Genomic DNA, 275,997 nt, shown 5'->3' on the forward strand with positions numbered 1-275,997 from the left:
TGTCTTGAACACATTTACAATGTTTTCTCTCAGTAAAGGAAGTCCCAATGAGAGCAGTAAATGAGACTTCCTTTGATGAGAGACAGTCATTGTCCGAAGATCCAAAGAGTAAATGATGCTGACTTTAGCTACAAACTACTCACTGGTTACCAGCATGTCCACTTGGGTTTCTCAGTGGTTTTTACATTGTAAATCACAAGTGTGTGTGTGTGGCCCTTTAAAAACAAACACACTATTAGAGACCATAAGACAAAATGAGGGATGAGAGCGGACAGAGAGAAACAGTCATACTGAAAGTGCGTGTATGTTTGTGCCTGTATGTGTGTGTGAGGTTTGAAGCCACACACTGAGGTGTTTTTCTTTTCTTTCCAGCATCACTGTGACACAGCTTGTAACATACACACACACACGCACAGTGGCGTTATGACAAGGTGGATGAAAGACTGAAAGATCAACTGAAAGAGCGACGGGGCCGATCATCTTTGGTGAAACTACATCTCCCTCCTGTGCACTCTCCTCCCCTTTTCTCACACGCATGTGTACCTACCAGCAGACCATACACACATGCATTTCACTGCCTCTGGCAACACCTCTCCTCGTAATGACAACTTAACAGGTAGGACCGCAGCTTTTATTCTCATACACACATGTGTATCTGTTTTAAAGAGACACTGTAATGCAGTGTTGTTTAAGCTCACAGTATTAGCATTATTAGCATGCTTGTACGCTTACACACACCTGGACCTTCTGATTCCTGTCTATCTAGCAACAATGATAAAAGTGACAAGGAAGGTTCATATTCTCTGGTATGCAATGAAATTTTTGAAAAAATGAAATTTTAATGAAAAGCACACAGATCTGGAGCCTGTAAGATTAATTCATAATACAGTTCATCTTTACTGTATGCAGACAGATGAACTGCTGATGTAAATGTATCTCCTTTTTACATTGAAGTGCCATTTTTTATCTGAACTGATGCGTACAATAAGTAGCTGTAAATGTTGTGCCATGGACCAGTAGGCATAAAGTCATCTTCTTTTTACCCCGTCTTTTGAGACAATCTAAGTTGAACATCAGTACTTGTAACGTTTTAGTGTTGTTACCCACAACACGTTGGTGCTTACAACACTCTTGTTCTTACACAGAGAGGCTTAAAACCACAAGCTCAACTTTGTTCACTGTGAAGATATCATGATATGATAAAGCAGGCCTTCAGTGTAGTCTTGACCCACACACAGCAGGAGGTGTTTGGACCTCGCTGTCGTTATGAACTCTGCAGTTTGTGGTGTATTTCTGTTGTGTATGTGTTGTATTTGGACAATACGTTAGATGAAGAGTTTGTTGCTGTTGCTATTTTTTGACTTCCTTCGATTTTGTGACCTTCTTTGACATCTGCAGAAGGAATGAGGTCAACAACGCTTTTCTGTCTTTTCTATGTTTGTTTTTTTTCAAAGTTAGGATGTAAGACTCGAGTGCACCTAGGCCCGAATTAAAAAAAAAACATCTGTAGTTACATTTGTCAGTGATCGACATGAAAACCAAAGCTTCAAGAATAAGAATGAAGTCAGGTTGCTGGCCTACTTAAACAGGCTTCACCACATACAGTAGAGTCGGTGTGTTACATTCTCTGTCTGGATGTAGGGGTGAAATAAGGCCACCGAAATGTATTTTAGGTTTCAGGAAGATTCAAAGAAATAATACAAACTCAAACTAAAGGTGCCTTAGGAGTCAAAGGTGATTAGGGATTAGGTCTGTGACAGTGTGATCTCTGTGTGCAGGGCTTGTGACATTGCATGGCTTCTGAACAGGGACTGTATATAGTGTTATAAACTCAGAGCAGGATTCATGTCTACGACCCGGATTAGGCCTCAGAATCAGTTTTATGTGTACACTTATTGTCTTGATTTAGTTTCTGGATTTCATTTCACACATTCTCCACCTTCAGGGCATGGTGCAGCTGCCACTGAATGATTCAGGGTTGGTACACTGTGTTTCGAATACCTGTAGCGCAGGTCCTAGTTTTATGGTTGAAAAGCCAAACTTTGCGTCATATTGTTGAACCTTCTTGTGTCAAACAATACCTCGCATGACATGTGACTTTTTTTTTTTCACCAGCGGTTTTTGCTTTGCCACTCGCTCTGCCATGAAGCTGTGGCTGGTGAAGCATCCGGAAAACAGTTGTTGTATGCATAGTGTCTCCCTTGTGAACCATGGAAAAACGTTGCTCCCTCTCTGTTGTTGTGGCTGCCTCACAGACAGTGATGTGACATGATCACATGTACGAATCTCACAGAGGATTTCTGCATTATTCTTTCAGCAGAGACAAAAATAATAGTACTTTTTTTGCTTCTCTAAAACACACATTTACTATAAAACTGTGCATAGAGTGTGTGGGCGTTACAGCACGGAGCATCTCCATCCATACTGTCAGACTGTTAAAGTCTATCAGAGACATTTCCAAGAGTTTAAATTGAGGCAACTGGACTCAAGGATTGTTTTTTGAAGACGTTTCGCCACTCTCCCAAGTGGCTTCTTTAGTTCTGCGTGTGTGCATGTTCTATCAGAGACAGGTGCCGAAAAGCCGCTTTGAGGGTTTATTACGTGTACGTTTAATTTTTGGTCACATATTCTTTCATAGCACTACATCCAATATGATTTACAGTGTGTAACTGAACTTTGTCGTGTTTTTAGTGCTGCTTTGTAATGACAAACAACAAAAACTGAGGTTATGCGTGCTACAGCAGTGCAGAGATACCCAGTAGTTACAGGTATGTGATTGTTATTGGTTATAGATAGATAGATAGATAGATAGATAGATAGATAGATAGATAGATAGATAGATAGATAGATAGATAGATAGATAGATTATAACTAATATACACCACCACTCATTACCAGTTTCTGTCGGCTTTCAGAGCTGTCACGACTTGATGAACGCTATTAGTTAGGATTATTGAATAGAAATTGATGATGCAATGTTTTTGTATGGAGAGTAATGATCTTGTAACTTACTTACTTACTTCATTACTTTATTAATCCCCGTGGGGAAAGTAAGTTAACTTGTTTTATTCTAACAAAATGCATAAATACGATCTAATAAATAACAGTTGAGTCATATGTATAGTCAGTATTATATTTAGCTGTATCACTGAATCACTTTTTAACTCACATATCGACAAATTTCTTTTTGCAGTGTTTGTTATTATTTGGAGCTGTTGTACTGTGAACGTTGCATCTGTTTAGAGGGCTACTATGAGTTCCGCAGTCAACAAACAGGCCACTTCGTACTGCTGGGATTAAAATGGATGCATCAAAATGTCCGATTTTGAAAATAGGTTCTAGAGCAACACTCTTATAAGGCAGCTATTTACACTCCAATTTGCAGTTTCAAAACTTTCATGTTTTGCTGTAATTTTTATTTTATTTTTTTTTTGCACCATGTTGTCGGTAAGACGTTGTTATCGGCACATAAAATAGCTTTAAAATGAAATATCAGCTATCACCCAATAAGATGGAGATTATTGGCAGAATCTGCTAGCATAATTGCCATAATTTGGCAACACCACAAGTTTTATTACCCAGTTTAATAAGTTAAAATATGAAGAAGCGTAATCTTCACTGCATTTAGGTGGAAAAAATATCTAGGTGTTGTCACAGGCGTTCATCCAATGTGAACAATATCGGCATAGCGGACATCATAAATTTATTATCGTTCATGACTAGGATTTTTCAAAGTCTTACTTTGATCTATTGATGGGCCACAAATATTACAAATTCTGTGTCTGAGCACAGGTTTTTTTTTTTTCCTAGAGAGAAGGACGGCTTTCGGAAACAGTTGACCCCTGTGACCTTTATTCAAAATGAAATTTATTAAGTACAAATTCATTAACTCTAAAGCAGGATTCTTCCATCTTCTTTCATAATTCAAGCTTTGGGACACAATAAAGGAAAAGTTCATGTAATTAATGGTCTAATGTGCATATTTGTTTGCTGCACTGTGACACCACGCAGGAAAAAAAACAAAGAGTTTGAAAAACAGTAGGTGCTATCAGCTGCTTGACATCTTTTCATATCTCGTCACACTACACTCTTATTAACTGTGATCTACTATACTGGGAGATGACAGATGTAATAAATCAGTGCTGCAGCATGATTATAGATTAATGCTCACAAACCTGCTTCAGTAGAAATGCACATCTATAGGAAGGTTTACCATATTGATAAATGATCGTCATGAGAAACTGACATTAGAGCAACACGCACATTGAAGCTGATTGAAAGACACGTTTTTATAAAACACGACGAGGTGTCTGAACATTTTCTGGCCTGTGATCTTGTTTTTAAGTGAAACTCTCTTTTCAAGCAGTCATGTGATTTTTACGTTTGTTTTATGTTGTAAGTGAGCGATGGAGCAAGCAGCAAATACATAAAAAGGAACAGTAAGCCATATTTCCAACCTTATAATAGTTGATCTTCAAATATCATTTTAACAGTTTTAGAGCTTTTTCGCCAAAGCTGTGTCAAACATTTGAACAAGTTATAAGTACATGTCAGATAAAAGAATCCGCTCGGTGTTCAGTGACCTGATTTGGATTCAGGTACACTTTTATCTGAGTCTTTTTGATTTTCACCTTAGATGTCTTCTGCATTTATTCTTTGTATAAAAAGGCATTAAAGGAAAAGGAAACTTGTCTCTCCTATGATGAGAGATGGAGGGCAGTTTCACTTGTATGTCGGTATAATACAGTATGTACACTGTCATGCTCTTTAGGTACTTTCTCGTCACCTCTGTTATGCATACAATTAGCAGTTGCACAGAGTCATCATCTTATTATCGAAGGACGATGTTGTGCTATTCTGCAAACACCTATCCGTAATTTAACTAGTGGTGTGACGGCCAGACCTTTATGTAACAGTCTGTTTGTAGATGCACAAGGTTTCTCTTTATTTGCCGGTTGAATTCGTCCATTCTTTTCCTCTGTTCCCGTCAGTCGTCTCTTCTTCTGTCAACTGCGGAAGACAAATGGAGAGACGACTCGGAGGAAAAAAAACTCCACAAGTGCTTGTCTCTTTCCCCCTCCTCTGCTCCCACAAGGTTTTACGGTGAATTTGAGAGAAAACAAGAGAAGCGTCTCCCCCGTACGCACTCCTCCGCTCTCCTCCTTCCATCCTCTCACATCCTTTCATTCACACATTTTTCATTCGGCTGCAAACATGAATGTGTACTCACAAACAGGAGACGCAGACAAATTATCTGGTTAAAGGATAAACTTACTACTTAATGTCTACACTTTGCTAAGTAATATTTAGTCATTATTTTAAAAAATACATTCTTTTTTATTTTTTATTTCTTTTTGTAGTAATTCTGTTCATAGGTTTGCAGTGATATTTATTCCTTCCACGTTTTCTCCTTAAATATAAGCAATAGTTTAGAAAGGGTTAAAAAAGTTTCAAATTGACACATGAAACCATGTTAGCGGGGCAATTGATGAGACAAGAAGAGTGTCGGAAATATTCATTGTTTTTTGTGCATTTTTTAGACATCTGATATATATTGTAACTCGGAGCAGCTGAATTTCTCTCCTCGCCATCAGTCAGCTGCATATTAGAGAGAGGCAAGGATTTATCTGTCTACTGATGACTTCATAGCAACATTTAAAATGTGTAATACAGTGATGCTGACAATGCTGACCATTACGGTTTAGAATCCATCCAGTGATGCCATTCTTTCCTACAGTATTATGCTAATATTGAGGTTGCTCTGTCAGACATAGTTTGTCTAGTCTGGTTACCACATAATTATCTACTGTGCATGTTAATGCTGAGGGCACTTGTACTGTATGTCTCACAAACCTCAGTATTAACATGACCACCTACACACACTGACACTGCACAAATATACCTTTGATTGGGTGGATTGTAAACAAGGACAGTGAGGAGGACATTTGTTTTATTTCTTTATGTAGCACGTCATTTTGTGACTCTATTCAGTTTCGAATGCTCGCGCTTGTGTTGCAAACATGGCCTTTGTTTTTGAGCAAGGTGAAAGTAATCTTGTCATGTCATACAAGGAGTGTATGGAGTAGAAATGTTCATGCTACTCACACTTGATGCTATTGCAAATTATTTTTTATTTTACCTTTACACATTTTTTCTCATAAATTGACATTGCAAGGTTTGTATGCAGTGTGTTTTTCAGAGTACTGAGGATTATTAAAAATTGCCGATCAGTACTCTGTGAGGACATCTGCCTCTATGTGGTCTTCTGCTGCATCTGTCTCCCGGGCTCGTGATCAGAGGAGGACAGAGGAGAAGTGGCATCACTCATCTGGGCCACAAAGTTAATGTTGCACTGCCTTGGTCAGTCACAGCTAGTAGATTTAGATGCTAAAGGATGTGTCCAACTAAACTAATATCACAGAAGTAACTTGACTCTGTGTGTGTGAGGTCACTGAACTTGTTGGTTTGAGAACCTGTCAATGGTTGTGTTTGAGGTTGAGTGGGTGCTTAAGGGCTACAATGTGACATTACAAAAGGTAAAGGACTTAATACACGTTAAAGGTGTGCACTGTTTCGAAGCGTGAGCGTGTGGGTGGGTGAGTGGGTGGAGCTGCAGGGTGTTTAGAGGGTTCCCTGAACCTCATCGTTTGTCGCCGTCTTCCTTCCTGTTTCATTCTCTCTCACTTCCTGTCAGCTGACTCAGCCGGAGAATCTTGATCTGGTAAACATGTATGCTACCGCCTCTGCACATGCACTCTCACACACACAGACGCGTGCATGCACGCACACACACACACGCACACACACACACACACACTTGAAAAATGTACTGTATGTTAACCACACAAAGTTACGTTACATACATCTAGATCTACATACAGACTACAACATGTATAAAGTTTCTGAGACACATTCATTTAGGTAAAATAAGTAGAAAGGAACTGAAAGACGATTTGAAAGAAGACGAAAGACAGGACAAATGCACTTAGTGAGAAAGAGAGACACAGACAGATAAGGACGGGCAAAGAGACGGAAAGAGAGACAGAAAGATGGAGGAGGGGGGCAGAGAGATAAAGATAGCTGAAAGGAGGGAGATCCGTCAGCGTTTGTTTCCTCAGGATGTGGTTACCACGACGACGCAAAGGCAGAGAGACAACATCACTACCCGCTGGTCCTCTTTGACACCTGCAAGTGTGTGTGAAAGTCAGAGTGTGTGTGTGTGTGTGTGCATGTGTGTACGTGTGTTTCAGTGGGTAACTAAATTAAGTGTATGTGTGTGTGTGTGTGAGAAAGTGGTCTGTATATGGGTGCTTGTGTGTGTCCATTTTGCTTTCTTTTGTGATAGACAGCATTTGTGTGTGCCGCCAAAGGATGTACAGCAAAGGGAGAGAGACAGAGAGATACATGTGGGACTGACTGTGTGAGAGGTCGAAAATCTGAGGAGGGAAATAATTAGAGAAACCTTCGAGACGGCAGAGAGTAAACGAGTGAGAAAGAATGATGAGGAGGACCAGGGAGGCGAAAAGAAAACATGAACAACAGCGGATGAGCACATGTGAAAAGGAAATTAAGCGCCAAGGACTGGTAAAAGAAAAACCTCATAGTGTTATTTGTCTCTTCATCTCATCTTACTTGGTTCTCTCTCTTTCTGACTCACTCAGTGTCCTATTTAGAACAGAGTGTGGTTTCAAGAAAGAAAGAAGCAAAACCGGTGAGGACTTAAACTTTAAATGCAGTGCTATGTCAATATCTATTAGTGAATTTAGTGAAAATTTTAAATGAAAATAGTTTCAATCTGCGTTTATGGCATAGAAGCGGTTTGCTTAGCAGAAGGTTGAGGACATTCTCTTCAGTTGCTTGGCCTCGTGTTCTTGTGTTTTTCTTGAGACTTGCAGACATTGAAAATCGTGTCTGATAATCCGCCGCACCGAGGTGTTAAAATGAACGCTCAACAAGAATATCAATGCTAAGCATGATTTGGCATTTTTTAAAAAGATGACTGAAGCTTTACATCTGTGGTTGCTTCTAGTGTTTTGGGCTAAAGGAGGATCACCAACATGTGTTGCATCATTCTGCGACCCAGTTTTAGTGACTCGGCTACACCTTATCATTTGCTTTAGTTTGGTAACAGCAAAATTGTGCAAAAACATTGTTAAGAAAAGGCAGCAGTGTGAAAATATTGATATCTATGATGATAGGTAAACAAACAGCAGTAGGAGGAGTACATTTTCAGCAGGTGACAAAAATAATGATCGCCAGGTGATCGCCAATCACAGACTGACGATCCAGGCAAGAGATGTGACATGTCATTTAGCTTGACCGTGACCACTGACTGAAAATACAACATAATGTAATATATGTTGGATGTTTGACCCTCCAACTACCTACTTTAAAACTTTAAAAAGAGCACTAGTTACTTGCAGACTGTTTTGTCAGTATTAGCTTAGCTTAGCTTTCCTCTGGCTGGAAAAGATTTGACCACGGAAATGGGAATTAAATCAAAGTCGGCTCTTTAAATTTGGTATGTTGACTATGCGCCTTATGTTGAAGTTGAAGTTTCACAGGTCCTGATAAACGTGGACAGACAAAACAGGAAGACAGGAAAAGCAATTATAGGTCTATAATTATATAAATATATTATATTTATTCTATTATAATATTATTTACTCCCATGTCAGAAGAAGAACTTCTGAACAGCCACTCTCTGTGTCCTTTCGCATTTTTTGCACACATGCAGGTAATTATGTTCCGTTTCAATGTCTGTACAACGTGTTGCTGCAACTATAACTATTTTAAACTACTCCATATTTTTTGTATGTAATATAAAATATGATATGTAGTCGTTCTTCTTGTCTGGCCCTCAATCAAACTTATGAAGTGTTAATGACTGCATCTATTTCTGTCTCTGTTGTAGGCACTCTAGCAAAACCTATTGAGCCATCATGGAGGATCGTTCATCCACGCAATCCTTCTCCAACCTACACCATCGCCATCGCCCATCCTTTCCCCTCACCTTGCCCAGCTTGCAAGTGACTGAGGTGGGTTACCCGTCCTCTGAGCCTGGCCAGGACTCCCTGGAGCCATATGGAAGTCAAAGGGAAGAATCTACAACCTCCTTCTTGACATCAACTTCTTCTTCTGGGGCAAGGAGGGGAAGCAGTGACAGAATCCTTCTGAACACCAGTGTCAGCAGTCTCGATGCGAGTTTAGGAGGCCATATTGATGGAAACAATGGGTTAGGTGGCCATTTTGAGGAGTCTTGGTACAGTAGCAGCAAAAGAGCAGAAATTTGGGATGATGGGGAGAGCTGTGAAAGCACCACAGACGAATTACATGGAAAAAGTGGTTGCTATGGAAACACAAATGATGTTTTTTACATGATGAGTTGTGCAAATGATGAAGGAGTCAGGTGTAGAGTTAGAGCAAACTATGATAACTATGCACATGTTAGCTGCGAGGCTAAAAGTGAAACAGTTTACAACAGGGAGAATAACATTAGCCACTTTACTAAACAAACTGCTTCTTACAACAGAAGTAGTGCAGGGAGCTTCAGTGACAACAATGATTATTGTAGGACGGATTCAAGAGTGAGCGATGATTGTTTGAGGATGGAAGAGGATTATGGGTCCAGCTGTGGCTCAGGTGAGGATCAGCTTCAACCTGTAGAGGCTGAAGGACCTTGGTTCAGTCAGGGAGAAGGCAAGTGGAGAGGAGCAGCAGAGAACCACACTCTGCCCTCAGGGGGCTTCCCACAGCGATCACTCTTCAACAGCAGGACATACACTCAGAAACTGGACTCCTTCTCTGAGGCTTTCCTCTCCCAAAAAAAGAGAAGATTCCCTCTGATTCCCAATGTTGATTCCTCATGGGAATTTGGAGTAGGGAGAGGAGAACCGCCTGCATTGGTCAAATCGAGGCAAAGCTGTGCCTTCGACTCAGACTCCTACCTTCCTCCCTCCTCCACATCTTCTTCCCCCGCTCACCCGTCTCTCCCTTCTTTCCCCTCTCCTCCCACATCGTCTCACCTCATGTCTTCAGTTCTCAGTCCTCCTCCTACACCTTTACCTCCTCCCTCCCACTCGCCCTCCAAAGTGGACTCTCCCAGTGCATTCAGTGGACATTCTGTCTGCCAGGGTGGAGAATCACTTGGTATGCTTCAGTTTTTTGCTTCCCGCCTTCAGTCTTCACCTTCTGTCCACTCCCCTGGGATGATGTGGAAGTTTCCACTGCTGCCACACTCCTTTCCACAGTCATCAGGTGGCCCCGGCAACGCTGAATGCAATCAGAGATCTTCCCATGGTGAGGACTACGGCAACGTCACAGGTGAGGTATTTCAAGTATACGTTTAGGGGGTATGTGAAGTTGTTTAAATAACCCTTGTTTTCCCCCTTTACAAAAACCGCAGGTTAATACCCATATGTAAATTTACGGGACGTGTGGGTTTTTGTAGGTGTTCTTGTGAAGTTTCCCGTTTCCTACATGCAAATGAGTTTCACTTTTCACCTTTTACACCATTTTCAAAAACTGTAAAGTTCACGCCGTAAATAGCATAGCGTGTCTATGCTTAAGAGCTCATATGTTGATTCTTACAGACTGATTTTGTGCACAATTGACTGTTATGACAGTAAATTATGGACCATTGTCTGTCAAAATCTTTAGTGTGGACTCACTGTAATCATGACTCTCCCTTTTTCCATAATGGTTACATTTCTCTAGCCCCACACAACATTCTTCAGACCCCTGAATCATCATTCCCAACTTCTTCATCCCATCACCCATCCCTCCACCCATGCAGAGCCCTCTGTTCCACCAGCAGTCCATCACCACAGACCTCCTTCCATCTTTTATCTCGTCCATCGCAACATCATGAGGCAGCTGACAAGACAGCTCCTTACATAGTGCCCCATAAAATAAAGAATGGACCCACTAGTCTGAACTTATCACTCCTACAGGTACAGTATGGCATGTTTATCAACACAAAATTTCCATGCAGGACCTGTAATTAGAATGTATTTTATTTATTTGGGCTAATTTTGTTAAGTAAAACATGTCTTGTGTCTATGGTTTGTGGCTCTTCAATGTGTTGAAAAGTCACATTTGTACTGTGGCCTGTTGCCAGGTTTGCACCTTGCCTTGACGTCACCCTTCCATAAACAAAACTCAGGAGATGTGTTAGCGAGGAGGCAGGCAGCGCTTGCTACAGCTGGAGATGCTGTGCAGACACAGTGGGCGGATATCTAAATGGTTCTTTGTCAAGAAATTACGATAGTTCCAACTGCATTACTGCTTCTAAAACCACAGCCATAGTCTGGGTTTTTATTTTTAGACATGTTGAACAGATAAAGCGTGAGAATAAGATGTAACTGCATGTTTTTTGGCTGCAAGTGGGTCTCCTGCCTCCGAACAAAACTCGTGTATGTGCGGAAGAAGACTGTACAAATGCTTTCAACAATTTTCAATTGTACAAACAACACATATATATACATATAAACAAAACATATATGTTTTCTATGTACTCTTGCAGCAACAAGCCTCCCCAGCCTACAATGGAACACCATTTCCCAGCATTTTTCACTCTACCAGGGGTCAGAATAAGGGCCGCTACACTCCTCGGCCTCTCCTCAATCCAGTTCGCAAGGGGACAGGACTCTACTCCTCCCTCTTATCTCTCCATCACAGAGAACAAGGAACCTCACATGGAGAAGAGGAGTGCGGCGTGTTACCGTAAGTAAATTGTAGTATTCTCACTGATGAACAGCAGTGATCAGACTCATTTTGCTTGCCTTTTTGTTTCCCTCCCTCCAGACATGTCAACGTGGGTCCTGATTTCCAGGCTGAACTTCCTCCCTGCTTTGCGGATAAAGACTGCTGGTCACAAGAGGAAGAATCCTCTAAGGAACAGTTGCTCTGGAAACCATGGGATAAGCTGGTGGATAGTGGTAACTTACAGGACCAAGGTGTGTCTCAGGCCAAAAGATAGTGATGGTTTGTTATGCGTGTGTATCGAAGAAAACTAATGACTTAAATCTGCTCCTCTATTGTATGTGCACAGTGGAGAAGCTTTTGTCCATGTGCAGTTCCAGCTGCATACCAGGAGGGGGCAGTAACACAGAGCTGGCTCTGCACTGCCTGCACTACTGCCAGGGAAATACAATGGTAAGTGATACTACTGTATACTACACCCACGCATTCTTGCTCATCTACTCATTGTTTTGTTATATTCCACATATTCTGTCTTTGGTAGCATGCATTCTTCATCTGTATGTTTACGCAATCCTCCATCCCTCCCTCTCCCCTCCTGTTCAGGCCACACTGGAGATGCTGCTGTTCTCACAGCCCTCACCAACAGGAGACTACCACTACTCAGGTAACCCTCATGTTGGTCTTGTGTTCCCTGTGCCTGCTGAAAGCACACCTAATGCTTATAATTCTAAAGAAGCTAAAATGTTTCTATAACTACAATGTGATGTCTGCATTATGTTAGACTCAGATTAGCCTAATTTTCCTGATTATGGTACAAAGGTACAGATTGCATCCAGGCAAAAGTGCTTGAAATAGTATTATTTACATATGTAGATGATTAAATATACATTATATATACACACATATCTATATATATTGCACCTTTAGTGTTTCTCTACAACAGTCAGCCATTGTGTGGACAATGTGACTCAGCAAAGGAGGAACCATTCCCACTGTGTGTACAATAGAGGGCATTGTAGAGGCCCTCTGCTTTCACCACATGGCATCCTCCCCCTCCCTTTCACTCTCTGTTTCTCTTGTGCATTTAAATCCACCAAGAACCATGTAAATTATCGTCTCTATAGTAGTGTCTTTTCAGGTGAGTATATTCCCATAGACCAGTGACATTGCTACATTTTTGAGCTCCCCTGACAACAGTTTAACAGTTGTTTAGATGTCTCACATTCCTGGCATTTTCCCTGACCTCCCTCCAGCTGCGATGCTCTGAATCACTTCAGTTTGGTTCTGCCAGAAAATGCCCCCTGTCTGTCTGAGGCCTGCTGAATGCTGTGGAAAAAATACACACACTTTAAAAGTAGCACTTCTAATCTTTATCTTAGTGTCTGGCTGCTACATGACTTTTCTCTGCATTAGTTGGCACACCCCACATTTCCTAATGATCTTGTGGTATTTATCCCTTTTATTTGCCATGCACTCATTCTCCCACCCCCTCTCCTCTCTTGGACAGGTTCTGATTTATGGACAGACGCTGAAAAGAGTCTCTTCAGTGCAGCTCTGAGGACATGTGGAAAAGACTTTTCACTCATACAGAAAATGGTAAATTTGTGTTTTAATTGCTAATTATTCTGCATTCTTTCAGTTGCCATTTTCATTGTGAATATGGCTGTGTCTGTGTCTAAATGGGGCTATTTTTATAGTCATGTTTACATTTCCGTGTACTTTACTTAGCTGCACTCAGCCGTAAAACCAGCTGCTGACCCATGTCTGTGGCTGAAATCAACATGTTGAATAGAAAATAGAAAGTCGGGCATTCATAGTCAGTGGTTTCCCCTCTTCACCACTTTTTGTTTTGCTTATTGTGTCAAAGTGTTTGTTTTGGTGGTTCTTCAGCATTACATAAAGGTGAAGCAGTGCACTGAGTGTTCTTTTTCTTGCCTCTACCTGTTCAGTTTTGGTGACACCCTGTACTTGAGTGGGAGTGGCACACTGAGCTGCACAGAAAAACAGTAGTGATGTAAAGGAAACAGAATAAATATCCAGGTCAGGCTGGGGTTTTTATTCAGGATAAATGGAAATGAACTCACCTGAAAGCAGTGGTTGCTGTAGGTGTGGTTGCATTATGAAAGGGCAATAAAATGCACAGATACAATGGGAAGATTTCCTATTAGAATCAGAATCAGAATCAGAATCGTGTTTATTGCCATGTAAGTTAAGGGGATTTACATTACTAGGAATTTGCCTTAGTGATTGGTGCATACAAAGAACATATAATAATTAACATGAAATAAGATAAAATTAAGGTAAATAAACTAAAGTAAGGCTAAATTGACATGGCATAACAGACATACAATGAACAGAACATAAAATGAGTGGCGGATGTAATGGTAAACATAGACCCTTAAAGAACGAATGGAACAGTGTAATAATGTAACAAGTACCACATGGGTTGGTGAGGTGGTACTAGTGTACAAGTAGTGCAAGATGGAGTAAACAGTGCAAATAGTCATCAATATGCAGTGACCATACTAAAGTGACCTTGTGAAGTGACAGTGCAGAGCAGTGCATTATCTTGCATGCTATTCAAAATACCGGTAATAGATGAAAAGGGTCAAATCCACATTCTGAATAAATAATTGGAGTCAAGTTAGTATGGTTTAAGCGGTTTTTAGAGATTTTATAGTGTGCTTAATGACATGTGTGGGTGTGTGTGTTGCAGGTGAAGACTAAGTCAGTGTTCCAGTGTGTGGAGTTTTACTACCTGAGCAAAAAGCTCCTGGACAAGCAGACAAAGCAGAAGGAGGAGGAGAACAAAGAAGGAGAGCTGGAGCAGCAGAAAAATGTAAGAGCTTTCATTCTCTTTCTGGTAATGATTCTGTGTGATTCCCTGGTGTTACAGAAAAGAAAATGAGGGAATGGTTTGAGATAATGTGATGTATTTCCTTGTTAAAATGCATTATTATCCAATGTATGTTTTAATAGGTGACGCCCATCTGTCAGCCAGTAGCGAGACAGTTTTCATTAGAAGCAGTGGTTCCTGTTCCGCCACTGGCCAGCTTCTTCCCCTGCAAACTCTGTGGCAAGTGAGTAGGACTAGTCATACTAAAGGAACCTGCCCACACAAACAGTTTGTGTTTGGCTTCAGGGTGAACCAACAGATGGTTTACATTTTCTCTTTCCTCTTTGCTCTAGAATGTTCTATAAAATCAAGTCCCGTAATGCCCACATGAAGATCCACCGCCAGCCTCAGGAGGACTGGGCCGACCGGCGGCTGCAGCACCAGCTTCTCACGCAGCGCCTTGCCCTCAGCCATTCTGCCAACCTCTTGCCCAGCTCAGGCAGTAATCTACTCTCAACCCAGACTCCAGTCCGCACGTTTCCTTCCCCCGGTAGCAGTATGGACAATATCCACAACACCATAACCAATAGCAACCCCATAACTCCAAGCAATGCCAATGACCTCGATCCAGCTTTGTCATATGGCAACACCGCTCCTCAGAACTCTCATGTTATCCCCAATATTGATAACTCCATTGCAAAGGAGCCAGGCACTGTCCTATCGTTTCCCCAGTCATGGGGCTCTTTTGGACACCATGTGGACCAGACTACCTTCTACTGCCAACCAAAGGGGCAAGAGGACATAGGAGCTGGGACAGTGGGTGGAAAAGAGCCAGTTAACTGGCAGTAGTATTCACCTGTCCTAAAGGTGTTAGGACCACTGTGAAATGAATACAGGTAGCTTTAATTGAAACTTCTTACACAAACTTCAGTACTTTTTTATTTTTGTATTTTTTTTCAAACTATTTTAGAACAGATGATATTTTTAAGTGTTTTGATGTAAACATTGTATGTAATTGTCTGGCATATTTAATGTTTTTATACTTTCAACATATGAATAAAATTTTTGTAACCTGCTTCCTATTATTTAAAAAAAGTGTTGATGAGATTTAGACGTGCTACTATCGCAAGACTCACCGTTTCCCTTTGTTTCCAGTTTTAATGCTAAGCTAAGCTTAGCAACCTGAGAGTGTATCTGTATATTCAACAGACATAAACACACAAACACGGCTCTTCTCTTTAGCCTTCTGTTGATTTTTGCACAGTTCCTTGAAGAAATAATGTCAGCTAAATTGTTTTCCATTTCCAAAATGTTCAAACATAACTGAAGCCTCACAAAGATCAACTATCATGATTACACACATCCCCAGACACACACACACAGTTTGTTGAAAGGTTTTGATATAACACCATAATGGGCTAATATTGACCTTGGAAGACCATCTCCTCTCTTACAGCTGTCTGAGTGCCCAGAATTGTCCTGTTGATGGTTAACTACAACGATTTGTGTGTGTGTGTGTTTGTGTGTGTGTTCTGGAAGATGGAAAAGGACATTGTGTATGTGTAGATGGGTAGTGTGTTACAGGTTGGCTGTCCAAGAATAATTTCAAAATGGGGGAAAAACTGTAAAACATTACTCTAGAGAACAGTAAAGAATATCTGTCAGAAATAAGGGACCTTTGTAGCAAAAGGTAACAATGGTCTTTAAAGCTGAAACATTCCCTCCCCCTGACACCATGTCACACCATGTCCAGCACAGTTTGTCTGCCCTATTTTCTGTGCATGTGTGTTTCCTGCACCACTATAAATGTGATGTCTGTGGTGAAGTTTTTGTTCAGGTGCATTTTGTATGGCTGGTTAATTAAACACATCTGTGTGGCTCTCACATTAGTCAGCTGAGTCCTGATGTCACAACGTAGTTGGTGATATGTCAAGAGTTTGGTTGTAGTTACTATTAATGCCAGAAGGGGGAGATAAAAGTTTTGCTCTGCAGCTCGAAGCAATGTTGTGTCCCTGATCCTCTCCGATAATCCTTAGGAACAAAGTGTTTACACATCCTCGTACTGACGAGGGGGAAGATAAGAGTCACACTGGCAACCAGCAGAGTCCAACGATGGCCTTTTTCTGAAAGAGAGAGTATAAGCACGTAGTTAAAGTAGGGAGAGGGAGACTAGACCAATGTGGACAGAGAAAGGGGGGTAGAGAATAAACAAAGAAGTTACTGAGCAGCGGCCATTCACCTATTTGTAGTGAGCGGCACTTTGCCAGTTGACTGAGCTCATGAACCCATCACAGTCCAAACCCACTTTCTCTCCTGCTGCTTCTCAGGACAGGAGCGGCAACATCAATAAAACACACAGCTGAACTCTCTCCAACATGGTCACAAGTGATATTGTTAATGAAATCATCAGGAATACACAGGAGCTGTGTTCTTTTCAAAGCCATGAATAGGCTTGTTGTGGCACAGAAGGTGCATTATCATCTATTGGAATGAGTGATAAAGTAGAAATCAGCCTGAACAAAAGGTTCAAATCTTTAACTTTTATCCCCTGCAAGATAATGCACAGAGGGCAGAGTGTCATTGACACAGTAGGAAGTCTGGTTCTTTAGTGGTTGGAAAGTCATATTACTATGGAAATGTATCTTGTGTCTTAATGTGTCTTAATGTAATTTGAAGAATTGATGCATTAAATGGTTGTAAATATTAGTGTCTGTGTATCCTAAAAGCAGGCGGGGCGGCAGCCTCTCATGTCAAACACTGATAATCATGATGTCGAACAGAAGGCTGGGCCTCAGTGTGCTACTGACCCATGTAAATAAAAAAAATACACACACCCTTCAACTGCTTTAAGTACACAACATGACAGTAAAATTTCTTTTAGTGTGGCCTGTAGCTACATGATGCAACTGTGTTTTTAATGGCGGCATGTGAGAAACCACACCCTTTAAATCACACCCTTTAAGACACGGTGGGGCTAGAGATGAGTGGAACCGGAGGACAAAGAGCGAGAGCGTTACGATTGTAGTTCAGGTTATCAGAAATTATCAGACTTCTCGTCTCAAGATCACTCACTAACCCCTTTGAACACACCTCTGATTTGCTCATTTATTTCTGCCCCTGTCAACATTCAGGTTGATGTGAATGTGTCCTCTCACGTATGTCTGTATATTGACACAGACTCTGTTATCTGGCCCCGATAAGAGAACAAACAAAAGTTGAGAAACAATCATGAATTTGTGTTTGTGACTCTGTGTCGAGACCCAGCATGTAACTGCGTCTGTGTCTTACTGAACTTCTGTCCTCTCATCACCACAAGGTCAATGTAGACAGGGACGCTAAAATCTTCCAGAGTTCACATTTATTACTGACTTCACTGCTGTATAAAAGTTGAATATAAAGCTTTAGTGTGTCTCTCCCTTTATATGGAATGCAATGTCCTCACAGGTTTTTGTACTGTGTGACTGTGAGATAAAAGCATGGTAGTCTATTGTCCACATTACAAAGCAGGACTGAAAGGAACCCTTTTAAGAGTCTGTAATCGAATCCTGTGCTTTTCAGCTGTTTCCTGATCCAGAGATTTTCACTCCCTTCTCACTGTGTAAACTATTCTGCTTTAAAAAAAGGAGATTAGAACTCAAATGTATGCAGATTTATTTACCGTAACTTTTTTAAAATTGTATTCTGTTACATTGATCAGATTCTGTCACATAAACACTGCCTCGGTGGTGCCTGATGAAGCCCATTGCATTCTGGGTGTTGAAGTATTTTTTTTTACCTTTCTTGTCAAAATGCAGCATTGCAGCAGCTCTTTTCTCTGGCAGGTGTAGCACAACAAAGTTTATGACAAAACTGATGTAAGCTGTCTGGTTGTAGGTGTTGACTGTTAACTCCCTTCTGCCATCTCAGATGACAGGTCAAATTGTAATCAATGCCTGGTGTGGGGTCATCTTACCACAGGTATTCTTTACCTGCTGTCCAGATATCTGCTGGCTACACTGGAAGCCAGGAAACATTAGCAACAAGCTGTCATCAGAGCTTATTCTGACTAATTTCAGTCCACAGTTAAGCCTGCCAGAAAATGGCCAATTCTATATAAAAAATATTTATCGTCCTGGAAGGGCAGAAACAGTCCAAATGGAGTTGCCCCTTGAAATTGCTTAGCTAATCTGGTTATTGATCATATCAGTGATACCAAAACATAATAAGGGCTACACTTGTTCAGCTCTGTTTACATGTATTCTTTAATATTTTGCCATGTATAGTAAAAAGAAGTAGCAAAGAAGAATGTATTCATTTTTAAAGCACTTTGTTACATTGTGTTCTTATAAATATTTTAAACACATATGTTTTATGATGTAATTTTATTGTATTTATTGTATTTGTGCGTTGATATTATGTAATGTTACGCAGGGTTTCGTTGGTCTCGAGCTCTTTAAATGGTGCCGCTCGGTGCGTGCTGTCATACCCTCCCCTCTGATTGGCTGAGGGCGGAGGGGGCGTGGTCGGTTGCGTCATGCCAAAGAGAGGGATGAAAGCTTAGGAGAGAGAGAGCGAGAGAGAGAGAGAGTGATTAAGTGTAGAAGGCAGGCGCAGTAGCAGACTCCTATATCCGCCAGACGGAGACGGACGGTGCCAGCTGCTAGCTAACTTAGCCACAGTAGACAGTTAGCAACTAGCCTCAGAGTCCTGCCTCTTTACTACATATGAGGGACTGAGCAGGAGAGAGAGAGGGAGTGTGCGTGTATGACAACGTGTGTGTCGACGCTTTGAGCGCCCGGTCGGCCGTCCCGAAGTGTCTCCGTGTCTTTCAGTGTACCTGAGTGTGCGTGTGGGCAAGTGTGTGTATGCGTGCATGTGTGTGTACACATAAACCCACCTATCTCCCTCTTCCTCTTCCGACCAGCGTGTCTGTAATAGTCTCTCTCTGTGTGTGCGAGGTTAGCAAGCAAAGAGGAAGCACACCTATAAACACTGTCTGATAGTCGACTGTTTACACTCGGTGTCCGGTTACTTTCCAGCGGATTCACATCATTTACTGATACCGACTAAGCACCAGCATGTGAGTACTGACGGGTAACGTGTGTGAGTATGAATGAGTGTGTGTGGCTGTCATTCACTGCATTTGATTGAACCACTTCCCCTTTGCTTCAGAGGGACTTCATGACCAACTTGGTGAGCGTGTGTCTGACTGCCAGCGTGTTACCAGATGTATCACGTGTTGTCATTCAGGCTGTCAAAGTTGCACAGTTGTCCCTGTGAATCTAAAACTTGTTAAGAAAGTACAAATCGGCTTCATTTATATGTCCTAAATTAAGTTTAGTTTGATAATTAAACTGTTGGAGTGTTTTATAGTGCTTGCATGGACTTAACAACAAATTCTAACTTTAATTGTGATGTTGTATTAACTTCATGTGGCTGTTATCACTGTAGTAATGACACTCACAGCATCCTAAAGAATCTGTTAACACTGAGGTTATTTTACTGGAGGGAGCTACACCAGGAGATGACTACATTCCCCAGTATGCCTTTGTAAAACAGTGTGTAATATGTGTTTACAGGTTAGAACCTGCAGGTTTGTGGTTGTCATCTTGTAAGCTGCACATAGAAGAGATTGTTTTCTCACACACGTTTGTCATTCCAGTTGTTTACATGCAGCCATGTAAACAACTGGTACTCTGGTAAATAATATATTACAGCAGGTTTAGTTTGTGTTTCGTCTTCTGCCACAAATGTTACGTTGTAGTTGAGAAGCACAAAGTAAAAAAGAAGTTTGGCACTAAGCATCAGTCCATCATTTGAGACTACCAAGCAACTCTTAAGCGACTTATCTTTCTGTATCCATGTCCAAAAAGTACTTGGGCTGAATTGTGTTGTGTTAGTGTGCATGTAAACATTCACCTGAGTTCTGTAATGCAGGCACGTTCTCTGTGCTCCTTCACCTTCGAGCCACGTGTATCTGTTGTGTCAGAATCATTTGGCTGTTTGCTCATTGTCGATTAGGCTTGTGCAAAATCGTATCGTGTGCAATTAATCGCCAGAAAAACTGTCACCGATTAATATTTGCCACTTATCGATTACGGCGATTAGTCGCGAGACGTACTCTCACCATCACCCTCAAGCGCACACGTGAGCCCACAATAACAATAATGGCGGAAGACAGTGGTATTCAGTTAAATGATGCGGAGCAGCACGTTCCTAACAGAGGTTCAATGTCTGTCACCATAAGCCGGAGTACGAAGAAAGCCGAAGAAAGCCGAAGAAAGCGCGTCGAGGCCACAACGCCGGCTACAGCTGTAGTGTATAGTGCTGCGCACGCATACGCGACATGCATTAGGTGTGAAGCGTAGAGCGTTGGTTGTTGCCATAAAGTTACATTAAATGTTTGCTTCATTATTATTTTGAAACAGTTTGTGCATTGTGCATCTGTTATCAATACATATTTCAAACATGGCTGGTTTGTGCCTAATCACTATTTACCAGCTTAACCTGTTAGAATGAAGTAGTTAACTTGACTGATGATTTGTCAGTATCATTTTAGAACAATTTGGTGATTTAGAGTCAAAAACATGTAAGTGCAATTGTCATCAATTAACCACCTTTGCGTCAGACATGCTGAGCAGCTGTTCCACCTCAGAGCTCAGGGGAGGCCCAGCGAAAGCTGTTCAATGATCAAGTGAAAGACAGATACTTTGATGAGTTATAGAGGCAACAGGGGTGTGCAGGCTGTTGTCCGAAGCCTCTTTAGAAGTCACTGTGCTGGAAGGACGTGTTTTTCACATCAGCGTTATTTATAGTGTAGTATTATTAGTTAACACAAAAGGCGGAAATGTTGAAGGTGGCTGTGGTTCATTTAGTACAGTTTTGAGATAATCAAGTCAAGTGGGTTTGGATGCACATTGAGTAAAATCTCAAAGTGCATTTGTGTGTGCATGTGTGTTGCACTGCACTGGTGGTGTAATCATAAAGGGTCAGATGGTTCAGCTGATGGACACCTCTCATCCTCAGTGGTTGCCATCTTGGCTGAAAGATGTGTGATACGAAATGAACCAAGCCTTGCAACCTTAAATCAACCTGTGACAAATCAAAATGTCTGCCATGGCACAGCTCTTTCTATTACACAGAACACCTGCATTTACATTAAAAATGTTGCAATGTCATTTTAGTCCATTTGACTTTGCACTTAAGTTCGGGCTGTATTTGACAGAGATCAAGGACAGTATCATATTTGTATGAGCAGATCTGCACTCTATGACATGATATAAGAAAGCTTTTTTTAAACCATATTTACTGAAATCTCTTTTAGTGTAATGTTGAAGAAAAGTGCAGAGAACATTTCACTGATCCTTTCCTTTTCATACTGCTAAGACACCTTCCACTTATTTGGCAATTAGGCAAGCAGTAAACACAAATAGTGCCATTAAACTAGCACCAATTACCTTGTGAAGGCTGTGATGTATTATGTATGCTCCCTCACACCTCTGCTGAGGTTTTTAATGTATCTGTCAGACACATCTTGGCAATAGAGGAACCCTGAAGAAATATTGACTTTCCTTTCTCCAACACAAAAATGGAAACTTTTCATAAAATCACTCTCACCACTCAGATGCATGGCAAAAGTCCTTCAATAATGAGTGCCTAAGTCTTTAAAAGTAGAAAGTGCACAGGAGTTATTTAGGAATTCTGTCAGGAATCTTGTTTTTCCAGCATAGTGTGTCCTGACGGAGACTGTGTGTAGCAGCAGGAGGATGGAACATCTTGTTGACACAGCTGGAAAAGGTGGCTGATGCTGAGTGACAAAGTAAAAGACAAAGGGCAGCTCTAACTGTCTTCTCAGATAGTGTAAAAACAACCATTTGGCTTCATTTATATGTAAGATTACAGCTGAAGAGTTACAACTTTTGTTTAGTACTACAGTATCAGTGCCTTGTTGAAGTATTACTTTTCTCATTAAAGGAAAGCAGAGTGTTTTTTGTTGTCCACACTGCTTGTGAATTCATAGCCATGATCTTGGCGTGACATTCTGACCTTTTTATGGCACCACAAACCCACTTTTTAGTCCAGTCACAAGTCTTTGTCTTCCTGACACAGTCAGCTGCGCTCCTGCTTTGTGAGCTTGTATTGCTCGTGTAATACATCTTTTTAAAATCTTTTTTTTATGATGCTCTAACTTCATACCTAAACATTAGCTTGTTATTGCGTGATCTTTGAATCTTTGACCAAAGTGTGTTCATTTTGCAGGGAATGAGGACACAAACTGACCTTTGCTCCATGTAGTCACATTTTACCTTCAGACCAAGGTACAGGCCTTTAATGGAACCATTACAAAAATGTTTTCATGTTTGAAGAGCCTGGTGTGTTTTGCTGCCACGGTTTACCCACACACACTCCTCACTTCAGCCTATCAGGTCACAGGCAGGTAGGACAGAGGAGCTGAGCTGGAAGAAGGAAGGAAGGCAGTGTGGATGAGTGCACATCCATTTTCCACCTGTTGTGAAAAAGATCTGTTAACACTTGTTTCTTCTGTCAAGCTGAGACTAGCGGTGGCAGGTGGTGAAAGTGTCAGCAGTTTGAGCTGAGCTGGATCATTAGCATACTTGCCATCCACAAGAACATGTGGAACATGCATACAAAAACATCACAAAGGACTAAATGTTTTATTAAAGACCAACACATCCTCATACACTATGACTAGAATAGATCAGAAAAGCAGCCCTAGTCTGTCTAGCTTTTGACTGAATTAGTGTATATAAGGATTTATATATAAGGATAATATAATATATAGTATATAAGGATGCGGCTTTCTTGTAAGCAGAAAAGGCTTGCTGTACATCAGCCTGATGTTGGGTGAACCCAGTCACTGTTGTAACAGCCAGCCTTACTTTTAAACCCCAATTTTAATCAGCTGTTTTAATGCTTAATCCCAACCACAATTTCTTTCTGCCGCTGACTGTTGCAACTTTTCAAAAGTTGCAACAGTCACGAAACACTTAAAAATAAATCTGGCATCAGGGCTGATGTGAACCTGGGACTTCTAGGTGAAAATCTGCTTGGGGTTGGAGCCATTCACAGCTCCTCCTTTTGCTTAATGCAGACTTTTACAACTTTATACATGCAAATGCTCATTTGTTTACATGTACAAAAAAGTGATTTTGTGTGATTGTGTGCCAAAGTTGCTTATATTTATGTCGAATGGCAACATAGATAAGTGACCATAGAACGGATTAACAAGGCTTTAATGTTCGATGCAACCTTTACCTTTGCGTCAGACATGCTGAGCAGCTGTTCCACCTCAGAGCTCAGAGGAGGCCCAGAGGGAGCTGTTCAATGATCAGGTGAAAGACAGATACTTTGATGAGTTAGAGGCAGAAGGGATGTGCAGGCTGTTGTCCGAAGCCTCCTAAAAGTCACTGTGCTGGATGGACGTGTTTTTCACATCAGCGTTATTTATAGTATAGTATTATTACTTAACACAAAAGGTGGACATGTTGGCTGTGGTTCATTTAGTACAGTTTTGAGAGATTTTACCCAATGTGCACCAAAAAACATTTTAAACACACATATGTGTTGCACTGCACTGGGGATGTAATCATAAAAGGTCAGACGGTTCAGTAGATGGACACGCCAAACTTGCTGTTGCCAGATAAGTGACCAAAGAACGGGTTAACAAAGCTTTAATAGAAATGTATTGATTCTGTATGTTCTCTGTAGTGATAACTGCACTGAGGACAGTCAAAAATCCAGGGAAGTCAGTTCAAAGTGATTAGAGGTAACATGAGATGAATAACACCACACAAAAAAGGAAACTGCTGTTATCAAAACACATTAAACTTCCCGCCTTGGCTGCCACTTCTGTATGTGTTGTGCCCACAACAGTTTAGTCACAGATTAACTCATATTCAGTTTGTTGTGGGAGATGGAACCACCTCATGCTTCTTTTATGATAAAAAAACCACACAGCGCACGCTGGCTTTTCCTGCAGTGATAACAGTTAGATGTGGCTGTGATCATATATAATATTAGGTATTACACTAATGCTGGCAGAAAACCAGGTGTATGTGTTCGCCCTGCGGTTAGCCAATTAGGGCAAAGTTGAGGCTATGAAGCTAGCTATCTGTGCTTGTGTGTCACAACATCACAGACAAAACAGAACTTTGATCTATAAGAAGTTAATGTATGAACCAGAAGTCACGGCTGTTCTTTTAACGCCAATTGCTCCAAGTGGCCTTTAACCTTTATCTTTAGCAGAGGAGTGTATGACGTGATGCTGCTGTGCTGTCCGGCAGCTTTGAATAATGGAAATCATTTGTTTTTGGAGTACAGAAAGAGACTGATAACAGAGAGGAAGAAGGTCATGGTGTTCTTTTGGCAATAAAACATCTACATTCCATTTTGGCTTTTATTTAGTACTGTTGTGTTTCCAGTTTAGGGTGGGGAAGAGACACACTAACCATGCTGTTCCTGAGACTGATTTACATAACAAAATATTGTGAAATGTCCCAGACTAAAACTTAACATAAATTGATACCTGGAGGAAAACGTATTGCTTTTAATGTGCTTAAATACTCTTTGTTCAACATCTGTGACTCCCTGTGTCACTTTGTATTTCAACACAAAAGTTCATAGCTACAACAATAAGCAGCCTGCACCCGGTTTTATTTCTTTAGATTGAATCTTTTGGATGAATAGTTTCAGCTGTGGCCTGGGTTGTATTAGTTGCCTGTACTCATGGTGCTTACTGTAATGTGACTTTTTTTTTATCAAGAATTAGGAACGTTGCTGCTTACATTTTTGAAGTCAGGCTTGCTTACTTACATCACACTGCCCCACAATCCCCTGTATGTTCTTGGTCTCAGTGAAAGGCAGAGGTCACATTCCTGTAGGGACCTTTTTAAAGCCTGCCAAAGGAACCCATGGAATTTCTGCCAAAGAGCCCCAACAATCAGATGGACTTTTATTTTGAAAATACTTGGAAGGTAATGGCATTAACAGTCTGTATTATAAGTTATAGGTTTATTCATTCATTGATACCAGCATTTCTAATTTCAACATGTTTACACTTGTGTTGTAGCTGCTGCACATATTGTGTGTTATTTATTTAACTCTGGACACTCATATATACTTTTACTCTTTCATGCATTCCTCAGCATTTTGTACGTCTGGTTAGGTGTTTAACTACTTTCACTCAGTACTGTGCAGCAGCAATAAGTCTGAATCTAAACCTTGCGAGTATTCTGATCTCTGACCAAGTTAGTGACTGGGCAAATCTGATCCTTCTGACTCTGTGAGTAGTGAATGGAGAAGCAAGCGGAGTGATTCAGATGACCTTAAAGAAAGTAGATCCCAGCACAGTGTGTACAATAGCCGCAGGAGGTTTGAACTGTGTGTATACATTAATGTGTGTGTGTGTGTGTTGGAGGATCGGGTGGATTTTCAACAGAAGAAGATAATCGTTAATATTTGACATGAGTTAGACTGTTTATCGACAGTGGAACAGTCACAGTGCAGAGGTGTCAATCAGATCAATCAGCGTCTCCTGATTAGAAGACATTGATTTCCTGTTTATCTGCCTTGGTACCTGTGTTCCAGACACAAAGCAGCAATCACTATCACTGCTGCTGTCTTTGTGTTGTTGTAGTGCTGCACATCAGTCAGTGCCACCTGAAATCAAAGCGTTATTGTATTTCGACTCCAGTAATGACTTGGTGTTGTGGACCCACTGATATAATCTGTTATGTTAAAGCATGCCTGCCTGGCTCTGAGTGGACTTTGCTGGTTTGACCTATGGATGAGGGCAGTTTGTTAATGTATGTTTTAGGAGCTAAGGTCAAGCCCCCCTCCCACCCCCACCCATCGATTCATTGTGGATTACAGTGGAGAATAGCAGAAAGCAGGCAGCCTATTGTGTTGCATTCTTCTGCTCTTTGTATTACTGGACATGACTCGACAACAGATGGTGTCTGACTTGGCTCACTGATCACATGCATTCCTTCAGCAATGCTTCAGAGTGTTGGAGATGTGTGCATGAAATGTAAACTGTCAAACAATGTCGCACAAAACTATACTGTGGTTTACCAACTATGCCACAAAATGCTATTTTCTTCACTTTTGCGTAACTTATTGCACAATTCAAAGCTTTCTGGAATGTGCTGGACTTTGCCTCTCTGTAGGGACTTTACCTTGAGCGTTAGCTGAATTTACCAACCTGTAAATAATGTCGTTCTTGGAAAGTGCAAACAGTCACAGAGCTTTCTCAGCAGCTTTTCTAAAGCACTCTTCAGATTTCAAGTGGGCTACAAGTACATGCTTCCTCTAAATGAGTCACGTCTGTATGGAGTTTTCATTATCATGAAGCACGTGTAGGTTTGTGCAAAATCATATCCCTAAGCCCGTGTTTGTTTATTTGCTTTGTGCACCTGCTGCTACACAAGATATATTGTATTTATTTTTTTTACCAGTTGTCCATAGCACAAAATGTTCCCTTTAAAAGACACAACTTCAGTGCAGGTGCCAGGTTATTCACAAAACTCTGTGTTCTTCTTTGCACTTTGCTCGCAGGGGCAATGTAGCAACATGATATTCGGGCGCCAAACCAAAATTACAGTCAAATTGTACTCCTCCAGTTAGACCGCCTCACCACCTCACGTTCCTTTCATACCTTCCTGTGTTATCCTCAACTCTGCCTTGTTGCATTCTGGAAATGTGAATCACACCTCCCGCGATTTACTCTCAGCGGCAGATTTTATTGTTGGCCACATCCGTCAGTGCAGGGTGGCAGGAAGAGAGGAAGGAAGAGGGTAGTAAACTACACGGCAGAACTGTGCCAGCAAAGTCCTGACTGATATCTTTATTTGTAATGTCACAATAGTGCAACAGTGCCGTATAAATACACAGCAAGTGGATGTGCTCAGTGCCACAGTTTTGCATATTGGTGTTTAATATATGTACGTTTTTTTATGAACTTGGTGACCCTGCACACTTGATCCCTTGGTGCATACAGCATTACATTACAACTTTGTGTTGCCAACTAAGAGTCTCTGTCTTGATTTATGATCCTTGCAGATCTCTCCAAGCTCTGTGATTATTTTTGTCACAGGTCATGTTTAAGATCTCCCCACACACAGTGATGGGATTTAGTCTTTTCCTTTGTCAGTGCAAAGCTACCTTTTGTTGCTACATGTCCCCAAAGAAAGAACTAACAAAGAAGCTCAGTTGCACCTCAGTGTGTCAACAGCATATGTTACTTTGATGAGATTGCAGCAAACTTTACTTCTCAGTGAATGTAGGCCCTGGCTAGGCTAAACCTCTCTGTAGGTCGTTTGCACTTACTTAGCTCGCTTTGCCTTTGTGCTTTCAGGTCTCTTTATTGCTTCCACAGTTGACATTAACCTTATTTTTTTAATGGCAGTTTTAACTGGAAGTGCTCTAATAGATTTTGTATGCTTTCCTTGCTTTGTAGACTCCAAGCAGGCTTATAGTTATTGAAATTTGTAGAAATGTGTCAAGCTTCAAAAGTAAAGACCTAATTTAGACAGAAGAGTCCTGAAACTTGTCCAGTTACACTTTAACACACATTAACATTTGAAGAGGGACTTATTTTTAATCTGTGGTGTGCTGTTGTGGCCCTGCTGTATTCAGACCTTGGGAAACTGTATCTGTTTCATAGTGTGACACTGTTGCTTTTGTGTAGACATAGGATTTAGTTTCAGCCTGAGTTTCCACTGCTTCAAACAGTATAAATGCATTTATTTATCCACAGTCTGGAAGCATTGTTATACTGATTCCTACTTTTTGTGGAATAGAAGAGACTTTACTGGAAAAACCAACAGAACTTGATCTTTGCTAACTAAACTGGTTGGTCTGCACTCTTAGTGGTTTGTCAACATTCTATCCTCAATCTGCTGTTAAAAGGTGGGGTCAGTATTGCGTATAAAGAGTGCCCAGAGGTGGCAAAGAGGTATCTTTAATCCATTCATTAGTCCATGCATTAGTCCATGCAGTCAGTCAGTCAGTCAGACAGTCAGACGGTCGGTCAGTCTGTCGTAGGCTTGTGCAAAATCGTATCGTGTGCAATTAATCGTCAGAAAAACTGTCACCGATTAATATTTGCCACTTATCGATTACGGCGATTAGTCGTGAGACGTACTCTCACCATCACCCTCAAGCGCACACGTGAGCCCACAATAACAATAATGGCGGAAGACAGTGGTATTCAGTTAAATGATGCGGAGCAGCACGTTCCTAACAGAGGTTCAATGTCTGTCACCATAAACCGGAGTACGAAGAAAGCCGAAGAAAGCCGAAGAAAGCGCGACGAGGCCACAACACCGGCTACAGCTGTAGTGTATAGTGCTGCGCACGCATACGCGACATGCATTAGGTGTGAAGCATTGTGCTTAGGACCAAACTAAGCACTGGAAGAACGTAAGGCATGTTGATTTGCTCACACATACATTTAAATGTGGAATTGTCCGGTTTGTTTGTAATGTTTTTTCTGCTGCTGCTCTGAGTGAAAACATGCACTAGTGTGGGACATAATCCAGTCACAGGTTCATTTGCACAGACAGATTTTTTTTTTTTAACTTTAATAATCACTGATGTGACTTTTCTGAACTTATTTGTCCTGTTTAATCTTAATGTTGATATGCACTGCTTTGTGACTTAAGATAAGAACATTTGAAGGACAAAGTTACTTTAAATGTTTGCTTCATTATTATTTTGAAACAGTTTGTGCATTGTGCATCTGTTATCAATACATATTTCAAACATGGCTGGTTTGTGCCTAATCACTACTTACCAGCTTAACCTGTTAGAATGAAGTAGGTAACTTGACTGATGATTTGTCAGTATCATTTTAGAAAAAAAGTGGTAATTCCACATCTGTGTTTGTGGTCTGTATTGGCTGCAGTGGCGGTTTTTCACCACACGGTGGCAGCAAAGCACTATCAGTGAGGTGCGGGCTGTGCAGTCCGAGCAGACGAAGAAGCGTCCGTACCTTCAGTACCTGTGTCAGACAGCTTCCTGCTGTGAATGAGCCACTTACCATCAAGCTGAGGTAGCTGCTGAACTGTTAGCACTTCATGCTCTTTGTGATAATGTATATCTCTGTGCACCTGTGCCGTGTGATTCTCATACAGGATTGTAAGTTCGGCTGCTTCTTCCAGTAATTTGATGTGTTTTTGGAATTATTTATGCTAATATTTAATATTTGCTTTTTATTTCCTGCCTAAAACCGGTTTAAGTGACAGCTAATTGCTAACTCAGGTGTAACTATCTTTTACCGGTCTCAGCCTCTCAGTCGTTGTTGTTCCCGTACAGTATGGTTCATATTTGAAAAAACAAAATGTTTTTACAAAGTTATTTTATTTATCCTACTTTATATTTTTTACTGAGTGTGGATTAGGGCCCAGTTTTTATTGCTCAGTCGGTATGTTTAGTGTCTTCACATGATTGCTGTCATCTCGGCCACTAACGCACCAGGATCTCATTGCGTTTAATTAGACCCACTTGCAGCTAATTGGCTGCTGCTATGTAGAGCAGCTGCTGATTGGCTCCCACTTCCCATTTACCCACTTACCATCTATTTCTGCCTCTTTGAAACAAGTGTCTCTGACTTTATAATCAGCAGTAAGGCCTCTTTCCAGCCAGGTGCTGCAGTGCAAATACATCTAAAAGTATATTTACTCAGGTATTGTACTACTGTAAGTTACCAGAACATGACCTGTTGTGTCTTACACCTCAGAGGGATATTATGTCTCAACCACGTATATAAGTAAAATCCCAATTTTATATTAAAACAATGACCAGTAGTAACATAGCCTAAGTATCGTATATAAATAATGTCTATATGTACAAATATAAAGAGTGTACATTGGTCATTTAATATTGGCTCTTGCATAGCTTGACACATGTTAGTGAATATGACAATATTGCAGGGCTGAAATATTATATTTGTTCCTCAAGTTGGGGATTCTTCATTGTTCTGCCTGTTATGCTCCCAGTCAAGCATCAATCTAATTATACACAGTGCAGCTTTTTCGTCTTGAATGTTACAATAATTGTTTCAAAATATCAGTACAAGGCTGAATAAGAATTTCAGAGACAAATGCACACAAGCTTCAGTAGCAGCTTCAAGGCTCTTCATTAGATTTAATTGCTGGACTCCTCAGTTTTGTGTTAAAATAAAATCCTATTCACCTGAAGAACCAAAATCAGCAAATAACAGCGATTGTAGGGTTTGGGTCAGGCATTTGCGTTTTGACAATTGTGTGTGTGATTTTCTTATGTTCGTTTTACACTGAGGACAGGGATTCTGATCCATTTAAGTCTATGAACAAATCATTCTTTTATATATTGTATGCAGATAGTGTGCCAGGCCCTGATGCCTCCTTTATAAACCTTTGTATTCCTTTCTTTTCAGGATGTTGAGATACACTGTAGTCCAAGGAGGCCTCGGCCTGCTGGCCGCCAGGAGGGCTGTTCTGTTTTCCCGATTTGCCCGATTTGCCCACTCTGCCCCACAGAGCGAGTATCGTCCAATCAAGAAAGTCATGGTGGCCAACAGGGGTAAGATTTATTCCTAACGGTATCAATTCACTGTGGAAAAAGACAAGCAATTCAAACAGCATCAGTAAATTAAATACAGTTTGATTCTGTTTCATTTATAATGCAAGAAAAGCGTTATGGCATTTACAGTCTTCCCGAGGCAAGAAGAGACTCTTAATTTTTTATGGCCCGCATTTAGTTTGCCTTGGCACATGCTAATATTTAAGACATTGCATGTGGGTGGCTGCATAAACTAGTTCTGCTGGCTTAGACCCAAAAGCTGCTAGTTTATGAAAATTGCTAGAAACAGATGTGTAGCTGTTACTGCAACTGTTGTTGAAGTTTCTGCTCAACATACAGACAGAGATATTAACAAGTTCCAAAGCAAACAATTGGCACTAGTGTAAAGATCTTTATTTTGTTCCTCTCCGGAATTAAAACATAATTACAGAGAAGCTCAGAGTTTTCCAAACAAACGGCGATCAGCAGTAGAGATGTTAGACGCAGAATAAACATCAGTAATGCACTATGGTAAGGCTAAAAATCTTTGGACATCCTCTTGGTAATGCTAATGCTGTTCAGAGAGGTCGTCAATGTGCAATTAGCAGCTAATGTCAGCTGACTTTGCGTGTTTGAGTGATAAATGTATTTGTGGTTGATATGGTTTGATTCTAATTGCCTCCCATTGCCTGCCATTCTTGTGGACACGTTTAAAATGTTTGAGTTGGTTTTATTATTCCAGTTTGATCGGTGCGGGGGTTTTCTTTAATGTTCCACTTCTGGACACATGTGGTGCTCTACAGGCCACCTGCTGCACATCCACGTCAGGCTTCCCACGAGGGCTCCATTTAACTGCTTTAATCCATCAATTTGATTCAAATGGGATGCGGTCTTTGCTTCGCACTCGCACACAGAAGGGCTTTCCGTCAATCTTTCTGCTTCACATCAGCATGGCGCGATATCAACACCGCATTAGATCATATTCATCACAGTGGAGTGAGCTGGACTGTGCTTGGCTGCAGTGTGAGGAGACTGGACCATCATATCATATCAGCCCAGATTCCACTCCAGCAAGCACATCTCCTCTGCTGTTAGACTAATATTCTTTTCTTTTTTAGTTTCATTTTTGCTCTTCTCTTCCTCCTGCCCCCCCCCAGACTTGTCAGATGTGATTTTTCTGTAAGCCACTTTCTGTCTTCGTCTTTGCCCCTCCTTTGACTTTGCTCTTTTTTCATTGCTTACTTCATTTCCCTCTAGCCCCCTCCAGTGCTATTGTTGTCTCCTCTCTGCATGTATTTGTCACTTGTTAAACTTGCCAAATTGTGTTCCTCAGTTCTTTTAAAACCTGTCCTCTGTGTCGTTTTTCTTTTTTATTCGACTACATTGAATCAGTTTCAGCATCCCATCTTTCCATTTTAAACACTTCTACATTCATTCTGTCATTCTCCTGAAATTTTTTCTTGCTTTCTTACTATTTAGTTTTTCAGAGCTGCACAAACATTTGAACACCCTCCTGCCTTTTAAGCACCCCCCTAACCCTCCCATCACTGCGCGTTGCTTGAAAAACAAGTGTTTGGCTTTTGTGACAGCAAGATAAAAGTCAGGGAGTGTTTTGCTTGTCTAAAGCTGAGATTTCACTTTGTGTTCTCAAACTTTAGGACAAAGCAGTTGACTTGTTGATATGTTTTGTGCAGTGTGATATGTAAATTTACACCACACGGATTTGTCTTGTTTTTACATCTTGTGTATGAAAAATGTTAAGTTTATTTTATTCTCTCAGTGGAGACATTAGTTCTAAAACGGGGCCAATGCTACAGGATGTTGATAAAATGATATAAAGCCTGTGTTTATGAAAACTGCATAATCAAAAAGGAACAACAAGCTCCTTGTACTCATTCAGTTAAGGACTGGGCTGTATCACTGTTATGCCATTCTAATAGAACCAATACAGCTGGTAGCAAAAATGGAGGAATTTAGCTGTACCAGCTGAGGCTATGGCATCACAAGGGTTTTTAGACCTGAATGGTCTCTTGAAATGCAATGAGACTTTTTGTTCAGAAAGGGTTTTAAACATTTGTTGCATGTTTCCCTTTAAAAAACAAAGCAAAAAACAAAGCAAAACACCATCACGCCTCTAATGCCTTTTCCTTGTCCTCCAGGTGAGATAGCCATCCGTGTGTTCAGAGCCTGCACTGAACTGGGGATTCGAACCGTGGCCGTTTATTCTGAACAGGACACTGGACAGATGCACAGGTAATAATCTCGGCTACATTAGAGTCAAACAGCAGTGCTTTAAGTAAAGACGGCGGAACAGGAATATGTCTTGATAACACTTGCCTGGCTCTGCTTGATATCGACTGTGAAATGCCAACACCTGATTAAGATAACGGCAATTAAAGGAAGCTTTGGGAGCATTTTCTCCACTCGAGCGCTTTGGGCTAGTAAAGTGTTTGTATTAAGTGTATACATAAGTGTAATTATTGAACAGAAACATTCAGGTAATCGCACTGCTTACTTTACAGACCCAAACTCAGTCTGCCACTTGTTTTTATATTACTCGTCCTCAACGTCAGTCCTTTGAGGTGAATTGTCTAGCAAGTCCTGTTATAGTCAGATTCTGCCCTTTATGGCTTTTGTCATCCATATGCAACCAAAATGCTAAGTGGATTAAAGATTTTAATAGTTTGCTCTTTAGCCTTCGCTGAGGTGGTGCACATCTCTGTGTGTAGTCCTGTGTAGGAAAGTGATTTTCCTGTCTGCTGTTTCACTAATGTGAGTCCTTTGTGTCTTTCCTCACAGGCAGAAGGCGGATGAGGCTTACCTGATTGGGAAAGGCCTGACACCTGTTGCAGCCTACCTCCACATTCCAGATATCATCAGAGTTGCCAAGGTAAAGATGAAAAGATGGTTTTAAGAAAGCAAAACTTTGTGGTTAATAATACACTGTATAGAAACAACTATCTTCCTTGACTTAACCTTGGAGGAGTATGTATACCTCAACTCAGATATGTTTTTATTTCACAAATGTTCAAAGCATGTTAATCTGAATATGACTACTGCATCTGTATAATAAAATCTATTCTAACGCTTACTGAGCGATTATATTAAATTCTCTAAAATGCTTGTATTTTATGGTGATCTCTGTACTTGCTGTGCACAGGCCTTCGTGCCCTTTACGATTTTTGTGCTGTTATGTTTAAGTCCTGAATTTGAGAAGTCTTGTATCCTGCTGTCATTAATACATCAAAAGTTGGAACTGGGCACTTAACCCCAGTCTATGTTTAGGTTAAAAGCAGAGAAGTTATTTAAATCCACTTCTTACACCTTGCCATATGAGCTTCTTTCCTCCAGGGATTCCTTCTATAAATCTGTGTTTCTTCCATTTCTCATTTCTCTTTTCTTGTTACTGCTTTCCTGTACCATTGTCCTCCTTTTCCATCCTCCCTTATTCTCCCTTGCTTCCTTCCGCCACGTATCAGTGGTCGGATCTGATCTGCTCCTTGTTTCTTCCCTTCTCCTCCATCCTCCCTCCCTCCCTTCAGGATGTGCTGCCAGTTGTTCATTATCATTTTTCTGATCAATCTCTCACGGTTTATAATTTTCTGCGTGGGCATGTGGTCAGCCAGCCAAGTCAGGAAGGCTTTGCTATCCAACTCATTTCTCAAAATCCGTCTGTGTAACTGGGAATGTAGCCACACCATGCCAGCAAGAAGTGTGTGTGTGTGGTTTTGCTCTTACTCTTTTCACATTCAGAGTATGTTTACCTCTTGTTCACGCCATGCCGCTGTGAGACCAAAATAACTCTCCATTTCTGTTGCTCTACCTTCTGTGATTTTTATAGTTCAATGTGATTGTGTTGTATGTTGTGTGCACTTGGAAATGAGAAAACAATTTAAATATATGTACACCTTGGAATGTTGTGAATAATCTACTGCTGTCCATGTCTCTGCATTGATGTTTGTGTTTTTGAGCGTCTCCACAACATTTGGTATGTGTCTGCATGAGTCTGTGCGCCATCGTGCCTCCTCTGGCCTGCCAGTTACAGCTCCCTTAACAACGGGACAGCCCATAATTATAGTCCGCCTTGTATCCAAGAGCAGATGGCACATACTGATCCAGAGATGGCTCTATCTGTCAGCCACAGCAGATACTGTATCTGTCTGCTACTGTGTGTGTGTGTGTGTGCGTGCATGCGTGTGGTTGGTCCCCCTGACCCTCAAATTAAGTGCTCCTGTCTGTCCACTCAGTCTCCTACTGGTGTCCATTGAGCAGATAATGATTATATTAACTAAGACAGAATGAGAATAAAATACTTTATTTGCCTACAATCATTTGCTATAAATAATACATAAACCATTTGCACTGACAACAACCCAGTGTGTGTTCCTGCATGCAGGATAGAGTGTGATGACTCTTTGTCTCCACTCAGCCAAGTGTTAACTGTTGCCTGGTGGTGCCTCTCTGTTTAACTGAACTCCTGTTGTTAAGCTGGGCTAAATTTCCTTTCATTAGACCGGATATTTACAGATAGTATGTGCTTTTTTTCCTTTCTCCTTAGGACAACAATGTGGATGCCATCCACCCCGGCTATGGCTTCCTGTCTGAGCGGGCTGACTTTGCCCAGGCCTGTGCAGATGCAGGGGTGATGTTTGTGGGACCGACCCCAGAAACAGTACGCAAGATGGGAGACAAGGTGGAGGCTCGCTCCCTGGCCATCAGTGCAGGTATGAAGGGATGACTGAAGGGGTTGTGCTTTAAATGCCTGTTAAGGGGCTAGAGTTTGTGTAGTTTACTGTGTCCAAGGATGAGATGATTGTAGGGTTATTTGTGTGCCTAATGTTTACACCCAGTCATTGTTGCCATGATGCTGACTTACTCCCACTCTCCTCTCCACTCCTAACATTTTACTAGCAGCACTTGCTCTGGCTTTTGCTCTCCAGGCATTATCGTTGCCTTTATTGAGGGATCTGAATATGTTTAGATTTACAAACATTTGTACTTACTCATTCTGCCATTGCAAGTAAACTATATTTTTACTGGGCTAAAAAAGCCCTCTTCTTATTTTGTGTCACAAAACTTGCAGTCTAACAGTCTGCTTTGGCATCTTCTATAAAGTAACGAATTAAATCTGCCTCTGTATAGGAGTACCGGTTGTCCCGGGAACAGATGCACCCATCTCCAGTCTGCAGGAGGCGCAGGTGTTTGCCCAGACATACGGCTTCCCAATCATCTTTAAAGCAGCTTATGGAGGAGGTGGTCGTGGCATGAGGGTGGTCAGAGAGTACGAGGTGAGTGCTTCTAGATGCAATTTAAGAACTTGCTCTAATGTCATACATCTTGTCCAACAATGACAAAACAAACGCATCTTGATGACTGGCCAGCCACATGACAAAGTTAGGTTTTCATATTCATTAAATTTCTGTTTGTGTTGAATCAAGCTGAAATTGCTTGTAAATTACAACCTGGTCATTTATCTCTCTGGCCGCCAATCACTGTGTGTGTTCTGGATGTGTATGCTCTGAAATTGCCTCCGTCACTTAGCCAAGTCAGAGTGAGTTTTAGTGTTTATCTGAGGCTCGTTCTTTTCCATCCGTTCAGCATAATTAGAAAATGTCTCTCAAAATTGCAGCTTTCCAGGGCCCAGTTTTCTTCTAACGTTTAAATCTAAAGATGGTTGTATAACTCATCTCCTACAGTATATGTGCATTGTGTTCCCATCATGATCTTTAAGTGGTAACCACAATAGCATACCACAAGGCGTATCATCAATAAATTGATATGTCCTGAAACCGGTCATATATTGTGCACCTTGTTACTGTCACCTCATCTTCCACCTTTCAGTCCTGTAAATGCCATCACCCAGACAACGATGATGGCCTGTCACAATAGCTGTCATAGTGATGACCACAGAGCACACTGATGGAAGGAAATGTATGCAAAAACTGGTCCTTTCGGATGGTGTTGGCTGATCTATAATTATTTTTTAGCAGGCTCTGGAATGTTGCTCAGTGATAATATGACATGAGAGTGAAGGACAGAATACACATGTTGAAGTTGAGGTATATGACATACAATCCTGCTATTACAAAAGCTATGGCTCTGGAGTTTGTCCCTCTTGGTGAGAAATAGACTAGGGATCCCTGTAGACTATAAATAAAGATGGAGGAGCTCTCTGTGACATCTATGTGGTGACTGCCATCTTGGCTCTTTCTCAGTCCTCCCAGTTATTGTTGGTGGGATATATGTTAAAATAGAGGTGGGCAGTCATGTAGGCAAATCTGAGAACCGCGCTCACCTGTCGAGGTAGTCATGCCCTTTAATTATGCTTAAGCCTTGACAAAATTTAAATGAGTGTGTTACTGTGACTGTTAAGTGCCTGTACAAATTAATGAATCCATAGACTAAAGTTCTTTTATTTTTGTAGCAGGCTGTAAACATTAGTATACATGAGTACAGTATTTTTGCTGCAGGGGCACTTTAACATGAAGACTTGAAGATGTTGGGGTCAGTCTCAAGAAGCTGAACATGGAACAGCTATTTACATATTAGTTTTGGATCGTCTTCTCTGTGTGATCCTTCCTATTTGTCAGAGGTGCCACTTTAAACATGCATACAAGTATGCATGGTTTTATTGCCTATACATTTTTAGTAGTTTTGTGTACCATCTTTATGGTCTGGGACCTCCAGATTGCAGAGTCAAAATCTGCATGCTTCTGTTTGTTTCATCTGTCTTCCCTGTGTTAATATACAACAGTACTTGTTACAGTTTAACATGCAGTGGAGTCTTAATACATTACATTCATTATGCTTTTAAGCCTGGATGCTAAACGAATACAAGCTGAGAATAAGTGGTGTTTTGGCAAATGCTTGTGAAAAATTCAGTGGTTGTTTTTTTTAACCTTCTAAGAAAAACACTGTTAACCTCAATTAATGTTGAAAACAGGGCAAAGCAGGACCAGTAATGCTGTTTCACTCGCTGTAGCTCAGTGTCAATGTAGTTGTAATTTGTTTTTTTATGTGTGTTTTTTCTGGTACTGGTGAAAATAGTGGCAAAATAGAACTGGCAGCAGATCATTTGGTCAGCCTTAAGTAGATGATTCCATCTGTAATATGTGTCTCAAAGGGAAAATGAGTTCCTTCAGGCCTGCAGTCACCAGGAAGTGGCGGCTTGTCACCACTGTTTACATCAGCATGAGCTTAGCGGCAGCTTTGCCTCCTGTACCAGTAGTGTAGGGCCACCAGAAGGGGTGTGTGTGTGTGTGTGGTTTCTGCCCCTGAGAATGAGTCCAGCTTTCCCCCCTACTTCTGTCTGTTAACTTTGACCATGTCAAACTTTTTTTTATTAGCAGGCAGCTGGTTGTTGTCCAATCACATAGAAGAGGGCAGAGATCAGTAGTGAATCAGAGCCACCTCCTCATGACTCATGGCTGGTAGCATATACTGTTCTTTATAGTTTTTTTTGTCATAGGGAAGGCAAAGCAAAGTATACATCACAATAATTAAGGTCGTTTAAATCACTAGTGTAAATTATTTGTGATTTCTTTTGCTGTGCTAATTTCCTCTTTATTGTTATCATATTATTGGCCCAACTGGATGCAGCATTTAATAACACCTTGACCCAGAGAAACACTTTACATTTAAAATGACTCAGTGGTACTCAATGATCCGATACGCAAGGAATGGTGTTGTAGTGTATTCTTTTGAGCCTCACAAGTTAGCAATCCCCTGGAAAGTGTGACCTTTTCTGAGTTGTACCCTGTGCTAATTAATTAGTTGTTGACATTTCTAGTTATTCAGTTGAGTCACAGGGGCCTCAGCAGCTTCAGCAGATATGATGTGAGGAAATTACAAAGAGGTATCCCTGTACTGTTGGGACCCTAAGCAACAATGCATAGGTTGACTTTTTATTCTATTACGGCCAACTCATGGTTATTTGCATGCTGAAATAACAGACTAAGCCTAAGTATTCTCAACATATTGTAGGACGAGATGCGTATGTTTACTGATAAGCTATGCGGCCAGATTGCCAGTCCTTTTTTTTTTTTTTTTTCCCTCCGAGTTTGACGTGAGGTGTTTTCTGAAAAAGAAAGGGAGAGCAGCATCAAAGCTCCAGTGGCCAACTCTGACAGACGATCTGAACTGATGTGAAAGGAGTACAAATGGAACTTTCTAACTACTTTTAGTCTTTCAAAAGTCTTGTCTGACATTCACAAAGGTGCAGGTGATTTGACAACGTGCATGATCTGTGACTTTGAATTACTTTTCCCAATACATACAGTTCACCGTCAGTGTAGACCACTGTTACCTCTAACGTTGGGCTGTCATAAGCTAAGACATCTCGTTTTCTGTGATTTACAGGCCATTGACACTTGCAGTCCAATTCTCTTGATACATGAAAAACAGGAGACTTTAGTATTGGTTTGCTTAGTGATTACACCAATTGGGTAATCTCTTGTTCATCCTACAACATACCTCTGTGGCACAACACAGTTTGTCAGCCTTTCTTTTCCATCACACATACAACAGCAGAGATTTGAACTAAACTGTAGCTAAATTGGAAAAATATGCCTCCCTGCATTACTTGATGCGCATGTCCTGAACTGAACAAAACACATGACCCGAACCAAGACACGTGTACCGAACAGTTCAGATTTTTTTCTTGAACCGTCCCATGCCTACTTCTAACTAATGTGAGAGACACACAAGCCTGCTTTAGGCCATGCAGAAAATGTCTACAGCTGCCCTAAGAACCCAGCAGTTTTGCTTACAGCTATGAGCTGACAGCTGAAGATGGGTTTGAGTTTCCTCTCCTGAGGCTGAGAGGAAGGGGGGCATGTTGGTGACTCAGTCATTCCCTAACGGAGGCGGGTAGATGGGCTGGCAGGATGTCACAGACTGACAAACACAGATTGAGTCATGACCTTCAACATGGAGGGTCATGATCTCTCTCAGAGATCTTTGTGTAGCATCTTACTCCCTCAGGACATGTGAGCATTTGTGTCAAAAGAAAGAAAGAAAATGTCACATGTGAATGACAGGAACAAGAAATAGAAGTAAAATACAGGGTGAAAGTGAGTTTATGCAGAGATTATAGAACTTCAATAAATAGTCTGTAGCACCAAAACTCTTGCAGTTTGTTTGACTCTCATGTCTCCTGAATGGTTGCACTAACTCAGACATGTATGGATTTTTCTGGTGTGTTTGTCAGGAACTTGAGGAGAATTACCAGCGGGCCTACTCTGAAGCCCTGACGGCTTTTGGGAATGGAGCCCTGTTTGTTGAGAAATTTATCGAAAAGCCAAGACACATTGAAGTACAGATCCTCGGTAAGTGCACCTTTTGTGTTTGCCCTCAGCTCTTTTTCTGTTTTTCTGTTCATATGAATTGACTGAGTTTCATTAAGAAAGCAAACAACACAAGTCCTTGAACTCAGTAGCAGCGCTAAGGGAGAAAGGGAGACAGATGAACAATGAGTGTGGATGAGATTTATTGGCCAGTAGAGGATTCTCCAGCCATTATTTCTCATTATAGTGAATGTAACTGCAAATGCTCTGTCACACACACAACTGAAACACTTCGTCTACACTTTGAGCATATACTGTAGTGCAGGAACATATAACTGTCTGGTGGAGGAGTGTTTTTGGTGTTGTCTTCTGTGTGTGTGTGGTCACTCTGATTAATTACTGTCTTTAGGGCATGCCAAGGATTTTGTGAATTAACAGCCATGTCTTTTCCAGCTCTCTTTTTTTTCTCCGTATCCCCTCAGTCCCTTCTTCTGTCCCTCACCTTCTTTTTGTAATTTTTCATCTTAATTTTTTTCTTACACTTTCAAAAATCCAGTTTCCTGGTTCATTTCTGCCTTTTCTATCCAGCCTACTGCAACAGTCATGCAGTGAAATTAGAATTTGAGGTACTAATACAATTGACTATGAAAAAGGCTCATTACAATAGGCCTTCTGTAGAAGGCATTGCACATAGACTCTGTTGTAGTGATTTTAGTCAAAATGTTCCAGTATTTCTTAGTGCCAAAATCTTGACATGATTTGCTCAGTTTCAGTCATGCAGGGCTATAAATCAAACTTTGTCTAACAATGAACTTGCCACACAGCAAACCCTGAAACAAAGACTATTTCTTTAACTCCACTTGACTTGACTTGACCACACTATTCAACTGCTCTTTTTTATATGCCTGTTTTTTTTTTTTAAATATAATTTTCTTTGTTGCGTCCTCTTATCATGTCCTCACCTACTTCTCTCTTTGTCTTCCCTCAGGTGATAAATATGGTAATGTCATACACCTCTACGAGAGGGACTGCTCCATTCAGCGGAGACACCAAAAGGTGAAGTCCCCATTTTAAAATTCATCAGACCCAACTTAATGTTTGAATTTATTTATTATCTTCATGCCATTTTAGCATTAGGCAGATTAGCATAAAGTGGACGGTAATGGTAGGCGGGCGTGAAACAAAGGTCATAAGCAGGAATCACAACTGCAGGCGCCAGCGTCTGCTAAACGTTCAAACAGCCTCAGTGTTTTATGTCTTTTTATTTATGCAAACAGGCCAATTAAGCATAATATTAATAAATAAGTTAATTACCACTTTGATTATGACAATGGTTATTATAGCATAGGTATGAATGCTTAGAGCATCAGGGGGAAGGAGGATTGAATTCCAATAAACATTAGCCACCGCTAATGCAGTTTGAATGCGAGTCAGGGTAACAACGCAATCCTCCCAATAAGTCAACTCGGAGCAACTGAGTGTTGATTCTCGCCAATTTGCCTGAGCTAATTTTCTTATTGAAGTAATCGCCTAATTGTCAAAGAAACAAAATATCTGACAACCACCTGAAAGGGAGAACAGAAATTGTCAGCTAAATGTCACTCAATATAACAATGTGTTCATCAGAGAAGGCTGATTAACATGCATAATATTTCATTACATATTGTCACTTCAGAGCAGTTTTAATCGTGTGTTTTCTTCACTTTCTTCCTCTCCCTTTAATCAAATTATAGATGGTAATCATATTAGTGGCTCTGTTCATGCCAGTGCTGCTGCTCTTTGATTCTACGAGGCTTAATCTGCCTTTGCCCTTAATCTAAGATCTCTTTGAATCTCAGAAACAAGAATCATGGGGTGTTGAAATAGATTTGGGATGGTAGACTGCTGATGGGATATTTTTAGTTTTCTCTATGTCGTGGAAGTGCTATTCATACTTGGAGAGAGGATAAGATTTGATTAAAAAAATTTAATTGAGTTCTCGTGGTTTTTATTCATTTTAAATCAGACACGGGTCACGTTGTTTTGAACTGATTTCCGTATTTCTCTTGGGATGGGTTGACTTGTTTGATACAGTGGAATGAAATAGATCAGCTTCCAGCGTGGTGAACCCCGCCCTCCTCCAGCAGCTGCAGCCAGGCCAAATAGAAGCTGATTGTCAGGCTGTAGTAAAGCATATAGAATTACTGTTTTTTTTGTTTTGTTTTGCTATGTGAAGCGGAAAAAGTTACAGTACTCACTCAAAGCTCAAGCAGTTTTTTGACTGTACACAGGAAATGACAGAGCTAGCTTTATGGAGCATTTAGCATCTTTCAGCATATTATTTTGTTTGTTGTCCTGCCCCAGCTTTACTGTTTTGGTTAACAGCCAATCCTCATTAAGCCAACAGACTGTTAATCATTAGCTATTAAACACCCTCCACCTATTTGATATTTTCTGTTCTAATGAGCTATACACAGAAATAATGCAGGTCAGATACGGGACCGTTTGTTCACATGAATAAACGGATGTCATCACACTGCTAACCAATAAAATGGAGAATTTAGTCTGTATTTGACTTGATTCTAAAGCACGTCATGATGTTTTTTAAACCTAACCAAACACTGAAGATGACACAAATTTTAATGACAATAACTGCTATGGCATTTTTCCAAGTTTTATCAATTATGTTTGTGGCTACTAACTGTTCAGATGCCATGAATAATGCAACATCATTGACATGACAGGGCTGCCAGGGTACGATGGCATAAATTTTCAAAATTAACAACTACTCTATCTTAAAGTACTGTTAATGAGGTTTAAATGAAACATTTATTCCAGTGCTACAATAATAAATCTGTTTGATATCTGCTGTGTTAAAGCAGCATGAATGCCCAAGAGAATTAGGAGAGGCAGATTTCCAGGCTCAGCAGCAGCCTAAATGAATCAGAACTGTGTCTTAATTTAGTTGCACATTTTAATGCAGATTCCAACAAATGTGTCAAAATGAATTATTAGAGCCAATAAACATTTAGACCTCCTAAGTGTGTGTGTATGTGTATATCGTAAAGCTGGTTGTTACTCTTGCATTGTGTGTGTTGTGCATTTTGATTCAGTGTAATAAAAGACTTGTTGTTTTGAAGGTTGTGGAGATCGCACCGGCATTCCAACTGGACCCTCATCTGAGAGACCGACTTCACGCTGATGCCGTCAACCTTGCCAGACAGGTATGGTTGTGTTTTTTCACAAGTAAATAATAGTCAGCCACAAAGGCCATTTTGTGGCATCCACTATTCCTGTCGCTCCTTTATTGTCTTATTGTCGTGCAGTCTTTTCCCCAAGGTCCAGGTTAACTACACTTTTCATTAAATTAGGAAAAAATGAACATAAATAAATATAAAGAAAAGTTTTATGGCGGAACCCCTACTTAATCATTTTTTAATCACTGACTGCAAAATTAATAGTCCTGTGTTAAAATATTCTACATTATTAATGTGGCTGCAGCCTGATGTTCAGGCTGTAGGAAGCAGTATTTTCTCCATGTTGTCAGTGCAGGTAACACAGCATGTTGAATATGCAGTGTTAGAGTTTTGACCACTTGTTAAAAAGATTTCACAGACTGGAGAAACAGCTCAGTTTTCCTGGCAAGGATTTTAGTGGTTTGGGTTGTATTTAGGAAGTGTGAGCAAATTCCCAGTGCTGCTGATTTTTCTGTCTATAATTGGTCTGCAACAACTGGACTATCACCAGGAATTTTTAATGTGCTACCTACCTGCGATTCAAATGAGGAGGAAATTAGTGCTTATGCCAAACTCTGAAAATAAAAATGCTATTTGAAAATGGGGAAAAAATGGAGCCATAGTAAATGCAATTCTGGAAATGAGTGTTTGAAGAGTTTTAGAGTATTTCAACAGTTATCTATTGTTGCTGTTACCAGTGTGCTCTTTGCTTGGACAAAACCTTGAGTTTAGCCTTTTTTAAAATAATTTGTCTGACTTCACGATGGCTGACAAGTTGGCTCAACTATGACAGCATCACTTAGAAGTCAAGCCTCATCTCTCAGGGGAGATTTCAAGAAATGGCCTTTTTAGGTAATGGCCCGGTTGAGGAATGGATAGAAGTGAAGATGGTAGAGACATGGACGGTGATTTGCTATAGAAATGACCTTGATGGTTATGTAAGAGGAAGTGATAGAAACTTTATGTGAGACTCGTGGTGTGACCTTGCTGTGGTAGTGAGCCTTTTTTTCCCCCTGCAGTAATCATAACGGCTCGTCGGCTTGAAGTGATAAACCGTGCTCCCCTTGTGTGTGTTTAAGAGCAGGAGAGGCGAACTGTTGTCCATGACGTTTCCCTGAATATTATCATTTGAAAAAAGAGTGATGTAGCTCTTTAAATGACTGGTACCAGCAGGAATACACAATGCATTCATGTTCATGCGCATATCCATTTGATGCTCTGGATGAGACAACAAGTGACTTAAGTGCGAGGACATATTCCACATCCATCACCACTGAGAGCTGCTGTCTGTGTCAGAGCTGCATACTTCCTGTTCTTTACCTAACCTTGAATTTCAATAATTCAACTCATGGATCTATACACAGCTTAATATGCAATTCATTATGTGCAACATAGAACCCAAGGAAATGTTTACAATTTGTAATGTAGTGGACATGATGGTAAGCACATCACATGGTAAGCACATCATACAGGTTATCACAGATGTAAAGCTATGGTGGTTTGAGCAAACCTAGCACATGTATTTTTCCACGTCTTTGTCTTGGATCCAAAACGTTGTCTCCAGTTGCAACTGCAAAATCACCAAAATGGTGAAAACTGAGGGTCTTCATTTTGAGGTAGTTAAATAAGCTGTGAATTTATCAATCTTTCCTCACAGATGTGAAAGAAATCTATGCATTGTTACTTGTTAAGAATTGCTTAATCCTAGTATTGTCACTTCTGAGTAACGATTTAAAAGCTGGTCTGTGCTAACGGGAGAGGTGCATAGTTTTGGGGCCAGGTATAGTATAGAAAATGTAGTAGAGACATGTATACAAACCTACTTGCAGCTAAAGCAAACCTGCAGCATTTGCAGATTATCACCAGGGGTCTCACTTTCTCTGGCCTCACTTTTCATTTTTCCTGTTCCAAATCCTCCCCCTCCTCCCTCTCTCCATCCCTCTCCCTCCCCTCGTTGCATTGCACTGCTATGTGTTGTGACTGCATTTCACTTTCAGTCAATGAAGGCTTCTGCTTCTGAGCTGAACCCAGCTCTCACATCAGGTGCTTAGAAATGCTGAGGATGAACTTTGGTTCTTAGTTTGGGATTATTAATGGAAGTGTATATTTGTCAAAGCCTGTGCATGTAGGTGTAAAAGAGTGAGCATTAAACATTTCAGTTTAGTGCTTGTGGTTCTTATAGACAGTGGTGCATATGTGCAGCACATGTGTCTTGGCATACAAGTATGGCCCACACACAAAACACATCCATTAAAAGAGGACAACATAGTCTGTTTCTGTGAAAACATTTTTAAGCATTCATTTTGTCTGATCTTTTTCACTTTAGTAATGGCATAGTGCACTAGAAATGAAATTGCTATCGTATTTGTGTCAATGGGTATGCACATTGCACATTGTTGCACATACATACTTAAGTCTGCACAAGTCCCTTGTAAGAACACTTTGTATACTTGGAAATTTCACCAAATGAACCTGTGTGTGCAGTAAAGCAAGACTGAGCCAAAATTCCCCCACGGCGATGTTGGAGACTGATCTCTAATTAGGCAGTGGCACAAGGAGCTTTTTTCCCCTTTGTGATATTGCCATGAGATAAGCTTTTAACTTAAATAGAATTATCATTTAAATCATGTTTTTGTATGTTTATTTTGGCTGCCTTTGTTTTATGTTGAATTTTGTTTGAAGATCTCACACCTCAGTGTGTTTAGAGTGAGATAAGCCCAAAATAGAAGAATATTTAGCTGCAGTGTATACACATTTACCTTCTTTTCTCCGACTCTTTCACACACCTGCTATTTCCTGCCTCTTATCTGATCCTAATGGTGGCCCCATAGGGCTGCCCTTCTGTCCCCCTTGATCTTGCCATCTGCACGCATCACCCATCTTCCATTATCAGCCTCTATCTGAGTCTTCCAGGGAACAGCTCTGTCTTTGAACTTACTGATAGAATGTCTCTGAGAACAAAGTTCCCTGGCAACGCTGACAGATGCAGTAAGTTACTTCAGCTCTCAGCGAAAATGGTTCAAGTTCAGAGTGGATATCAAGCAAGCCAGACCTCATAAACAAATCAGTGGACTTGTTAAATGTCCCAGTATGCTGTTATGTGTTATCTGCAGTTCAAACAGCTGATTTTGTATACAGGGTTTTTTTCTCTCTCTATCTGATTGTCTGGTTGTCATGTTGACACTTGGTTGTTTTCAGAGGGAGGACACATGCAGTATCCCAGCCAGTCTTGATTACTTTGATGAATGATGCATCTCATATAGCACTGAGATCTTAATAATCAAAATGATTGGCCTGCTGATTGGACATGTCTTTGTTTGCTCATTCATCCATTTGCTGCATAATATAATCATTTAGGCTTTTTAAATACCTCTTCAATGTGTGTGCGTGTTGTGTTTTTTTTTGTATATCTGCAGTTGTATCCAGCAGTCTTAGTGGACTGGAGGACATTTGTCTTTACAGGAACTGAGGTTTAATACCTGCATTTGGGCTCAGTCATCAAAAGTTATGTGCTGTGTATAAACAGAGGCATATGTGCACAAATGAGCTATAGTTTTACTGCACATATGCTCCACAGTACTGTCACAAAATGAGCAGATGTGCTTTTTACACAATGTGCATTACATGTGACACCTTTTTACATTCTTAATTCCCCTTTAGCATTTACAAAGCTGACTTTGACTGAAATGTGGTTTTGCTAGATGGGCAGGAAGTCTGTCTACATTGAATGTCCTGTTCTTACTGAAGAGTTTGAGCATCTTGTGAAATGGAAGTGTGAAAGTGTGCATGCCATCGGGTCAAACACGTCAGCCTTACAAGTTGAAAGGTGCTACAGTCTCGATCAGTGGTAGTTTTGAGATGTTAACAGTTTTGTTGTAAAAAATGATTCCTCCATTGAAAACACTGTATTTACAAAAGTTTTATGTGGGGCTTTGTGTTCTCAGTTTATTTATCTATACATTTGAATCTCATTCTTTGTGTTTGCATTGTGTCAATGATCCCTTTTGCCTTTATTTGAATGAGTTAGTCAGGTCAGTTTAAACACTTTGGCTTTTAAATGTATAATCCATTCTGAGGACATAATGTCTTTAAGTTGTTCTTGTGGTTTTCTTTTCACGTGGAAAATTCTATTTGTGTCCAGATATAGTAATACAAGTGGCCATTTTATAAACGTTTTATTTTTTTCCTCTTTATTGTGCTGCACCGTTTCACCCACGCTTTGGGCTTTTTCCAGTGAATCTTGGAGCTGTCTTGATGTTGCAGTTTTGGCAGCACACTCTGGGACTCTTTTCAGGCTTCGATATCATGACTGGAGTTTGGCAGAAATAGTGCTGTGAAGGAGTATGAGCAAATGAGAAAACACAAGTCTGTGATCTGCAATGATTAAGCATTTTAAGCTGCTGTAATGAATTGGATTCACCTGATTCCACAGTTTAAACTTCAGACCACAAGTGTGAAGGGCAAAACATGTCTTACACAGCACATGTAACATCAAAATGAGCAGGAGCTAACTGTTCTTGGAATGGTTGTTAGCTAAAGAATAGACACACCTTATTTTAGTATGCATGCCTGCTCACTTTAAATGTCTGTGAGCAACCAAACTATCCATCTAATTAGCTAAACATTTGTCACAGTGTGTGTGTGAGAGGAAAGACAAGCAGGTGTGCATCTGGAGGTGACTTTAATACCAGCCAGACCTCACCCTCTGCCATTTTTGATTCATGGTATATTTATCAGTTTAACCTTAAGGACACGGAGGAGGCAGTGTTACTGACAGATATTATGTGCAGCTGTAATTAGGAATTTAATTCTGATACTTATGAGGGAGAAGAGGGTTGACAAATGAGTTGTATTTCACATTGTGTATGGTCTAGTTTTACCTAGTCGGTATGCTTTTTGAAGGGGGTAGGGAGGATCTAGATTTTTTTTGGCTAAAAGGTTGCAGATAGTATTGACTTTTTAGGAGCGCTCTCATGGAACAAAAAGAGGGGAAAATTCTAATTTGCAGAGAGGAGAAAGCATAAATCTAAGAGATGACCTGAGGAGAGGCAGAATTTGTGGTTGTGTTAAAGAACTGTGGAGAAGTAATGTATTTGTGTGCAGTTGTTTGCATACTAGTATAACATGATAACAGGGAATTGAAAATAAACAGCACACCATCTGAAGTGAAATGACTACTATAGAAGTTTAGAGGTAGTGCAAAGGACAGAGGGTCCTGTATATATTCAAGTTGCACCTTAAATTAGTGCACCTTCTTTGTGTCTGTGACATTAAATGCTTCTTTTCAGTGTATCTCTTTGGTGCTGTGTGGTGTGGCTTTTCAGGTCTCTTTACTTCATGTCCTTTCGTAAAGCTCTGTTTGTGTGCACAAACACGTCTGTCAATCCGCAGAGGGTGTTAAACGTGGAATTAGCTCTGCTGTCAATCACCATGGCGACGGTGAGTGAAGAGACTACACGCTCTGACTCAGACGAATCGTGGCCCCTGTAGATGCACAAACACACACGCAGGAGGGGCTCACAAATTGACACTTCCTCTCTGGAGGTGGTCAGTGTACTGTAAACATTATTACTACTTACAGACCTACAAACATCCTGCCTCTATCTGTCTCTGTGTGTTTAGTCCCAGTTTTCACTTCAGCATGTTTTTTCCTAAAAGAATGCTTACATATTAAATCAGAAAAACAACCATTTGGAAAAAATATTTCACTCTTTTTCCCCGTGAGCTCATGCGTCAGTCAATTTCTGTCATTTATTTTTACTAATTTACTAATATTCTGACATGCTTTTTGCCTTTCTCCATTTGTCTTAGTTTGTACTTAGAACCCACACGGCTTTATTGCATTACCCGAAACGTCAAATACTTTTTTTCTATATTCACTATCAAAGCCTTTCTCAATGAATATGTTTCTTTAACTACATTTTCAAATCCTCGGCTGGAAATTACTTCATTAGAAGTAAATGTTGTTGTGTTGATTCTAGTTACTTGTTAGATTAGTAAAATGTGGCACCACACTGTGTTGAATAGATGTGTAAACAAATCAAATTATTACCACAAACACTAACATTACATGCAAAGATATGCCGATTATTAGTATGCAAAAGCTTATGAATACACCTACTTTACTTTTGTCAACCAGTCATTAAATCCAAAACTAGTCATCATGAAAGTACAGTAAACGCCCAGTGTCTGGATTTTTAAAAAAAAAAGAATATAAAGATATTAAAATAATATGTTTTAGAGCTGCACACTGATTGGCAAGTGTTGTGAAAGCCAAACATAGTAGGAGCACAACACCCTTGATGAAACAAAAGTAATTCATATGTGATGGCATCAGAAACCCTACATGAGCATTTATTTTTATTATTTCATACACAGACCGTTTCCTCTGATCTCTCTAGTCTTTTCTTTAAGTTTGGTTGAAGTGTGTGTGTGTGATGTACAGTGTGTGCAGATTCTGCTGTGCTCTGTGTAATGTAGCATGCATAAAGTAGTGCAGGAGTCTTGCATGTCAGGGTGACATTGGCACTTGTGATTGGATGGATGCTATTTTAAGCATCTATGGCATGTATCTGCACGCTAGCAGGCTGCTCACGTCTGTGAGTTCCGCCTGCATTTGTAAATTGAATTTAAGTCTGGTTTATTGGAACTGACCGTTTTCTTGATTCTGGTTATGACTGCAGGTATGTATGTGTGTGCTTAGATGAGCACATAAACCTATTTGGGAACAGAATCCCACAGAGAGGCAGGCAAAGATGGAGGGACATGGGAGAGGTATGGAAGGAGTCTGGAGCAGATAAAGCAATGAAACAAAAAGAGACTCTGAAGAAAAAAAACATACAGAAATCAAGTGTGGTGTTCAGACAATGCAGGGACTGAGACACGAGGAAGTGAGGGGAAGACAAAGGAGGGGAGGTATTGATTCTTTCTGGCAGCTGGGGGGTGGAAACTCAAGCCAACTGTGCTTTCTGAAATTAGAGCCAAGGAAAGGTTGGAAGGGTGGAGTAAAGGATGCGGGAGAAAAAAGGTGGGAGGATGCAGAAAGCAAGCAGTGTCACTTTTTATGTCACAATGTGCAGCAATAACACTAAAGAAAAGTGAAAAGTAAGTGCTTATGAATAATAAATGATCACAGCAGTGCTGGGTACAGCAGCAGATTACTGTCTTGAAAGTGCAGAATGAAGCAGCTCATTTTCATTTTGATTAATACTTACAAAAATATTCAGAGATGTTGGATTTACTCTGGTGAGATCAAAACTATCCTGACCTAGAAGACCATTCTACATAAAAGCCAAACAAAGACATATTTGTCTGCATTAGCCATAAAACAACACTGGCAATGTAAAGCTCCAGTGGCACCAAAGGCAATCATAGAAAAATGATGGCATGTACTCACACACATGTCATATTAATAATGGGTCCTGTGTGAATACTGGCTCACTGATGCTGCTTTACATCATTGTGTGGGATAAATAAATGGTTTCATGCAAAATAAAGAAGGTGTGGAATAGATGTTATGTGTGTTGTAATAGTCTTGTTTAAAACAACAAGCAGCAAAGGAGGAGTGATGTTAGGCTGCTCAGTGCAAGGACAGTAACAGAAGTATATGATAAGAGGTTGTAATTCACTACTTCTGCTATTAGGCCTGCTGTCCACAGTAGCTCCTTTTTAAGTTGATGTTTACAACCCTATCTATTCCACCTGCCTATTGCCACACCACACGAACAAATGTTGGCTGTCAAGATGTACTTTAACTGCACTGTTTAGACTGGGACAATAATAATACTCAAGACGTTTTCTACTCAGCAAGCAGTGTTCTTTATGCCAAAACAGACCTAGGATTAAAATATTTTAACATTTAAATACATTTATTTTAGAGTTAGATTGAGAACAATGCATTTTGGAGTGAATGCATCCACCTCTACTTTCAGTCTGCATAACAGAAGCTGTTTATTGAGAATTTAAAGGAAATTATTGTGATTTGTGGTGGGTTAGTTTTTGTTTTTACTGTCCTTGTTAGTGTTGAGTGAGACTGGAACCACTGAATATTTCATCCTCTATATGTTCCCTTTACACACTAGGAGGGCTATTAGGTCGATGCAGTCTGTCCTTACTACATGATGCTTAAGTTTTACATTAAACGCTGAGGTTTACTCTATTAACTGCACGATCAGAAGGAAAGTCATTTCTCCTTGTTTGAATATCCTTTCAACCTCATTAACTATTTCGGTCCAGCTTTGGATGGAGTTTGGAAGTAGAAATGGCTGCCTTTATACTCCATTGTAGAGAAGCCTTGGAAAAGAGAATTCTCTCTCTCCCTCTCTCTCTCTCTCAGATTTCATCTTTCCTTAAATAAGCAAGAGCAGTTAATAAAGTGTGCAGATGTGTAGATTACTGGCATCAGCACTTCCCCCAGTTTAGTATAGTTTCCTTATTATGCACATAGAATAATGTATGTGTACACAACTTCAGTCAACGTGCTTCACCGTCTTCGTCCGCTCTCATCTCTCACCCACTCTCTTCTTCTTCTTGGCTGATTCTGATTAAACAATGGATTAAAAGGGAATGCAGCACATGGCTTTATATCAACCCTAAAACATATACAACATTACAAATTTTTGTGTACTTCTTTGTAATTGTGGAATGAAAAACACATTTTAGGCTTGCTGTTGTTTAGCTGTTGGATAAATACAAGAAAAAATCTGATGCAAATATAAACATGAATTCACAAAAGTATCCCAACAAAGGAAGGGGATGTGAAAAGTGTATTTGGCGCCTATAGGCACACGATAATAGGCTGTTTAGAATGCATACAGTGTACACAACACATTTCTCAACAAGGAAATGGATCGACACACACATGCCTACATATAAACACCTCACATATACATAATTAGACACATTGCAATTCCTTGTTGTTTTTGCTGCTGTTTTCTTTCCTTCCCTTGTTTCATCCCTTTTCTCTCTCTCCAGTTGGTGTCTGCCTCTGGCTGTGTCAAGTGCTGTAGTGTGGGTGTTGTCACACAGAATACAGGCACATCTCAGGCTGACACACACACACATACAGGGGCACACTGAAAAATGTTCGCGCAGCTGCACACAACTGCAGTCTTATGAAGTAGAAAACCCATTTTTGCCCTGACTACCTTTTGGAAATATTGAAAATGAGTGAGGAAAAGGGGGATGGGGAAGCAGATGGAGGAAGTGGGCGGCAGAGGAAGGAAGGAATACTTGAAGTGAGGAAGCAAGGAGCAGGAAAAAATAGCATTTGGGGCTGATTTTAGGTTTTAGTTACTAAATGTGTATCTCCACTGAGGATAGATGGCTTGTGTGTGTGATTTAGTGGCACACCTCTTTGCATGGGCAAACATTAATCTTTGTTTGCATCTGTGTGTGTTATTATCCCTGCTTATATTTGTGTATATGCGTGTGTGCCCTCCTTTGTCCAGTTGTGTGTATTGTACTGTGCTCTTTGATCATTAAGCAGCTGTATTCATTCCTTCTTCTCATCACCTTTTAGACAACAAGCTCATTATGCTTCCATTAAATGCTGACAGAGTGAAGGGTGATTGAGGGCAGAGTGAGAGACATTTGGGACTGAGTGTGAAATAAAAGCAAAGTGGAAGAGAGGAAGGAGGTATGACTAGCTGACATATACAAAAATGAGGAATAATGCCTGATATTAAGGTTTGGGATGAGGGATAAGTGGAGAGTGGGAGAGGCTTGGTGAGTTGAAAAGACAGATTATGGAGGCACCTTAAACTGTAGCAGGGTGTAAGTAAAATATGAAAGGAGGGACTTAAGAAAAGTGGGTGCATTCAGGTTGGAGGGGTAAAGAGAGATTTTGCCAGTAAGACTGTTAACATTTTGACCTTACAGCGTGAGCATTATTTGAACAGACCACGTGCCTTTTTTTGGGCTGTAAAGTTTCATAAAGTCTCAAGCGTCCCTGGGTTTGTCTTTAGCTCTACAAAATCATTTGGCAGGCATCATTAAAAAAGGATGACTGAGAAAATGTAATTTATTGCAGACTTCTGATTACATGATGAATTGTGCAATCACTAGCTTAATTTGAATGGCCATTAGCATTCCTAAATGTGAAAGTTTTATATATTATATTATATTTCTTTTTAAATGATGAGATTCCAGGTTGAAGCAGAACAGAGTCAGTTCCATGCACATTCATTCATGTCATAGATGACAGGGCCTTTTACTAACATGCGTTACTTCAGTTGCTTTTCCTGTGTGTATGCCATTCATATATAACTTTTCAAACAAATTAATGTTTACATTAAAAGAAACATAATGCAGAGGATTCCCAGTGTTTGTCAACTCCAGTGGTTTTCTGGATACGATGCTGCACTATTGGTGATGTCCAGTGCAAGATATATTACGTAATCTGTTTATGCAGCGCTTTGTTTTCAGAGCCCCTTTTCAAAGAACAATGTTTTGTTTGCTTGAAGCCCTGTTCCATTTTTGTTTTATTGGTGCACTAAATATTGATTCATCTGTGTCTTTTCAAAGTACCTGAAGGTATTTGCAGCCCTGCAATGGAATGGCATGTTTTCTAGTAACATTTAAACCTATACTGTGGAGCAGCCAAAGTGGCACTTTACCACAGGTACATTGGTCACACAGTCATACCAGCATGAGCGCATTTAGAAAATGGAGAGCTGGCAGGTTCAGCAGTAGGAAGAGGAGTAGATTGAAACTGTAGTGAGCAAACGGAGGGAGAGAAAGGCTGACTAGTAATGGGCCAGAGAATCAGAAAGAAACCTATCAAATGTCATGGCTTCATATATCACAAAAAGCAAGAAAGAAAGATGGAAGAGAGCCCATTGTTAGATGTCATGGTAATGAAATACACATTTTTTTAAAGTAAAGGGGTAAATATAGCTCATAATTCTTCATGTCAAGCAGTGGGTTCATGGGCAGTTATGCCCTGTGGAGTTAATGTTTCCAATGAGAAAAATGTTGAAGTCAGCTGTTGGTGACATTTCATAAAAGGCCAATGTTGGAGCCATGAGATTTCAGCAGGAAACTTGAAGGCAATAGAGATGCTATGGGAAACACAGTGGACAGGTAAAGGTTATATGGCCAAAAAGGTAAAGTAAAAGAAGAGAAAAACAGTATGTGCCATACAACCTGAAATCTATCCACACACACACACACACATACTCTCACTGTATAGCAGTTTATTTTTCCATGTCATAAAATGTGACAGTTTTGGTTGCCTTGCTGACAGCGAGTCAGCCTGTAGAAGCTTTCTGTGAACCGTGCAGTGTTATTTTGGGATGAGTCTTCCTTTCTGTCTCTATCCTTTCAGTACATCTGAAGTTATGGCTGCACTTTGCACTTTGATGTCTTTTCCTTAAATTAATTGATAGGAAACATCAGATTTTATGATCCCACAATGCCGTGTGTCCACATATGGACTGTAAATTCCTGTTAGGCATCTTCTGTGGCTGTATTGATTTAAAATCTGTCTGTATTGCCTTTCCCTTCACCCTCCCCCTCCGTCTTTGTGTGTGCACTTTATGGCTGCATTGCTTCCACTTTATGTACAACTCCCATTACACTATTGTCTGCTGCCCTCACAGCTTCCATTGGGTTCACAGGCACATCTGAAACTTTACATGCTGCATGTGAGTGATAATACCAAAGGTGTAGCAATGTGATCTTGGAAATTTATACTTACCAGGTCCATAATCCATTTATAATATTATAACCACTCAGACAGTTTTTCAGACAAAAATTGAGGCCATGAAATAATTAATAAGACACCAGGCTCTGTTGACAACAACTGAGGTGCTGCTCTACGTACCTTTGGTGCTTTAACACAGTAATTTAGATCCAAATGAACATTTTAGTAACATAGTAACACACACTAACACAAACAGCAGCAACATTTTTTTGTCAATGGAGTCTTGTGGCTCTGAGAGAACACTGACCATTTCAGTTTTTCACTAAAAATGATGTCTGATAGCAAACAATGATGAACTTGATGCATGGGGCTCATCCGTTATGCTGATGACTGCTATTGAGGAGGTGTTTTTAAAACCTTGGATACTGGATAGTGGAGCTATCCTAATAAAGTGAACATTTATATGGCTGACACCTATGACTGTATGATAAGTAGCTGTTTACCTAACAGATAGCTGAAGAAAGACAAATGTTACATACCCTGAAACCGCTTGTGTTTCTCTAAACTGTCATCTTCGCTGCAGTTCCTCAGCAATATATCATGTACAGCATGTCAGCTTTTAACTCTGTTTCTCCTTGTGGCCTTTCCTTTCATCACTCTTACATCACACATATCTTTTTCTGACGCTGTCAGGTTCTCCTCCTGTAAATCTACAGGTACTGCTTTGATTTTGTTTAAAGGTATTTCTTTTCTGTCCTCACTGTTCCCTTATGCTTTTCCTTGTCCAGCCATCTGCCTCATTCACCATCTACCCTCCCTCATTCCCTCTATTCTGCTGTCCCTCTGCCATGTCCATGGATCTCCTGCCATCTGCCTGGCATTTTGAGCCCTTAGTCACTCCTGGTGGTTTTTAAAAGTGAGTTTTCTTACTTTTTGGAAAGGGAAGACTTAGTTTCTAAAGGCCTGATAACCATAAAGGGTGAAGAAGAAGAGAGTGATGAAAGTGGACTGAAGTACAAGTGCCACAGAGGGAGAGACGTCAGTTGGGAAAATAACTTTTTCTTTTTTACTCTACATGGCTGGAGTCAAAAAAGAGAAGAAAAGGGATGAAGGAAAAAAAGCAAAGGGAAGGATAAGAGGGCAGTGGACAGAGAGAAGCTGCCCCAGAAATGAGTGCCTCACATTTAGGAAAAAGTGGTTTCACATATGTTTTCTACTCTTAGGCGACTTCTACAACTCTAACCATCTTGCAAGTCACTTGCACTCACTTTTTTCTTGTACTCACTCACTATCTACCACTGGGGGAAAAAAACACCCAGATTAAGGGAAGGTATTTGGCTTTGGAGCGGTCTTATAAATAAAGACACATGTCTCCAAGTGAAGGACCTGGCTCTGACCTTCTGTCTTGGCATTCAGCTAGGATGCTAAAAGGTCCTTGAGATTATCATTAAGTCTGAACCTGATGTAGTTGCAAAGCAAACCTCTGACCTCTCCTTTGATGTGAAGATCGGAATTCGACCAGACCACTGTTTTTGGCATAATAAAAAAAAACCCACAGATTTTGAGTTATGTTTCAGTAAATTTGTCTTGTTTGCTACATGGGCCTGTGGATGGACTGAACCAGCACTTTGGTCCACATAAATGTCTTGACAAGTGTCAGATGGGTCTGCATAAAATGTGTACATGGCAGCAGAGGATGATCACTAATAAAACTTTTATTTTCTTTGCTAATCGTAAGCCCTTTCACATTAAAAAAAAAGTCACCTGGCTTTTGACTTTAGTGAGAGAGGATACAATTAGCATTCATTAGGTAGTAAAATAAAGTAAACATGACATCTGGTAGGTGCAGATTTGTGACCTTTTTCTGTGTAGGTTTTACTCATCCACAAATTCTGTGTGTCAAGGAGCATGTTAGTTTTTAAAGCATAAAAATTTACTGTATCCAGTTTTTCTCTCTACCAAACTTCTCGTGGCAAGGAAAATTTATAATACTTTAAACCACATTTAATAAACCTTTCTATATATGTTCTAATTTCCGTGTAAAATGTCTGTAACCATCAGCACTGCTGTTGTTGCCCGGAGGACGGTGTAAGCCCTTCAGAATTGAAATGTCACACAGGTCCACAGTGGCAAACACATTTTGCCTTGGTTAATCTAGTCCTAAATTGAAATCCTAAGTGTGCAACATGTAATACTAATAACCAGGCTCAGCACATGGGGACATTTCAACATCATCTTTGTGCTTCTTCAGAATGAAATACATGGAAAAAAAATACTTGGAAAGATTAAAAACCTCCCCGAAAAGAATATTAATTAGTATCAATTGATTATTGTTTTGCCCCCCCCCACTGATCTGTGAAGGTGTTTGTTTGTTTTTTGTGTTAATGACCAAACATCTTCGTGCCTTGCACTTGATTTGACATAAAATGAAGCTGTAAGTGGTAGATAATGGATATGAAGTAGGTGCTGGTATGACCTGATTCTTAACTAAACGGGAGTAGAAGTGAGAACATGGACAAGCAGGGAGGAAGAAATAAGTAATAGAGTTGAGGAGCTGCTGGAATCAAGGGATGAGCACATGAATTGAAAACTGGAAGGAGGGATTCTGGGATGTATATGAAAGTGTGGGTGCATGTAGGACTGTGTGTGAGTGTGTGGGCGTACACATGCTTCTGTTCATTATGGTCATGAGTTCCATGTGCCTGCAGGCATGTATGTGATGTGTCCATTACAGTATATGTTTGTGCCTGTGTGTGTTTTTTGGTTGTGTGTTTGGGTGGGTGAGCGCCACTGCTTTGGCAGCTGCCTGCAGCAAAAGGATTAGAGAGGTGGCACCACTGAAATGGAGCTGATCTATTTGTGAGTGTGTGCGTTTGTGTTATTCTGTGCTTGTATCAGCCATGAATCGGATGAGACTTGTGTGTGTTGCAAGTCTCAAAGGGAATTGGATCAGATTACAAAAAATCTTGGCACCAGATTAACTCCAATCCCCACTGGAGAGGACAGAAATGAAAGAAGCTTCAGTTGAAGCAAACCAGCAACGGTGATGCTCAGATGACAATAGAGTGGAGGGATATGTATTGTAGGATCTGTTTATGTAGCATAATTGTGAGCCTCTAAAGTTGATGTGTGTAGCACATTTAAATGGTTTTGCTTTTTCTTGTGTATTAGACAGAAAATGGAAAAATGGATCAGTCAGCACTGCAGTATATGTTCTGTTTCATAGCACTCCTGTTTTCAAAACTTCAGTCTTGCTTTAAACTAAAGTTGCCTCCTCCCTTTTCTATTGTGACTTTCTGCTGAATTTTCTCGAATTAATTAATTTTAACGAAAATTAAGACGTGACAAGTTTTTGCCACCCGTTTTATTTAGCACCCACCTGATGCATTGCCTAATTGCCTCCTTTGCTGAGTGATTAGTACACTCTTACAATGCCTTAACCTACAGTAGCAGGTTTGGCAAAGCCTGTCCCATAACAGCTAGCAGGGTGCTATATATTTCCACTGAAGTATGTGTTTCCTGCTCCTTGTCTCTCAAAAAAGCAATGTATACTCTGGTTTATGAGCTCTACCGGACTGGCACTGTCCAGCATTCAGCATCAGCTCTGACTGCAGTGCTTTAGCTGTAAACAAGTTCTCAAATGTTCCATTGGATGTTTGAAATTGATGTACACTTTACAACCAGACTCAGTGACCTTCCTCGTCTTGTTTTTTTTTTTTTGCTCATTTTAGATGTCTTTGGTCCATGCTGTGTTATTCAGTTGACCTGTATCTGAGTTTGTCTGAAGGTGGACCAAGACCAAACTTTGGTCTCAATACTTTATCAGTCATGTAGGACTTTGGGTAATGAGCCTAAGTAGTCAAAAAAAGGTTGACTAAAGTATTTTAAGAGTACATTTGCATGGATGTAAAGGCAAACATGTAATAAACTAAACAATAAACTACAGTTCGTCTGAAAGTCACCTTTTAGTTACGCATCACACACACACACACACACACACACACTAATGGAACCAGACATCGCCATTTAACAGGTCAGTACCATTGATGGTACAATTGATTTGTTATGTTCCCTCTGCTACGTGGTGCACGTCACACATAAAGCTGGAGAGCTTTGTGTCACATTACACTGCCTCTGGACCTTTTATGACCCATCATGCATTGCTTTCTGTCTGGTTGGACATCAGGGAGATGGCTGGCGTTGTGTATAGTTTACAGTAAATTATCAATATTGCTGTTTTCTTGTGGGATTTGCAATAAAAGCCTTGAAAGGAAGTGACTTTAAGATAGACTAAATGTGATCAGAGCACAGACCCGATGACCACTGGAAGTTGTACAGAGTGGAGGTTTAACAGTTTTTTTTCTCAAGGCTGGGCTGCAGGGGTTCTGTTTAATTAGAAATCTGAGGAAACAGTTGCTATTTTCTCTCCATGACTAATCGAATCGTGGTTTCTGGCATTTACTTGTTGGTTCTTCTTTCAGTTCAAGGACAGAAAGTCTTGCTTTGCTCAGCTCTAGCTTTCATCTGCCAGAAGTTCTTTTTTTATATTTTTATTTTTTACCTGCATGTCCTTGTACAAAAGTAACAGCAAATAAAGAGCAGGCTCCACAAGTAATAAGGACTTTTCTGCAGCTTCAGATTCATGCAGGCTTCATCAGAGCAAGCACTACAGAATGTTTGATAAGAATAAAAGCTGTCCAATAACTGGCAGGAGGCAGGGGAAGTATGCACGCCTTGATGGTAGAAAGTCATGCTTTAGGGGCCATTTTGTGCAAAAATCAAAGTATTTCCAAACATAACAAAAGCACTGTTATTATAGAAGTTAACAAGGAAAGATCATTCCATCTGTGGTGTTGTTTAACCTGATGTGTGTTTGTTCCATGCTATCAACAAACCAAATGCTATTTATTTATGTGAGTTGCTGATTTATTCTGAGACGTTAACCGTAGAGATTTTGTATTCCCCTTTCTCATTATAATGGAACACGATAGAACTGAACATGTGATTGGTTCTCAAAACACAGCAAATAAATACAGCTGAAAAAACTAGCCTGATATTTTCAGAAAGATTAAATTGACTTTGAAATGGCGTACCATTTCAAGCCACGTGCTGCCTGTGTGCCTTTCACGTTTTCAATAATTATGAGTGAATCACAGTTTGCCTCCAACAGCCTTTTCTCTAAAGTTGGCACACATACCATACACAGAGTCTAAATAAAATGACCTGATGCTGACCCATATTTCAGTCACAATGAGCACAGCAAGGCTTGTCAGAGATTTGTTACACAATGGTTTCAAAAGCCAACAGGGGTTCACAGTAGCAATGCCTCTGCTCTGAGAACAACTTGGATCCCAAACCTTTCTCTACTGAGACAAACAACAAATTGAACAAAGTGCAGTGCCAGCAGAAAACATGGTGTACATACAAAACACTCAGGACACTAAGTTGTTTTTAATACTGCCAGCTTAAGACTAATCAAGGTCGCGCAAGACGTTCATAAAGTAGCCGTCAGCAACAAACTAATAAAAACTACCCACTGGCTGTTATCATTAGAATAACATGGACACAAGGAATCCTAATTTAAAGTGTGTGATAGCGTTATAGTTCAGAAACAAAACTATTTTGCATGTTGTTTTGTTTTTTTATTTTGGGCTACAATTGTTACTAAAATTATGGTTTCACACATCTGCTCCTAAAAATTATGGTTTAGTCAGCAGCAGGGTTTGTAACCAAACACTAGGCATTCAGAGAAATCATGCCACTACCTTCCTATTAAGACTATAAAGACCCCGAAATGAATGTGACTTCCTTGTTCCTTTTGTTTGTAAGTTGAATCGGAAATCTGGCGTGCAGTCACTAATCCCAAGAGGCTTGTACTTCTTGTGGACCACTGTCCAGTTTCCTCCAAGGAAGAAGCATGTCTTTTAGCTTGAAATGTAGTCGTCCTCCTCAGAAACAAACAAACAAACAAGATGTTTGAACCCTTTGGGATTTTATGCAGCTTGTTGCACGCAGTGTGCGCTCACAGTGGTCAAAGAAGAGACATGTTTCTGATGCTTTGTGTTGACCACCGTTTACCATAAAGGTCTTTGTATATTATTTAAAGTTGTTTCTTTGTCTCTTCTTCTGATTTTTTCTGGCACAAGGAGGTGCTGTGGCGTAAGAGGAAAACAACCATCAAGGTTCTTTGTTGAATCTAATTTATGACATCTTATTACAATGTTGCAAATGGTTTCAAGCTGAAATACTCAAAGGGAGCACACTGGAGAGTGACAGTCCCTCCATCATTGAAGCTCTCTGGTATTCTACCTCTCCCTGATTACTCCATCTAATCCACTCTCGCACTCAGTACCTGTTTGTCTAACCCTCTCTCCACTCCCACTGAACACTTTGATTCCTTGTCTCTGTCCTCATTTGATCCATCCATCAATCTTTCTTTAACTCTCTCCCTTCCTCCATCCAGCTGTACTCACCCATTTTCTCCTAGTACTCATAAATTGTTAGTGATGCATTTTGGTTCACACTCTGGCTCTTTCTGTGCTGTACAGTAGCAGCCATCCATCTCTGTCACTTTTTATTCAAAGCCATGCACCAGTGTACATTCATCAGTGCTGGGATCATTTAAGCACAATCAGACACATACTGTGGCAGGCAGCAGGGAGCTAAATGTACCTTTTTGTACTGCTCTTAAAAATGAGAATGCATAGATACTACGCCTGCTTGAGTGTGTGTGGTAGCATACATGCATTCAGCATTCAACTGACCTCTCCTTGTGCTTGTACAGCCCATTGACTTGGCTGCCAGACCTTATAAAACAGTGACCACTCAATCTGTTACACTGGCTGCTACTTCACTCCCTGACTCAGTGTGTGTGAGCGTGAGAGAGAATGAGTGCAATATGGAGTGACACATATTGGTACAGTGTGTGTGTGTGTGTGCTTAAGGTTTATGGAGGTGTCCGTATATCGCTGCATGGAGGCTGGAGTATGTCCTCTCCTGTGGTACTGTGGTTACCTGTGGGTGCATGCAGGAGGTTAAGAGAGAGGTGACTCAGGCTGATATTTGTCATTTTGGTGAATTTGTCTGTGTGCAAAGCAGAGGAGTCCTGGTGCTGCCTTCATACTGTACTGACAGTACATATAGAGGTGTCTATAGTATGTGCTCTTTTTGTAGTGTATATATAGACATGCTGTATACTGTAGTAGCAGTGCATATGGAATTTCATGTGTCTCTGTGAGAATGTGTTTTCAGATTCTCTGGATGTCAGTGGTTCTGTATTAATGATAGCTGCAGGTAGCAGTCACACACAAGCATTTTTAATTGTTCGGTTTTTGGCAGATTCCATTTTATATCAGCTGGGAGCAGAAAACTACACAACTCCACACGTAGGTGTGTGTAGGCGTTCTCTGTTGTTTCTCTGTGTGTATGTGTAGTATTATACAGTATATTGTCTAAATGTGTGGCCAGGTCGTGTATTGAGCTGTGCATGTAATCCCTTTAATAACTCTGGTAGAACCTGTGAGCAGATACAGATGCCATAAATAGGACTAATTTCTCTCTGCAGAGAAAACTCTGCTGACTAAGTGTGTCTGAATGTACAGACAATGTTTTACAGTCAGTATTAATTCATGTGTTGCATGTGGGTGTGTGTACTCTGCTTCTGTTCTGGGTTTAATTTCCTCTTGAGAGAAGTTTTCTTCAGACAGAACTAGTTATGGGCTTAGTAAGAGAAGGTGTTGTATCATTTGTTTACATACCTGTGTATTATGCATGATGGATTTTTCACTGTTTCTCCAAAACATTTAAAGTTGTTTTTTTTTTTACGTGTTTATTTGCCAGATTCTAATTTGTGCATTTGCCTGTGCATCCTATCCCTGTCTCTTCCTCTGCCTTTGTGTTAATATTTACACTCGCCAAATGAAAATCAAAGCAGTTATGAAGGCACAAGGCTGAGCTAACACTAGACTAAACATGCATTTTAATGCTCGAAGACAAGAGTGTTGGTTCAGATCATTCCTCGTCTCCTGATTTACAGATATGCCCAGCCCCACAGAAGCACTAAAGTCTTTGTTCATCAAGTCATTTTAGACAGATTTCAGATGTAGGTGGTGCTGTTGCCTTTTCTCGCTTCCTCACATCTGTGGCCTCTAAGAAAATTAGATTTGCTGTGTTGCAGCTTGTGTCTTGGACATTTGATTCCTCACAGACCTCTAATTTCATTCTGCCGTTTGGATGCTTCTTCTATTTTCTTCACCCAAAAATCTGGTACTTTTTATGATATGGCAGAGCGTGATCTGATCCAAGCGCTCAAATTAGTGAAAATAGTTGACAGCAATCAGATTACTTTGCTTAAATCACCAGTGTAATTTGTGTAAACCGGTCTAGTCTTGAAATTATGATGATAATAATAAAGTTTATTTATTTAGCATTTATATAGCAATTACACTCTGGGTGAATCTCCCACTGGGTGAAATTAAACCAGAGCTGAAATGAGCCAAAGTGGAGTTTTGAAGGATGAGTATGGGGAAGATGCTGGTGTCGGTCGACTAACATGCCAATTTTCCCCACAGTTATCATGTTTTACCCTGAATGCAGCCGTATGCAGCTTCTAACAAAAAACAGTCTGTTTCGGGTGTTTTATTTTAATTAGATTTTTTTTTCGGCTATAATCAGTGCTGCATCAGATTCTGGTGAAATGCCATCCAAACTTAGAAGACACAACAGCTGCAGCTGCATGCAAAGAGAAAATGATTGAAAATAATGAAAACGCTACCACTTAAAGAGCCATAATTAAAACTTAAAATGGACATTAAGGGCTGAATGGAAATGCTCAGTCATTGCTGCATGATGAACATGTATAATTAAAACTGAAAAGACTGAGTTTGAAAAGAAATCATTTTTGAAGGCGGTGGCTAGAGACTGAGTAATGCTTTGTTCTTCTCTGGTAAATGAAACATAAGCATTATACCCATCTATTGACTTGTTTTAGAAATCAGGACCTGTTTTAAATAGTCTATTTACATACCACAGGGCTGATTTAAAATAGAGAACATTTTTCATCCAGGAGGAGACATAATTTGACCAACCATAGGGGAATTGTAGTGTTTGTCATCTTTGGAATGAATAACATCACTGTTCCTCAATAGCAGTAATGATTCATGTTCCTTACAGTAGTCTCAAGCAGTTTTTTAACACAATAAAATGTAATATGTGAAACATTTTTCCCACTTTTTCCAGCAAGTAAAGGATAAATTAACAAAATCATTAATACAGTGTCACAAGAAGCACCATATTCTAAGCTCACATTGTTTTAAGGAACCATCCTTTCTGTGCTGATTAGTGTGCCAATATTGTCCTTTGTTTGTCATGTCTGCATCCTGCATTAACATTTAAAGGACCGAGTCAAATTCCAGGATATTCATTATTATACCTGACTGATTGTGATTCTAATTGCTGTGCTATGGATGAAAGGTAGTGGAGAAAATGGTCTTTTTAAGAGGATGACATTTCAATAAATCCCCCTTGATTAATAATCTAATTTTGCATTTCAGGAAGATGATGAAAATTGCCCTACAAATAAAACACATGACTGATGCTTTGCCTATTTTATAAAGACTTATTTGCTTGAAGAAGGGTGTACAGTTTGTTTTTGTTCTTTTACTTTCATGGCTCATTAAGATGAGTGAGTGCTCCTACTTCATAGTTTACACAACTAATGCTAACAGAAATATTTGGATAGCTCAGAGCTATGCTAAACTGCTTTTTTTGCCATGTTTTTGTCGCTGCAGGTGGGATACGAGAACGCAGGGACCGTGGAGTTCTTGGTGGACAAACATGGCAAACACTACTTCATTGAAGTCAACTCCCGACTCCAGGTTGAACACACCGTCACCGAAGAGATCACAGAGTGAGTAGCAGATGTTTACATGTGAAAGTAGGTTTAAGATGGTGGGCAGCTGAATAATCTCGGCAGTTGTCATTGTGGATGTGTGTATGTTTGGCATCTGTCTACGGACAAGTGTGCAGCTTCAAGGTTTTCCACTATGACAGTTTTCTGCAGTAGAGAGGGGGAAGGTTTGAGACAAGGCTTGAAGGAATTTTAAGTATGTGAGACAAAACCAAAAAAAGGTCAAAAAGGGAAGATAAGGTGGAGCAATGGGCAAGGTGAGGAAAAGTGAGCGATGGAAAGCTGACAGTTACAAAGAGAATGGTTTAGGGGGGAGAAGGATGGGGAACCAGAACAGGTGGAATCAGTGAAGAGAGAAGCTGAAAGATGAGGTCAGAGAGAGGGTGAGAGACTAGAAATGAAGAACAGAGGTAAAGAAGAGAGAAGGAGGATAATGAAAGATATAAATAGCATTCCGCTCCACTGATGACCTGTGATATTTGCTCGGCTGAAGCACCACAGATGGGTCTCAGACTCGTACACAGGACATAACACAAACCACTCACAGGTACAGGTGTTCTGTATAGTCGGTTCAATTACACCCATGAATCTTTGCTCAGCTTTGATGCGTGTATGCATGGAAAACCACAATTACTCTAATTCCTGTGTAATTTGCTTAATTAATAAATTAATCTGACAGACTAACAAACCAGCATCTAATGCAGGAAGTGATGGGCAGAGGGGAGCCTTGCAGGGGAAACACAATCACCTGTTCCTATAGCAACTAAACATGACTGACAGCATCATCTATATTCTGCTGCTGTCTTGATTTGCACTCCTATTTGGCTTTTTTTCCCCCTGTCTGTGTTTTTTTGTTGCTTTTTCTTTTCCCCAAAGAAGCTCTTTGATCAACCTGCGATATTTGCATTACACCACAGCAAACTAAATCATCTCTGGATAAGTGGGGAAAAAAAAGCTCATCAGTAAACATGAGTCAAAGAAGCACCAGGCTCAACAAAAACAATAGTTTTCTCAAACCATTAATTTGTTACTTTGAGCATACCTGTGTCAGATTTAAAGTGTATCCTGTCAGCTGAGGTCTTTAATATTTATGCAGCCCTAAAATCATGAATGATTATATGGGACCCAAAAGACATTATTTCCAGTATCTTTTGTTTGTCTGCATTTTTCCATATATTCCTGCATTATGTGAGAATGCACAGCTGCATATTCCATACGCCCACATTTGTACCCTTTTTGTGCCCATACACTCCAGCTGTTTAGACATCTTTCTGTGACCTGTGGAGTTTACGACCTTTTACGAATGTTTATAGTTTCATTGTGTTGCCAGTAAGTTTATTTATCTGAAACATTTTACATAAATGCATTTGTGTATAACTTAGGTAAAAGCAACATTTTGAGGAACTCACACTGTAAGCAGGTGTTCCACAGGCTGGTGCAGCCAAGATGGCGACACAGAGCGGGTTCATTGGCATTCAACCTGTTCTCTTGTTTCTTAGCAAGAATGTGACTAGTTACATGAGGCATAACACTGTGAGGTTTATTTCTACTTTCATCTGTGTCAAGTTGAGTTTTCTCTTCTTAGTTTTTCTTCAGTATGATTTGCATGTTGAATTTTCTGTATAATTTTTTGTTCCTTTAAATTTGTCCCGCTGTATAAAAGATTAAATTGAGCAGACTATACTGCGGTGGTTTTTAGAAAGCACTAAAGCAGGAAAGATTAAGCTATTATAAATCTTTTATTTCATGTACACTGAGCAGATGTTGCTAGAATTTAAACATTGGAGAATGACTTTCTCTTCTGTTATTGCTATTGAATGCACTGTCATGTCTAATACATTTAAAAATGAAAAAGGCCTCAAATGGAGCGTAAGGGACACTGCAGAACTCTGGTAATATCATAGTAATATTTTTATGTTGTTGAAACTCACCAAGGATATCGGTCTACATTATTCAAGGACCACAGTTGTAAGGGAGCCAGTCTTTCCTTATTGTGTCTTTGTGCTACCAGTACATCCACAGACCCTCTGCTCCAACCAGCAAGACAATTAATTGACAGAAAACCATTGTCATATATTACAGATCACCCTCAAATCCAGCCATGCACCAGTTTGTCATATCCTTGCTTCATCCTGCAGAGAGATCCTCATATGACTGAGGAAATTTGACATTCTGGGGAATTGGGGTCATTTGAATTGGCGGCAGTGCAGTAATTAGTTCAGGCAGTGCCTTGCATGAAACGGTGCATGTTGAAAAGTTTTGCCTGTCACAGGATCTTTAGGTTTCAGGCTGAGGTTTAGCTTCAAGCAGTCACAAATGACAGCTGTGAAAGAGAAGAGGTGTCTGGGAATACATCTAAATTGTGGTGGAGAAATGAACTCTTTACAAGGAGATGGGTATTACATTTGAGTGCAAATGACAAAAGGGAGAACTGCATTGTGGATTTATTTGAACATTATGTCCATTAGTCTTTGAGCTTTCCGTTTCACTTGAACAAACACCCAATTTCAGAGGTGTGTGTCAGCTCATTCATTCTTGTTTTGTGTGTCTGAAAGGGACTTTGTTACTAATAGACTTGTCAGGGGGTTTTTTATATACTGAGTACTGAACTCTCTAAACTTGTGTTCATTCCTCTAACTCCCCACCCACATTGTCTTCCATCACTTCCATTTCTCATGTTTAATTCCCTTCATCATCAGTCAGTTTTATTTTCTAACCTGGCCTTGAATTCTCTTCACGTGTGACACATTCAAAATGTTCTTTATATGTACCTCCAGTGGTAAGTCCACAGTCAGTGTCTGACAAAGGCAGCAATTATGCTCGCTTGAAGTCACCAGACATGCAGTTACTATACAACTTCCTATTCCACTTGGTTGAGGAGTACCATTTGTGCACAAAGTCATGCCAACCTCACATGAATATAGCAACAACTCAAACAAATATAAAGGCCAAACGAGCAGGATAAAGAAAAGAATAAATCAAAATTGTTGTGATGATTGTTTTCATGCAGCCTCTCTTCAAACAGTGTTTTCCCCGTTGTTTTTTTGTGTGTGGCCATTCTGCTTTAGACTTTGGTCATCTCTAGATGTTTCCCTCTGTTGCCACCAGCAGGTTGACATTTTAGTTTGAAATGTTTGAAAATTGGACTGGTGTGGATTTAGAGTTTGTGTTTTGGTTTTTGACCAAATGCTGCGAAAATATAGCCCTGCCAGCACTGCTATCAGATTGGTCTGACCACATCTGGAGGTTGCCTGGCTCACAGTGTTTTGATCCTGGCTACAGGGTAAATTCAACCTGCACAGTTTGATCATAAAAATCCACCCAGGCAAGTTTATCTAACTGCTCTTCCTCCTGCTGTCTGAAGCAAATACAGTAGCAACACAGTAGAAACACACACGAATATTAGCTACATTCACTGAGGCTGTGGTAATGTAAAGTCACAATTCTTATATTAAGACTTATGAATTCCAGGTTAGATCAGATGTTGCACTGCTTCCTTCCCTCTGCACTGAGGGTCAGTGTAATACAAACACTCAGATATCAAAGTTCTCTCTCTCTCTCTCTCTCTCTCTCTCTCTTCTCTTCCTTTACACCCATTTGTCTCACCCCTCATTCCTCCCTCAAGCACTTCCCTTCATCTCTCTGTCCTCAGCCATCTCAGTGCATCCATCTGTCCATTTCTACATCCCCCTTTTCTCGCTTTCCTCTTCGCACCATTGCCTTCTGTTCCGTCTCCCTCACTCCCTCCATCCTTTCAGCCCTGTCAGTTTCTCCCTCTATGTGTCTGCCACTCACTGTCAGTCCCATCACTCCTTCTCTACGACTCTGCGTCTCTGTCTCTCCCCTGCTCTCGTTCTTCTCACCCCCCCCTCTCATCCATCTCATCTTTGTCATCTTCTCCTCTCATTCACCCCCCCAACACTTGCATTTCTTCCCTTCTCTGTCCTTTACCTCACCTTTGCCTCATCCACTCCAGCTTGTGCCTCATCTTTCTTTGTCCATTGCTGTCCTCGCTCCTCACATCTGCCCTCTCATCCTGCAGTCTTGTCACACTCAACCTTCTCCCCAGCTCTGTCCACACATGCAGTAGTACAGGTGGCACACAAAATTAAACTGCGTCAAGCATTATCCTAAAAGTCACATTTGGAACGTTATGCAGGCAACTATTGTTTTGAGTTTGGGACAAAGAGATCTATGTTGACGAGCCTCTCTCCACATGCGTTTATGTATGACTGCAGGAGGGTGCATGGCTGTGTAAACACTGCTCATTGCAAATCATTCCAGCACCACTGTTTCATCTTTGTGAGGATGATTGCTCTTTTTGACAACAACAGAACATTTTTCTGTAAAAGTTAGGCTTACATTTTTTAAATAATAGGCCAAGGCAAATTGCAGATTCAAAGTAAACTGTTCTTTGAATGTGAATGCGTTGCCATTTTTTTATTTGAAAGAACAGAATCTTTAAAAAAGTAAGCTGTGATAATGGCATTTGCAAAAGAAAAATAGATGCAGTTCAAAAGCATTATGTAAAGACTCCCACTATAATTGAAGAAATTTGTAATTCTAATTTCTTGATCTAAATTAAATCTAAATCTAAATTGTATGATTCATGTTGGTTTTGGAATTTCTCTTACAGGCTCTTAGTTAAAATGTAAGAAATGCCCAACTGTCTGTGTGCAGGAAAATCTATTTTTTTTGTCTCCTGACATGAAGTACCAACAGTGCATTAACCTTTGAAAAACAGGCAATTTATTTACTACTGTCGTTGTCTGTATGCAGCGCACAAAGAAAGAAGGAGGTGCTGCAGGGCACTTGCAGTGAAAAACCTTTAGTAACAGTTTAGTAACGGAAAGTAAAGAGTAACCCCTTCATTCAAAAGTATTTTTGTTACATCAAGTTAATGTTGAGTGAGTGAGTGATGTATGTGCAGACGTTGACACTACAAGACCGTCTTCACACTCATATGCTTAGAAAAGAAGCGTCTCATTGCATACATTTAAATCTGCAGTGCAGTATGCAACACACAGAGCAATGTTGAAGCTTGAAGTGCACATACGCTAGCAATGGAGTTTTAAAGAGTGTGTAGGATGTATGAGGATCTCTTATCAGAAGTGGAATGTAGTGTTCATTATGCTGACCTGTTCTCTCTGAAAGCATATCCTTATAGATAGAAATGTGATAGACCAAATAATAAAGCTGCCTGTTTGATTGTTACACATTTTATCCTCCCTTACAAACAGTTTTTAGTCCACTGAGTGTAACATAAGCATTGTAGAATGAAGACACATTTCCCTCCTGTGATTATTAGGAGTCATTTTGAGATAGGATGTCTGCTCGGTTCTGTAGGGATTTAAGAAACATTGACACATACTGCTAAGCCTCTGGCAACACAGTGGGGCCTCAAGCAGTCCATTTAGAGGCAGGCCAAGTTTTTCTCATACTTTATCATTAGAGCTACAAAGACCTGAATTTTAAAGGTGCCATCTGCAAAAACAAAAAAAAGCATGCACTACCTTTTGTCCATATGCGGTTGCTGACATTTCTGGCTGTAGGTTTTTTGCAGTCTAATAGTTGCTACCACTGTCTTTGCAATTATGCTTTAATTCATTGATTACCTTTCTGTGAATGTGTATTATATATCACATATATTATCTTAATATCTCACTGAATAAACAGAAACTAGCTCCGTGAGCAGTGGTAATTATTTCTTCTCCTATGTTGTGCTGAAGGCAGACTAAATACTACATTCACCCACCGCTCTCTCATCATGTGATTGCTCACTGGTTAGTGTATGAATGCCATTAGTCTGCTAGATGTTTTGAAGATGAGTCATAGCTGTTGTGCCTTCACATTCTAGGTAGAATTTTCTATTTTGTAAAGCTTATCAATTGTATATCAGCATCAAAAGTCTACCAAAACCATTTTAAAAATGTGTCATTTTTCTTACCAACATGTCCCATCTTTCCTCCTTTCTGCCTGTTCCTCTCTCCACACTACACAGACACAGATTGGGCTGCTCTTCTTTTTCCTTCCTCTCTGCCTTTTGCTTTGATTGTCATATCTCTTGCTTGTCTGCTGCTCTGCTGACTTGACAAGGTGGTATCTCTTTGACTGAGAAGACATCCTCTAACTTTTTACTGCCTCTCTTGCTTCTCTTTCCCTCAGCAGTGGTAATAGATGTGTACACAGGTGTCAGTGAGGAGGCGGAATACCACAATCTGTAATCAGAATGAATGCACCCACACACACACACACACTCTCTCTCATTCATAGATGCATACAAAAATACGCCCACATATTCAAAAATGTTGATGTCCAAAGGCTGCAACGAAGACTCACACACATATTCCACACAAGGAAGTAACATTGCAATGGAACATTATGCGAATACCTATTCATCTGTCTCTCTGCTTTACTGAATTCTTGCACAATAGAAGCAATTCTGTCTGATGTGTCTGACTGCGACAGACAAATGTGAGATATATGTTAGATATATTTTGTCTGGGAGGCATATCCCGTGTGTGTGTGTGTGTGTGTGAGAGAGAGAAGGGAATATCCTTGTGTGAGCTGCTTGTCTCTCTGAAAGGCATCCGTGTGAGTGTTTATAAGAGGCAGGGAGACCGCCTCTGCATTCAGCTCCTGCTCTCCCTTTGAACTTCTCCTCTCTCAAGGTTCAATTTGTCTATAATTTAGCTGTAAATGATCTTTCCTTTGTGCGTTGTGTGTGTGTGTCCCTGTGTGGTAGCAGGCACCAAGCCAGTGTGTGTTAGACTGTGTGCATGTTGCTGTCAGGGGACATTGCACATTTGGTAGATTGGAGGACAGGAGTCCTTTAGATCCTAAAGTGATATAATTATACCCCCAGGCTCATGCTGGGCTGTGTGTGTATAGTGACGAGACAGCAAGGGATTGTGTGCCTGTTTGGATCAAATGGCACAGGGAGAAAGTGTTTTTTTTATCTTTAGGGTGGCACTGTCTATGAGTGTGTACATTATGGTACATTACATGATGCGTACCACACGGTGATGGAGGCTGGCACCTTGAGTTTCTTCCTGCAGCAGCTGAGCAAACTTTAAGGTGCCAGCCAGGATGATGGTTCAGTTCTACACAGCCATCACTGAGTCCATCCTCACCTCCTCCATCACTGTGTGGTACACTGGGGCTCACTGCCAGGGACAAGTACAGACTGCACTGTGTTGTGTGCTCTGCTGAGAAGGTGATTGGCTCAGGACTCTGAGGCGTGCAGGTCGGATCACAGCTGACCCTTCTCACCCTGGACACGGATTCTTTAAGCCACTCCCTATCAGGCAGGAGGTTACAGTCCATCCGGACCAGAACCTTGTGGCACAAGGACAGCTTCTTCCCCTCTGCTGTTGGACTGTTGAACCCTAATTAATCATACTGCTCTGCACTTTAGTATAGTCACAGTACATTACAATACGTTCCTCCAGTTTATGGATTATTTGACAGACTTTTCTGTGGAAAGAGTGACAAATGAAGTAAATTCACACTTTTTTTTTCGAATATCTCGATCATTGCTCACACAGGTTTTGCATTGCCCCATCAAGTCACACCTAAGAAAAAAAATTAAACTTAAACCTAAGGTGAGCAGTGTTTAACCTTTAGTGACTAAATAAAGTACTTAACCTTTTGATTTATAGAGCCTGTTGGACAAAAAGGTCCCTTAGGATTGTTCGGCTCTGTCCTGCTCCTGTATCTGCACAGACATGTGAATACAGAAACACCAAATGGTCTCATTAACTCTCAGGTAATTGCATTGTTGAATGAAGTGTAGTTTAATTTTATGCTTCAGATCTTTTATTGTGTAATTCATTAACTTACAAGTTACAAAGTTGAGTTTCAGAAGTCAATCTTAACCTCTCACCCCAAGGCCTTTGTCAGTTCATGTTTACAAGGACAAGTATGAGCTTTGAAACTTGGCAAATATAGACAAGACAACATTTAATTTGCATGGTATACCACCACCCTTTCTGATGCACAATGTCTTTATATGACCGGGTGACATATTTAACTGTTGCTACGGTAATTGCAATTTCCCCATTGTGGGACTAATAAAGGTTTCTTAATCTTAAAGCAATATGATGCCTACAGGACTATAAACATGAGATGTGGCTGACCTTGCCAATTCATATTTTCTCTCTAAGACCTCTTCTAAGATGCCTCACTGTAATCAACGTGTTCCCACAGACAATCAGTGCAACGCTGAAAACAAAAACTCGCTGATCATTAACAAAATGCACCAAATCCATCACAGAGACTTACCGACATAGTGAGATGGAAGTGTGATGTACACTTATACAAACGGTGCAGATAATGTTAAGCTGTGTGCCTGTTGTGGTTAAGTCTCATGATGGAGTCACTTAACCACAACAAGCTGCTTTTCAACTAATTTAAAAACTTCAGCTCAACTGTCTTGCTTCATCACAGAGCAGCTTCCAGTTGTAAAAATGTTTTGAACTATCACAATTGCTGTTTTTCTGGCTGCAATTATCCATAAAATGCCCACCAGTACATTGACATTTTTTCTTCCAAAGCTCTCCCTGCTAACTGGCCAGACCAATGAAATGATTGGTCTGTGATTTTGACATCAAAATCCATATGTTTAAGCAACCCAGTGCCGCTCATCTTAAATGCAACTTGGCATTTAGTGAGTAACTTGTCTTGTTACAAACTGACAAAGCTTTTTAAGGACACAACTATACACTTTGTACTACCTCTTTATTTTACCACTTTCTGACAGGAAAAGACAATCATCTGAAGCAGCTTTTAACCCACAGGAACACACAATTAAACCTCCTCTAAGATGCAAGATGGCAATGAATATGTTCCCACAGACAATCAGTGCAGTATTGAAAACAAAGTCTCTCAGGCCATTAAACAAACTGCATCCAATCCATCAGAGAGATGCATCGACAGGGTGATGACGGATGAAACTGTGATGTACGTGTACACCAACCGTGCAGATGATGATAAGGCGTTCATGCATGCCTGTGTTTGTTGTGATTAGGTCTCATATTTGAATTATTTCTAAGTAAGTGCTTCCATGGGCAAGTATATTGATTACTTTGTCGGTGTGTTATTGATCACTTGAATGATAATATTATGAAATAAGCTGCATAAAAAAACATCACAGTAAACATTTACTGTAATGTATTTAGTGGTATTATTTCTACTGCACTGTTCCGTGTGTGAGGAACCTGATGTTTTCCAGTAATTCATGGTTAATTCTGTGAGGATTTTTCTGGTTTTGAAAATGTTGCCACAACTGCACAGTCTGCCGTGCAGTATTGTTGTAATGTGTAAGAGAGTCAACACTTTCATTTAGCCGTAACTACAGCAATGAAATAAACAGATGAAGAGGCTGCCACAAAGCGTGCTGCTTTTAGAAACGCTGCAACAAGATTGTGACTGTCTTTAAAAAGGAAAAAAAGAGCATCTTCTTGCTTTTAATGCGTCTATTTTGACATGTTTTCTGATAAAGACAGAGAATCAGAGTGTGTGTGTGAGAGGGAGAAACTGAGTTAGCTTTTTTTTTGGCTTTATTGCTTTCTGTTATGTGCTTGAGGGAAAGCACACTACCCTTTTGTGTGTGGATATGTGTGCATGAATTAATGTATCGGTGCTTGAGAGGAAATGTACGCTGCACCTGGGTTTTTGTCTGTTTAGGCCAGCTAATTACTCTTAAATGACCACTCTCCATCTTCATCAGACAAAGAAAGAGTGACAGAGCAGGAGTGCGAGTAAGGAAAACAGAAAGGAAGAATGCCTCGCATTAATTGACAGAGGGCCTGACAAATGAGCAGTGGAAATGGTGAACAGAACGGGACATGAGGTGAATTAAAAGACAAGTGAAGTGACCCAGAGAATAACACGCAGCTGCCTGCTGGACCAAAGTTTGAGGTCTGCATTGCTTAGATATGGTTGAGTCTATTGAGAATTCTCGCACATTTTAGCATGAAATTATTTGCTGCGATGCATAGTAATGCTTCCTCTAGCCTTCAGTTTGGCTATTGTTCTGTAATTCTACCTGTCGTTCGAGTTCTCCATTTCATTATAAACAGTACGTCATTCCTTTTTTAGGTTCCTTTTTATTTCTTATTTTCATTTACCTCTTGTTGAACGTTGGACACAGCAGCTAGCATTGCCAGTTCTCTACTCTCAGCTTTTAATTTCCTCTCTTGATGTGGGAGTTGGAAAAGCTGCTGCCACATCAGCAATTATCCCCTCTCCTCGCTTCAGTTTTCTCAACCCTTTCATGCGTCTTCATACTTCTTGGCACATTAAGTTTATAGAGATGTTCAAGATAAGGTCAGCTCTGGGTCATTTTGACATTTGTTTTGCTGAGAACATTCTAAAATCTAGCTGAATGCTTTCCCTCTATTTCCCCCTTCCTCTATTCTTCTCCTCCACCTTCTTATGAAAATTCCCTCTATTGTATTGTTCCAACATTTGTCCCCATCATCATGTTCTTCTCCTTTATTATCCTCACTTAACCTCTCAGCTCCTGTGAACTTTTATTTATGGTCTTTATTATCCTATTCCTCCTTCTCTTTCTTTCACCTCCTGCTCACCTTCATCCTCACCGTATACTCCACCAGGAAACGCATGAAGCAGTAAACAATCCACAGATTCTCCTTTGGCGACGCAGGATTTGTGTGTGTGTGTCCATAAAATAACCATTAGAAAGGAAATAAGATGCTGAGCTGCATACTATGACATGCCCGAACACACTGTAATAAGCTAGATAATGGATAAAATAATTGTGTGTGTGTATGTTGTGAGTAAATCGTGTGTAAAATAGTGATTACCTGTACCAACCTTTATATTACAGTATGCTTTGATGTTTGTGTCTATACACACTGTGGTATACAGCTGAATGCATGTCTTTTGCGCTGTCTGTGTGTGTCTCTAAGTGTGTATGTGTGCATGCACTCTGAGGATTGTTTGGTTTTGCTAGCACGTCATAAAATAATTTTAAGGTGATTATAATTGTGCAGCGGAGCGTACAGTGAGTGATTGAGAAGTAAGCAGATGAATAAGAATGAGGGATGTAGCTGTGCATGTGTGTACGTCTGCATCCTGACAATAAGGGAGAATCTAATTTGTGTGTGTGAGTGAGAGAGGGTGAGTGAGGGCTATTTATGATAATAGGAAGGATGCTTATCATGATTATAATCATAGCCGTCATTGTTTTTAGTTGTACTGTATGAAATGTTTTTGTTTTTTGGAGTTTCTCTCCTATAATTTAGATTTTCATGTGACATTTCTTGCATTTATTTGTCTTGCACCGTAATGATGTTTGTATACTTTTATATAAGTATTCATTAATGATCCAGGCTCATAGAAGCTTGATCAAGAGAAGGATACAGGCATTGTCAATCAACTTGTTGGCTTCAACCTCGGGTGCTTTCCCCTTTCTCTTGAATGCTTCTTATTATGTGAGTATACTATACAGGCTAGCCTGAGGAAGACCAAGCTTTGCTGCTGCATCCCGTTGGCTTGTTTTTGGCAGTTTGTCATTAGCTTCAAGCAGACTAGTTTTACGTTTTCTTGACATGATTTCAGTGTGCATGCAGCTCCAGCCTCAGGTATCCAGCCAGAAGCAGACAATTAACCTTGAGGCAACATATCATACTCTGAGCGTGGTACATCCTTACTTTAAATTTGTTCAATGTCTGGTTAAATTGAATTAAAGTGTTTCAATGATTAATAAACCTTGTGTGTCTCAAGATGCATTGTAGGAATGAAAAGGAAAAGGCAAATATTCATGGATTTTGTCACCCCTAGTATTTGTTATAATGAATGTTATCTGAGTTTGAAGCTGCAAGTCTATTGGGTGTTACACCTACCTATAGGAGGTAGAAATCATAAACTGTTGTGGTTCTGCATTCAGATTTGTCTGAGGGCTGGATTTTTTCTTTCAGTAAATTGACTTTCAGATCAAGGAACTTTTGTTATTTTTGTGTTTAGGGCTATTATGAATATACTGTACTGTACAGGAAGTGTACAGTGTACACTTCCTGTGTCAGCTATTTATCCTTTTTACATATGATCCTGACAAGAATGCACACCCATACAGAAGCAACAGTGCTTAAAACCCAAGGCCAGAATTAATGAAATGTTAATTTGCATGAATTACCATAGCTTAAATGATAAATTAAACTGTAATTTCCATACATTTCGTCCAGTAAACCCCTCTGGACTCCTCTGAAGCCTCTTTCACAGGCTTGGAGCTCTGAAGAGAGTTGTATCAAAGACTTAAGGAAAACCAGAGGATTCAGCATCAAAAAGAGGTGCAGCGTGGGTAAGGCCCAGGGACACACAAGCATTTGGGTATACGAGCAGGTCAAGGGCTGGGGGTGGTATATCAGTCCTCTCCAAAGCTTGGAAACGCAAGCGACTGCTGCCGTTTTTTTTTCTCTCGGCTTCAAATGTCACGTTTGCCCCTAAAGAGGAGAAAAGGAGCTGCTTGGATTTAGCTGAAGAGTCCCTAATGAAGATGTCAGTTTCATTTCTGACTTCTTTGTGCAGTCATGAACCATGAGGCATTTGTCAGGCGTTGATTCACTGTGTGTGACATACTGTACAGTGGGCCCACTGAAGCTTGTGAGAAGGTGCTGGAGCATTGTCTCTTTGAACCAACCAATCACAGGTCATGTTTGTCAATATTGTTAGGTTGTCACTCCCACACACCAACTAGCAGACTGGATGCCAAGCTTCACTGCCTGCATTCAAATGAATCAGCAGCCTGTTAGTCAGAGAGCTGTGAGTGGAATATAATGGGGTGAAATGACAGATGAAATCCCTCGCAGCTAGACGTAGAGGGAGCTTTGCTGCTTTGCTGGGCTGTCTGCTGCACAGCAGGTCTACCTATTGGTGTATCATGCTGGGAGCACTGTTGAGGTGATCATTAATAAGGCTTGCACATGAATTGCCTCTCATACGTCTGCTTCTCCCTGTGTCGAGAGACTTCTCTCACATGCTAGCACAGGCACATGTATACATCCATACATTTAAGGCACATTTACGGTCTGCTCTGAGCATTGGGCTTAATTAGGATGATTTCCTGCTGAGCCTTGGTGTATGTTAGGGAATCCCCAGTCACTCTATTTCTGACACCCTTGTGTTTCATGGTTGATTTGTCTTAAATCTGAAAATGAACATTTCAGCGATGAGGAGAGCTATGAATTTGAAACCGGTTCTCTTACGTGTATAAGTGGTTATTTGCACTGGAATGCATCAGTGTGTGTGTAAAGAGGTTTAACTGAAGCATATGTCATCTTCTCAGCTGTGAGACTAGAAGTTATTATACCAGTTTATTAAAAATATAAGGACAATGTTATTATGTAATTCCCAACAAAATCCAGCTCTTATGTATGGCCTTATAGAACCTCTGTGCCATAGAGATCAGTTTGCTCAAATGCAATTAAAAGCTACAACTACAGCGTTTCACTAGGTGACATTTTAAATTATGATGAATGTGCTCATTGTGTTTAATTTGACTAAACCCCAGAACTCTTTTATGTACAGGATCTATGCTACTATAAACATTCACTGTAAAGTCAAGAATATTAATTAATTAATTAACATGTTTCCAGGAAATTTCACGTTAATTGTTAAAAAAAAAAGGTTGGATACACACAGCGTGTTGCCTCTGTCGTCTTCTTCCTCATCGTTATCTCTAGTACATGCTTGAGTTTCTCCTTTCTCGCTGCACTCCTCATTCCTCTCCTCTCTCATGTTGTATTTATTGCACAGCTTTTTTTTTTCTACCCGTTGAACTCCCTCCTCATTGTTGCTTCCATTTGATTCCGCCAAAGCTCATATTTTATAGTTATCATGTTATCTAGGCCGGTCTGTGACTCACAGCCTTTTGTCTTTGTGTGTGTTTATCCATGTGTGGGTTTCACAGCAAACACATTATATATTTGTATGTCCTGTGTGCGTGTGTGCACGCGCTCCTGTTGGATATCATTCTGTGGGTGTTCCAAATATGCAGTGAGCTAGCTGATGTGTTTTGAACTACATTTGTATTTAGTGTATTGATGCACATATCTATGGTTGTTTGTTTGTGTATATACTGTAAGTGTGTGTTTGTGCTTCCCCCTCTCTCTTTCTCTTTCTATTTGTGAGTTCCACTGTGCAATTTTCCGAGTGACAGAACTTGGATTACATTTTATCAGGCCTGTATGGCCTTTTGCATTTTTTTTGGGTGTGTGTGTGTGCATTTGTCTGTTGGTGTGCAGTTGTTGAAATGACTTCTGTCATCTTTTAAATTAAAAATGTTGATTTTAAATGGTGAGACTTTCTAAATGACTTTTACTGTTCGTGATTTTTGAGGCCCGGTCAATAATCCGGTTATTTTCAAATGGGATTCTGCATGATAGATACAGTTTATTTCAAACTGGTTACAGGATGCAGTAACGGCTCAAAACATTTTGTGCCTTCATAACTGGTGTTTGTATAATATTAGCCATCTTACAGTAGCTGAATATCAGCGTGTGCAATTGTTGAACTACTTTTCTTGTGGTTTTTGAATTAGAGGATTTCTCAAGCAGCAAAATGTATCAGGTTATTTTTCTGAGCTTAAACATTACAGTTAATCAGTTGGAAGCAGTAATTAGTCATATTTAACAAAGAATTTTCCTAAAGTGGTTAAAAAAATGACTGCTCTTTCTGATTTTCTGTTCATCTATAGGAGGTGAGACTCTCCAAGGTCACAAGAATAACATATGAATGCAGCTGTATGGTTGTATTTTGCTCTAAGATACAGTACCTGGAATGTACAGATAAGAGTGAAGCTCACAGTATAAATACATGTTGAAATGTTGTGTAGGTGTACGAGAGGTTTTTTAGGGTTCATCGGGGAGCTTAGTGTTTAGCCTTCTGGCAATGTTTTGGGCCCAATTCAATGTAAAATGTGTGATTAGATGAGCCCACTTGACAAACTCGGTGCTGTATTTGCCCTTGCTGTATACTAAGGGAAAATAAGGTTTTAAAGGGGAAACATTTTGTGAAAAAATATCCCTTGAATTGGTTGTTATTGTTAATGTTTGAAAGCCCTGTGCTATTTGAAGCCACTTGAAGTCACAGAGTGACAATTATTAACAATAAAAACGGCAATTATATAGCAAGGCCAAGTCCCGTGGAGTTGATCCACCACTCCACCTTTGAACTCTCTGTCTCTGTGCCATATCTGTGAAAACAAAGGACCAGTGGATCAATAACTCATGCCGTGTAGTCTGCTGGAGTTGTATAGTGTCCAGTTTTTCTTCTTTGCTCCTTACTATGCTTCTGCTCACTCACATAACCATTATAACATCCTTTTGCCCTGTCATCAAGCTTAGAGAGATGTCAATCACCTTGCAGGTTGGTTGCTGGATATTTTTTTTTATACTGGACACAAACACTTGTTGCTCCAATGCTTTTTATTCCACTCTTGCTGTACTAGAATAATATGCGCCCTTTGACTATCACATCTAGTGGTATTTTACAGGAGATGGCTAACATCAGTATCTCTGTAATACACATAAACCTGAGTAAAGACATGTTATCGCTGTTTTTTCGTCAGCTTAATTCATGTTTTCTGAGTGTTTTCAGTTTTTATAAACTAAACAAAATCTTCTGATCAGTATCTTCCAACTGAAAGAATATCTGATAAAAAGAAGGTTAAGGTTTTGTGGTTATAGATTTTATTTTAACAAATGAATCGATGTGGAACTGCAGTCATAGACATCAGGTCAATATCCAACTTAAATCAACCTGCATGGTGTCTTCACACACACCTCAGCTCATGAATTTTACACATCCGTCTAGACCTGAGGTGGGAGAGCTCTCACTCATACTAGATCCCAGGAGAACATCCATACCGTGTGCTGAGAAGTGTGAGATACACATAAAATGTAAATAAGAATGATGCTCTAGGGGCTCAAGTTATAATGGCTGTGAATGATTTCCCAGGTTTAGGGGTCATATGCGGGTCATCAGTGCTATTTGTATGTAAGTTGGATTGTTATTCATCTGATTCAAACGAACTCAGGTTGTGGTTTCAGACTAATCCAAGACAGATGTCACATTCATAATATTGCAACTAGTGAATCTGTAGTGTAGTGTTTTCTGTGGAGTTACCTCTGTGAGGTTTATCCTCTGATAATGGCAGCTGCAATTCACCATGGGTCCCCTTGAACACTACAGCCATAGGGGGAAGAAATAAATGGCTCAAGTGGTTTCCATATAGGAAAACCTACAACACCATAATATTAGCAGAAATTTTACCATAATATATAAAATTCACACATTTGGCATTAAACCTGTGCTACACTGATGTTACTTCTTGTTTCGCTTGCACCTGGAACACAAGATAATCAAAAATAACCCCTTTGCTGATAAAGGACTACGCAGCAACACGCATTGTGAAAGACAATAGAGGTTATTAGACCTCTGTGAGCTCTTTTCTTGGTGTGATGATGACTTATTGATGTAGCATGTGCTTGTCATGCACAAATGGTTGTAAAGCTTTAGCAAACTAATTAGGTGAATCATTTATTCTATAAATGGATGCTTATGTAATCAATGCATATATTGACATGTATGCAGGGATAAGTGTTGTTGAGCATACTGTATTTGTACTGTGTGTATTTGGTGTGTGTGTGTGTGTGTCGTGTTGTTAACCTCTCCTCCATTGTGTGTCTTCCTCCTCCCCTTATCTGCGCACACTGTCTCTCTCCTTTTGGCCTTTCTCATCTTGCTCCTCGCTGCCTTCTGGACGCCAGAGTTATTTTGCATTCCTCTCCTCATTCTTCCATCTGCTTCATAACAAGGAAAGCAGGAATTAATTAATAGGCTGATAGTGAGGCCTGAAAAGAAGCGGAGAAAACAAGTTGAAAAGGAGAGGAAATCTAAATCAGATAGGATCCTGATTTGTGTGTGGATGCGGGATGGTGTGTTTGTGTTTGTCCACAAATTCTACCTCCTACCGTCTCCTTGCCTTGACCTCCTCCACTTATGTCCTCCAACTTTTTCTCTTGTTTATTTTTCAGCGTATATTTAATTCTACTCTATTTTTAGCCTCATTATTTATCCTTGTTCTTCTCATCCCTCCTCCTCTCTCCACATTAACAAAAGCTGTGATTAATATTTTCTTCCTCTCCATCTCCAACCATATTTGAGGGCGCATAGTTTTTTGGCTGCCAGTTAAATTGATGTCAGAATGCCATCCTGATGCCACAATGACTCAAATTTCTTACCCCCCCTCCTCCTTTCTCATCTGATCCCTCCGGTCTGTCGCTCCATTTCCTACCTCCCCTTTCTAGGCTCCCAGTTCTTTTTCTTCTGCTTGCTGTCTAAAACTGTCTAATGAAATTCATACAAAACAAGATGGGAGGGTTGATGTCTTCCTCTCACCATCCTCTCTGCTGGTCGTTTGCTTCATCTACGTTTGTTTTTCTTTCATATTCTCTCGCGCTCCATTTAGCCTGTCTTTATTGTCTTTTTCCATCTGTCCTTCATACTTTCCTAGAACTCTTTTTGCCCTCATATCTATCCTCATGTTATTCCAGGTTCTATTCTATTATACACTCCCTTTGGATTTCTTGTGCTCTCACTTTTTTTTTGTTGTGCAGTCTTTCCTACATTTTCATTCCTGCAGGCCCCACTTGGAAGCGTGCTGTCTAGTTTTCCAGTCATTTATTTAGACAACAGTGTGTATATATGCGTGAATGTGAAGCACATGCACGCACATTATAGCAGACAAGAGGCTGCATTAGTTTTACAAAAATGAGAAATATTTCTTGCTTTGCTTTTTTACCACTTGCCCTGGAGCCAGAGATGTGGTATATGCGAGCATGAGCAAACAAAAATGCCATGGAAAACACACACACACACACCCTAATAGTGCAGACGAACGCTCAGAGCACTAATGAAGTTATAAAATGAAGTGTTCACTTCAAAAGGAGTACATGTTTTGCATTTTGAGGCCACATATGGGAGGTGGAGAGGGTGATGCTGCAGTGAAGACAATAGAAGATGAAAGGAGAAGGATGGAACACGAGGAGAGGACAACAGAAAGCAAGAGAATAAGGACAAATAGATAGAAATGGGTAGAAGTTATAAGAAAGAGAAAAGCAGGATTTGTTGTTTTCATTACTGGGTTTGTTTCTTCTTTCTTTACCTAAACACCCCCCCTCACATTTTCACAGTTGTGAAAAAAGTAGCCAAGCAAGAATATACAGCTTGCTCCCTAAATAAAAACTTATATGGTGGGTTAAAGTCATGGACATTCAATATGTTTGGTGTGTTTGTTTCTCTATGCTGCTTGTATTGATGTGATGTAGTGCTGAAGGATCTCTGGTTTCAGCCCACAGATGTGATATCATTCTTTTTTCCCACGTTTCTTCCTTATACTTCAATTTTGCACCAGAAGTGGTTCATGTGATATCACCTCTTTCTTTTTGCCGCCGCCGCCACCACCTCCTCTCCTCCCCTTATCTCTGCCTTATTGCACCATCTTCCACCCTTACTCTGAGTCATTCTCAGTCATTTTTCCTCAGCCCCGTCTCAATTTGATATGGACGTCCCCCTTCTCTTCCAAATCTCCCATTTATCCAACATTAGCTCTTCTTCCCACTCACAACTCCAACTGCTATCCCTCCTCTCCTGTCCCTCTACCTTCCACCTTCACTTCCTTCCACCTCCTCTTTTCCTTTTGAGCAAGGCCAAATCCAATCTCTTCCACACTCCCACTTTTCCCACTCATTCTCTCTGTTTTGGCATCCAGCTTTTTATCCTGTACCACACTCCCACTCCCTCAGCTTCCCCTCACATTTCTTTGCTCTCTTGTCTTGTATAAAAGATGTATTGCTTTTAGTCTTTTTATATATATATATATATATATATATATATATATATATATATATATATATATATATCTCAATGACTTTCATTCTTGTGAATCTTGAAAAGTGGCGTAGAACATTTTCTTTACCTCGTTCTGTTGTTTCTTACTGTCTCATCTCCTGTGGCCACAACAAGCTGCTCCCTTCCCTCGCTCCTCTTATTCTTTCTGTGTCTCCCTCTTTTAGTTCTGGGCGCACAGCCACCTCCTTCTCCCCTGCTAACAAGCTCTGAGTGAAACGACTGAAAATGATATGCAATTAGTACTCAGTCTTCATGGTCTCAGTGTGCGCACGTGTGCACACGTGACAGACTGAGAAGTTCTGTGTGTGTATGTGCACATGTGTGTGTTTTCTCAGGTTCTGGTTTCAGCATTGGCCTAATGTACTTTCCATGTACTGTGATAATGTGGTGATGTGTCTTGTGATGGCAAGTCATGTGTGTCATGATGGAATTGTAGGTACTTTCTTGGTCTAGGCTGAGGTATTTATAAACATATTTACAGAATTTAATAGGAACATAAGTGTATCAATATGCAGGTGCTCACTTCTCTGTCACAGGTCAGTACATTATACATCCTCCACTCTGATCTCCTCAGCCCTGGCAATCAACCTGCACATAACTCAGGGCACACTTGATAGTTCATTTTAATAAAATTACATTTTAATGAAACCTTCATTGCTCTCTTGACTCTGAAGATGACCTGCAGTTATTCTGAGATGACCGTCATTTAAAGGAGAGTGTAACTTTTTTCCCTTTGTAATGCATATGTGTCCCTGTGAAAATCATTCTGCCTTTGTAGGATCAACCTACCTGTGTAACTTTTTTTTTAAAAAAAAAAAACAATTTTCTTTTTATGCCATGAATCATGCATGTGAGTAAATGTCAAACATGTGTTACCATAGAGGACATTAATTAGTGAGTGTGAGCTGTGGATTTTAAAACGGATGCTGTACATGGGAAGTCTTGTGTTGATTAAGTTGACCCAGTTAATGTTGATGTCATGTCATGCTGCAGCTAAGTCCTTTGTCAGGTTGAATGTGGTAGACTGCCTTAGCTTAGATAAAGCATTTGCATTCGGTGGATAAACAATGTGTGCATGGCCTTGACCTGGACTTCAGATGAAAGGCTTTTCTTCATCTTTGAAGCTGCTGGGAGGAGAGACCTGTGAAGTTCAAATGGAGTTTAGACTGTTGCCAAGACCATGAGAGCTGATTTGTCTAGGTGTCCCTAAAGTGGGGGCTTTAGCACTGAAGTGTAGAATGTGAATTTTTCTACCAGGATGTTTCCTCAAAAGGCAGACTCAGACGGGGTGCAGGTGTGCCTTCCTGTGGATGTAGACTCTTTTGGCCATCTGCAGTATCTCTGTTTCCAAAAAAATGATTCAAACAGTTTGTAGTTGTGTAAATACAGTCAATTCTGGACTATAAATATTTTTCTCTCTGAATAATTTAATCAAAAGACTCAACCCCGGTTGCTGCATAGACAGTAGAACCTAATTGTCAAATAATGTGTTTGGCTGTGAGGTAAAGACCCTGAAAGAATTTCAAACAACATGTGGGGTTTTCCTTTTTTTTTTTTCAATTGTCAGAGATCAAATATAAACTTGGCAGCTATTCACAAGCCCCATGCAAGGCAGAGGCGCAGCTTGCAAACAGTCAGATGGCAAGCACGAAAACAGACATGCGGAATTGGGGTTGGCATCTTAAAGGAGTTATATATTCTTTAGCTTTGTCAGAAACGGAAGGTACGTTCACACCTCTGACATATCAGAACCTCAAAGTAAGACAAAGCAACGTGTTAGTAGGAGACATTAAAAAAACTGACAGCCTGGAAAAGACAGTATTCAGTTTGACATTTTTTGGATTTGTTTTAGTTTCTTTTGGGGAAATGTGAAAGGTTGAAGTAACGTGCATAGAACTAGTGCTGCAAATGTATGAATGCATACATTCATTTAAGGCATAGTTGAACAACATCTGATAGCTTTCCTAATAAAAGGTGAGACTAACCACAAGGTGTTTTACTATGGCTGACTTTAGCTCACTGAATTATAGAAAATGGATGCAGTTTCTCCACTGTGTTGTATTTGTTTTACTATAATTTGATTGTTTGCTAACTTGTGAAATATATGCCCTACTAAACCTAAATAACCGGAATGACAAAGTCCTTAGAGGAGGTTATGCATTGTTACATAATGTAATGTTGAGGCCCTGCACGTTTAAGGTGCCTCGGGTCTAAATATCATTTTAGGACCATAATTATTATTATTTCAGTTTATTTGTGCTTACATGCGGCATATTCCTAACTAAATCAAATTTCTTCCTACTAATTGACACAGAGCAAGCTTTGTGCTAGGTGGTGTTGCAGATCAGGAGTACTTCTTTATTTTTTTTGGCTTAAGGCGAAACATAATTGAACTGCCCATGAGTGGTTTGCTGTGTGCACAGTGCATTATGGGTACTTGCATGACAGGGTAAAATATGGAGTGAGCAAAAGAGGTCAACAATTTCAAGGTTTTGCTTGTAGATAAGCAGATCTTATATACAGTAGCAGAATTACCCAATGAAATATTGTGTGTCTGTGTGCGCCTTTTTTTTTCTTTTCTGAAACAAATTTAAGCAGCAGTCATACTGAAGCCTTTCAAATGCTGCAAACACTGTGTGTACACAGACAGCCTACCTTTAACCCTCTTAGTGTTTGTTCTGTGTCTGCAAGCTTGAGAGAAGAAAAGACGGGTACCAGGGTTCCACATTATGTCCTTCAAAACATTACAAAACAAAAATATATACACCGAGCTCCATTCTGGGCTTATCCTGGGGGACTGTGACAAACAGCTGTTGTATCTGTATTGGCTAAGAAACATATTCTGGGATCATCCATCTGGAAAAGCTGTGATTCAAGATTGCAGGATGGAGAGCCTCTGATAAGATATGTTTACAATTTTAGGGACTTTGAATATTAAACAGTTAATTTTAAGCTGCTCTAATGTCACTGAAAGAAAAATAAGACTGACCCTTTTATCTAAATATGTGTGTTTAGAAATGTTTAAAAAGATTTTTGCTTTTTGAATAATTGGCTTTGCTCTGACTTGTCTTCTATAGATATTTTACTCCTCATCGGATGTTTGTGCGTTAACAAAGTCTGAAAAAAAAAAGGCTACAAAGAAAAAGGAGTTTTTAGTTTTGCTGTTAAGATGTTATTGGCTAAAAAGCAGAAAGTTGTAGGGAATACAATCTTTTCCATGAATAGTGTGTACATTTTGTATCCCAGTTTTATTGCTTTAGGTCTTTCTTTGTCTGTGACCCAGACACTTTTAGCATTAAATAATAAAAACTCTTTGGTGCTTGGACCATTAATTATGAAGAGCAAAGCAGTGGAAGAACAGCATTATACATTATGTATTTCCTTTATTCTAAAAGCTCCTTTGTTCATAAAGTGAACATCCAACATGATTCGCACCCATCAGAAGCATGTGTCTCTTTGCTGGCATATAAATCAGTAAAGTTAGATTCAGGCCGAGTGGTTTGTTGTTTTTCATGACAACAGGGAACACACTTTCCTCAACAACATCTGAGCAAAGAATAACCAAACTCATTCATTTGTTTAGACGCACACTGTATGTCTTTCAAGCAGATGCTAACTTCAGCTAACAGTTCAGACTGTAACCGGGAGTCATTCATCCCAATGACGTTTTTCATGTTAAGCTAATTGAATTATTCCTTTAACATTGAGTTAACATCCAGCAGCAATTACGATCACCACACTACACTCTGAACGCAGATGAGCAGTAGTGTAACTCTTAAGTTCACTGAAGGCAAATCCTCCTCTTCATATGTAGTTGATCCTCACACTGGTACTAGCTAATGATATGTAGGACTTTTATTTTGTAACTGGCTGCACTGAGGGACAGATGTTGCTGCAGGCCCTTTAATTTAGTCAAATTAGTATACAATGAATTTCATGAAACCCTCAAGGGGCCTCGTTCAATCAGGGTTGCCTTATGTTTTCAAAGTAGAAGAATTATGCAAAGAATTAAAAGTAGGCCAAGCTTGATTTATATGTAATGAAAACTATGCATTGATGCCAAATGTTTGACTGTGGACTCAGAAAATGTTCTGTTGTCTTGTTTGCCACTGAAGTGTGTTTATTTGCATAATATTCAAGTACTGCTATTAGGACACACTAAATTAACACCTCATAAGTTGGTATTTTGGAATTTGGATACTTGTGTTTTCAAGTGCTGTTTTTTTGTCATGAATATGCAAAGACTCTACAGAAGTGAGTGGCTTGTATAATTGAGCTTCTGACAGAATACATTAATGAGGAAACAAATGCTTTGACAGTGTTTTATTTTGCACTCCTTATTGTTGTACTTACATTTTTAAGAGTCAACAAGAAAGCTTAGGTGTTGTTTATATTATGTTCAACATGTTAACATTTCACACATCCTAATAGGAGAGGCAAAGCAATTTTTACAGGGATGTAGTCCCTAGAAGCTGGCAGTGTGGTGGACCCTGTGAAGACAAGTTACTATTCTGGTGACAAATTGGTCTCCTAATTAAAAAATAAAATACAGGAAAACTGAGAACAATTTCCATAACTGCTGTTGGGGGCACATCTCATAAAGTGCTTCATTTTAACTCGCCCTTTTATGATTTCGAGACATGAGTGGAGCTGTGTAATTTCAAATATTACAACATATTTATGAAGCTCTAACAAAAACATGACGCTAGTGCCTGTCCAAGTTATCAAGAGAGAATCTGCGTTTTTGTCCCAACACATTTCACACCAGGCTGATGCATAATTGTCCTTCTGTTTGACCAGAATGTGGATACAAGATAATTGAGACATTAAAGGGATGGAATCCAAGGCAGTGTCCAGAATCTAAGCTAGTTTGCAAATGTGTGTTCTCTCTCTCTTCCTCTCATTAAGCCTTCAAGGCAGAGAGGTTTCCCAGTCGTCTAAGACTGTTTATGTTTGGCAGCAGGTGGGTTGCACGGACACAGCTATTTAAGAATGATGTGCTCCCGCCCACTGTGTCTGTCCACTGCTGTTTATCATATATAGATATATATATAGATAAACAGAAAGGACTAAGTGTTTTAATGCATTTCAGACATGTGCAAGGTCATGAAGCTTAACCCAGCAAGTCTCATTTGAGCTTTACATTTCAAAGTGCATACAGATGAGCCAAAATTGATGTTAAGGGTTACTGCTCATGGAAATTGAAGAAAATAATGTCATTTAAATTCTGTCTATATCGGGTAATTACTACAAATTAACATAATGTACTTTTGTTTGTGTGTATGTGTGCATACATTAGGTCCAGGGTAGGATTTGTTTGCTGATGTGTGAAGAAAAAATTGTGGGGGTGTGGTACAACTGGGCGGGGGCAGAAGAAATAGTTTACCCAATGTACTCAATTAACATGTTATCTGGTGATATTTTTGGATTTTACAAATGTAGAAAATAAACACTAGCTGTTTGTAATGTGATTACATAATTACACAGCGGCCCACGTGGGCTGCACAGGCTGCCGGAGAATCATTCTGACATTAGTCCAGGTGATTCTAAAGTGGTCAGTTGAAGGGCCATTATCAGTAATTACTACTGGCATAATTATGACAAGCAGAGACTTCTTTTAAACTAGAAGGTGATCATCATCTATTGTGATGAGTGATAATGAGACATATTCTGTCTTTTACCTTTTGCAGTGCACGATGACATCTCTGATAGGTGACACCTAAGAAAATGGTGCTTCATAATGGAAACAAAGACGTTTGACCCCACAAGCCATAAATATGGAGCTGATAACAGCCATTTATTGGGATGATACTATAATAAGTATATAAGGAGCAAGACCTAATGTCCCCTAAGCCATTATATGTAATGAAACTCTGGATGATGTGTCTTCATCACCCTAAAGATTATCGCACTTATTACAAGGTTACTAAAAGAAATAGTCATTTTATACATAATACTGAATTATAATTAATTCCAGGGTTGCATATCAGATCAGATCATATGTTCTAAAGAAATGATGTACATAGAACAACCAAAAGATGTGTAAATGAACGCTTCAGTTTTAAATGTACCTTCGACTTTGTCAGAGATTAATAGTTATACTTTGTTCAAGCAAGTCCTAGGCCACAGACTCACAAACAGTAGTTGTGTTGCTAATTTATCACTTGGCTAAGAATATGTTAAATTGGATTTTATGTGTCCCGCTCGTTCTCCCCAGGAGCCATTGTTTCATCAACATCAAATTGTTACCAAGTTTTCTCGTCATGCATCATTGATTCATTTACTCTAGAGAGACATGCTGCAAAAATCACATCCACTTCACACTCGCCACCTCCGTCCTGATTTTTGGCCAAGAATAGCTCTAAAAAGCTTTATATTAAATGAATAGCCATACTGGTCTTTCAAGCCTTGGCTTAAGTGGAAAAATGTTCTCTACAGAAACATTGAGGGAAATTAAGGGCTATTCACAGCATATTCACATTGTCAGTCAGTGTATTCACCTCATCACCTCTTTCTCTCTATATATCTATTACAGTGTGGACCTGGTGCACGCCCAGCTGCACGTGTGTGAGGGCCGCAGCCTGCCAGAACTCAGCTTGAAACAAGAGAAGATCCGGGTGAATGGTTGTGCGATCCAGTGTAGAGTGACGACCGAAGACCCAGCCAGAGGCTTCCAGCCAGACACAGGAAGGATTGAGGTAAATTTTATCCTAAAGTGACCTAAAAGTGAGAAGACTGTCTTGCAAGTTGGAATGAGCAGTACCAAAAAAATACTAACTTTAAGATGTTGAAGTTGCCATGCTAAAACCGGACCACTCAACTGGGATTAGACAAAAAATGTTATGCTAAATATATTGAGTGGTTTATTGCATTAAAAGCAAAAATGCTAACTAATACCAATCCTTAGTCGACAGGTTACAGGATGATGTGTTCTCTAAGTAAATTAAGTCAGGTCAATAGACAGATAAATTTAAGTTTACAGGTATGACAGATTAATCAATTTTGCTAATTTGTAAATATCACATGTACCTTCACATTTAGCATGCAGAACTCAGTCTAAGTATTTTCAGGCATGTGTATAAATGCATCTCTACATTCTATTCACATTTCATATCTGGAAAATGATTAAAACGAGCTCTCTAACTCTCCTCAAGTCAGTGTACACCCACTCTTTCTACATGATTAGTGTGTTCATTTGTATCTCAGGGTGGCAATTAGAAGTCTTTTTATTATAAATGCTTCTTTGCATATCTCAGTGTGGCACTAAGTGTGGCGAGTAGGCCCATTTGCTTTAGTGTGAGAAGACCGGTGACTCTCTTTGACTGGGTAAACACATGAGAAGATTAAGAAACCTTTATTAGTCCCACAATGGGGAAATTGCATAGAAGACACAATGGTCATAGTATGTATCCCTCCACAGGCAGATATCCTGTGTATCTCTCAGTATATAGTCTGCCATTGGTTATTACATCTCTCCATAGCTGATGAGGTTGGATTCCTGCATGTTTTTACTGTCAAGTCCTTTTGGCCTTCAAACTAAAGTACGCACTCACCCATTCCTCTCTTCTCCCATCCTGTATCCATTCTTTTTCTTCAATGGGTTTACTTGCTGATTCTCTCTTAGCCTTTATTGGCCCTTGCAGGGTCTTAAAGTGCTTCACAAATAATTAAATGGCACTAAAAAACAATTTGGATCAATAAAATGGTATATTAGGACGTTTAATAAAAACGTCTAAAAGCAAATTAAACCTAGTGCTGAAAGCAATATTAAGAGAAGCGGGAGAATAAAAATAGAATTAATTCTTGAAGAGAAGTTTCAGACTTATTAATGCACCCACTCCTTCAATATGCTGTCAGAAATCACAGCTGAGCAGTGCATAAAAAGCACAAGGGGAGCTGATCAAATTTACTGCAGTTGGAAATTCCTGGAGACTCTCTTCATCTGATTGGTGGTGGGAGCTGTGTACGAAATACTACCAGTGCTGCCTGATGAGTGATTTTTTTTTTTTTTTTTTTTTTTTTTTTTGACTGCTTGGATGTGATTGCCTTCGACTTGCACCAGTGGCTTTCCAGTCAAACAAATCATCTGTCTCCTGGTTCTGATAGAGGGGGAAAAGTGACGAGTTGTGTTGTGCACGTGGATTTATTTAAATTGAATTTGAGTTCCTTAATTTATTTCCCAGGAGCCGTTGTTTTAATTTATTAACAGTTTACGTGGCTCAGTGATCGGAGCAAATATAACCTGGCTAAATCAACACATTTAGATGAGGCGTTTAGCTGACAGTTCAGCTCTATTAAGATAAGCAGCATACATGTCAGATTCTCATCACATTTGGGCTTGCAAGCCAAAACACATAACATCCCCATTATTCTCATTTTCAAGGTGCATTACCTCTTACTGTGAAAATCGCCCAACAAGAGTGGCTGTTGAGTAGCTTGTGACCTTTCCACTTCAAGGACTTTGTATCCTGTTTCCACTCCATATTTTTCTCTTTTCATCTCCTCCATTTTGCACAAGCCCTTCCTCCCACCCACCACTCAACCTAAAATAATGTATATATTTCACACATCCTTATCCCCTCTTTAGAACTGCTCCTCTTTCCACCCATTTAAATCTTCTTCACAGCCTTTGAGTTTCCTATCTCCCTTACTCTATTATTCTACCCCATTTATCTGTACTGTTTTTTTAAGGAAACACAGCATACATAGATCAACATAGCGACAGACCCTACCTGCCATCACCATGCAATATGAATGAACCAAACACAATAAAAAAAGAAAAGCTTGGAATGACAAATGTCATGAGAGACACATGAATAAAATATTACTAGACGTCTGTGACAAGGTCATCGTCAGAGCAAGGCAGCGTAGGTGGAGGCTAGGACGGGCGCTTTCTCACATGAGGCACCCAAGGCATATCAGATAATTGGCTTTGACAGATGTAAATGGAGTAACTTCCCTACCCTGATGCCCCACACCATGATGGCTAAACCTTACAGTTGCAATACAGTTGCATGCAACAGATCTAAATTGAAGCTGCAGAGGTATCAAACTTGAAGACTCCGGTGAAAATGCCATCTGTCACTCGCTCACTGTGTTCAGTTCTGTCGTAAGGTGGCTGCGTGTCAGCAGGAGAGGGTACGAGTCATATGATGTACTGACACTACTTCTTCAACAAAGCCACAAAATCAGCTATCTTGCAGTGATGGGGTTATCAGTTACTTTCCTATGTTAGAAGAGCATGAAAAAATGACAGCATACCAGATGGAAAATAGGTTGAGTTGGAAATGGGGTAGGAAGTGAAAAGCGATAAAATGACTTGAAGTTTTTCTCTCACTCATTTGAGGGATGAGAGTGATGGGTGTACAACATGTAAAGTTAACTCGGTTATGGAGGCATTTACCTACAATTGCCATGGACATGATTTTATTTTTCTGTGTGTTTTCTATGTTTCTAAACATGTTATTCCTTCCAAAGGAGTTAGTTAATATCTTTCTTATTGGCAGACAAGTAGCTTTGAGAGTAACTTTGATACCTGACTACCTCTCTTTAAGGTCAGTGCAGTGACCAGCGAAGGAGACAAGCATGTCTGAGAATAAAGTGTCAAAAAAAGCCCTGTCCATCTAGGTGTTTCATGGTCCTTCACTGACACATCAGTCAGACCTAGAGTTGATAAATACATCAGGCTGAAGACAGATGTTAGTATTTTTGTCCTATAAAAAGCTACTTTATTTCCTGTTGTGTGAAAAAAAAGGTAAACAGTCTTTTCTCGCTTGTCTTGTGCAAGCTTTTATTTACTTAGTGTTGTTGATACAGTTAATGTGGGCACCATAAATCTAGCGTGCCTGAAAAATGACTGCTTAAACAGACAGACAGGTGCTATCTGAGGTCACAAGCTTTCTGCTTATGGATTACATGGGAGTTATATGGATTGCTTACCAATACCTGACCAAACTCCCACCAACAGTTTCCCTCAGGCCAGCTTAGAAAACCTGACAGGTGTCCCATAAATAAAGCTTATGCTGATTTGTATCAATGAATTAAATGGACCACCGCAAAGTGGATTTTTACAGCAAAAAGTTCAATATAGGTTTAATATTATGCTTAAAATTATAATTCTATAAATCAGATATATTTTACGTTTTAAAGTGACATCTTGAAATTAAAAGTTGAATTAAAAATGTATATGAATTTTAATAGATCTTCATAAATATTAACCAGCTCCGTGCAGTACTGAGGACTAAAAAGGAAAGAAGAGTTTTTAATTGGCTGTATGAGTGAAAAAAAGTCTACTGCCCCTCTGGGGGCAAAATGAGAGCACATCATACTGAATGTTTTAACGGTTCATTTCCTCCAGGTTTTTTGTTATGGTACATATTTACCACAAAATGTTTGACTGGAAGGGAGAGTTATGACAAAGATGAACACACAGAAGTGGTACATGAAGGGAGACTAAAGGAAGGTGTGTGAGCAGAGGAATGGGGTTTGAAGGGCAGGCAGCGTTGAAGAGTGATGGATGTCAGAATGAGGGTAGTAGCAGCAGCAGCACCTTTGACAGAATGACAAGGGGGGGATGGACTGCATGCTTCAGGATCAAGCAAGCAGGGAGAGAGAGAATTAAAGCAGCGCTTTGACATTTTGTATTTTAATCTATTTTTCTGCGGCAGGCACTCGTCACTTTCTGTGTATCCGCCGGCCTTTTGGCGCATAAGGTCTGTGATCTGTTTAGCTTTGTGAGATTTGAAGGTGATTCTAAGAAGCACAAGTGGAAAAACCTTTACTTCCACAGTGTGATAAGTGGATGAGGAAGACAATTTACTGAAGCTTGAAATCACGTTATTCCTGTTAAATAAAGATGCGTGTCTCTGACTTTGTTGTTCACAGCAGGGAATATCAGGTGTCTTTTTACGCTGTAAGGAAGTAGAGGAGTGCATGAATAAGGTGTGTGTGTGATATTTGTCTCTGTCTATATCTGATAGTATTACCAGGGGAGTAGCGATCACCCTTCCCCATTTATCTGCTGATCTATCCATCAATCGCTTTGCTGATGTCTCCATTTAGAAGTAATGAATCGCTTCATCATGGCCAACCATGTCCCTCTTCACTCCTGTATTCCCAGAGTACCAAACCTTTCTCCCCTTCCTCCTTCATTGCCTTTTATTTCCTTGTTTTGAGTTTTTTTCCTCCTTACTCACTCTTCTCTGGTCCTCTTAACATTCTCAACAGTCTCTTCCCTCTACTCTTACATTTTTCTTTCTCACCCCCCCTGCCCCACCTTCTGTCTTTGCGAAAAGACAGCAAGTAATGAGGCCAAATCCTGCTGTTCTTCTCTCCTCCCAGTGTTCCTATTATTCCACCTCCTCCTGTTACTCAGCACCTCATTTCACTTCCTCTCACCTACATTGCCTTCCCTCTTTCTTTCCTTTCCACTGTCATGTGCTATTCAGTGGACTTCTCCCTCACTTTTTAAATCTAAACCCTGTAGCTCCAGAGGAACAGAAACCCTTATTCTAGCAGTATTTTTAGCCTGGAGGGAGCTACAAGACCTCACTGCTTCATCCTCTCATCCCGCTTACATTTTCTTATCAGTCCGAATTTAAATATCAGAAATGGATTTAACTGTCATCCCATAATTCATCCCGTAAATCAGTTGTCTCTTCTCCTCAATGTGTCAGCCTGCGTTACTCACATCTGTCTCAGTTTCCTCCACCCCGCCCCAACATGCATGCTTCTCTTGTTTGTTTCTTTTATTGGAACACATTTGCATGCGTCACTCAATTTATTAATAATATGTTTGACAATGCTGTGGCTGCTGTGTGTGAGTGTGGATGTGTGCCTCATCCTTCCAAAGAATAATTTTGAGTTTGAAAATAGGTTAAGTCCTAATTAGAAGAAGTGTGTTTGCCTATCATGGTAAAAACACCTTCGACAGCACAGCGTAAACAACCTGCACCCCACATTGGTTCAGTGTCGTTGGCAGATTTATTGCTATTATCTTTGATTTCCTTCTTTAACATTAATCAGTCACCTATGTAGATGGTGCTTATTAATTTTGAATCGCAGCCTAATAATGAATATCAATCAAAAGTTCTAGCTTCCAAATTATTATAATCAAATGTCTGCATACTGTATAATTGTGCAGAATCCATGGGCAAAAGAAGTTTTCTTTCTTTACTTTGGGTAGTCTAGTGCATACCTTGAGTTATACTTTGATTTATTATTTTCATTTGACGTTTTCTTTCTGCTGGCTGTGAATAGCATCGTCTGCTACAGACACTTTAGTGCAGTAGACACAGGTCTAAATGGACACATAAATAGCATCGTTGGCTTCTGACAGCTGGGGATTAACTGCATCTACCATTGTTTTTGTTTTTCTGTTGTCCAAACCAAAGGAACAGGCCTACAGAAATGAAGACATCTCAGAAAGAAAGATTTAGGGACATGCACTCTTCACACATTCTCTCGTTAACTCAGTAACATTCAGGACCCTTGACCAGTTGTTAGAGCAGCAGGAAGGCACATCTGCAGGAGGTTCAGCTGTACAGGGTGTAATTTGGCCTTTCACCTTGAAAAGGTCATGGCGTAGGAATGCTCCATTGTGAGTTGATTTTCTCATTCTGTGTGTCTGCAGAGATAAATGGGTCATATATGGTGCAACTATCAATTTTTTTTATCATCATTGCTTGTTAAATCTTTTGAATTGGGTGCAATATAATGTTTTCTCCTCCACACTTCTTCTCTGTCACTCATTGCCATGGTAATTATGGGCCCCAACTACCCCAGTATTTTATGCTGTGACATTTTTCCTGTTCCCCTATTAGTTCACCCTCTACTCAATTCGCTGCTCACGCATTTGGTGGAATTGTCCAATTACTGCCTCGCTTTATGTCGTATGTCTTCATTTTGTAATTTGATTCATCAAAGCAGCCAGACAAAAATCATGGCTAATAATGTACACCCTGTAAAAAAGTAATTAACAATACAGAGGTCCCTTTTCATCATGAACATTCAAACCTATAAAGCGTGCCAAGAAATGGCCAGTGTTTGGAGCGTCGCACAGTGAGACACTTTTCTCACTTTGTTCCTGCATCTCATCCAGGAAAAATCTATTGTCATTCAAAGACCACAGCTCTTTGGAAATTGGGGAAACATGCATGAGTGCACACTCTGAAATGCTCTGTCACACTCTCAATTTCCAGTTTAAACGCTCCTGAGTCCACGTGTTGCAAAGGAAATCCCAACTATTATGGACAATCGATATAATAGATTTCTGGATTTGTTGCTGTTAAGCAGTTGTCTTTGTGTTGCAGCGAAGTAGAAGTCCCCCCAGTAATGAGAATATCAATGGTGCAATTTTTTTGGACTTTAAATAATTCCTCTTGGCAAATTGTTCTGTTCTGTATTAGTAGAGACTATACATTCATACATAGTGTACATCTTTTTTCACCAAAGTGAAAACAGATTGTAGTTACCTCCTGCCTCCAAGAAAGCACTGACGTTTTGTCTTCACATCTCCCCAGGAGCTGGATTTGTGCATACAGTAATGACTGCCCTGTTCTCCTACACTGTATCTTCCTCTGCCCCTTGCTATATCTTTTTCCTCTATTATCCCTATCACCCCTTTCTCTGGAACCATTTCCATCTGCCCTCTCCACTTCCTTGCTGTCACTATCAATTTCCTCCCGTTTCCCCGTGTCTATGTTTATGTATGTGGGCTTGACTTTTATATACAGGTGTGTGGGAGACTTAGTGTACAGCATGTGCATATAGATGGGTGGCTTACCATACAGGTGTGTGTAATTGTATGTCCCTGCTGTTGACAGCCTCCTTGGAGTCTCATATTCCTGTCGTTTATGTTGTTTTTCCAGCTGATCCGCGCTCTCCTCCCTTCTCCTAACTCTTCTCATTTATCATTCTTTCTGTGTTTTCTATCTGTTCTACCGCTATCTCCTTCCCATCTCCCATTTTCCATTTCATATTTTCCTCTATGCTAGTCTTCTTTCTAGTTATTATTCACTCTTTCTCTCTGTCATTTCTCATCTTTCCCCTGTGTACCGTGTTCCGTCTCTTCCTCTGCTGTTGATTTGTTTTTGCAGTTTCATATTCTTCCCATGTTTTCTTTCACCCTATTTTCACTCTGTTGTCTATTATTTTTTTCATTCTTCCTTCTTCTTTGCTCCCCATCTCTTGTTACTGATTTGTTTTTGCAAGCTTTTCTTTACTTTCTGCTCATTTTCAATTCATTTTTACACTCTTGTTCCGTCATTCCCCCCTCCCCATTTCGTTTACGAGTACATCTTCTATAGACATCTTACATCCATTCCCTCTCTCATCCTCCCTTTTTTCATTGCCTCTATGGAAATCTTCTCCTTTTTATCGCTTCTTAGTCTCCATTCTTCCATCCTTCTCACCCCCCCCAACTCGTTTATTTCTAAATCGGATTCCTCCCTTCTCTTTGTGTTCACCTGGTCCCCTGTTTCTCTTTTCATAATATACCTCCCTCTTTTTTTGCAAACACTGCCCTATTTGTCATTCTCTCGCTTTCCTTTTCATACCTGGTTTTCTCCATGTCTACTCTGTCCTCATTCAAGGTTTATGTCTGTATTCATTTTCAAGGTGTCTCACAGGCAAACTTGCACAGATTCATGGAAGATTACATGCTCAGTGTTAATGTACAACACTATATGGTTACATTAATGAGTTCCCATATCTTCTTGGGTGTCAAGTTTAATCAATCCTTGTATTTCCTGCACAGTGTTTCGTTTATTTGTGCACAGTGTGCATAATAGTTTAATTTAGAAACAATTCTCAGCTGTATGTGCCTCCTTCCTCGTTTTATTTTTTCAGTTGTGTGAGATAGCAACCTGAAGGATGGGAGTGATGTCACTGACTTTGTCTTTAAAGTGTTTTTAAAGAGGACATTTTAAATTAAATTCTCCCTGATGAAGACCAGTAATTCTTTTTTATAGAGATTCATAATGTTGGAGCACTGTGACTAACTGCGTAGCTAAATTTACATACTTAGTCTAACAGTCATAAAGCCTATGGTTTCCTAGGCCTCCAGAAGGTCAGTCGCACAACAGTGATGACACCGCTGTCAAAATGGCGGCCAGTGTGCTCCTTCTTCATTTTGGACAGGAGGTAGTAGGAGGTATTCTGGTGGTTCCAAACCAGATGAACTGGGGAGCTGTTCTATAAGTCTTAATCCAAAGGCAGTCCATCCTTCCAGGCCTCATGCTGTGCACCTGTGTTCGAACAGTTTATCCTATTTGCATCAACAGCTGTCCTGTTGCCTAGCAACCTTGCCAGGTGCTGCTGATTTAAAAGTGTATTCCTTGCTGTATTCTTTGGCTTGTGGCGAAAAGAGAGAGTCAAACCTTGTAGATGTTTCTGTTTTAGAACATAATATTTTACACCTTTACTGCTTGAATGACAGTTCCATTTATGGATTTCAGAACAGTGGATCTCATTTGTGCTGAAGGAAAAGAAAAAGAAAATCATTCGAGGGTGATTATGTGGAGCTGGGTTAAGGTGAAAAACTTTTTAGACGGTGTTTTGCTGTGAAAGCTATTTTGTTTTAAAGAGATGAGTGAAATGAGGAGATAAGATCAGATAATGTAAAAGCAACAAAATGTAGAATGGCATGAAATGAGAAGTGACATCTACACAGTGTGATTATCCATTTCAAATTGAGCATCAAGGCAACAAGTGCTTTTTAATTACTGACAATAAAAACTTGATGTTGAAGCACTGCTTTCTGTGAGATTTAAATAAGTGTAAACAAAGTGCAATCTGGATTGTAAACAGCTTATGTTTATGAGTGATTTTACACAAGATTGCAGACAGGAATTGTTGTATATAGTTGTTTAAAATTCAAATGTGGAATAGCAAATTGCGTCAGATCTGGCACAGCGGTGCTTTGTACTGGTAAAGCAAGCTGGGTTGTTTAAAGTAATTTCTCATGAGACCCATTATAGAATCTGTGACCCATAGTTGCCAAAGCAGAATAGAGAAACTAGCCTAATCACAACATGACTCTGACCTCATTTTCTTAGGCAAAGTCACAACTTTTAATTGGTAAGTGACAACAGCCACGCATTTCCTCTGAGAGTGGAGCTACTGAGTTGGACTGGCAGACAAGTGACTCTCTGCATGCTAATAGCAAAGCGGAACAGCTGAAGAAGGCCCTCTGGATTATTTTCACTTGTAGCCACTGTACAATCCCCCCCCTCTCTCTGTCCTCCCTTGCCCCCTACATTAGTATGACAGGAGCCTGAGCACGCCTTTGTATTTCCAACGTTAACGAGCAGGCATATTATAATGTGGAGCTAGTGTTTGTCAGTGCTCTGGCATGCACATCAGTCGGTGGTCTTTTTGAAGAATGAAAAGGGAAAATTACTATAAATTAATTAAGGATGTTTGACTAGTTTAATCAAGAAACAACAGAACTGAGGCTCAAATAGGTCATAGATTGCCCAGGACACATGACATTATATATATATGACATTAATTCTAGGGGTAGCATATATTATTAATGGCTGATGTGTACACAGAGTATTGATGTAGTGTATATGCTATAGTTTGGTTCCATAAACACCAAAGCAATTAGTTTGACCATTTATGCAAATCTTCCAGGGTCAGTTTTCTTCTGGAGGAAGCCGCTCCTGTCTCATGACTCTTCAGCTTTGCTTCAGTGGCTCAGTTTGGGGAAGTTTTTCTTTCTGTTCAGTGTTTCACCAGCGTCACCTTCCGACATGCTGGCCAACCCTTCAACTTTCCCTTGACTTCATCTCTCCTCATCTTCCTCTTTGCATAATCTGTCCTCCAGGCTATTCATGTCCACCCCTCATTTTCATCCCACCTTTCATTCATGCTGCCTCTTCATCACCCACTCTCTTCTGCCATCTTCCCTCTTTCATATCTTTTTACGCTCCCTCCTGACTCTCACAATTCCTCAACTCTTTCCCTGCTCATCTTTATTCCAGCTCTCATCTAGAAAATTTTACACTTTTTTGCATCTCCTTTCATCTTATCTCTCTCTTTTTCTTTCTCTCCCTCTTGACATGCCGAATATGTCTAAAAGGTTTCATTGCATGTGTCCTACATACGCACTGTCTGGCTATAGTTGAGTTGTGTGTGCCTTCCTGTGTTCACTCTTCTTTTTCCAGTGTGCGATCACTGGAGTGTGTCTGTTGAGCTGTTTGCAGGTTTAGTGATGCATCTGCATCCCTGCATGAGTTTGCCTCCTTGTTTTTACATCTGTATGTATGTCAGTGTCTGCAAGTGTTTGTGTGTGTGCACGAGTGTGCTTGCGTGTGTGTGAGGGTGGTTTTATCAGCTCTTGCAGATGGCCCTAGACTCTCATTCATCGTTCCAGTGAAATGAAGAGCCCTCTGAAGAGTGAAGGCAGAGAAGAAAGGAATGGACAGACAGACATGGAAAGAGAGAGAGAGAGAGAGTGTGAGGGGGCGATGATGCACAGGGTGAGCGAGGGAGGAGGAGAGACAGACAGACAGACAGAGAGAGAGAGAGAGAGAGAGACAGGAGGCATGTTTAGAAACAGCAAGAGGTGGAAAAGAGTAGAGGGTGATCAAAAGATTGAGAGGAATGATGGGGAGAGAGACACCACCAGAAGGGGTCTGTTTGCACAGAACACTGTGTGAGGCATTCATCTAAGAGTGTGTGTGCTTATTACAGGCATATCGGCATAGACATGAATTTAAACCTGTTTTTTAATATTGCAGAAATACACATATGAGACATGTCCACTTTAAGTGGCTGTTTGATTGTATACCTCTCTGTAAGTGGGCCAGTGCAAGGGAATTTTCCTTTGCTGATATACAGCTCGCTGTAAAGGTTTGGTCACATTGCTAGAGGTGTGCGTGCGCATTTGTGTGTGACAGTTGGCTTGCATTAAAAAGAGGCTCTGCAAATCGCCGCGGGATAAGGAGTGTTTACGATGCAGCACCCGCAGGAGAGAAAACAAACAGAAAAGAGACAGAGAGCAAGGGATAAACAGAAAAAAACAAACATGCAAGGAGAATTGAGGTGCAGGAAGTGAGTTTGTGCTGCGTCAAGAAGCAGGCAGCGAACAGTTCGAAAAAAGAGTGAACGAGGGACAAAGTGTGAATGAAAGCAGGCTTTAAAACAGCCAGAAAAAGCAAACAGGCTCCTGGGTGCTAAGAGGGCAAACAGCCAGCGAAAGGGAAGGAGGGGGTTGTTGACAGGTTGAGCAAAAAGAAAGTAAAAGGAAAGAATTGTGACCTGAGGACCACAGTGTTTTTTTGTAAATGGCTTAAGGAAGTAAAGCAAGAGGAGAAAGACAAAGAGGTCTGTGTTAGCTCTTTGTCCTTTGATTATTTCTTCCTGTTCGGTGGTGAAATGTCACTTCTTGCAGACCATCTCGTTTTGGGATGTATGAAGACTGTGGCCGTATACAGACATAGAAGAAAATGGTACAAGAGAACAGTAAAATACATGACACAACACTGAGTATAATATCAAAACTTTTTTTAAGACGACAAGACTACAATTGGCAATCAGCACTAAACAGATTTCTCAGATTGATCACCGAACTTTATATGATGTTGCCAGTGAAAAACCATCAGCTGTAAAAGAATTTTATTTGCATGCAGTTCATAGGAACCTAAAATCAGTCATAAATGAAATGAAATAAATGAAAGTATTCAAGAAATATGGTCCTCCTTTATTCCACAAAAAACTGTGGAAACTGTACTTATAGGGGAAAACATTTATACCACTCAGGGACCAAACTAATTAGAAATGGCCAAGCGTTTGACAATCGGTGCAATTATTAGTAGTACAGTATATGAAGAGTGTAATAAAATGCACACTGCCCTTGTGTTTGACAGGAAAGGTAATGAGAAGGGCAAAACGGGGGGAGGAAGATGACAGATTTAGTAGGAAAAGGAAAGATTAATAAGCTGGAGGAAGCCACCTGATCTAATTCATTTTGAATCCTATTTAGTTGATCCATACACGACACCAGTGGCCAGCCAAAGCAGTCAGATGTAATGATCAGAGCATGCAGCAAGAGGGGGTGAGGGGTACAGTTCCCTTGTTGCATTAGTGTGGATTAGAGCTGGTCTTACTGGTTTTAAACAGATTTTTCAGTGAACATCACAACAATTACAATAAGATTGAAGTAAACATTAGCCACTGAGCAAGAATTGGATTTTGACTTAACAGTCTCATCTGGTTCAATTGTGAACCACAACTAATGTGACTTATAATAATAAGATGCAGTATCCAGTATGTTGCCTCAGTGATGCTGTGAGGCCCATGATCTGAGGGCTGCCGTCTGTTTGTGTTTATATGCTCTGTTTTCAGTTAAACCTCTCCCAGTGTAGATTTATGCCCCATCCCCTCAGGCTCCAGCAAAAAGAATTGCTCGCACATTTTAAATGTCAGAACTATAATGAACTTTACCTGTTGAAAGTAGCTGGGTCTCAGCTAAAAATTAATTATTGCAGCTCCACTATGAGTTGACTGAACAGAGGAGTCTTTCAAGGCACTTTTAAATGGCTACCTCACATTTTGAGGCATTGATTTCTTTATTCTGTTAAAGTCCAGCTATGCAAGAATCTTTTTTTTTTTTTTTTGCGACTAGGTCCCCTACAGATTTGAGAGGAATTCACCTTTAGAGCACACTTTTAGAAGTCTGAGTTTAACTTTAAAATGGCTTGAGTAGCCAAGCATTCATAATAGAAGTGCTGAAATGGCGAGATACACTGTTCACCATTCTTTCCATCCAGTCACTGTATCATCACAATTGTTTAGAAGTTACACATTTAATGTAGTTGTACATTCTAGCTTTAATGGTTAAATTCTCTGAGCCGTGAACTATGTAGTTCTAACATTTCACGTTCACAATGCTGTGTGAGAGCTAAACAGCAACCAAACAAACCATATTCATCCAGTGGGGACAGCTGGAGGTTTTGTTTTCTGTCTCCATATTATGGCCATGAGGTCCCATTAACATTCTTGTCTTTACCTTTCGTTTCAAGCTCTGCCTGTATAATAATCTTGCTTCAGGTTCACAGGTTGCTAAGTGTCCATTTCCCATCACACAAATCTTCTTACTACAGTGCTTTGCTGGTGTGCTGCAGGAATATGCTAATTCTGAGATGAGCTGAAACCTGAGTGAAACCCTTTTATTTCCATTTATTTCAGTATAAATCACGGCAAAGATGTAGAGGCTCTGTGTGAGCCATAAGCCAAACAGTCCAGTGGCCTGATGTTAGGTCATGCTGAAAGCAGCTGATGCCTGTGCAGCAGAGCTTTATGGCCAATGCTACAATAATAGCTTGGCTGAATAATGTAATGTGGCTGCCTGCGATGGAGCCACTAAACTGACAGTGTTCTAATATTCAACACATGACAGATTATCGACTGCTGAGCCAAGAAAAGTCGCACAAAGCAGAGGGTCTTTATTTAATAACTGCTTCTGGACACTCTCAAGAAGACCAGAACGCATTGCAGTAGAGAAAATGTTGTTATACGGCTATTTGATGGCTGCTAACATGTCTGCAGTACAAAGTGCAGCCACTGGAAAGAACATCAGGATTTCTCATCTGATGTTGGTAGGTGGTACGGTTTGATGTCTGTCATTTTATGCCTTTACTTATAGTTAGCAGAGATAAATGAGACATTACATGCAGTGATGGTCCTTGTCCTGGCATTTTGTTGCCCACAGTGACACCCTAACATCTAGGCCACTGGTGCATCTTTATTAATAAACAACAAACTGCCATATCATCCGTATTATGATGATAAAGATAAATCATTTGGAAGTGAAGAGGTCCAGTTAAACAAGTGTCATTCATGTTTAGTGTAAAGGAATGAGATTGGATAAGGAACCCCTGGAGACTATAGGCTGGCTGCTGGTGGTGTAGCAGAGTTAGTAAATGGATGATGGACACTGGCTGAGACACAGACAATCAGGTGAGACTGCCAGAAGGAGAACTATACAATAATATAAAAGGCATAGTGTGAAGGATTCACTCATTGACTCATCAACCATTTACTGTATGGTGTTCTGGAAGTTAGCTGTGGGCCTGTTTTCTTGATTATGTCAAGTAATTAATGAAGCAGACTTGGAGCAATAGTAATATGAGAGGACACATCTCCCCATCTGAATCTGAACTTTAAAAGTCAATTACATTTTTAAACTTTATGTGTGATTAAAATACTGCATTTGACAGAGCAAGTGCCAACTCGGCAAAAAACATTTTACTCTAAGGTTTAAGTTCTACGTTTTAGTACTGTTAGTTGCTATAACCCTGACATTCATGTTTCTTCTCCCTGCTATTCCTTTTACTCAATTGTAAGTACCTCAGCAGGGAGACAGGACCTTACCAGTGGCACTATTCTCGAATAATTTTTTTTTGACATTTTATTTTTTTCAATAAAGCCAAATCTCTAGACACCTGAGTTTGCTCAGTGCCATGTAAGCCTAAAGCCAAAGAGCAGTCTGCTGAATGTGTCTGGTGTGAGCTCTGATGGTGTCAGGTGTAAGCTGGGCTGGACTGGGGTGATGCACAATGGACTGTGGAGAAAAAGATTTTTTTTCCCCCAAAACTAAGACAAATGCCCCACAAGTGTCCTGTTGACTTGGAACTGAGGTTTAGCCGCCATGTGCTACAGTTTCTATTTCAACCTAGTTTGAAGTATTACCCCAAGAAAGTACACTGCATTGAAGGAATGCACTTCAGTATTCATTTTATGTCTAAATGACACAGTGAAAATGAGGGTGACTCAATGTTATCAGAATGTATTACTGTCTTTCTCACCATCATTATCCTGCTTGTATTTGTTACATTAGCTTCAAAAGTGAGGGGAGAGCAGCAGGGTTGTGTGCAGGAAATGGGATTATATGCAGTGTTCATACTTACACAAATAACACATATTTATAGTTTCCAGTCTGTAGAGAGCATGATTGTCTGTGTTCATGTGTTAAAGCATTTCATAATAGATACTTGACATGATATTAATGCTGTTCATGTAGACACCTTGCCAAGTCAGTGTGTCTTTGAAAGCCACTCATAAATCCAGCAAACTACAGAGAGTGGCAGAGAGGAGTGAGGGTCAGCAGAGACCAGAAGGGACAGAGGCCAGAGACAGAAAGTAAGGGAGAAAAAATACTCGACGGATGCTCAGCAGACAGAGAGGACAGCTTTCCACTTCTCCCGTTCTCTCCCCAGTGTGGCCATCTGTACAGAGTGTGATTAATCATCCTGTATCCCCAGACATGGCAAGCCAATGCTGTGACACTCAAAGCCTGTGTGTATGTGCGTGTGTGTGATTATTGCACTTGTGTATTTGTGCCTTTTGTTTAGCTTAGGGTTTTAATTCTTTGGCCAAGTATTGGTTTGTGTGTGCATGTCTGTTCTATTTTGTCAACCATGCATTAGCATATGAGTGTGTGTGTGTGTCTGTGTGGTGGTGGTGGTGGTGGGGGAAACACATACACAACATGTGTGTGTTTATGACACATTCTTTTTGTTTACCGTTGTGCTGCTGCAAGTTACGGCCAGTCCCCGTGGCAACCAAGCATCCTTGATGGTGTTAATTAGCGTCATGTCCCAAACGGTCTGCTTGAGTGGAGAGAACAGAGAGAGACAGACAAATAGAGGCAATGAGGAGTGAGTACTCCAGAAGAAACATGTTTGTAGAAGTGAAAAGGTTTTCAAATGTCAATGGAAGAACATTTGTTATTGAATGCAAATCCTTTAATTCTTGGGAAGAGGTAGTAGTCTGAGGGTGTGAGTCCTGATAGAAGAGCATCCCTTTTGTCCAATTCCCATGTTAAATCTCCATTCTCTCTCTCTCTCTCTCTCTCTCTCTCTCTCTCTCTCTCTTTCTCTCTTTCATAACTGTCTTTAGCTCAGTTTAGTCTGCCCATGCAAGAATATGACACACAGTCCATCAGCAGACCTTCACCTTGCATCTCAAAAAGTGGAGCCCATCATTTTTCTTGCCGGTGTCACTGACTGAGCTTTCTTCTGGGCTGGTGACTGTGGATGTTTTTACTTTGGTCCTAAGTTAGAGGTGGTGGTTAGAAACTGCAGCAGAATTCATGGGAACCACCTCAAAAATTGGAAGATCGTTCCTTGAAGGTTGTGCTGAATCCACCTTCAGGACCTGTGTTAGTAGTCTAAGCACGGCAGGATATTAAATCCTGCATTTTTTGTATACAGTCCTGTTACTTCTTAACAAGGATCTCACACCTCCTGTATTAGAAAAAGACATAAGCTCGCAATTAGTTTTCCTCTAAAATGTATATTGCAAAGTAAATTGGTAGTATGTAATCCTATTTTGTGTGAGTGTGTTGAAATGAAGGGAGTCTTGAGGATTGATGGGATGGCTGGTTATTTTGCATGAAGGAATTGGAGGCTTATAGAAGTGGTAAGTTAGTTATGATTAACAATGAGGGATGGAATGGAAAAGGGTAAGGTAGAGGAGGAGAGGTGATGGAAAGCAGAGAAGAGAGTTTGAAGAAGGATGATGGACACTGAAGGGTGAACCACATGGTGGCTTATTCCTGAAGAATGTGTTCAGCAGAAGAAGGGAGAGATGTTGAAAGAACCCACAGAAGACTAAATAAATATTTTAGGGGGCACGGAGAGCAGAAACACTAAGAAAAATGCAAGTGAATAGTTTGTCCAAATGTCGCAAAGACACCATCAGGAAGACTGCAAAAAGAACAAGACGATGATACAAAGAATCAAGGGTCAGAGAAGTGGCAGCAAGGGCAGGCACAAAGGAAAATCACAAGGGTCATAAAATGCTTTCCAACAATGAAATAGATCAGGTCGTTGGGGTATTAGCAGAGCAGGACTATGAGGACAGAACAACTTCCATCACCTTGTGAGCAGAGAACTGGTGGTGGAATGGGATATCAAAGCAAAAAAGAAGGAGAGAGTGGGTGACAACTGGTGGGGGAAGAGATGGGGTGGGAGTGAGTGGGTGAAGAAACGAGGACAACTGAATAATCTTGGAGAGGTTGGTGCTCAGAGTAATAGTGAGTGATAGAGGAGACCTGAGAATTAGGGCAGAGATTGGTGCTTTTTGGCAAAACTGTAGTGGAGCTCCACTCTGAGAATGTTGATTATACACTTTGTCTAAAATTATAGTCATCAAACGTAAGGATGAGTACAGCTTGATAGATGCAATAAAAACTGATGTTGTATTTTGTCTTTGTTTATTAAACAGTGAACGCAGCACAGAGCAATGTGATTGAGTGATTGAGATGGGTGGAAAGGGATGATGGGGATGGATGAAGATAGAAATTGCTCAGCGGGTAGAGGGATGCTGTGAAGAGTGAGCCGGTGTGATGAGAGATCAGAGCTGTAACGATGTCAGAGCCGACACACGGCAGCACAGTGACACTTCCTTCAGCCGCTGGCAGGGAGGAAGAGAGACAGGGAGGAGGGTAGAGGATGGTAATGAGGAGGATTTGGAGCTTTTGGGAGGAACTGGAAGCCAAAGTGAATGTTTGTCATAATGTCAGGCTAATGCACGTGTCAACAAGCAGCCATTTTTTCCCCTCTCCTGGCACAGACAAATGCAGGTTGGGCCTAAGGATGGGGAGAAGGGAAGTGTGGGCAGACATTTTGGAGGGATCCAGGGCCTGTTTATGCTGGTGGCCCACATATTAGTACTAATACGTTTTAATCAGTCTGAGCCCTGGGGTTTCTGAATACATTTATTCAGTTTGGGTCCTGGTATAGGAGGAATACTAATATATTTTAAAGATTCTGAGCCCCCGGCTATTGAGATTGGATTGTTCCTAGCATATATTTTTTCCATTATAACTAGACATAACACATTTATTATTAATTAGAGGCCCTGCACTGGCATATTTTCTTGACCAAAAGCATCATAATTTCAGAATTTATTCACTTTCTTTCTATGTTACTGATGCACCAAAGGTACACCCTGTCAGTCTAATGTTTGAGGTAGTGAAATGTATAAACAAATTCCTTGTTCTACCATTTGATAAAAAATATTGTAAGGAGAAGTGCATTGTCATTGAAGTCATTTATACATGAGCTGTCATCATATATTTGGCTGACAGAATGTTTCCATCCTCAACACCTCAACGCCCTCAGTTATTGTAGTATCTAATAAAACCTCAGTCGTTCTGGACCCTTTTAAGTCAACAGTGTGTCACATGTTACTTAATCTTCAGCACTTCTGGAGGAGTCTGCATTTGCCCCCTATCCAAGCAGTAACTTTGTTAACAGTCACTGTTTTTTTCCTATATAACCTAATAAGCCTGGCTTAAGGATATTTCCACATATACTTGTTCTGTATATGTGACTTCTGTGGTGAATCTAACCACGATTGGACATAATGGCCTTGCTCTGCCTTGATAGAGATTTATCAATGTAAAGAGGCACTGTCATATTCCTAGGATATCTTTTTATGTAATATTATATTAATATTTACAACTTGCATAGTGCAATAGCACCTATAAAGAAATTAATATTAAAAGAATGATATTACAAGAGTCCTTGTAGAGCATCTGGACACGTCAGACTCTTACATATTGGTATCGTAGTTTGTAAGTCTGCCTTGACAGTGCACCATGACCTTTTGACCTGCACAGGAGCTGTCACAGACGAAAAATGACTTCATTTGAGCCTTAATAAGATCAGAATAATTTCCATGAGCTTGTACCCAGATATCCAGACAAACGCTAACTTTAGATCCCCTCAGTGATCCAACTTTCATTCCGCTTGGGTCAAGTAAGAGCTGTAGCATGTTTTAAAGACGCTGGCTCCCAGGCTGTCAAACGCATGCTGTGTTTAGTTTGGGTCCCCATGTAACATAAGTATTATGTTTTAATGAGTCAGAGCTCCAGGGCAAGAGAAACTCGGTATGTCCTCTGTTTAGCCAGTCAGCTGCTATAAAACACGCTTTCAAAATGAAAGTGCTGGCATACACTGCATGCTAAAACAACTGATGAGAATTTCAAAGCAATACCCATGGCAACAACAGCTACTAGTGTCATAGCAGAAGATGGAGAGAGGAATAGATGAATAATGGAGAGCACAGAGGGAGGTGGGGGCAATGAGGACAGCTGTGATGTAAGGGATTTTAATCCACAAATGATTTTAGAGATTAATGGTAATACTCTTGGCAGTGACATCATTTTAATATTTGTTGACATAAAGAAAGCGAGAGAGTAATGTACAGAAGAATAGATGAAGGCAAATATGAAATCAAAGAAAGAGTTTAAGAAGAGGTAATGGTGTCAGAGCTGTGCGTGCGGGAAATAACATTCACTGGCTACCACACGGGAGGAGTGGGAACAAAATGAGGACACTTGTGTTTGGAAAAACTGGACCCAAATTCTAAAAGTCATGTTTAAAAAAATCCACATTCACAAGCACACTTTTTGTGATCTAGACTATGACCTCTGGAGTCATGTGGTCACTTTGTTGTTCTCAGAGTGTCAGAGTGTACCTGAAGACTTTTGTCAAAATCCCTACATCTGTAAGAAAGCTACTTTTCCATCTTAATTTGGAATTAATCTTGTGGACCTTTGAATATTTGTATATACATACGAGATATGTGGTAATACAGTATTTTGCAGGAGATTTTTTGCACTGACAGTTGAAATATACTGCATGATTTAACCACCAGAGGGTTTAAAAAATACACAACCTTGTAAAAAAAAAAAGAAACTGCTTAAAGTTACTTCAGAGAATATTAATTATAATTTGACAGGTACGGAATGGGAAAAAATCTGTGAAGCGATTTATTAATGAAGACAGTTGTTGTTCATTTCCCCCTGAACACACTGTCCATACAATATACAGAACATCTTGTTGTGTGGCTCAGGGCAGCAGAAAAGAAGAGAAACACCAAACTAGAGGATATGGAATGAAAATGTGTTCTCCCACATGTGCACAGGTGCACCAGTGAATGGATCAGGTTGCAGTTTTGATCAGAGGCAGAAATGATGCCAAGGCAGTAAAGTAAGAAGGCAAGGATGAGAAGGATGCGTCTGATGCATGATACATTACTGCAGTGGTAGATCAAGGCTTCAGCATAATGATCAAAGTCCTTTTGTCCTTGTTAGGAAATAAAGAGACATGCACACACAAGAAAGAGACATACAGTCATGCAGAAGGACATGCCTACAGAGGCTCAGGCCCAAATAAGCAGACCTCTTTGAACACATAAATACACACTTATCCATCACATCATCTATATCCAGTTCCCCATTATCCATCACAGGCTAATTCATTAGTTCCACTGATAAAAATGTAGCTCATTAATTCACCTTTCCTTGGTGTGTCTGTGTGTGCGAGAGAGAGAGAGGCAGAGGGGGTCATAAGCAAAATTAGACAGATTGAAAATTAATTGTGGAGCAGACGTACACATGCATATTAAGATGTGCACATTTGTGTATGGGCGTGTGTGTAATGTCATTCAGTTTCTAGAGGATATTGTAGTGTTTTGCTAAGAGGACAGATGGAAGCGGGTTAGCCGTGGATATGAGGAGGATAGAGAAATCCTAATTTTGGAAAGGAGTAAACAAAAAAAGGATGAAAGACTGAGTAGTAGAGAATTGCTATTTATAGTACATTGCTCACACTATTACACACTACACTATTTAGCAGGAGGATAAATAGTGATACACTGTGTGTAAAAGAAAAAAACCCCACTATATTTACAGTGGGAATAAAATACCAGTCAAGAGGTTTGTGGCAGAGTTCAAACTGAAAAGGATGTTGGAGTGATAGAGATGTAGAAAGGGCAGGTTTGAGGTGAAATTGAGGCGAATGGCAAAAAAAAAATGGCAAGAGCTCACCAAATAGAGGAGCATGAGAGATACATGGTGAGGAAAGGAGTTAGATCAGAGAGGATTAAGAGGGATAAAGCAGCACCTGAGGAGATGGGCACAATGCAGAGGAAAATAGCAGATAAAGAAAAGATTGAAAGTGGAGAAAGGTGAAGGAAAAACTGCGGGATGAATATTTAACGAAATAAAAATTGTTTAAATGGCATGATTACCTCTGCTTTTGGCACTGTTAAAAATGTCAAGAGAAAAAAATGGTAGTAATTTAGTGATATTTTTATATCAAAATCACTGTTTCTGTCTTCTAGGATGATTTATTAGTTTAAGGCCATGGCGGGATTCATTATGTTTTTGGGTTGTTTGTCCGTTCTGTTCTCGGTGATCTGAGGAACAACTTGATGGGGTTTCTTCAAATTATGCACAGATGTCCTTGTGGACTCAGAGAGCTAGGTCCTCTTTCTCTTTTTGCTAGCTGATTGCCTATCACTAATATTCTGCTACACTTTCCATGGCATATTCCTGAATATATGGTGCAGGTTTTTTTTATATATATATTGTTTTAAATATAGATCTTGAGGATGATATTTTGTCTCAAAGCCCCAGATAATTCTTCACTAAGGCAGGGTAGGAGCAGTTTTCTGCCTCTGAACTTTGCTCTTGCTCTATTTTTCCCAGTTGCTCGATCCCATTGGGTGTGCTGATTTAATGAAGGGGAAGGGAAGCAGTTAACGGCTTATAAAAACATTTCCCCTTGAAATCAGATAAATGTGCACAAAATTGCACCTATGCTGCCCCCGTCTTTCCCTTTCTGTCACAACTTTGGCATCTTACTCTTACCTTTGCTTGTCATACCTAGATTTCCTATGTTTTCTCTTCTACTTGAAATTTACATTCCTTCTAAATCTCTTGCACTTCTCAGGTGTCATGCGACTCCTTCTACTCCCTCTTGTTTTCACCACACTTCTCTTCTTCTTTAGGTCCCAGCTGTTGATGTTTGACTAGGCTACATTGCACACCGCCTCTGTCTTTGTCAATTCCCCTTACGCCCCTCTTTTCCTCCTTCTACTTTGCTCAGTTTCTCTTTCTGTCATGTATTTTTAATGCCTATGAGACCTGAACGTCTTTGCCAGTTCAGCTTGACTTGACAACTAAACAGCTGATCTCCTGAGCATGCTGGGTGGGAGGACAGAAGGGGAGGAAAGGTGAGAACGGAGGATAAAAAGTGCTACGGTGGCTCCAAAAGGCATTTAGAGCACCTCTTTTACATGTTTTTGTATTCGACTAGAGAGAATGAAAGACGGTGAAAGAAAAATGTTTTTTGCTAAGGGGCATTAATATTAAATAAAACCGCATTTTATCTCAGATTAAAATAAAAAAACCCAATAAAACTGACAGTTTCATTGTTGGAGATATTTTCATGTTTTTTTGGGGACACAAGTCTATACTTCATTGACTCAGTTGGACCTAAGATAAGTGGAAGGTGATAGATGGGTTTTAATTATTTGTGTACAGCAATCTAGAAGAGCAGCTGCAGCTAATTACTTTATTCAGTCCTGTGTAGCTTTATGTAATAAAACAGCTTCACAGAACAGTAAATAAAGAACAGTGTTAGCTTCCAAAGCACAGAGAAGCACAACCCCCACCCACCCATTGTCATCTGTTCAGGAAAAGGTTACATGTTGAAGACGTTTTTGTACAGTGGGTCTCCTCGTGCACACTGTGGTCTGTACTGCAGCAATAACTAAAAAAAAAACATAAATAAATCGGAATCTGCACAATTGTACTATGCAGGGGCAGGTCCATTTGTGGTTTTCAGATGTTGAGATAAAAATAACATTTGAATGCAACAGAAATACCAAGCAGAGTGGGCTGGGGTGACAAAGGTCAGTCATGAGCTTCTTATGTGTTTCTGTGTTTCTAGAGTAAAAGCATCATGTCCACTTCATCTATACATTCTCTGTTGTGTAGCTCTAAATATAGGTGCAATGTGAAATTAGGATTACAGTTTTAAGGATGTAAGGGGAGGCTGGCAGATAAGTGGAGTGAGCATAAAGATGGTGCAGTGGAAGAAAAGACGGAACAGTGGATGTGTAGTGACCTACTTAGAAGAAGAAGTGGATGCTGTGTGGGGTATATTGTACAGGGAGAGATGTAGGAAGCGATGCCTGGACACTAAAGAATTGTGTAGGGGGTGCACAGACACAGACGTGATAGCCATGTGTGGACCCAATAGTGTTGCAGTTGTTGTGCATGCACGTGGACTCATGTTCCCCCTCCTTTGTCATGTCTTCCGTTCCTCTCTAATTGCATCACACTGGTATTACTTCTGCTTGTTTGGGCTAATGACAACAAGAAGGAAATCCCACAGGATAAAACTGGCAGGTGTATGTTTCATCCACATGTCACTCTGTGTTAATGTCCCTGTGTTTACTATCTGTGTGAGAAAGACACAATAAGACAGCAAAAGAGATGAGGGGGGTGCAGTTAAGTGAAATTACCTCGTGTCTTAGAAAGCATCATGATTAAATGATTAACGTGAGTGTTCACATTGGTTCTTAATGCATTCAGTTCCCTGCAGATACTGCCGAACTCCAATACCACTCTATTTTTGATAGTGTTGATTGCATCTTTGATAGTAAACATTGTCCTATATCGCAAAATGTATCATTGCTGCTGGGTCTCACCGTTGCAGGGATACCATATTTTTTTGGGTGGGATAAGGGCATGTTTTTATTCCTCTGTTTTCAGTCCCTGAATATAAAAGCTCTAGAATTTGGCTTTCTGCTCGCTGGCAGCATATAATTTAGAAAAGCAGTTAAGTTTGAGATTGATTTGCAATCAGACACACTGGTCAAAGAGAAACTGACAAGATGCCTGCATCTCCAGCTGTTACTGTTTTTCTTTTTTTTTCATTAAGTGAATAAAATCAACAGTTTGCATCATTTATCATGCAGTAAGTGCTTTGCCCAAACACTGTATGAGAATTTCGATGTTCAGTGCTGAAATGAAACAAGTCTGTGCATTGTGTAACCCTTAAAACACATTCCTCACAGAGGTGCATATGTTTATCTTTTTTTGTTTTCTACCTAGACTGTGTTTTTGACAAATTTGTTGATTAAAAGTTTTCTGTGTGTGCAGAAGTATATGCAATGGGTACAAACTTAGTTTAATTGCTTGAGTATAATGTGAATCATTTATTAGTGTTATGAAGGTTCGTTGTTGGGGTCAAACCATTAGGCAAACCGAGTTGCAATTAAGTAGAGAGGGCTTTAAACACACTTACTGTAGTGCATTGACCTTTAGACTTCCACTGTTCACTATTGAAAACATGCCAGTGATTAGGACAATTTTCTCACACTTAAATAGTCTGATGCAAAACAAAGTATTAGGCAGCTTCACATTTTAATTGGTAATCCTGAAAATGTCTTTTCCCATTTCTGTTATTTGTAATTAAACATGTTTATACACGCATAACAGTTTAAAAAATATGATTTATGAAGACCCTGTTTTGTAATCTTTACATCTATAGCACCTTCATTATCAATGCCTGAGTGTTTTACACATGAATATTCATCATAGTGGCTCAGACGTTGTACAAGGTTAGGCTTTATAGTCAGCATTCCTTATTAGATAAGCTTGATGCAGTACACAAGTTGTGAAAGCCACAGGTCTTTCACAGAAGTTGGTGGCACTATGCAGAAAGCCCTTTAAGATTAAGGAAGGAATAGGCATAGCCTGGAGAAGTGTTTGGGGCCGTCACATTGAGGAAGATGAAGATAGGCAGTGACTTTGCAGCAGTGATCAAAGTTGAAAGGAGGTTTGAACTTTTGGGGGCACAAAAGGAGGGAGTGAGAAGTCTATACATGCCAGAGCAGTGGCTGAAGTCCTGCTGAAGGGAAAGAAGGGCCATGTGAAGGAAGCACATCAACGGAATATCCAAATAACTTTGCCTCTGACGTGACTTGTGGGTGAATGTTTGTGCATCTCCACAATATGCTACCAGCAGAACACTTCAGAACATAATCCAATATAATATTATAATAAAGTGCAAATGTACAGTTAGCACATGAAAGTTGTTGTAAACAGGTTAGCTCAGTGTAATGAAGGATGTGCAGACGTCATGAGGAGGTCCTCATGGAAGGTCAACAAACCTTGTTTAAATATTAAGACCTAAATCTCACAATCTTTCCCTGTGGCGATGAAACTTTGATGAGACTTTTTCACTAGATGGGGCCTTGTCATGGTCTCTGGTTAGATTGTGTAGATGTCAGTCAGTTTCTTCTGAACCATATAGACCCAGTCATTTGGAACACAAATGATTGTTGTCCTGCTAGGAGGATTTGTTTATATCCATCCATCCAGCCATATTAAGATGTCTTGTATAACCAAGCAGTGGTGTGAATCTCCTTCTGAATCACCCTGCACAGCTACTGTAGCAGTTCATCCAAATCTGTGCTCTCTTGTACGTCAGATACGTGTGTGCGTTTGCATGTGTGTCCACCCAATCTTACCTCCAAAGCCCCAAACAGCTTGTATTGCCGTCACAGACATCTGGTTGCCACTGACTCTAATGGTTGCACTGATGTTTAATACTACATGAGAGATAAGAGTGACTGAGAGTATGTGTGTGGGTGGGCAGGCAGCAGGCATCTGTGCCTGAGTATTTGCTCCTGAATGTGTGTGTTGTTGCTCAGTGTTTGCGTCTCTGCTTAGTGGGACAAAACACAGAACATTTTGGCTAACCTTTTTTTTTTTTTTTTTTTTTCTTTCTTTGAAGCAGCCGGCCATGTTTTTTTTAATAATGAAGTGGAGGGTTTAGAGAATAGTGGTGGAGGTGTGTAAAGAGGAGTCTATAAAGAAATGTGTAATGAGTGAATATGTGAAGGGAGGATGGAAGAACACAGGATCAGAGAGATTTAAGTGGGATTCAAGTGAAGGAGATGGCAGGTGAAGAGATAGCCGGTGAGAGGAGAGGAAATAAAAGGAGACGGACAGAAAGAGTAAAAATGAGAAGAGAGATGAGGAGAATATGAACAGGGAGGAAAATGAGAGTGTTCTGAGGGGGAGAAGAGTCAAGGCAGAATGGGTGATAATTGACAGAAAATTCAGAGAGTGAGAAAAATGAGAAAATGGAAGGGAGGGGAAAAATGAGAAGCAGCAGAAATCCTCTATTGCTCATTAGGGTCATTATACCCCCGTCTGGAACACACACACACACACACACAGACGCAAGCACAGACGCACGCGCACACACACACACACACACCACTTTGAAAGCATTGAAAGTAGACGCCAATTTAGTTGGGCATAAAAAAAAATGAGCCTTTTGATGAAAGCCAGCAAGGATCTGAAAGGAGGGCGGTTGCTGCAGTGTGTGTGTGTGCACGCACGCATTTGGTGTCAGAGAAGTTAATGCTTTGATATAAATATGGTTTTATTGTGAAGGACACACAGGCAAGCATATTTTGGGTTTTGGCCTGGAATTACTTTGCTAGTGGTCTGAAGTGCTTAAAGAAAGATTAGAACGATACAGAAGGAAGAATAAACACTCAGTCTGAGAAGGGAAAAAAGGCAAGAGTTTAAATGAAGTAAGAAAGAAAGGATAAATAAAGCCAGGGATACCCTGGGGAGACAGACACAGAATGGGGGGAGAGTGAGACTGAGGAAGATAATGGTTTTCGTGAGATGACAAAAAATAGAGCCTGTGTAGAGACAGGAAATGAAGGTGAAATTGAAAGGAAAGGAGGAAAATTGAAATGGAAGAAGAGGGGTGGAGAGGTTGTGTGACAGTTTGTGGATTGCTGGGCAAGCTTTAGACAAGCATATGTCTACTGAAGCCACAGATAATAAAGTCAGCAAGACTAGAAAGGTCACATAAACAATGGCAGCATTTCAATGCAGGTGTTTTATTTGAGTGTTTTGTTAGAGAGCATTTTCTGTTCCTGGAGCTTGAAAGTGCATTATGTATCAAATCTTCAGATAAGGTTGTGTTTTTTTTCCCATAAAGAAGAAACTGCAAACATTAAAAAAAAGGTTTTAGTAAAAGTTTTTAATGCTGGTCTTACGAACATAAAGACCAGTCAATCCTCTGCTAATGCAATTGGATTTACCATGGCTCTCTTCTTTCTAACTGTGGCTAATGACTCTTGGAGGCATGGATTTAATTAAAGCGAGACCAGTATGGCTTGGTGTCATTATACTGGTCACAAGGTTTTTGCCACCAGCCTGTGCAGTCATTAGATCAATAGGGGACTTCTCAATAAGGATTTAAATTAAGTCAACAGCTTGTGTGTCTGACATGTGAGGTCCCAGTAATGAAAACCAACAAACCATCCATATTAGTGGTGTCAATAGTCAATTGTCTGACCTTTTGCTGTCTTGATCTATCCAGTGCTTTGGTTGCTGAAGGACATATATGCAGGACATTTCTCTCGTTCTTCACTAAAGCTTCTGAATGGCTTACATACAGATTCTTAGGTCGACTTGCAAGAAATCCCGTTCCTATAATCGTCACAATGAATCACTTTCTGCTTCCATTTTGTGGAAAATTGTTGATGTTTTGTGCTGTACGTAGCAAAATTAATTAAAATTGTATAACCAAATCTGCTGCATTTAACTTACAGTACAGTCAGGGGGGTTTTCTTATATAGACTTTGTGCTTTTTTTAACACATATTCCTATTCACTACTCATGTTTTAATTAGATGTTTGTTCATTATGAAAGGCGAGCTTCAAGGTTGCCTCTTCAAATGCACAAATACATTAATGAAGACTGAGTTAATGTCACACTGGCTTTCCAAGCGTTTGTTGTTTAAAGTGAATAAATGAAGAAGTGAGAAGATGACAGCCTCTTACTCGTTGCCTTGACTGTTACCATTAATATCCCTCTAGTGCTGCATACAAACATGTCACACCATTTGTAACAGCATATATAATAATTCACTTCCTCTTTGTGACCTCAGATATTAGTCTAGATGCCATGATTTCTCATGACCTTTTAAAATGAAATAAAAGACACTTACCTAATTAAACACTGTGGGAGACATGCGTCTTGTAACAGGACACTGGGGAAGATTTTAATACAGCACCTTGCAGTTACATGATACAGACATGCATCCTAGTCATCTTGAGACAGCAAGACACCCAGTTATGAAGGACATAAGTAATTAAATTCAGGAGATGGCCAGATTTTTCCTGGGCTGCACATAAACTGTCATCAAATTCCTTGGGAGTCAACCCACTTACACATTTAGCCATAGAAGAAAAAAAGTAGAGAGAGATGCTTCTGAGACACTGAGTCACTAAAACTGTTGACCAAGTTGTGGAGTTTGCAACAGTTTCTGTGTCAAATGATGGAAAGAGGAATGTTTATTTATTTTTCTTTGAGTTCTTCCTGGCACGGGGTCCGTTCCTGACCCCAAAAACTCTCCTCAAGAGAAAACTGAAAACTGATACTGCTCCTATGAGGGTGCGAGGGTCATGATTTTCTAGGCCTACCCGCTGGTGACAGTGTTTTATTTTTTTCAAGTTGTATGAGCATCCATCTGTCCTGTTCTTTTGAACGCAGAAACCCTTGAGGGAATTTCTTACAAAACACATTTTTGTCCATAATTAATGAACATGATATCTAGGGACTGCCTTGAGCAAATTTCAGCAAACTTGGCAAACCATCCACTTTTGAGTCAAAGATAACTTTGGTGGTGAAGCTAAAGGTGCGAATATATGGTGGATGCTGAGAGTAGGTACTTTTTTAAAAGTTGCCATGGAAACCCTGTTGAACTACTGATTTTAAGAAGTTTAAGATGTTAAATCCTCGCTGGCAGAATGTGGTATGTATGCAGCTTCTGTGTAAGTTCTCTGATGTGCCCTCTTGTGGAACCCCACAGGGACACACTTAGCATATATGCAAAGTATTGTCACCACCATCTACCTGCACACATACCACAAAATCTGACAGAAGTGACCCTGGCGGTAAATAATGAGTTACATCACGGCACAGCTGGCATACGTAGCAAACATTTTTCTCACAACAAACATTTCTATGAGTATTTTTTGACCACTGCTTGCGAGGCATTGGGTTTTACTAACCAAAAAACTATTAATGCAAACTTTTCTCTTTCTGCCGTCACTACCTCTGACCTATAACCACTCTCCACACAGTTAGACTTCAAACATTAACATAGTGCTTATTCTTTTCTCTCAGCTCTGTGTGTTATCTTGTCGCTTTACCATCATGCTCTCTCTACATCTCTGTGTCACTGCTGCTCCATCTGCTCCTCTCCCTCTCTAATTGGTACGTGATCAGTTGGAGCTCAGATATTACTGTCACTGTTACTCTTTCTGCTTCACACACAGAGCTGGCAGGCATCCATACATTAGCTTCAAGTGCTTGTGAGCTATCTCTTGCAACTTTCTGTAAGCAAAACCTGACAAAGTAGAAAGAGCATTTATCTGGGTGGTAGCAGCAGAAGTGAGAGTTGGAGTCAGTTAGAAGGTGAAAGGTTTGTGAAGGGAAGGGGGCGTTAAATAAGGCTTGGAGGAGGAGTATATAAAGTAGGCATTCAGAGCAAAGTGGATAAAAGGAGAAATTAACTTAATAGTAAATGACACAGAGAGTCTCTTGGAGAGCTTTCAGTGTTATTACAGAAGCAAGCTAACTGTGAAGTCTGGTCCAGGGTCCACTTAAGGAGCCGGAGGATTTGGAGTATTACTGTGTTCCATCCCCTAAATGAGTTTAGAAAGTAACAGGGATCCGACTCAGTAGCTGATTTCAACCAACTAAGCCCTATAATGAAGGTTAGGTTATATCTAAGTGTTATAAATAAGCATACTGCCGAGCACTGCAACATTAACTCATTGTGTGAAGACAGTAGATCATCTGTCACCTGTATGATCCATGTATCTGATGGAGATGGAGCGTATAGGAACAAACTGGTTTTAGAGTCCTGAATGGTTATATGTCTTGTCTTTGTTCTTTAACATTTGCTTTTTGGCTTTTTATATGAATTATCTTTGATTAGTTTCACAATCTTGTTATAATAATAATGCATATAAAATGTTTGAACAGAAATGATTCCCTAAATAAATAAAGTCTGTTAAATAATCTAATAAGATTTGTCAATACAATGTTGGCCTATCTTTTGCCTTCAGTTGCCATGGTTACAGTTGTATGATTTGACTGCTATTGTAATGCACTTGTATTATTTGTGCAACTTCTAGCCTCAGAGTGTAACACTGGAAATGTAAATCCATCTGCATGAGTTTTAAACACAACACATCCTGCAGATGTCCTGGACAGCACTGTTGCCATACTAACCATTAGCATGTCCTCTTGGGAGCTTTTGCCAAATAAAGAGATATGGAACCAAAACCATGAATCGCAGGTGATGGTTTTGTGCGTCAAAGTTGTTCCTCTGTGATAAATTACAAAGCTCACAGTAGTTGGAATAAACCGTGCTTATATTTAGTCAACACAACCTTATGTCCTAATAAATGTTCTTCCTGGACTTGACTTACTACATCTGTGTAGGAACATATGCTAAGTAATCTGCTTGGTCACTTGAAATGCAAACAGGCCTCTGAAACCTGTCCAGAAGTCACTGTTGTGAGATGTCCTTTTATTTTTATTCCATAAAGACGCAATGGCTGGCTGCACAGTAGGGATTTGTATTGTACCCATGGCAGACCAACTCATGTTGAAGTATACCACAGATCTGTGCAGCAGGGAATTTTACTAATATTACTATAGGGAACCATGTAATAAGTTGGAAGTCCTGACGTGTGAAATGAGGAGATCATACTTGATTCCTGCGTACGATTAGAATTTTTTTTCTGTCATCGTGTGAGCGTGCAGGACAGCTGGAAGGCAAATCAGTGCATGTGAGTGTGTCAGTGAAACCTTTTCAGCACTTAAATAATTTGTATGCACAACTCTCCAGAGTACATAGAAAATAGAGTGATAAGACAGAGAGACAATGACATGGCCAAAGTGTGAGAGAAGAAAGTGGGGTTTTCTTGTTAGACAGCGCCCTGGGCTGAAAGAAGCTGACACCTGGACTTCAATTATTAACATGGTACTTGGCTTTTCATTCAATTCTGCCAGTACAGTGTCTCTGTGTCTTTTTTCGGCTGCTAGATATTCACTGACACCGGGGGTGAGATAAAGATACCATCTAACCTTTGTGGGATTCTTCCCAAGCCAAAATTAATACACTGTTCACACATATTCACACAAGCACAAAGGCACAGTTTTAAAGTCCCAAAACCTCATTAGCAAATAGCAGACAAAGGCAAAAATAAAATGGGAAGACCATTACACCACCCTAATGAGCAAAAAGTGGACACCAGTTTTTAGTTTATAGGGGCTAAGTGGAGGAAATTCTTTTGAATTCATCAGGTGTGAAAATAAACAAAAATCTTGGTTTAGGTTTGGTGTCCACAGTTTCTGAAAACAGCCTGAAACTATATTCTCAGTATTGTTGTTTTAGTTGTATTTCCCTGGAAAAAAAACCTTCCATCTGACTGGTTCCAATAACTCAGCCTCCACCTGTGCTAGTTTTGTGGATTCCAGTCCAACTACATATCCCATATATATGTTTGCTCAGCAAAGTGTAACCCCAAACATCTGTCTTGCTGCACGTTTGATTAGTCTCCTGACACGAGCAGGACAGGGCTGTTTAGCGTAAAAAATTGGAAACAATATTGGTCCATATTTAAGGGATCAAAATATTTCCTGTGTGGGCTTGTATGTAGTTGTTATGGCTGCCTGTATTATTGGTGTCCATTCGATTTTTAATAATAAAAAATGAATTCTCTATATGTTATTGTTTAGTTGTGTAGATTCAGCACACTAAGAGCAGTGCAGTTGTTCTTAAGTCGTACAGCAGGCGGTGAGTGTATGCGGAGGAATTGTGGTCAGGCTCTTTATTGCATTGACTGAAGATTAGATTACACCTTATTATCCTCAGGATTCTTTTCAAGTTTATGTTACATCATAAAAAACCTGTTTACACACATACCAAATGCACAAAACACTTATACAATTCATGATTATGTACTTTATAAGCCATGTCTTGTTGTTCAGCAGCTAATGGGTGCATATTGATAGTTATAAACAACACACTTCACATTACCCTTGACTTACTGTTAAGCTTACTGAATAAACATCGCTCCAATTCCACATGGGCACACAAACCGTCTGACAGTAGCAGCTCCATTTTTTTTCTTTACAGTGGTTAGTTTGTTGTTTGTACCCTGTGGTGATTTTATAGAAATTGTCTCAGTGCGAATTTTACAGAATTTGAGCTGGTAGCCCACTGATTGGCATCCAGTCAGTCGACACATCTAGTTGAAACAGGCAGCTGTGAAACCATGTAAGAGCCTGTCGCGTGGCCCAAATGATTTCAAAAACTTTACAGCAATTGCAAGCCAACAACAAAGCCGGGGATGTCAGGGAACAACATTGCCTTTGAGCTAAACAGTGGTCCTTCCTGAATGAAAGTGTTAGCCAAATGCCTTTCTGATTATGCGGTGCACTGTTGCCGCAAATGGCCTCAGTGCTCAGTCAACTTATGTTAAGACTATAGTCTGAATAAGTCAAAGAGCCGCACCAGTTTCAGTATAAGCAGTGTTTAGTGTTTACTCTCCCCTGGGGAATGTAGCAGTTTGATATCAAATTGCAACGTGCACAGAAACCCTGGGCAGCTGTCAGACAGATAGTCAGTCACTTTAACACAGCAGTCAGCGCTAACGGCAGCATTGGTTTTGTGTATATGCTTGGCCTGCAGCGATAAAAGGGTGAAAGGGAACAATTTTAAAACACAGCCTGTTCACAGTAAGGAAAGATTTAATGAGAAGAGAGGAAAAAAATAAACAGTGTAGATTTTCCCAGGGGTATTTGCACAGAGGAGAGCTGGCAACTGCCTCAAGACTACTGTGGAAGCAAAGCGCCCTAAAGCCCCATTGGCAATAACGATAAGCCATATTTGGCGAAATATGGCCCATCAAAGACACTGTCGGATGTTTTCTTCTTGTGGGCAGCAGCATAAGGGTGAATCTGAATTATTAAGGAGCTCTCAATTACAAAGTTGTTAGTGTTTCACAGCTATAGTGGAGGGGTTTATCATATATAAGAACATCTGTTACATTTCTGAACAAACATCTTCACACAATGCTGATGAAGTGTATCAGCTGCAGGTAGACCTCTGTAGTTTCATGTGGGAATATGTTAGCATGGACCAGTCATTAACTCCTCTCACACAGACAGTGACAGCATTACTCCGACCCATCAGCGGGAAACAAAAAAATGTGGGCATTTTGTCATGTTGTATGCATGTGTCGATAATGTTTGTGTAATTACTCTTGCTGCTAGAAGGAAGAGAAAAATGTTTTGCACTGTTTTTATTCTGGTCATTAAAGAAAACATTGATGTTGTTGCTTTAAAGAGAAGAAGTTTTTACCATTGTATTTGTACAGAGAAATTTTCATTCAGTTAGATTTCAGTTAGAAAAGTGGTGCTAATAGCCTTCCTGCAAAGACTGATACAAGTCAAGCAGTTGTCACAACCTGAAAAATGTGTCACTATTTGCAAGAACATGTCCTCAGACAAGCTGTTATGTGAGCACAGTCACTGAAGCTCAGCTTCATATTCAACTATATTGACACAGGGAAACCTTGATGGAATTCAGAAGCTGTTACAGTATTACAGACTTCAAATGTTAAAGCATTTGATTCGATACGCATGTCTTTCTGCCTGCGGAGTTGTATAGATTGTTGTGTAGATCTTCTGTTGTGTAGATAAAGCACTTTAGAAAGTGCTGATGACCAGCCGTGAACCTGTAAAATCAAAAGCGGGTTGAAATTGGGGATTTTGAGCCTTGCAGTGGTGTACAGCTCAGGTGTTTAGGCAGAGTGTGCACGGGCAGCAGTACTTTGACACTTTCCTCTGCTTCAGCATCTCACACTTTTATAGCTTCATGTCGGCTGTCTCATTCCAGCAAGTATTTAATCCAAATTGTAAAAAAATGCATGCATACTAATAATTGAGTATTCATCCGGATATAACTTGACGTCTCCATTGCTGTTATAATCATTTTGCTCAGATGTGGTATGTGTTCCTATTGGCTGTAGGGGGAAGCAACAAAAAGAACCAAACAAAAAAAAAACAAGATTTACATATTACAGAGTACAGAGTCTGCTGACTACACAACATAAAGCCTCATCAGGTGCAACTGATGTGGAGGAGCTGAAGAAATGAATCGGGCAAATACAGACATTGCAGCAGTATAACAGCATGCTTACCGTTAATAACACTATTTAATGTGGCAGCATAGAAACATGCTGAATTGTCAGTTTGCTCTAGTCCATGCTTTATAGAAGGAATTATTGTATTTGATCATTTTGACCCATTGGAGATATATTGGATAGCTTTGAAGATAAAGAGCATTCTAGATAAAATGTCGGGTTTTAAAGAGCAAGCGGATAATGAAAAATTATTGTTGGTCATGAATTTTGGCAACCCAGCACATCAAGATTGTCTGAAAATATTACCAGCATATCATCAGTGTGGCACAACATTGTTATAATTATAATTTCTACTCATCTTTCTCTTCCAGCCCTCAAGGGGCTCCATATGTTGTAGTATTGGACACTGCTTACTCCCCTCTTCACATCTCTTCTCCTCCCTCTCTGCTCTCTTGCCAAGTGGTTTGGAGCAGTTCAGCTTTGTCATTTCTCACTCATCTCACGCTTGTTTTCTCCCCTCTCATCGCCTTATTTTTCTTGTATATTTGATTGCCGTTGTCTTTCAAGTGCAGGTTAATTTATGTTTGCATTGTAGGCAGCTGACAGATGTGACGCTTGCATTTTGGCTTCATCTGCCATATAATTCGCTAACAGATGGAGGGTTAAAACTCTGTGCACAACTGCACTTCACTAATGTATTTCTTCAGTAGTATAGTTGACTGTTTTTTTAGGGGAAATTGAAATTATTGTTTGTGTAACTATGTGGTCATGTTAGCCACACATTTCTAAAGTAGAAAGAGGTAGAAAAAATATTTTACTACTATTGTCACTGCTTTTCCAATTTGCAGACATTTTCTTCACACTATTATGTGTTTGTATACCAGTACTGTATATATGTGGGTGTGAATGTGTGTACAATAGATACATATGGTGTGTATGTGTCATGGCAAACAAGCTAAGGACTCTTCTGTCATGTTGTCACCTCTGCTAGGTCTTCAGAAGCGGTGAGGGCATGGGTATCCGTCTGGACAGTGCCTCAGCCTTCCAGGGTGCCGTCATCTCCCCCCACTATGACTCACTGCTGGTAAAAGTCATTGCCAGTGGAAAGGACCTGCAGACAGCTGCCACCAAGATGAGCCGAGCCCTGGCAGAGTTCAGAGTGCGAGGTGTCAAGGTAGGACGTTCAGCCACGTGTGCTTAGCTGTGTACATGTGTGTCCCTGTTTCCCTGCAAGTTGATAAGGTGATGAGAACATGGGGGAACAGCTATCAGAGTTGTTTTAACATGGTGGGATTATTTGACAGGGTTGATGTACATTACTGTGGATAGCTTGACAAGAGCCCATCGCAATGTGTTGAAACTGGTCTAGATTAATAGTGTGAAGTGGTGAAAAGTGAAAGACTTTATGTACAGCAGGTCTCGGTGGAGTGGTGCCCTAGCATTCTTGGATACTTAGCATTACATCTCTATGTGACCTCTCCGGTCCATTACATGCTCTATATCGCTCTATTTCTTGTTTTTGTGACTGAAAACAGTGTCACACTGTTGGTGTCTAAAATCACATTGAGATGAATCACCGCAGTAAGACAGCAGGGTTTATATTGAGAAAGGCTTTATCAGTTGTTGGCTGACAGCAAAGTCATTGTCATCACACTGAGAAAATCAGGGTAATTAAAGCAATCTATTTGCATGGGTTGTACATGTAACATCATGTAAATGTAATCATGTGCTGACATGCATCATTTGTCTCTTACACCTCCTAAAAATTGGCTTATTCAGTGTTTAATGTCTAAACGGCTTATTTACGCCCAGCGTTAACACTGCACAGAGATTAGACATTTAATAGTGTGCATTTAGCTTTAAATATGATAATGAAGTAGGGTTCAATGTTGACTTCAGAAATGAGATAAATGTATTAATGCTCTCCAATAGTATTTCTACCTTTAATCCTCACAGTTAAAATGTACAATTTCATATCTGAAAATGTGTGATGGAGCTCACAGGACATTAAGCTGAAACATGTGTTGGACCTGTTTATGAAGCTACAACTAGAAACAGTTGTGTTAGGCAGACAAGGTCAAAGATGTGGGCTACAATATGACTAGAAGTGATGGCTACAAAGAGTCATCGCTGTGAAAAAATGAAGCAGTTTGTTTTCAAGTGATGCTAATGTAGACATAAAACAAGGTCAGCAGGTCTTTGTTGCTGCTTTTTTGGTGGTATTGCTCATAACCTCAAAGGCAAGTCTATAAATAATTTCTCATACAAATAAATCTGATGTTGTAGAGTTTAGTCAATAATTCTAAGAAAATGTATAATTTATTTAAGGTTTTAGTTGTAAATCATTTTGCCTTTTAAAACATACACAAGAGAGGCAAACGTATCTCTATGGTTTTAATTGACTAATAACCAACAAGGACAATGCATACCCCAATCCAGCTATTGTAAGCCTGAGTGCTGTTTACATCTGAATAGGAGTGCTTTTTATTTTGCTCCAGCAAGCTAATAGAGAAGCTTTTGTACCTGGATGAGAACAGCACACTCATTCAAGGAGCACATGCAAGGTCTCAAATTAAAATAGTTTGTGTTGAGAGTACTGATCGCAGACAGCCACCAACACTGCTGCTTTTGAAAAGTCCCGAGTTTACATTGACTAGTGTCTTGTGTTATATGTCCTACAAGCTTATTAGTCATGTTTTGCATATGTTTTTTTATGTATAAATCAGTTGGAGTGCGTCAAAGTTTTCTGGGTCTGGTCACCAGCAAAGCAAGAGCTGTGGAGATTTTCTTTGTTTTTCAGCAGTGGTCTTGGGAAGTTGCTTTTAGTTTTGGATTGTCACCACTAAGAAGCCAGAGTGTTGGCAAAAACTCCAAGCCCTGTTAATGCTCTGGTCTGCTCACAGAGATATAATTCCAAAGGCTGAAATCCTCATCTCTCTGCAAGGCCTTCTTTCTTTTATCCAATCCAAAAACATGGTTACAATAGGTCAGATACACTTTGTTTTCCAGATCATTCTAGGAATTTGTAGCTCCAATAATCATTATAGTTTCTTCAAGAATGTAAATACACTATAACCTTTAAAAGTTAAAATGAAATGTGCCAAAAAAGTTAGAGCAACTTTCAACAACTTGACACTTGACAACCTACTGTTCTGCTTTGTTGTGGAGAATTATGTTTGGCATTTCACTTCTGCTTATCTTGTGTTTCTGTATACAGTTTGTGTCCATGTGTGTGCATGTCTGTTGGTATCTCTGAGTGTGAGCACACATTTGTGATTGTGGACTTTAGTGCGTGTGCACAAAGAATGAGCTGTGTGTTAAGCAGTAAAATGTCACGCTTCCAGCAACAAAAAAAGACAGTGGGGGAGTGATGGACGGGGGAGCGACAGGAAGTGAGGCAGGAGAGTGAAGATAGACGAGTAAAGGAGCGTGAGGGAAAACAGCAAAAGGGCAATCAAGATGGAGATAGTGTAACATAAAACAACAACATAGGTAAGAAGGCTCACAGAGGGCAGTACACCTGTGACCACTCTTTGGCCCTACGATATTGCAACATATGTGTTGGAAAATTAAGAAAAACTTACAAAACATTGTAATTTATATAAAACTAAACTCATACAGTGATTTTAAACATCCTACAATATCTGGCTACCTGGCACCAGCTGAAAACATTTTTCCACATGCTGAAGCAAAAGCAAAACTGTGGCTGCAGTAAACTTGAAACTTGACATTTGAAGAGTGAAAGACGTCATGTATAATTCATTTTAGACTTTTAAATGCATGAGCAAGCTTGTGTGAAAGGAATCATAATATCTGCTGTAAAAAAAAAAGCTTCAACTGATGACTGGTGACAAATGGTTTCTGGCCACGTTCCTGTGAATCTTGAACTGTGTCAGAGAGGGACAGACGGATGCGTTATGTAGAGATGGAGACAGATGAGTGGAAGTTAGCCAGCAGGAAGAGATGACGAGACACAGGCCGCATGAGGACCTGTCAGAAAGCTGAACCTTTTACCTCTTGGCACTAACTGCCCCAGTATCCTGCCCAGTTTGATGGAGACCTCAACAGATTGTGATGGTGTGTGAGTTTGTGATTATGTGTGTGAGTGACACTGTTCAGTTTGTTTCTTTCAAAGCCACTTTTGGACACTAGGGGCTTTGCTTCCGGCAGTATGGTTTCATTACTCATCATCTTTACACCTCATCTGCAGGATTGAGATAGTCTGAGGTGGCCTCAGGTTGCAACCCCCTGTGTGTGAGTGCGGATGGGTTTCCATCCAGGGTGGCTCTTTGAAGAATCTTGTAATGCTTCGCTTCATTATAGCCTTCCAGATCACAGGCTACTTCACATCTGAAGATTCTCTCATCCTTGTACTTCTGTCACCTTCCTTTTGATATGAGTGAAATCTTTTAATTTTTACAGTTTCATACACAGCACTGTTATACTTGATTTGCATCCTGTCTTGCTGGGTCACAGCGGCTTTTACCAGAGTCATTGTCCTGTCACACTGCTCCCACTGAGCTCCATCTCCTACTGTCCTTTTTCGTCTTATTGTTTACTTCTCTGCATCTTTATTTCGCCGCTTCTTTCACAATTGTGTGTCACAGTCATTTTTCAAATTGAAATTCGTACATACAACACTTCTTCCTTTTAAAGAACATGAAGTACAATCAAAAGTGAACCAATGCTACATTCAGGACTGTAGAGGCTGTAGTCTGCAGTCACTTTTTATTCACTTTTTTGTGACAGCTAATATTTGCATGAATGTTTACAGTGTTACAAAGCACAAACACTCTTCTTTCTCTTCCTCAAACATTTGACCTTGTTCTGCCTACATGAGCAAAGTAGTCCTATAGTGTATTTCATGTTTTCTTTTTCATAAGCCTACTGTTGAATGGGCATGAAGATTGCAACTGCCCGTACTTTTATGAATGATAAAAGATAAAACACTGCAAAAGCATGTAAGTTACATTTTAATGCAACATTCATAACATTAAAAGTAAAACACATGCATTACTGTCTGATTGGTTGTTATAGTGCCATGTGCCCCTCAAATAAAAAGCAATTCATACATTAATGATGCACAGTACATCTTACTGACTCTATGTTGTAACTGATGCGCCATACCATTTTGGCACATTTGCTCTCACATGCTCCGGGTGTTCATGCACAGTGTAAGTCTTGAAAACTGTTACACAGAACAGTGGAGAAAAAATGCATTATTGTTTCAGCTTGTAATTTTGTCACACCCTGATCTAATATCATTCTGGTCACATGAAGATCAGTGTTAACACAGTAAGAGGATGAACCCTTCTTCCTTCTGATCTGAAGTTAGCCTGCTATGACTTGTGCATCCTTTTTAGAGGCAGTGACAGGCCAGAAGCACTGATCCAGGATCATTCAGCCAACATTTACAAAGAGTATGGGAGAGGCAGGAAATCCATCTCATCTCTGACTTATCAGTTGGAGGAATAAGAGGTTTAGACACACTCTGACAGCGCATGCACACTCTTTTTGTCACACACAGTCAGGTACACTCACTCATGTGAAATGCTACACTAATATATGTCTCTGGGGGCCAGGTTATCTTCCTCATTTCACACCTCTAAAGACCCTCTTGCACGGTGCTTAATCACATAAACAGTTTTGTAATTATCAGTGTGTGTGTGTGTCGGTGTGTGGTATGATGTGCATGTTTGTGTATTACGTGCAAAACCTGGAAAAGACAGATTTCAGGAAATTGAATAAAAGCTCAGAAACACTCAAGTCAAATTATTGAAACAATGCAGAAATGAACACAGAACCTGAGGAATTGTTACAAAATTGTAAAGGCAAAAACAGCCCGAGGGAAAAGAACACAGAAAAAAAGATACAGTACTAGTTTGATAGAAAAAAAAAACGCTTGAAGAATAGAAAGGACAGGAAGAGGAGCAGAAAAATGACAGCTTTGTTTACCAGTTTTGTGATGCTAACATAAAGTGACTCTGCCCCTTAACAACTCCAAGTAGACCAGAACAGTCTGACATAAATTGCCTAAAATTAAGGACTAAAAGACATTAAATGTTCAAATGTGCACTGGAGACAGGTTTATGCACTGGATGACTAATCTTAATTTAACACAAAATACAGAACAATAACTTTCACTGTCAGATGTAATGAGAAGCTCCCTGTTCCTTGACAATCAGTGACTTGTTTTTCGTCTTTTAGCAAAAACAGGCAAAATCTAGTTGTATTTGTTTCTTAAACAGCATTGTAGACAATTGTAGACTCAGACTGACCTTGAAAGCTGAGGTCAGGTACTTTTCCTTATTTTTTGCCATTTATTTTCAGTAGTTCAGTAACATGTAGAGAAACATACAGCAAATGGTAATTTGTTAAACATTAATTTAAGTGCACTCTGATTAGTATCCGTTATGTAAATAAAGGATACTTGTCAAAAGACACACAACACACATCGTGAAGCCAACATCATCACTAAAACCCAGTTTAATGCACCCGTCCAGGTAAAAAAGCAGACACAGAGTCAACATTAGATAAGATGTCAGGTGGATAAGAGTTGAGAAAATGGCAGATAGCTTTGAACATAAAACACTGCTTAGCACCAGGCTGTTCACTTCAACACATTCAGAATCCACAAACAACCACTCACACAAAACAGCTTTTATAGAGACAACAATATCAGGACTACTTACCAAAGAGAGCTGCCACTCCAGCTTAAGTCTTTCACCATGAAAAACACTTAACATGAAGATGGAAATACATACACAATGTGTAAAATTTCACAGCATTATACATGGGTGTCATGATGAAATTAAATATACATTCACTGACTATTTTCAGATTCTCTGCTGGCAATATTTTTTCCTCACTCGTTATTGTACAGTGTCAATGTATTTTCAATGCATGGCATATATATATATATATATATATATATATATATATATATAGGCAGTGAGCAAGTGAAGGAGGAGGAAGTGGAGAAGAGATCATCTTTATCCTTGGCTTGTTGGTTCTTTTCACTCCCTGCTCTCCTTTTATTTCCTCATCACCTGACATCCTGTTTTTTTTTGTGCTATCCTAAAATGTGTAACGAAAACACGTCTGTACTTTCACTCCCCTAGACGACTGTGGGAATATTAATTTTTGATCAGAGTGAGAGCAGAAAATACAAAAAGGAAGGAATGGGTGAGGGGAAGGTGATGATCTTGCTTAGGGTGTGAAATTTGATCAGCTGGGCAGAGTAATGAACTTTTCTAGGAGACTGTGTCCAAGGTGTGGGTCAACTTCAGTTCACTTCCTTTCAAGCAATGAGTGTGTGGGTGTGTGTGCAGTTTGTTTGACTGAAACAACAATAACTATAAACGTCTCTGTGTAGCTGCAGATGATGTAGGCGGAGAATGAACCATAACTCTGGCTTCTGAATTACTTTCCAATGCTGCAACTTCATTTGCTGGTGAAGTAGTCATGGCTGAGGAAGAATGAATTCAAAAGTGTAGGCAGCACGTACAAATAAAAACCAAGGAGAAACCAATTAAAGGCTTAGGTTGAGAGTGAAAAGCTGAGCTTCCCGTCTGCAGCACATGTAGAAAGCACAATCAACATGTGGACACACATTAGTAGTTGTAGTCGGTAATCTTTCCTGAAATGTAGCCTTGAAGCTTGAAGCTAAAACTGATTGATGTGTTCATAAATGAATTGTGGTTTGTGACAATAACCTCGGGTACAGTCAGAAGAACAACAACAAAACAAATCGGTTACTTTACATTCAGAATGTTTATGGTGCATTATGTTAGCACACAGTGACGTTGTGATGAGTAAAACCTCCATAGATTATTTGTTGAGCAGCCAATGTGTGTGGCTTTAGGGGTTTATGTGCAAGTGATGTGCATACAAATACACACAGGAGTGAGGTGTAGTGGGAGCTTTTAATTAGGGTTTGGTACACACTGATTAATTGACCTGTTTCAATGCTTTTGCACGTACACACACACACACACTGGAAGGTTTCATAACTTAATAATCTCATATACACCTCCAAAAACACAGTCTGCGCACACAAATACTCTGATATAAAGGTTAAATGGCCAAAAAATAATAAATTTCATGTAACAATCAGGTTCTTTCAGAGTAGGAACCATCATTTTGGTGTCAAAGGTCACAAAAAGAGCTCATCTGTCAAATTATTTGATCTTTAACTAATTCTCATTGCGCTTTATTTCCTTTAGATCTCTGCTTTTTTTTAAGCTTTTTATAGAAATCAAACTCAACTTTCTCAGTTGTTGAAAAACACTTCCAGCCTCGGCCCTTCATGCAGCTTGTTAACGATGTAGCTCACAGTGTGAACACAAGGTTTCTTCGTTGCAGCAGAATCAGGTGTGTTAGCCCTGCATCTGTCTTGCAGTCCTTTTCCCAGGGGGCTCTGCTCTTTTCTCAGACATTCTCGTCTAATTGAATAGGCATAATGGAACAGGGAACTCGATTTCTCTCGACCGGTTAGGTGCATGACTGTGCTATCCCTAGCACACAAACAAAGAGAATGCAATGTTTTCCATGTAGTTCATCTTAAGGGCAGCTTTAAATGCTGCAGTAGTTTGTTATTCACAATAAAATGTGATGATTACACCTGTCGTTTCAGCTGTCCTGAAAATGCATGGAAACCTTGAGGGCAAAGCTGATTCATAAGAGCTGCCAATTCTTTTCATTAAAAACTTTATTTATTTACTTTATTTATTTGTTTTAAATGGCAAAAATAGTAGAGTTAGAGGCTTTTTTTTACACTAAAGATGCCTCCAACCTCTTTAAGAGCGGTGCTGGTTGTACGACAGCCTGGTTTGCTTGTTCCTGCTGCAACATCTGGCAGCCCAGTAGCTTTGACAGTTTTTTTCCCAGACTGAGCCTGAGGTATACCTGCTCACACTACACTCTCCCTAATATAAAATTCCATTACAAGCCTGCGCTCTCTCAGCGTTTGACTGAAAGTGTCTGTTTTTCTCGTAAGGCTAAATGATGGTTGCCTTGCTAACTGTTATGTACAGTGCATCAGTACATTCTATAATATCATCTCTCGTCTTAAGCACCACGCATAGTTTCACCACACAATTACCGCTTCTACCAAATTACAGTCAGGATACTTGTATAAGCATGTATGCACACATCTTGGTGGAATTACAGGGCAGGTCTGCCTACAATTGCATGTTACACAAAAAAAATAATACATGTGGTGTCTCTTGATTGTAATTTTTGAGCCAAAGTACCATGTAATGTTCTTGTTGTCCGTAAAACCAGCCGGCCTTTAACAGCCCTCCAGTTGAGACATTTACGAAAGGCCTTGTTGAGGCTCTACAGAGCCAGCAGGCTGGCAGAGGTGACATGTTTACTGCTGTTTTGGACAAAGCCTTTCAGTGTGGCATTTCATCACAAAGTACACTTGGAGTAGATCAATATAGTAGGAAAGAGCAAAAGATAAAGCAACAAGGGAAGAAGTCTCTGGTAGTGGGCATTAAGGTAACATTATTCAACGAGCATATAACCTGGACTAACAAAATATTGATATTTGCTGCTTTTCTAAAAGCACTATGCTGCTAAATATGTAAAGTTTGATTTAAATATGACACCGTAGAAAAGGTCATGAGTTTGCAGTTTCCAGACGTTTTCCTCCAGGGAGTGTGAATATACTTGGCAAATGTCATGGAAATTTTTAAAAGACATGTTCTCACGAGGTTGAGAGACTAATTTCAACATTTTATTTATACTTTTAAGCAGCTTTACATTGCCTAAGGTAGATAAATGTATAACCCTGGCATGTTTGCAGTCGAGTCTTCTGACACTTCCTGTCCCTAAGGCATGGAGCATAAGAGTCCCTTCTTTGTAGATTGATGTCTTGGACCTCCAGAAAGTGGTCCAATGAATGAAAGGAATGTTATTACTGAGCCCCTTCTTCATCATCAGATAAATATGGCAGGTGTTAGAATAGGTCACATCCATAACTCTGTCACCCTTATATACAAGAAAAGTAATGAAGACAAAAAAGTGAAAATTGCAGTAGTAGACCACAGATTTGCTTGGTTTCATGTTACCTGCTGTGCAAATGGGCTGTTTCAAGTAAAGGAAATGAGTACCAAGTCTGCATTTCACACAGCAGTGCCTTGATCAAAGAACGTTTTTGCTGTAAAGTTAGCATGTTCCTCTGAGGCTTCAGGAGGCGGTGTTATGGTAAAGTAAAAGTGACACTCTAGCACATAGGATTATTTACAATTAGGAACTTTCTGGGGCTTTACACATAGGAAGCCTGTGGGCTGCAATGAATCAGCACAAAAAACACAAATAGTGGAATGACTTTGCCACTGGTCAGAAAGGCAGAGTCATTCCCCATCCTGTGTTATAAGCTGAAAACCCATTCCCTCAAGAAGTATCTCAAATCACCTTCTCTGCACTGAATCACATTCCCTCTGCACGTCTTCTGACTCTGCTAACTATAATTTGCTCCTAACTTTTTTAAAAAAACAGTCTCCCTTCTACCTCCCTTTTTAAAAGCCTTTATTCCTGCAATGTTAGTGAATTCGGTACTGAGGCTTAGTCTACCAGCACCTCCACTCTAAGTGGCTCTGGATAAGAACATCAGGTAAATGCCTAAAACATGAAATGGAAAATGTTTTCCGAAAAAATGCTCTGAGGTATCACGTTTTTTCACAGGCGCTGTCAAGGAGCTGTCTGTCAAAGAACTGATATCACCCTTTCAAAGCTTTTTGCCCATCTGTCAACAGGCTGTAAAAAAATAATTTAATGGACTGATATGATCTAATTAAGTCACAGTGATTCTGATAGCAATAATCTGCTTGAAGTTACTAAGTGCTGTTTGTAGTTTTGGCTGTATTTTCTGATATGTGGCAGCTTGGAAAACAGGGAGGGATCTGTTATCTGTTATTATATACTGTACATCTGTTTAAAGACAACAACACAGCTGCATAACTATAGGTTGAGAAACGGCACAATGAAAAAAAGTGTTCAAGATGGAGGACTACAAGGGAACGAGGGCTGTAAAAAAGATTGAAAGTTCTGCAGGAGAGGAAGGGATGAAGGAAAAGGATAAATTACTTTAGGAGAGAGCCTTGTGTTTTGGCTGCATTAATGACTGATTGAGAAGAAAAGTCTCATTTCTATTTCTAATGAGTTTAATTATGGCTTGCCCTTAGCCAGGTGTTTGGATCAGCTAATGTCTAGATTCATTAATTGTCAATTAAAACAAAATCAGGTGCCTGCTCCCAATCTGAGCCACCTCTCACTACAAACAATAAACACTAGAATATATATATATATATATATATATATATATGGTGTTGTTTTGATGACAGTACATTAAAAGTAAGATAATCATGGATGGTAAAGTTCTGATGGGGAAAAAAGATATGCTCATCTGAGGGAGAAATGGCATTTTCTTATCTGTGTTTTTCCTGTGATGAGATTGGCAGATTTCATTTTTTAATGTGGCTCCTGCTATTGAAAAAAAAAATCAGAGTGAGGGAGTGGCTGAGCAAAAGAGAGGATGCATAAATGGTGTTCAGATCAATAGAAAAGTGAGAGATGATTGTTACGAGAATACTTTAGTTATTCTCGGAAATATAAGTCATAAGGTGTGTGAGTCCATGTTGTGTCTGCCTGTGTGCAAAACTGTGTGTGTGTATGTTGTTCTTTGTGAGAGAATAAGGAGATTGGACTCGTTTTAAATAGATGATAAGTTTAAGCTTAATGCTCAGAGTTTCTGCTGAGAAAACACTTTCAGCTCAGGAGAGCAATAAGAAAGATAGTGGGGGGTGACGACAACAATGAGGCCAGGGACAGGAGCTGAGCGTTAACTGCTGTCTGTGCTTTGCTTCATCTGCATTGATTCTTTCTCATCTGCCTTTAGTTTCCTCTCCTCTTCTCCTTACTTTATTTTTAATCTTCTCTTTGTAAACAACCTTCATGAATATTGGATTTATTGCATGGCTGCTGCCCTAGCTTGGCGTAAATAACAGTGAACCCCCAAAATGTCCTGTTGCACTTGGCTAGAGCCTGTTTTTTTGTGTTTTTTTCGCGTGGTTAGGTGTAGATGTGATAATGAACTTGGGAAATTAAATGAATGATACTGGTGACAGATCCCTTAAATTTGCTGTGTATGCAGGTGCCAGACAGTAGAAAATCTGGCCACATTAATGGTATATTATTGATTTATCGACTGTATAGAGTATAGAGAGATTGTAGCATTGTTCAGTGGCTTAACTGTAGTTATATTTCCATGCTAAGTTCATGTACTTGTACACTGTAATGGTTAACAATGGAAAGCTGCAAGTAGGTATGAAGCACACACCCAGAACAGCCAGTGCAGTCTGTGAAGTGTTAGAGGAGGCAGAATGTCATTGTTAAAGGTCCTCAGTGCAACTTTTTCTCTTCTGTTGGTTCCATTGGGACTCTTTAAGAGAAAATTATGTTCAGTCAGGACTTTTTAAGACTATAGTAAGTGTCACAGCATAGTGACTGTGTAATGAAACTGGTCAAGCGGTAATATTTGTGTTGTGTCCGGCCAAGTGTTGGTGGCTGTTGGAGTTTATTCCAGTACCACAGTCTTGAATGTTTGTGTGCAGATAAAGGGCTTTGCAATTAAACTGTAACCCCGCTGTTCTTCTCTTTTGTTTTCTCATTTTATTGTCCTGTCACTCACAGCTTATTCACGCCAGCATTTTCAGGTATTATTTGTGCTGCTTTTTTTATATATTGGCTTTCTGAATTCTGTTTTATCAGCCTCAGCATTATTGTGGGTGTTGATTACGCTGATTATTTTTTTTTTAATCCACAAATGAGGATTGCATCCATTGATGTCTGGGTGTTCAAGTTTATGTGTGGGAGACGAGGGGAGTTGGTTTCTGACCTTTTGTGTGTGACTCATAATGTTTATATATTGCACATATTTGCAGATTGATTATGTATCTGTTTGCATGTGCACAGCTCTCTGAATGCTTACATACTTATGCAACACGGCCATTTCTGAAGAGTCTCTGTGTGTAAGGTTCATTATGTGTAGTTAGACTCAATGATACCAGTGTTCCAATCCTGCTGCAGCTAACCCTGAGCACACTGAAGGGAAAGAGTCATAGGCTTTGTGAGCATTTGCAAGCGCTGCTGAGGTTTTGAAGGTGAAGTGTATGTGGAATTTGTTGCAGTTCTTTGAAGTGTGAAAGACCCTGCAGATGTTTAATGACCCAGAGTTCAGTGCAGTTTGTGCATTGCACTATTAATTATGGAATTACCAGCAGTCAAGCAGCAGGCGGGTTGAATCTTGCTGTTTTACTTTCAGCAAAAGCTGACAAATGCCTATATTCAGAGCAAACAGTGGGCTTAATCTTAACGTTATTTATTTGCTGTTTGTTTACATTACAGTTAGAATGTTTCACACACACCGTCTGTTTCAAATGTTGATTCTTTAAGACTGTAAAAATCCAGTCTTTTAGTGAAATTAGTAAAAGCCCTTTTGAGAAGTGGTGATCCCTCTAAAAGTGTGAGCATCTTTTCCAGGAGCTGACACATTGTTTGTCTGAGAGAGCTGTTAGCCACTCCACAGGGTATTGAAAGGTGTGACATCGGTTTTCAGTTACTAGATAAATATTTAATTATTCATATTTTGTACAGACGGGTGCACACAATAGGACAATGATTAAACCTCACCTTTTACTGAACTTTGCACAGATTTTACAGACTAATCAGGTATTGTTGATGAAAGTGACTGACCTGAACCCTTGGTGCTTTAAATTCTGTTGGCTGTATGTCCACTGCAACGCAATGTCATGATTCATTCATTATGAGCAAATTGTAACTGGAGGCTAGTTTTTCTTAAACCCAAATTCACTGATGTGAAAAAGTCCTGGAAAATCTTTTGAGTGTGCTCATATGACCTAATCTTTGTTTTTTTTTATTTGAAGACCTTTTAGCTGCAGCTTTAAACATTTGTTTTCCTCTCAGTCTCTGTCCTTCTGTCATGTGTTTCTATAATGATCACAAGAGACCCCCACTGTTTTCATCATCTAAAGAGCAAACTGTACATATTCCCCCTCACATAGAGAGCAGCTCAGATGATGTTCTCTGAGCAACTGCTATAAGCAGTGCAGAGCAGTGTGCCAAGGTTTGATATCTCTGTATGCAGTTAAAGTCAGAATTTTTCATGGAAATAATACATTTTCTGCAGTATCTTTGCACTGGTGCTGGCAAGCTACGGGATATTGTTAAAGCTTCACTGTTCCCCTTGTAGTCTCAATTCTGCGGCTGTTTGACAGCACTTTGATCCCAAACAACCACAAGCTAAGCCGTGGCTTAAGATGCACCAAATGACAAAATGCAGCCCACATAGCTGCTGATATAGCCCTCACCTCCAGAGACATGAATGGCAGCCTATTGTGTCACTAAAATCTCTTTTCACATTATTTTTCTTTTGAAGCATGCTGATTTTTAAATATGGATTTGCTTCTTTTAAAAGGCTTATCCTATAAATTTACAAAGTTATTGGTAAATGCCGGCTAGTTTGTTTTCTGGTGTACAATGTAGAAGTCTTAAATTAGTCCCATCCAGCGGAATTTATTCTTTTATTTACTTTATTCTTGTTTTACTTTGCCTAAAGAAAAATGTGTGAGTGCTGTTCTGTCAGAGTAATGAACAGTGTATTATTATATATAAACTGACAATTCTCTTTAGAACTTTCCAGCTATATAGAAACTGTTTCTGTTCAATTTCTGTTCCATTTCTTATGGGGGAGATACATACCCACTAGCAGTATAATTTCAATAGTTTGAATATCCTTCAGCATTTGGCCTTCAGGCATTGGTAGATAAGGAGCAGGGTTAAAATGCTTACTGGTTGGTGCTGGCTTCTGTAAAGCTTCATAGACAATTTCTTAGCAGTTAGCCTGAATTATAGCTTAGCTGATATTCCCGATTGCTCTAAAGCAGTGTTTCATAAGTGGAGGGCTCCAGACCAAAATGTCATATGTGACTGTAGTTTTTGATCAGGAATAACTGAGCACTTCATTCCAGGTGACTGAAAAACAATTTTTATTGACATCTTTGTCTTTGTTGCTATGCTACCATTCCCACACAATATTCTTATATTCCAGTATTTTTGGTGCCTAGAAAACTGCTTGAAAGCCTAAAAAGATGACACCCCACTGAATCTGTCTCGCTTAATCTGCCACTGGCTCTCACAAAACATGTATATTCGCCAAGATCTCCGACTGTCAGCCTCTCGGAAGAGAAACCGCAACACATCTAGATGAGAAAAGCTACACGACTTTGCTGCCTCCTTCTGATCATGAGGCTGAAGGGAGCCTTTGGGGATGATGAGACGTAGGAGTAGGTGGTAGCATCACCACACAGGGGGGAAAAAGACAGAATAGGGAAGTGAAAATGATGAAAATAGAGCTGAAAGCTCTGCTTTTTATTCCTTGTTCCTGGGAAAAGGTGAAGGAGAGATGGGCAGTTGGTGGGATGTTGAGAGAGAGGTAATGATGAGCAGTAGGTGGTTAGGTAAGGGAGGAAAAAGACAGAATCGCATCCACAAATGTTAGGGAAAAAATGGAGCATGCCAAAATGAAAGATGGAGGAAGATCTCTGACTGATGCAGAAGAGTAAGGGTTAACAGAGGAGAGATGGCAGCAAAGCAGAGAAGGACGTCAATGATGTGATGTGCTACTCTAGCTGAAAACAGAAGACACAGGTTAAACGAAAGAGTTGACAGAGGTGGAAGAACTGAAGGAAGGGAGTGAGCGGACGGAACTGCAGCAATCAGGACCACAGAGAGAGAGTACTGAGAGAGAGAAAATGGGACAAGGATTGGATAAATGGCTGAGACAGGTTGAAAGTAGTGAGTGACCAAGAAAGGCTGAGGCATCTGAGAATGAGGAGAGCAGCAGAAGGATCCAAAGTGATGGGAGTCTACCTGACATTAAAATACAAGGAATGTTTGACAGAGATTCAGGAAGTCCCTCTCATACATCCATTGTGGTGCCATTAATTTTTGAGCTGGCTGAGTGCAGACTGCAATAATGATCTTGTATTTTAAAGCTTTGTTCTGTGCTCTTTAAATGTAACACCTATATATGTAGTTTGTTCAGGCATCTCTATAACCTCTTTGTCTCATCATCTCTCTATTATCTTATTTTATGTGTGTGTACATGATTTTCTGTCTACTTTTCCTCTGGGGTAAGCAAAGAACTCGAGTAAATACACAAACACATGCACAACCTGTTCCATAGCACAGAACAGCAGACAGTAAATAAAGACTGGGGGAGCATCGGAATTAGACATTTCCCTTAGGACGTCAGGGACAGATTCTTTGACACAAGACTAAAAACAGACTGAGAATGAGATTGCAAATTATGCTTCCATTTATCAGTTGGTAAACAACACCGCTCTAAATAAAAACTAATGTAGGACCATGTCTGTTAAATGTGTTTATGGGCAAGTCTTTGCTAATGCACTTTTAACATCTCTATAATAATAATAATTCTACATTTGTTTTCAGCCTGCCTCAAATTTGATATAAAATCAATTAATGCAACTTTAAATTGGATCTGTGTGTTGGTTTAAGTGGTTACAATGATTGAAGATTCCCTTGGTATGCATTAATGCTTAATTGATGAGTCTTAGAACTTTGGCGACAACCATACCCCAGCCTAACAATTCTTATTCTTTCTCTGCTCCCACTGAACCCACTCAGCCGTGTGAAAGACAGATCACATCATGTAGCTCCACAGGCGAAACATTTACTGACACTGCACATGGTCAGAGCCCTGTTCCTTGTGTAGCTCAGAGGGGTAAGGTGACACCAATTCGGCTGGAGGGCTTCTATTCCAACTGGGATAAACACACACACACACACACATTGTAGAAAAGCCACCCAGTAGAGGTCCACACTGCTGGTTACATTTTAAAGGGCAAAAAGGAGGGAGGTAATCAGGGTCTCACTGTGATGTGTAAAAAATACTGTATGTAAGTGGTGAGGTACAGAGAGCAGCTGAAGAGGTCAAAACATCTCATTTGGTTATCGATATATGGATCAATAATGGACCTCCATACAGGGTTTTAAACCTAAGTTTCCAATAAAATATCCACATTTTTTACTGTACATAGCTACTGTCTCTGGAGAGCTACAGCACGATACAGAAGCATAACTCAACATTAACAATGACTGTGCTATTTTTCAGTGAAAAGTCCGTTCTTATTTTTAAAGTGCCTCCAGTGTTCAGTCACAGCCAGACAAAACAAAATAATATAGTAGAAGGAAAAATAAAAGGTACATTTATAAAGCAGAAGCATTAGACAGGAAAGTGGGGGGGGGGGCAGAAAATGGAGTGGGACAAAAACAGAGGGGCAAAGAGACAATATAACTGGATAAAATGATAAAAGAAGAACATTTAAAGTGTGTGAGAGCCTAGGTGATGTGGTAGTGAGATGGTAGCAAGGTATGGGACACATGTAAAATTAAGAGACTCAGTAAGAAGGACAGAGTGTGACACAGGCTCTCAAAGAGTAGCACAGAATGTAATGACTGAAAGACATTGAAAGCAAACTAGGAAAGCAATAAGAGGATCTGAGCAGAGGAATGTGAGAGAGCGGGCAGGTCAGAGAGAAGTGGAGATTAAGAGCGAATGCAGTGAACAAAGGACTGAATGAGAAGCCAGCAGAGGTGAAGGAGAGCAAATTAGATAGTACGCTAAATTAAAGATTGTAGAGAGACGGTGTGAGAGGAAGGTGCAGAGAGACCAAACGATGCATAAAAGTAACGCCTTGCAGTAGGCGCCGTCTTCTATCATTACAGTGCCTGCCTTCAGTGTTGGTTCCCCTCCTTTGTGTGTCCTCTTTGTCTCTAGCGCCGAATCACCTCACTTGTCTCTAAATGCTGTTTTAATTAACCACACTAGCTGTGGTTGCTGGGGTCTGACCCAAACTTGTGGTATTGGTAATGTCAATCAAAATTCAATATTCTCTGTATATTTTCAAGGCAAATGAGTATTTTCCCTCTTTTGTGTTGCTGCAGTGCGTCAGTGCTTTACTGCTCCTCACATCTCAACACTTTCATTTCCTTTTTTTTTACCTTTAATCAGTCTTTTTATCAGCCTGACTTCTGCGACCTCTCGGCTTCTATCCCCAAATCTTTCAATCCTCTTTCTCAGTTCCTCCTCCTCCTGTGTCATTGTGAGAGCTGAGTTGTGGTGTTACACAATAAAATTGCTGCTGATAGCATACGATCAAGAAATATGGGAGAAATCCCTTTTTTCTGCCTTTACATCCACTGACCTGAGCCATCAAGATAATACGTTTAAAACTCTTTGAATTAGTGTGAATATTCTCACAGAGCCTCTTCAGATATCACAGCAGTCTGTAGCATCAGCCCTCACCTTATCTCTTCGGCAATCACAGACTTATCGTTTAGGCATCGTTTCCCCTCAGACTTTAACCATATCTTCAAACACACACACAAAGAAATATTAGACAGGAATGAAAACATAAGAATCTATATGCTAAATGTTCAGGATTTGGTTAAAAATACCATAGTAGCACTATATATACAGTACATTTTCTGTAATGGGATTGAAAGTGACAACATGTCATAGCAGTGGTCTCCTCCAACCAAATGACCATGACACATGGTAAAATTACCTGTCAGGTATTACTAGGGATTATAATAGATCCAAAGGTCAGATGCAGAATTGAAAATACTCAAATTAAATTAAAGAAAATGTCAGATTTAAAAAGTCCTATAATAATAGTAACATCTGGCCTTTGTCTCTCTTTATCCTTCAATCTATGCTGAATGAATTAAATAACATCAATGTATGGGTGATGACACAAGAGTCCACCAAACATCTTAAGGCGGGCGCCTGGATGAGTTTGGCTTCAGTTTATCATAAAGTTTTTATGATGTAGTTGCGTTAAAAAGAATGAATCGCTACAAATATGTTTTTCACACAGTGTGATATATTATCACTGCTGTCTTTGCAAGTTGATTTGTGTCCCTCTGAGTGTCCAAAGTCTGCACTTATTAAATCAGTCGAGTTATAGAAGGACCCTGAGGTCATGTGTGCAGTTTTATTTAGCTTGTATTATATGTGTTAAAGGATTTTTATTAAGCTATTTTTTTTTCAGAAAGTTCACTGGTTGCACATCCACACAGTTGCCATGGAAATGTCTTGAGTCTGCAGTAATGATTTACTGTGATGACCCTCTACCCTTTGACAATAGTGCAGAGATGGACAGTCAGGGTTCAGTTCAGCACAGTTCACAACTGGTCCAAATGGTTTCAAGCACAGGAGGTGCCAAGTCCTGATGCATCCTGAGTCAGCAGTTACTCAGCACACTGCAGGGAAATGCATCATACCTTGATCATAACTGCAAATGTCAGAGCAAGTTTGGCTACAGGCAGACACAGCCTCACAAGATACAAAACGCACACAGAAACACGCAAACACAACTGCCATACGGCTATCTTGTAGCACAAATATATGCATCTGTGAGTGTGTTAAAAGGTGATGTGTGTGTGCGTGTGTGTTTGCACATTACTCAGCATTTTTTTTTTTAATTAGTCAAAATGGGCCAGGGTTTGCCTTCGGCAAAGACAGCAGAGGGAGGGCGGGTGTCTGCATTGTGTTGTTCTATCCCATTACAAGTGCACACACATACACTCCCTCTTTCAAAAAGGTGACTATGGCACATTCGGTCTTACTGATAATGTGGCCACTTATGAGTCTCAAATCAAATTGCCCTCTAACCTGATGTCCAGACACACACACACACACACACACACTCTCACACTCTCACACTCTTGTCCTTTGCCCCCCCCCCCTCCCCTTCACTGTTAATGGTTTTAAATTGGAGCATTGTTTACCACTCTAGTAACGCCCAAGAGACGAGCAAAAATATTAACCAGACACTCACACGTCCCTTTGTGGTTTAAAAATCCTGGTAATAAATTGTGGCAAAACAAAAATAGCACATTGTGTTTGTTTTGTGTCAGTTTTTCCCCTCTCTCGCAAACGTGTTAGGGACAATCAGCCATGGATATACACAGGGGCTCACACAAGCTAAACACAATGACCTCCGCCTTCACATCTCTCCCTCTTTTCCCTTGCTCATCATCATCTGTTTGTCTATCTCTGGGTGTGTCAGCGTTCTCACGATTCCCCCCGTCTGTGTCTCTCTCACGTCTTTCACACTCTATCTTGGGCATTCAGCAGTGTTTGCAAAGGGCTTAATAGAAGATGAAAACATTCAAGGAGTAGGGGTATATGAAACAGGCTAAGACTTAGGAAGGTAAAAATCACTCTTATTCACAGATTTTAGGTATAGTTTTATACAAGCACTAATTTAGGGTGTTTAATCAAATGGCGGTCCCACTGAGAATAAACAAGCAGTGTTTGTTGTTCACTTCCTTCCCCTCATTGTTCAGTTTGGTATTCTTATTGCATCCAACTGGGACAGAAACAAGAGTTTAAACCACAACACTGCTTGGATTATATTTCCCATCTAGCCTCAAAAGCCTCAGTTCTGCCCCCAAAACAACCATTCTGCAGCCAGGAAGATGAATGTGTGGGTTACTTTCTCTTTACTTGGATAGAATAAATCGATTCATGTTTAGTTTTGTTAGTTTGTGTTTTGCTGTTTTCTTTTCTTCTACTCAGTTATGTTTAGAGGGTTAATTAGCTCTTGCAGAGTGCTGCCTGCTCATATCTTACTTTGCTGCCAAATTAGTGTTAAACTCTGAGCTGCAGGTAGCTGTGAAAGGGTCTTGTAATGTCTTACATTAGACTGCAGATACGGCTGATAATAACAAAGGATCAGAATCATTATCCATTAGTCTGACAGCTTTTACTTCCAGTTCTGTTTGTTGTCACTTCAGCTGTTTCCTCTTGTGTGTCATATCATATCTGTTCTTTGGGATTGTTTGTTGACTCACACCGTTTTTCTTTCTAAATGAATTTCTGAAACTATTGATCTCCCTCCTTTTCTCAGTTTGCTTCCCTGTCAGGCAGTGTTTCTACATTCCAGTTTTACACCGCTTTATACTGTGTGCTGTTTTTAATTACCCCAGGAAGGGTTACTTCACCCTTACCTTCTAATCAGCTCTACTCACTGACAAGTAAACAGCTCCATTTTCACCCTTGCAGACGTGCATGCTCTAAAACACCTTTCACTCAACAACAAAACGTCATCACTAAGTCATCCTCGTTGCTCTCCAGATTCCAACTAGAACAAAGCACTAGCTCTTTGTATAGTTCTTATTTCCATTGTTGCTGTTGTAGGCTTGCAGTAAAAAAAAGACTGATATCACACATACTTTTCAGCCAATTGATTCATTGTAAACTAAGTCTGTGCCATACAAATGCACACGAACATGACGCACAGCTTCTACCTTGATGTTAATGAGCCAGCCTCTGTTTCATACATGTAATTTTTATTATTTATATCAAGTCCAGAGAACAATATTGACTTTGGCAAAAAGAAATAAAAACAGAAAGAAAACAACATTAATGGTTAAAAGTCATTGTCATTATTATGGAACTGGTTCTGTTTTATAGGCATCTGTTTGTGTTTTTGGGATGTACAGTACTGTATGTGCTTGCCATGTTGTATGTTTTGTGCTGTGTGCGTTTTTTTTTTATCGTTATTTTTCTGCCTAGTTATATTCAACATTTTCTAATTAGGATGATTTTTTTGTCTAAAAAAAAAATCACGTATTTCATATTTTTTTTTATTCTAACATCATTCCCCAGAAAACGTTGAAAAACAGAAACACATGGTGCGACAAGTAACATTATTTTATATATATACTATATATATATATATATATATATATATGTACTTTCAAGTCTTAATTTTTTCTCTTTCATAGAAGGTTTTAGAGTCTTTGTAGTCTGTGCCATTGGAGTCTTCCAACAATGTTAATGGCTTTCATAGTGGTTCTATTGTCCATTCTTTAAACATTCAGTTTTAAACATGAACCCATGTGGCACAAAAGAAAGTTTCCCTTGGATTCCCCTTGACCATGCTACATTGGTGAAAACTGCGATTTTGGTGGTGAAAATGTCTTTCACTCTTACTTCACTTTTTGTGTGGCGCTTACAGTTAGACCAACGTCCTTTTTTTCTTTTTACAGCATGTCCAGAAAGCACTACACTTTTTTTTTTTTTTTTTTTTAAACATGGTTGACTGGATCAGCCCTTACAAACACTCATATACATGTGCGCACACAAATACACACTTTCACACAGACACATCCTGTCCCTGATCCATCAGTGCATGCACACTTATGCATCCATTAGCACTATTCATTTGCTCGGTCCATTATCATCTGATTTCCTGTATGATCTTGTCTGTAAGAATTGCACACGTTCACATCGTACACCCGTCTCCTCCATTTTGTAATCCGTATTGACTCCATTGTAATCCCAATGTCTTTCTTTTAATAGTGTCTGTGCTCCACTCGCTGTTTCCAGCCTGTATCGATTGATCATGTCCAATGCACTCAGCTCTGTATTTATACTCCCATAATCCGCAGGCACAGCGAGCCAAAATCATTGTCCAGACACAGAGGACACATAAAAGTCACATTCATTGCGTTTTGGAATAGAGTTTCAAAATGGCCGACAGCTTTGGAGTCAAAAACCAAAATAACAAAGCAGGTCTGTGCCAACAAAACCTTTTTTAAAACTTTCTCAGAGAGTAGTGTTTCTCCACTATTACCAATTGTACTGTTGTTTTTGATTCGGTGTAAATCCTCATGGTGATGTGGGGGCTGGGACTCTGGAGAATAGAAGTGTTAGTAAAAGTCTGGTTCTATTAATGTATAGGCTTTACTGAGATCCTCCCTAAGCTCACGTCATCCCTGTCTGTGCTCTCCTGATGTTTTTCACCTCTTTCATAATGTCTCTTTTCTATAACTGTAAACCTCTCCTATTGGAAAATTGTCACTTTTTTGTCTAGATTTTTGAGCTGTGTTTTTGTGTTGCTACTTTCCTCACTGTCTTATATCAGTCAGTTTTACTGAGGCAGCTCATCCTCGGGTCTATAAAGACCATTTAAACCCTCTCCCATGATGTTTTCCCTACTTTCCCCATTTTCTGAGCTGTCACTCTTCCTTCCCTTATGGTACTGCCCATCATTTTTCAAGTAAGAGAGCCTCTTAAAATCTTCACCACACTTTCAGGTGTACTTTTTTATTTATTTTTTTACTGGAACTCTCACAGTATAAATGTAGGAGCTGCATAAATGAGACTTGAGTCAGTTTTATTCCTTGCCCTTCCTCTGCTTGGACCCTTTCCCTCTTATCTACCATTGCTCCATCTTCCTTTTCATCCCTATTATCTTTATTTTGTATTGTTCCACAACCCCTATACAACACTTTCCTCCAGCTCTTCGCCACTCCTGCCTTCCTTTCCCTTCCCATTCCCCCTGTCTTTTGCACTGCTCATTTTCCCAGTGTTAGAGTTGGAGTTGGTGGTGTTATAGGCGTGAATATATCCTCGTTGGAAATTGCTACCAGCCCCAAAGCCTCCGGCACTTTCGGCGTCGTCACTGGTAGTTGAAGAAGTTGTGCTTGTCGTTGACGCGCACTGCACCAGCATTCCATGTAAAGACTGGCTCCGTCTTGTCCAGATCACACTTAGCCGCTTGGCGTAACTGACAGCACCATATCGCCTGGCAACAGTCGCTGCAGCATCAGTCGCTAGGGCAACAGATGAGCCCATATCCAGTGAGTGCCGCCGTTTGCTAACTGTCCCATAGGCGGGACTTAGAGGGGATACAGGGCTCTGATAAGCCTGTGAGGAGTTCCACTTGTCCCTTCCACTGGGTGTGATTCTCCAGTCCAACAGCTCTGAGTCTCTCAGGGGTGCAGCTAGAGAGAAACTGGCACGATTGGTCAGTTCTCGCTCCAGACGTGGTTTTGGACGGTCCCTGGAACGTGACTGACGGGGTAGGGTAGATGGAGGTGATGGGGAGTAGTAAAGGGGAGTTCTGTCAGTTTCTAGTGAGTATGGTGGTGCCTTCTCAAGCTTCCGCTGCCTCACCACCAGTGCCATCTCACTTCCTCCCCCTGTCGTTGTGGAGACCACCCCTCCAGCTGAAAGGAACTGCTCCAGGTTGACTTTTGGCTTCGGCCTGGGCTTTGGAGGCAGTTTTGGAGGCAGAGAAGAGGGAGACTCGGCTCCTTCTTTCTCCTTTTCCTTTTCTTTGTCCTTCTCTTTCTCCTTTTCCCCTCCTCTCTTAGAGGGCAGACCATTGGGTAGGACCACCATCATCATATCACCAGAGCCATTTGATTGGTAGCACCCGCTACTGTTTGCCCCTTTATCTCCACCTCCGACTCCTCCACTCTGACAACAGCCCCCACTTCCTGCCTCCGTGTTGCCGTTGTGACATATCATGTGGTCTCCATGATTGCAAACACGGTGGCGAACCATGAGTGCCACTGTAAACACAAGTAGAGTGACCACAACAACGCCCCCAACCAGTATGGTGAGTGTCCCACCCAGAAAGTGGGCTTGGAGGGAGCGGCATGCTGGGTAAACATCCTTGGTGGAGAATGTAGTGCACCCCAGAACTTTTGTTGCAGCCAAAGATGTGATTGTGTCATCAAAAATTGCCAACACGCATATGTTATAGTCCACACCAGAAACCAGGTTCTTCAACAGGAAGCGGTCTGTTGTCGATGGTAAGATTCTAGAGAAGAGAAAGGAAATAAGAAGAGGTCAGTTAACAGATCAAGCATGCAGCACACAGAAGTGAAATGTAAAATACCTGTAGGTTAAAGTCCTGAATATTCTGACTATTGTAAAATTAAAGAGAAAGGGCTGAATATTGGAAAAGAAGCAGAAGAGAGGGGTAATGAAAGGGTGACTAGAAACAGCACAAGGGTGGATACTGCAGTTGGGGGGGAAAAGAGAAAATGAGGCTATTGATGGAGAGCACGCCTGGGGAACATGAAAAGAGAACTCTGTCTGCTCATTTGGAGAGCAGGGGTGTGTGTGTGTGCGGGATCGTACTTGAATCCCTGCGAGAAGCAAACGTCAAGCCATTTTGTGTAAACCTCAGTTAAAAAAAAAGGAGCCATCTTAGGTCTAATGGTCGTCTGCAATAAAGATGATGCATTTTATTGTTTTAGATAGAAGTGTACAGGGAACTATGATCTATTTTAATTCGTTACAAGTAAATGCGTGTTTTCTTTTAGTTTGGGGCCTTGTGTTCTTATGTGTGCATGCTTGTGTCTGTAATGAGTGAGTGCCTGCGTGGGATAATAAACAGCGAAGTGCTTTGAATGTGTCCTCATTTTAAGTGTTTGAGCTGCTGCTAGAACTAACAAATGGGTGAGGTGAACAATAGAGGCAGAGGGAAAAAACAATAATAGGTGGTGATGAGAAGGGAGGACAGAGGTTTTACATAAGTTGTATCTCACTGTGTTAACGGTTACATGTGTATTTAGGGCATAGCAAAAATGTATTTTCGCGTCAGTGGGTTTGTGTATGTGACATGTTAGGGTAAAGTGTGTGTGGGAGACTAGAGCACACCTCAGTGTCTGTCACTGATATCTTTGCCCTCCTTTGTACCAACCCTCTTGTGTGGGCAAGTTTGTGCAGATTTGTGAAAATTTGTCACTGACTCTTCTTTCCTCTCATCTGCATTTTTACTTTGCCTGTATTTCTCTCTTTTTCTCTCTACTTCAAAGGGGCTTATTTGTATCATATGTTACTAACCAGTGCGGTTCCCCTCAGACTTGAGCTACATCCTATAAATGCCATCTAGGATGACTCAGACATCCAGGGAGTGACTGCAGAAGGCTTCTAACCTACCTCTGTTTATAAAGAGAACAAGGGCAGCAGAGTGTATTCTACTTGCGTTGTCCTTCAGTTAATTAACTGAATGTAATTAGGTAATTTTACATAATCAAGTTTTTTTTAATGAAACCCGTCAGATTGAAAGTTGTCATATAAATATTCACATGAGCGTGGATATAATGATGGGATTAGATTTCGATTTGTTTTAAATAATGCAAGGTTATCTGGGAAATAAACAATGCGAGCTACAGGGCAGATCCATGGATTTGGGTTAGAGTATTACAAACTAGGGATATTGATCACAGATTTTCGCCATGTTCTCGAGCCTTAAAAGTTAACAAAATTGATTTTTTTTCTGAACAAATGCCCAGAATATTAACTGTGGCACAGGTATAGTTTACAATTAAACATGTATTTTCATCATGCCACACAGTTTTAGCAAATGGCCCGGAGTGATTTGAATAGCAAAGACCGGCACAGAAATACCTCCAAACTCCTTATTTCCAGCAGAAGCTCAGCATGAATTTAATAAGGAATTGCAATGTACTGTCTGGCACTCCAGATTCCAGTATAATCTGAACAGACATATGGGCCATTCTCATTAAAATTATCCTCATCCAGTGGTCATTAGGTCGCTATAGATTCTTTTCTAACACAGTCACAAATTTGCCAGTTAACTCATTCTGCGCGCTGGAGTAATTCAGGGACCAGGTGTATGTTACCATGGCAAAAGCTCATTATTGCCTCAACAGTGCAGTAATTGTAGTGAAAGCATCTCTTCTTGGAAGGTCCATATATTAAACACTGACGGCAGTCAGCTTTCATGGCTTCTTTTGACAGAATAATATTCACCACTTGTTGCCTTGTTACCCTATGGCATCAGTTTAGAAAGTAAAAAAAGAAAGATCCAAAATATAAAACTACACAAAGACGCTACATGGTAACAATGTCATTCTTTGATTGTAAGAGTATACAGAAGCCAATAAGCCAATGAACCATAATCAGTAACTTTGATTGATACAATATGAAGCTGTTATTTACCCTATAAATAGATAGTGTAGCAAAATCAACTAGAACAATGCACTAGCACTGATGAAAAGATCCGTTAAGAACATTAATTCCTTATAGTGGCAGGTAGCCTCACAAACAGCCCCCCAGAGCAGTAACTAACAGTCTAATATAAAATCATCAATTTTCATGTACTGTTTATTCCTAAGTAACAAACACAAGCCGTTATATCTCATGGACCAAAAGTAAAAATGATACTAATCAATCCCTGCAATGGATTGTGCCCCTGTACAGTCGAGTAGTAAAGACAGTGGGTGTGAATCAGTTTTCTACCATGAGATGTACAAAAAGCAGCGCTCACAGTGAAGCTGCTTTGTTTCTGAAAAAAAAAGCCTTGGGTGTATTACAGGCTAATAAAAGACCCAGAGATGTATTACAGTGGTGTCAATTCATCCGCAGCCTTTATGCATCTGTGGATAATTGATAGATCCTGCTAGGCAGAAAGACTTGACCATCACAGTGTGGCGTCATGTAGTCAAGTGAGGGGATGGTTCTATGTAACAAAGGGTTATTATTTAAATTTATTTTCTTTTACTGTGATTCCTATCAATGCATCCTGGTTATTCACATTTTCTGTGTTTCCCTATGTTGCTGATGTAGTCACTATAATCGCTTGCATTATTGGACGATGAAAAAGCAACAGTATTATTATTAAAATCGTATGCAAGCATCATATCCTCTGTTTCTACTTTCTGATTTGTGGAAATGTGATACGGCTGCATTATGATTCCTACTGCAGCAATTTGTACTTACGTGGATTAACATAAAACAACTGAATGCTTTCGTAGTGCACAGCATGTAGGATAAACTGGGGAAATAAACTTCAATTGATCCTTCATTGTGTGACCATGGATCTCACACACATGCACACAGCTTGAGTCATTTTTCTAATCCATCTATTCAATACCCTTTCTTTTCTTTGCTCCATCCTTTCCTCTTTTCTTTTCGTCTTTTCAGCTCTTTTTTTCGATCCTCCCCCTTCAGTCTATCCTACTTATTCTTTTCCCATCCATCTTTTATGAACAGATTTGCACTGATCATTCACTCCCTCTTATCTGTCCACATCCTCTGCCCTTTTCCTTGCTTTGTAATCGCCCATGCTTCTCTTCCTTTTACCTAAATTTGCAGTGCTGCACTTTTGTTCGACAGTTAGCCTCTTTCCTTGCACCTTTTAGCACATACATTTAGTTGTGTTTGTTCACTCTGCACACTTCTTTCTGTCTTTTGCCATCCGCATTTCTGCAGACAATCAGCTTTGCTCACTGCAAATCCTTCTGCAATTCTCTTTGGGCTCCACCTGACCTCCCAGCCCTTCTCCTTTTTACAGTCACTCTACTATGTCTCTATTAGCCACAGCAATAACCATGTACCACCATTTAGCATCCAAGGTCACTCCTTCTCTCCTCTTCTTCCTTCTGTTCTCCCCTCCTCTTTATTTCTGTCTTTTTAGTCACCCCAGCTCCTCCCTGATTCTCAGTCTCCCATCTCCTCTTCTTCCTCCATTTGCTCTCATTTTATATGTCGCCCCCATCCCAAATGCTCCCTCCCCCTATGAGATTGTGAATCACTTCTCTAGTTGGTTTTGCTACACTGGGAGCGACAGAAATAGGCAAGCAAATTCACTAAAATATACATGGAGGACCCGGACACATTCACAATACATGCATCTTTGATATGCTGATTCGCTACCACTTGCTGCATTATTCATTTTAACCACACTTGTCTATGTGGCATGGGTACACATCTTAGACATATGAAATGATATTCACCTGAAACCTCAGCTCATCTGAGACAATGTATGTCCATGAAAATATACTGCAGCTCATATAACTTGGACTGCCGGTTTGAAATGAAATTGATCAAAAATGTTTTTTGCTGAATTGGCAAGTGTTGTTCTCATTAGTCTTGGGTATCATGCACCATCTCCTAGCACACCAAGTGTATGTGTGTGTGTGAGAGAGAGAGAGAGAGAGACTCTGTGCTTCTAATTATGGTTAAACCCTGCAAAGGCATGCACACACAGATGCAGGCTGAAAGCGAAAGACAAGGGAGTGCTTTGTTCAAGCTGGTGACACAGAAACGAGTAATTATTAGTACCCGGGAGAGCAAGGGGGGGAGAGAGGAGAAGGAAAGAGTGATAGTGGAAGGGATAGCAGAGTGGTGGAATCCTGTCTCTTCTTCCTCATCTTTCTGTCTCGTTCTTTGTATTGGCTTGTTATTCCTGCTGTCTCAGGTCCTCTTCTCTATCTGCTTTACCAAACCGGGTGGTCTGACACCAGACAAGATTGGGCACAGAGAGCACGAGAGCCAGAGAAGAGGGAGAAAGAAAGACGAACAACGAAACAATTATCTCCTCTTTTGGCTGACATCTATACTGCTATCGTTTCCTTTTCCCCATGTCTTTTGTTCGTTTACCCTTTCCTCTATTTTTGCTCCTGATGCCACTGTTTACGGTCTTGTTTGCCGTCTCACTTAATTTTATCTCCTCATGTCTTCTGTTTTCCTTGATCTGTCATTCTGTCAATCTCCTTTTTTTCCTTCCAGATTTTGTTTCATCCCTCCTTCTGTCCTTTTGCTCTCCTCAATCTGGCCCTCAACTCTTCCTCATTTGGCCTGATTTTTTTTCCCCTGTGCCGCCTGATTCAGTTGTTTTCTCTCTTATTCTTGTTTTTTTTTTCCTGACCTCCTTCTCCTCCCCAGTTCCTCAGTATTTTCTTCCCGTTTCTTTATTCATTTTAATGTAACCGCCTAGTAAATGGTAGCATGAAGCATAATGTTCCATCCACTCTATGTACTCACACTCCCTTTTCTTGGCCCTGCAGTATAATATAGGCTGACATATGTATTGAGTCCTGACCCTTCCTCTCCTCCTTCCTTCTTATGCCTCTGATGTGAGCTGGCACATTTATTGACACTTTAGTTTAACACTTAATTACATCTCCCCATGGGGTAAAAGTCTCAACCTCATTTTATCCTCCTCTGATTCCTCCTCTCCTCAATCTCTTCTGCAGTCTGAGTCCTTGTTCTTTTTTCCTGCCTGCCTCTTTCTCCAGCTTTGTCTCTGCATGCTGCCACCCTGCCCCGCACAAATCTTTCTTTACTTCCTTATCTGTCCCCGCCTCAGCAGATGCACTTATCTTGTTTTCATATGATTTTTTTTTTGTGTTGTTACCAAACCTCATACCAGGCTAAAATGGGATGCTGATATCAAGTTTTCCCAGCAACATTGTATTGTAGATGGTATATGTAACATGACAGTTAAAGTCAAAGCATCTCAGGATGTTTGAGTGTGTGTAGTTTGGTGTATCCAAGCAATATGTGCAAATACTTACTTTGATAGTTCAACAGATAAGTAGCTTCACTTTAGTACTTTGTGTCAAACATTAAGGAAATATGCTGTAGCAAATGAATACCATTGCCATACACCTAATTCTCAGGTTCTGTTTTTCTTCCTTCAGTTTCGTCTACTTTTGTGACTCATTAGCCATGTTCTCAAGTGTCTATTTCCCAGCATGCTCCTGTCCTATGCTGTCAAACTCTCACCCTGTCCTTTTTAACTGTGCGTTTCTTTTTTTCCCACTCCACTTTCATTATTCTCATTATTTCTTAAACTCTGTGTGATTCTCTCACCAACTTCCTCCTCTCTCTGTCCCTGTGTGATCGTTTCTGTTCCCATTAAATTCTGTGCCAAAACTTTGAGTGGCCAGCAGGAACAATGATCCTGTTGTGACCCAATGTGCAGTTGTGAAGACTGTCAAAGGCCTAACACTCCTGCCTGCACACTTAGAAGACTTTTGAGCATAATAAGAAACTTTTGGGTTTTGAACTGTACAAGTGTCTCACATATACCCCCTGATATACTGTTTGTGTCAGGGAATCATGTCTTATTTCCCTACAGCCTTCAGGGGGAGAGAGAAAAAAGATCAGAAGCGTAAAATAAAGCCCTAGATTTCATCTTATATAATTCAGACATTGATATTGAATAATGTATTCTACTCACAGGGATTGAACACAGTGAAATCTATACTATAAAAACATAATGCCTGCTCTGTAAAATAGTCCTGCACCAAACAATGTTGCTGTGAAATCCTGAGTGGTGTTATGAATTAATTTATAGTGTCATGGATGGATGGATTTTGAGATGATATCTCAACACTATGCAATTTATGAGGCTGGACTTTGTCCTTTATTCGTAGCACCTTGTCCCAATAAAGAAATCAGTGAAGTTTGCTACATTTCTAAGGCAATTACAAGGCTAAGCCACTCTATTTGGGGATTCAGGCTCTGGCTCTGTAAAGCACTTTGAAACAATTCTGAGTGTAAAATGTGCTATACAAATAAAATTTAATTGAATTATTTGCATGCAGAATATCCGGTTGGGGTGGGACTCATCTAAGTTTTGCCTTAACTTGACTGGAAATGAAAGTAAAGTGAAAAGCCAGTGGTCCGGTTTCCACTGAACACAATTGGAAGCTATCAGCAATGAACTGATTGTATTATGTTTAAGGACATGTAGATATATTACTCTGATTGTGTCTGATGGCTTTTGAATTAGCCCTGCATGCTCCATGGTAATTTACAAATGAGTTCAGCTAATCCCCTCATGCACAGCAAAACCAGAGATAAACAAATTTTCTAATAGCTGGTACCCATGAGTTGCTTTAGGAATGCAGCCTCATTAAGATGGAGGGACATTTTTTCTTCTGCTTTTTGACCTTCTGGTAAGATGCGTCAGTTTAGTCATTGTTCACAGTCAAGCAGCAAGAAAATCCTTGGATATTCTACAGTTTGGCTGTTCAGGCACCTTCTCACATTAAATGATCAAAGTGTGGATCAGCGCTGTAAAGCTTCAAGAAGCAGGCTCAGCTGATGTTGTCAGGGGAGCCAAGGGTGACAGGGTGAGCGGTGCCCAGTGGACGCCGCATCCCACCTGGCACTGTCACAGATGCCATTAGAATTAGACAGGCTATGATAAAATGGAGGCTGGTGTTGTCTAGCATGTGACTGACCTTTAAAGTTGATTAAATCTGGCAGCCACACAGTGCAATGTGCTGTCCTGTAATCTATATACCTCTGTCTCACTACACACACACTCACTATGCTCACTTTTTTTTTGTCAGAGATTAGGTGCTTGCTTTTTCTGTTTCCTTGTCTCCCTCTCTTAAATCCTCTCTGCACTTCTTGTGTCTCTCTCCTCATCCTTGGCCCAGTTAAGCTTGGTTCATTTTTTTCTGTTCTTTACTGCCAATGCTGACATACAGCAGCAACAACACAATTTGGAAACCAATCTCTGGTAGAAAGCCAGAAATCTCACTCTTCTGGTCAGTTCTTTTTAATGTATAAGCCAGACTCCCTTTGGTTGACTTGTCTTCTTGCTCACTGGCGTGATATTGCAGTTGGCGCTAGCACATTGATATCATGAAAGAAAACCATACTGGAAATACTTGGCAGTATTGTGGTATGCTTCCTTTTAAACACTGTCCCCTTCAATGTCCTTGTTATATGTCCTGTAAGACAGATTTTCTTGTATTTGCCTGAAAAGCCCTTAAACTTTGTCTCTTATTTTAAGCTTATTTTTTGGCAACTCGGTTAGGCATGTATATCTTAATTTCACCTCTAAAATAGCCACTACATCTCTGTCTCCCTCCAATCCCCTTGCTCGGTTTTGTTGGCAGTGTGATTTGTTTGGAGTTTAGTCAAACCTCAGATCGCTTACTCCCTCTTGAGCTACAGCAGCTCCCCTGTGATGGCAGTTGCCTTGGCTCGTTCTTTCTTGCTTATCTCTCCTCAATTTTCTTTCTGTTTAGTGTGTATCAGCATTTTCTTGTTGCTGCACAGCCAAGGCTTCACCTTTACGAATGCTGCCACTTCTTTAAAGTTGTCTCTTTACCAGACTGTATTGCCTGTCTTGAAGACAAAGTATTTCCTGCATTTAGACATTATATGCACTAATCTTATAGATAACACACCTTTACCTAATATTATTCCATAAAGGAATTTACATAATGTAGCTGATCAACCAGGGGTTTGAGATCTAATTCACCTAATTTAATTCAATCATTTAATTAGTTTTCTATGTGTAATTGTCACAAATGTGTCATGGGATACAGAATCTGCACTCATTTGTTTTGATGTGGCACTTGAATAGGGCACCTCTTTACCTCCATCTTTTTAACCACCCTACCACCCTTCCAGCAGTGTAGCACTTTGCTGCAGGGCCTCATTTCTTCATCTTCCTGGTCCCTTGTCACATTTTTTCCTCTTTGCTTATTTTAAAAAGGCTGCTTCCTGTCTTAGGTTTCTCTGGGCTCCCTTCTCACTCTCTCATTCTCTTTCATTACATAACTCTCTTTGTTCCATACCCAGGTGTGTGTCTTGTGTACACATGTTTTTCTGCTTGATAGATTTAAATACCTTCCCTCCCTTTATCCACTCCTACTTCCTTCCTTCCTTGCTATTTTCTTGAGGACCATTTGCACCTAACCTCTCTCCCCCCACACTGTCTGTCAGTCTGTCTCCTCTCACCCATCCCTCTTTCATCTCAATCTCTCCCAAGGTGATTTAGGAATGGAGCCCATTTCCTCCATCTTGCACTTCTCCCTCAGTACTTGTCATCTATATACTGGAATCTCTGAGGCCCTTATTCCCATCTTAACTCGCACATTTTTTTCTGGCTCTATCCTTTATTCAAAGTATTAGTTTATTCTTCCCATCTATCTTTTTTTCCCACCCTTAGCTGCCATTTCCCTTACTTTCTCACAATCCTTAGTTTCCAATCATCTTTCGATCTGTCTGTCTTCCCTGCCCTCTTTCTGTCAAATATTTAGCTCCCTTCACCCCATCTCACTACCACTTACAGCTTAATGCATTTTTTATAATACCTGAGGGAAGCCACATTCCACCCTAACTGTACATAGCTGCCAAAAGAAAATAAAAACACAAACACACAAATAATACCAAAATGGCAGCTCATCCTCAACCTCCTCTTGTCTGCTGTCTTTCCATCTTCCTCTCACGGTTCCCTGCCATTGTTTTGCTGTAGCAATAACCCCACACATAAATGTTTCATCAGGTATGTGCTTGTAAACTTGGAATGTGTATAGACATAATTCATAAAGGGTGCGTTGTATTATACATGTAAGTATACAAAGTAATTGAAACTCAAACCACACACTGATGTATTGAAAGACAGGCCTTCCATCTCAGCCATGTTCACTCTTCATTTTCATGTATTCTTTTCATTTCTAGCTATGTTTCACCTGATGTTTGGTCAGTTTCTGTAGTGTGAAGTATGCACAGTGAGTGATCCATTATTTTGTTGTTGTTTCACAGAAACATGGCTTTAATTACTTCTTCTTTTGTTTCCTGCTTTGAGTTTAACTGTAGGCCCCACATTGACATTACACACATTGGCTTACAGCCATGCATAGGAAATATGTATCAGCTTTACTGAAACACAGGCATGTAGATGAGGGGTGTGGAGGTGGCCTCTTTAGTAATTTGTGGTAACAAGATGAACACTGTTGCCCTCAAACCCAGTTTCTAAAGGTTCATTTATCTGCCTCTAAGAGCATCGAGAGTAAGCATGGACAGTGAAGTGTGAGGGAATCTCATTTTAAATTGAAATGACATGGCATGCTGAAGATTTAAATATTATTTCAGATTAAATAAATGTACCATCAGGATTCTGTACTACATTATCAAATTTGAAATGTAGACGTGTGTTGCAATCAGAAACGCTTGTCTCTAGACGATTTAATGTTCCATGACACACAGTCGCACATTTTCGACTCACTCAGAATGCGCTTCAGTTCTACAGCATTGATCTGCTCTTCCTCTTATTGTGCACTTATCCATATGCACTTGTCTTTTCACCTGTTGGGTTCTAGTGTCATACAGTGCTGGTCATAAATTATGTACTGCCTTCGCCCCACGATCCCTTCATCTGTCTCCCCATTCATCCTTCCCTTGAGCTATCTGCCAGTACAAGATGAACAGTTTCACTACTGAAGTGTCATGCTGTAATGGATAAATATTTAAGGAGGTTTGCATGAAAACAGGATTCACAGGATTCACCTTTTGAGGCAGGATGACACTGACATAAACATAAAGTTGTTGCATAAAGAGGTGATAACAGAAATGCATTGTCAAGTACATAAGCTAAGATGAGCTAAAATAATTGTTTAAAGAAAGAGGGAAATTAGATACAATAAAAATTTTAACTCACCTGTAGATTAGGGTTTCGTCAGCGGTGCAGTTATACTGTATTTGATACATCCAGACAACATAAGCTGCAGACAAACGTCCCAAATCCCATCGGACCTGAGCCGAAGTTGATGTCACTCCCTGTACTCCAACCATCCTTCCTTCCTCCTCATCTCCCTCGTCATCCTCCATGCTTCCTCCTTCAGCCCTCTCCCCTTCAGAGGCCCTACCACTGTCACCCTCATCATCTTCTGCTCCAGCTCGTCTCCCATCCTCTGTCTCTCCACGTCCCACACCATTGTTAATCCCTCCATTTTTTCCTGTGCTGATATCCGATGAGCCTGGATCGGTCCGTAAAATCCCATTGGTCACGTTCCTATTGTTCTTGGTGTTAACATTGTTGCTCCCTGTGTTTCCACCCACTCCACCACGGTGAGGTAGGGGGATTATTTTCAGGTCCACAGTGGCAGTTGCTTCACCTGCTGCATTTATTGCAATACATGTGTACGCCCCATCATCCCGGGCAACTGTTACTAAGATATCCAATGTTCCATTGCTAAAAGAGCTGGTCCGGGATGAGTTTGCAATGATGCGGTCATCTGGTGAAACCCAGTGGACTACTGGCTCAGGGTCACCAATAGCACGACATTTCAGGGTGGCTTGCTGACCCTCCAGCACCCACAGCTTGTGCGTGTGACGGGTGATGAGGGGTGGTTCACAAGTGAATTCCTCCTCAGGAATCGACCAGAAGTATCTAAGGAACAAAAACCAAAGAGGGAGGAAGTTAAAATGGGGAAGGTGGAATTTACCCTTTTGGTTTTTCAAGTACAGGTTTGTCATATGAATTGTCTCCCAGGGGTTTTTAAAAAGTTTATTAACTTGAAGACAGTTTTTGTGCTCTTATCCTACCAATTTAACGGCATAGATCAGTTACAGCCTGATCATGATCATGTTACTCTCTAGAAGGAGAAAAAGAGTAACTGTGTGTAAATAACTAGTAGGAGAAAAGCACAAAAGAGAAAATGTCACACTCCTCGTTCTCCTCTTAGTCTACCTGTCCTGTGAGTTTTTTATTTTTTGTACAGAGGGTGATCTCATATCTGAGGCTCTACACATGGACAGGCTCTGGACATGTACTAAAACTCAAGTATTTACCTTGATTGGTCTGACAAATAGACTGGCCAAGGAGTATAGTGCTCCATATACATTTACCTTCCAGCCAGGTGAGCAGGAGTGGCACATGTCTCCATGTCATCTCCTCGGATGAGCCGTCTTAACCAAAGCAGTTCACAGTTGCAGTGCAGTGGGTTCCCTCCAAAATTTAGACTTATGACAGCATTGTAAGGTGTTGGACTTATTGCACCTGTCTGGGACCTGAAAACAGAAATCAGGTATTTAAAGTGATGACACATTTAGTTCTTGTTCCACAAAGATGAGATAAATTTGCAACTTGAAAATCATTGACAACAACAAGTTATTTTGTTGTTGTGTTATAAGCATCCTGGAGCTAGTCTCTGCAAGTTAAAATTGAAATAAAATGCAAGTGTTAAAGGAGAAAGCAAGGCTTCATTAAACTTTCTTTCTAAGCAGGGCTAAGGAGGATAGCCCATGAGACTGCCACATTCTATACTGTATAAAAAATGCATCTGTGGGCTACAGTCCACACATACACACACAATTACATACAGTCAGCCTAAAGTCAGAGTCCAGTGCTGAAGAGACGTTTAACTTAATTGGAGTTCTGTTTTTATCAAATTGTGTGTCTGATGTTGTTTGGGTAAAGCTTGTTGAATTGGTGTGGTCACTTATGGCCATCCATACTATGGCTACTTGAATGCTGCTGCTTTGAATACAACTGATCGAGTTTTGAAAATAGCCTACAGGGACAGCAGCCGGCTTCCAGGAGAACATTGTATTATAGTGTGAAAATAGGAACAGGTGGAGGTGTAAGAATAAACATAAAGGAAATAATAAAAGCAAAAAGAAAGAGGACGTTTGACGTCCCTATACAGTATGTGGCTACATACAGAGATTCAAAGCACAGGTGGCTAAACTAAATGACACTCTGTGTAAAGATCTATGTGGCACATTCAGTGGGAGCTATAATTTAAAAAACAATACTGAAAAGAAGTATTCTAAAGAACAGCAGCCTAAGGGGTTGTTTCAAGAGGTAATTTTTTATGTCAATTAGAATATGCAGAGCTGTCAGCAAAATTAAGGTAAAGTGGAGAGTGAAGTCAAAGCCGCACTTTCACCTGGGATGTATTCGACCTGACCACATAGCCCCAAGGCAATTTGTAACCCAGAAGTTATTGAACACCTCAGCTATTTCTTTATAGTCTCTGAGTTCACAAGGCCCTGCCACAGCTGTACTCTGTAAGGTTGTTATTTCTAAGCTCTTTGTTGGCACCTCCGCAACGAAGGAGCAGTGCTTCACATCTCTCAATGCCACGACCATCTTGAAATATTACTCACCGTGCTCCTGTGGCTTTTGTGCCTAACATTACATTTCTACATAACCGTGTTGTTTATAGCATCAGTGTCCTCACACAGTGGACTGATGAATGTATACTGAAAGCTTAATTACAAAATAAATAGTGAATATAATGAAAAAGATGCATATGACTCTGCACACTAACACCTTTGTGTCTCTGTGACATGTTAAACCCCATCTTTGTGCCTCTGTGGCAGTGTTGTCAAGCACATAATATTTTCACTACTCCACTTCTTAAAGAAACATTAAAGATGAAGCTTAAGAGCTACCTTGCAAAGAGAGGATCGGGAGGCAGAGTTCTGAGCCTGTTGGAGGTCATATCCAGCCTTGCAAGCTTATATAGCTCTCCAAAGACTCCTTCTGCTATGTGGTCTATCAGGTTGTGGTCCAGGTTTAAAGTGTGCAGGCTGGCCATGTTCTGAATAGACTCCCATGGTACCCTACAGAAATCAAACATTTAGAAGGATTAGCATACTGCACTGATAGTCAGCGTCCCTTGTGGGAACAGTGGCTTTACAAGACGTTACAGGATTGTTACAGGAAGTACCACCGTTAGATCAGTCAAAGTTCATTTTTTGTGTTCACTGTGCTTTCGTATGTTACTATGCAGAAAACTGGAGCAAGCAAAGACTAATTAATGATGACAAACAAAAACAGCAGATGCTCATTCTGTTCACAATCCTTTGCTTTTTCTGGGTTTCACAAGTCCCATCTGTAACTCTTTGCTGTACTCATTTAGCATTCTTTTGGTGTAGTCACTCACTATGCTGTGACTCCAAAAAGTAGGAAGTAGGAAAACAGGGAAAATATGAAGCATTTATTTTTTTGTCATAGTCTTATCTACACTCTTAATTTCACCTTTTTGTTCAGTATTTGAGCTCACTGTGCTTTGTTCCTTTTAACACAATGTTTGACAGAGTATAAAATTGCTTTGCACCACTGGAAAAAATAACAGGCTGAGCGCAAATGAAACTCACCACCATTCAGTGGCTTACAATTGTAAGTTGATTTCAGAGCTCATTTGGTGTAAAGGATGTATGGGTTTTTACTATGATCTTCATTTTTGTGATCACTTGGTTAAAATGGACACTAGATAGTCACTATGTTTGTTGGCCAGAGTTGCCCTTTGTAAGTCAGTTTGTGAAGAAACTTTGTGCTCCTGTCCTATTATTAAGGTGTGATTGTAATCACAATGAAGACTATCTTCTAATGTTTTTCAGTGCAAGCAGCAGTTGATAATATGTGCATCATCATCAAGAATCTTTACAGTTTATTGTAATGGTGTAGGTAAAGTTGGGTAGCTCCTCTAGAGGAGACAAAGAAAAAATCATAATCTGAGCTGAAAGCCAGAAGAGAAAAAGATGGTAATAGTGCATGTAATCTCCATTGTCACACAGAAGTGAGTTGACTACAACACAGTAGTGCACTCAAGTATGAAACCTTTAATAGCTATACCAATGTACACTCAAACACAGGAGAGTGAGCTCAGATGTGCCTTTATCAAATCTTAGCCAAGTCAAAGAAAATTAGAACTTCATCAAAATTGATTCACTTTCAATTTCCTGAGCTTTTAGTCCTGCGCTTCCAGCCTCAGCAGTTTTGAGCCACTATCTCTTTATTGTCTTTGCTGACTATTGTGCAATCATACAAGCTGTTTCCACTGGGCTTTGACACTTTGGGAGCTAAGTGGTGAGCCTGCAGTTCACAATTGAGATGGAGCACTGAAAAACACTGGAGTGTTAGACTGTGTTTCTACTTGGCAAAGCAGAACAAAGTATATGTTGATAAATGGATAATGACAACAGAGGCAAAGGCTTACCTCCTGAGGTTGTTGTAGGACATGTCGAGGTCCTCCAATGTAAGCAAAAAGTCATCAAACGCCTGGACTGACACTATGACCAGCTGGTTGTTGTTGACAATCAGGTGTTGCAGGTTGACTAAACCTGCAAGGTCTCTTGGCCCAAGTGTTGTCAAGCGATTACCTAAACAAAATACAAATCTGGTTCCAGATTTTACTTGGTCAAATTAGTTGAGCCGTTATAAAATTACTTTACTGCTCACCATCCAGATGAAGAGAGCGCAAACTCTCCAGATCAGCAAAGGCCATTGGTCGAATAAGGTGGATGGTGTTCCTTGACAGAGTCAAATCAACCAGTCCGGTCATGTTGACAAAGTCATTTCCGCCCACTTCCGTTATAAAGTTGTCAGCCAATCGCAACTCGACTGTGCGCCGGTCAACATGCGGCGGGACAAACAGGAGGCCCTTGTCAGCGCAGAGTGTGCTGAGCGACTCTGAAAGGTTTCGACACACGCAGTGGAAAGGACAGGCTGAGACCACACCCCACGTCTCCCCCGCTCCAATTAAGGAAGGCAGCAGGCAGCATGTGACCAGAGTCAGCCAGTGAAACACCGGGAAAGGGACAGAGTCAGGAAGGGTTCTCTTTGTAGTCCTGGGGCAGGCGCAGTGGATGAGATGGGATGAAGAGGGTAGAGAGGAGATGAGAAGAGGGGATAATAGAGAAAGCGAGAGGATGGATGGAGGGGAGAGGGAGGGGAGGGTGGAGCCTTCTGCTCTTTCTTTTGGGTGGAGGTGTGTGTGGGGCAGGTGTTTTTGTCTGCGGGGATTGAGGGGTGGGGGGACAGGCATGGTAGAACGCCTGGCTATCCACAGACCTGAAAAGAGAAGAGGGACAGAAAATGAGAAAAAACAGGTTGTAGACCAATACCTCAGTCAAACAATATTTAATAGGAGCTGTCTGAAGTGTGTTTTTGTGTCTGGGTTTTCTGTCCTTCACCTAGTCTGACTAGACAGAAACCTCATTCCGCACACAGGCATGCTTGTGTGAGCCAAGCCCTCCTCCTAAATAAGTAGCTCTCTGCACTAATGCCCACTTGGTGCTTCACAGCACAAAAATCCATACTGAGAAATGGTTAATGCCCCTTCACATAACTTTTTTTTTTTTTACTGCACCTCTTACATATGCGGACGCACAGAGCCCCGTGTACCTCTTCCTCCCTACAGCTTATTGCCTAGCAACAACATCCCAAAAGAGTGAACACAGCCTGTCCCCATAGTAACAGTTACCTAGAAACCTGTAAATGCGGATTAGCCACATGTTATATCATAGGGTCCTTCCTTAAGACTGTGGGTCAGAAAATCAAATTGGGTCACCAGCCTAGCAGCCTTGATTCTGCTGCAAGTCAAGAACAATGTAGGTCTCCGGAAGCTCAGCCAACACATACAACAGTCCAATTGTAAATCTCAGATATGCAGAAAATCCTGCCAGTAAACACATGTTTTGTGGCTATGGGATGATAAGGTATAGGAATGAGTCACTGCCACTGATTGGCATGCATAATAGTTGTTATAGCAACTGTAACCTAGATACAGAGAGAGTGACAGGGATTGTTGATAACAGTCACAGTCGCAGTGAGAGAGGAGATGAGACAGTGAGTCAGAGACAGACCGAAAACTAACATCACTGGAGAAGCATAGGGGATATGTTTATGTGGAGCTAGAGTAAAACCGAAAGCGTCATGATAATATAGTGATATATAATACATGCAACCTAATACTTTGAATAATGACCACACATAACTATACATCATCCTGACTTTACAGGTTTACATAAATTGCTGCCTAATATTTTCCCTCTCTGTGTGAAGATGGTTTACTATCAAGCTCACACATTCAGGCAATGTTAATAGAAAATGCAGAATTTCACATTCTGTGATATCTGTATTAGAGCAGGCTGCATTTTGAACCCTTCACTTTAAGATGAAACTAAAATGATTATACATTTCATCTCTGCTAAATGGTCTCACTTAAAGAGAATGAATGAAAAGGAGGTAGATCTCTTAGATGATGGGAATAGATCACTTCAGGCTGTTATGTTATCATCACTTCTGTAATGTAATGCATTTTCTTTTAAAACAGGATGTTTGGCTTCGACATTAAAGCAATGGGGTATTAGTAACTGAGAGAAATGCAGTTTAGCTTGATGGGATGGGCCGAAGGACAAGTTTGTGCCCATTCACTGAAGCGTTATTAGACTGTAGTGACTGAAGTGTGAAAACATTGCTTTTGTTGTAATTTTTGCTGCTTAGCTTTAAGTACTTGAGTGCCTCTTGGTTAGGAGCCCTGTACCTATTTTAAACCCCACACATACCTCCAGCATAGTGGTGGTACAGTACCACAGATAGTTACTTCCTTATGTCTGGTGTCATCAGTTTCAAAAATGGGGAAAAGTGCATGCAGCAGGAGAGGGTGGGTCTGTGTGTGTTGGGGACAAAGTCACGAATGCCTGCAGTGACAGCACGTCCCCAGGGCAGTCGATGCTGGAAGTCCTCCTGTGGAGGCATGCATACTAAAATGTGAAAAGACCCTGAAAAAATGGGTCTACAGTGTGGCGGTCCCTGAAAAGCCCTAACGTCAGGTGGTGTTGTAGGAGTAGGGCACTTCAAGTCCTGGCTCGACCTGCCTACGCCGCTCATTTGTAATGCTTGCTGATCAGACAGCTTACTCACGCAATCTCCTGTTGCACGTCCTGGGTGTCTCCGCTCCTTCATTTGACCTTCTTATTATTTTCCTGTCTCTGCCTTGGTGCATTCTCACTCATGCAATAACTCTTTTGCCCTGTCTCTCACTTTGTCTTTTATTTCCACCTTCTCTCTCATCTGTCTCCTTATAAAATCCTACACAGCCATCTTCTTGTGCCTCTCTCTTACCCACCTTTCTTTATCCGTCCTCCAACACTATTGCCACCAATTGTTCCTTGTTTCCTTGCCTTTACCTGCAGTGCTCCTCCTTTTGTTTCCGTCTTCCTTCCTCTATCCCGTCTCTCCATTCTTACTCACGTTCCATATTATAAACCTTTCTGCCTCTGGCTGCTCTGTAAATTTCCGCATTTTCTTTCTTTATGTCTCATTCCCTCTCTTTCTTTCTCTCTGCCTTGTCTGCCCTTGAGGCAACCCGAGTACGACAATGTTATCAGTCACAGCTCCTCCTCACCACCTTCTCCACTCCTTTTCCCTTCTCCACCACCTCTACATCTCTCTTTTTGTCTTGTCTCCCTATCACTTGCTGACTCTGCTGCCCTCCATGTCTCCTTGCCTCTCCTGCTCCTACTTTTAGTCACAGATGCACACAAATGTACACACACCCTAAGATAAGTTTTTATTTAGTTTTTTCCCCTCACACTTTCTTCTCTCTATTTTTTTCCTCTTCCTCTCTTGATTTGCCTCTTCTGCTCACCTCCTCCTTACTGTTGAGGTATTTTTTCTGCATCACCCTCCCCCCTTCTTTTCTTGCTCTTCCTCTGTTAGGGAGGAGATCTCATTTGCAACTAGAGGAGTGCAGTATTGAAGCTTTTTGACACGCACACGCACACTCACACTTAAGTTGGATGTAACCGATCCATTCACTTGCTGATCGATCTGACCCAGGGAGATGGATAGCACCCTGTCCCATTCATTTACACTCATCCTTTTGCTCTTTTTTCTCTCATAATCTTTTCCTCCATGGTCTTTTTTGTTTCTATTGAAGGGTGGTAAAAACACAACTTATAGTTTTTTACTAATAGTTTGTATATAGTATATTGTTTGGAGAGTAAGTTTGTTTGCATGGTAAACTAGCTGTAATACTAATGAACAAGAAGCAACTATTACTACTAGCTAACTGTTAAGCAGGACATTCGGCACTAACATATTAGTCCACAGCAGGTTTCTAAATTGCCTGTGTTATGTTGCTGTACAAAGGTCTAGTTCTTTTATTCAGAAATTAATGAAACTGTAATGGTATATATATTATGTAATCAAGAATCTATCTGTACTGGTCTAAGGATTAAATTTATCTTTTCATTTCAGATTATTTTTCCCTTATCTTTACCTGTCTCTTTGGTCTGTTTCGGCTGCACTAGAATTTTTCCTCCAGTGATCAATAAATTCTTATCTTACACAATGTACCGATGCAGCATAAAGGTGCAACACTGTACAGTGTGTGTGTGTGTGTGTGGACCTAGCTACACTCAGCTAGGACTGTATCTACACCTAATGTATGGTTGTTGATGTTACCTCCCACCACGCTTGTCTAGCGTGTGTGTGTGTGCTCCTGTTTGTGCATTAATGTGACATTTTCCTGCACTTACCAAGCATTGAGTTGCTTTTAAGAGTTTGCTGCTGAGTTTGCAATAAGGCAGGAACACTCGCTCTCTTGCACACACAGAACAGGAAGGCATCACAGTAGCACTATAAGGCCCTTTAGTACTAAGCCTGCTTGACACATTTGAATTGTAAAGGGAGGCAGTCGATAAAAGACTGATGTGATGACACAAATCACAGAAGAGGAGAGTACAGAAAGTCACCAAAGGAGATCTGGCAATGAGTGAGATTTTTGAAAGAACACTTTCACATAAAAATACATGTGCTTTTTGTTAGGTAGTTGTGTTTTGTGCTCTAGGCGTGTGTACCATCAGCGTCCACAGTCGCTTTGAGTTTACTCCCTCTATTTTGGGAAATCTCTTGCTACGCTACCCCGCCTGAACCCTCAACCCTCCAGAGAGCAAAAAACAGACGGGTGGAGAAGAGCAGCAAGGCTGCATGAAGTCAGAGTGAGAACATGAGCTAAAAGCATCAGTGGAAGGAACTACTCAGTACCCCCACTGTTGGAGCACAACTCAGTGCTGCGAGGCTGAACCTAGCCTCACCCTAACTTCCAAAGTTTCTCTTTTAACACCTACTGCCACAGCCCCAGATGGGTAAAGCTAAAGCGTTTTTTGTGAGGCCAAACCCAGTTAAATATGTACTATAGCTGCTAATAGCTTTAGAATGATGAATTTCCATTAACAGCTTTTGTCTGTGCTACTTTTGAACTCAACCCAAACCCATGCAATTAAGAGAAGCTTCAGGCATGATTAAAAGCTCTAATGTCTCTGTTTAGAAGTTTCCTTGCATTTCATATGGAAGACCCATTGCACTTCAAGGTTTAATTTTGGTTTGGTTTGGTTTCAGTTTTTAATTCTCTGTGGATCATTATAAATGTCAGGCCCTTTTAAATGCCAGACACAATTAATAATGTTAATAAACAGTGTGTGGATCTGCATGTCCACATCTGCATATCGGTGCATGTGTTTGTGCATCCACTCTGGCACCCACAAATGCCATTAGCCCATAATCGACTTAAATCAACTTAGGGAATGTTGCAGTGTTTATGAACAAGGGGATTTGTATTAGCTCTCAAAAGCCACTTATCACACGCACAGTAATCCACAGATCTGATTGGACTGTGAATAGGTGCACCACAAGGCTTCAGTCAACAGTCATGATGTCATGGAGGAAATTAATTAAAAACGTCTATGTCATTTGACTGCTGCTATTGCTGACGTGCACTCACTTGAGCCCTGCTGCATTGTTGGAAATTAAAGTACATGCAAGCTCTTCTGACACAATAGCTGGCAGCATTTTACACACACACACTCAGAAATTCTTTCAATCACACTGCAGCTCTCTAGCATGCACTCTCACTCATAATTCAGACCCTTGATATTAGGTGAGCACTTGCATACAGAAACAATGGTGAGCATACCAAAACAGTCTTCCCACACAATCATAATTATAGGGAGGTCGACACATAGACACACATACTCTCTCTAGGCAAGGAACAAAAGAACGCCCACATAGCCTCTTCTTGCGGCAGTCGTGTGTACTGTAAGCCCACTCATCCTTTTGATACTATCGCTCCTCTGTCATCCCTCTGTCGTTTTTAGTCCTCTTTAGTCAGTCAAGATGTATAGAAAGCACAGGGAGAGGGGTAACAATAGGGATAAAGAAACATAGGCTTACAAATTTGAAATGTAAAGAGAGGTAAAGTGGAGAGCCACAAGGCAAATGGGAGAAGAGTGGTATAAGATGGAGGAGGGAAATGTGTAAGCTTGAAGCCAGTTGTGTGAAGAGCTGAGGAAAAGTGGAACAGAAGGAATTTTGAGGAGGATGGAAGAAAAGAAGGATGAAGAGTCAGCGTGTATGAATGTGTGTCGTTAAGCGGATGGGCAGAGAAATATGTAAAGGCGATAAACGGGTGAAGGCCGCCATCCATCACTGTCAGAGAGAGGGATGAGAGAGGGAAGACTGGATTTGATTAGGGAAAGGGGAGAGCTGTGTTTAAAATGAGTTTGCCAGGTATCACAATTATAATGGTGAGGGAAGCAGGAAGACAGCAGAGGAAAGCGTGGGTAAAGTAGGGGTCAAAGGTTATGAGGAAAAGAGAAGGGGTTACTGGTAAAGAAAATGATGGGTAAATTGTAAGGGTTTGGCTGAGGACATTTAGCTTTTAAAATTCAGTGTCATAATGTGGCTGCTTAATGGTATTTCTGTAAATTAAAATGTAGGATAATGCTGGACAGTAGTTGGATTCAGACATTTCTCCCTCACTACAGTATTGTGAAAATGTAAATTACTTCTATAGTGGACTTTCATAAGCAGTTGTGGACTTTCATAAGCAAGAAATAGTAAAATATTTGGCCGCAATATCCAGTGCCAACTTTAGAAATACAGCTTCCTGGTTAAAAAAAAAAAAAGCATGTTATCATTTATGCTCAAGGACAAAGGATTAACCACTCAGTAACATGGGCTGGACCAACATTGTTGTCAAGCATCAGTGATTTGAGGTAGTAAATTCCTCTGCAAAAAATGTTGACTAGACATTTCTGAAATGAGGTAAAAACAGCCAAGATAAATGTTTTAGTGAGAACGCTGAAGTTTTCAGACTGAGTGTAATCAGTCTTTTAGTTAAATGTGGGCCTTTTAAAAAAGAAGGAAAAGCTGCAAAAGTCAGTCATTGAGTGCTCTTTGCGTAGTTCTTTTCTCTTTGTACAGTCATCTGTTCTTTTTTTTCCCCTCTAGCCATATAGAATGAAGGGCTCACAGAACCCATGAGGTAAATAGCAGGAGTGAAGAAGCAAGATGGGAAATCAGAGAAAAGAACTGAAGTGTGTTCTCTTAAAAATGAAAAAGGCTGTGGACTCCTCACAGCAGGGTTCCAAAATAATACAGCTTCTCTGAAATACTTCACTCAGCTAATTCCTCCCAAAACCTCAGTGTTGTGTTGGAAAAATAAAAGAAAGCAGCATGTGTTTTTTGTGTATACGTCTTTAACACCAGTCCCTGTCTCACCAAATCCTGCTGGAATCCTTCCTGTATAGGAGATGTTGATAATTGTTTCTGTTCCTGAAACACTGAACAGTCAAGTGTGTTTTACACTTATGGAAAATGTCCGCCTCTGCATCAGAAGGTTAAAGACTCCATAATAAATCCACATTTGTCTCTCACTCATGCACGTTTCACAACTCTTGCATGAAGACCACAGGGATTTTCTTCACCATTCGCTCCTTTTGTGTATAACAAATTGGAGGTGTGAGCATTTCATCATCAAGATTGTGTGTGTTTGGCTGCAACACCTTATCTAAAATGAGGCTTCTTAAAACTATCTATAAATCTTTGAAAGATGGCAAGACTTACGAGAAAGCAAGCATCTCTGTTTGTGCTCTGCTCACGCTTTCTGTTTGGAGTAAAAACAGTAATAATATTGGCGGAGACTTTGAAGTTTGAGTTTTTTAAAGGCTGCCACACTTCATATCGGCTTTGCAAAGATAAGACAGTCTGCCTTTAATGAACTTAGGGCAGCTTGTTAAAAATTGACGTTTAAAAGATCATACCAGATGAAAAACTATTTTACCTTTCTGTTTTTTTAAAGGCCACCCCCCCCCCTCCTCTGTCATGTGTAGGAGTGGTCTACTGCCAGATATTCTGTAACCATCAGGCAGAGTTAAGTCACTGTTCTGATTTACCACAGGCTGTGAACTGGTCAACCATGAAGATAGTGGACATGAAAACCTCAAGCAGCGAACCATAGAAATAAGTAGGCCTTGTTCTTGTTCACCATATGAGCTGAGCAGAATTCTGTGCTCGATGTCACAGCACAGATCTGTGCCCCTCTAGCTGGCTAATTTGTTCCCCGTTTCTCCACCTACGTAATTGTCTTAAATCATTTAGAGGCTTGGATGTCTGTAATGCAAATACAAAGGACAGACACACTCTTTCACATAATGTATAAACACTGTAAACTTAGAAACTCTTTCCACCAATCTTGTAGCTCTGAAAGTTTTCTTTTCTACCTCTGTGATACCGTTATTAACGTTACTATAACAGCATTATGGCAGCATTCTGTGCTGAGGTTTTGTAAACTAGTTTCCTTCCTGTGGAAGGTCCACACAGCTGCACAGCTCGGGGATTCCATTTTCTGGGAGGTAATTTAAACAATTGAGCTGTCTGTAATTGTCTTTAGCATTTCATTGGCACAGAGGGGCAGGGAGCAGTCTTGTCCTGATCTGTTATCAAACTCTCATTTCAATATATATATCTGTCACCTGAACTCTATCCTAAGAGGAGTGTTTGTGTCCATATTTATAGAAGTATATGAGCACAGGAGTGTGTTGTGTGTCTTCTTTCCCTTGCACTGCTTCAGTGCCACTCTGAAAGGAAAGTTTTTCATTTGTTTTGAACGTCCTTTGGAAAAGTGCAGCAGTAGGTTAATTCTGTATATGAACGGCTATCTTACAGATGGATGCAGTCGAGCAGCAAAAATCACAAGGACAGCTGAGCAAATGAGGGACATGGCGTGCTGTTACACTGATGCACCAGAATACCTTTTGTTACTTGCAGAGGAATCGTTTTTCATTGGTGGATGGTTGTCATAATGCTGCCAGAGAGGCGCCGTGATACTGCTTTGTTTTCATGTGCCTTTTCTCCAGATGGCACCAGCATAGTTGCATCTGATTAAATTGCACAGTAACATGGTTTAAGATGGAGCCCAATAAGAGACTGTAATTAATAGCTGACAGTCTTTGTTTTTGTCACATGCTTGTATTTTAATGGCGATTCCAGATTGTGTTGAATGTGAAAGGAACATTAATCTTGGCATCTGTATGAATTATCATACTCTGTCATAAATTTTGGGCACCTTTTAGTCATCCCTGGAAGCATTTTTGTTTGTGCTTTGCTGTGCCACCATATGCACCACAATTCAATTGTCGTGTGGCGTTTTTTGCTGGGTGTTGAAGTGCCTGATCCAGATGATTTCAAGGGGAAAGTGTTGTGACATGTGGTTTGTACTCAGTCCCTCTGTATCTGTCAGTTTCAAACTGCGTCTGATTGGGAAATGAATTTTGTACTTGCAGCCTGGAGTCTGACCCCAAACACTGTCACTAGACGCACTTATGCATTTTAATGCTGGTGTATTTTGGCTTGCGGTCATTGAGGGGTCGCCCAACAAGAAACTTCAGTTTCCTCACACATTCACACTCAATCTTACAAACTTGTAGACATTACAAATGCTTTTGCCTACATGCACATACTTGTATGAAACACTTAAACACACACACACACTATGATATCTGACCTGCCACTCACCCTGAACATAATGTGCTTGCACTTTTTCTCCCCCTTTCTTCCTCCTCCTGTTCCGCTCTTCTTTCATCCTCCTCTCTCTCTGATTCTTATCTCTACATGGAAATAGTTTTTCCGCCTTCATTCTGCCATATCTTGCAAACCTGCCACATTGTGTGTGTGTATGTGCTTGCGTGCACCTGTGCATGTTTACATAACTAAGGCTAATGAACAAAAAATTGCAAATCCACCACAAACAAGCGGCCAAGAAGCAACACACAAACACACGCCACTTATGAGCTGTCAACATCTCCCGCCCAATCAGAAACCCTGCGGTGTCAATTATATGGACCCTGATTGGCTGACACCACGGGATGCAGCTTGGCAGAAAGTGTTTCCATGTGTATACGTGTGTGTTTATGTGCAAGTGGCAGTTTGATGATTCAGCAGGGTTCCCGGCTTTCTAAGGGGAAATCCTGAGTAAGAGAACAGTTACCCAATCAGCACTCTGCATCCAGCACAGTAGGTCAATGACATGCCAAAGAGGTCTCTGAATCACAGTGATAGATGTATTGATTAATGCTACACACACATACACATGCTTAGACTCACATGCATACAAACTAAACTTGTGTAACATATTTTTTTTGTCTTATCCTTTTTTCATTTCATGGAGGATAGAGATCCACATGTAGCCTGCTGAACCAGAAAATTGCATGATTCCTTGTTTGAGGTTTGTTAGTATCAGATGTGTTTGATCAGAGGCCACTCTCTGCTATAATGAATCACAACTTGCATTGTAACTCATCACGAAGATCTTTTCCCCCTGATGTGTTGCACTAATAAAGGCAAAACAAGGCTGCACAGCAGTGAGCCTGCAGGGGAAGCTGGATTCCCCTGAGTTGGTTGATTACGTTGTCTCACATTCTTATGCTTAGCAGTGCTGATACAGGCAGAAATTCTGTGTGCTTTGCTGTGAGACTTCGACTATAAGTGTTGCCGACTAAGTACAAGCCTGTTTCTTCTGACAGTCCTCACCCACGCTGTATTCTGCACCATGATTCACTGGAGCATCTGCAACCCACTGCATCTGTTGATGGTACTTATACTTGAGTTTGCAGACGTAGTGGTGGTTTGGGAGCTAGTATGCAGCCATAAGAGAGGAATTACTGTTGTGCTGAGTAGAACTCAACACACAGTCCTCACATATCATTGATTAAATCTGTTGATTTTCCGATGATTGTTTGCACAATTGATTTTCACCCTGGAGACACGGGTTTGTGCGCTGTGACCGATTTTTATTTTCACTCACTGAGGTTATGTTAAACATATATAGCATATAGTTTTGTTTTTAAACATGTTTAACAGTGAAAAGATTTGTTTTAAACCTGAGTTGTTTTGACACCTTGCCATTTGACCCGCGTCCTACATGAAGTTGATGCAGCTCTTACTGTGTGTATACTCCTATTTTGGTAGATATTGGCACTGAATGTGTGTGTGTTTCTGTGTGACTTTTTGTGTTTTGCCTTCTTTATCCTCTAAGTTAAACTTATCATAGATGAATAATACCAGCAAAATATCCACTAGTGCACTTTGAGGGTATTGAAGGGCACATTTGATTTGTCTCAGTGTGGTGCTGAAGAGATCAAACAATAATGCCAGAGAGCTGCAGCGCTGGGAACTTATGGGGACATTTTTTTTCACTATTTTCTGACATTTCACAGACAGAACAACTGATAAAGGCATTTTAAACTGAGTCATTACGTCTTACATTTGAGGCTTGTTGGAGAAAACTTCTGATGGGATTGAACACATCAAAGTTTTGTGTGTATAAATCCGTCCTCTCTCTCCCCTCTTCATCTCCAGAGGGGTTTGCACAAAGCAGGATTAGCAAGTTAGCCAGATAAATTTTAAATTTCTAAAATTTTGTTAGCAAGAATCACATTCCCTAAACTTAATTTTCCACATTCAGTTTTATCATTTCCAATCAGTATTACCAGGAGAAAGGAATAATCTTTCACAGATGTGTGGGTGCTTCCTAATTCTGCACTTGGCCTCATGAGATCAGTTCTAGTATTTCTAAAACCTGCAGATAATCTCTACCTCCATCCGTGCTGCCTCTCGTTCCTAATTTCCCATTTGTCACCCTCCAGTTGCCTCTCACATTCACATTAACATTTGGCTCTCCCCCTTTTCTCCTCACTCCCGGAGACGTCCTTCCCCAAAACCATCCCTCCTTCTGTCTCCAGTGGTTGCCGTGGTTACGGTTTGTTCTGCTCATCAGGCGCCTGCTGCGCCTAAACAGACTGTCAACAGTTTAATTACTCATCCTTTCATCCCTCTCTCCTTCCTCACTTTTACACTACGGATTTGTTTGCTGTCTCCACCCCTTCACCGGGGATCCTCTTAGTCACTCTTTCTCTCTGAGACACTATTTGCTCCTTTCATCATTTTTCATATTTATTTTTACACTTCCTTCCATCATCATACTTCTTATCCTCTTCTTTTTATCATGTCATCCCTTCACCCCAGCCTTTAATTTGTGTTACTATTTGTTTGACTACCATCACTATAATTACTCATCACCTCAATCCCATCAGTTTTCATTCATCCCTTCATCCACCCACCCCTCACTCTTTTCATGCCTGTGCTTTATTAGTGTAGTTTTTCTTTTCAGACATTGTTATTCCATTCCCTTTTCCCTGCTCACTCTTATCATCCACCTCTCAAGTGTCATCACTTGCCTTTTCATTCTTCATTACTCAGTCTCTCTACATCCTCTGAGTGTTCCTCCCTATCTTAAACAGTCAGTCTTGTAATTACTCCTCTTCATCATGCTATCGTTCTGTACCTCTGTGTCCGTCATCCACCACTCTGTTCCTCTGCTGCTGACAGCGACCTGACGTCTCATCCTTTTGATCCTCCCACCCTTCTTTAACAGCCCAGCTTTCCCCGTCCACCATTTGTCATTCAGTGGTCCATCCATTCATCCATCAAGTGCCGTTCTCCTGACAGTGACCACGATCCCCTTGTTTCAAGCTTTCACTTCTTCCACTTCTTCTCTCTTTGATTGAAAGCCAGTTAAATCAGGAGAGTGTGTGACAGGCCACATCTATCATTCATCATCATCTTCGATGAGTAATGTGTATGTGTGTCTGTCTCTGTTTCATGTAATCGTCACGTCTGCAGCTATTGCATACGGACACTGTGTTTTTGGTAGCGTAATCAGTCTGTCCTTCTCATCCTTCCTTCTGGCTTTTTAATTTAATAATTGACTCTTAATATCAAAGCCTCCTAATAGGCCAGCTATTGTCCAGGCACAGTTTACCAACCTCTCTACTAGCTTTTGTATGTCGTAGGAGGATTCTAATAATGGTAACACTCTGGTTTTGGTGGGGTCAGCTCTAAAAGTGAAAATGCAAGACTATCAGGCTAGTAGTAGTCACCTAACCCAGTCCTGCAGGATTACATACTGCAGGACTGGGTGGCTAGTTTTTTTTTTAATGGCTCATTTGTGAGCATCAGCTGTGTTGTTCAAACGGATTAATAAGTCTGCAGTTTAAGGTTGAAGGAGACATTTATACACATAGTCAAGCAGTTGTCAAGACTTCTTTATTGAAGTTGGGATCCTAAACCTCCCAGAAAGTGGCCCACAGCTGCTATCATGACATTAATTAAATTAAAAATGGTGACCATTGAGCTACTTCATTTAGAAGAAGAGGGTGCCAAGTTGAAGAGGGCATGTTGAGACTGTAGGTTGATGATGTCTTGATTTTCTCAGCTGACTTTGATTTTCCAATAGATAACAACAGTAATTCCTTTTCAATAAAAGATCCATTCACGTGCCATCCATTCCATATTTTTCCCCCTCCATTCACTTCCCAGTCTGTTCATTTTGGCAAGCCTCCTACTTTGAGCAGTGAGCTTCCCATCTGTTCGTTTCCCTTACTGTAGCCTGAGAATGACAGACACCCTTGGTAACAGCAAGACACACAGAGTACTAATAAGATAATTGAGAAGATGTTCTTTTATTCTGCCTTTATTTCACTGTTTTAACCACACGTCACTCTACCTGCTCTGTATTCCTACAACGCTCCCTAGCAGGAGAGCAGAGCCAATTATAGAATTATGATTTGGTTAATGGAAATCAAAAGGCCTCTTTGTTACACTTCAAAAAGATTCAGTCATCATCTCTTCAGAATTAGCTGCCCTTGCTCAAAGCAAGAGTTAAAACTGCTGTAAACGATCAACAGAGCAAATAATGAGCCCTGTCTCTGTTAACCAAAAGGCATATTGTTCATATGAAGGGTTTCATGTGCTCTGTATTATTTTTAAGCCCCAGTCTCTTTTGTATCCAGGGTAATTAATGTTCCTCTAAGGTAGAATTCCACTTTTCTCTGTAAGCTGTGCTCTATAATTGGTATATCTATTGCATGGGAAATCCCCATGGTACACCACATTCCCTTGTAGTTATATCTCTAAATAGCTCATTACTGGTGTTACTGATCTTTTGCAGACTCTTTGGGGTCATGTAAGACTAATTGTAGCCAATGGTATGACAGTAGAAAGCAACATAATGATCGCCATCTGTCATTGCTAATTATTTCTTCCTCATCTATCTTTCTATTTTTGGTTCCCTACAGTACATTTATCACTCCCCCCCTAAATGTGCATCTTTCTTACACTTTTGCTTATCCTGTCAAAAGAATTCATGTTTATCTCACTTATCATTTAATTATCATCAATCCTTTAGTTTTTCTTTTCAATGCAATTCTCAAACCTTTGATGTCTCTATTTGATCCCTCCATTTCTCAGTCTTAGCTCTTGTTTGCCACCACCCCTTCATTATTTCTCTCCTAATCTATTGTATTTTCTTCCTGTTTCGTCCCTTCATTTCTCGCCTTCCTCTGAACACACGATGAATTCAATCACCCATTCTCACTTCTCTCTGCAATCCTTTGATCTGACCTCTTTTAGCCTTCAGTAACCATCAATATGTCTTGTGTCACTCCTTGATGCCCCCCCCCCTCACTTCTCTGTGTCTTTCTCATCGCCCTCTTATCCTCCTCTATCCAGTCAGTCTGATCTCCTGTGTCAGTGTGCCAAATCTGTGTCTCTGGGAGTGTGTTTGTGTGTGTGCACTCAGACACAGCTTACGTAAAAAGCCTCAAATGAAGGGTGGTTAGAACTGTTGTGTGCTGCTGCTGCCACACAAGCACATCAGCCATGCATCCACACACTACCATCAGAGATGCACACACAAACACAACACGCCAGGTGAGATTACATAAGGGCGAGGTGATGAAAGCCAAGCTAAGACACACCTAGTGAGTAATCTGATACAGGACAGCTGGCTGACACACGCATACAGGAAGAAAGAAAGAGGGAGAGAGAGGGAGAGCAGGATTCACAGGATGTATGTAGAGTTTAAATTTTAGGCACTAGAGGGATGTAAGGATTACAGTAAAACTTCTGTGCTGTGTGGACAATTTTAACCTTTGTGTGTGTGCTCCTTATATGTACTCTGGCATTTGCCTCTTATGTTGTTGTCCTTATAAATGCACATCTGTTCATTATTTATAGACCTGTGGGTGTGTATGTGTTTGAAACAGAGCACTGAGTACAGTGAGTGCTGGTGCTCACCGCATTGATGTACTCAATGATTCAGCACAAGAGAGCTAGCCATGCAAATATGGATTTGCCTTTACTGGGCCAATACAACTGTGTGTGTGTGTGTTTGAAACTGCATGGACATTACCTTTTCCGTCTGTGCGGCTCTATAATCCGAATCAGCTCCACATGTTATCCAGGTTTGTGTGTGTAGGTGCGTGTGTGTGTAGCACTGATCTCGCCCCAGGTGTTTCTACTTGTGTCAGGCCAGCACGGGGGTGGGTTGTGGTTTTTTTTTCCTGTCCTACTCCCATCCACACTCACGCACCCCCTATACACATCAAACAGAGGTGGATGTAGGTCAGTGTAAGACAACCAGAGAGTTGCAGAAATTCCAATCCTGTGATATCCTCTTAGGCTTCTATAGATGAAGAAAACCTGGAAAATCCGGAATTATCCTGGCACGATATTCCAAAAATGGAGACTTCTGTTTCAAAAAAGAATCCAAGAATCCACTTTGCTTAAAATCCTGTTTGTGCCATCTTGATATGATTTCCTCATGGCTGCAGTGAACTTTTCTGTGTCTGGAGCAGTTCAGTCCAAACAGAATCCAGGCGGCAATCTTCACCTCCTCTCCTCAGCTCCTCCCTCCCATCTCCTCCGCCACCACCTTCTTTCCCTTTTTGTGTCGCTCTCCTCCTCACTCAACACCTCTTATTCATTCATCTGGCTTTCCCTCCTATTTCTTCATTCTTTCACACATTCAGTAATTTTTTCATCCCTCTCTCTCATCCCTTATGTGCAGGAGTGATTTCTTGGGTGTCTCAGGGCCACTCTATACTCTTACTGAGTGCAGTCCGTGCGTGTGCTCTCACATTGAATTAGTCGATCATTGATGACCTTGGAGGGAAATGTAGAAAAAAGGAGGTTTGGGTGTAAGCTGTAGAGACGGAGGCTAGAAACCGAAAAGAAACACATGGAGAGTGAATGCAGAGATATGTGTGCATTATACCAGATTTCTCGTCCACCCAGCCGAGGGCCGCTTTCCCTCAGATATCTAACTTCCTTACTCCTCCCTCATGGCCCCCCTCCTCAACTTACCCCCCCCCCCACCCTCACCTGTCTGTCAAAGAGAATCAATAGCTCTGAGACCCTCTTAACGCCTCACAGCAGGCTGCACACAAACACAATACATTCACACATTTGCACACACCACCACAGTCGCCACCACGCACACATCCAGTAAGTATTCATGCAGTGATACTCTCCTGTGAGCGCTCACACACACAGCTTCTGCAGCTCTCTCACTCCGTCTTTCAGTCACACACATACACAGTCTAATGAAACAACTGGGCTATTGATTAGCGCCATGAATGTCAGACAGTTCAAAAGTCCAGCCCCCCCACCCCAACACTCAAGCCTGTCAATTAAACTCCAAAAGCCAACACCTTAAAGAAAACAATCTCATTATCTTGTTCTAAAGCAGGGTATTCACTGTCTATGTGCATGTATGCATTAGTGCAGCAGCTACATGTATGAGGGATCTCTGCTGGAGGTTTTTTTAATTGAATTCAAAATTAATTTGATTCATTGAATTCCTGTTTATCTGCTTCTCCTCCTCCAGTGTGCACTTTACTACTTCAGAAGCACAATAGTGCTGTTTATCCATTTTTAAAGTCTTCTTGTTCTTTCATTCCCCTCAGACGTGTCTTTCCCCCTTTTGTTTGCCCTCTGCTAGATGAAAAACGTGTAATTACTAACCTTGTTTTCCGGATCATTCCACCACGACTCCTAGAAGCGTCACATCTCTCTGTCTCCGTGGCTCTCTCTCTATCTCAGCTCTGTGGAAAAACACCCATTTCTCTCTCTCCTCTATCTCTATCTCTCTCTGTCTATCCCCCTCTCTCTCTCCCCTCCCGTTGGTCGTCCCCTCACTCGGTCTCGACAGCTGCAGCGCTCTGTCTGCCTCCTCTGTCGCTCTTCCGTCAGGCTGTAGGCTGATTGAATTTTAAGTCATGTTAATCCCACAGAACAGGTACTGAATGAAGGAAGGGACAAAGAAGGGAGAGAGAGAAAATAACAGAATGCAGGGAGTAAGCTGGGTTGTATTTTTAGAAATCTCCTCTCTCCTTCAGGAAGGTTTTTTTCTTTTACTTGTCCTGCCTCCACTGAGTCACTTTTCTCGTCATTTATCCATTTATCTGCTTCTTTATCCTCTTGCTTTCTCCTGGATATTTTTTGGGCTTTGCTTTGTCCTTATCTGGTAGAGCAGAGTCTGTGATTCCCGACGAAGAGCAGAAGAGAGCACTGTGATCTGTCTCTCGGCAGCGTCAAGCATCAGACTAAAAGAGAGAGAGTGAGCGAGATGGAGAGTTGGCGGGGGGGGGCATGAAGATGAGGAGCAGGAGGAATGCGGGGGTGAGGTGACAGGGGCTGGGAGAATGCCAGAAGGAAATGGAAAAGAGAAGACGGAGGGAATGGCATATTATAAGAGGTGGAAGAAGAGGGGTTGTTTAGGAAGATGTAGAAATGGATGGAAGGGAAGAGAGAGGGTATGCAAAGGAAGAAGGGAGGAGTAATGATTATAATGAAAGAATAGTTTACAGCTTTTTGAGTAGCAACATAGTGACTACAAAAATATAGATCTCTTCAAAATAAAACCTCTTATTTTAAAGATGCTGTTTGGAAGTTCTCAGAGACAGACTTTGCTAATAAAAATACAATGGCAATCTGCCACAACATGGCCGCTAATTACTGCACATATTGCTGCAAACCCTACTGCTAAACATGATGATGAAACGTTGCCAGAACACACAGTGCATCCCAGCTTGCTGTTTTTTTTTTGTGTGTCCATTCCCCTATCTGCTGTAGGTTTTCAGCATGTTAAGCATGTGAATGTGATGTGTTCTGATGAATCACATTTTCTTACATACATTTTGTGGACAGCCAGGTGCATGCATCTGTGTGTACACTCACATACACACAGGATTTACCTAGGCACGAGACGGCACCAGAAAGCACTACGGGCAGAAGGCAGCATGATGCTTTGACCGTCATTCTGCTGGGAAATCACAGGTTTATCTGGCATTATGCATGTTCCTTTGAAACCTGCTCCAACATTTTTAAAGCCTACAGAAGCTCCTTCATGTGACAAAAGGCAAAAAATATTCAGGATGTGTTGAATCTTATCTTTCAATGCAGATTTTATTGTAGTCCAGTTATGTATGAAGTTTAATTAAATATAACAACAGCTAAAATACAGTTTGGTCGTTAAGTCAAATTTCAAATGAAGGATTTTCTTCTTGTAAGGATCTGAGTTCTTCCAGAAGGATGGAAGGGAAAAAAGGAGGGAGAGATGGAGGAATAGGAGGAGAATAAAGTCAGGGGGTATGACAAGGGGAAGCAAAGCTCTTAGTGCCTCAAGCAAGTGTGGGTCAGCCCAGGATGAGAGAGGGAGCAGAGAAGGATGATTAAGAGAGAGAGCGAGTACATGAGTGCTGACTTGTGAGGACAGAGAGGTAGAGAAGAGAGAAGAGGCCACAGATCTCTGGGGGCGTAACGGAGATAAGTGAGGAAGAGAGGGGGTTAGCAAGGGATAGAAGGGAGGAGTGGATGGAGTGATAGGGAGGTGATAGGAACAAGTATAGCTGATACCACTTCAAACGGTGGTCCAGCACTTGATTTCCCTGCCACGCTGATAGCTGCTGGAAATAGACGTTTAATGGAAACCGTCTGCGGGTGCAAGTGTGTGTCGGCGTGTGTCCCATTACTAAGGCAGGACCTATAACTTCTGAGCTATTGGATGTTAAAATTAAGTCATTTCCAATACTCGCATATGTTTAGGTCTGTTTTGTCAACAGAATCAGACTGGGGATGAAACATCGGAGAGATGAGATGCTAAAAAGAGGTCAGGGACAGAGATTTGGTTGTGTTATGGATAAATTTGTTTTTCATGTATCTCAATTTTCACCCAGGAGTCCATTTTTGTCTTCAATCTGTACACCTCTTCCTGTTTATTGCTCTACCTTCAGAGCATTTACCTCTCATCCTACTGGCAGACATTTTTACTTCATGAATTTATTTTCATCTTTTGCGGTCTATTTTGTTTTCTTGCTGGTGGCCATTATATTTTTAAACTAGTAAGCCAGAACTCCCTCAAAGCAAGGTCCAGCAAGGAGAAGTTTGATGTATCATTTTACCCAGTCGTAACCCGTTTACACTGCTCGGTTTGATGGCTCGTTGATTCCCAATTAATCAAACCTTTGGTGGTGTAGCACTGAGTTCTCCTGTCAGGCAGGGTGACCTTGCTGAATGAAATAAACTAACATGACCTACTGCTGGGTGATGAATGGAGTGAGTTCACCAGTCAGGAGAAAATCTCATTACTGACGGGGATGTTAGTTTACTTTTATAAAGCAGTGGTTCTCCACTATATTCAGAAACTCACAAACAGTGCACTAAAATAAAGGTTTCTTTTCAGAAACAGTGCAAGAACCCAATAATCTCCTGAGTGAAAGTCAGAGGCTTTGTGTCCTTAGAACATTTTCAGATCAATCTGGTCAAAGTTAAGCCCACAGGGGGAAAGTCTTTTTCTCCCTAGGACTGGGAACTAAGCAGGGAGATTGGCAGGATCTTTAGTTCGTTCTGAGTAATGCTGCACTTAATCAGAAAGAGGACAGACCTGTTCTGGTTTGGTCAGGCCAAATTAGCCCTCAAAGTGAACAGTTGCAGGGGAGTCGCCCTAGTGACCCAGAGCTGAACAAATCTATTGACTTTTTTTTTTGTTGCAAATTGATTTAGTGGTCAATTCGCTGGTGGTGTCAACAAACTGGAAACATTTCAGTGTCAAGTATTTATGTGGCTTGCCCTGGTGCATGCTAACACTTTAGCAGAGAGAGGTTTATTGATGAGTGAATGCCAATATGGGTACTGCCTTTGCACCAAGGTCTTTATTATATGGTATTTGAGACTTATATGCTACCAGGATTAGCTGTGAGTATAAAAGTCTCATAGAAAAACTGTATCTTGACGTTTTAGACTTTTTTTGTAGAATTGAAACGATGACCACCTCCCCACTTCTGAGGCATTTTGGTGCTGCTCTAGTCACTTCTTTGTAACAAATTAATCATTGTCAAAGTTGCTTCTGTCTCCTCCTGCCAATTTGTCTTTTATCCAACATACAGGAACCAAATAGAGATAGCTGAAGTATAGTACTTTTCTTAATGCTTTGCTTGGATGCTTTTTTACCAGCAGAAAGGGCTCAACAAGTCTGGTAGAAAATATGGAACCAGACAGCAGCTGAGAAACATTTCCTTGCTAGCAGCAAGAATGTATATTTATGTGTGAGTACATTTTTTTCTAGAAGTTTAAGATTTTGAACAAGGAGGAAATTGCAAAGGCTGAAGGCATTTCACATGTTTGGATTGTTATCTGAAAAGCCCCAAACACATCATTGTTGTATGATCACACTCAAATCACTTTTTTAGCCCAGCCCAGTTCACATCTCCACACTCTATAATGTGTCATTGGCTGGTTTGTCATATAGTTATTTTTACTGTGTGTATCATCGAGTCTCAGTGAAGTTTGTCAGACACAGTTGCTAAATCCAGGCAACACAAAAACAAATGCACTCATTGAGTGTCAGTGTGTACCAATGTGTCATATGATCACTGGTCTGTTAAATGCTTTGTCTCTCTTTCTCTCTCTCTCACACACACACACACACACACACACACAAACAGCAGAAACATACATTTGACACAGTCTATTTGTAACCAACATGTAACGCACACAAACGAGGCATGGTTGAACATACACGCTCACTCAGAGATTGGAATGATTGCATGATTACACACACAAACTCACCATATTATCACATAAATGAGGACACGGCCAGCACCTTGCTGTTACACACACACACACTCTCTCTCACAGGGCTAAATGAACCAGGCATACACACTCAGCTGTGATGTGAGAGGTAAATGGTGTGGAGGTTTAGATCGAAGGGCAGATCCCCTTCTATTTGTCTCAATCTGGTTATAATGAGAGACAAGGAGAGACACACAGTCACACTTTCTTATAATTTTGCTCTTGAAGCTGTTTGCAGGTCATTGTGCTTTTATTTATTTTCCCTGCATTAGTAAGTGTCTCCAAATGATGTCCTTGTTACTGCTGGCGGACCATTTCAGTCGCCATGGGCTGCAGCAAATGGAGTACGAGAAAAACATGCTGGGCTTCATTTGTCTATATTACTTTATGTGTAAATCCTTGAATAATATACTGACATGTACAGACAGAGGGCAGGAATGACATCTGGGACATGAGAAATGCATTAATTTTCAAGAGTGAGTTGTGCTGCTAGAATTTACAAGTGGACATAACAAACAGTGTGCATCTATTAACTCTGTGTGTATGTGTGACACACAAATGCACAGAAATACAAGTTGCGAGCTGTTGGAAAAGGCTGGTAGAAGTCAAAATCAAAGCAAGGGAGGTGCAAATGAAACGATTGCAAATGAGATCTTGTTTGTTGATTGTTTTCCCATGAAATAAGCTGCAGATTCTTGGCATTAGTTCGGTGTTAGAGAAGCATGACAGATTTACAAGCACATAATTATTAGATTGTGGAGAACTGTAGCTCTGTATATTTGTCAGTTAGAGTAAGAGGCTTCCATGGTTATATTTTTTGGCTGTCCTTGTTTGAACATCACAGTAAAACTCTTCTTTGAGTTCTTCTTTTAACTCTGTAGATCACGTACATAGATGTTTTTCCTCAGTGTGCCAGTTTGTCACCTAGAGAATACCTCGTAAAGACTAAACACAAAGAGAGAAAGTCTTTGATGTGTGTTGTCCCGCAGTTCAAACATGCTGTGCTTTGCAAAATGCGATTAAAACTCTAGAGAGTCATAGTTTGATTAAGTTGTTTACATGACTGAAGCAGCCTCTAAATAATACAACTAAATTTGCACATAGCTTTCTTCTATCAAGCTTATTCTGACTATCAGAATAATTGCATTAGCAGAAACAGAGCATGTTGTTTACATGGACCCCACCTCAGTCACATTACTGCCTTAATCGCATTAGGATTGGATTATTGGCTGTGCGGGTAAACATAGCTAATAGACATTTCTCACAGTGTGACATTTTGACTTGTTAAATGCAGGTGTAACTAAGACCATTATTAAATGGCAGCTCTCGGTTTGGGTCTGGCAGTTTCACAGCACTGGTATTGCTCATGTTAGCCACTGGCATGGCTTGCTGGCACAACTTAGTGGAACACAGCCATGTTTCACCTGTGCTTCCCCTCTGCTGCTGAGGCTTATAGAAGTCTGTAACTTAGTGAGTTGCAGCTGCCAGACAGTCATTTCAGCACCACGGTCAGTGCACACGGTGTTGAATGCAAGCATATGACTGCATTCTAATAAGAACTCACGCAGAAGCAAGAAGAGGAGCAGGAATCCTAATCAAAGCAGGTTGAAAACCTAAATGTCAAAACTGACAGGAAAATCACAGGCAACTATAATAAGACTTTAAGAACATTCAACTAAATAATGCATGATGTTATGTGCTGAGAAAATCAGCACATTCTGTAAATAAGGTGGTTGTTAGTCATTTTGTTTTCTGGACTCCCCTAGTGACTGAAAATAGAGACTATGGATGTCTTAGCATTTAAGGCATCACACTAAGCTATAGATAAAGAGGAAACCTCAAAGATGGTTATAGTGGTTGAGTCAACGTTTCAATTTTTGGTTCGCTTTTTAAATAGACGTCCATCTATCTTTGCTCAATATTTATTAGTGCAAAACCGTGGATGAATCACTTTCACTCACTCACTACTGACAGTCGTCAATACTGAGAGCCCATTAGATGAGATGCATTACTTCGACAGAACCGTATTGAGACTTTAGGCCATTATCATTGATGGTAAATGGAAACGGACTGAATTGAATTTTCTAGCAGCATCATACAGAATGTGATAAGAAGAGATGTGCTGCTTTATTTTCATCGCAGGGTAGCAACATATGAGTCACTGAATCCTGTTTTGCATGCTCTCCCTTTTGTAGTGTGTCACCTAAAGTAACCGTAAGGTAATTATATGACACATTGTCGATGTTTGATTTTATGCAAGGAAAGTTACCCAGAATGGTATCAGCAAGACACATTTGTAGAAATTAAACATCAATTTAACTTCCGGAATTTGCAGTAAAATTTGTTGGAGACACAATTATGTTATCCCATTTTACACACACTGGCAAGACATTATTGTTACACTGACATGCAGTACATGTACTTATGGACACCCACACTGCACTAACAGAGTGGGTGTTTCACTGAAAGCACTTGCACATGATGAACATGTGGCCTTGTCCTCCCTGATGTAAACATGTTAGAAGTGACACATCACTTAGGATTCAGGTCCATCAGTCCTCAGACCAGTAAAGTGTTCCATGTTCAGCTATAAGGGAAGGTCACAACTAGAAATGCTTTTTATCGTCACAGCTTTATCCACTCTGTAAACGTTTTTCTCTACTGCACATTTACGGATTACATAGCTGTTTTTGTTACTTGTTGCCTTTTAATCAATTTACAAATAAATTTTTTGCTTTTTGTTTCACAGATTTTCACACTATTTGAAGCTCACAAACAATGGCCACAATTGCCTGCATGTTGCTCTTTGTAAAAAACAAAAAAACAAAAAAAAAAAACATCAAAATGAACACAAAGAAGTGAGCATGTGAGGGAATAAAATGAGAAATGGTGGACCTTCAGATGACTCAATCTGTTTGCATAGAGGGAGCAAGGCTTCTGCTCTTATGAGATCATACCTCAATGCAATCCTCAAGGGCTCATCAACATCCACACATAGGTGTAATTGTGTGTCTGGTGATTCAGCAGACGGTGCTTAACAAATTCATCCTTAGTCTGTTGCATGGCCCAATGACCCCAACTGTTACTGTCATAATGACATGATGTTTGCTATAATAATGGACACTAGTGAGCAAACAATGACTGAGTATGTAAACATATTTTAGGATGCCAAAGAAACAAATGGCTGACAGATAATTGGTGGACTCCCATGCTAGCTGCTAATTGAGGCTACAAGGTGGAGAAAGCAGAGGGAGACATTCAAATCCATTCAGAGGAATTTTGAGTCATTTCACAACATTATTGCTCTGATTTTTTTTAAATGATAGCTCTAAGGGGCTGTTCAGAAACAATGGTTGAGCAGATTTTCCATAATATCTGCCCTTGAAAGGAAATAAAAGAGTTTTGTGCAGGTATCCGGTAATATGGGTTTTCCACAACTCTGGGTCTCCACACACTGTGAGGTCTCACAGCAAGAGAGCACATTTCATGTTTCAGTCCTGGAAAAATATGCCTTTCATCTGTGTTGAGCTTGTCAGTTCTAAATATGGCAGTGGTTCCTGATATGAGTTCATGTTCATTGAAAAATATTAAACTACACAGCAATCCTAAAAAAATCCCTCTTTTGACAAGACAACAAGATCTAATGACACGAGTAAAACCCAACCAACTCAGCCACCATCAGACATCGTTTCCATCAGAGCCCCTCTGCCTGAATCTGAAATAGTGGACAGCAATGATGCAGCGTGTATGTCCAAATTAAATTTATCCTACCGCCGATACTTCAGGGCCTGCAAAGTACATCTAACCCTGTTAAAAGATTTTCTTTGGGTTCCCCGTTAAGCTTTTAAACATGCTGAGGCCGAGCGTCTGAAGTTTAACACAGAATCCCAATGATAGAATTATTTAAACACAATAACTCCGAGTGTTACTGTGTTGAAAAAGGCTTGAAGTGTTTACTCTGCAGACCATCTGCAGGCCATAATTTAAAACAAATGTAACTGTCCTTTAAAATTAGTAGTTTGTGTTATTGTCTCTGGAAGCTCTTTATAAACCATCTGACGGTGGTTTAAAACTGTCTGTCTCATATGCATATAGCAGACATTTGTGTTTGTAGTAAAATATGTGATTATAGGCCATGATCTTTCTAATAGTAGGGGCCTGTGTGATAGGGGTTGTAATGAGTTTTATTGAGCTGAATCCCAGAGTGAAACTATGAATTCCTAATGTTTTCTACAGGCGGTAAAAGGTTAAAGATCCCCTGCTGCTTCTCGCTATATCAAAACTCTCACAAGGGGGCCTTGGCTCAGTGGTTTGGTTTTTTTGGGAAGGTTAGTTGTTTATTTTAAGAAATATTAACATCTGAGAGTGTGGCTGCACCATAAACATCTGCTGCATGTATAGCTGATAATGTTTCTCTGATTACATCCTTTCAGAAACATTTACTCTGGTTGAATTTATTCCCTTTTTTGTAATGGGATGGCAGGATGATCATTCACAAGTTCAAGAGTAATTAGCACAAAAGACCACACACCTGCTAACAGAGACCATACGCTCTGGGTTTAGAGTACATCACAAGTCGTTTAACGCGTCACAGACTTACTGCTTAAGGATCCCCAAAATACCTCTAAGTATCAGTCTGTTTTAATAAGCTTGGCATCTCAGGGCCTCTGAAAGAGTCTAAGAAGGGATTCTTTTTAGCCAGTTCAGCACCTCCATTTATTGATACCAGATGAGTCAGACTGCTAGAGGAAGACGCGGCTGAAATTAGTTATGATTCCTGGTGAATATAACTTCCCCGGTGGTCATGAGTCTGACTGTGTCAAGAAACACTGCACAGATCTAAGGAGGTCTAAAGTCACAACTAGTTTTAAAAATGGGTTCAGTAATTTTTGACAAGCACTTGCAAATTTCACATGAGTGGATCAACACACACTTATTCTGTGAATGATGTGCTAGAGGGAGAACTTCACAGGATCTGTTGGTAAATCAGATGTAAACACAAAAAGACTGTAAACACAAAAAGACTGTGGTGTGGTATGGAGTTACAAAGGGATGTTTATTATTGCACCAGCAAACACTTCTTTCCTGTTATCTACTATAATGATGTAATATTTCTACTTTTAATACCTGAACAGACCGTTTCATTTTGACATCAACAATTCATGGGTTACACCTGAATCTGTAACATTTTCAGATGGTCCAAACCTCAGCGCTGAATAAAGTCCACAGTGATTTTTCACTGTGAATTGTTGGAAAATTGGTCCAAAACTTGAAGAATTACCTGCATTCATCATCTCATCTTTTCTTTTAGCTGGCAATTTCCTGCATGTCCCAGAATTACTTTAAACTGTCCCCAGAGATCATCGTGAACTACAGCAACCCCTGAAAATCAGTTGGGACTGACATGTAGTGCCATTTTTAAATTCATAGTTCAGAGCACTTTAGAAAAACTGTCAGTCTCTTCAACTCTAAACACAAAATAAATTGTAGCTGCAAAGCTTTTTATTTGCTTTTTAGCCTGCTGCTAGTGGAGAAACTGACAGATCAGCTTGTGCTTCTGTAAATGCGCTCTCTGTATGATGTACAGCATTGGAGCATATTTGTAAGTGTGGATCTGTTGCTCTTTTGGGGACTCCAATACTGATGTATGCTGCTCAAGCTTTTTTAGATGTTTCTTTCCTACTGAACCCTGTAGTCATGCTGGAGATACTTGGTATACAAGTACAAAGACTCTTTCATCAGTGTCTTTTGTCTAGGATGTCTGGCAATTTCAGCACCATGGAGAGTTCATCCTCATGGAGAGGCAACTACAACATGCTGCTGAAGGACTGAGCCAGTAGTAGTTAAGAACAGGCCCCCATAGTGTGCTTTAGAAACCAGTAAGGGATCATACCTAGAGTTACACTGTGCAGATGAGTTTAGAGACATGTGCTCTAAACCCATCATCCCAGAAAGAGTTTTGTTTTGTTAAGTTTTTTTTTAGCTTATTTACAATGGAAATATGTCTGCCCACAGCTCCCCTTTATTAACTGCAAGGTGAAAATTGCTCTGCTGTAGAGTTGTGATAGGAGTTATTATTGGAAAGATTACAATCAGATTTTCTTCATCTATTTCACAGAGGGGAAAAAGCTTGATGGCAAATGTCAAACACTGATTCCAGATTTAATTTGAAGATGCAGAAATTGGACATGCAGAAATGTATTATCTTTGTAATGGGGCTGCTTGTAATGCGGAGATGAGGAGTATGTGTTGCTTTTCTTTTAGCGGTTTCTGTGCCTCAAAGACAGCTGGAGCTTGGTGAGGATAGTTGTGTGAGATGTGGTGAATAGTCATTAGTAAATTTCAGAGGAGGTGAGAAAAACGAAAGACAAACAAGGAGCGGCCTTTTAGTTAGAGGCAGAAATGTGATCATAGTTGTTTGAGTGTGATGCGCATACACACACACACACACATTGACTGGCCTGCTGACCTGCTAACAAACCAATCAGTGGAGTCATTATCAGCCAAGTGAGACATAAGCAGCATGAATTTATGTTTTTGTGCATATTTTGGTCCTTTCATCCACACATGTCTCTACACGTTTGTCTGTGTGTGCTGCGCCTTAGGTTCCTGTAAGTCTTCCATTGTAAATATTTGCTTGAAATTGTGTGCGTTTCCTTGTCATTGCTGTTTAAAGCCACAATTTTCACTGTGTGTGTATTCAATTTGGAAATGTCTTCTTGAGTTAATTTGTAGCAGATACGTGTGTGTGCGCATGTGAGGTCCCTGTACTTGTCTATGTGAGTGCGAACATTCTCTCCTCAGGCGCGGAGTGTGCGTGTGTTGATCTTGTTTATGTGTCCAGGCCAGTGGTTAAGGCATGACAGATGGGGATAGGAGAGACAGAGGAGGAGAGGAGAGAAAAGATGAATGACCTGACAGCTCCCCTATTCAACTTCTAATCACTGAGGGAGGCTGTGTGTGACATAGGGATGTGTTTGGAGATCTGGCCTCTGTGTGTTGTGCTATTTTTTGTAATGTTCAAAGATCATACCTCCAAATCTGTACCTGCACTGTTTCATATATTACATTTCATGGTACTTGCACAAGCTAAATACAGACTGCCGGTATAACTGATGTCTGCAGTGGCCACTTTTTGTTTTGGATGAAGTATTTGTAATGTAACTGTGACTTTGGACACAATATACATACTTGGTGTGCAAATGCCTTTCATTAGGCTGCTACACTGTTTCATGAGTTAACTGTGCTATATCCACTTTGCACACTCTAAAGCTTATTCTAGTCAATTAGATCTGTCTAAATAAATATCTTTGGTAGATGGGTCTTCTCTGTGTAGTCTCAACCCCCTTAGAGAAAGTGAAAAATCTCCATTCAGCATGGAGGACTGCACAGCTTCAGAAACTTCTCTTGAAACTTGTCTGTGGGATGTTGTTCGGAATTGTTCATCCCTGGCTTTAGAGTTAACCTTTAACTTTACATTTGCAGAGAGCTTTGTACCCATTGATCCTTGACAGCATACAGGGCAGAGTTTGACCTAAGCTTCGACCCTGACCTCAAATGTATGTTAGCTCCCTTTGCTGGTGTGATGGCCTCCTTTTTGTCCTCCTCTCTCTTAGGTTGATATCCTTCCTGTAGCCCAGTGTGTGTAGTTGGAGTAGTAGTAGAGGGGGTTGTACAACAGAAAGTGCCGTCCAGCCAGAGCAGTGTCAGTAACGGAGCTCACTTGACTTCAGGCTTGAATGCGAGATTTAACTTGTGTTTACATTAACTCTCTCTAAGGATAAAGTGTGTTAGTGTAATTTCTAAAATATAATCTAATGCCTTGATTAGGAAAAACATGACAGGTGTAAATTTCTCTCTGATCTGTAAAAAAACACCTAATCATTTTCCTGCAGGTGTAAACACCTATGTCAGGCACTGCTATTTTAAAACTGCAAAATATTAGAAGCATATAAATAAGGAGCAGTCTGGACACCAGTTTTTTTTTTTTAAACTATCATCACTCCCACCTACTCGTCTGCTACAGTATGCGTGGTGAAAATCAACACCCAGAGCAAACAAGAGCAAGTCATACATTATATATATTCATTACAGTGCTAATTTATAAATCAGAAATAATGTAACATAAATTGCTTGACCCAGACCTGCAACAAGTCTTTAATAAAGTGCATGTGTTTGAACTGTTTGCAGTCGGGCCAGCAGCCTGGTGTATCAGTACTTAAGCTCACAGTGTTGCGTTGGCAAACGCCAGTAAAGCTGATTGCAACAAGAGTGATAACGACCGGCTGTGAGCAGAGCTGACTATAAAGCAGACTTTTCTAGTGATAAAGTGCCGTGATAATAAAATCCTTTTTGGGGTAGTGGTATCGAAAAGGTACAGTTGATTTCTGGGTGGGTTCCACATTGAGAGAGTGTGGGTGGATGTAAACTTATGAGCCAGTACGAGCATTAATTCACATCTAGATGTGTTCAGTTTCCTACTAGAATCTAAAACAGCCCTCAAATTGTGGATATTTGGAAATGGGAGCCACAGTCATCAGTGTGTGTGTTTTGCATTCTGTGCGAGTAGCTCTGAAAGCTGTAGCCGAGTGGTTGTTTCAGGCTATTCAAATGAAAGAACACTCCCTGTTGTTTGTGTGACATTACTGAGACCAGGATGAAGTCTGATAGAAAAATAAGAAAAGATACCTAGGTGGCAGAAGGAAGGTAGAGCCAAAGTGTGTGGGTGTCTTTTCTGAGTGTGTGTTACAAATCATTAGGGGAAACATGGAGAAAGAGTGAGGGGACTGTGTGTGTGCGATTGCCACAGGCATACAGAGCAGCCTGATAATGAAAACATTGATCTGGTACAACAGGGAGGAAAAAGGACAAACTTCCATGTATTTATCTGCTCTCTCCATTATTTCTGTCTCTTCCATTAATAATGACTGTGCTATTTGTCTCTCACTCCATGTCTCTTGCCCTGCTGCATGTCTGTTTTATTTATACCTTTTGATTGCTTTCCACCCCTATGCTCCCTGATTAAGTTTGTTTACACATATAAATTATAAATGAAGATGACATCAAAAAGAGAGAAATTAATGAAAAATTCCACACTTGTGCAGGTGAAATGTTATAATGCCCCAAGGCCCAGTAAAACAAAAATAATAAAAAAAATCAATAGAAGTAAAAAGTACACATTTTTTTAACAAAATATTTGCTTTGAAATTACACTTGGAATGTTTTATTTGTTAACACTCAATCTTTTCTTACAAAGCATAATTGTATACAGGTTAAGAGAGTTGTCTCACTGCTCATGCCTGTAAGGAAAATATGAGCTAGGACCTAGTTAACTTAGCATATACACTGGCCTACCATGTCCAATGATAACAAGATTTGCCACACATGATTTAATATGTTAATTACTAAGCTTAGAAGTGCTGCTAGGTACGATTTGTCATCTTTAAAAATTGGACCTGGTTAGGATGCCTTCAGGGCCCTTCTCATTTAGAGGTTTACAAAGCACAGCCAACTGGGTAGATGCCTTAGGTCAACCCAAGACTTGCTGGAAAGATTATTTCCTAGTTTGCCTAAGAGCTGCTGGGAGATCCCCTGGGAGGAGCAGGAGATATATAGACAGAGTCCCTGGATGTCAGGGCTCGCTGTATTGCAAAGGTAACCTTAGTTGGAATATGTGGACGGATGGATAGATTGGACTAAACTAGCTGCTAACTAATTGGCAACTGTAGTAGTTTCACATTACCATATAGATATGAGAGTGGAAGAAGCACATTTTCCAAAAAATTGAACTGTTCTTTTAACCGCTTAATAAAATGAAACAGATCGGTTCTTTAGCTAATATGTTTGTGGTGCTTTTTACCAAATGACCCAGACCCAACCAGCTGGCTTTTTCAATTGGCTGTTTAATGCAGCTTTGATTCTGATCCAGTACAATGAATTACATAACAATATCCAGATTTCAGAAAAAGTGTGTGAGGCCGCAGCATATACTGTAATACTGCGGTTGTTGGCAGGTGGTGTAAATGGAATGGAAGAAGATGTCCACAGGTTTTTGAAGTCTCATTGCAGTTACAGCATTGGGCAGAAATCCTTTTTTGTTTTAGTCCACAGCTTGTAGCCCAAGGCTTGGCGGTGCAGCACAGCCATGTGAATCCCTCAGCTCTCCTCTCTTTTTCCTCTCCAGCTCTGCTCACTGCAGCAGAGGGCTGAGAATACAGGAGGAGTCCATGTGTGTTTGTGTCTATATACACCTCAGAAAATGAAAACCTCTGTTCCTTTGCTGGGAATGTGGTCAGACATTGTATTCTTATATTAACAAGTTTTTCCTTATATAGATATACATGCGTACTTAGAAAGTGACCTTTTCTGCTGCTGTCTTTCAAATCTGGCTGTACACATCTTATTTTGGCTCTATTGGCATGCGCTCTATTTTGACCAGGCACATTGCTCTCTCCTCTCTCTCTCTCTCTCTCTCTCTCTCTCTCGCTCAGTGTCTATAATGTGGTATGTGTCTGTGTGGTTTGTTTATTGCCCAACTCCCTTCTCCCAATTATGGGATTTCCTGAGTGATTTTGCTGCAGCAATTATTTCAAGTCAGCCTGGGTTTGACTGTCAGCTAAACACCCAAATTACAGCTGTAAATCCTCTCCATCTGTGGGCTGTGTTTTATATGTGCATACACTTAAAGGCAATTTGTATCCTAACACACATGTGTGTGATTGTGTGACAGAAAGATCCATCTACAGTCTATCTATAGCGGTAGCAAGGTAGGTGTGTGTGTGTGTGTGTGTGTGTTACATTTCTGGGCTTTGTACCTAATACCAGGAGGATCCTCTGGGACTCTCTCCTTGACTCTGAGCTGTATGTGTGTAGATCGTGCTTTCTTTTTAAATGTCACTTAAGACTCAAACATAATCAGGTCATATGCACAAGACATTTGAAAACTGCAAACAAAAAAGAAATCATCTTTCACTCAGTCTACATACCTTCACTTCCTTAGGGAAAAAAAACAGTGATAAACATGTTTAAAGTCGCTTCAAGAATACATTAACATATCCTTTTCTCTCAGTCCTTTTTCTTCTTTTATGTGCATTTCTTTCTACTAATCTCGCTCCCCTCCTTTCTCTGTCACTCTTCATCCTCTTTAACCCCCCCCCCCCATTTACTCTCCCCGCCTCTTGCAACAATTCAAAGCAGTCCTCTCATATTGTTAAGACAGGCTTACAAGGGTACAAAAAAGAAATCAGCAAATCAAGTAATGAAATTAACTCCACCAATTACATATCTTTTCTCTCTCTCATTCACTCTCCCTCTCTTTGTTCATTTAGAGAGCTTAATTGGCGTGTGAATAGTTTTGAGGCAAACAAACAACAAAGCAGAAATGGAATGTAATTACTTTCAACAGTTGACTTTCTCCCACTTGCCAGCACATGTGTTATGTCTGTTTATGCTGTGATTGTGCAGCATTTGAGGTACGTTGCTAATTGAATATGGTTTGTGTGAAGCTACTTGTTTACCAGCATGTACATACATGCAGTGTGCTTTGTGTGACCAAATGTCTAACACTGAGGTCTTAAGCAGGATGGTTTCATTAGTAGAACTGCGGTCTATCTCTTCGAGCGATTAAATTGAAAATGGGACTGTTTTCAGTTTGTGTTAAATTCACTGATTAACTCTCTCCTCTCTCTGTTTCTGTCTCCAGACCAACATTCCTTTTCTCCAGAATGTTTTCTCCAACCACCAGTTCCTGCACTCCACTGTGGATACCCAGTTTATTGACGAGAACCAGGAACTCTTCAACCTCAAACCCACTCAGAACCGAGCCCAGAAGCTGCTGCACTACCTGGGTCAGTGTTGAATACTCAAAGACCTGCATCAGAAAATGACACTAGGCCGCTCAGGAAGTAAAGAAATCTGAGATGTGCTAACTGCCTTAATATTAAGGTGGTTAAATATTTTAAATGAATCTCAAATAGTGTGTGTTAAATCAACAACACTAGAAATTACTCATTACTTTGGATGATTTGATATTTTCCTGATTAATTAACCAGCACCATGCAAACAGGGCATTATTATATTTCTCCTTTACACATTACTTTCACACCAAAGCTGTACAAAATAGACCTATAATAGCATGTAAATTAAACATGTGAGACACTTTTTTTTTCTGAGAGAAGGACTTTATTGTGATGATGGCAAATGCTCTGCCTACAGATAAATGTGAATGATATGATTAGAGTACAATGTAACAATGGCAGACTCTGCCTTCTAGCAAGCCTTAGGTGTAAACAGGAAAAGCTTAATACTATTCAGCATGGGAAAAAGAGAAAAAGGTACCTGGATGTCTGATAGTACTGAATACCTCTAACTCACAAATGTAAGATTGTGCAAAGAGGAACTATAATTCATAACACCCTCAAGGTTGCTACTTCATAATGCTCAGTTTATGATATGTCAGACCTGTTACAAGACTTCAGCTGACTTGTGTTCCTTGTGTTTACTTTGCAGGTCATGTGATGGTGAATGGACCAACCACACCCATCCCAGTCAAGGCTAAGCCCTCCTCCACAGACCCCGTTGTTCCACCTGTCACAATGGGTATGCCAGTCAGCTTGATCACATATTATTAAGCTATCTCAGGGCATGTCCACATATCATTGTTATTATTATTGTACACTGATGAGTCACAAAATATCAGGGGGAGGAGCTCTCACGTGCATCCATTTTACTGACCTTAAATTGTTTATGCATACATTAGCAATACTTGAGAATTGGTTTCTCCTCCTCAGTTACTTCTTTCATTCAATGATTAATATAACGTTGCAAGCAACTGTGTCTGTAAGGCGAGGTGTCTATAGCACCCACATTTGCTAATTTATATATACTATATTTAAACTGTGAATAGGATTACAGATAGGGTGTTGATCCACACGACAGTGTCATCTGTTATAATGTATTGTCTATGCTGAATTTATTACATTTGTACTAATTTAGCAAGGCACTGCCACAGCACGGGTTAGGGGTTTCATTTCCCCTAGGGGCACCAATGCTAAAAATGTAAACACTTGTGGAGCTATAGGGCACTTTGTATAAAAGCACCCACCGGATGACAAATGAGCTGTCGAACAGTCTGATTGCTGTAGGCGGAAAAGACCTTCCTAAATGACTCAGTTTAGCACTCGGGGAGGAAAAGGGTTTTAGCCCAGAGTGCTCTGCTGAGCTGTGAGTACAGCAGTGAGAGGGTGCAGCTCATTGTTTGCGATGGCAGAACTTCTCCACTTCTCATCCTGCTCTGCTCCAACACCCCTGTAGTCTCGCAGGAAAGGCCAGCGGCCAAGCTCCGCTCTTTGATGAGCTACTTATGGTCTCTGGAGTGGAGCTTTAGTTTTTTTCTACCAACAGTAACCATGGTACCATAGTAAATTTGTATGGTTATGACCATTGATCAAATACTTTATCTGAAATTGTGATTAGATCTGCTCAGCTTTAAATATTTTTACCGTGGTATGTGTTGATGCCACAACTATTCCCTGGTCATTTTGCAGCAATGCACTTTTTGTCCTTGCTCTCTGGTTTATTTTCTGTGTGTGGGGTACAAACGGGCATGAATTTATGCAGCTGCTCTTTTTGACAGCAACAAAATAGTCAGCTGTATCAATCTGACATGTTTATCAGCACCCTGTTCTGCCTCAGCACGGCATACCCCGGCATGCCCAGTAAACATGAATTTATAACAAAATAATGTGAATAATATGAATCATAATAAGGCATAACTAACCAAATCTGACATCTAAAAAGCGTGAACAGTGGAACGGAAAGGAGCCGAATAGAACAGAATAATGTGCGGTGTTTATGTACGTCTGCATGTGAGCGAGTGTGTTTCCTCGTGCTTACCCACCACTTGTCTTACTTGTGCAAATCTTGTGTTGTAAGCTGTCATTGTCCATCTCTCTTGTCACACACGTGTGTGCACAAAAAAAATCTCAGCAACTGGCACAAACACAGACTGTACTCTATAGATGGACCCCCTCTGTGTACACACCCCCACTTACCTACCTACAGTAAGCAGCTGATGAGGTAGTTGTATGCAGCACAGGCATGCACACAGGCATACCTAAAGCCTAGTAATGAGATTTGTAATGTGCTTATATCCTTTATTTCATTCAACGGAGGGATTGAGAGAGAGAGGGATTAGGCCTGTATTATCACACTCTGTTGAGGGAGGGATGGAGCGAGGGATGGGGGCAGGGAAGGAGAGAGGGGTTATGAAAGAAAAACAGAGAGAGCTTGGACAGTGTATAATCCCTATAGATAAGAGGAAAGGTGGCAGGTGGGGAAATATGGATCGAAAAATGGATGACAGAGTTGGGAGGCAGATGAATCTTTCAGCAGCATGGAGTTCAGAATGACTTCTCAAAATATCACATCTTAACATAAGCAGGATGAATTTGAAGGTTTTCACACCACACTGAGATGAAGTTATTCCTGAAAGACAGGGCAAGGGTGTCCTGACAGACACTGTTAAGTACTCAGGGGCCATTATTTTCTAATTAGGATTTGTAGTGTGAAACGTTCCCTGTGAAGGCTGATTGCTGATGGTTCATCGATGCTGTAGAAGTACACCTTGTTCCAATTATTGTCTGGATTTATTTAATGGAGGACATCTAGAGGTTAATCACCAGATGCCACTGAGCTCGCTCTAGGAAGAATGACTAATAAAAATGACGGACAGTTTTCCCACCTCCCTGCCCCGTATTTCCATTGTAATGATTAAAATTGAGGAATAATACAAACACACATGGACTTAATGCCTTAACATTCGCCTTTTTGTCTTTATAGGCTGTTTGTAGTTCCAGATCCTTTCATTAGCCATCTTCAAACAGAACAAAGTGTTTTTGCTGCTTTGTATTTTTCTTTAGATACGCACCTCACTTTCAGGCAGCTTTAAAAGGAGTCATAAAGAGTCTTAAATTTGGCTTTCTGAAGATATTTTTTAGAGGTGTGTGTGTGTGTGCAGCACACTCTTTGTTCTTTTGCTTACACTCATCACATGCAGCTGTGTGGAGGGAAAATAATGCAGTTTTTTTGCCTGTTGAAGGTTTGTCAGCAGGATGTAAATTATTATTATTGTTATTTTTGTGAAGGAGTAGGGGGTAAATGATTGGCTACTCTATTCACACTTTAATAAATCAATTAGCAGTAACACCTGGACCTGCCAGTTAACAATACAACTAACAGCTGCTAATGTTTTTACACTGGAATGAATAAAGAAATATCTCTGAGCGCTGCATTGTAACACACTCTGTTCAAGCATATTAACTCCTGTTGGGAAGCTGCTGTAGAGAAGCTGGAGTGTATGAAGAGAGGAGACAGGTGAAAAATGTCAAGGGAAGAGGTATGAAAAGACGTCAACTGGGGAGACAGAGGAGTGTGACGGTAAAGAAGCTGAATAGTAGGAGTGAGGTGTTTTCGATGCAAATGCTTATTTGTACGTAAGTGGGTCAGTTGTCAAGCACGGCAACCACTTGAGACTTGTATCTCTTTACTAGTTTTTTGTTTTTGCCCGCTGCAATGCAATGCAAATCTGCTTGTTTTTCTAGGAAAGTGTGACATGCGTAGGCTATTCTATGCATAGGCAGAGTGGTCCCAGTACACACGCCCTCATTTCATCTGCATTGTGTCGAGGCACATGTGTCAAAGTGGTAAAAACACAAGAAGCAGATTTATAAGACTGCAGCAGAGTAAGGAAGTCTTTGAGAATGAATCATTTTTTTATGTGTGTGTTTCCTTCGCCCTTAGAGCTCGATAAGTTCAAATGTCTGCATCCATTTGCTTCAGCAGCATGACTTCACAGAAAGAGATCATCGAGGTTGCCTGAGCTCATTTTGTATGTCTGTTGGTATGTGTGAACGAATGCTTTCTCTGTGTCTGTAGTTCATTTTGTCCATGCAGACCATAGAGACAATTATAACTAGATCATTTGTTTTCAGGGATGAGGCACAACGATAAAAGGTCAAGAGAAAATATTCAACTGCACACAGAGAGAGGACATCTAAGCAGGCAGCTAGTACCTCATTAACTAGTCTAATTGATTGATGATTGTACACACCACAGCAAAAATAGATCCCAATTCCGCTTCCAATATTTTACTGCCTCAGGTTGTGCATATGTTTAATTGCAATGCAGAGAGGACAGAGAGAAAGATTAGAACAAAGGTTTGTTATAGCTGTGTCCATTTGTTGTTCCGGGGACCACACAGTTGGTTTACACTGCAAATGCCACTATTTGTCTTGTGGATTCCACAGCAATTTTTTACTTGTCCTCGTGGATGCTTTTAGCAGTTATTATGTTGGAGTACTGCGTGACATCTCGGTCAGGTTGGTCGGCCTCGGTCACATGCTGTTTGGTACTTAGTCTGGGCTCTCCAGAAACACTCATATAGATCTAACAGTCCTCATTCCCTGGGGGCAGAACGGTGCAAGTTTACAGAAACGCTTTTAATGGATGCCATGTGCTTTACCTGGTTTATCTGTCAGCTTATGTAACTATTTGTTTTACCTATTCTGACTGGTTCTGTTAATGGTGAATGTTGGTCCTCTACTTTGGTCCATGCTGAAGTATCCCAGCATGGATAGATTGCCATGAAATTTGTTCACTTTTGTTCTACAGAAGAAGTCTACTGACTTTACAACTTGTGATGTATTTCACAATATAATATGTACTTCAATATATAGAGCGTAACAAAAGTAGTATAGACACAACCTCCTCGTTAACCATTTCCACGGGTTTAAAAATGAGTTTCTGTTCTCTCTATCCAAGCTGGCTACCATTGAAACATTTCACTCAGGTTTAACAGGTTGATTACCTCACCCAGGGACTCAGAGTCTGCTGCATGTTATCATACTTGACAGCTTGAACACATTTCAAAATAGCAAGTATGAACACAGAATGCCATTTGAGACGCAGTGTAAGATGCTGCACATCAGTATTTTGTTTAAAGTAGAACTGTGTCTAAGTACCATGTCTGTGTCTACAGGCACTAACCTTACTTATTTAGTATTCCTCAGGATCGTGACTTTATTCCTGCTGGATGTGCAGTCATGGGTGAGATTTTATATAGAAAAGTGAAATATTAGTCATAAATAAATTAAAAAAGGTTAGAAATGCAGCATTTCAAGCTAATCCATCTGGTGCTGCCTCCACACTGAAAATGTATGCCACATTCAAATTTGCAAAATGACACCTCTCTGATTGCTGCTGTTGTGCAGATTTTGGGGGCCTAAAACAAGGTCACGGACCAGATAACTCAGGATTTACAAACAGTACCCTGGCACCAGTCTACCTTCAGCTGGCACCCTCACAGTCACTTGGATTTCTTGTTTCACTAAATTGCTTACTTTATATAGAAAATCATGGCCATATGAGTCACTGTCAGCGGGAGCAATCCATTTTCACAAATCAGTGGGTGGTGTGTCTAATAAGCCGGCTGCTGAGCTTATATGCCTGTATTCTTTTATAGCTGATCTCTTGAGCTGAGGGCGATAGGAGCAGCAGTGAGAGGAGATAGCATCTACCCTATTAGCAGAAGTTATGACAAGCGCCAGACTTGTTAACAACATGGCTAAAGAGAGTAGAGTGCGTCAGCACCGCAGTTTACTTTGGATTTTTGATGTAGTTATTGTCTGTCTATACACTTAGGCAGTAACTAAAGTCAAGGCTTATGAACATCTTATTTTATATTATGGTTTCTCATTTTTCTTGACTTTTTCTGCCTTAGGTGACCCACCAATCGGTTTCCGTGATGTGTTGTTGCGCGACGGTCCTGAGGGATTTGCCAAAGCTGTTCGCGCCCACCAAGGCCTGTTACTGATGGATACCACATTCAGAGATGCTCACCAGTCACTCCTGGCTACCAGGGTTCGAACCCATGACCTAAAGAAGATCTCACCATTTGTCAGCCACAACTTCAGCAACCTTTTCAGCCTGGAGAACTGGGGAGGTGAGTTGATTCTTGTTTCCTTACAGACAAGGTAATGGTATCTTCTTAACCAACTCTTCTGTTTTTTCGGCAAACCTGTTTAAATGATGTAACCTAACCTTAAGTAAAATAGTGCGAAGAACCAACCTAACTAACCCACACTCCTACAAGTACGCATCCAAAGAATATCATGAGTTCTGATTGCTATCATGTTAATGAAAGCCTTTTGTATGTGCGCATCCATTTTAATGTGCCTGAGCTTCCTGCTCTCTCCCCTTTGATACTGCAGATCAGTTCCATGTTTCATAGATTACAGTGATTGCACTCCATTGTTTTTGTAGTTCGAAATATAAAAAATAATGTCTTCCTTCCGTTTCTTCTTGCATGTCAGTCTTCAGTAAGTTCGCTCAATAGTCAATGATTGAACCTTTTTTCTGCTCTTCAATCAACAGAGAAAAATCACACCTTATTGAAACTCTTTGAACATGAGCAGTTCAATTGTGTCGCTGGAAGATATGCAATTACTCTGAAATTGGATAGAATGAAAAACACGTCCATCATGTTTGAACACCTGACAACCAGGACAATTATAAACACTGCTTGATAATGGTTCTATGTAATGTGTAAATGTTATGAGGTGTTTTCAAAGAGTAAATTCATTTTTCAGTGGTTTGAAGCTTTGAACACTAAGGGTACGCACATTTGTGGAAGAGATAATGCCCAGCGAACCTCTTGAGGTTGAAACATTTAATTTAATGCTCAATTAGAGTAAACTACTCAGAGTGATTGTCCTTATATTCTTTGTGCTTTGAGCAGATCACAAGAACAAACAACAAAAGCTTGTTCTGTTTCGGGTTCTGTTTCAGTGACTGACTCATCCTTAGATACTGGTGGAACAAAGTGAAGTGGGGGGGTCTCCAGTGAAACCTCTCCTCTCCTGTAAACCCTTCCTGAGATTAAATTCCTCCTGGTATCATGCTGCACCAGTTAGAAGGAAAGCAATATATTTCATTACTGTGGGAGAGCACTCTGAGCAGGCCTCACATTAAGTAACTGTCTACTTATTTCATGTTTGAACAGATAAAAAGGTTATAGCAAAACTAAATTACTGAGAAGATATTTCGATAAAAAGAGCTTAAACGCTTCCAGACTTCCATCATCCAGAATATTGTGATGTTATTATGAGACTGACCCTAAAAAGATGATATGAATTCAGTTTAGCTGTGTTTGAGCAGTCACATTAAAGCAAGTCTTAAGCAGAAAACTCAGTCTTTCACTCCAAAGAAAATTGTCAAATACATTCTGGGAAAGGCTCTCTCCGTATATGACTTGGCGAACCAGCGCTGAAGGAGGAAAGTGTTTGACTGTGGCACATAAATGCCTTTTGAAGATTTCAATTTCTCATATATGACAACTTCAAAAAGTTTCGAACCAGATTAAAGTGGTGTGTACCGTTATTTACATGTAACCTCAGCCTTAGCTTAAGACTCTACAACTAAACTGTAGTGTCAGTAAGTTTATACACATTACAGTGAGGCAGTTGTTCAGGCTTTTAGAAACAATGGGAACATCAACGCCATGGTTACACATACGTGTACAGCATGTTTAAGTCAGACAGACAGCAGCTTCTGTTATATAAATATTTCTAAATGACAGACAGTTCCACTAAGGCTGTTAATTTAGCCTTTCTCTTTATTAAAAGCATAAATACAGTCAATTAATCTGGTGTCTGAACTTAATCCAGTTCAAAAAAGCAACAAGAATAGCGAGTGTGTCTCACTGCTCAACCCTTTCATAAAGTGCTAATGTCTGAATCGCTGTGGGAGTCAGGTTTTGAAATCTCACATCGACGAACGCTCTTGAAGTTTGAAGTGTTTCATCCTTATAAAGAAGTTAAAGTGACCATGTCTTCGTCGCCCTCTCATTTATGTAACAGCAGAAATAATACGTCGTTGAAATCAGGTATAAAACACGAGCTGGAGCAATTTAAACATCTCCTGACAGAATGATTTTGTAATGGGCTGAGGAGCGCACGATTTATTTGTCTTTCACAGTTAAGAAAAGTTGGATGTCTGAGTCTCAGACGAGAACGCTCTGGAGGCAGCAGTGATTCCTGATCAGTCAAGAAACTGTTTTCTCATAACTGTTGAAACACTTAAAGGCAGAGTAAAGCCTAGAAAGAGATTCCCCTGCAACTTTGCTGTTTTTCAGTGTAATAATGCTTGTTCAAGTCTTCCTGTGCATGGTAATAATTTAAATTTCTAATTAGGCAAGTTGAGTAGGAAAAACAAAGTATTTAGACAACTGAGTGAGAGAGTCTGCCACCAAGCCTTTTGACACATTGTGTTGTAGCATTAATTTTAATGAGATGTTTTTTGTTTATTTTACACACTTACAATTATCAGTATGCTCACTTAGCAGCTAGACGAAGGCCCAGAACCTCACACAGGGATACGTTTGCATTAAAATTTTGGCTGAGGTGAAAACTTTTAACACTTTTTAGGTTGTAATTTTTTTTTATTTTTGAGATGAAAGACAGTCAAAAAGACTTAAATAACTCCTTGTAATCCTCGACTTGATCCTTGCAATGAAATTCTGCCGCCACATCTCAAACAGACAAGAAGTACAATCACAGAATAGGAGGCTGCGGCAGTGTCTGTCTCCTTTCCAATTCATGTCTGCATTGCATATGATTCATGTCAGATGATATGACATTTAGAAGGTACATATTCAGAAATGGATTAATTGTGTTCTGGCAAACTGTGGTATATAATGTGTACCTTGTAATTCTCTTTGAGAAGACAGGAGTTTAAAAGTTTTTTCCAGACACAGCTGTTTTCACACACTCTGCTTTCATTAATAGAAGACTGTAACCTCTTACAGTATATCCATTGCTTTCAGGATAATATACTGTATCTGTTTCCCATTCTCACTGTTAAATTTCGTTCATTCACCCTGTTTTTAAAGTCCCAGAGGTCCATGAGCCATGCTCTCGCCTCATATTGATTTAGGTTGTGAAACACAAATTAGAGTACTACACTGTAAAAAGTTCAGCCCTTGCACATTATGTCCCACAGTGACGCTGTCTAACAGTGCCTTTAAATCTCTTGATGACCACAGGAGAGATAACTGTGCCTCTCTTGATAGGAGGTCCCTATACATTGCACTTTTATTACAGAGGAATCTGTGATGGAGTGTATCACACTCAAAACTTAAAACCAAACTAAATCACTAGAGGGAGGTGAACCATGTATGTATTGAACACTGTTATCCAGATACATTGTCCCTATGCAAGAATTGCTTTTAACACAGCGGTCTTAGATGGGGAATATTGCTTTCACATGTTTCAGCTGCTTAGAGGCAGAATGAATCATTGAAGAGATTAGGCCTGTGAAGGCCCTTTGAGGATTAAGTCCCTTCCTGATATAGCGTCCCTCCATACACCATGAAAGATACAGGAAAATGAACTAGGTCACATAATGTGTCTATATGGATCGTCATATCTGTTTCACGCTTGGCTAATTTATCAGATAGGGATGCGGTTGATTCCTAATTACTGTACGTAATCATGTCGGTATGAGCGTCTGAACGCGCTGCAGTAGACCCACAAACACACAGTCTGGCAGCATAAAAGGTAGATGCAGACCCAAACCAGAGCAACAAAGTGGAGTCTCAGATGACATAAAAATTGATCAGGCAGGAAAAACTGTCTCATGCAGTGGTGCCATGATCGCACACTTCAGCAAAAATGCAGATTAATGCTGTGTGTGTTTGTGTAACTTCAGTGATGGATAATGATTGTTGTGCATTACGGGCCCAACTTAATTCACATGAAATAGAAGTTTAACCGTGCAACTGTGGATTAACAAGTAACAGTGAGGTATAGGTGTATCTTACCATGCATGCTTATAAAACATTAAACATATGTATTTCCACAATGCCTATTCTAGTATAGTGTTTGCCCCAGTTTATGGCTGTCGTGGGCATTCCCTACAAGGCTTCTTTCCATCCGTCTGATTTACTTTCCACGTTCCACTTTTCAAAGAAGGCAGGCTACTGCAAGGCCTGCTCCTGATGTCCCACATGACCCACCAGCTGTCAGTCTTCATTCATGTTATCAAATTATTAGATTCTGCAGTCCCGGATGAATTTCTCACCCAGCTTCATGTTTTTTATACCTCACATGCAATGAAACATTAATACTAATATGTTAAACATCAGATAGCATTGCTGGTAGTCATTTCCGCTCCCAAGCAGTTTGAGAAATGCCGACATAGACTGAAACCCAAATCAGAAGGGGGAAAAATCTTTTTAAATTGATGAGCAGCAGGGTTTTTGCAGGGCAACCCTTCTGCTCATAGGGTAAGAACAAGCAGTTGTGCTTAGTATTCTCCCCATGTCCAAATGTATGAGTGCTCAGAAAATGAAATTTAATGATGACAGTGTTGGATCAGCAGAATACCACTGGAGGCTTCAATATTTCTGGCTGATATGATAAACGGGTATGAGAATCGCTAATCTACTCCCCCAGAAAGGGAAATGAGAGATTGCTATCTTTTTTTTTGCCACTTCCACTGGATCCTTTCTGAGATTTTAAAAGTGACTTGAAAAAGAATTGATGAAAGCGTTAGAATGAACAATGAATGTGCAACTATCATCAGATATTTTTGTTTCATCGTCCATTATTGTCTTATTTTTTTATTATAGCTGTGTGTTTGTTGGAAAGGGATAAGTTTAAAAGATTATTTTTTTTATGTTCACGACAAGATCAAAGTTTGGGATAACGGATGAGATTAGCAGATGAAATAACCTGCGACCTGTGTGTGTGTGTGTGTGTGTGTGTGTAGGTGCTACCTTCGATGTGGCCATGCGCTTCCTGTCAGAGTGTCCATGGAAGAGACTTCAGGAGCTGAGAGCTTTGATCCCAAATGTCCCTTTCCAGATGCTGCTGAGAGGGGCCAACGCCGTGGGCTACACCAACTACCCTGACAACGCTGTCTTCAAGTGAGTTACACAAAGACACATGTGTTTTCATCTTAGTTTGCTCCTTCATGATTGAATGTGTATACATCTAGAATACACACACATACAGCAGGGCTGTTAATATACCCCACTGTACTGCTTAATGTATGCATTAGACCCCACATAACACAGGAGGAGCCTCATGGGTTTTCCATTGATTCTGTTGTTGAAAATTTGAATAAGACTCTCGTTCTACATTATGGTCTTTCACTCTCATATTATGCCCTCCTAGGTTGTTTCCATGGCAACAACATATATGACCATCAAATTCATACATTAATTTTTTTCTATCTGTATAAATTGTACTAACTGTCTAACTGTATGAAAATTACATGACTAAAAAATTAAATGTTATTTCTGTCTGTGAATTATCACACAAACAATCAAGATCAACCTCAAACACCAGTATAAAGTGTACACTTTTATACAGACCAGATGGAATTGTAATGAAGCTATAGCAAGGCTCCTTGCCAGCCACTCTACTTTGGATGTTTGTTTGTTTTGTTTTTTAATTTAATTTTAATTTTACTTTCAGTCTCTGTCTATTCAGTTTTAAATTCATCTTGGTCGACCAGATTGCATGTGAACTGTGTTAAATGCATGTGTTTAAAATAAAAAAACACTAAGTCCTATTTTAGCCTACGCACTGTGCACACATGTAGTGTGTGACACATTCCAACACACGTACTCTGTTGTGTGAACGTTTAATGCATCCCAGATATAACAGGCGAATAAATCATTAACGTAGTGGTTGTTTTGTGCCAGAGCCAGACATGGTTATGGAATAGATGAGCATTAATATGCTAGAATAGCCCATACATATGAGTCTTTTTTTTTCACAACGGAGGACACGCGTGTCTTTGTTTTAAAAAGATCGAAAGAAAACAGTCTGCTATAATGAAATATTTTTCCTACAGACTGTTTTTAATTATACAACATTCATATTTAACCCCTTGTTTAACTTAATGTTTATGTTTTCAGGTACCTTTTCCTGGTAAATGTACTATATTGTAGCTACACACAAATGCACACGTTTAGTCAAGTCAATTTGGCTGATGTGTTCCTGTGGCTCCCAGCTTGCTCGGTGACTTACACCATTGATACAGAAGTATGCTAGTGAAGCACTTCAGGCCATAAATACTCTGCAGTGCCTACACACATGCATACACACACCTGTTTTCCAAGTGGATTCACAAGTTGCCTTGCTGATGTGGATGAGTCATATATACAAATGCACACTTACCTCAGTATCACACACCGACAAGGACACACAGTGTGATTCCCCTTCAACTCCAATAAATTAGTAGGAGCTAGTTTATGACTAATGCAGCTGTCCCCTTCTCCCTCTTTGCCACACACACAGACCTCCCTTATCCTCCCTGTTTTTGCACCCCCTATCATGTAGTCATTGTTTCTCTCTACTTACACCTCCATTCATCTCTCAGCATTACACACCGACGTCCCTCTTTTTAACTCCCTCTTTGTGCCCCTGCTGCTCTTCGTCTCCCTCTTCACTCTCAGTGTCCCATAGGGGGAGTGCCATTGAAAATTTGCACATCATTGTGATTAATGGCTTTGATATGTTTGCCCGGCTCCCCCTCTATCCTCCCTGCTCTCTGTCACCCAGTCGCCCGCAACAATTTTAGCATGGCAGCTTGGAGCCAAGTGACCTGAGCGTCTTCATTAAGTAAATCAAATCAAAGTGTAATTCCATTTTATTTAATTGATTTAAAGTGCATTTTACATAGTCACAGTACAGTACACTGTGCAGAGGGAGGGATGTAACATGCAGACGTTGAACTGGCACATATTAGCTGACACATCATGTGTGTTTATTTGCCAAAACAAAAGCTGCTACTGTGTGTAAATTGAGTTCACAGTAACATGGCTACAATAAGTATTCAGCCTAGTTATGAAAAACCTGATTAAGATAACGGGGCCAAGGCAATAATAAGAGGGATTTACCACTAGCAGCTTAGATAATGAGGCGCGTATACACTTCTCTCCTGTTATTGTGGGCTTCTGCAGGCTGTGTAAGCCCACTTTTCATGAAAATAGTGGGAATACAGAAATTACTCAGGTACAGCAATATTTATGAGCAGTGATATGGAGATGGATATAAACAGCTTATCCCAACCCAGATTTACACCATTATCTGGAGTGCACTGTGCATGAACACAAACTCATTATATGGTATGCGTATGTGATAATCTGGCAGTTTACAGTAGGTCTGACAGCATGATTGGGGGAAAAAAAAATTGTCTGACAGAAACATAACCCCCCCCCCCCCCCCTTCCTTCAGGTTCTGCGAAGTGGCTAAGGAGAATGGCATGGACATCTTCCGTGTCTTTGATTCCCTGAACTACCTGCCCAACATGCTGCTGGGTATGGAGGCTGCTGGATCAGCAGGTGGCGTAGTTGAGGCCGCCATCTCGTACACAGGAGACGTCTCCGACCCAATGAGGCAGAAGTACTCCCTGGACTACTATGTGAAACTGGCAGATGAGCTTGTCAAAGGTGGAACACACATCCTAAGCATCAAGGTGAGGAGATAAAACTGGGATCTAAGTGTCGCTCTAAAAGTTGTTCTTGTGCAATAACTAACTTTTCCCCCCACAGATGCTTGTTTATTTCTCCCTAACTTTAACATGAAACCATCTCAGACATATAGTCAGAGGCAGTACTAACAGCTAAACACTGTTGGACTTTGGTCTAAGAAGAATTTAAATGCAAATTAGCATGCTAAATGCAAATGTAACACAGCGAAACCCTTTGGCTTGATGACATTACCACAATTTAATTATGAAGGCTGTGAGTTTCTCTGCTTTAAATGTGATTGCCTAAAACAACCACTGCTATTTGTTGTTATGTTTACTGCTACTATTACAAATGTGAAAATGGTTTTAAGGCATGGGTTTTCTGATTTTCACCAAAGTATCACACTGAACAACGTTTGTATTACAGAGCTGAAGATATTAAGGTACACCGTTTCAAATATTTTGTATACTTGAAGCTCTTATCTAAATGAAAAGACTGATAAAACACACAATGAATTCATTCGTTTATTCAGACATGACAGAATAGTTTCAGACGTGACACGATAAACTCTTACAATCACACACAGCAGTGGCAAGCTCATAAAGCTTGGCACGGCTAATGAGGTTAACTTTTAAAAGAGGAAATGGGCATGTATAATAAGTTCATGGAGTGCAATGATCATCAGAGGGAGCACAACAAAACACTGAGGCTAATTCTACGATTCGTGTTAACATCCCTTATGATTTCTCCTTTTTAATAACCCACAGTCTTAATTTTTTTTTGTGCTCAATAATCATCTTTAATTTAATAACTTTCATGTATGACAAGTACTTTTCAAAAAATGTGGATTTAACAATTATTGTTGCAAAAACAGTAATGTATATATATTATTTTAATGGATTCATTTTGTGTGTTTTTAATGTAATATTTAAGTAAAAATACATTAATTACCCACACAGAGTATATTGAAAAATAGCATTGATTATATTATTACACCTGTCATGGGGTGGATATATTAGCCATTGATGTTTGTTTGTGTTTGAAGCAGAAAGAAAATGAGTAAACCAGGTATACACTGTTTCCTGGCAGGTGTATTTTGTGATAATAATGGCTTCTTTCAGCCGGAAAATGTGCACTGCTAATCTGAAGCAGCTCCAGAATGGTTTGGAAGGAAGGGTTCAAGGGGATGACTTGGCCTTCAAGTTGTGTCTGACAGAGCATCTGTCAGACATCATAAGCGCCACCTCATACCATGCAGCATTTAAATGCTCTGCTGCAGACCTTCACACCTTCAAGTGTCAGATTAAGCAGTTTTAATGTAAAGACTGTCTGGTGTATTTGTACCTTTCGTGTGTTTTTTCCTTTGTCCCTCATGTCTTTGTTTTTTTGTTTGTTTGGTTGTTTGTTTTGTCACCAGGACATGGCTGGACTGCTGAAACCAGAAGCCAGCAAGCTTCTGATTGGTGCTCTGAGGGACCGTTTCCCAGACGTGCCCATCCATGTGCACACACATGACACAGCTGGAGCCGGCGTAGCTGCCATGCTGGCCTGTGCTGAAGCTGGAGCTGATGTCGTTGACGTGGCAGTAAGTGTCCATCCTTCACCACACTAACACTTTCCTTGACTTTAATTTATGTCAGGGCCATTATGGTAAGCCTGCCATGTGACCTGTGCCCCACACTACTCTGACGAAATTATGATTTGGAGGCTTAGGTCCACCCACCACTCATCCCAACAACATAAACAAACATTCATTTTCTACCAGTTGCAGCAGCATGCATTATAAAATGTCAGTGAGACTAACATGGAACAATTGCTGAAGCCAGGAACATTTCCCTCAGTGTGCTCACTGACGCATGCTGCCAGCATGGGCAGTTTCATTAAAACTATTGGCTGCTATTTGCATTTTTGGGTTGTTGTGCTGCTCAGTTCCTTAAAACACTTTATGAAACACACAGTGGATGAGCCACAGCCTCTGAAATATTTCCTTTGGTTTGTTTAGTTAAATAAAACACATTGAAGTTGCTCAACACAGATAAGTTAAAGGTGCTGTTTTATGTTTTGTCCCTATAAAAAGTTATTATATAAACACATAGTGGAGAAATAACCTCGTCTGTGCTCCTTTGATTTCATGTCAGTCCTGTAAGATGTTGCTACAATGATTATTCACATTGATCTTGTCTCTAGGTTGACTCTATGGCTGGAATGACCTCTCAGCCCAGCATGGGAGCCATGGTTGCCTGCACCAAGGGAACCAAGCTTGACACTGGTTAGTAATACACTCATGAGCCTGGTAGCACTCACAAATGGGAGGTTGGTGTAAAAACCCAACTATAAAGAATACTGTATATCCGAAGCGAACACCAGTGATGCTCAGAAATAATTTTCGTTCTTTCTGCGAGTGCTGCTTTACATGAGGGGAAAAAATCAATCAACAAATCAATAAGTGACAGAGCGCATCAGTAATTATGGTCCTAAGTCAGAAAGGCGTACATCTTCTGCTCAATGATAAAGTACACAGCCAATTATCAAGGGAAACCAAAAGAAAGAAAGGAGTGTAGTTAATGAAAACTGGTGCACTGATAAACAAACATTTCCTGTCCATTAAATGAATGTTCAGATAGTTGTGATCAGCAGATGATTATGAAGTATAAGCAGACATATTCAGACATTAAAAGCCTCTGCATATAAAACAAGAGCAACCTACTGCACAGCCACTTCTCTACTTCAACCAATAAGCAGACTTGTGGGCCAAAGGGTCTTAACGGCAACCTTGACATGACTGTTGGTTACCCATTTGTTTTCTTAAACGACATCCTGCCAGCTCATATCAGAAATCTTTCAGGCACAGGCCCCTCTGGACCACCACTGCTTTATCCCATCTCCTCGAGAGGTCATACGCTAAGTGGAGGGATGGATTCATAATGTGTTCTTTCCCACATTTAGGTTTGTTGTCAGCCATTGTGTTGTGTAATGTTCATGGGTCTGGAGCCTCCCCTTCACTTACCGTAACTGATCTACCTCTGTGACCTCTACCTCCTACAGGGAAGGTTGCAGACAGGCTAATACTAAAACAGCCAGTTATAACATTGTTTGAATATTGAAGGAACATGAAACAAGCTTCAGGAATTAAAGTTGATGGGAAGTTTGCTGTTTAGTTATGTAGAATTATGCTACTGGGAAAACTGACTCAGCCCTGCTAACTAGATCTGATAGCTCATTTCCATTACTCAGGACCATGAGACGCCCTGCTAATTTTGTTTACACTGCATTCACACTGCACAGCTAATGTACTCTGTGCTGCTGTAGTGCAGGTTTTAACATTATTGGCTGTTTGGTACTGTATGCTAGCTAAATGCAGAATGTGTTTTTAATGGACAATCTTTCCATGCAGGCGAGTGACATTATTTCCTAAATCCGCACATTTTATGGCCTTTACAGAAATCATGACTAATGCAGATCGATGAGGCCTTGACTCAGGCACTTCGGATGTCACATCTTCAGCAAAAATAGCCAATGCTCCTTGCATTACTGAGCTAAATGACTTGTGTTTTACTGTACCTAATTTCCATCTCCAAATAGACAGCGTGATGTGCCCATGCTGCAGATAGCTGTGAGCATCACGTCTGTATAATACAGTGTTTACCAACCGTATACTGAGAAATTTGTCTTAGAAGAGAAAGCAATTTCTGTAACATTCCATAAAACAACACAGCAACACAGCCATTAAGACATGCTGTGTTTTGAGTGTGATGTGTGACTTTGAGAGGAAACCCCCTTTGCTTCACTGCTGTTTTCTCCATTTCCTCATAAACCACAGCTGAATGCAACAGGTTCACATCCACTCTCCAGGGCTAACACATGTTGTTCTGGGCTATGTAGGAAACATGATAGATTATAGCATAAGAAACTCTCCCATCATTTAGACACAGTCCAGTTTAGTGACAGAATATCAATTTGTGAGCATACAGTGCTCTGAAAAACGGCGAGAGTGAGAAAGACAAGGTCGTTACTCAAGAGCGAGGTTCTCCAGTCAGTCAGTTTATTCATGGAATTTCAATTTGCCGCACTTGGGACTGAGATTGGGATGCAGGGTGTCTCTCTCTTTCTCTCCCTCTTTCTCTCACTCTCTCACACACACACACACGTATGTATGTGTGTGCATGCTTGTACTCTATCCTGATCTGAACTTGGTATATGCATTATGCATACACATGCAAAGAAACCCCTCACATCCAAATTCTTTTATAGCTGTCACCTTCTGCTCATCTCTGCTTTTTATCCCTGCCTCACTTAATGCATCTCCCCCTCTCCATCTCCGTTTGCCTATCTCACTGCTTTTGTAATCAAGCGGAGCACTGCCTGGGATACTTCCACACCTTCCTGACCTTCGTCTGTTTACTGCTTCCCTCCCCTCTTTCTCCCATCTCTGTTTCAAAGCAGCAATCAGTGCTGTGCAGCGTGTTCTGCCTTCTCTATCTCCCCCACGTTCTCTCTGCTCTCATGCCTTTTCCTATCACCCCCGCTTCATTCACATTGTCTCTCCGTCGTCCTCCTCCTCTTCCCTCCCTCTCACTCAGCGACAAAGCAATTAACAGCACTTTCCATGCCTAGTTCACTCCCTCAAACTCCCCCTCTCTTTGCTTCCTCTTTTCCACTCCCTCAGCACCTCTCACAGTATCTCTTTGTCCTGAAGAAAAGGCAAGAGCAGCGCTTCTCTGGTAGATTCATTTGTCTTTAAGCTGTCACTTCATGTACTCAGTTCTTCGTATGTCCACACACATCTGTGCCACACATATTCATATTCATTTCTACTGCTGCATGATATGACACATATTAAAGTAATATAAGTGCTTATCTGACACTGAAAGTATTGCCCTTTCCCATGTACCATGAATTCATTCAATATGACATTTTACATCTGTGTCTGTGACTGGTGTAGAAATATGTGAGTCTGTGCTGCTCCTGAGTTTAACATTGACAGCAGGTGATCTAGATGTGTGTGTGCCACAGTCAGATATTTGTGGATAGTATCCAGCAGTGCAATTAGCAAACATGAGAATCCACAACATTTGACGTTTTCTTTTAGATATTTTCTTGAACTTTTCACCCTCGATGGTCTGGTTATCTCAGTACCCCAAACAGTGTGTGCATCCATCGTTACATTTGACTTTAATTTTGGTTGACAAACAGGCTCTTATTATCATTCCTCACCAAAGCGTTTTTGGATAATTGTAGAATATTAATCATTTTTAATAATTGAAGGCCCTCCAGCTCCAGCAGGTGCAGTGTGTGACTAATTAGAAAAAGAAAGATTAGAAACTAGGTTTGTGAGAAGCCGTTTTTCTTGCTCAGCTGTTGGAGCAGCTGCCTTCTCACCACGCAGTCCAGGGTTAATACCTCACTCCATAATGCTTTTTTGGTTGTTCAAGTGATAAAAATGCAGCCACTGCCCTTCAATACATCATGTCCTCACAGCTGCAGCTGTTTGAAGGGGAACTTGAAGCAACGTTAGTAATGCAGTCCTGTAAATAACAGCCCAGATAAACTGACAGAACTCATCACCACGCACAGGACATGAACCTCAGATCTGCTTGTACATTTTCCTCTAACTTAATACCTCCATTTCCATTGAAAATTAAAGTGGAAATAGAGAATTTGAGATGATTTTTTTTTTGCCCTGGGGTTAATTTTCCAACACAACTGTAACCCCTTTCCTCTCAGCTACCACTGTAATTTAGGCTCACAGTACATTTCTGAATACAGCCAGATCTGACATTTATTCATGAGCGTTGGCTCCTGTTCCTTTTATCACTTTAAATGTCCACATCTATCACAGATATTACCCTGTAATTTTCCAGCATTTAAAAAGCAATTTAGAACAATATTTTAAATTACCACATAGAACATTTCCCCCCATTTTTGTTTTTGTCCTCCACACGGGCTGTACATCATGCAGAGAATTTTGCAGTTTTAGAGTAGACCAAATGAATGTTTACTGACTATAACTTTGTATGGAATATGTTTCAGTGCTGCACTGTTTGAGTAACCATCAAGCCATGGCCACAGTAGCCTTGGTACAGTAGATGCAGTGAATCCACAGTTGAGCAGGGACCTTTGTGTTTTCAACTGGGAGACCTCAGCTGCTGCCTGCTACTGATAATTATATGGTAGAGACTTGCAAATGACTTTTTTTGTCCACTGACTGAAAGCTTCGAGTACACAAAGTGCAGTGTGAAGTGTTTAGCTCCTGTTTGGGAGGGCACAGTTTGAAACAACAGAAGCTGCCGCCTGACATGATGTGCCTTCCCCCTTTGTAAACTGAGGCTATGATTTCACAATGGAAGCATAAATGAAAGCTGCAAAAATGGTGTTCGCAAACAGAGAAGGAAACGGTCCCAATTACTGACTGACTTGGCAGGCAGCAGAATATGAGGAGCAACATCATGCACATTAATTTCACATTAATTTCACAGAAGCTATATTTCCCTGCAAAGATCACAGCAGAAGCACACTGACACTGGTGAAATGTGGAATCTATTTGAATCATAAACAGCCAGCTTGTCACTCAGCTGTTGAAGAAGCAATAAGCTAGGTTTGTCTCGTTAACATGGCTGGTTTTTGTCATCATTAGCCAAAAGCTCAGTGTATTGCTGTTTTTGTCATGGCATTAAAGAAGCTTTTCCTTTCAAAATAATCTGCTTTAGCACACCTTAACTGGCAGCAGCAGTGTGTGATGAATATGAGCAACAGATGTGTTTTTTTAAAGCATCCCAAACTATCACAGGGACTTAATGAGCAGCTCTGATGTAGCGAGACAGGAGGAAAATACAGAATGACTTTTAAAGCATGCTTTCAGGCTAATAGTACACTTTGCCTACACTAAAGGTACAACCCTGTAATCCAGCTATCCAAATAAGCTCCTTGCAGATTAGAATGTTTGGCCTCTTCTGCTGGCAAGTTTCAGAATGACAATAGCAGCATAAATGCTTAAGGGGCTGTCAAAACATCACATTAAGTTTATATTTTCATACATTAAAATCAACTGCATAAGCCCATAACTGGATTCCTGGCATGAGGCAAGTTTTTTTTTAGATGGGTAATTCAGATAAATGGCAGCCTGCCACACAAGCATCCACAACAATTCTACTACATTTGCAGTTAATGTCACATAATTTTTTCTGTTTTCAGCAGAACCAAACCATAATGTCAATAAGCCAAAGTACACTCATAAAAAGTCAACTCCATTCTTAGGCTTTTATTCCTCTTAAATTGCTCTCATATTAACATCATATTAGGAGCAAACTTTGTTTCTTATTATTGTACATCAGTATTGTGTGGTGTTTGTTAGAACCTGGGTGTGACTAGCATATATGTACCTGTCCACACGTGGTGGAAATCCTTTCTGCAGAGTGTGAACAGCATCGTTGGCTGCAGACACTCTGGTGTAGCATCTGCATGAACAAATGTGCATGACGGCCGTTGCTTTGATGTCTGTTTCCTGTCTTGTGTTGTAGGCATTGCTCTGGAGAAGGTGTTTGACTACAGTGAATATTGGGAAGTAGCCAGAGGCCTGTATGCTCCCTTTGACTGCACTGCCACCATGAAATCTGGCAACGCTGACGTCTATGAGAATGAGATACCCGGAGGACAGTACACCAATCTTCACTTCCAGGTACAGTACTTTTGTCAAATCGTTACTCTAAATATTAATGATGATAATAATAGATGATGAGGCTGCTGTCTTCATCTACCAATATTAGCTCAGTTTGATACAGTGTTTGCTGTTTGTGCATCTGTTTTGACTTACAGTGTCATTCTTTGAAATGTCAAGTAGACATACACAGCAAAGTTTTTTAAAACAGAATATTATGGATTTGAATCTATTTTTCTCTCCACTTCCGAAAAAAAAGTTTGTCAGACTTTTTTTTTACGGAAATGTCTTTTTAAATTTGTGTATTCAAAGCTGGTGTAGATGTAAAGAATGTAACTAAAAAAAAGAGGAAAAAAGTGCAGCCATCAAAGGCAAAGTTTCAGAAACCTTGAATAAAAAATGCTGCTTGAACATCTTATTTTGGTGTTTATTAATGCTGCGACTGCACATACTCACACTCTGAAGACTGTCACAGATAATTTGAAAGTTCCTGAATCTACAGACTTTATTATATGGAGAGTTCAACCGATACACAATGTAGGAAATTTAGTTTAAATTGGAGTACTGTTCACCTATTTGGCACTTACTAAATTTAAAGCTTCAGCAGTCACTCCAGGAAGTTTATTCTTAAATCACAGGATGCCACCTGTTCTCTTAGCATCCTTGTCATTTTAATTAGGAATAATATTTACTCTATTTATTCATGCTTACATTTGTTTTGCTTCATTGTAGGCTCACAGTATGGGTCTGGGAAATAAGTTTAAGGAGGTGAAGAAGGCCTATGCTGAAGCCAACAAACTGCTGGGAGACCTTATTAAGGTAAGACCTGAAGATACAATATGACAAATGACTGCAGATTGTTATCACTGCTAGCAGAGCAGTTTCAGCTCAGTAGTTATATATACTTCATAAGCACTAATATATACAGTCAGTGATGTTAGTGAGTTGGGAGGTTTTTCATGGCCCCCCTCACTGCTATTTTTACAGCTACTGATGCCACAAAATGCTCATTGGACATTGACGCCTTCTCTATTACAGGAGATGTAAGACAATAGATCATGTTTACAAATTATAGACCCAAAAATACACAATGCATTTGAAACTGTTTGAATGCCTCAGTTCTTTAATCAGAAATGTGCCACTGATTACTTGGGCACATTTTCAGTATTTTCATTATTATATTCTTCTTCCTTTGGCTTGGCTGAGCCAAACAACACCAGATTAAGTTGGGTGTATCTGCTCTGAATTCACTTTCAGCTTCATGGTGTGTGTGACCTTCTCTGGCTCTCTTTGCCTCTGTGGGTGTTTTTCTTGTTGCAACCACTTTTTTATAGCTTTGCCCTTGAAAGTAAAATTTGTTTCAAAAAAATCTCTAAAAATGCTAGGCTTCAAACATTACATGGACTCACAATCCTATTTTTTAGATGTATGTTTTTTTACATCCTCCAAATTTCACCACACTTTTCCTAGTTTGTATTAGTTTAATAATGTAATAATGTATTTATCTTGTAGTATTTATTCTTTATTTTGGGAGAAACTCAGGTTTACGAATGTTGGCCTGTTGTACCTGAAGGCCACATCACTAGCATCCATGAAGAGGAGCTCCTTTGTCTGTTGTGCACTCAACACTTTCACACTCGCTGAACTCACGCCTTGCCGCCTTTTTGTTTTCACATTATCTTTCATTAATTTCTTTTGTTTTTGTCTGCTCATTATTTACTATCACACTTAGTAATAGATTCATCCCTCTTTTGCTGTGTTCACACTCACTCTGTAATTACTGAGCTCTGCGTGTATGCATTCTCTTTCTTTATCAAGCTGCACTCTCACTTTTCTTTCTCACCTTTCCGCTCCCCATTCCATCGCTGCTTTACACACATTTATTCCCCAGCCATCTTTCTTATTTTGCTCTCTCGTCAGAGACATGCTCCCATAGATTCCCCATTACTCTGCCTCCTCCTTCCCTATCTTTTCTCTCTGTATGTCTCTCTCTCACTCTCTCTCTCAATTTTCCCTCTCTGGTCCCTTCTCCCTAATTTTCTTCCCCTTCTCTGTTTTCCTCATCAATTCTCACCCCCAACCCCCCACCCACCCTCTCCCCATGCTCTCTATCAATTCAATTAAGACTCGGCGGGCTTCACTGCACAAGCCAATGTTGGCTTAATGTGCCTATGGGTCCTGCTATGCTCTCTGTTGTATCCTGTTAGCCTGACAATGGCTGTGTCTCTCACAGTGTTGGCTCGTCGATAAGGGAGAAGGAGTGTGCTTGTCAGATATAGACATAAAGTAGACACACCACGTTCTGCCCCAGCAGTAAGCAGAGCACCCAATGTATATGCTTTTAGCACTATCTCCTACACACACAGACACATCACTTCATGCATCATGCATGCCAAAGAACTCAATTTGCAACTTTCTACATCAAATGTACCCCCCCCCCCAAAAAAAAGACAAACAACTCTAAATAAGTTTGATTGTGATCAAAGCGCTTACAAGAAGTGATCGTCATTTATTAATTCATGTTTTTTTATAGGGGGGCTGTCATTTTCTGAATTAAGAAATCAAGACACTGAATAAGAGAATAAGATATTGAACAAGATGTCTCTGAACTGACAGAACTGCCTGGTTAAAAATCAAAAGACGAGCCTGGACTTAGGCTGGTTGGCTCCTCGTCATCAAAAGCAACTCAAGAGAATTCCTAAATGCTCTTAAGCCTCACTGTTTGATAGCATATTAATAATTCCAGATATGTTGATGGCTATAATCATTACATTGCTTGCTGAGGACCCAGTGCAAAGTCACCAAATCTGCTAAAATCCATGGACTTGATTTACAATTATAAAGGGGTATAAATATATCCCCAGACTCCCCAGACCCTGACTGAGTTTCAATATTCATTCTAATTTGATCAGCCTGTTGAGAAAGTTCAAATCTCAGTTCAAATCTCTCTTGTTGACCATGCAGCAGTCATGACATTTGCATAGATGGAAGTTTAGAAACATGATTGATGTGAATGTTTGATACACAGCTTGCTAAAAAGGGGGATTGCAGTAGGGCTCTTTGTGTCTAAGAGACCACAGATGGTCATTTAAAACTATTATAAGGGACTGATGTAAATGTTTACAGAGTCTGACATCATTTTGCAGAAACCATAATTCTTCATCTTCACTGTTTTGTAGTATTTTGAAGAGGTTTGTTGAGGGAGGCTGTAATGCACATATTTGTATATTAAAATGCAAACCGACATTGGAACAGTTACCATACTACATACAGCGTTTTCCCCCCAAAGCTAGTTCCCTGAGCCAGTGTGGCATCCTGGGACAGGCTTACATCCCCCACAGTGCTGTGTGAGGTCTGATATATGACTACCCTTTACTTGATCCCAACCTCTTCCTGTCTTCCTTTTATCACCCTCCAGGTCAGGCACTGCTTCCCTTGCACAGTCCACAGTGTTGTATATAGTGTCAACAAAGCATCTTGGCCAGAATAAGATGTACATGTGTCATTTTTAACATAAAATTAATGGCATTGACTTGTATACTGCTCCAGTTTCTTTCACTTCTCTACCTTTACCTGCACTTATTTGTATTTATTCCTCTCCCGTTCTCTCAGCTACATCTGTCGTGTACAAGAGCTTGTCAATATAGGGACAAGCTGTGTATGTATTGTGAGTGTATTCTGTCTTCCTCCCCTCCTCACTTACTCTGTCACTTTCCTTTTGCAATTACAGGCACGTATTCACTCACCTCCACACTCTGAAAACACACACAGGCTCTATACTTGGAGGTGGAGCACCTCCTTGTATTGCCTGTGGGGCTGCAGATGTCTCCCGCTCTTTTCTGTCTGCTTCTGTCTCTCCTCCTGCTGGTTAGTCTGTCCTATACCTTTATTTATCTCTCATACTCTTCCTGTCACTCTCTACATCACCCGGTCTGCCGTCTCTCCCCATTCTATCTCTCCAGTTTCATTTTGTCTCATCTCCTCCTTCTTCACTTGCTCCTACCTTCCCTCATTTCAGTTACACTTCCTTCATGTATCTCTAATCTTTCTATCATTTCTTCCCTTCCCCTCCTCTCATTCTCCAAGCTTCTCGTTATCACTCCTCTCTCCTGTCTGCTCCTCTTCTGACAGGAACCATTCTTCACTGCTGCTGGCTTGGCTGCCTGGCATTATTCTGTGTGTGTGTGTGTGTGTTGTATTTGCCTTCTCTCTCACACACGCCGTTCTGGATGATATAATCCTTGGCCCATTAGGGGGGTTCAGGTTTGGATAGAGTTGCTTTTCAAAACAAATTTGAGCAAAGTGCACAGACACATGACACACAGGTACACATACGAATTACAGCCAAGCCATCACACACACACACACACACACACACACATGTACACAGACCACTGTACTAGTTTTTTTGTGTGGAGCCTTGCTGGTCTCACTTAGTGAGAGCTGTACATTAATAAAAGAGCATGATGGATGGAAGAAAAGTAGTGTAAGAGAGCAGACAGAGCAGCAGGATGTGGATGAGAGTGGGATTGCTGTATCTCAGGTGTGACAGTGCGGACCTTTGATTTATTGCCGTTTGGATTTTTCAGTCTTTGTGGCTATACTTAGTGTATGTAAATGAATATGTTTATATTATCAGCTGTGTAACACTGTAGTTTTAAGGAGTGGTTCTGGTTAAGTTTTGAGTTTAAATGACCTGTATTCCCTCAATTCTGTGCATCAGAAACATACTTATTCTCCTGAATTGTTACTTGTCCCCTCCAGTTACAAACAAACTTGTTTTCTGTATGTAAAAACAGAAGAAATATGAAGTACTGCGATAATTACTTCAGCAGGTGAACATGGGAGCTGAGCTTCACACATGAACTGAGGAAATCAGATTTTTCTAACCCGACCAGGATGTGATTTACGTCGTCTAAAAATATAAGAAAACTCACACATCATACGCAGCTCATACTGACAATATGATTTCCTTTCCCTGTGTGTGTGTGTGTGTGAGGCACCCAGAGAGAGTTGGAGGTGGGTGATTCATCAACAGAGATTGATAATAAGACTGTTGATGTTACGGTGGATCAAGGAAAAAGAAATATTTGGCTGGAGAAAGGAGGTGTGGGAGAGAGTGATTTATGAAGGAAGAGTAAAAATCCAACATTTTGGCTATTAGTGTGAAGACAGAAGGTTGTAGTTAAGATAGTGAGCGAGAGATCAGGTAAGAATGATTGTCCATGAAGATGGATAATAAAGAGGAGAGTAACAGTTCTTAGAAGTGAAAAGAAGAATGGTCTGCAGAGGAAACAATGGAAGATGCAGACTGTGTGGAGTAGATTGTACAGCCATGCTGCTTTCTTGTGTTTTTGATAGATTTCGAGTTGCTCAGCAGTCAGCTTTTGTACTGCAGCTATACCAAGCTAATGGCCTCTTCAGTGATTTCAACAGCCCATCCAAATCTCTTAAGCTGCTCTGTAAACAGTTACTCTGTAAAAGCAATGTATTATTATCTCCTCTATTCACAAACCCAATCAAACTGAGCTTTAGGTGTTGTGGCAGGGAAGTGCTGTAGGGAAGTATTCCAGTCAGCAGGAAGCATTTCTTTCGTCTATCTTGCTGGGAAATCACCAATTTGTTTACAAACTTGTGCTTTGAAAATATCCCCAATGACGGTGGACTTTAACAGGCATCCTAGGCTGTTTTTAAAAGCTACAACCTCTCGGTAGTCATTTAATTGCAGGGGCACATTCGTTCTTGATCTGTTTAATGATGGTCCAAATAGAGTTGCATGGTGAGAGGAGCTTTGGTCCCTCAACTAAAGGATTCTTTTAGAAGCACAGCAGGTCATTAATGGCCAAAGATTAAATTATACTACAAGGAATATGTTTAGAGCATACCGCAACAACTTCACACCATCCTTACCATAATGATCCTATCTTTGGCACAACGTTAAGACAGTGGCTCACATTGCTCCTGGAGACCAGACAAAAGAGTGAATGCTATCTGAGCTAGTTGGTCGCCAACAACACCCAGCTACCACACATGAGGTTATAATGAGCGCTGAAGACACACATGCAGACGCTGTAGCTAGCAGGGAGATCCTCAGAGAGCTTTCCCATTGAATTGTCATCACTAATCATCCACATGTTGGTGTTACGGTCACTGCAGTTGGCACATTTTAAGACATTGCTGTGGAGTAGTTTGTCAGCCCTCAGGGCCCCCACAACAGCCTTGGGCTCTGTGCAGGGGCCTGCCTAACTGCAACCAACTTTTAGCCAAAATGTGACAGCCACTACACCAGTAATTTCACCCTGAACACTGCAGTTCCCTGCAATACACCCACATATTCTGTAGTGTGTTGGGGGGAAAGAAACACAGACACTTAGTGAGATTTGGCCTTTATAACTCTAAACACATGTGATGGTGTGTGAATGTTGAAAGACTGAAGTCATCCCAGGAGCTTGGCTAACCCAACAAGCACCCAAACCCCAGGAGGGTGTTGTATTCTCAGAGGGATGCATGTTCTATGTGTCTAACTCTAAATAATTTGGCATCACATCTCTAAGAAATAGGTGTCAAGTTCTTTGTTGGTGAATTCTTTGGGGAATGTCAACTTGATCTATATTTGTTCACCCATTCTTCCAAGCGCACTAATTGCCACAAAAATAGGCATTGTGTGGAATGTGGGCCCATTCTTTGTTCACTCTAGTCCTTCAAATGTCAGTGCGTCAGCTTGTCAAAATAAGAGCTACGGTGTAAAAACCGGACCCTGGGTCTGTGCTGACGAGTAGCAAAATATGAGAATAGTTAAAAATGTTGACGAAGAGAGAGAGTCTGTTTTTTTTTCTCTGCTTCTGTTCACTCATCCATCTGTTCTCCTTCGATATAATAGAACCCCTACAGAGCAGTGTCTGCCTGCGAGACAGAAAGTGGGTGGGTCATAAAAATTGACCCTGTTAAATCCAAATCTCCAATAATTAAAATAGGAGAACAACATGTCCAACTAATGTTTGTATCAGTCACTATTATGCTTGTCATAATGTGTCATTATAAATAATATATAAGGTTTTAATGAATGTTTTTTATTTTTTTGTACATTTTAAAAGAACTGTGTTGTTTAGTTTATGACAACTAAATCAAAAGATTAAAGAGAGTGTACAGATCTTTGGGTCTTACATTATTTAAGTAGATAACATCCTCATTAACTGCGCTGTGCAGGCCTACCTGTGTAGCCTGACAGATAGCTGCTCCATTACACCACAGAAAACTGCTGTCTCATCCTGAGTATATTCTCTGTGAGAGAATTTGTCTCTGAAATGTTGATGTGTGTCAGATTAAAAGACCAGTGGTCATGTACCATGGAGAAATAAAAGCCCTTCTCTCTGTCCTAATCAAATTGAGATCTGATCTGTGTGCAGAGGCTGCAGTGGGCTTGCTGTGGTGAAACTGAAATACCTCATCAACAAACACTGAACGTACTCATTCCTCTTTCTCTTTGTCAGGTGACTCCATCCTCAAAGATCGTAGGAGACTTGGCCCAGTTCATGGTCCAGAACAACCTGACCAGAGCAGAGGTGGAAGAGAGGGCAGACGAGCTGTCCTTCCCTCTGTCTGTGGTGGAGTTCCTGCAGGGACACGTTGGGATACCCCATGGAGGATTCCCTGAGCCATTCAGATCTAAGGTTAGCACACACACGCACACAGGCATTATGTACAAGTGTTTCTAAACTTGACTTACTACCTTAGGACACATATTTATCAATCGCTTTTCGTACCTTCAGTGTACTTCCCCCTGTTGTACCTTCACTGTTACAAACATGTACCACAAACACGGGCCCGTGAGGCCAGACACAGACACACATTCTGTCACATACTTGGTTACATCTGACGGCCGTGCGGCCCCGGGAGGACATTGAAAGCTGGGAAGAAAACCGTGATATTGCTCTGTCCTTTCGTGTCTTTTGTTTCTTTACCTCGCTCTGCTTCTTTTCTCTCTTCACCACTGCCAACAGTGAGGTAGAGACTCTCATGCGCATCAGGGGCCAGCAGCTTGAAGACACCTTGGGAGAGCTGCATGAACACACACTCATGAATAAAAGCAAATGTGTCACATCTCCTCAAAACCTGCATATTGTCAAGCAAAGAAAAACTGTTGTGGGTTTTTTCCCTCCTAACATTCACAAGTGTTTTATCAGTGAGCTGACTGGTGCATACAGTGTGAAATATTTTCCAAAGGTCATCCATTAATCCACCATGTGTAGCTGCTAATTCAACAGTTGAACAATGTGTATATGCATAGTCACAGTCAAGCTGTAGCTTCATGAGCACATCACCTATCTGGAGAACAAACTCCTTTCTCCTCCTCCATCCACATTTTATTGACAGCCAACAATATGTTTTTTTCCCGTTGCTCTCTGTTGTGTATTGCAGAGAGGTATTCCAGGTCTTTGCTGCTGATATTCCACTCATTTTTAAAATGGTGTGTCGAAGCTGCAGCTTGCATTATAAGTGTGTAAATCCTCAACACATGATGAACTGCTGCCAGTTTCTCATCTCAGCCAGGGCAGCCAGACTACTACTCTAAATCTCTCCTGCAGATATTCACACCCTGACAATCCACCCTTGATATTTAATGGACAAACACCAAGGGGCTGTCTGGCACACTGCTCCAGATTCAGTTTAATAATAACATTTTTCTCACTTGTTGTACAGATCCTTTTTGCTTTCCTTCCACACTGCTTCTGTGGTATTTCCTTCTGCCCACATGGAGGATAAATCTGATAAATGTTACTGTTACACACACCATATCTTGGGATTCAGGAGTGCAGCTTTAAAAGTTGCATAGACTAAGCCCTCCTTTGTGCCAAACATACACTTGTTAGAAATAATCAATGGTGCTTAGTATTTAGGCATCAAATGATCTCTTCTTCTTGAGTGTTCTGTGTAGGATAACCTTGTTGTTGATGGTAGAACAGTCTCACTGATGTTCTGAATTCAGTTCCACCAGAGGGCAGACCATATGAAAGGATTTTCTGCACTTGATCTACAGACTTGTCTCAAAAACTTTCCATCATTGGCATACCAGAGGAGCGGCAGCCCACAGCATACAAACATGTAGTTAAAGAAAGTATTGTATATCTCCGGCCCGACACAAAAAGCATGCGTGCGCTCATAGACAAACACAGTCCATCATTTAGTTGCATACTAAAGACTGCTAGAGCGCTCATGTTTGCACACTAGCAGCATAGAAGGTAATGTTTCTTTAATGCAGCTTTAGTGGCATTAATAAGTAAGTAGTATCATTATTCCATAACTCCATATGACTTGTTTTCATGCGGTGGGGAAACTTTTTTTAACAACTTAGTCCCACTCATTTTTATTTAAGGTGTGGGTGGACAGAGACACCAAACAGGGGAGCGGAGTACAAGAAAAAGGGAGCGAAAGCATGAAATGGTGGGAGGATGGAGGACGGATGGCAGCATGGTAGAAGGAGAAAGTAAACTAAAGAAATATAATTATTTTTAAAAAGGCAGCACATCCCTCAGAGCAGAAAAGAAAGTTACAGTGACAATAAGAAAGGAGGAGTAGGAGTGTGGTGTTCAGGATTTTCTACAGGAAATGAGGACAAAGAGCAAATAACCTTGGAGGAAGAGTTTGCTTCATTTGTTAATGCAGACGATCCCTCACATGCACTCGGCCCCTAACCGTCTGCATCTTACATTTAAACAGTCAGTTTTTAGGTGTAAGACATCCTCAGAGAAGACGATGGTAATGAGAAGGGACTCCACTGAGCCTGCCATCTTTGAAGTGTCTTTCTCTCACACACACACACAAATGACTCAGCTATCTTTGAACTGTTAGCTCTGTGACTAATAGCATTGCATGGGCCCTTTGTCTGGAGATTTCCACAAGACACACACACATGCAATCAGAAGTATCACAGTATTGTGTGAAGATACATGGCTAACAGTAATGTCAATAATATGTATATACAATATAAATGCACACAGGACAGTTGGTTATCTTAGGCAGACAAATAGACAATTTTCACACACACACACACATACACACACAGACTATTGTGTGACACATTTTCCCAAACACTCACAAAATAGGCCAATTATATGGAAATTCCTTCCTGTGCCTGTTCTGTCTGAACTGTCGTCATAAATTGAAGACATAAGTACAAAACTGCACAGATGTCTGTGCAGCCTTTAGGTGGACTGTCTGTGTCTTAACATAATCTTTTCACCAGAGATTATTATTAGCCTGAGATCGATCGTGTCTACAAGTTGTGTCAGATACCACTCGCTGTGTGGGCAGATAAAATGTCATATCATTAGTCTTTCAGCAGCTCCTGCACGTTCCTTTCTTTCAGCTTTGGGAGAGGACATGTAACACTGCCTCTCATGTCTGATGGGCTGCAGGACAAAATGAAAATTACTGCACAGCTTGACACAAAAGTGACAATTTTATGCAAATATAAAAATGCAATTATGAGTTTCACATTCTGTTTAATTTAAAGCGTTTCTTTCCTTCTCCATGCCTGTCCTCATGTATCTCCTCCTCTCCGTCTAATTTACAGCTTAGTTCTTTGACTTGTTGCAGATTTTATTCTTAAAGCTGTGAAGGGTTTACCATCACTTTAAACGTACATCCCACATGCTTCCACCTCCCACTGGGGCGTTCTGACTGAAGGTTCAGACAGACTGTATGACTTAGAATTCAAACTTGCAGTCATCAGTTTGTTTCCTCTGTCGTGCTCACTTCTGCTCTCTTTCTCCCTCTTACCCCAGGTGCTGAAGTCTCTTCCCTGTATTGAAGGTCGCCCTGGTGCCTCCCTGCCACCGATGGACTTCAAGGCCCTGGAGGAAGGGCTCCAAGCTGCACATGGTGATGAAATCACCCCTGAAGATGTGATGTCAGCAGCCATGTACCCCAAAGTGTTCCAGGAGTTCAAGGAATTTACTTGTGAGTGTTCAGCCATGATTGATTTAGTTATATCTGATGTTTTAAGGGCGTTTGGATTCATATGGGCTCTCTTATATTTGACAAGTCTCTGGCACACCCTGTGTCTTTCATTTGTATTATTACTGGGGCTTGAAATTACCACCAGCCATATTTAAGTCTGGTGTGCTGATTACAAAGTTTAAGCATTTGTTGAATTGTTTTTAAGTGTATCTGACAGCTCAGGCGCACTGAAGAGTTTGATGAAGGAAACAAAAGTTTTCAGCTGATGTCAAAGATTTAACAAGGATGGTTCCAGAGGAATTGAATTCAGCAGTAAAGAGAAAGCAGCAGCAGTAACATGCAGCTGCCTGGATTAACCCGAGCTTAATTGTTGCTTTGAGAAGCGGGCATTGTTCACTTTAAACTGGTCCTGCTCCTCTGTGAGGGTGTTTAATTAGTGTACAGTCATTCTTTCACTACTACAGCGTAAGACTACACAATCCTGAACCTAATCACACCCTGTCTGCTCTTATTACATTTCTCATTTAAAATACTGAACTGAATTGAACTAACCCATGTCAACTGGAAGTTGTCAGGATCTCTCTTGTTACTGCAGATCTTAGGCAGATCTCTCAGGCTGTGTGACATTTTCTCAAGTACATTTACAGTTGCACCACATTTTAGAGACAAATATCATCCACTACAGTCATTTGGCAGCATTCGTTATTTTTAGAGAAAAAATGTGAGATGTCAGTGAGTGCAGCTAAAACACATGTAAGGAACACATTTATACATCTGAACATTGTTATTAGCAACTGAAATACTGTTCTATGTTCTCTTTCTTTAGCTAACTTCGGCCCAGTGGACTGTCTCAGCACCAGGCTGTTCCTGGATGGACCCAAGATTGCAGAGGAGTTTGAGGTACACCTCACCAACTCACCACCTCACCACAAACTATCATCATCATCATTAGTGCTAGTAGTAGTCGTAGCATCCTTGGTGTAAGCTGTAAGTTTGTTTTTAGTCATTCTGTGATGATACATTTATTCTTAATGATCCAGTTTGCCCTTTAATAAAATGTCTTGTGTATTAAGAGTTGGACACTATCAGCAGGACATGATTCCTCCATTCCTGCTGAGGTTTGATTCTGTTTGTTGCAGAGTCACAGTGAAGTGCTGATAACACAGTAGGGAGGACAGAGATGCTAACACTTTATCAAGGGAACAACAAACAGCATTTCTGATCCCTCCGGCCAGCAGATTGGCCTTCCTGCACAGAAATAACAGATTAATTTTGTGGTATGATATTTGAGAGTGGGCTGCTGAAAGCCACCAAGGGCCAATGTCTCAGACCAAAATATAACCCTTACAGACTTCTGAAGATTATACTGTTTGCTTATTCTCTAGGAGCAAGGCAGCAGAACAAGTCCAAGGAAGGCATCAAATAGATGAGATGAAAATAAATAAATTAGTCAGGCAGGGGAAAGTAACAACCTCTTGCAGGATGTAATAACTGGCAAAGCCTCAAACAAAAATCCTGGAATATTGATGCCTAGGTTGCAAACCACTTCCTGTACATAAGCAGAATCAGCACGCTGGAAATTGGTTTTAACGCAGGTGACTATACAGTCAGCAGAAATATTTCAGGATGTCTGCCGCGCTGATTGAAGGTTTGTCTCAGAAGGGGAGACAGCAGGTTTGAAGACGCCGTTTTTATCCAGTGAGTGCAGCGCAAACAGGGAACACTTGAGGAGAATGACAGCAGTAAGCACTTTGATGGGCAAAACTCGGTCTGGTGATTGTTCAAATCTAAACTGAAGACTGAATTCCAACTACTGACGCCAACCTTTGCGACAAATGTCAGAATCAGACGTCCCATCAAACAAAAATGTAGCTTTTCAGATACAGGAGATGTCACTCAGCATGACATCATGGAAGGAAATGTTCTTGGTACAATAGTAAAAGTTTGCTGTTGATAAATGTTTTATATTGGATCAGAGGGAGGTTTTTCTTGGGTAGTATCATGGCTGTTTAATACCTGATGTGTTGAAAGATCAATGGTGCAATATAAATCATACTCCGTTAGGCTGGACCTTTATTTGACCCTGAGGAATAAACTCAGTTAGAGGAATACAAAGCCATTAATAGCTGACTAGGTACAGGGCAACACATTTACCTAGAAGGACAGTGTAGCTGTGACCAGATGGCAGTAGTGCAAACAGGAGGTGAGGCAGGTCAGAGATGACAGCTGTGACATCTACCTGACTGTTTGTGACCTTGTGCAGTATTTTCATGTGTGTGGTTTTGAGAAACAGGTGGTGGTTAATCTGTAAGGAGTAATAAGTGAGGTGTGAGGTTCACACACTGACACTCATTGTCATAGAGAAACTGAGTTTGATGTAGTTGCCTTTTGATAAGCCTGTGTTGCTTTTGCCTTTAGTTCTGTGTTTTAAGAGTAAAGCTAAAGCTCCTTCAGCTTTTTACATACATTTTGCATGAATGGTTTGAAATAACAGTAAACCCAGAGAGAAGCCTCATGGATCAGATATTGGAGCTGAAAGCAACTGTAGCCAGAGTACAAACTACAATGAAACGTCCCTTTCTTAAGGGCAGTGACTTTAAATGGCCATGTTGTAACAGCGGTTGTACTGCAGGTGTGATTTAAACTCATCCTGTCAGCCAGCAAGCACATACATTAAATAAACTGCAAACTGTCCGGTCGTAAACATCGTCTGTCACATCTCAAACTTTTACTGGGATGGTCATTGTGCTGGCAGCAGGGCCCAGATGTCTGTCATCTGAGCATGTACTGGCTAAACCCACCTTGTAATATTGACTGTAGCAGGAGCATTCTGCATGGACTCAAAACACATTTTATCTCAAGTGAGATGCAGCAAAGTCAGTTGACTCATCATTCTCACCTTTCTTTAGTATATCCTCAGTATTTAATTTTCATAGGTTTATGAACCTATGAATGAAATTAAACTGCATTGCAGAGTGAAAGTGAATATATATTCCCCTCAGCTATCAGTCCTATTTTTTCTCATGGATTCTTCCTTCAGTTTCCTCTTTTTACCATCATTAGTTCAGTTTAATTCCAGCATAACCCTAACTGACATTCATTATGAATCATCTCTTCCTCCATCATCTCTGCTCTTTTTGTTTCTTTAGAATTTTCTTTGATTCTTTCATTATGAGCGGCACACAGATTTACTGGTGGTGCTTCAGAGCGGCCAAAGGAAACCATGTTTAATTACTGCTTCATTACACTACAGCAAAATGGTTCCATGCTGGTGTTAATTGATTTTTATATAATGAGGGACATGGGTAGCAGTGCTACTCTGCTGCTGTATTATTATAAAAGAATCTGCTGTATTGATGCAGCTGATTTTGTATTGACCCCAAAGAAGGAGCCCCAGCATCCACTCAGAATAAATCCTGCAAGTATTTTGATTAAGCATTCTTTGAGTATTTGATTTGAAGTCGCTTTGGTGCATGCTGTTTTCCTTCTTTAAAATTCTTACAACATACTACACATACACACATACTAAATGTTTCGCTTTAACAATATTCTTCAACAAAATGATGAACCATCAACAAAAGCTCCAGTTCTAGAGCCAGAAACACACACATATCCATCTCTGCCTGTGGCAGTATTGGCTTTCCTGCACTGAAATAGATTTTCCAACTGTGAGAAAACTTCATATTTAACCCATCTCTGCTCTCACTGAGCCATTTTACTTGTTTCTTGTCTGAGAGGAAAACTTGTCAAAGATTTACCAGCTGTAAAGCTGTTTAGGTTTTTTTTTTTGTTATAACCTCAGTATTCACCTTCCCTCACTGCCATTTGTCTAATCTCCCATCTGTCGGAACTGTTGTCATTTTTAGACCTTTCAGACACAACATCAGTCATCACCACAGAAACAAACCTACTCCTGTTGTCATGACGATGGGTACTCCCATCAGATCAGGTCCGATTAGCAGTACCAGGCAAGACATGGAATAGGAATATTTCTCAGAAAAAAATGTCCTGTCACGTGCAGCATGAGATTGTGTTAGTTGTTGTCTTTTTCTTGCTGGAAAGAATTCCTCCAGGGCTCAAAGAGCAGAATTGACTGATCACACTTTTGTCATTTCTAATCTGTTTCTTTGTCAATAGGGATGTTGGTGCTTAGACCTTATGTGTCATTGCCTCGTCTGTGTGTGTGTGTGACTGAACAGTACATCAGGTTTTTATAGATTTATATTATTATTAGTATATTTATTAATGCAATAATGTTAGTTCCTTCATCATTAAGGTTTAACCTGCAGGTGTTCCCAGTGTGCAGCCATGTTTTTCTTCCCTTTTCATACATATTGCATTACTGTCCTCGGGTCACAGATAGCTGAGGGTTCCCCTTGTGAAATAATATTGATCCTTCCATCAGGCCCCTCTCTAAGAGGCACTGAAAAGGTTAAAACGTTGCACTTTGAGGGGAGCAGAAAAAGCTCACTTCCTGACAGGTTGGCTTTCAGTGATCTGCGGTGTTACATGTCATGAGACTGTGACAGTCAATTCAAGCAAGTGTTAAACATGTTAGAGACATGTTGAGTGCTCTCCAAATGAGTTGCCGCCAAATGTACAGACACTTGCAGTGTAGGTGGTGGTTGTGTGTCAGGTTGTCTTAGTAATTATTAGGCATTCATACGGAGCACGTTTATTTTGGTGCTTGAGCGTGGCAGCTTTTTGCCATCCTGACTGAGCCCAAAGGAAGAGAAGCTGCTCTTTGCTTCACAAGTCAGGCTTTGTTGGTGCTTTTAGTAAATCAGAAGTAACTTTGCGTTACAGATGACTGTCACAGTATCTGCTCTCTGCAACCACATTATGACAGTATATTTGGAACAGAATGTGTTTATGGGCTTTTGGCAGAAAGAGTGTGAAGCGCACAGTGGAAGTCTTGATCAAAACAGATTTAGGCAACAAATCTCTTTGAGCACTGTGCTAGACCTAAAGCCTGGAGTTGTTGATGCTGTGGGAAGTAGATAGAAAGGCTTTCACAGTAATCATGTGGTATTGTTTAGCACTTCATTTCAAGCCTGTTGCAAAACCAATACAAGAGCCTCGTCAGCCGAGAATGAACAGCAAGCCTTAAACATTCCTCTTTGTGCTGTGAATGTGGTGGGAGAACAACCGTTACAATTTAATGACCTGATTGTTTTTTTCTGTGCAGTAATTTCTTCATGTTCAACAGAAGAGAAGCTGTCATTGTTTTTCTGCCTGACAAACTCAGACACAAGATGCTGAAAGAGCAAATGAGGTCTGAAATAGCATCCTTTAAAGAGCAGACATACACCTACACATATGAGACAGCCCTGTCCATTGCTGTCGCTCGCCCACTTCTGCATACAGCACAAACAGGAGGAAGAAAGCCATTGACCTACGTGGCATGTGCTGATGACTCACTATGGTATTAATCATGTTTGACAGAAATATAAACACAGATTTTCACAAGCATGGAGCCATTTATGCACAGACCGTCACCGCTAATGTGCACAGACACCAACACATGGAGTTGTGTTGACTGCAGTAAACATGTCACTCAGTACCCAACTCATTAATGAAGTCATATCAGAGACATGATGTGAAGTGTAATGTGAAACTAGCGATATTAAACCTCCGAATGGATAAATAGCTGGATCTGACAGAAGTGCCCTGCTGCTGGAGGGTCCTCCCTAAATTATTGCAAAGGGTATGTGAGGGCCAGATGTATCACAGAGACATGGATAGACATAAGGCACAAGGGATGCTATCACACGTATGGTAATAAGAAAGCACAACAAAAGGAGGCTCTGTGGCCGGGTGGGGTTAGATGGGATTTTAGTGACTTTGAATCTATTTATGTGGTTTCGTTGACAGTGTTGTGGGGCACTTTGGTTAGGTATTCTTTTTAATGCATCACCAGTGCTGCACTGGTAGCAGACGCCTTTACTGTGACACGATGTTTCAGAGTGACTGAAAGCTTTGTGATGTATAGTTGACAGCGTTATATCATATCGTAGTCACAGTTTAACTAGTGCCTGTTTTGCATCATTTGCGCTCCAACTGTACCAGCATACTTAAATTACGGTTAATGGGAGTTAAACACAATTTGAGTTAATGTGCATTATCCTGAATGTGAAAATGAAAGCACGCAGATGTTTTTTCTATATAGCTGCTTAAAGGTTCAGTATATCTAAATTGGCTGAAAGATCTGTTGGACACAAAGCATATTGGGCTCTGATGATTAAACAGAAAAGGTGTGCTGCAGGAAGAACTAGCAGGAACTATGTATGTGAGCTTGTCATTAAGTATTACAAAGTAAGTCTTAAAAGCACGTCTGATGTTTTAGATATGAACAACACACTTTTTAAGTTCTCTGTGTACATGTTCATGGTTACATCTTCAAAGGCTTCAAAGAGGTGCGCTCTGTATTTTTCATGGGAACTGTTGTGATGAGATGTAGTGTAGAAGCCACACATTTGGAGAAAGCAAGGCAGTTTTGTTTTTTGCAAAGTGCTGCCGAGGGCCTGACAAAACAGCACAAGCTGGAGAGAAGTTGAGTGTAAAGGAAAGTGCAGAGAGAAACAGAGAGACGTGATGAGCGCCAGAGAAGAGAAGCCAAAAAGCATGCAAAGAAAGGGTTTGTTACCAGATACGGAGTGAGGAAATAGATGAAGAGTCAGAGCACCCAGAGAAACAGAGGCAGAATAAAACTGAGATCAATACTTATCTGCAACAGCGTGTATTTTCGTCTTTGCACTGAGACTTAGTTTGGAATATCAATGGAGACTCGGCAGCTGAGATAGCAATGTGGAAAACAAAGGATGATAGGGGAAGGGTGGGTAAACAGAGAGCTAGACGTCAGATAAAAGAGAAGCCGAAAGAGACAGATGAGGGAAAATTAATAATGGCATGAGAGTCAGAGTGGCTCCAGAAATAGGTGGCAAAATAAGAATATGAAACGAAAAGCTGTGACACCTAAGAGAACTGACAGAGAGAGAGACTGAAGGCCAGAGAGGGAGAGAGAGAGAAAGCTGGACAAATGCAAAGATGGAAAAATTGAGTTTCTGGCTGTGAGAAGAGGCGTGAGATAAATGTACAGTGGCCAGACCAGGAAGACAGAATGCATCAGTGACCCGAATTGAGCTGGGAAGAAAAAGTGTTAGCACAGCACAGAGAGCCTAATGTCTTTATCTTGAAAAGAACTTTACAGGTGACATGTAAAAAAAGTATACATTTGTACTAAAGACAGGGACATGGTCTTTTTATCGTCCTGCCTGCCTTCTAGTCTCCCTCTGAGATTTCAATTCTCTTCTATTTGATGTCAGAAATGAGCTGTCTGCTGTGAACACACAGACACGCTGTGCTGAAAAAATCTATTCCTCATCTTCTGCCATCCAGAATTGAATTTGTACTAAAGTTCTCTTGTTCATCTTCACAAGGGACCAGCATTTGGGCACATTCTGGATTTAATAACTTAATGAGGAGTCTCATTGGTGGCGCACCAAACGCCATCTTTCACACACACTGTTGGTTTGCTTCAAAGGTCCTACACCCAAACAGCAGTTTGGAGGATAATGGATTTTCTACATTCGCAGGGCTGTGAGGCATTTCTCCACTGCTGCAGACCTGCCATTAATGAAAAAACCATCTGCAAACCCCTCCCCAGAAACTGCAAAAACAATGAGATGTTTGAAGAGACTGTGTGAAAACAATGCTTGATAAGTGTGATGTCTGATGTTTGTGGCATGAAAGTAAAAACAGCTAAAGAAGAGGAGGAAACATTGTCTTATTCAAATAACTTTACTTTCTTATCCTTATCAGACCTTTTTATTGGTCTAGCAAATGTACTTATACAGTGAGAACCCATGTATTAATTTCAGTTTTCTGACATAATGTCATTTCTCTTCCTTCCTCCCTCACTCTGCTGTCCATCCTTCTCTGCTTCCATCCTCCTCTTTTTTCTGTTTCATCTCAGGTGGAGCTGGAAAGAGGGAAGACCCTCCACATCAAGGCGCTGGCACTGGGAGACCTGAACAAGGCGGGCCAGAGAGAGGTCTTTTTTGAGCTGAACGGGCAACTGAGATCTGTGTTGGTCAAAGACACAGTCGCCATGAAGGTACAGAGAAAACATGGAGAGAGAGAGAGAGGCACAGGGTAGAGAGAGGACAGGGTTGATGAAGAGGGAGGCTGCTGATAGGAGTGTTTGGATGATGAATGACTGATAGATGGGGGGGGGTTTGAGTGAGTGGTCTGTTGGTAGAAAGAATGTTCTAGATAAACCATTGTGTTACATGTTGAGTTTGATCTCATGTGATAAAATGATTTTATGACAGTGCATCACAGTGATTGTTATTTGTAGAAATGAATGGTTGTGAAGCAGAGACAGAGCTCAGCAGGGAGGAGTGCTTCATTGGGCAGCTGGACAGATTGTTGCCTGGATGAGTGGATTAATGGAGGCAGGTGTATGTGGGATACTGGGATGGATGACTGACAGGTGGAACATATTTCTTTGCCCTTTTACCCAGGAAATGAAGTTCCACCCCAAAGCACAGAAGTCTATCAAAGGTCAGGTAGGAGCGCCCATGCCTGGAAAAGTCCTGGAGGTCAAAGTCAAGGTCGGAGCCAAGGTCAGTGTGCTGATAACCTGCTTAACCCAATGTGCTAATCAGTTCATTGATTCATGAGTGCAAAGGGCCTTATTTTGAAAAATGGCACAGTGGCATGGTCACATTCATCACACCATCACCACACCACACAGATTTCCTACCTTCCTGCCTGAGACAGTGCTGATAGAGAAAACATTTTGTATGCCATGTTTTTATTCAGGGAAAGAGCTTGTTAAATGTTTTATCAGCACAAGCTGCTGAACATGAACATTGGTAAGAGGCAGTCAGGTAAAAAGGATTTTACTGTACAGAAATACCTGAATAACACCATAGAGAGATAGACTTTTTTAATCATTTTAATTTTATATAATACATATAATCATATTAATTGTAATCATTAATCAAACCCAACTTTCTAGGGTAGAAAAGTCTGGATTTGTTGTTGGATTTGTTGTGGGTGAAGGGTGGGTGAGGCAGCACGTACAAGAAAATCCTTAAACATTCTGCAACTGTGGAATTTTAAGAGGACAATACTGGCCTCTGAAGCTCTGAATGGGAGGTACTAGATTTAATTAGACTGTTCCATCCATTTATTTTGTCATCTTGAACGGGTTTGTTGGATGCGTAGAATTATGCTTCTGTTTCTGTCCTTAAACAGAATTCAGAGTTGAATCGTTCATTATATTTTCATGCACACTAATCTTCTGACAGTGTTCAGAATTTGATACGTGCTGTATAAGAAGCATTTTCCATTTTTCAAATGATTAGGCCTTTTTATGTATGAAACATTCATAATCTGCGTTTGATTCTTGAGAGTTTTTTTAATGGCCTCCTACATGTTCACTGTCAGCTTGCATGGATTTGCTGTAAAAGGTTTTGTCATAAAAAAGCATTTCTGTGCAGTGACACACTTCTCATTTTAATGTTTGGCTGTAGAACTTGTTCATTGATGTGTACATTGGATTCACGTTTTTAATGCTCTGTGAAATGTCCTTACTGTCATCAAAGGTGGAGAAGGGTCAACCACTGTGTGTCCTCTCGGCCATGAAGATGGAGACCGTGGTCAACTCCCCGATGGCCGGCATCGTTAAGGCTATCCATGTCACGCCCGATGCCTCCCTGGAGGGAGATGACCTGATACTGGAAATCGAGGAGTAGAGTGAAAAGGTGGAGGGAGTGGGTAGGAGTAGTTGGAGTAGGCAGGAGTTAGACAATCTGATTCTAAAAAATGCGAGGTGGAGGAACTGGGAATTAAAATATGGAGGAAACAGGAGTTTTTCTTCTGTGGCTCCTACTTTGTACATATTCAGTTTAAAGACATGTAATGAAGCTCTATGCATATCAAGACACCTGGTGGATGTACACATCAGTCACAAAGTATCTGAATTCTCCATAATGTAATTCCTAGACGTGGTGATTAGCTCTAAAAATGGTACCTTTACTAATGTGTTGTGGAAAATAACGTTTTAGAATAACATCATATATTTGTGATACATTCCACAGCTAGTCTCAAATGTGATGTATTTACAATGAGCTTATCGCGCACAACACTAAACAGGGTTGTAACATCTACTTACAATCAAATGCCACAAGTTTCATGTCAGTGCTGTCGATGTTGCCTAATTCTTTCAGACTTTTAAATGTTCTAGTAAATAGCAGGGTTCTGACAGTTAAGAATAGACCTGAGGATGTGTTACTTCTTTTTTTCATATGGGAACAAGATTTTTCCTTCTATCTAGCAAGTGCACATCTTTAAAATTTGTCACAGTGGTGGTGATGGTTGACACTTAATACTTTGCAATAAGAGAAGCACAATAAAGCAGCACATGAGGTGGACAGCGACACAGATGTCATGCTGCCACACCAAAGTTAAAACTGTTCTCTGTTACTGTATCAGTAATGATGGATGGTTTTCTTTCTAAAAATTGTTTCTGAGCTGTTTTTTTTCATTCAATGCTCATCTTTAAAACCCCTATGCAAAAGTAAATTATTGTAAATTCGAAAATCTCCAAATGTGATTAGAAATAAGATGCTCATCAGTTATAGTTGGTTAAAATGTGGGTCTTTATTCGAAGCCAGCTGTAAGGTGGCCTACTAAAACCAATCTGCTGTATCATTGTCGAATCAGAGTCTTAAGGTGGCTTTTAGTGTGATGTTGGAGAAGATGTCAGGGGGGCAGTTCCACCCTGTCCTTTCAGAACCAGGCTGAGAGTATGGTGAATGGTCTGTCTGCATGGGGATTTTTAATGCTAGGTGTAAATGGGATTACATGGTGCTGTAATGGAGGCATGTGGTTTTATTTTCTGAGGCTCTGCTGATTAATTTATGAATTAATCCTCTGTCAAATGATGTGAAATTAGCTGGACTAATAAGAGACTCCAGAGACTCCCAATAGCAGCACTCGGCTTTATATTTCTCTAATGCATGTGTGCGTGCATAAATGAGAGCACGTGTGTGTATCCAAGCAAATTTTTAAGACAAACAGTCCATGACGCCCTCCTAAGATGACAACACGTTCTAAAAAAAATGAAATATTCATACTCACATGTGCTGGTGCAGACTATTCACAGTAGCCCCTGAGTGCTGCCTGCATCAAAAGGAAACAGAACTAAATACAGTGTACAGTGGTGTGGCTAAATCTCCATAGCAACAGCAATAAACCTGCTATTCCACTTATTGGACGATGCAGTTAAGTACTAAGCTCTCACATTTGACTTAACTTCAGAGTTACTGTCAGGCCTGCCTGAATCTACAACCACCCTGACCAGTTAACGTAAACCGTGAACAACCACCTCTTACAGGAAAAAGCTCTAAATTTTCTGGCAATATAGTGAAGCAGGAAGCACGTAGAGCCAGAATAGAGACCACAACACTTTCTCAAAAACACCTCTGCTCCTTGCATCGATTGGGACACAAAATTAAAGTATCAGTTTGTACTCGACTGGATCATTTCCAGCATTTTTGCTCCATTACCTCAGAGAATGAATACCCTTTGAACTATGCATCAATACTGAGCAGCACTGCCATACTTAATTAGAACACTGATGTCTCCTCACTCTCCCAGCCCACTGCAGCGCCTCACCATATTTATCAGACTGTGTTAAAACCTGTTGAAAGAGACTGAGATGAAGATGTGGTAGGGTTGTATGAATGAGAATTTTTGATGAGCTGTTGCACTATAATGCAGAGTTCCCTCCTCCTCCTCTCATTATCTGTCCCCTTTTTAATTTTGTTGCTCTCTCTCTCTTTTCTCACTCTTCATGCAATGTAATGTAATGTAAACTGTGTCAGCCATGACAATGTACTATTATCCAGTGTCACAGAGAGCTCAGCAGGAAAATGTTATTTGTTCCAGAAAGTGAAATGTAATGTTGACCTAGCTCACACTATCACAAGCTGAATGGTCACAGAGAGTATAAAAAGTCGGGTCTGAGACATTTTTGATGTTTTCCTCTGTTTTCTGTTGTTTTCACCAAACTGTTTATTTACTCCTTAGGTTATAGCAGGAATGCCCACCTGCTGATTTAACAAGTTTCTTTCAAATGTTCCCAGATTGTTCAAGTTTCTTTGATTTACTTTCTAAATTTGATTTGTTCATTTTAATTTACTAAGGTAATTAGTTTACATTTACCTGTATAGGTTTGTTTAGGACAGGCTTTGATATGGAGTGTGTGAGAAGGGAAATAAATAGAATCTAATAAAAGCAATACTTGTGTCTGTACCTACAAATAAAGTTAATAACTAAATCCTCACTGCGTCAGTGTATTGAATTTTCTACACAGCAGCAGGACTGAAGTGAAGGTGAGCTTTGGTGTTCAACAACTTCTATTGTCCGTGCAAACTCAAATAACCCTGACTGTCAAGGTCTCAGTACAGAGCTGATCCAGGCCACAATATAAACTTTACTATGAAAGCTCACATTTCATATCAAGTTGTTAAACCACAGCTCTTTTAGAGGAATGTGCCTAACTAGTAATTAGATTTCAACAATAAATGTTGAAGTGACGATCAATGCAAGTCATTTAAGCTGTCACACATATACTCCAGTAATGTGTGAGAGGTTTGCTGGATTGTTGGAGCCAGACTGTCTTTACATTATTTCACATAAACACCCCTGCTCTGCCACTCCTGCCTCCTTCATTGGGATTCTGCCTGGGTCTGGTTTTCTTTGCTTGCTGCTTCCCCAAACAAGTTAATTCCTGTGTGGCTGGCTGTGGATCTACTTTGACAACATGCCGTCTTTAAACAGGTTCCACACATCTGATTAAGTGCTTATTAACCACACAGAATCAATCAGGTTTGTCGTTCAACTGGCATTATTGATCAGCTGTCACTGACACTAGGTGTGATGTGTGGGCAGATTGATCATGCTGGCAACAGGCGCTGGTTGACATTCTCAGACTCCTGTATGGATCATAGAGATCTGCTAATAATAATGCATCAAGTAAGTCAGGCACAGTTGGCTTGTCACTTTGGTCACCGATTTAGGTTATGCCAGGTTTCCCCCAGGCCGGTCGTAACACATGCAAGGGGTTACCATTAGGTTTTTCAGGGTGTTTTTAACCGTCACCAGGTCAAATCACAGGGGCAATTTTGTTGTGTTTTGCCAGATAGAGAAAAAAAAACACTAAAAATGTTGTTCATTGGGGTTAAGGAAGAGGGGTAAAAATAAATCTGAAGTCAGGCATTTACAAGAAGACAATCTCTGCCATTATGACGTTTAACACACCTACAACACCTGAGACGCCTCCAAAAAAGATATTGTATATTGTATTCCCAACAGAACATAAAGAACATATCAGATGTTGAGACTGAGACATTTTGCCATTTCATAAAAAATAGCTCATTTTGAATTTGATGGCAGCAACACATCTCAGAAAAGTTGGGACGGGGCAACAAAAGGCTGGAAAAATAAAAAGCACAAATCAAAAGCATTTGACAACTGATTAGGTTAATTAGCAGCAGGTGAGTAACATGACTGGAATTAAAAGGAGCATTTCAGAGGGGCAGAGACTGATGTAAAGATGGGCAGAGGTTCACCAGTCTACGACAAACTGTCTAAAAACTGTGGAACAGAAAAATGTTACAGAGAATCAGCAGGAGGAGTGAGTAAGGGACAAGGTCAAAGATCAAACCTGGAGATACATGATCTTTAAGCCCTCAGGCGGCACTGCATTAATACAACAGTCATAATTATCTACTGGACATCACTGCATGGGCTCAGGAAGACTTCCAAAAATCACTGTCTGTGAAAACATTTCACCGTGCAATCCACAAATGCAAATGAAAGCTTATTACTAAAATATCATGCAAAGAAGAAGCCGCATGTGAACATCCAGAAACACTGCCATCTTCTCTGGGCCAAAGCTGAAAGGGTCTGAGGCAAAATGGAAAACTGTAGAGGAGCCCAGGTACTGAACTGGTCTGCCTGCAGATTTGTTGCTGCCATCAAATTAAAAATAAGCTAATATTTTTCCTGAAATGTGTTTCAACATCTGATATGTTTTTTATGTTCTATTGAGAATACCATATATGTTTATGAGATGTGCAAATCATTGCATTTTGTTTTTATTAACGTTTTTACACAGCGTCCCAACTTGGGGCTGTAAATTCAAACATCTAAGTTACAATTTTACAATAAAAATAAACCCTTAAAGATGAATGTACACTGTTTTTAACTCCCAATAACCTGTGTTATCCAGAGTTTTATGGTAACACACACTCACATGACCATCCATCTTCCTTACACGTCAGGTTTTATCTTTACTTTACAATGGCCCTTAATTGCTGTTGTAGTATAATCCAATCTAAGTTGAGTAAAAATCAAAGCTTCATCACCGTTCAGACAGAATCTTAATCCTCTATAATAAAAGTGCCTCAACAGAAACAACCTTTCTGGAAGTTATAACTTGTGAATTTAGACTTATTTTTACTTTAAATAAAAGCTCCACGATGATCCACATATTGATGACTGGTGTGCATTAAACAAAACATTTAAACACATTTACATCCACCATGAGACCCCTGGTGGCTTCCTGGTGGTCAAAGCAAAGTCTTTCAGAATATTTATACAGTGATGATGATCACATTAATAGACTGCCTGCTAATCTATACAAACAGATTAGTCTGTTCCCATGGTAATGGAAATGTAAAGTATTCAAAGCTGATGTGAACATTTGATCTTTTGATGTGTGGAACAAAACTGTTTTTAAAGCTGAAATTATCTTATAGTCATATTTGCTGTCAGCCCCACGATACATGCATTAGTATTAATCACCTGGAGTTATGCCTGATGGCCTAATGATAGCCCTGTCTCCTGTTAAAGCAACATCTGCAGCTTCTCCTGGCTTTATGGAGCTTCAGAGAGAGTTTCAGCTCACCGGCTTGTAAATTTACAGTCAGGCAGCTGCTTTCAGGTCCAAACGCCCACCATATACCACACTGCAACCCCAGCACCAAACAACAGACAAACACAGCGAGCAACTAGCTAGTGAATACAGAGCATTTAGCAGATAAAGAGCCATTTGTTTCCCTCAGGAGTTACTGAAGACCATGAACATGAGACCTACAGGTATCAGCAAACACAATGCTCTCTGTCTGCACTCAGAAATGTTTTTACATTATTTAGATTCCTCAGAACCCACTCCTTACAGGCCAGATCAATACACCTTTATGACTGAAACATGCACATTACTTACAGGGGGATATTTTGGTAATTCTCTTTGTGATCAACAGTCCAGAACTCAAAGTCTAAAGCACTGCAGCCACAGGTTACTTTCACAAAGATCCTTCAAAAATACCCCTAAAATTATCAAATTCATCACTGATTAAACAGTCTCTTGTTTCTTTTGTCAGTTGAGAATTCAATTAATTCATTAATTTGAAGTCATACACAGCACAACAGGAAGAAGCTCAAAGTTTTCACGTTTCTGTGAGCCGATACATTCACTGAGCTTTTCTGTTTACTCCAGCTTATTCTCCTCTTTTACAGGAGCACTGCTGGCTGTTTACAGCACTTCACCTTGCCTTTAATTACCTTACAGTGCCATCTATAAGTAGTAGAATAGAACCATTTCTTCTTAGCCCTGTGGAGAAACACTGCATAATGTCCCACAGTGAAACTGACCAAATAAAGCACAATTACTCACACTACACATAGTGAACTCCAGCAAAAGTTGTCATCCAATCAGCTTTGCACAGACACACTGTGTTGTTTCAACATTTGCCAGATAAAACTGAGACACTGTGTCTTAAGCAGATCTACGACCTGCTTTGATGAGGTCTCAACATCTCAAAAAATGTTCTGCTTTTACTGGGTCATGAGGCCAAAGACTAAATTTCTCATTTGGACCCCAGACTAAAACAGTTTAATAACTCCATGCTCTAATCTAAAAATGGACACCAGAGTTCAAATCCCCTTCGTGCCTTTCTGTGCTTTCCTTTGTCCACTTTGCCACTGTCCAAATGAACAATGAATGCTCACAGGGTAGAGCTGTGAAGTCTTGGCAACTCTGCCTGTTAAACACCTACTGAAGAAGAAGCTCTGTGAAATTCTGGCAGAGCTGTGTGGCAGCAGCTGGCCGAGCAGCCAACTATCTAACCCATGCATGAGTCTCTTACATAGGCCACAGGGATCCATTGCTCTGTTGAGGTGCAACTTTCCCCTATAATCCCTTTGCTGCTGTTCGATAATCCCTTCACTGCTTGCTTTGCTGCTTTCTTTGCTGTAATCCTCCTGCTTGAATAAAGAGAGAATAGACAAGGAGGATGGGGTACACAGTGTCTCAGACAGACAGGATGGATGGCTCTGTCCGTCAGTAAGCCTCCTGTCAATCAGCACAGCCAGGATCTGATCCATGCAGCCTAATACTGACCAATTTCTATGTTTTTTCCTGAGCTAGCTTAAATGTCAAACTGAACCGTTCTAATTGCAGAAAGAAGGCCAGACATATCAAATGGATGCTAAAAACCAGGAAAGAGCACAGATTAAAAATGGTGTAAAGCAGGAGCACTATGTCAATTAAACTCAGCATCAAACATCTCACTTCCAAACGAGGGATTTCAAGAGCTCGCCTGGCAGGTGTGGTCCACAGTCATTTCCATTCCTTTTCCATTAGACCCCGTTCAAAGATTGCTTGTGGGGACAATTTTCCACCTGTCTAAGAACCAGCAGTCAAGGGCTTGCAGGGCAGTAAAACATCCCACCCTGCATGTTCACACAGCCTGACGGGCACATCTCATGTAACATCCGGCTCTGCTCAAGTTCTTGCCGTGATGATCGCCAATTTGCAGGGTGCAGCCCCCCCCCTCAAATGTTTGAGATGCAGAGAGTGTTTCACTTATGAACAAGAAACTCTGTGCTTGTACTCTCCTACTCAAGATTGCAGCTGCATCATTATCAGCAGCACATTACTAAGCCATAGGCAGCTTTACAAGTGATGGGTTAACAATGCACACATCAATTAACCAGACAGATCAATGCTGCGTGCTGACCATACTGACAAATTCAATTTCTAATGAATGCATCAAATGATGGCCCGTGGCTCGACACAGCACGGCTCATTTCCCCTCAGAGCCTAGTTCTGTCAGCCACTTCTGATGCTACAGCTAGTGACACCCTATCTCGATGAAGATGTGTGTGAGCGAGCAGGGAAGAAAGAAATAAAGAGTGTTTATACTGCATGTCAGTATGTGATGAGACATCTCATTAAGTGCTAAAACTGCTCCGCAAAACTGGTTTAGCCTCAGGTGTCACAAAGGGTACACATAAACACACAGACACACTGCTATTGCACTTTGTTCCTTTCTTTAACATGCCAAAGCTTTCAAGTGTGTGTTCCTGTTTGCTTGAGTGTGACAGTGTGCATGTGCATGTCTGAAAGTGTGACCTCGCTCTGCCACTGAGGGTTTAAAGTGTTCTGGCTCGAATCAAAGCACTGCAGCAAATATAAGAGTGAAGCTGAGAAGCAGAAACAGAGACACACACACACACGCAGTTAGTCAGGGAGGATTCAATGCGACAGAGTCAGGCAGCTAGCAGAGAAGGGAGGAGAGCAGCTCAGACTACGACACAGAACCGAGACAAGTATTAAGGAATTAAAAGCAAAGAAAGTGAGCGGATCAAAGGAGAGACAAACATTTATTTTTTATAAACGTGCGTCAGACACAGTGCCAATCAAAAGATGTGCTTTTGTGCAGCCTCATCATCCGCCACCTTGGTGTCAGGATATTGCACTGTTACCGTGGCAACTGGCGTGTTCAGGAGCACAAGACGCTGTAGCTCCAAAAGAACAAACAGTCCGAGTGGACTCTTTTATCACTCTCATCTTCTCTTGCGCACAAACACGGCTACGCTGCTTCTGCCCGGTGAGTGACAGAGCAAAGTAAGTCCAGGGTGAAAGTTACTTGCGTATGAGATTTCTAAAGTAGTTCAAGCGCAGACGTTCGCCTTTATACACATTATAACAAATGATGCACGGTAGCTTTGAGTCACTGCTAGCGATCTGAGATCAGCGTGTGAGAAATCACACTTGAGCTGGCAGCCGGCGCTCCACCTGTGGCAGATATCAGTGTCCACAATCAGCCGGATCAGACTTTAGGCCACAGAGCTCCACCTGAAAACATTAACCCGCTGCCAACAGCACGCTGCAGTTTTACTCACTGAAACTGTGCTTCCTGAATGAGTCGTGCCTCACGGTAACTCAGTCAAACACAATGTGTCATACTCGAACGTTCAGACTCATAAATGTGCTGTTCATTCTGTCTGCATACAAAATGACTTGATTCTTTCACTTCATGCGTACAGACTTCAGGATGAGACAGACTAAGAAGGAAATAAAGAGTGTTTATACTGCATGTCAGTATGTGATGAGACATCTCATCTAAAACTGCTCCGCAAAACTGGTTTATGAGCTGTGCAATTTTATTTACAAAAAAAAAATAGTTGTAGAGAACACGTAGGCCCTTTTTAGCAGCCATTACCGATTCTTAACAAAAGTAAGTCTCTACAAGCTTTGCACACCTGGTCCCATTCCTGTCAAGCTGCTTCAAATTGGATAAGAAGTGACTAAACTACCACGTTCAATTCTCTTCACAGACGGAGTTTAAGTCTCTTTTCAAACACTGCACGCATGATTACCTCACTGGGTTCCAGACACTGTAATCATTGGTTCACTGCTCGAATGTTGCCACCATAAGAGCACAACTTCAATCTGAAACACTGCTCCCCTACTGAATTTCACACTATGTAATTAAGTACATAGTGTAGTACGTGCACACATATCTAAAGTGAGACTAGTGGTTACTTGTATAATTTACAATTATTGAAGACGCTGTGTTTCTGAGAACACTCAAAGTTTTACAAATAGATCTACAAACAGGCATTAAAGTGCCAACTTAGAAACAAATATGCTTTATGTACAGACTCAACTGCAATTGGCCTAATATTGATTCTTTAACAGCTATCTGGGGATTTGCTTTAAAACAATCAGCAACAACAAATTCACTGTAAACACAAAGTGAAGGTCTGGAATCAAGAGGGAGAATGTTGGTGGTTTTATTTGCCTCATATCTGTCCTCAAACAGACAGTCGTGTAAAAGTACTTAATTATTTATATACTTATATTTAACATTTTGAAGCTTTGCTCTGTGCTTCGAGTGCTGCAACTTTTCTTCTAGACTGGAAAAAAAAAACTCTTAAGATATCACTGTACTATTCATCCACAGCTGGATAGAAGAGGTTAAACAAAAGTGCTGCCTGAGAGCTGTCAGAAGTCATCCTGGAAAATCAGCAACTTAAGTAGAAGCAGGTGATGCTGAAGTGGATACAGAAAAAATAACTGTAAATTACAGCACTTCATCGCACAAAAAAAAAACACCAAGAAGGCATCATCACAGACAGATGAAGTACAACACTCCAGTGAAAGAACTCTGAAGAAGACAGAGGCACACGGACAAGTGATGTTACTCTGTAATGTGTTCCCATTATAAAAGGCTGAAGATGAAAGCCATCACATAATCACTCGAAAACAAAGTGAATTTCTACTAGAGTATGAGAAAAGACAGCTACATTTAAAAATATTACTCCACGCTGCACCTGTGGCGGATCTATAAATCTAAAATCCATGTTATCTCTACTCATCTGTTAAATTAATTAAATTGTGATTAGAGCTCATTTAGATCAATAAAGGATACCTATCAGTGATTTGATTTTAATTGGGTTTATCATCATTCTTACAGTTTGATGGCTGTTAAAATCATCTGCTAAGGTAGAAAATGCAGAATATAACTTTTGATGTTTTAGACATAGTTTGGATGGATGGGACCAGCATCATCTGCACACAGCATCTGTTCCACTCACACAGAGTCAATCAGACATTACCTTGCACTATAAAGAACAGGAAGGGCAATGACCAGGCCAACTTTGGTACCAAAGTGCGGCAAATTAACAAACACTATGCACAATATGACATATTTTATTTAAAATGTTAGAACTTCTTGTATTTTTAATGGTCTACATGACCACATGCCCCCTCATTGTGTCAGGATATTTGTTGTGTGAAATTGACTGAGCATGCTGAAACATCCTGCTTTTAATCCCACAGTATTTTCTGCACTGGGAAATATATTGTATTGATTGTTTTGGTAGTGTAACAGATCCTATCAATAAAAGTGATGAACTGCATCACACCGACTGTAGATCTTATCCATCCTTACATACTGTACACACTAAAGGATACCACGGTTAAATAAACTTTACTCTGAGCTCCTCTTCATATCGCTACTATAAACAGCTTTTTTTTCTCTCTCTCTCTCTTTTTTTTGTGAAGGTAATGGAACAGCATTGATGCCTGACAGGAAAAAGTTGATACTAAAGCTGAGAAAGAAACTAGGTGTAAGACTTTCTTTGACACCAGCCTCATTTAGCAGCTACTCATAAATATTCATAGTATAGGCACTTAAATTAACACTATTGTTCTCAAATACACTCATTTTCCTGCTACACATTATTTGTGTGCCATATTGTTTAAACTGGACACATGAATCACCTCCACTAGCAGCAGCCGCACACACAGTGAAAATTAAACTTATGAAACAGGCAAGAAATGGATTTCTAATGCAGCCTACACATAATACAAAAGTTATAAATATGACCCTTTTGACAAGGAACAGATCATTTTATGAGAACCGAACCAAAAAAAATCTATCAGAGAGTCAGAACAAAGTGCATTGATGTGTCTTGCTCTGCTGCTTGTACAGGTTGTTCCACAGACAGCACACTGACTCAAATAGGTCTCCTTTGGTCTCCAGTTCAGACTTTGGATCAGACAGAAGGGCTCAGCCCAAAGATTTAAGGGAGCAGTCTGGCTTGAATGGAGTTAGAAGGTTAGAAATGTAGCTAGGGGCCAAACCATGCAGCACCTTCAGAATGTCTAATCTTGAAAATCAGTCTGAACACTAACAACCAGTGTGGGGGAGGCCAAATCTGACTTCAGACACAAACTGTGCTGCGGCACACAGAAAGAGGGCAGAGACTCTTAAACCGAGACTTACTAATGGTAACAGTTCTTTAAACGGTTCCTGTCTTTAGATACCACAACTCCACTGTCCTTTAAACCTGAAATACACACTGTAAACAACAGACACTGACCAGGCAGTCAGTAGGATCTATTTATTTTTCAGTTCTGATGAAACATTTAGTGGTTTAGTTTTTTGCAGCTATGCCATAGCCTGATATCAGACAACTTCTCACTGCACAGTGGACCTTTAAGGTCTTGGTCCAGACCAAAAGGATCTGCACCCAGACAGGCAATGCCAGGATTATCTGAACCAATTCTGTATATTAAAAATGAAACATCAGATTTTGTACGCAAGGTTACATCCAGTGAAACCTGACAGCTTATGTGTGAACGACCAAATTGAGGAATGAAAAGAGGAAAATAAATAAACAGCTCTGCTGTATCTCCAAATCCTCCACATAGCTCTCCATATCTCTTCACTCCAGTAAGAGCATTGCATATGTGTATTTTGTGTTAGCAACAGCCTGGCATTGAGCAGCTGGATTATTGTCTCTGATGAAATGTGGGGAGCCAAATATGATCATCTGTTTGAAAGTTGGAAAAACCATCAGATCAGGTTCACGTTTAAAATTGCATATTATCACTGTATTAGCTCGAGATAACTGACTGCCAACAAGTCAGTGTGTAGAATCTGAATACCACACATGTGCTGCAAGCTCACATGTTCAATTACTGCCAAGAGCACATTTACACATCTCTGACTGTAGACCAGGATCGATCGTGGTAAATTAACACCCTCGTTAAGATGACCTCATGACCCAGCAAACAACTGCTGGGTGCTGGTTAGCGTGTGGAAGTGTGTATGAGACTGCACATGTTCGCGTGAGCGTGTTGCACGACTGAATAAATCCCCCAGGCAGGATGGCACAAGTATCTCTAGCAGTCTGGTATGCAACGCTCAAGTATTCACACTTTACTCCCACTCTGAGATGAAAGATTTCATTCTAACAAAAAGTCAAATGAGTAGCGGACTAAAAACTCTTACGCAACATTTTTACAATATCCAAGATATTATGAGGAAAGGCTGTTTCTGCTGACCACACAGAGAATCATTCAATAAACTGCAGCCGTGACCACCTTTTTATTTTTTAGCCACATCGTCTTTGATTTGCCATTTCAGCACATAATGTCAAACAATGTATGTTAGCAACCCAGCATGCAACAACACACATTTACTAGATTCAAACTCACAGGGTGACTGTATTAATTGAAATATCTTTGGCCAAAAAAGCCTTTCCCAGCAGTCAAGTGCTGACGTTTCCTTTGCTTCTCTTCTTCCATTAGATGTATGGTCCTTTGACTTTATTTTCACCCTTTTAGCATACATTCAGAAGTTACATATAAATTATTTAGTCACATCATACAAGTAAAAGAATCGCCATTTCTACAGTATTAAGTAGTAATAAAGACATAATCCTTCACAAGAATGAACAGACCTGACAGTAAAAAGCCCTAACCTGCCTATATCAAAGTGATGCACATCAAATGGTCATAGTCTGTGCAGTGTAGTGTGAGCCCCACAAATCCTTAAAAACATTTCATATATTGTCCAGATATGATACCTATGTTAATATAACCCTAGTGAGGCCCAATTTAGATATTTATTTAAGTATGAAAGGATGATGAAGGCTAAGAGGACAGCAGGATCCTGTGAGGACTCATAGACAGCCAATAGTGTTTACTTCAGGGACATTATCTAGGCTGTTTTTCTGTTTTATCTACATTTTTAGCTCACACAGAAGCAATTTTGCCGCTCTGTATATTGCCATCGGATGAAAATCAGCATCGGCACATGAAGCAAGGAGACCAAACAAGAAAATAAGGTTTTGCACACATTCTATTCAATTTTACAAAACCCTTTTAAGCCTACACAATTTATGAGACATGTATTCAATACAATACACAAAGCATGAAAGAGACTCTTTATCCATCTAACCTCCACCCATGGAAAGACTGACAGGTATTGTTTATTGGAAATGATGGGCCAATCAAAGCATTTATTCAACATGTCACTGTAGGTTCATGGACTGCTCCTGAATGATGATCGCATTTTAAAAAATAGAGGATCCATCTGTTAAATGCATCTACTGTCAAAACAACTGCAGTGGCAGAGGCCAAAAAATCTCAAAGCAGGCAGCTGAGTCATTACAACCCTACAGGTACTACTAACGGCACATGTCCACAAAACTGAAGGCTGAATTCAAAAGCATTTACACAAACTTGAGTCCACTGATTTTTAACTCTGATGAAAGTTTTCTCCAAAACTAAGCTAAGGATTCCAGATTTTTCACTTAAAAGGCTTCCATAAAACAGTCACCTAAATGCAACACTAAGTATTTTCTTCAGAGTAAATATTGAATTATTGAAGTGTGCTGACAAACACTGGTATTTTTCTCTCTGGTAGGCTTTTCATTACAGCTGTAAACAGAAACCTCTCATATCAGTGAGTGTAAAGTCCAAAATATTCTAACATTCTGCAAATATTTGTATATGACATGTTAGTCTATTTTATGTATTTATACTTTAGTGTTTTAATAGACTATAGGGTCATTCCAATATGAAATCATCCAGGGCTGCCGGATGACCCCCTCCGATACTTTTTACAAAATTCACTGACATACTTCTATCAATATTATGGAGCAAACTATCCATCCTCCATAATATTGATAGATGGCAGCCCTGGATGATTTCACATGGAATGACCCTAGGGACTCTGGTATGGACTAATTTTCACACATCAGAACTTTTATAAATCTGGCAAACCTTTGTCTTTCATGTTAATCTTGATTTGGCAGTATCCCCTCTTATTTTGTAATGTGTAGCTCTAACGGAGATACCAATGCAATACTTTTACAGAATTCCACCACCACTGTTAATTTAATGCTTCTGGGTCATTTTAGTCACATGTGTACCCTCTACCCTAAAACAGAAATCAGAGGCTGCTGTCATGAGGCAGGAAAGCGTGAGAGGAAGAGGGAGACCAGAACGTGAGGAGAAAGGTGCATGATTGATGAGCAACAGTGGAGGTGCGGTGAAGAGGCCATAATGTGTGCATATAGAGTGGTGCTGAGAAAATTCCAGGAGAAAAAGCTTTATGCTGTACCTGTCACTGTGTCTTCTTTATATCCATCTAACACAATCACATACACACACACACTGCTTCTGCCTAAAATGCACAGACACATACTGGTGTGGATGCTACTTATTGCCTGTTGTTCCTTGGTGCCAGTGAGGCTACTGCTAAGCCACTGCTCACACCTCTATCTACACACACAGCATCTTTCGCCACATTCCTATAGTCAGATGTCCATTATCAATATATAGCAACCAACTATGTTCAAAGAATAACAAGAAAACAGAGAGAGACCTCTGCATGCCTGTGTTGGAGAAAGCAATTACTTACAGCATAGTAAACATTATTCATGGTCGCATAAAGCTAGTAGTTTTGTCCTTTATGCCACACACATAATTCTGCCATTTTAACTTGTACTGCAGTTAACGGCTACATTTTTCCACACCTGGCATAATAATAACATCAATGACTGGCATAAAAATGCAGCTGTAAATGTCAGCTTCTCAGCACAAAACTTTAATTTGACTGCAACTACAAATAAAAATGCATTGCACTGTGGAATTTATTGTTTTTCAATATTTAGTGCTGAGACTCATAATTTTTCTGCCTTGCAGAAAGAAGGTAGTTCAGGCTTATCTGACACAAAAAAAACAACCCACAACCTTGCAGTGTGCCTTCTGTTACAATGCCTTGGGAACACTAAAGCTAAACAACACAGTGAAAAAAGTTTTCTTCATTTTTGCTGGATTTATTTTACTTCAGGGACTGGGTCTAATCCTCCTCCTGCCACTGATTTTTAGTTTGTATGCACACATTTTTCCTGCGATCAGCTGCAGCAACTGTTTGCCTGCCAAAAGCACCACATGAGAGAGGTTATCCCATTGGTTCCCTAATGCCAGGGAAGATCAGCAGAGCACAGATAAGTGCTATCGATGTTGAATTACACCCAGCTGGAAAACAAACATAACACAAGTCTCTTGTCACCACAGAGCGAGACACAAAATAGCACAGAGGATGTGGTTAAACCCCCCCTGAAATCCAGACTGGAACACTGCAACAGCCATATTAGATGTATGTCAATGAATGCAACCCAGTGATGCAGAATACATCCACTTAGAAAGGAAGCAGGCACGACACCCCCAGCCAGCCACTCGGGCAGAAGTGATACTGACGCTACTATTAAAGTCTCAGTCTGTGATTTTTCCTGACATGGATACTTAGGCCTTTTCAGTCCATGACCCAGATTTGGGCGACCTGGAAAGTCCTCTGGTCTTGTCATTATTAAACCATAATGATGTCATTAATTAGTCAGCTTTTAGTGGTTACTAACAGCTATTTAACAAATTTAAACAGATCAGTTTTTTGCAGACATGTTCCATCGGCCTGCATCAGGATCGATTACATTTTATTATGGAAAATGTCTTCTCTTGACAGTCTCAAATGCCATGGTTTGGCTCAAGGGTGGACTATGGATTGGGTAACAGATTATACCACAGACACATTTATTTCTGCCTGTCACTGTTTTTGAACAGGAATGAGAGTACATTTCGCCACATGCTGTTATCCTTTGTATCGAGGCCTGTTTGAACAGCTTGTGCCTGATGCACAGGTCTATTGGCAGCCACAATGATTGGAAAGAGTTGAAAAGAGAGATTGCATAAAACAAAGGAACAGCCTAACAACATAGAGATGAAAATACCTGCTTACTCTCTGCATGAACTGAGGCCCTCTGATTCAGCTGTCATTGATTTCTCTAATTCTGCTATGAAATGGGAAAGAGGAGATGTAGACAAAGGAAAGCAGAAATACTTGGAGCACTTTTCCATTTCTTTTCTTTCAGAAACAGACTGTAGAGTGTTAGGGCAAAGGTTCAATAATACTTTCATTTTTCTCAATGTTGTTGAATCGAAGCTTGTAAAACCTCATCTTGAATTTGCTTTGCACTCAACAGTTGCTTAATTATTTATAAATAGTTAAACTCAAGGATTCAGCTGAGATCTGTACTGTAATCATGAGACAGACACTAGCTTGCAGAAACCATTAAGCAGCAATTAAGCAATCAGCGTTAGTTAGCTCATATAATCTGCTGTTTATATGATGTTTAACAATTCAACTGGATCTACAAAATTAACTCCTCTCCAGTGACTCAAAGTTTTGTTACCAGCTCAGTGGTGATACCCACTGGTCCTTGCTACTTGTAAAAATGCAAGACACCAAAAGCCACTGAAAAAAAGAAAGTGGCCATGTTGCTCAGCTTTTAACCTTAAAACAGTGTTTAGTCTGGACTACTTCTACTATGAGTGGCAGCAGTTTCACTCATCAAAAATTTCATTTTATCACCATAGTGATTTGAGCTCGAGTTAGCACATCGCAAAAGAAACACAACATCTGGCAATGAATCTTCCTGTGGAGGTGGTTATTCAAGCCAAGGAAAATAACTGCCAGGAAATATTCAGTGTGTCCGATTCATCCAGTGTTACAGCTCTTTATACTCTAGGTCCTTCAACCACCACTGTTCACCTGCTCTTTTTCTTTTGTCCCCTTTTGAAATGAAAGCTGAAAACTGAGTGGCTTTATCAAATAAAGAAACCAAGTTGGTAAACAGTGAACTGACACAAAGGCCAGTGACTGTGGTTGCTGTTTTATATCCTTTATTTTAGTAGAAATAGTTGGAATGATCCAAAATGTGTTAGTCTGTCCAGTGTAGAAGGGGGCTTTTAGGTTTTAATGGTTCATGTTACTGCAGTGGAGGGACGGACACCGTTGTCCAAAAAGCTGTTCCCTCATTGGGTGTTGATTCCAGTGAATAACACCTCGCTCCAAAATCTGTTTAATCAGGTTGGGATCTGCTATGTGCAAACATGGCATATGACTCACAGTGCCTTGTGTGCATTTGTTATTTCCTCCGTGTACCTCGGCAGGATTTTGCTGTAATTTCTGCCCCACTGGTATGTTGCAAATACCCATGTATTTGTCCTTCTGTCGGAACTGGCATTTTTCAGTCTGAGCCTTAAGGGGAGTCACTCTAAACCTTCAAAAAATAAGATGCAGGGGGCGATTTAAGGTAGCCTGAGCTCTCCTGACAGTCTGCTTGTTAGGAGTTGTCAGCCAGCAGAGGTAGTTTGACACCTGTAATCTCGGTTGCTATATGGTTTTCAACCAATTTCCATTGGCAGGGCTCATACTGCCCAGCCAAGCAAAAAAGGAAAAAGTGACAACTGACTTGACCACTGAATTGTGTAAAAGTGGTATCATCAACTTAATACACACCTTGAAGGAGTCGACATCCTCCAGAAAAGCTCATCTGTCTGTCACTTCAGGACATAGTGTCTTCACTTGCATGCGTAATTAGTTTTATTTATTTATTTTTTACAAATCCATTTATCTGCAGATATACAATTAAAAAGACCAATCTGACAAATTATCTAAAGCAATAAACCATTGTGACAACTAAAAAATAGGGCAAACCTGTGTCTGTGTTTAGTCATATTTGCATATATATAGCTTATGTATTCAAACATTCTTAATAACATTATATTCAAAACATACATCTCTATATTTATTTGGAGATAAGAAAAGCACTTTCCAAGCATCTGTTTTTACTGTGTGCTTTGCGTGGTGTGTGTGTGTGTGTGTGTGTGTAGTGGCTGCTTCAGATTATAGCTTGGTTTAGACTCAGCAGTGCATGCAGTGTGTTTGTTGGGGCTGTGGCCAGGCACTGAAGTGCACTTAATGCTGTTAAGTTGAATCCAGCAGTGCATGTCCTGCAGTATGTTATGTGTCTAACATGCTGGAGGAGGAGCCCTAAGATTAATATGGCCAGCAATTATACAGCAAGTTAATATGTATGCTTGAGCATCACTATGTCTGAGAGCGCACAATCATCTGTGTGTGTCTAAACATACATGTTGTTCCAGCCACATTAGCCGTGTTTGTGTATGTGTGCGGCATTAATAAGCACTGTAATGAAAGGGGACAGTTTTCTGTTGCCGTGGTAATGAAGCAATGGAGTGTTGCCAGGCACAATGACAAAGATGGAACATAACTGTATTATGGCATCATCTTGAAAAGACAAACGGTACACTGTGATATGTTTGGATCGAGACAGACAAAGAGAGATGGATGGACAGGGAGGGAAAAAAAGAAGCACTTGATACAAAAGACAGACAAAAGACAGGTGGACAGCATGCAACCCCTTGGTATGTCAAAATAGAAGTCCATGTTTATGTGTGTGAGAGACAAGAAGAGAGGCTGATGGATGATGTTGTCTTTTTAGCTAGAGGTGTACAAGGGGCGGGAAGACAGAGATCTGTGTGTTGCAACAGGACACGGATGGGGTGATGTGATCGATTTGACTGGGCCCATGTCCCCCGAAGAGAGAGACATTCAGATGGATGGATAGAAACAGAGATACAGCAGAGGAACAGTTGCCTTGACAGACAGATAGATCAAGTAAGAGGAATGCAGAGAGGCGACAGACAGTGAGACGATAAGGAGCAGTTGGAGAGACGGAGAGATAAATACAGAGGTAGATGGTGAAATAATTTGAGGGACAAGAGGTCACGCTAGGGAAATGAAGAGAGATATACGCAAAGCTTCTTCATTCAACATTTATGCTTTTGTAAGAAGAGGCAGAGAGCACAGATGATTTTCTTATGACCTTGAAGCAGTGTGGTTTAAATGTAGTTAAGGACGTGTGTCTCCCTGAGCCAGAAACAATTTAGAGTCTCTTCTCGACCATGTGATGCTGTATTAGAGCCGTCAGTCCACCAACAGTCAAAGACAAAGGGTCACACTTCAAAGTTCAGATGGGCTTGCACTACAGAGAAGATTTTGGTGTAAATACTCTGAAGAAAGGACAGAGGTGAATAGTAATGTCTTCTGTTCAGATTCCTCCTTTAGACGTGCACTTTAAGACAGTAAATCCATAATATTATTTTTTTTTTTAAATTGCAGGTTTCTTATGTTTGCCCCTATCCAGTTAAAATATGTTTCTAGACATTGCATAAAATCTTGTTTCTCACTCATCAGGAACCTGGTACACACATCTGTGTATTGTTGCCCACATGGATATCTGCATGTGTGTTACTGTACACTGTAATTTGTTATAAAACAGGAAAGTAACTGAACACAGAGTTGTTTTTTGTTGGTTTTTTTATTTTTACCAATTTGTCCCAGCATCAGCATCTAGTGGCCAAAGAATGTACAACATTAAATAGAAGTCATTCTGTTCTGTGAAAGGAAATTATAGTGTTTATAACAAAATATGTTTACTTCAAAGGACAAAACAAGCCACCCTGATTATGATTAAGTCCAATCTATGAATATATTGACTCTCTCACAATAAAGTCAGCCTGAACGCCAGTGGAATTACAAAAACAGATACAATGCCATAGAAATCTCAGAAACACTGAACTGCTGCCTACACAAACAAACACACATTATTTCTATACACACGTATCAGGCACAGTTTCTCCCACTCTGTCCTGACCTACATCTCTTCAGTCTGTTCAGTTTTTGGGCATGGCACACAAAGATAAGGTGAACTGACTGTAAACATCAATAAAGTTCACACTTTACTGACCGCCCAACTCAACCCCACAGCCAGTTAAATGTGTCACATGGCTGAGAAATAGTCATTTCCTTGAAGAGGACAAATAGGGAGTAAAGATAAAAAAACACGTGTGTATACAGACTTCACACACATCCACATCCAATAAATGGCCCACTTTTGGTGTATGGTTGCTTGAAACAGCTAAACCACTTGATTCAGTAACTCCCGGATGGTACATCACAACAATAACAATGATTAAAGCTGCAAGGAGCGATGATGGGCCCTCGCACTCCTTGCGGTCGATGGTACCAGCAGCCGTCGCCTACACTATCGTCCCACGTCCTCTCTCCCCCAATACCGGCACGAGCTGTGGTCTGCAGGGCAGAAGAGAACATCAAGGAGTTCGCAAAAGGGCGGGGAGTGCAAAATGGAACATGGCATGGTTTTTTCAAAATGGCGGACTTACTGTACGTCGTGGAATTTTTGTCCAAGAGGCTTTTTTTTCTCGTCACGTGGCGATACATCTGTGTACCAAGTATCAAGTCTGTAGCAGCTCTGGTGAATATTTTCACACTTTAGGGGGCGCTATAAAGCCATGCGGCCATGCCCGCCACTGGCCACAGCGTCAAGTAAAAATTTTAGTTGGGGGATAATATTGGGTAAAGCTTGGTGAGTTTTTGAGCACATTCAGGGGGTAAAAATCACAACCAAAGACGACTGACCTCTGACCACGTGCAGAAAGTTTGAAGCCGTTTGGATAAAGTATGCAGGTGTGGGAGCCGTTTGAAGTTTCATAGCGAAATCATGAATCGGTGCCAGATTTTGGCGAGCCACAGAGGCCACGCCCTTTAAGTTAGAGAAAAGCTTTTGATAACTTTTGATCAGCAGGTCCTTTAGGTCACATCCATTAAATATCAAGTCAATCGGGCCAAATCCCTAGGAGGAGTTCGTCCGCATACCTATGGTAGAGAAGGTTGAAGCAAGGCGTCTGGACTTGTAGAGTTTTCTAGAAGACGTTTCGCTGCTCATCCAAGCAGCTTCATCAGTTCTAACTGTTTGGTGGGGAAACATGGTTTATATGTGGTAACAGACCTATGTGGGTGGGTCTGGGTAAAAAACTTAAAAAGCTTAAAAAACAATAGCACTAAATGTTTCCATACTTACCTGTGATGTTCTGGCTGACTGGGCCAGGTGTGTCTAACGACTGGCTAACGACTATGAAACTGCTGGAGGGGGACTGGTTGACAGCCCTTTGTTCTTGCTGTGAGTATGTGCAAACTTCCTGGGAATGGATGGAATCACTGCATTGTATGTGGTAGAAAGATGATGTCTGAGGCCACCACCTCTGTTAAGGGAAGGTTTTTCCAGCTTAACATAGATGGCTTCCTTGACTCCTCTTTCATGGTGTAATTCGGTGCTCGGACCCTAATAATAACCTTTTGCATTTCAATAGGGCTCTAGCACGTTTCGTGCTTGGGCCCTAAATATGTTTACACATTTAGTAGAAGGTTAAACTAATGTGACCATTTGACTTGACTGACTTCACTCACCCACATACAGAGTGGTATGGCTGAGACTGAGACAGTCATATAAAATGTTTTTAGTGGCCATAACTCGCCTATTGTATAAATGTTTAAAAATCAAACTGCACAATGTAATGCTTATTTAAAGCTATGTTCATTTTATTTTGAAATTCTGAAATTTTGATTCGCTATATGGGGAAAAGCACAACAAATCAACATAATAGACACAAACTCTGTTGTTACTGCACTACATCAGGGGCTAGAAACAGAAATTTGTCCAAATGCCCCAGCTGATAATTCAGTGTGGGATTTCTATTGTATTAAATAGCAGGTTCACAAGTTAGGCAACTATACACACAAAAAAAAAAATTGCGCGCACACACACACGTGGGAGAGCTCAACACTCACAAGGCAGAACAGGTGCATCTAATTGCCTGAATAATAAACTCACATCCCACACCATCATGGTGAACATCATACAAGCATTTCTAAGCTTTCCATTTCCTTCACTGACGATAATCTTCTTGTATTCACAGGACACATGCTTACCTTGACACATGGCCATGCAGATATGATAGTCATCCTCACACTAATACACACTCCTTCAGCACCTGATAAGCTTTTATACTACCATCTGCTAATACATTCCACAATTGAAAAGTTGCTGCCTCCTCTTTTACTGAAGAATATCTTTCCTGTAATCTATTGGCATTATTCATTAGTCCTCTCTATGAAAAAGGTTGCGCTCATGGGACTTAAAGGAAACGGAAAACATAATGATTCAGTGTCAATGTTCATCTTTAATTCAATCAATGCTCAAAAATCCCAAATGGCCTTCAGTATTTCACTGCTGTCGGACTACTATTGTTGACTCACACTTGATTCACCTCAATAGCATCAGTTTGAACTAAACTGATATTGACTGTACCAGTGAACTTAGCTTCCTTCCTCTTTCCATTGTTACACAATGTTGCACCATCATGATCAAATATTGCTGAAAGTTCAATTATTTATTACAAGCTTTTTCCTCTTTTGCTACACTGTAATTTCACAAGGTACATTTAATGTCAGGTGGATCAAGACACCTCAGAAGCTCAGTATTAATCTCTGGAGCTGCATGTGAGACAATCATCTTTAATATATTTACTTTATTACATCACACTATAGCGTTTCTTGTTGTTTTGGGCTGGTCTACTTTACAAACTCTCTCTGCTCTGACCCCCTACCCACAAACAAACAAAACAAACAAAAAAAAACAAAGAGATCAATCAAATAAAAAGAATATATATGTATATATGTGTGTTATTAATCAATATGCTGTGCAATTGAGTTCAGTGTGAGAATCTACTGAGCTGTCATTTATGAGAGTGTGTGAGAGTAAAGAATTGTAAAACTTATAATTATTATTTGTGTATGATCTCAGCTGTATCAGCAGTCCTCATCAAAAGGAAAGAAGCAGCTGAACTAGCCTTTGAATCAGCATGGTGTAACCTGCAGCACAGAGGGGTGTCTGCTTGATTTAACGCTAAAAGGAAATGCTCGCTGCATTCCAGCACCAATATCTCCACACGTAGACTGCCATGTCAGGAAAATTTCACCACTATAGGAGGATTTGTTTCCCATTTGACACGTTTTTTTTCTGGGTCACTTACAACTGTGGTATGTTAAGCTCTTCTGACTCAGAGAGGCCTTGAGTTGGGGCTGGGGGCTGCAGCACTGTCAATTCAAAGGAGGAAAGACTTTGTGTCACAGGGCCGGCAGCACCTGCCTTTACCACCTGTTGAAGAGGAGAGTGGGGGAGGAGTACACATACACACATGCATTGTATGTCTCCGTCTTCACCTCCTCTCACAGTCATCCATGAAAAGCATCCTCTGAATCTTACATTCCTCCTTTACATGTAACTCGCTCTTATAAATGCAGCCTTATATTTTCTTATCTCTCCCCCTCCCCCTCAGGTGCAGATGTAGCTCATTTAGTTAATTACCATCATTTCCGCTTTGTCAGTGTTCATAAGGCTCATGCAAATACATTGTACAAACAAACACACACACTAAATGTCTACCTTAAAATACATGTGCCACCAACGCATATGCTGTAATCACATATAAAGCTCCCATTTACACGCAGAAACTTGTCTTGCATTTATGCTTGCATATAATAAAATGTGCACTTAAAGCCATTACAACACTATTATGATGATATAAATGCTGCATGGGGCCATTTGAAAGAATTATGCATACATACACAAATAGGTGTGCACACACATATTTTCCAAAGAGAGTGCAAAGTCTGTGAGAAATGATTAAATATTATCTTTATTTAGCTTTTTTTATCTTGGGGAAGAAGGGAGCAGCAAGAATAGAAAAACAATAAAAAAAATGATTCCTGCTGTGAGAAAAACAAATATTAGCAGGAGAGGCTGAGGTTAGATGATGCTTGATTTCTTTTTGGAAGCCCGGAATGATGAAATTAAAAGTAAAGAAAAAGAACTAACAATGAAGAACAGGATGTGACAATAAAAGTGTGCGCAATTTCTGATAATCAAAGTCTCTGAGCATGTAAACAGTAGCAGTCATCTACCATATATCACAATACATTATTGCCAGGTATTTAAGAAAATTAAATGATTGCCTCTCTCTGCTGTCTGTCTAAGAGGGAAGGCGTCCTCATACACCTACAGAGCAGATGGACACACACACACACAGCCAAGAGATTGACACAGACTTGAGGTTACTCGAGTAGAAGCTGACAGTGGTCATTATCCCTTTATGGGCAACACAACCCCTCAGTAAAAGAGGCTCTAGAGGAAACTAATCAAACACCTGTTGAATGACCAGGAGAATGAGTGCAACATCTTCAAACAGTCAACCCACCACTCCCTCTACATCCACAGATGGCATGTTTTACACATACTATGGCGCCTGTTAGGCTAAATGCACACTGTTTTTAACAAGCTAAAACTAATGCTAATTAAATATAGTAGTAGGGTCTCATTACCGACTTGTTCTACATCTAATAGAGTGTTTAGACTGAGACCAAACAGCATAAGTTGGCATGCTCAAGGCGTCCTCTAAGATAAATAAAATTGCCAAACAAATCCTATCACAACTATCTATGGGAGGCAAATGTGATCAGTTTGCATACTTGTATCAGCCACATCAAACATTCAGCCATTTCCTTATCAGTGCAGAAATTCAGTATTTGTCCTGGAGTAGCTATATCTGCCATTTGGCACCTCATTTCCTCTTCACCCACCTCTCCAATGACCTTTCTACAGCCCTACAGAACAGCCCTACAGTCTGAGTTTTAAAGGTGTTGCACACACACAATGCACAGGAGGGTGCATAGCTACACTGACAGTGGCAGTTTCAATTGTGTTAAATTCAGCTACTGCTGCTGTTTGTCTTGTGAAGACAGACTGTTAAAAGCAGGTGTTACAAAAGAACACAATAAGGACCCTGAGAAGTGGTGGCATCCCACTAAGAGGAAAAAACAGTCAGTGGTGTTTTGATACAAAATAATGATCCATACAAACACAGTAAACATCCATATTATCCATATTACACATCAGCACCAATGCCCAAAAACTGCAATTGCATAATAGACATGCATCTAAACCATTTACCCAATACACTGGCCTCAAAACACAATGAATATCTTCTTTTTCCTGACATCTGCTGCAGCCAAAAGTGATGCAATTCAGGATGATGTAATTGTGCAGGGAAGGCAGCATTTACCATCACTCATCTGCCCTGCAAACTATCTTCATATGAATTACACAGATGCTGCACTCAGAGGGCGTATACTGTTTGGTATCTGATTTTTTTTTCTCCGAGCATCAAGCACATAAAGATTGATATTCATCTCCCGATTCAGAGGACTTCTAAGCCTACCAATAACATCACAGTTTTGAGTCAGACTGGATCAAATATCTCCATCTATGACTATAAGTTTGTTAGTGATCATTAGTGTCAGTCACCTGAATATATAATCAGTTCAATTAATACAGAAGCATGGTTGCAACTGTTCGACCGTAACAGCTGTCAGGCCATATGCTACAAGCAACACCTCCATGAAGAATAGGTTTTTTTTGTTAAACCAGCATCTATATTTACGTGTGTATTTATTTATATTCTGCACATATGTAGACAAAAACATGATTTGTCACAATGACAGGGAAGTTCAAGTTATTGGTGTTTGTATTAAAGATAGGGTAGGAGATTTTGAAAACTCAGCCAGGTTTCGAAAGTAAACACACGCCCCTTTCTCTCGGAGCTCACCCCGAAGCCACGCCTCCCAATCACATGGACTTACCTGAAGACGAGCTGTGGTCTGTGACTTCGGCCATCATGCACGTACCTCTCTGGTGCGCACAGAGCAGGAAGAGAGTGACAACCAGCCAATATACTAAAATTATACAAAATACTCGCGCAGAGGATCCCAGAGGATTGGCTGATGTTTTTAGCGTTTTATAGCTTCCACAGATAATTAATATTCTTCGTTTTAATGCGAAACTGCCCAACTAATTGGTTGCTATCGGATTGTAAAGGGAAGTTACACTAATTTAACAAAAAGTGCATCAGAATGAAATCTCCTACCCTACCTAATACATTGTTCTGGCCTGGTAAGATTTGTATGACAGTGTATTAGAGGCATTGCATTAAAACAATACTGACCCGAAAGAAAAAACAAATAAATTTACAAGAAGCAAATCTCAGAGATTCTCTCCATCGTGTTTGGATACATAAATATGCAGTGTAGTGGACAATCTCTACACTATAGCAAACCTCATCAGTGAATCAATGTATAGGAAGCACTTTTCCTTTATGTGGGGTCAGTGTGGAAAAAACTTGGGACAATTTGTCTGAATCTGTCAGCACCTCCTTCTCTCTGATCCCACATCTGTGTTTCACCAGAGTTTCATGCATATTCAGCAGCCAAAGAACAGCATTACCTTGGCACCATTTTTCCCCATTAGGAAGACCAATGATGAAAATCAAAGAAAACTCTACCCTGAGAAGATAAAAAAAAGGTCTGTTCGAAAGATAGGAAGGACAGAGCCTCTTCATCTGAGGAAAACAGCTTTAACAAGAATACTCTTTGGTGCATGGCCATTTCTTACAGTATGTAGAGTATTTCTAGCTCCAATGCACAGACAATAAACCCCTACATAATTCAATATCAAATTCTGCACAAAGAATGATTTCATTTGCCCAATTTGCAATTAAAAATTCTAAGAGAATCAATACTTTGCAGTACCTTATGCTTCCTTGAATTTTTATGAAAAGTCTACTAGGAAGAAGCAGAGAAAGGTCCACACTGGATACGAACATAAAAAAAAAAAAAAAAAATCACGTACAGGTGGAGCAGCAGCTGGCCTTGCAAGTTCAAGAAGCACCTGCTGGAAATGCTCATTAATAGATGCAACATACTGATGCAGTGCTCAGAGATTTATTTATATACATTAATGCATACATGGGCTGCCTTTAAATCGGCTCAATAGTAACTGCTTCGTTATGTCCTTTCCAACTGCTGCAATATTGATACACCTTAAACGGACAAGCATTTCCAGCCAGACCCTCTATGATCAGCAGTAGTGTGCTGATCAATTCAGAAATATTAACTTTGATCTGCACATTTCTGTTACAAAATCAAGTCTTGTAAAAAAAAGATTGTGACATAAAGGAAAAAAAGGTTCTCTGATACTGCACTAAAGCAGGTCTAAAGAGGAGAAGAAACTGGTGGTTTGGAGGGTAGGAAGCAGCTATGGGGATGTTTATCTGCAGCCATGGTAAACTGATTTGCATCCGTCTTGGCTTAAGAATGCATGAGGATGTTCTGCGCATTCTTAAAACTGTGAATTTAAATTGATATGAATAAATATGCCAAGAAGATAAATAAATGTGGTTATGAAGCAAGTAATGAAATAAATAAATAAATGCCACATCAGGGCTGCAATGTCTGACTCCCTGTATTATCGTTTCCTGTAATGCTGAAATAGACATTTTACTTCCAATATTGTATATTTTATTGATACATTCATCCATTTAAAATGAGCTACTTTAGAGAAAACAAGTCTCCAGCAGCCAGTGTTCACTTTCCTTTGTTTTGACTGACAGCTGAAAGATTATTGACTGGTTCATATATTTATGTTCTCCTCTATCCTCTCCTCTAAAGTTAAATACAATTTAACTGGATCAGTTGGTTTGCACTGTTATTGTTTGTAGAAGACACAAGACCCCTGAGAAGTGAAAACAGCTGACACTGCATTCTGCACACATCAGGTTTTTCACCACCAATATCACTACCATATCATCAATAATGAGAAAACAATGGAACATACGTGCTGCTAGTATTCACAGTAAATGTACAGTATACTAACCAGGAAGCATGTTTACCATTTACAATAAGAAATGCTGATCTGAGTCAGCCAGTGATGCCCCTCTCATACTGATTTTTCACCAGAAACAATAACAGACACCAACATCCTCCATACTCCCTTCACATGGCACCTTAAGCACTCAATGGGAAAAATGACCAGAGGATACTTTATAATTCATCATGCTGATACACTAATTTACCAGAATGTGACACACAAACACTGCCTCCTAATAGTGCACACTATACTGATTAACTGATCAGCGGCACTCAATCAACACTAAAGGACATCATCACAGCTGCTGAATAATGCTTCACAGATCAGTGATTAACTTATGTCAAACTCATGCGTACTTTAAGAAACAAAGTTGTGGAGATAGATAACAGCGATCCAGCAATAATTGCAAAAATATATGCAGAAAAATGTCCCACCCTTACAATCCTACAACATTTCCACACACCTGCAATGCAGAAAATACAGCCTGATGCAAAGCACATTTGGACACCAGTTCAAAAACAGAACAATCTACAATAGTTACAATACAATAGTTGTGATTCAGCAATGGATCAAATATTTGCCAATATCACGCACACTGACTGATATGGCAACCTGAGAAAATCTGCTTATACATCACATAGGCAAAATAATATATATATGAAAACATGGCTGTCAGCCCTTGGATATCATCCTATATTGACACTATGTGTGACTATACAAAAGCAGATTGAGTGGAACATTCTTCAAATTGAATAAAGTATTTCTATTATTGGCTTTCAATATAGAAATATAAAAGAATAGCAACAACCAGAGTTCAATACTGTATAAAACAATATGACATTCATTAGCACATTGCACATAAGAAGCAACACATTATCAAAGCAGACGCAGAAACACACACTTCTCATGCAAAGTTGCGGATTGACAATTAACACAGCCAGCGTGATTTCAACAAGAATGTGTGAATTTCTTACCACACCGAGGAGAAACAAGTGCCGCCATGTTGTCAGAGAGAAAACCACCCGGAAGTCCAAACGTCACCTATAGCAGCACGGAAAAAGTTTGGCCCGAGGTGCGCTGTTCTGCTTCAAAAACACAAAAATCAAAAATAAATCCTGTTTTCATGACATTTTCAAAGCTCCAGCAGAGAAGCTACCTTCCAAAACATGAACAGCAGCAGGGAGAGTACTACCCAATAATTACGCCAGGTGTGCGCACACAGCACAGCTGGCAAGTCTCTCCATTTCCAGGGTGCGTTAGAATTACGTTACAGCGTGCACAGTTTGTGGGGCGGTGCCTTCATTTGCCAAAACATCCTGTTGTAAAAAAAAGTAAATATATAAAAAAAACTAAAACATTCTTAGATATGTATTTCGTGCATTTCTTACTGTAGTAATTTTTACCTTTAATACAGCATATTAATATTAGCCTAGAAACAAACACCGCATTACAATTTTACGATGCTATTGCTCAAGCTGTGCTAATTGTGTACTTCCTGTCGCCACAGGAAAGTAGATTGGGTTGTGTGTTGTGACCAGATGTTATCGCTGGAGGTGTGTTTCTGGGTAAGCATTTGCAAGATGTATTTATGTGGCTAACGTTAGATATTCACAAAGCTCACAGACATCTTTATAAAAATTAATTAGCAAGAATATCAGAGTTAGAATGCTCTGAAGAAATGTAGCCTAGCAATCAGACTCTATATGCCCTTCCAAAACCAGTGAAAGGGCACCCTCCATAATCCTATGCTGTAACATTGCTCTTCATTTGTGTGTTATTTACTGTTAAGTGGCCCTTCATTTTCTAAACAAGTATTAAAATCATTGTTCGAATAAAAAGTTAAGATTTCAGCTTGTTTCTCAGCCAGCAGCTTCAATTCCCTGCCTCACTTTATTTTGGCGTTTCAGTCTCTCGTGTTTGTCACAGCACGTCTGTGTCAGTCTGAGAGCCCATCTGTCTGTCTGCATGCCTGTCTAAGAAGTAGACATCCACCCTCCCTCTGCTGCTCCTCCAGGTCTTTTGTATGCTCACCTGCATGGATGCAGTAACAAGGTTCACAGGGTAAGATGGAGAATTTAACCAGAAAATGTCTCTGCCTTCATCTGTGTGTCTGCCTTTGTGTGAGATGTGCTGCGATGATATAAAGATAACCTTCGATGGGAATAGAAAACCAGACAGGCAAGAGGGTGCATATGCACACACACACACACACACACATACTTCTAAAAAGGAATGCACACATCAGCAGATATGCATGGACACAAATACAACACATGCACAAATATAATGAGACAGGCTGGGCTGGCAGAGGTTTAACAGAGAGAAGGAGACACAGTAAGAAAATAGAGGGAGAGGCAGACAGCCTGCATAGTACACACTTCTGCAGAGGAGGAGGGGGAGAACTGTAAAGTGTGTGTGTGTGTGTGTGTGTGTGTGAGACAGAGACAGAATGACAAGGAAAGAAAAAGAATGATAGAGGTTCAGTGGGGAGTTGAGGACCACATACTCGCACAGCAACAAGAGCCAGCCTACGCAGCCAGGAGAGCAAAAAGAGTAGAAGAAGAAGAAGAATGAGGGTGAAAGACATGCCAAAGTGTGGGAGGGGTGAGGAAGATCACACGTTCACGCTGTACTGCATACGAGGAAGATGAGGATGGGGGGGGGGGGGGGGGGGGGGGGGTGAAAGGATGGGGGGAAATAGAGGAAAAAGGGGTGAGATAACACCAACTGTTCCGACAGAGCATATGGAGGGAGAAATGTGAGAGAGGGACGGGTAGGAAGGCGAGAAAGAGGAGAGAAAGAGAGAGGAAGATGCAGCACTGCTGCGAGCAAGGCATACTCGTAACATATTATGGCTATTATTAGAAAGAGAGGAGAGGTAGAGAAGGCAGAGGGAGGAAGGGGAGTAGCCACTAAACAAGCTTGAGGATGAGAACAAATGTCTGCATTAAAAAAAAGGCAGACACACTAAGGGAGACAGGGAGACAGAGTAAAGCAAAGGAAGAGGGGTGAGGTTCAAGAATAAATAAATCCCCTGTAAGCAAACCAGAGCAAAATATAGCATCCGACAGATGGGATAAAAAGGAGGGAGCGATCAGCGTGTTATTCTGAGGCGAGCCAAAGCATGTCCACTTATGTCACTTCAGATTTGTTATTTATTCCTCACTTTTTCACCCCCCTCTCACTCCTCGGTCCTTTCTCTCCTTCTCTTTCACCTCATCCTTCGCTTCACTGACTTCAGCCTCAGTCAGACTCCACAGCAGGCTGCTGCTGCACTGTGTATCTATGTGCATGTGAATATGTGTGTGTGTGTGTGAAGCTAAAAGTACAACTCTCCATCCAGCCCCTTTTTTCCTCTCCATTGCCCCTTCAGATCTCTCTCTCTCTCTTCTTTCCCAGAACTGACTGCTGTTCTGTGACTCCTGGCTAATTTTTCTGTCTTTTTTTATATATATACATCAAAAAGCACTTTGAAGGTTTCTTGTGATGCAAAGGACGTAAAAATGTAAAGAATGTAGGAACGGATGTGTGTGTGATCAGTGAGAGTCAAAGTATAAAAACACTAGAGAGCAAACTCTTAACATTTAACAGAAATTCATCTACTGTAATTAATATCTAATTCTCTCAGGTTTCATATATCATATATCCTGATCACGTCAAATGCTATAAATGATTATTCACAGTGCTGAGATCTTGGCACGCACACACACTTTCTTGCCCTGCTCTTTGAGTGCTTTTATGGATCTGGGTCTGTAAAATGGGGCTTAATTTTACAATTATATGTGAGCTTCCTTCAAATAAACTTTTCCAAATGTGTGCTAATCCGGTTTGTCTTTTGGGTATTTTTGAGAAATTGAGAGCTGCAGCCTTGATGTGAAGCTGCACTGCTTTCTGACAGCAGTCTGTACAGTGGATTAAAGCTATGGAACTACTGTGCCACCAAGAGGACAGAGGGGTTATATCTGTAAACATCATCCTGTTTGTTCACTCATTCAAATTGGAAATCTATTACAATTTATATGCTAATTGCAATGTCATTTACATGTGTGTTTTAATGTTTTACAAGAGGGGAAGTGTTGTTGCATGCTACCTGTGCTTCCTCTTCTGCTCTGCGCTCCCTTAGTACCCAGGCCAGTCCTGGCAGATTTACCTCCACCAGTTTTTAACAGTAAAATGGATTTTTCTCCGCCACCGCTCCTTTCAGCCGGGGAGAAGGAGATGGGCAAACAGCCGCAGGTGCAGCCAGGAGCTCAGACAACAAAGCCAGGCCTGTGCAAGAACATCAAGCATCAGGAAGACTGTCAACACCGGCAGCTGATAACAGTGAAAGGAGGGCAATCACACACAGTTACCGGTGCCAGATGAAAAGTGTGGCAGCACGCGAAGCTGGGGTTTGCGATGGCAGGAAGACAGCGCTGTTATACCCAGACAGGTAGACGGCAGAGGTGACGTTCTGTTGCAGTGAAGGTGTTCATACCTCATTATTACTTCAAAGAAGTAGCAATAAAGAATGTATTAACATAACTGTTTTGAAGCAGTCTCCTCTTTCACACACATCAAGAAAGCAGTCCATAGTAACAGGTATTTCATCACTATTTTCAGAACTATAACCACTGAGCTTCGTCTTGGTGAGGAGTCTTAGACGAGTTGTCAGCTTCCTATGCTTGAATCTTAAGTAAACAGAGACCAATGACTGTCTTGCCTGTGGAATTTCTGAAAGTCTCCGCCGTTTCAAATATTCTTTCACCTCAGATGGAAGTGGTGGTCCCAGGTGTCATTCATGCTTGTGAACTGCTGGAATGTTGCTGTGCTGAATCCACTTCACATCAGTCCCAGGACCCGGCAAGCTGACAGCTTAGTCATTAGGTTAGATGACTGCAGAGACATGTCCTGGTAGTCAACTCTGTGGCACTGTATCATTGTGAGATTCATCTATCTTTCAAGGTCGTGTTATGAATCTTGTCAATGGTCTCCTGTGTGGTGATGGTGAGCAGCCTTCCAGGACAGGGGTCATCTTCCAGGCTCTCTCTTCGCCTCGCTTGACTTCAGCAGCCCACTTCTTCACCATGCTGTAGGAAGGAACACCCTCCATTAGTGTGACCACTATGTCCTTGTGGACCTCAAGATTCAAGTGGAGGATGATCACATAAAAGTAAATAATTCCACAAATACATGAAAATAAATCTTGCAATATACACGCATGTGTATATATGATGTGAATCCAAGGCTTTGTTGAAATTAGTGTGATTACCAACAGCAATCAGGAGGCCTATACACATAAAGACTCTAACACACTTACCTTATATGCGCATACGCTGCTGCACCCTTATTAAACATCTGTGAAATTAACATCATTTAACAGTTTAATGGTAAGAAAGCACGTCCCTGCAGACATGTTTAAGATCCACTATATAAAACCCATTTGCTCTGAAGCCTCCTAATTTGTGAAATATTTAGTATCTGACTTCAAAATCAATACACTACTTGATTCTTAATTTGTCTTCTCCCTCCTCTAAGATCTACAATCTATAAATATCCAAATGTTTGATTTTCATGTTTCCCACTCAAGTGAAAAGTCCATGTTCAGAGTAGGTCGAGGTATGTGCACAGTATAATGACATAATAACAAACCTCTAATGAAGATTGCACAACTCTGCAACAAACGAATTTAAATGTTATTTAAACATGTCTCCAGCTTCACCTAAAGCTCTGCTGGCCTCTAGTGTCTGCACAGTGACTTCATTACCACTTGCCACAAAGTCTGAATAAACAATTATTGTTTATTGTTTTATTCAGATGAAGGGACATCACCCACAAGAACATTTTCTACCCACTAGCAAGCTAACTTTTGAGCCGTCACAGTTTTTGTAGTAAGTATTTTGTTGTCACTATCTACAGAATGAATATCAGATGAGAAATGTCTGACAAGCACAGCTCAGATATACAGTACTTGAGATAAACAGAGACTTCACATAAAACAGAGTGGTACTTTGAAGACGATAAAGGGGAGAAGCTAATAGAAGGAAGTGTGTGTGGGAAGACACAATCCAATCAGTTTAACATGATGGAGGAGCTCCCTGCTCACACAGGTACAGATGTGCCATTACCCAAACATTAATACTATCTTACAGACTGTGTGTCAGCAACTGAAAAGACCTTTATGAATATTTTATGTGCACACAGTACACCTTTTTTTGCACAGTAGCTTTTAAAGCATTTCATAGACTGAGAGGTTGACCTTGACAGTAGCTTTAGTCATTATTATTCCTGATGAATTTTCAAAAGTGACAGGCTGCGTGGCCTCGAAAAGAAAATTACTAATGCATCCATCAAGGCCGGCACACAAACACCTTTACTGACCTTTTTTTGGTGCCCTGTGGTATTAGATTCAGTTGTAACCAACCAGACATTAGCTGTGTCTTTGTGCATCCTTTGAAGGCTGATTGCATCACTGTTTGACAACAAGGCTGTTCCAATTCAAGGACGCCTTCAAACGAAGCCTTCTTTTCCCTGGTCGACCACCTGCACTTGGTACAAACTGGTTCACGACAGCTGGTGAGGCAACAAGGAAAGTCTCTGGGACTGTCTCAGGAATCTGCAGTGATTCCAGGAGCATTAGCAACACCCAAACTCCCAGGCCTCTGGTATTCTGTGAAAAGCTGGAAAGGTCAGACAAAGCCAAGAAGAACAACAAAGATGAGTTATTCATGATAAAATGATAAAAATATTAGTGGGTTAAAAACCTCGCAAGACAAGCTGTGGTATACCAAGCAGATAGATTTTATTTGTATCTTCCATGATAATTAATTGTCATCATCATCGCCAGGATCGCATCCATTAACAGAGTTATTGCCACCAGCTCCATTACCTTCACTGTCATCATCCGCTCAGATGATGTAATTACATTAGTTTAACCAGGCCAGTGACAAAAGCTGTAATCTGGTGTGATATTGACAATCTCATTATCAGTTACATATTAATTAGCTTAAATACTGAGGACAGTTTGCTTGACAGTGCTTGAACAGAAAGCCCATTCTCGGCCTTCACACACTTCACTGTGTAAGACAATAATGCATTGTATGTGACATTATTGTTTTAACTCCATAGAGGCTGCATGTACATAACAACTACACTGTGGTGACAATTCGTTTGTTTGATGACTCACAAGTAATCCAGCACAAATTTGAATGTATTGCATGGAAAAAAAAAAAATGTTGTAACATAATCGCACATCGGAGGTCGGAACAAAGAACGTCAAGGTTCTTTGACAAGCTACTGACCGAGTGGACTCAAACTTAGATGTGACACGTGTATATTCTAAATTTGTATTGACATATTACAGTTAAATGACAGACCACTGCTTTAGAGGGACGGCTGACATTCTTTTAGGCGTGTTAGAGAAGCAGACAGGAGCACACAGCAACACAGATGCTATGCAATGACCTGCTGTGGATGGACACAGCAAGAAATTTGTTGATGTAGCCAAAACAAAAGTCAAAGGTCCAGCCAGGCAGCCATTTCTGACAGGGAAGTGAAGCTGTTCTACAGCTTCTTCAAAGCCACCACATTCCACTGACAGTAATGTTACCTTGCAGAACACATGAGTCTTTGCTCTACTACAGTATGACTTTGATGCTTAAAACACAGCCATCTGCATCTGAACAAATGTGTGTATACACAATAACACAAATAAACCCACCTACAGAACCAGCAGCCGGCCTGTAACTCTATGTTAGGTAAATTAGCTTTTTTGCCCAGTGTAGTCAAGATTACGGGAATATACAGTTGTGGCTCTCCTTCAGAAAAGGCCATCTCACAGGCAGATAAAATAATAACGTTCTCAAAACGGTGTCCACTTACACAGAAATGTCTGTGCCAACCCAATCCACAGCAGTTCATTACATGGCTTCTATGTTAGTACTCTTCTCAAACAGGGAGCATACCATCCTCCATTTATAGGAAATACACTTATGGATAAGTACCTTATTTCTGTACAAATACACTTCAAGGTATGGAACAATCTCTTTAAAGTGGTGCCATGCACTTGCATGAACAATATGCAACAACACACAGCACACTGCCCTTTACCCCAGTACAGAAACAAAAAGCACTGTTCACCTGCAGTGTGTGTGTTTTTTTTCTCCACAATGGAAAACGGTTGTTCTTTATTATAAAAGCAGTCATTTTTTTAAGGTTGTTGTTTTATAAATATAACAAAAGTATGATTTGTGGTAAACGAACATTCAAAATGCAGCTGGAATCCATGTGAATTCAAGTCAAACCAATACTGAGCATGATTTTTTACAGTGTTTGACAAACTTGGTATGACTACTGGACTCACCCCATGACCACAAGTGTTAACAGTAACAGTACTGACAACAATACATCAGTCATAACTGCTAGAGCATTTTATAAGATAGCCGAGTGATGATGTTGACGAGAATATGGAAAACCAGAG

General features: G+C 40.4%; 3 protein-coding genes across 6 annotated transcripts; 2 read left to right on the top strand and 1 right to left on the bottom strand.

Moving 5' to 3' along the window:
• Positions 1-582: 582 nt before the first annotated feature.
• LOC114451148 (uncharacterized) lies at positions 583-15,650 on the top strand. Of its 3 annotated transcripts, XM_028429718.1 has the most exons (12): positions 7,049-7,584; positions 7,662-7,711; positions 8,915-10,323; positions 10,717-10,952; positions 11,525-11,724; positions 11,806-11,957; positions 12,053-12,156; positions 12,307-12,367; positions 13,211-13,299; positions 14,420-14,542; positions 14,683-14,783; positions 14,893-15,650. In XM_028429718.1, exons 3-12 carry the CDS (start codon positions 8,943-8,945, stop codon positions 15,386-15,388), a joined length of 2,943 nt encoding a protein of 980 aa, XP_028285519.1. In that variant the 5' UTR covers positions 7,049-7,584; positions 7,662-7,711; positions 8,915-8,942; the 3' UTR covers positions 15,389-15,650. The 3 variants fall into 3 exon arrangements, with proteins under 3 accessions (XP_028285521.1, XP_028285519.1, XP_028285520.1); XM_028429720.1 differs by lacking the exons at positions 7,049-7,584; positions 7,662-7,711 and adding an exon at positions 583-616; XM_028429719.1 differs by lacking the exon at positions 7,662-7,711.
• Positions 15,651-19,096: 3,446 nt separating this feature from the next.
• pcxb (pyruvate carboxylase b) lies at positions 19,097-242,178 on the top strand. Of its 2 annotated transcripts, XM_028428837.1 has the most exons (28): positions 19,097-19,598; positions 29,445-29,591; positions 30,957-31,102; positions 33,241-33,334; positions 33,881-33,971; positions 35,640-35,805; positions 36,224-36,369; positions 40,290-40,407; positions 41,354-41,421; positions 43,485-43,568; positions 65,013-65,131; positions 90,603-90,765; positions 126,135-126,317; positions 197,378-197,522; positions 198,184-198,273; positions 203,453-203,674; positions 208,501-208,657; positions 210,978-211,218; positions 212,631-212,798; positions 213,401-213,482; positions 218,731-218,888; positions 219,600-219,686; positions 226,358-226,537; positions 229,652-229,826; positions 230,653-230,726; positions 237,802-237,942; positions 238,352-238,453; positions 239,441-239,590. In XM_028428837.1, the coding sequence occupies exons 3-28, from the start codon at positions 30,958-30,960 to the stop codon at positions 239,588-239,590; spliced, it is 3,549 nt and encodes a 1,182-aa protein (XP_028284638.1). In that variant the 5' UTR covers positions 19,097-19,598; positions 29,445-29,591; position 30,957. The 2 variants fall into 2 exon arrangements, with proteins under 2 accessions (XP_028284638.1, XP_028284636.1); XM_028428835.1 differs by lacking the exon at positions 29,445-29,591 and having other exon boundaries at positions 239,441-242,178.
• Positions 147,856-180,261, bottom strand: LOC114450628 (leucine-rich repeat and fibronectin type-III domain-containing protein 4). Its single transcript, XM_028428838.1, has 7 exons — positions 179,957-180,261; positions 164,821-165,432; positions 164,579-164,741; positions 163,029-163,199; positions 161,478-161,639; positions 160,288-161,019; positions 147,856-149,880 (listed from the first exon to the last, which is right to left on the bottom strand). The coding sequence occupies exons 2-7, from the start codon at positions 165,404-165,406 to the stop codon at positions 148,551-148,553; spliced, it is 3,144 nt and encodes a 1,047-aa protein (XP_028284639.1). The 5' UTR covers positions 165,407-165,432; positions 179,957-180,261; the 3' UTR covers positions 147,856-148,550.
• Positions 242,179-275,997: the final 33,819 nt, after the last annotated feature.

Source organism: Parambassis ranga, chromosome 18, assembly GCF_900634625.1.
Source record: "Parambassis ranga chromosome 18, fParRan2.1, whole genome shotgun sequence".
Lineage (NCBI taxonomy): Eukaryota > Metazoa > Chordata > Actinopteri > Ambassidae > Parambassis > Parambassis ranga.

Coding starts and splice junctions, on each gene's coding strand:
- LOC114451148 (XM_028429720.1), top strand. CDS start 8,943: ATGGAGGATCGTTCATCCACGCAATCCTTCTCCAACCTACACCATCGC. Junction 12,157..12,306: donor ACTGCCAGGGAAATACAATG/GTAAGTGATACT, acceptor CCTCCTGTTCAG/GCCACACTGGAGATGCTGCT. Junction 14,784..14,892: donor CCCTGCAAACTCTGTGGCAA/GTGAGTAGGACT, acceptor TCTTTGCTCTAG/AATGTTCTATAAAATCAAGT.
- pcxb (XM_028428835.1), top strand. Junction 90,766..126,134: donor CAGACACAGGAAGGATTGAG/GTAAATTTTATC, acceptor CACCTCTGCTAG/GTCTTCAGAAGCGGTGAGGG. Junction 237,943..238,351: donor AAGACACAGTCGCCATGAAG/GTACAGAGAAAA, acceptor CCTTTTACCCAG/GAAATGAAGTTCCACCCCAA.
- LOC114450628 (XM_028428838.1), bottom strand. CDS start 165,406: ATGCCTGTCCCCCCACCCCTCAATCCCCGCAGACAAAAACACCTGCCC. Junction 163,200..164,578: donor TCCTACAACAACCTCAGGAG/GTAAGCCTTTGC, acceptor TGATTTCTGTAG/GGTACCATGGGAGTCTATTC. Junction 161,020..161,477: donor CCTGCTCACCTGGCTGGAAG/GTAAATGTATAT, acceptor TTTGTTCCTTAG/ATACTTCTGGTCGATTCCTG.